At 42.0% G+C, this 272087-nt stretch overlaps 5 protein-coding genes across 15 annotated transcripts; 3 read left to right on the top strand and 2 right to left on the bottom strand.

Annotated features, from left to right (window-relative positions):
* The first annotated feature begins 45937 nt into the window (after positions 1-45937).
* FRS2 (fibroblast growth factor receptor substrate 2) lies at positions 45938-137454 on the top strand. 11 transcript variants are annotated; one of them, XM_030548755.1, is made up of 9 exons: positions 45938-47185; positions 94619-94687; positions 102308-102343; positions 110045-110145; positions 112564-112655; positions 114246-114432; positions 117596-117754; positions 130459-130622; positions 132709-137454. In XM_030548755.1, exons 5-9 carry the CDS (start codon positions 112590-112592, stop codon positions 133657-133659), a joined length of 1527 nt encoding a protein of 508 aa, XP_030404615.1. In that variant the 5' UTR covers positions 45938-47185; positions 94619-94687; positions 102308-102343; positions 110045-110145; positions 112564-112589; the 3' UTR covers positions 133660-137454. The 11 variants fall into 11 exon arrangements, with proteins under 11 accessions (XP_030404615.1, XP_030404619.1, XP_030404617.1 ...); XM_030548760.1 differs by lacking the exon at positions 45938-47185 and adding an exon at positions 92329-92357; XM_030548759.1 differs by lacking the exon at positions 94619-94687.
* Positions 137455-151519: 14065 nt separating this feature from the next.
* On the top strand, positions 151520-177818 carry CCT2 (chaperonin containing TCP1 subunit 2). The gene is made up of 16 exons (XM_030548752.1): positions 151520-151646; positions 153316-153390; positions 156810-156875; positions 156982-157093; positions 157394-157470; positions 160793-160905; positions 162127-162329; positions 163057-163157; positions 163240-163367; positions 167443-167546; positions 170408-170527; positions 171946-172074; positions 172182-172285; positions 173725-173824; positions 175284-175425; positions 177560-177818. Exons 1-16 carry the CDS (start codon positions 151644-151646, stop codon positions 177588-177590), a joined length of 1608 nt encoding a protein of 535 aa, XP_030404612.1. The 5' UTR covers positions 151520-151643; the 3' UTR covers positions 177591-177818.
* Positions 177819-188768: 10950 nt separating this feature from the next.
* Positions 188769-191753, bottom strand: LRRC10 (leucine rich repeat containing 10). Its single transcript, XM_030548753.1, has one exon. It carries the CDS (start codon positions 190202-190204, stop codon positions 189341-189343), a length of 864 nt encoding a protein of 287 aa, XP_030404613.1. The 5' UTR covers positions 190205-191753; the 3' UTR covers positions 188769-189340.
* Positions 191754-195224: 3471 nt separating this feature from the next.
* On the top strand, positions 195225-229033 carry LOC115645062 (cathepsin E-like). Its single transcript, XM_030549467.1, has 10 exons — positions 195225-195375; positions 199419-199476; positions 202188-202365; positions 205876-205993; positions 207493-207611; positions 215972-216171; positions 217294-217416; positions 218420-218564; positions 227477-227575; positions 227664-229033. The coding sequence occupies exons 1-10, from the start codon at positions 195225-195227 to the stop codon at positions 227841-227843; spliced, it is 1371 nt and encodes a 456-aa protein (XP_030405327.1). The 3' UTR covers positions 227844-229033.
* Positions 229034-234136: 5103 nt separating this feature from the next.
* BEST3 (bestrophin 3) lies at positions 234137-270307 on the bottom strand. Its single transcript, XM_030548751.1, is given in 13 exon segments — positions 234137-236331; positions 239212-239363; positions 240753-240781; positions 240784-240832; positions 252971-253123; positions 253587-253664; positions 254406-254560; positions 263815-264048; positions 264584-264678; positions 266380-266418; positions 266420-266451; positions 266453-266548; positions 270140-270307. Coding segments are annotated over 12 exon segments (2016 nt in total). The 5' UTR covers positions 266531-266548; positions 270140-270307; the 3' UTR covers positions 234137-235409.
* Between the last annotated feature and the right edge of the window lie 1780 nt (positions 270308-272087).

Genomic DNA, 272087 nt, shown 5'->3' with positions numbered 1-272087 from the left:
TCTGAATTATAGCTTTTCTTAACCTAAAAACTCTTTCCAGCTGTATTTTTATACTATCGTTATCATCACCATAGTATTAGAATACTTTAAGTGCAGAACTCAGCCTTAAAAATGGACCCAAGACTGTTGCTTCCGTAATAGATAGCATTCCCATAATAGACCAGTGATCTTTTTCCCCCCCGCCTCCTTACTTCTCCTGAGGAAATCAAGATTTTTTTTTCTTGTCCCTATTCCCTCAATTTCACTTTTTATGCTTTTCCTTCCTTCCTTACTATTCCTGTAGGAAGAGGGGAGAGAAATAAAACCTATTACTTGGAGGGAAAAAAAATTAGTCACAAAATCTTTTCCTGAGCAGCTATGACCCTCTGTCATAACCTTAGTCCCAGATTTGGACCTTAGCGTCCAAAATATGGGGGTTAGCATGAAAACCTCCAAGCTTAGTTACCAGCTTGGACCTGGTACTTGCTGCCACCACCCACAAAATTAGAATGTTTTGGGGCACTCTGGTCCCCCTGAAAACCTTCCCTGGGGACCCCAAGACCCAAATCCCTTGAGTCTCACAACAAAGGGAAATAATCCTTTTTCCCTTCCCCCCTCCAGGTGCTCCTGGAGAGATACACAGACACAAGCTCTGTGAATCCAAACAGAGTGACTCCCCCTCTCCGTTCCCAGTCCTGGAAACAAAAAGCACTTTCCTCTTTACCCAGAGGAAATGCAAAATCAGGCTAGCAAATTCAACACACACAGATCTCCCCTGATTTCTTCCTCCCACCAATTCCCTGGTGAGTACAGACTCAATTTCCCTGAAGTAAAGAAAAACTCCAACAGGTCTTAAAAGAAAGCTTTATATAAAAAGAAAGAAAAATACATACAAATGGTCTCTCTGTATTAAGGTGACGAAATACAGGGTCAATTGCTTAAAAGAATATTGAATAAACAGCCTTATTCAAAAAGAATACAAATCAAAGCACTCCAGCACTTATATTCATGCAAATACCAAAGAAAAGAAACCATATAACTTACTATCTGATCTCTTTGTCCTTACACTTAGAAACAAAAGATTAGAAAGCAGAACTACTTCTCCAAAGCTCAGAGAAAGCAGGCAGACAGAAAACAAAGACTCAGACACAAACTTCCCTCCACCCAAAGTTGAAAAAATCCGGTTTCCTGATTGGTCCTCTGGTCAGGTGCTTCAGGTGAAAGAGACATTAACCCTTAGCTATCTGTTTATGACACCCTCTCATGGAAAACAAGAAACTACTTCATATTACACTGTTTAAGTTCCTTGTGTGTGTGCTGTATTTTTCTTTATTGGTAGAAGATTGTTTCTAAACATGAAGAAAACATGCTTGAATTCAGTGGTATCAGGAAAATTCAGTTACGATGGTTGTGACTCTACTTTGGCCACCCCTGAGTACGATGTTTTTCACTTGTTCCAGGCAAATCATTATGGTTCATGATTGTGAATTTAAGTGGTAGCTATTTACATTGTTGACTCTGACTTTCTGCCTTCAGACAGTGGTTCTGTCCTGAATTAGTGATGACACAGAGTGGTGTTTTAAAATCCCTTCATGAGGAGGAAAAAAACCAAACCTGATTGTGCCATATGTGTGTAAAAAAAAAAAAAAAAAAGACTTCTTGATCTCACCCAGATGCATGATGATTTAGTATAAATAATTGTCTAGCACTAAAGCTTCAGACTCTGTTTAAACTGATCCTTTGCTGGGTGAGAAGAAATATGGTTTATTTCCATTGTATTGCTACCTAAAATGTTCAGGATTAGGAGATAAACTTGTCCGGTAATAAATCATGTTACAAGTTAACTAGTCCAGATACATTGTTATCTTACTTCATGCATCAAACATGTCGCTTTATAATTAAGCACAGTTTGCTATTTCCATTGCAAACTCCCATTTCCCCCACTCCAAGAATTTTAACTCATTTTAACTCAGCTGTCTGAGATGCTAAATATTTAGGCTAGATGAGAGAGAGACTGCCACCTACCTCCCTTGATCACCTTCCCTTTCAGTACTTTTCAGTAGTAAAGGAAAAACTCTCACTAAAATGCTGATATGAAAATTGTATGCTTCACCATCCCTCTACAGCTTTTTCAGCATGGGGGTGGAGCGGGGTTGATTCTTCTGAGGGGGAGGTGGTTAGCATATAAGCCTGTTTGTTAACTTGAGATAGAATTTGGGGTTTGACTTTTTGATACTTTTGTATCTTATACTAATATGTGTGAAGAACAATGAACAAAGACACTGTGTTGCATTTCCCAAAACCTGATGGGATTTTTAGTACAATGGAAGAGATAAGGGATAGAGCAGTTAAAGTGTTACAGGGTATGGTGGGTGTGTAATATATGAGCATACACTGAAAGGCTGCCTGGCTCCTTTCTCAAGCCAAGGTCAAGCAACCAGTTGGGGTGGGGGAAGAGGCATAAGAAACACTAAAAGCCAAAGAAAAGCCTGGTCTTGGCCAGAACACAACCTCACTCCTTATCCCTCCCATGGGATACAAAAGAGGTGGGATAAAGACCCAGACCCGGATCCATGACCCTCTAAAATGGAACATGACCATAAGTTGTAAGGAGTGTGACTAGGGATGTGCACTGCAGATATTTGAGCCTGCTAAAGAGGAGGAGATGTGAATGGAGAACAGAGACCTGCAGCATCAGAGCAGGGAAGGGGGACATGGGGTAAATGCTGTGTGGCGTCAGAGCTGGGAATGGAACACTGGGAAACAGACTCTGCCAGCGTATAGAACTGTGGAATACATGTTTGCTTGGAACTAAACCCAATAAACATTGCATTGCCTGCACTTTGGACTTCTGGTCATCTGCATTCTCTCTGCATGACAAGAACCAGGGGAGAGGGTGAAGGGAAAGCCCTCTTAACAGTGGTAGCCAGACAGGAAGTGCAACTCTGTTGGGGCAACTTGCCCGGCCTCATCCAACAGTGCTCTAGGACAGTAAGTAGGTCTCTGGTGCCCAAGACCCATCCCTGTTGGAGGGGAAGCCCCCAGACTGGTGTCCAGAGGCAAACTGAAGATACAGAAGCAAAGAGCCTCGTGGGCATGAGCCACACCAATGTATACTATTCTTCAAATGCAGACCTGGTGACATCTGAGACCTGTGAAGTATCTAGATACAGCAAGGTGAAGTATCTTCTCTCCCTTTTACTCATTTTCTTTTGTTGTACTTCTGTATTCTGTCTGTATCTTTTGCATTCTCGTATTCTTTTATCCTATTTAATTCATTTACTCTGTCTTGCCCTTCTTTTTAGCAATTTAGGACTGGTAACAGTTGTCGGATTGAAAGCCTTGAAGAATAAAACCCAGCACCAGAAGAATATAGACAACTAACTACCTGGTTGTTGTAAGAAATGTTGCTTTATTTGACTTCTTCCAGAGAGTTATTCTTCTGGCTACTCTAACCCATCTGTCCCTTTGGCATGTAAACTACATTGCTGAACCACTTACAACTTTATATCATTTATCACCATCCATTTTCAGACCTGCTTAAACCTGGTGTGTAACTTACACCTCCGTTTACATCACCATTCAGTTTGGTCCTAGTATTTCTACTTAACCCACATCTCTAATACTAAGCCATTTAGAGCTGTACCCTTTGTAGATTTCACTGCAGAATGCCTAGGAGCTGAATGAAATCTATTTCAGGGGGTTGCTCTAAGAATTTTCATGATCAAAAGGAGAGATGGGGATGGTGGTGGGAAGTTTTCTCCTAAATGTATATTTAATGATGTTAATGTTAATGTTTGAATTAATGTGTTTGCTGTAACAATTAGTATAAAATGAGTTAATTACGGGACAGAAATCAATGGAGTCCATGATTCAAGATGATGATGTGCCATAACAACAACTCGGACTCCATGTTGTTGCTCCTTCTTGCCAGAACTTTCACACCTTTTCAAACTAGTGGCTGGAAAAGAGCAACGGACTCTTAGGGGGCAGTTAGAACCAGCTCAGACCGCTAGGTTTGTGCCACTGAGCATATAAAAAGGGCTGTGTGCCTGAGCATTCTTGCTCTCCACCAGAGCGGCAGCCAGGTATCACATTGATTTGTGCGGACGTCGAGGATCTCCTCAGTGACTCCGGACCCACACCATCGCCCAAGAAGGCATCACTTATCATCACTTACGAACTATAACACCTGCCTATATCCTAATTCCTGCGACCCCTTTATCTGCAATCCTGGTTCTAGTAGATCTTCACTGATGGTCCTGTGCTCCTCTCTCCCATAGCCCAAGTCAGGCTGTGAAGCTTAGTTTGAGGTCCAGGATTTGGAACTCAAGCTGTCAAGCTACAATGAAATACACCACCATCAGCTGTTTTGTCTTATCTGAAGTTGTCGCCTCTGACTCAGTACAGTATTGGGTAAGTTTGTGTTTTCCTTTTGTTTACTTTAAATATAGCCAAGGTTAAGGGCTGTATGGGTCTCTGGGCTTCACATCCAATTGGGGGCAGCCGCTCTTGCATTTGTATTGGATTGTTTATTCTAGTTATCATTCCCCTATCCCTGGGATTGTCAATTTCCTTAATAAATCTTTGTTAACTGTTTTCGAAGCATACACATCTCTCTGTCTCTTTTCTATCATACATGACAGGGAGATGTGTGGATTGACAAACTGCTTCCACAGGTGATCAGATACTGTATGCCAGCCCAAGTTCCTGACCCTGTTGGCTAGGTTGAATGTTAACAATGGAGGGAATACTTGGTCACTCTCTTTTTTTATTTGTTCCTTCCCACACTGGATTGAGGTCACTTTCAGCGATGTTGTCCTGAAGACTGTTTTGTTTGGGTTTTTTAATATATTTGTCATAAATCCTGAGTCCATTTCAGAATAACATTACCTTGCTCCTTAAATAGGAATACAATTTCAATAGCACTCCAGGCTGCTCTCCAAACAACAGGAGGGAAATGAGTGCAACATTGTCATAACGGTCTCAATAAGAACTTAATAATTTGGTTTTGGGCAGGGAAAGGGGAACTTCTCACTGGGCCCATAAAGTAGCTTTTTACATTGAAAATTTTTAGCACTTTTTAAAAAAATCCAAAAGGATAATCAGTAGTGACCTGTGCCCAGGGGTCATTGGCAGTACAGAAAAAAAATACTTGAGTCAGAAATTGGATTGTACATAATACCCTCAGCTGCCAGATTCAGACAACTTGCTACAATCTTAGGAATTATTTTTCCATTTGGGCAATGTTTTACTGCTATTGGCCTTCAAACCAATACATATTTGTGTTTATGGGCTTTAGGTATATTCATATATCTTACATATTTTTATCCCTGAGCATCATGAAGGTCTGAGCAAGTCTGTAAATTCCCTATTAGAAACTGATGTTTGAACCCCTAACACAATCCCTGGGTACTTCCTACCATAAGGCCCATCTAGGACATCTCCTCTGCTGGCAGGGGCTCAGCGTCTCAGTCAGTCTCCATGGTCTGTTGGTCATCCACAGTGTAGTCTGAGTCCATGGTCTCAACCACCTGGCGAGTCAAAGGCTTCTCTGCAGGAACCTGCAGCACACATCCTTCCTCCTCCTCAGCCAGCCCCCACTGAACTGGGCTGCCTCCTTTTATCTGTCCCTTCCAATGGGAGCATGTGCAGCAGTGGTGACGAGGCATTGTCTCCTAGGCCCTGTTGACCCAGTGCAGGGTTGGTACACCTGTCACACAATGCAGGACTCATTTACACATTGTTTAAAGATTCAGATCTTTTATGCTAGGCTGAGGAGACCTTTTCAATTAAATTTAAAAAGTTAATTTATCTTGTTTCTAATCTTCTAAATTTACATTACTCTGCACTTTTTTTAAATTTTGCAATCACTTTTGTTTAAGATAGGCCTTTATGATTATTGCATTCGTTAGAGTTGTTCTTGGTAGCACAGCTATAGATGAGTATGCTGTCATGTTGCGTTTCTGTTACTAACTGTGTTTTGCAGTGTTTATGACTCAGCCATTAAAAGCACTTCTTGGCTGAAATTTGATACAGAAGATCTCCCTCTCTACTGTGGGAGGCTGCCGCTTGTATAATTTCTCTATGTCCACTCCAAATGCCATTTGATACTAATAAATGCAACTTTTAAAACACGCATTTCTGACTCTATAGCAAACCTTTCAGAATCTTGAAGACCGGTTTCCAGAGAGAGTGAGTTTAGTGTGCTAGTTAACAGCGTAAGGTCAGTCTGCCTCCCGTCATGGTGGGTATGCTCAGTAGAATGAGCCTTTGCCTATCAAGAAGTTTTTGTTCTCCACAGTTGAACAAAACCCTCACAGATAGTGGAGGCTATGCTACAGGCACCTAGCACCTGACCCTGCAATTCTTAATTAGGAAAAATGTCCTACTGAAGTCAATAGGATTTCTGTCTGAGTAAGGAAAACAAGATTGGGCTCTTGTCTTAACCCACTGATCCACTGTATCACTGAATATTGTAATCATTAGTGCAGTTGTCACGGTGTATGTAAGAAGTTCCAAATCAATATTAAATTAATGTGTTTCTTGCATCTTCACAGTTTATTTTTATTTACACAGTAAAACTTGTCCTAAGTGACTGTTTGAGAGTGATAAATCAGTCGCTTTTAATGGATATGGCTTTCTGAGAAAGGTGGAACAGAACATAAGGGGACCTCGAGGTAGGTGCCCATACTGGGAATATTTAAATTGGGTTGCCTAATAAGTAAAGCGCCTTATAGATATTGAACTGTGAGCAATGGCACTGTTGAAAAGATCTACCTGCTGCATACGAACAATGTACTGTCTGTCTATAGTATTTTTAAGCCTCTGAGCAAAATGGTATTTCAGCTGTAAGAACTGAACACACAATGGCAATGAGAAAACAACTGAAAATGTAAATTAAAGCTTGTGAGATCAGAGAAGACATATTTAGTGTTATAATAAAATGATTCAGAGACTGCTGAGATAGTCATGATCTGATTTTTTCAATCTTTCAGACACATTATGAAAGACTGAAAACATAATCATTACAGATGAAGCTTTATCTGAGGCCTCCAAAACTATATTCAAGCCCAGCTGGCCTCACAAATGAACATTATACTTAACCAAATTCAACTGTTTTCACTCCTCTAACAGGGGCTGCCACATGCAGTCCTCTTTTTGTAACTTCTTGTTGGCTATTTTCCAGTAGCAGCATCAATGTGCTGACCATAGGAAAGTACATACACATCTGTTTCCAACCAGCCTGTGGTAACTGAGTGGGATGCAAATCTAATTAAATACAAAAAGTTACAGTATGTTGCAATAACATTCAAGGTCTGAATTAAACTGACAAAAGCAAGGAAATTCCAAGTTAAAGTTGCCATTCTGTCCTTATTTCACCCTGCTGTACTTTGAAACTGCAGTGTCTCAGAACTGTGCATAACACACACACGTGTTGCGTACAATCATGTGTGAACACACACTACATACAAACCACTGTGTTAAAAGAACATTATGAAGATTGCAAAGTCAAGCTCCCAAAAGTTAGAAAATGCCAGAATGTTGGTTGCACATGCCCACCAGAAATGTATATACATCTTTAGCAAAGGCTACTCCATGGGTTTAAGATAGAACTAGAGATAAAAATAACTGCTTTTCCCTCACTAATGACACCCATTTCAAATAATCCAGTTCTTAACCCAAATCATGAACCAGAGAGTTTTAAAGACACGGAGAGCTATGGCATACAAATGATTTCCCAGCTATTCAGTGAAGAAACTTTTCTAACTTATGTAGAGATCAAAACAAACATTAACTGGCCCACTCTCCCCTGACACTGGTACTTTCAAATTAGGCATTATTTTGCTCAGCTTTCTAGAAAAGTTGTTTTATACAAAAAGCTGACTTCAATAGAAGTGATAGCATCCGGTCAGTTAGAAACAAAAAATTATAACTAATTTACATCAATCTTTGCAGACAACTTTCCTAACCAAAGAAATCCATATATGACATGCTGGAGAAAGGATCTAGATAAACAAATTAGCCCAGAGGAATGAGGGTTGATATGGTACAAGAGGGCTAGTAACCTCAGTCTGTAGCATGATCAAAGAAAAAATCTTTACTATAGTGTTTCAATGGTATCTCATGCCAGTCAGGTTAAAAAATATATATATCATGATTTAATGGGGATAAATGTTGGAGAAACTGTGGTGAAGGAGGAGATTTTACGCACATAGGGTGGACATGTCCAGTCATTAGAAAGTACTGGACATAATTCATAATAATTTATCACAAAATGTTAGATATTTATTACCAAATGATCCTTTGGTAATCCTCCTGGGGCTTCCTGTCAGAAATGGTCACACAAAAGGAAATGAAGAATTAATCTGTCATCTGCTAATAGCTGCTAGGCTACTGAAAGCCTCTTGTTGGGAAAAAAAAATGGCCCAACTCTAGAGGAGTGGTTCACAAAATATGAGAGGTTGTTATGGAAAAATTAATGCACTAGTTACATGCTCAGCATAATAGACAGAGGCCAAATAGATACTTAGATATTTGGTTACTCTATACTCAGTACTCAAACAAAAGTGCATTCACCTGCAAAAAACCTCTTGGCACACCTGTCCAATCTTTTTGAATATTAGCATTTGATAGACATGCCTAGCTTTTTAAATATGTGTAATCAGAGATTTCACTCAATTTACCAAAATCACTAGAAATGCGATGTCATGAGTAGTATAAAGCTGCTCACTCTGTCACATGGTAACCCCCTGCTTAAATAGAGAGATTTGATGATTATATTACTGTATACTGTTTCACTAACCAAAAGCTCACTGTTGTAATGATTGTTTTGTCTCTGATATTTACATTTAGGATCTGTAAACCTGTTTAAAAAATGCATGGTTCAGAGAATGAAGCTGCTGTTTAATATTTTTACCCTCAACATACAGTTAGTGTCCTCTGCCTTACTTAGTGTATACCATGCAATGAACACATAATTATTCACTTTCTTTTCTAGGGCACTCATCACTGTAATGTCTGAGTGCTTCACACACATTGATGAATTTATCTCCATACCTCCACTGCAAGATAAGAGTACTATCCTCATTTTATAGATGGGAAAAACAGACAAAGACTTTTCTACAGGAACACAGCTAGGATTAGAGCTCTGCACCATCTGATTCCTAAGCATGTGCCTATGCCACCACACCAAGCTCTCTTATGCAATGAGGTCACTAACAAAAGGTATGTTTTCACCACGGGATGCCTAACTACATTAACTATCCTGCTTTACCATAGTGGAGAAAAGATACTTGCAGTGTTTATCACAAGATCAAACACAGGTATATAATGCTGACCTCAGCTAGGTACCTCACACAAATGCCTTGTCTCAGGATTTTATAGCAGGATAACCATTGTTATATTGCTGTAAAACCCCCCACACCTTTGTGAAAACCAAGTCTTGTTGGCAGAGGTGCTGAGCATCTCTGGCACCACTGAGTTCTATTGCAGCTGTAAGTGCTAAGCATTTCTGTACAGCGGGCCCCCAGTGTGTCAAGTTGTGCACATAGAAAATTAGAAATATATAATTAGCAGTCACCTAGCAAAATTTTTGTAAGTGACTTGCTCTACATTGCATATGAAGGCTGTGGCAGAGAGAGATCTGAATCTTCCTTTGTACTGTATTATTCACCTTCCTTAACTACGAGGGTATCTTTGCTCATGGATTATAAAGGAAATATTATGATCATCTAGTCCAAGGGTCGGCGACCTTTCAAAGAAGAAGAGCCATTTTTTTGTTTTTGTCTTTGACCAAAATATTTCGAGAGCCGCATCACACGCAAGCTATTTGTAGTTAGAATTTATCAGCTAATAATAATTGAATATATTAAAGTTCTTACTACTCACCAATACTTTTAATGCGACTAGAATCTAGGTGCTTCAGCAAGGACTGTACCAGACTGCCCACGGCCTGGGTATGTAGCAGTGGTGTTAAACCATGCTGAGTCCATGCCGTTGCGTCTTCACTGATATCTTTAGTCAGGGTGGCTAGATTAAAGCTAGCAGAACTACAATCACACTTCTGATTGCAAAGTAGGCACCCCCCCTGTGTTTGTACAGCACCTAGCACAATGGAGACCTGATCTCAGCTGGGGCCTACTGATGTTACTGACATACAAATAAGTTTGGACCCATTTCTCCTGAAAATACTTGCATTCAGATTTGGATTTGTTAAAGGCATTTGCTACAGGGTGTGTAGTGACATGACAGTCTCTCAAGAGAGGCTCTGAATAAGGCCAGTATCCTGGCAGGGGGTCACAGTAATGCGATATCACTGTACAACATGTGTGCTCCCTGTGGGCTCAGTGGTCTCTGCCCTTCTGAATCACGGGGTGCTAGGAGCATTGCTTACCCGAGACGACACAATAACTATACCCATGCTGCGCTGGATTATGTGCTTATGAGAACCTCACCTTGGCTTTGTATCAGACTCCAAATCCCCTGCATGCAAACCTCCTACCTCTTCTGCTGCTTGCCAGTCTTCCTTGATTACAAAGCAGGGGTACAGGGGGGGGGGATCTGGGAGGGAGTCTGGATGGGGTTCTGACCTGAGGCAGGGGGGTGGGTGCAGGAGGGGGTGCAAGGTACAGGCTCTGGCCAGGAGCCACTTAATACAGGTGGCTTCTGCCTGGTGGCGCAGCAGGGCTTAGCAGGCTGCTTGCCTACTTGCCTGTCCTGGCCCCATGCCACTCCAGAAAGCATCTCTGTGCGCCTTGGTGCGGGGGCAGGTGGCTTCACACGCTGCCTCCACCCCTAGCACCGTCCTCACAGCTCCCATTGGCCAGGAACTGGCCAACGGGAATTGCGGTGGCGGTGCTTGTGGGCGACTTCCCTTCCCCCAAGGGGTGCACAGTGATTTGCCAGCAGCCAACTGCTTCCGGGAGTGGCAGGGGGGTCAGGGCAGGCAGGCAGCCTGCTGAGCCCTGATGCACCACTGGCCAAGAGCCGCCTATATCAAGCACCTCCTGGCCAGAGCCTGCACCTCGCACCCCCTCAGAAAATGGTTGCCCCCAAGGGGGCAGCCAAACAGCCGCATGCAGCTCTGGAGCCACAGGTTGCCAACCCCAATTTAGTCTGACCTCCATAACACAGGCCACAGAGCCTCATGAATATTTTTTGCATCAAGCCCATTACTTCTACTTGAGCTACAGCATATCTTCTAGCAAAATTTCCACTCGTGTCTTAAAGACTGCACATCCACAACATTCCTAGGAAAGTTGTTGCAATGGTTAATTATCCTCACTGTTAAAAATATGCAGTCCTATTTCTAGTCTGCATTTTGTCTGGTTTCAGCATCCAAACACTCGATATCATTATGCCTTTTTCTGCTAGATGAAAGAGCCCTCAACTAGCAGAAGTCTCTTCTCTCTTTGAGTACTTATAGACTGTGAAAAAGTTACCTCTTAACCTTCTATTTGCTAAATTAAATAGATTGAGGTTTTTTAGCTTGTCGGTATAAGGCATGTTTTTTGATCTCTAATGATTCATGTAGCACTTTTCTGAACCCTTTCCAAATTCTCAACATGTTTTTTCAAGTGTGAACAGAACTGGACATAGTAGTTCAGTAACAGCCTCATTAATGCTGTATACAGAGGTAACACCATCTCCCTGTTTCTACCTGATATTCTTCATACATTCAAGGACTGCATTCAGCCTCTTAGCCACAACATCACGTTAGGAGCTCATGTTCTTTCTGCAATCTCTTGCCTGCTCAATGTACATCTTCCAAATTCTAGAGCAAATGAGGTAGAGATCCTACAAACAGCCTCATTCACTAACAACCTTGATTCATTCCTTTAGCACAGAGGTGGGAAAACTATGACCCACAGGCCACATCTGCCCCGCGGTACCATCCTGCCCGGCCCCCAAGCTCCTGGCCTGGGAGGCTAGTCCCTGGCTCAGCCCCTGCTGTTTCCCCTCCCCCACAGTCTCAGCTCACTTGCTTCACTGCTGGCTGTCATATCCTTAGTCCCAGATTTGGACCTTAGCGTCCAAAATATGGGGGTTAGCATGAAAACCTCCAAGCTTAGTTACCAGCTTGGACCTGGTACTTGCTGCCACCACCCAAAAAATTAGAGTGTTTTGGGGCACTCTGGTCCCCCTGAAAAACCTTCCCTGGGGACCCCAAGACCCAAATCCCTTGAGTCTCACAACAAAGGGAAATAATCCTTTTTCCCTTCCCCCCTCCAGGTGCTCCTGGAGAGATACACAGACACAAGCTCTGTGAATCCAAACAGAGTGACTCCCCCTCTCCGTTCCCAGTCCTGGAAACAAAAAGCACTTTCCTCTTCACCCAGAGGAAATGCAAAATCAGGCTAGCAAATTCAACACACACAGATCTCCCCCTGATTTCTTCCTCCCACCAATTCCCTGGTGAGTACAGATTCAATTTCCCTGAAATTTCCCAGAAAAGAAAACTCCAACAGGTCTCAAAAAGAAAGCTTTATATAAAAAGAAAGAAAATACATACAACTGGTCTCTCTGTATTAAGGTGACGAAATACAGAGTAAATTGCTTAAAAGAATATTGAATAAACAGCCTTATTCAAAAAGAATACAAATCAAAGCACTCCAGCACTTATATTCATGCAAATACCAAAGAAAAGAAACCATATAACTTACTATCTGATCTCTTTGTCCTTACACTTAGAAACAAAAGATTAGAAAACAGAAACTACTTCTCCAAAGCTCAGAGAAAGCAGGCAGCCAGAAAACAAAGACCTCAGACACAAAATTCCCTCCACCTAAAATTGAAAAAATCCGGTTTCTTGATTGGTCCTCTGGTCAGGTGCTTCAGGTGAAAGAGACATTAACCCTTAGCTATCTGTTTATGACACTGGCGCAATGCTCTGGGCAAGGGAGCTATGAGCTCCTGGGGCAGCGCAGCTGCAGAGCCCAGCCTGACCTGGTCTCTGTGCTGTTTGGTGGCAGAGGCAGAGGCATGGCCTGGATCCAGCTGGGCAGTGCAGCTGTAGTGCTGCCAGCCACTGGTGCTCCAGGCAGCGCGGTAAGGGGGCAGGGAGCAAGGGGTGGACCAGCCTCTCCTCTGTCATTGTGAAGCGTAGATGTGTTTTTATTAACTTCAGCTTGGAGAAGCGGCGTTCTCCACTAGCAACTGTTACAGGAAGTGTTAAAAGTATGCGCAGAGCAACAAAAGCATTTGGAAAGAGGGTGGTCATCTTATTTGTGCACATATATTCCAGAACAGCCTTTGGAGTTGATCCTGCTGAAATGTGTCTTGAAAGGGCTTTCAGTTCATCACCTAAATCACTCGCATCAATATCGTGCATGTCATCATGTGTCAACACTGTCTCTAGTGCCCTGCATTTCTGGTGTAGGTCTTCTTCAGGTATGGTAAGGAGTTTTGAAATATCATACAACATCCCAAATATACGGCTGTGTTCCTTGAGCTGCATGAAACGTTCTTCAACTGACTGTATTGCACAGTCTAGCACCTGGTTAAAGAATTCAACTTTGAATTGTTGTTTGGGGTCTCTTATGGGATTATCCCATGCCTTGTAATCAAAATGTCTTCTTCAGTGACTCTTGTATTCTTGAATGGGTGGGGAACTTCAATGTGAAGTTCCTCTGCCAACTTCCGTGCACACTCCAGAAAATTTTGAAATCCCTCATCTGAGCAGTAAGACTGTAGGTGTGACCTTGCTTTGTCCATTTGTTCCATTGCTCCAGATATATCAAGATCAACACCTTGGAGTCTCTTGCTTACAACATTTATTTCAAACAGTGTGTCATGCCACAACACTAAGGCACACAGAAATTTGAAGTTATGTATGTTTCTGGTGATTCCATTTCCCTCTGCCACTGTTCTCTCACAAACAGTTCCTGTCACAGCATTATCGTCCATAATGGCAACTATGACATCATCTATCTTCCCAATTTGGTGTGTGATAGGCTTTATCACCTCCACTCAACTTTCCCATTGTGTGGCACTCAGTGGTTTCAGTGTCAGAGAGGATGTTCCCAGATGTTGCTTCAAAATTTACCATCAATGAGTTGATGCAGAGTGTCAAAGTTAGAATCAGGACTCACAATTTGTCAGACCACTCTGTTTTATTAGCGCAGCGCTCCGCCAATAACACCCACATAATGTGAGTGGCCATGCAAGACCCAAACAGTTTTATTTATACAGATAAAAGAGCGGGAATTAGACAAAGGGACAAAGAAAGCAAAAGAGTAAAATTCACCAGGGGCATAGCATGCATATTCTATTTCCTTACTAACTCTTATCGATCTAAGGCTAATACTTTACCAATTGCCCTTAAATGGTGCAATTGTTCTATGTGAATGTCTGTATTTCTGACACCTGGATTGCAGCATTCCAACAGTTTTGCTTAAAGGTACAGACAGCATTTTTTAAATTCTTTCTGTTTTTACAGTATAATTTATTTTACTTTTACAATCCCTCCTTTTGGTCAAGCACACGCCATGACGAACAGTTACTGGGTTCCACAAATTAACCGTTCCTTATTTCTTTGTTCATCAGTGATATTTAAAATCATCATATTAGCACTCTGTTTTGGGGCAGTCATCTGGGTGACACAATTCTGGATACAACAGGAGATTAACTGAAAGCATACAAAAATTACTAAGATTTCAAACAGGATAGTTAGGGCTTCCTGAAACAACCAGTTTTCTATGCCAGAGAAATTGAACAGGTTACTTAGCCACTTCCAAAAAGAACTCGACTCTTCATTGGGAAGATATGCGATTTGTTCTAAGTGGCTAGCGCGATATATTACCTTATTGGTATTGTCAGGTATAAACACACAACATTTTTTTCCAGTGAGAGCACAGGTCCCTCCTGTGGCCACCAGCACTATGTTTAATGCCTGATGGTTTTGGAGGGCCACCTATTGGATTGCTCCTGTTTCTTTGGCCAGGGTTTTTAAACTTTCTCTGGTTTTATTTGCCATTATTTCAACTACTGCTTGTAACCTCAGGAGCCTTTTTGCCTGGTGTATTACTCCACCAAGTGGGATAAAGGAACTGCCAATAGCCTCTGCCCAGGTGTCATTACTGTTCCATATTGTGTTAAATGGACAAGGTCCTCCAGTGAGGTCTGGGGAATTGAATGGGTAGCCAGGACAGGAACACCAGTTTGAAAGTGGGCTGGGATGTGGCTGCAGACCTAGCATTTAGAAATAATAAGGGTCTGAGCTATCCACCCTTGCTGCTGGATAAAAGAATTGTCATTGTGGGCTCCCCAGACCTTAAGATACCAACAGCCGAGGAACAGGCACCACCAGAGGTGCATGTTGGAGGCAGGGCCCTTCTGGTTCTGACAGCCTCAATTGAGGGAACTGCAGTCACAGTTTTATGTCCACCAGGCAACAGGCGCTAGGCTTACTACTGCTTCTTCTTGGGCCTTGCTTTATGTAGTCATCTGCTTCCGGCAACCCTTACAAGAGAGTAGATTGTAAGGTATTGCAGGCTGTTCCTCTATGTCTTCTTCTGGAGTCAAAATTGACTCTGCCTGGTCCTGAGGTGATGATTGGTTCACTGGGGGTGGTGCATTCTTACACTGCGAAGCATGTATCCACTCTGAGATGCCAGACAGTTTAACAGCCGTTGGGGTAGTAAGCAGTGCCTGGTGATTTTTTGATGTTTTTTAAGTCTCCTTACTACTTTTTCCTTGACTCTGGCTATAACAATGGCCTTTACACTTTATTTTTTCCTGATGCATACATTTTTCATTCACACAAATAGATTGAGAATACAAACAGTAGTATTTTATATCGAGCAAAAAAAAAAGGCATTGCAAATTAAACCTTGCTAAGTTTTATAATTGATAACCAAGACAATTTACATTGAGATCCAGGCCTCCAATGTTTTTCTAATTTACTTAACATAGACACAATAGAGAATCCTGTCTCTTACTAACTAAATCTTAAAGAGTTAAGAGAGGGCCCAATTTGTAATGCATATGGGAAAACAGAATCTTATAGTCCCAGGGGGTCATTTCTTTCTGCTATTTAAAAAAGTGGGTAGCAGGATGAAATCAAATTATACTTTAATTTTTATGGGACATTATAAAATCCTGCTTCTACATATCCCTCTTTTGACACTAAGATTATTAATCGCCAGTGTCACTTTTTATTTAGTTTACGTAATAGAAAATACTGGGAGGTGATTTGGGCCTGTGACTTTAGCTTTACATACATTTGTTTTATTCACCAGCACATTTTAAACATTTTAATTAAACACATACAATTTAAAACCAAAAACATAGCTGGGGTAGTAACATTAGTATGCCTGTAGTTGTGGGAGACCATTCAGAAAATATGTTATACCAATGGTAAGCTGTTATGTTTTTCTGTAGTGACAATTTTTAACATGTCCCCATTTGTGTGTATAATATGAATGATTCAGTTTTTCACATTACCTTTTTACCTTTTAACAGATGATTGGTAACTGTCTGCCATTTAATGCCAAGCTTGATAGAGAACTGAGCTAACAGTACTTACAGTAAGCTGAGACTCTTTTGTTGTTGTTGTTGTGGCAAATAGTAAATATGATTATTGGTAAACACAGTACTTACGTTACATTTACATTTACATTTGTCTTCTGGTGGGTTGCTAACACTTTTTAAACACTTTTTCCCAAGAATTAACACATACACATAGCCCATTATACAGTACTTTGGATTATCTGAAAGACAAAAATAACATTTTTCTACCCCTTTTGGGGTGACATTGATTATTACTTAAAAAATTTCTTTCTTTTACAAATACCCTTGCTGATTGCAGGCAAAACAGAGGAATTACCCTCATATTTTTTTGTGGTTTTTGTTGTTGTTGTTGTTGTTTGTTTAATAGCCAAGCCAGGTTTTAATGGCTTTTACTTTTTAAGGGTTATGCGGAAATTATTTTACTGTTTAGTTATAAAATTTATGAGGTGGTGTACCTCAAGGTTTTTTTTTTATATAGCAGACCAAGTTTGTAATGTTTTACCTGCTATGTTAAGCTTTAAGTTTATTTACAGGTAATAGCTGAGAAGCATTATTACCATATTACTTTAAAGGATTTTTCCAAAAATCATACACACTATAAGTTGTTACAGGGGTACTTACTAACATTAAATTTATTTTAATGTTTAATATTAACAATAACATTAGCATTAAATTTATTAAAGGTATCTTGTTATACCATGCCTTTTATGTAGGCAATTTGTTTGCTGACCAGGTATGTTTTTTATTTGAAGCTTTTTTTGTGGTGGCAGTTCTTACCTTTTTTTATTAGTTAGGTAATTTGCATCAACACAGGCTTGGCTTTTGGATTTAAAGCCATCAGCAGAGGTCAGAGACTTTGTCTTAACACACAGGGATCTGAAAAAGAAAACACAGCCTATTGCGGCTCTTTTTGGAGCCCTAATAGGATTTTAATTCAGCAGCACGTTTTATTTGCATTTTTTTTTTTTACCCTTTCTACAAGATACACTGCACATGTCCTAGGGAAAATGCACATTTTTTTTATATTATAACTTTTTAAAACATTAGCCATATTAATTTTTACATAAGGTGTAACTGTTTGTTTTGTTTTTACAGAGTTTTTATGTACCCTTATAAAAGTGACAGTCTGATTACACGGAGCTATTTTAAGGCTCAATGTTTTTAACATTGCTTCTTTTTGTTTTGTGCACCTCACCTCTGCTGTTGCTTTAGAGGGTCACTGTTAATTTCTTATTCTTTTATTAACAGCTTTTATCTGCTATTTTTACCCAAAAAAAACCCAACCAAACAAAAAGACTTCAGAATCTCTCCCTATTCTCCTGATTTTGACTGCGCTATTGCAGCCATGACTTGGTCTTTATTTAAAAACATTTTAATTTTTGTAAAGAATCAAGATACCCCTTAAAGGTTAAATGCTAAATCCCAAAGCCAAACAGCACTAATTACCTGGGTCTTGCAAAAAGGTCTATCAGTTTTGCAACTTTGAGTTAAAGAGTCAAATGAATTTTTAGTGGCATTAAAAACAAAAACAAAACCAATTTATCTTACACCTAGAAAACAGGAGTTTTACAAACCAGATGTGTTGGTTTAGATTCTTAGAATGTTACATATTTTCACAGACAAATAGATACATACACATTTTCTTTTCCTTAACATTTTTTACACTGCTTTGTTTTTACATAGCTGTATATATATATATGGATTATATACAGGCATTTTTTTGGAAAAAGGGCCCATTTTTCCTTCAGAATGGCTGCAAAGAAACCAAGAATTCTTTTTCTTTAACATGGTCCTTTTTAACATTTTTCACAAAGTTTAACTGCTTAATTCTCTGTAGCCTCTGTAGAGTTAACTTTTTACTCTCTTTTCTTAAATTACTTGTTTATGTTCCAAAAAGACACCTTTATCAACTCAGATTTCACCATTTTAAGTATTGTTCCAGGGGTTCATGCTTGCACTTACTGCTTTTCTTACCCCGACACTATTCCCTTAGGGCTTTCAATCTGTTTTTCAGTTTATCTGTTGCTTGCCTGCTTGTCTGGGCCCGATCCTGCTTTTTTTTTTTTCAATGAACCGTTTGTGAGTGATATTGTGGTCATTTCACAATTTTGAAAGAAATGTTCAAGGAAAGGGACCAGGAAGGGTGGGGGCTAGTTGAGGAGCCCACCCTCCTTGCTGAATTGGTAGTGGAACACTAAAGAATCAGTTTTTGAGGCAGACAACAAAGGGGAACAGAAGAAGGGGCTTTTTGTCCTTTTTATAATGAGATGGGAGTATGAAGGGGGTTGGATCGATCCGCGGTTTGGAGAACGGGGTAAAGGGGAGTGCTCAGTCTGGTGGTGGGAGAGGAGGCTTTTAATAAAGCCTTTAACTTATTATTTGAATATTTGAGAGAGGCGAGTTTTGATTTTGTCCACCTATGATTTGCCTCTTGCCACCACTGCATGAAACAATTAACCTCTCCTTTAGCCAATTTAGTTTTAGGTTGGCTGAGTTTGTCCTTTAAGACGTCCACTCAGTCTTTGTTTCAATATTTTAACAGTGGCCACTGAGTTTTGGGATCCCCCTGAGTTAGCCTAGACCATTTTTCCAGAAATTTACTGGAGTCTGGACCCTTTTTACAGGAGTCTGGACCCATCCTAAATACATAAAATGAGCCAGCATTCATTTAGGGAACGGTCTCGACTTAGATGTCTGGTTACCAATACAGGAGGACTTCACACACCAATCACACAAGAAGGAAATGTGTGATGCCCAGTGCAACACACAAAAGGAGCCCACAGGCTACTGCCTCAATCACCCTTGCTTTCACACCAGGGGTTTTACCCAAAGTGCGGTGCAGCTGCGATTGTGCAAATTCCACTCACTCAGACCGCGGGGACAGGAACCCCTTGGTCGGCCTATCACTGGACGGAGACGGCACCCAGACTCAAACACTCCACAAGAGGATGGATAGACACAGAGACGGGACAGTCCTCAGTCCGGACAAAACACAGAAATAATTACCTGACCAGATTCCTGATGTCAGATCCTGGGATCCCTACCAGAACAGAGTGGGAACCAACAGGTTTGATGGCGTAGACCTCACTGTGGCTGTGTGTCTTTCCGCTCTAGTGGAGGACCGCTCGGGCCAAATGCCCAGGTGCCGGCTACCATGGTCATCCTACAAAAACGGTCAGGAATCACACAGCTCCAGTGAAGACGGTTGCCATCTCGGTGGAACCTCCAAATTGTCAGAGTTAGAATCAGGACTCACAATTTGTCAGACCACTCTGTTTTATTAGCGCAGCGCTCCACCAATAACACCCACATAATGTGAGTGGCCATGCAAGACCCAAACAGTTTTATTTATACAGATAAAAGAGCGGGAATTAGACAAAGGGACAAAGAAAGCAAAAGAGTAAAATTCACCAGGGGCATAGCATGCATATTCTATTTCCTTACTATCTCTTATCGATCTAAGGCTAATACTTTACCAATTGCCCTTAAATGGTGCGATTGTTCTATGTGAATGTCTGTATTTCTGACACCTGGATTGCAGCATTCCAACAGTTTTGCTTAAAGGTACAGATAGCATTTTTTTAATTCTTTCTATTTTTACAATATAATTTATTTTACTTTTACAAGAGAAAAATACATAGATGCTTTGAATTACATTAAAAAATTCAGCAGCCTCACTAGAAGCTGATGCTGCATCCCCAACCACCAAGTTCAATGAATGAGAACAGCAGGGGACCAAAAAAGCTCAAGAGTTTAACTGTCGCATCCATGTCTGCACTCCTCTGTTCTTTCCTCTCATATTGGCACCATTATTGTAGCCCTGACCTCTCATGTCAGCTATCGCAATTCCCGTATCTTCCAGCTTTTTAAGAAGCACATTTGTCAGACCAGCTCCTGTAGTATCATTAATGTCATAGACTCATAGACTTTAAGGTCAGAAGGGACCATTATGATCATCTAGTCTGACCTCCTGCACAAAGCATGCCACAGAACCCTACCCATCCACTTCTATAACAAACCCCTAACCTATGTCCAAGTTATTGAAGTTTTCAAATATTTGAAGACCTCAGGCTGCAGAGAATCTTCCAGCAAGTGACCCATGCCCCACGCTGCAGAGGAAAGTGAAAAACCTCCAGGGCCTCTGCCAATCTGCCCCGGAGGAAAATTCCTTCCCGACCCCAAATATGGCGATCAGCTAAACCCTGAACATGTGGGCAAGACTCACCAGCCAGGACCCAGGAAAGAATTCTCTGCAGTAACTCAGATCCCATCCCATCTAACATCCCATCACAGACCACTGGGCATACTTACCTGCTGATAATCAAAGATCAATTACCAAAATTAATTGCCAAAATTAGGCTATCCCATCATACCATCCCTTCCATAAACTTATCAAGCTTAGTCTTAAAGCCAGATATGTCTTTTGCCCCCACTACTCCCCTTGGAAGGCTGTTCCAGAACTTCATTCCTCTAATGGTTAGAAACCTTCGTCTAATTTCGAGTTTAAACTTCCTAGGGTCCAGTTTATACCCATTTGTTCTTGTTTCCACATTGGTACTAAGCTTAAATAATTCCTTTCCCTCTCTAATATTAATCCCTCTGATATATTTATAAAGAGCAAGCATATCCCCCCTCAACCTTCTTTTGGTTAGGCTAAATAAGGCAAGCTCTTTCAGTCTCCTTTCATAGGACAGGTTTTCCATTCCTCGAACCATCCTAGTAGCCCATCTCTGAACCTGTTCCAGTTTGAATTCATCCTTCTTAAACATGGGAGACCAGAACTGCACACAGTATTCCAGATGAGGTCTCACCAGTGCCTTATATAACGGTACTAACACCTCCTTATCTTTGCTGGAAATACCTCGCCTGACGCATCCTAAAACTGCATTAGCTCTTTTAACTGCCATATTGCATTGGTGGCTCACAGTCATCCTGATCAACCAATACTTCAAGGTCCTTCTCCTCCTCTGTTACTTCCAACTGATGTGTCCCCAATTTATAACTAAAATTCTTATTATTAATCCCTAAATGCATGACATTGCACTTTTCACTATTAAATTTCATCCTATTACTATTACTTCAGTTTACAAGGTCATCCAGATCTTCCTGTAGGATATCCAGGTCCTTCTCTGTGTTAGCAATACCTCCCAGCTTTGTGTCATCCGCAAACTTTATTAGCACGTTCCCGCTTTTTGTGTCAAGGTCAGTAATAAAAAGGTTAAATAAGATTGGTCCCAAAACTGATCTGTGAGGAACTCCACTAGTAACCTCCTTCCAGCCTGACAGTTCACTCTTCAGTACCACCCATTGTTGTCTCCCCTTAACCAGTTCCTTATCCACCTTTCAATTTTCATATTGATCCCCATCTTTTCCAATTTAACTAATAATTCCCCATGTGGAACCGTGTCAAATGCCTTACTGAAATCGAGGTAAATTAGATCTACTGCATTTCCTTTGTCTAAATAATCTGTTATCTTCTCAAAGAAGGAGATCAGGTTGGTTTGGCACAATCTACCTTTTGTAAAACCATGTTGTAATTTGTCCCAATTACCATTGACCTCAATGTCCTTAACTACTTTCTCCTTCAAAATTTTTTCCAAGACCTTACATACTACTAGAAAATGCTCTCTGACAGTCACCATTGCAGGGACATTTTCACTAGGTTCTGTTGTTGTTACAAAGCACACCATTAAAGTCATTTGTTCCATATGGCTGATGTCAGGTGTGCAGTCCAGAATAACAGAGTAATATCTTGCTGACTTCAGATCTGCCACAATTTTCTGTTTGACTTTTGTTGCCAGTAACTGTATGATCTCATTTTGAATTGTTTTTCTAAGGTAGTGATGTGTGTACATTTCTTGAGTGGTGACTCTTCTTAGATGCTCCTGGAGTAAGCATCAAACTCAGCCATGAGCTCCACAGTTTTAAGGAAGTGTCCATTGTTTGGCACATACAGCTGATCTGAAGTGCCATGCACTGCTAGGTTTTGGATAGCAAGCATACTCACAATGGCAATAAGCCTTTTCAGAACATTTTGCCAGTAAAGAGACCCTGATGCAATCTTCTCTTGATGCTGATCATTTATGGTGGCCTTTAACCTTAATCTCATCTCAAGCTCTTTCCACCTATGGAATGTTCTCTGGTGATTTGCTGCCTTCTCATGGCATGCCAGATTTCTAGCCAGATTTTTCCAGTCCTTTATTCCTGAACCCAATGTGGCTGGAACATTAGACTGGAAAAGTTTGCAACAAAAACAGTATGCAGCATTCTGGGTTTTTGCCTCCTCCTCCTCCTTCTCTCTCTCCCTGCAGCTCCTGCTGCTTTCTGTTATTCCCTCTCACCTCTTCTCCTGCCTGCCTGTTATGTCTCGGGTGCCCTCCTTCCTCCAGCACAGCACTCCACCATCTCTGTGCTTCTAGAGCAGAGAGAATATATATGCACCAGCAGCAGACACAATTTTCTACACTCTGGGTCCTAGTGGCAGCCCCCCCCCCCCCCCCACAGTCTGGCACCTGAGGTGACCACTTCAGTTCACCTCATGGTAAGGCCAGTCCTGGGTTTAAGGTGTTTCCCCCCACTGCTCAAAGAAAGAAAGAAATAGGCTTCATTAGGATCCTGTTTGTTATTTTAAATGCACAATCAGAGCTGAAATCAGTTGTGGTAAGATTGTGTTTCTGCCAAGCCTGCTAAAAGCTAAACAACACTGAGAGCTGAAATCACTTTGAGATAGGGCAATATTTCTGCCCAGCCTGCAAAGAGCTGAAAATTACTAAGAGACTGAGGTGCAGAGGTCACAGCAGAGAAGCAGGTGACAGCAGAAAGTGACTAACAGTCAGCTGGCGAATGAGTGGCTGGTGAGGCGGTGAGGAGCAGCCCCTGGTGGGGCAGCTGGCAAAGAGGCGCAGTGAGCAGGCAGCTGGTGGAGAGGTGCAGCGAGTGGGCAGTAGGGTGGCTGGTGGAGAGGGCCAGAGCAAGGCCCCGCAGAGAGGCATGGAGATGGGGCAGCGAGTGAGTGCCCAAGCAGTGGAGTGAGTAAGGTGCCTCTTTACCCCCCTCCTCCACCCAGGGTGGGAGATGAACTCTGCAGATGCACTTCTGAACTCTGGGTCTGCACTAACCACAGACAGCAAATGTGAGTGGGGTGCAGAGAAGGAACAGCCATGTTAGGGTGACCAGATCACCACACTAAAATATCGGGACACATTGGCCTTACCCACAGTCCACCCCCACTCCTTCCAGGCTGCGCCTTCACTCTGCCCCAGGTCCTGCCCCCTCCCCACTCAGACCCCCCACTGCACCCTTCCTCATCCCCCGACCTGCCACTGGCTTGCTGCATCCCTCCTCAGTCCACCAACCACGGCTCGCCTCCCCACCTGCCACTCACCTCTATGGTGCTGACTTCCCCTCTCCTGGGTGGGTGCTTGCCCCACCCCTGCACTGACCTCACCACGCCTCTATTCCACCCCATTCCCCCAAGTCCCCGTCCCTGCCCTGCCTCTTCTCCACCCCCTCCCCAAGCGCCCCACTTACCCACTCCACCCACCTGGAAAGTGCTAAGTGCCGCCAAACAGCTGTTAGGCAGCGGGAAGCACTGGAGGTGGGTGGAGTGGGGATGCAGTATGCTGGGGGTGGGGGGGGAGAAGGAGGCGAGGACAGGGGAGCTTGGCTGCATTTTTTCCCCATGGGTGGCAGAGCCCTGGAGCACTCACGGGGTCAGCGCCTCCCTCCCTCTGGCCTCCTTACCCTAATATTGGGACAAATGGCTTCCTGATCGTACATTGATCAGGACACAGGACAAAGGGTTAAATATCGGGACAGTCCCAATTTCATCGGGACATCAGGTCACTCTAGGCATGTTAAAGGGACTTTTGGGTTGCTGGACTTAAGAACTTGAGGAGAAAAGGACACTGCCCAACTTACTTAAGGATGGATCTTTTTCTCATGGTTTATGTTTATGGATCCTGTTTGCGTGTTTTCCCAAATTAATGCCGAGTTACCTCCCTCCTTTTATTAAAAATTTTTTTTTTACACTCAGACTCTGTGCTTGCGAGTGGGGAAGTATGCTTCTCAGAGGAACCCAGGGGTGGCATTTAATTTTCCCAGGTTACTGGGTGAGGGCTCAGTCCAGTTCCATGTTGTATTGATGGAAAGGAACCTCCCAGATATTGAGCTTGGCCTTGATTGCTGCTGTCTCCACCTGGCAGAAGGGTTACATAAGTGTTTTCTCTGTCCTGCCCAGAGGGTCAGAGCACCCAGCTGCTATTGCTTATATCAGTCAGGAGGCTATAGATCAGAGGTAGTCAATTATTTTTTAGCAAGGTCCAAATTTCTTGATCAAGGTATAGTCAAGGACCAGACTCCAGAGAAAATAATAATAATATAAAAAATGACAATAAATTAATAAAAAGATTTTGGGGTCCATTTAAAATCATGGGGTGGTTCGGATTTGGCCTGCCATCCTCCTATTGATTATCCCTGCTATAGACTGAATGTTTGTTCTGTCCTGTTTGGTTGCTTGGCCCTGCCAGGGATCCTGAGTTCTCCAACTGCAATTGTCTGACTCAACAGGGAATCCCAATGACCATGTGACAGGGTGTACTAAGCCCAAACTTAACATTAAAACTGCAACACTGATCAGAAAGAATTTATTGCCTTTTTATCCAATAGATACAAGCCTTTCCTAGCTGACTTCTTTCTGCAGTCCCCAATCTTAACATTTTTTTCTAGTTCTAAAACTTCTTGTTGGGCTGCTGCTGTGGTTTCATTTTTTAAAATAAATTGTTTCCTTTATTGCTTTTACCTCAAGAGCAGAATTTACAATAAAATATTAAGACCATGAAAACTAATCCCCTTACCAAAAAATATACTCAATGTTAAGAGATATATACAGTAATACATATGTCCTCCTTTAAATAGACCAAGTCACATACCAATAGTACTGTATTTATTTTTTCCATTTTACCTTAAGATATCAGGCCGCATCCTGGTCTGTAACATCCCTTTGCCTCTCTCTGGCCCTTAAGATCAAACTTATGATTTTTCGTTTCCATCAAAGTTGTTTTTTTCTTGGCAAACATTTTGAGCGCAAGGTTGTCCAAATTAGCAGTGCTCTCAGCTTAATAAACTTAGGCCCCAATCCTACATATATACTTAACTTCATTCACTTTGAACAGAAATCAATGGGACTACTCACAGCGTATTCAGTTACACAGGTGTGTTACACCCAGTGCAACTCATTCTTGCACCAAAATTCAGAGTGATATCCTCCGCCTATTCTCACTAAAAATGAGAATATTTGGTACAAACTCAATGTCAGAAGGGCTAGGAAAGATATTGTCACCTTTCCCCTGCCCACTTTGCAGGCCCAATGCAAGGACCATAGGCAATCATATTCCCTACTTTTGGGGGGAAAATAAGGACTTCTCTGTCTTTGCACTTCTGGGGTGGCAAGTGGCAGGATCCATGAAGGTATTTGGGTACCTAAGTCCTGTTTTTAGACACCATTGAGATCCACAAAACTCCCACTTGGCTGCTGGCTAATCCTGTAAGCACCTATGTATTTTCCGTTGGGCATGTACACTACAAACATACTGCAGCCTCACTATAGGCACTGTAATAGAATAAGAACATAAGAACAGCCCTACTGGGTCAGACCAAAGGTTCATCTAGCCCAGTATCCTGTCTTCCAACAGTGGCCAGTGCCAGGTGCCCCAGAGGGAATGAACAGAACACGTAATCATCAAGTGATCCATCCCCTGTCACTTGTTCCCAGCTTCTGGCAAACAGAGGCTAGGGAGACCATCCCTGCCCATCCTGGCTAATAGCCATTGATGAACCTATCCTCCATGAATTTATCTAGTTCTTTTTTGAACCCTGTTATAGTCTTGGCCTTCACAACATCCTCTAACAAGGAGTTCCACAGGTTGACTGTGTGTTGTGTGAAGAAATACTTCCTTTTGTTTGTTTTAAACCTGCTGCCTATTAATTTCATTTGGTGACCTCTAGTTCTTGTGTTATGAGAATTAGTAAACATCAATTCCTTATCTACTTTCTCTACACCAGTCATGATTTTATAGACCTCAGTCATATCTCCCCTTAGCCATCTTTTTTCCAAGCTGAAAAGTCCCAGTTTTATTACTCTCTCCTCATACAGAAGCCATTCCATACCCCTAATGATCTTTTTGCCCTTTTCTGAACCTTTTCCAATTACGATATATCTTTTTTGAGATGGGGCGGCCACATCTGCACACAGTATTCAACATATGGGCATACCATGGATTTATATAGGGCAACATGATATGGGCATACCATGGATTTATATAGGGGCAACATGATATTTTCTGTCCTGTTATCTATCCCTTTCTTAATTATTCCCAGCATTCTGTTCGCTTTTTTGACTGCCGCTGCACATTGGGTGGATGTTTTTGGAGAACTATCCACAATGACTTCAAGATCTCTTTCATGAGTGGTAACAGGTAATTTTGACCTGTATTTTATATGTATAGTTGGGATTATGCTTTTCAATGTGCATTACTTTGCATTTATCAACATCACATTTCATCTGCCATTTTGTTGCCCAGTCACCCAGTTTTGAGTGATCCTTTTGTAGCTCTTCGCAGTCTGCCTGGGTCTTAACCGTCTTTAATAATTTTGTATCATCTGCGAATTTTGCCACCTCACTGTTTATCCCTTTTCCCAGATCATTTATGAATATGTTGAATAGGACTGGTCCCAGAACAGATGCCTGGGGAACACCACTATTTACCTCTCTCCATTCTGAAAATTGACCGTTTATGCCTACCCTTTGTTTCCTATCTTTTAACTTGTTACCAATCCATGAGAGCACCTTTTCTCTTATCCCGTGGCAGTTCACTTTGCATAAGAGCCTTTGGTGAGGGCTTTGTCAAAGGCTTTCTGAAAATCTAAGTACACTGGATCCCACTGGATCCCATTGTCCACATGCTTGTTGACCCTTCAAAGAATTCTAGTAGATTGGTGAGGCATGATTTCCCTTTACTAAAACCATGTTGACTCTTCCTCAACAAATTATATTCATCTATATGTCTGACAATATTGTTCTTTATTATAGTTTCAACCAGTTTGCCTGGTACTAAAGTCAGGCTTACAGGCCTGTAATTGCCATGATCACCTTTGGAGCCCTTTTTAAAAATTGGTGTCACATTAGCTATCCTCCAGTCATCTGGTACAGAAGCTGATTTAAATGATAGAATGCTAAATCGTAGCATTCTACTTGGTGGTATTATGTATATCATACCTTATTTAAGCTAACCTAGATCATACCTTGCAGACAATTAAACAATCCTATAGTGAACGCATCAGATGTGTATCTCTGAGGGAAGTCCACATCTGGTACAGAAGCCTGACCTCCTAGCAGCAGCTCTGCAACCTACTGTGTACAATATATACATGACAAAGTGTCAGGTGTAAACTATTGCCAGACAAGAACAGAAACAGAAGGCACAGCAACAAACATTGCAGATAAAATAGGGGAGTGGGGAAGCAACAAAGGTTGAAAGATCAACATGCCACTCTTCAATGTCCCAGAGAACTCCAGCTTTGACAAACCTTCACAATACACAGACAGGAAGCAGTATTTTGCAAGATTTTGTACTGCTATAAAGCTCCATAAGGAAACTCAAGATATATAAGTATGCACTTTAATTTGTTATGGGGCATCAGGCAGAGCATATTTTTAAATTATTTAACTTTACCAAAGACAGTCACAGAGATGACTATGAAAGGGTGCTGGCTATATTTGATGCATACTTTGTATCTAGAGAAATGTGGTTTCTGAAAGAGTATGTTTTCACCAATCTGCAAAAACAAACTAGCTTAGACTCTGTTAACAGATGCTACATGAGTGCTACAAGGTACCATAAGGTACCTGAGGCAAGGAGAGAGAACTCCAAGGCTAAAGCAACAAATTCCAGTCAAACACCAAAGACTTATAGCCTAAATGCACAAGATGTGGGAAAAAAGCATATCCCAAGAGATGATGCATGTGCAGCCATAGGTACAAAGTGTAATAAATGCATAAAACATGGACATTTTGCAGCTGTTTGCTGCACCAAAGCAGTCAGGGAGTTGACTCTGATTACAGACAATCAAGAGCCATTTTTTCTGTGATGACACAGAGCTTGCCTGAGAAGAAAACTGAATATTCAGGGCAAATCTATTGACTTTAAAACTGACTCAGGAGCATGTGTCAGTCATCTCAGCAAGGACTTACAATTTCCTTCAATCCTTTCCAGAGCTGAAGTCACATGATAGAGCCTTGACTAGCCCTGGAGCCATTCTGAACAGCATGGTCCAGTTCCCCACACAAACAATTTACAAAGACAAAAGCCTGCATTCAGAGTACATGCAATCAAAGACCAACAACCATCTCAGCTGTAGTGTGGCAGTCATGATGGGCCTAGTGAGAAAGATAGAACTCAATGGAGTATTTGATGACATTGGGCTTTTGAAAGGACATCAGTAAAAATAAACTTAAGAGACAATGCTGAACCATACAGTGTACAAACACCTTTACCAGAAAGACCTTCAAAGAGACTAGCTACAGATTTATGAGAATTCAGAGGACATCATTACCTGATCGTAGTGGACTATTTTTCCAAATATACAGAAATAATGTACTTGAAAGGCATAACATGAGGCAGTGTTACAGAGAAACTGAAGTGCATTTTTGCCACTTTAGTATTCCAGAACAACTAGTGACAGAAAATGGACCACAATTAACTGCAGCAGAATTTAAGTCATTCTGAACAAAATATAATTATTGATCATATGACTAGCAGCTCGTATTCACAAGCAAATGAAGAGGCTGAGTGAGTTTTACAGCCAGCCAAGAAAATCCTACAGCAGGAAGATCCAATCTTTGCTTTTCTGAGCTACAGATCAACACCAATAGCAGCTACTGGATAGAGTCCAGCACAACTCCTGGGGAAGACAACTCAGAACTACTGTTTCAGCTTTGGAAAATAATCTATCTCCCAAGTGGCCAGACAGGAACTGAGCAGCCAAATTGTGGGGTGGGTGTAGCAAGAGATTTTTACTTTGAATGTTCTAGGAACCTTTGCAGCACCCTGATAGAAGCTTGCAGAAAAATCTTGGAAAAGGTTTAAATATCATAAGATCACATTTCTCTTAATTGGACATAAAAAGAGTGACAGTATCGGGACACTTTAATTTGCATAAAAAATAATTAGTTTTAAGATTAAGGCCTTAATTAAATAGAAATTAATGTTAGTTTAAATTTAGAAAATCCAACATGGCTGACTAAAATGGTGGTTATAAGGATGATGTAGTGGAAGATTCTATGTATGAAAGATACTAAGTGGCATAGTAGAAAATTCTATTAACTGATAGGGAATGACTCAGCAGAATTTTCTAGAACCTTCTAGAATCCAAGATGATATCATAAGGAGGTGGAGTTAGACAGGAAGTTCCTGTTCATGAAGTCACATGTAGGTACAGGTGACTATATGACATCATAGGGGAAGGGCTGAAAAGCTGGAAGCTGACTGGCTGAGCCTGAGAGAACAATCAGTATATAAGGCCGAGAGCTAGCCGGCTAAACTTGTAGTGGGTTTGGGATCTGGAGGAGAGCAGAAGCTGGAAGACCCCTGCGAAGAAAAGAAGCTAACTGGAAAACATCTACCTGAGAAGAAAGAGCAGCAGCAATAGAACTCTGAAGTTGTCCTGGCAACAGCTGTCTTTGCCAGCAGCAGCTACCAAACATCTGCAGTGACCAATAGGCTTCCATATTTGTCACCAGAGGGCAGATTTCGCATCAGCAGCATTGGTCTCTCTTCTGTGGCAAACAATATTAAGCACCAGCAGACAGTGTTTCATTTTTTTGTCAGATCAGAAGGACCCTATTGATGATTCAGAGAGATCTAAGAATGGTAGAAGTAAGTGTAGTCTTCTATTCACTGTCAAGGAATGTATGGGTTTCTCCTGTAAAAAAAGTTATATGCCAGTGGTCTGTATGAGATCTTCCCCTATCCATCCGATAGTACCTTGGCCAGTGCTTATTAGAAGTTAATTGCTACATGTTGAATGTGAAATGTTAAAAGTCAGTGGTTACATTGTTAGATGTTATATAATCTATGTCTTTTATTTGCTGTGCTGCTTTATTTTACACTGTAATTCTATTACGTTTTATCATGCTTTACACATTTTTTCTCGTTTTTCTGTAAATACATAATTCCTTCAATAAACAATTATTTCTGTTTTTGAAGAATTACTGTTTGTGTGTCCATTCTTGAGTGGAAGGCTGTATCCGTGTCCTTTCAGGGGTTAACAAGATTAGCTTGCTCTGGGGAGCCCTCTGTGGGTCAGAGACAAGCCCCCTGGTAATATTCTGGCAATTCCGTTAGGGCGGGCCACAATCTTGTTTACCCTTTTTATTAAATTTAAAAAATTGTAGGTAATTTGATTAGCACCTACATTTTAGGGTAACAATGGGGGGGAAGAGCTTACGAATACTTTTCCAACAGATGATACTCAATTAGAGAACTGCCAGGTGTAGAACCTGGTGACTGTGTCTGTGTTCAATTGGATGGAGAAAAAGGATGGATAACTCCTTCAGCCAGAAAAAAAAGAATTCACCAACCAGATCATATGTGATCAAGATCAACAGTAGAGAGTTCAACAGAGACTGTCAATATCTAGTTTGTGCCTCAGAAAGAACATCAATAGAACAAACTCTGCATATGGCAGATGATGACTCAAGCATTCCAAAGTGATCACAGGCAGTTGTTGCAACTAATGGAGAGGATGAAGTTGTTACACATTTGGGTTGTGTAGTTAGAAAACCAATCTGATTTGGATACATTTGACAGACTAGTCTGTATCAAACTTTAGAGATAGCGTGACAGTGTAAATTTTGTAAATAGTAGGAATGTAGAACTTTTGGGGGGAGAAGTAATAGAATGCTAAATTATATTATGCTGTATAACCACAAGGTAGCACTATGTGTAACATACCTTATTTAAGCTAACCTCAGCGTACTTGGCAAAGCATTAAAGGATCTTACAGTGAACACATCAGGTGTATATCTCTGAGGGAAGGAAGCTCTGCAGACAGTCCATGTTTGATACAGAAGCCTGATCTGCTAGTAGCAGCCCTGCAACCTACTGTATACAAGGCACAGTAACTACTTGTTTAACATTGTAGTTATGTTCCTGAAAAATGCCACTTTAAGAGAAACAACATTAAGCAAATCCAATTTCCTCATAAGAATTAATGTAAACAATCAGTTTAATACAGTTCACAGCTATGATGATTGTGAAGCTTGGTTGAGGTGGTAAGCTTAGAGGTTGGAAGAGGGAGGGATATTTCCCAGGGAATGCCTTGCTGCTAAATGATGAACTAGCACTCAAGGGTTAACACGTTGTTAATGTAGCCTCTCATCAAGGCAACATGAACAGGAGGGAGGGGAGACAGCATAGCAGACAGAGATAGACACTCACCTTGTGTGTGGGAGAGAGAGATGCACACTGCCCCATTAAGTAAGCTGACCCACTCTTAAGTGCATTGTCTTTTTAAGTGGATCAGGAAGTTGAGACAGCAGCTGCTGCCCCAAGCTCTCTCTGTCTCTCTCCATCCGTGTCCCTTCCCTGCTCTATATGGAGAAGGGGTAAGTGGGGTGCAGGGACAGGGAGAAGGGGGACACCCTGACATTACCCCCTCCTTTTCTCCCTGCACAGCAAACAGGAGTCTCTGGGAGCAGCTCTAAGGCAGAGGGCAGTAGCAGCACATGGCATGGGGGGAGGGACAGCTGAACTGCCAATTGATAGCCTGCTGGGCACCTGCAGCACAGGGAATTTAGGGGAGCTGGGAGCTGATGGGGGAGCTGATGGGGGGCTGCTGGTCCACCCTGGTTACAAGCCACCACCAGCTAGCTGCAAAGGGCTACTCTTTCTGCAAGCAGTGGGCAAAGCAGGCTGTTGCCAAACGACGTTAGAAGGGAGCATTTTACAACTTTAAATGAGCATGTTCCCTAAACAATGTTAACCAGGACGACTTTAAGTGAGGATTTACTGTATACGTGACAGGCAGCTATGCCCCTCTCCTGCCTAAGCATGCATTCTACTGTTTCATGATAGATATCTGGAGGCCTATCTCCCACTTAAGCTCAGAGTGATTGTCAAACCAGGAAAGATATACTTTTGGCTGCCCAAGTTGCATGTGAGGGCGCGGTCAGGTATATGGTCTCTGAGCACACCTACTGGACTGGGTCCCTCAGATAAATTCACACAAAATAGCTGTAGAGAGGCCAGCAACCTGCCTTATCTTTAGCTGAGTGGCTAGAGTACTCACACAGGATATGGGAAACCCCCAGTTCAAGTACCCCTCCTCGTGTGGGAGAAGGGATTTGAAATGTGGTCAGCCACTTCTCAGGAGAGTGTCCAAACCACTAGGCAATGGAACAGTCTGATGTGGGGCTCCGTCAGTTCTCCTGTTGAAGTTGTTCCACTCCAGTTAAACAGTGGAATACTGAAATATTAATGGTATCACAAAAAAGAATTAGAATAACTCTGTAGTCTAGTGGTTAGGCACTCCCACTCAGGAGGAGGGCAAACTTTAACTGGGGCTCTCCCACATCTTGAGTGAGTACCCTAGGCTAAAGGTTATGAAGGAGGTCCTTCTCCCCCACTCCCCAGCTGTTTTGTTTTGGGTTCTGCACAAGATAGGTGCCTCTGTGCTGCTCAGATTTAGGCCCCTGTCTCTGAGAGAGGGGCAGAGCTTAGCACACACCCTTCTAGTTGACATGCTCCATTGACTAGCTTAGGTGGCTCCCCTAGCGTACTGGCTTTGAGGATTGTTTTCTAAGCTATCTCCCCCCATTCATTCTGTAGGAGCCTAGCTGTCTAACTCAGCTTTGTGGATCACAGTGTTTTTCCTGTGATTTTTTTTTTTTAGGCACCTAAAAGTTAGGACCTGTGTGATGCTCAGCATTGCAACACTAAAGTCCCTTTGTGGATCCCACCCTAGATGCCATGCTTCTTCCCTCCAACCTCAAAGGCCTGCAAAGCAAGTCAGATGCACTGGCAGAGCAGGCTGCATGCAACATTGTGCATGCAACATTGTGCATGCAGTCTGCTCACTCTCATGTGCACTGTGGGAGCGGAGAGGAACTGTTTTTGTTTGTTTGTTTGTTTCCTAGGTGCAATTCCACAACTCCTCTTGCTCAGGCCAGTGTCTGAATGGGCGAGATTGTGCTAAATACTGTTTTACCAAAAACTTCAGTCTTTTCACTGAGAAATTTAGAAATGGTTCCTTCTGTGCTTTAAAAAATAAATCGTATTTCTCATCCCAAACGTTCTTTTGTATGGCACTGCTGTCACAAGGTCTACCCAAAATGCTTTATGCTTAATATTCTCTTCTTTTCAGTAGAAGGGATTTATAGGTATAAGAACAAACTATATGATAAAAGGAAAACGTTCAGAAGTCCTTGGCATTCCTTCACCTCTCCCACTCCTCTTCCCACTTCATGAGTTTTACTCTCTGGAATCCCTAAGCAAACAAACAGAAAGAAACTGCAGGAAACCCCATTCTATGAAGTTCTCAGAGAGTCCCTTCTTCCTCAGACCCCAGACAAGAATTGGGGAAGGAAGGGGGAACATTTTCTTAAACAGATAAAACCCACTGTTATAAAACCTTATATACTGCTTGACTGCTCTCTTGAGTGCAGGACTAGCTACTTGCTAAAACAATATAGGTTGCAGGTGAAAACGTTTAGTCCACCAAGTAACTCTAATCTCCATCACAATACCACCACACAATGGCAGTCCCTTCTCATAAAGGAATGAATGACGGGGGCATGGCAGATCAGGATTGAGATGCTTTGGGAGAGCAAGATTCAGATGCCCAGATAGTACCCACCTGCAGTATATCTTTAGTTTAGAGGTAAAAATAACTTTTAAAGAAACAAACAGGTGGAACGCCAGAAACTGATTGAATGAAAATGATTAGGGGTTTGGGACGGGCCCCATATGAGGAGAGATTAAAGAGGCTAGGACTTTTCAGCTTGGAAAAGAGGAGACTAAAGGGGGATATGATAGAGGTATATAAAATCATGAGTGATGTGGAGAAAGTGAATAAGGAAAAAGTATTTGCTTGTTCCCATAATCTAAGAACTAGGGGCCACCAAATGAAATTAATGGGCAGCAGGTTTAAACAAATAAAAGGAAGTTGTTCTTCACACAACACACAATCAACTTGTGGAACTCCTTGCCTGAGGAGGTTGTGAAGGCTAGGACTATAACAGGGTTTAAAAAAGAACTGGATAAATTCATGCATCTGAGGAAGTGGATATTCACCCACGAAAGCTCATGCTCCAAAACGTCTGTTAGTCTATAAGGTGCCACAGGATTCTTTGCTGCTTTCATGGAGGTGAAGTCCATTAATGGCTATTAGCCAGGATGGGTAAGGAATGGTGTCCCTAGCCTCTGTTTGTCAGAGGGTGGTGATGGACGGCAGGAGAGAGATCATTTGATCATTACCTCTTCACTCCCTCTGGGGCACCCGGCATTGGCCATTGTTGGTAGACAGGATACTGGGCTGGATGGACCTTTGGTCTGACCCAGTATGGCCATTCTTATGTTCTTAGACTGATAGCTGGGGTATAGATTCATTGTTAGTAAAATACTTAATTCTCAACTGTAATAAAATCCAGCACATAAATATAATATTTAATAGAACAAGCTGGCCATAAATCAGAGAGAGAGCAGTGAAGCTGTGTGAACACTCTAGTTACCTCAGAAAAATAATTATGGTTGCTGGATGTGCTAAATCACTCAGAAAATTTGTTTACCTGGACATTTCTTTTCATGTTCCCAAAATATTCTGAGTGATTAACACAAAGGCTATTAGCTATAAACTCATAAACTACAATAAGATTAAGCAGTGAAAGTCTTTAAATGAAAAAAATGGTTTGTTTTAATGCCCTAGGCTCTATTCTTGCAAAGACTTACACGCATGTTTTACTTTATGCACATGAAGAGTACGACTGAACACTTGGGTAAATCTTTGCAGCCTCAGAGTCTAAGGGGCATTAGAATAAATCACAGCTATTTTAATGTAAAGACTTATAATGTTTGATCTTACTCTGTAGTTTATGCAAGTATCAGTTTAGGTGCAGTATGAATGGGATTGCTCATGTATGTAAAGTTAAGAACATGCATAGATGTGACAAGCTGTACCAGCCCCGCACTAGTTTTGCAGGGGTTAATCCTACTCTGTGGGATGAGAAGGTCACCCCCCTGTCTGCTTGCTGTGCATGTGCCATCTGGAAACAGGATATAAAAGGGAGCAACTCTGCTCAGTCTGGGCTGACCAGTGGAGGTGTGCTGCAGGCTCCTGTCGATTCCGGCACTTCAGGACATGAAGGCTAGCCAGACTGTGATGACCCACAACCCCCAGGCTCCTGACACCACAGAGGGAGGAGAGACCCTGGGAACCCCGAGATGCCAAACTGCAGCGTAGTGGGTAGGTAGTAACTCAGGGAAACTTTTCAGGGAATTGTTCATAGAACCAGAGAATAGATTGGTGTGTTTCACCTGCCGAGCTGGTGGCAGGCAACCCTGCCACCGCCAGAGCCATCGGTTGGGACCCAGTGGAGTAAGGAGGCCCTCAGTCCCCAACCTTGGCCACTGACCACCCTGGGGTGGTGGCCCACCTCTCCAAACCTATAGACTCTGGCCGCTAGAACACACAGCCGGGACAGAAAGGGCAACCGTATTGACTCTGGCTGCTAGGCCACACAGCCCAGCCTAGGAAGACCACCTTGATGAGCCCCAAACATTAGGCCACACTGCCCCAAGACTAGGGGTGGTCATTCAAACTCAGCCATGGGGCCATAATGTCCCTTCGCCCCTCCCCCAAAGCATGACAGGGTGTACCAGCTCCAGGACAACAGGTCTTTAAAGTATTGGCACTTAGAATAGTTAAGTAGATAGCTGCTAAAATATGTTTTAAAAATAATTTTAAAACTCTTTTTCAGGAGTATTTTTTTTTGTTGAATTGTTTTGGCCAATTGCAGCAGCAAACTTCTAATAAACATGGCTAGAATTGTAACCATGAGGCTGCGGTTTATTTCTGTCATGAGGGAATGAGTATATTGGTAACTGAATGGTTCTGGAGTATGTCAATGGGACAGGAGGTGCCATATTCTGCTGTTACCAGTACTTGCCAGCATGAAATTCTGTCTGCTGATGTGTAAGTCTCTGAGCCCACGTCCAGGCTAACCCGCGGCATCGGCGGGTTAAAATCGATTGCTCGGGGATCGATATATCGCGTCTAGTCTACATCGATTCTGGAACTCCATCAACCCGAACGGAGTTCCGGAATCGACACGGAGAGCCGCGGACATCGATGCCGCGCCGTCTAGATTGGTGAGTACCTCGATTTTAGAAATTCGACTTCAGCTACGTTATTCACATAGCTGAAGTTGCGTATCTAAAATCGATTTTAATACCCTAGTCTGGACGTGGCCTGACAAAGAAATTGCTCTGCAGCATATGATTGTATAATGGAACTGGAGACTTTCAAATTTATTTTAATACAAGTTCTATTTTGGGTAAAAAAAAATCTAAGTGGATTACATTCAATTATTTTTCATACTAAACCAATTTTAACAAACTTATTTCCAATAAGTAATACAATTTACCTTAAAACATCTGTGAGAGAAGCCTCAAAAACTGATAGCAGATAAACAAGATTGCGACTTCTTGTTTCTTTAGAAATCTTTGTTTTCTATTTGTAATTATTTGCAGATATTTTACACCTAGATAAAGTCATGGTAAAAATATTCTAATTAAACTCTGTTCATTTTTTAAAATGGCATCTTATCCTTTCTATACCATCAATAGCTTGTGTGCAGTTTTCTGGTTAATAGCAAAACTATTGATTTTAAGCATGCAGGATTGGGCCCATGATTAGAAGGGACAGTGATTTCTTTCTTTTTGTCAGGGACAATACATAAACACTTGATTTAGTGCTGTGGAAATCTATTTAAGGTTTCAAGATTTTCACACATTCAAATTGTGGTCAATTGGTACCTACAATTTACAGTCCTTTCTTTCTGTCTCTTATCAAATTCAACCCTAATGTTTGAGAAAAATGTAATAAAATGAGGGGTATTGTATAACTATATATCTCTGAAGGAATGGAAAAGTGGATAATGCATGTATATAATGGCAAATGTTTGATTAATATGGCTTTGGATTCTAGAATCAGTCATCTGACTTTTTTCCACTATTTATTAATTAGAGTTCTTTATGGAAACATACTAGCTAACATATTAAGAGCTTTATGTATCTGGTAACTTAGTGCATAAGCTTATTTGCTTCTGTACAGCCAATAAAATGTTACTTCAAAGGACAAATTAGAGCAATTAGTCTTAGAATTACACATTTCATTCAAAGCTCCACAGGCTCCTAGGGAAAATGAATGGGAGACCTGGCCAAAACAAAACTTAAAGAATATTCTGCATACATCTGCCAAGACAATTTCTCAGTGTGACCTCAGAGCAAAGATCCTACAGTTACACACATTCATGCATACTTTTAGTGCAATCTCAAAAAATAAGGGAACATGACGTTATGATGGAAGTTGGGAGAAACCTCACTGAAGTTGGTGAGAGAGAGCTGCTCTTCATTCAGGATAAACCTAAATAGAAGTTAAGCTCCCTTTTGGGTAAGATAGCTGAAACAATAGGATCAACTGCCCAAAACACAGGCCACATGCAAGTCCAGTCAGTTACAGAGCTAGGTGGGTGGAGGGATTTTGCTGGGGGCTGAATGCAAAACACAGGAGCTGGATATTGTTGTTTGTTGGTGTTAGCCACCAGATCAAGACTTAGTAGGCAGCATGAAAGCCAAGGAGACAGTGAGATAAGTACTTGTAGAGTGGCCCTAATAGAAGGACAAATTTTTGGGGCAGAGCGCTGGCTGGAATGAGGCTGGAAGTGGGTGCAAAGAAATTGCCTTCTGTTGTTTGTTTCCTATTCTGTTCGGTGAAACAGGACTTGGTGTACATTCTTTGCAAATAAAAAAGATTGCATCAAAGAAATGCTTCCTTCCATCATCAATTTCTCCTGAGAGAAAAACCTGCAAGATCTTCAGTATTGGCTAACTGTTTGAGTCAAAAGAGGCAATAATAATTTCACACGCATTCATAGTCCATATTAGATTGTAAAGATCAAGCCTGCTTACAGGATGATCTATAAGTAGAAAGAGTGTGATCTCAAAAAAGAAAATTTTACCTTAGCTGCATCTTGCAGAGCTGCATCTTGCAAAGGAAATTAAAAACAATTGTGAAATGTTCTTTAGTCATATAAATAAAAAGAAAACAAGGAAAGAAGTGGACTGCAGAACACTGAGGACAGGGTGGAGATTAAAAATAATCTAGGTGTGGCCCAACATTTAAACAAATACTGCGCCAGCCCTGGAGCAGCCACAGAAAAAAACTAGTGGGTGCTTAGCACACACCGGCAGCCAGCTCACCCCTCCCCACCCAGCGCCTCCTGTCTGCAGTTGGCCCTGCTGATCAACTCCTCCCCCTCCCTCCCTGTGCCTCCTGTCTGCTGCGATCAACTGTTTTTCAGTATGCAGGATGCACTGGGGGGTGGGAGGGGACTGGTGGGTGGGAGGGAGGACAACAGGGGATGGGGCATGCTCAGAGGAGGGGGAGGAATGGGTGGGAATAGGGGGGTGGGGCGGGGAGTTGGAGGAAGGGGTCAGGTGGGGTTGAGGCCTGGGGTAGAGCAGGGGGTTAAGCAACCCCCAGGCCCAGAGGAAGCTGGTGCCTGTGTCCAGGTCAGATTGGCAGAGATCCTAGGGTTTTTTCCACCTTCCTCTGCAACATGGGGCACAGATCATTTGAATGTTTGAACTAAAGAAAATGGTGGATTCTCTGTAACGTGAAGTCTTTAAATCACGAATTGAGGACTTTAGTAACATAGCCTGGGGTTATGGGCCTGTAGCAAATTTAACACCGACAGACCTTGGTTGGCGGCGGGTGGGATCGAACCTGCGACCTCTGGAGCTAAATGCATGGGTCTCTACTGCATGAGCTAAAAGTCATGCAGCTGTTAGCTAAGGCTGTAGCAGACTCATTAATCTCTCAGTGGTCTTGGTGCCACTAGAGGAGACAGAACACCACACCCAGGAGCAGGGGTGGCAAGTTTGTATAATTTTTGGTGGTGCCCAGAATGGGTCCAAGTTCTGCCTCTCCTCCACCTAAGGCTCTGGGGGGAAGTTTGAGTGAAGGAGGGAGGAGGGCAGCTTCCAGAAGCGAAGTGTGGGGGAAGGTGCCTTAGCCCCGTTGTGCTGCCGGTGGTGGTGGCGGGGGCCCCAGGCCCTTTTAAATTGCCTGGGAACAGCAGGCATGGCCAGAGGGGACGCTCCCGGGGAGGTGCGCAGAGTGGCAGGCCAGGACGGGGGAGGGATCTGGCTCAGAACTTTGGTGGAGCTGGGCCCCCTGCTCTCATATTGGGCACCAGGGGCCCATACAACTCGCTGCTCTTGCCCAGGTGTGTGGGTTAGACAAGCACAAGAAATAGTGGAGTGCACATTGCCTTTGACTCTTTTTTGTGTATGTCTACACTGCAATTAAAAACCCATGGCTGGCTCATGCAGGCTTGGGCTAAGGGACTGTTTAATTGCAGTGTTTGGGCTGGCACCAAGGCTCTAGGACCCTGCAAGGTGAGAGAGTCCAAAGCTCAGGCTGAAGCCAGAGCTGGAACCTTCCTACACCAGTAGTTCTCAACTAATTGCACTGCTTGAAGATGCCATAGTGCTTACAAAAGTTTTTTTAATTTTAAGCTGGCAAGTCTGGAACTCAAAGCTTTCTTTGAAAAAATCTACTGGCTTATCCGCATACACAGGTTGTTTTGTCTTCAAATGTCATTGCAAATGTGCCAGCTTCATACCGTTATTTGACAGAGTTTATTTGCAAAGGAAACACAAAGCTTGAAGTGGATTGCTATTTGTAGATGTGAATCCAAAAGCAATAGATTCCTTGCAGAAGCAACAATTTTTTTTTCAGTCGTTTTCATTTTCTTACTATTTTCAGTGTGGCCACCACCACTGCTGCCAGCTCCTTGTTTTAAAAAAATCTGTCCATTTTTATTTTGCAACTGCATACACTCCATGACAACTTAAATTTCGTTAATATGCTTGTGTGCATAAGTAAATGACATAGGACATGTGTAATACAGTGCGTATACATGTTACTTTACAGTATAATATAGTATATAGAGCAGCATAAACAAATAATTGTATGAAATTATTGGGCATGGCTACACTTGTGAGTTAGAGCACATTAAAGCAGCCCCGTGAGCTCTAACTCACGACGCATCCACACTGGCAAGGCACGTAGAGTGCTCTGACTCCGTGTCTGGAGCACTCCTGGTAATCCACCTCCGTGAGAGGCATAACACTTGGTGCGCCCTGGCTGGAGCACCGCAGCGCCAGTGTGGACACCCTGGTTTGCTAATGAGCTCTGATCGGCCTCCAAAAGTGTTCCACAATCCCTGTTCTAGCTACTCTGGTCATCACTTTGAACTCTACTGTCCTGCCCTCAGGTGACCAACCGTCAGACCCACCCTTTACATTCTCTGGGAATTTTGAAAATCCCTTTCCTGTTTGCTCAGCAAGACGTGGATTGCTCTCAGCACATCTTTCCAGGTGACCATGCCTCCACGCACCAGGTGATCCCCAGTATGGTGCAATGGCAAGGTGCTGGACCTCATCAGTGTTTGGGGGGAGGGAGCTATTCAGTCCCAGCTGTGCTCCAGCTGTAGGAATTACAATACCTTCTAGCACATATCAAGGGACATGATGGAAAGCGGCCATGACTGGGACGCACTGCAGTACAGCGTTAAAGTGAAGGAGCTGCAGAATGCCTACCACAAAGCCCATGAGGCAAACTGCCGCTCTGGTGCTGCCATCGTGACCTGCTATTTCTACAAAGATCTGGACACAATACTGGAGGACAACCCCACCTCCACTCTGAGGACCACCATGGACACTTCAGAGCCCAGTTCAACAAGGCAGGAGAAGGAGGAGGAGGAAAGCGGGAGTTAGGGTGCTGAGGAGGAGGAGGACACCCCGGTATCCCTAGATGCATGCAGCCAGGAGCTGTTCCCAAGCCAGGAGGAAGATAGCCAGTCACAGCGGCTGGTGCTTGGGGAAGAACAAACACCAGAGGACGTGCCCGGTAAGCTGCTTTTATTTTGAGAAGGAAGTTATTTGGTGCGGGCTCTTGGGGTGAGGAGGGTTAGGGCTGCATGCATGCCTAGATGCGGAATAGGGCGTTGATGTGCCGTCTCACATCGCAGTAATCGGCCTCAAGTGATCTCTTCAAAGGTCTCATCCAGAAGCTGTGCAATGCACTTGCACAGGTTCCTTGGGGGTGCTACTATGCTCCTTGTCCAGTAAGATTAACATGTCCGCACCACTGTGCTGTGACGGGCAGAGAGACCATTGCTGCACACAGGCAAGCTGCATATGGGCCAGGGCGGAAGCCACATTGTAGTAGAAGACACTCCCTTGCTTCCCAGGTTATGCTCAGCGGTGAGATATCTTCCAGGATGAACTCCTGTGGAAAATGTGGGGACAGTGTTCAGCTGCTGGCTCTCCCCAAGGCATAGAACCTCAGAGGACAGTACGGCAGTGAAACAATCAGTCCCCCTCGACCCTGTGCTTATTCACCATTTTGGGGTTCCTGTGAGTTGTGCGCGCTCGCTTTGGGACGGGCAAATTCTGCTATTGCGTAGACTGTGCTTGTCTTTAAGTACAGGCAAATCATTGCCCTGTCTGGTGGGAACAATGATGCCTCTGTTAAGTGTTGCATTTTGCCTTTACAGATGCAACCTTGAGATCTCAGCCGTCCATCTTACCACCCTCCAAAAGACTCCAAAAAATTAGGAAGAGGCCACACAGAAGCAAAGAAGATATGCTGCATGAAATAATGCAGCAGTCCCTTCATAAAAATCAAGAAGTGCAGGAGTGGAGGAAGAGTGAAAGGAGGTTCCACCAGCAGAATGTGGCACTCCGGCACCAAAGCACGGAGCACCAGCACCACAGCATAGAGTGGCTGATAAGCATTATGGAGCGCCAAGCGGACTTGATCCAGGCGCTTGTAGTCATGCAACTGGAGCACTAGTGTGCCCACCCCCCCACTGCAGCCCTTGTCTCAAAACTCTTTCCCTTGTACCCCCATGTCACTGCCAACCCACTTTCCCCAACATCTGGATTCTTATCGCCACCAGCTGTCTCCTACACCTGTAGCTTCACCACCCAGCCCTGTAAACTATGACCCTTACCCACTGCACTCAACCCCCATCATCATGCATTTTAGCCAGCCTGAAGTGCAGTGCTCATTGCACAGCACTCCAGACAGGAAGGCTGAGTATGAGAACAGGACATACGCAAATCTGTGATTGAACCGTTCCCCACCCTTTGCCCTTTCTGTTTCCCAAGCAGTTGTGTTTCTTTTCAATAAATGAATTTTCTTTTAAATAAATGGCTTTGAAAAATTCTTTATTAATGCATTAAGTAAAAGATACCTTAGCCCAGGAAAGCAATAGGCACTGCAAGTCAGTGTGGCAAGCACAGATTCCTACTAACATTGGAACCGCTGCACTTCACTCCCGTGCAGGGCAACAAACATTTCTGGTGGCTTTCAGCCTCAAATTGCTCCCTCAAGATATCCCTAATCCTTGCAGCCCGGCGCTATGCCCCTCTAATAGCCCGGCTCTCTGGCTGTTCAAATTCAGCCTCCCAAGTGTTGAACCTCCAAGTTTCATGCCTGAATGAATCTTTCACCCTTCTCTTCACAAATGTTATGGAGGGTACAGCATGCGGATATAACTGCGGGGATGTCATCAGCCAGGTCCAGCTTCCCATACAGAGAGTGCCAGTGGCCCTTTAAATGGCCAAAAGCACACTCCACAGTCTTTCTGCACCGACTCAGCCTGTTGTTGAATCGCTCCTTGCTGCGGTCAAGGCTCCCTATGAAGGGTTTCATGAGCTACAGCATTAAAGGGTAAGCGAGGTCTCCAAGGATCACAATGGGCATTTTTACTTCTCCTAAGGTGATCTTTTGGTCTGGAAAAAATGTCCCTGCTTGCAGCTTCCTGAACAGGCCAGTGTTCCGAAAGATGCGTGCATCATGGACCTTTCCGGGCCAGTCTGAGTTAACGTCAATGAAGCGCCCATGGTGATCCACAAGCGCCTGGAGAACCATAGAGAAATACCCCTTCTGATTAACATATTCAGCAGCTAGGTGGCCGGGTGCCAGAATTGGAATATGCATCCCAACTATCGTCTCTCTAGTTAGGGAATCTCATTGCGCAAAGTCAGCCACAATGTCATGCACGTTACCCAGAGTCACAGTTCTTCTGAGCAGGATGCGATTAATGGCTCTGCAAAACTTGCATCAACAAGATTCCAACAGTCGACTTTCCCACTCCAAACTGGTTAGTGACCGATGGGTAGCCGTGTGGAGTTGCCAGCTTCCAGATTGCAATAACCACCTGTGATGGTTTTACAAAAATTTAATAAGTGAATATAATGTAACGGAGACATGCTTCATGCAAAAGGTCTCTTGTATCATTACAAAGCTTATAATCTACTGAGTGTGGTTATCCTATTTGTATAAATGTACCACTCTTGTACCTGAAACTAGAAATATGAAATATAACTCTGAGGGCCTATTGTAATTATGCAAAGTGTGGGCCATTAATGGTGGTTTGGAATCTTGATGACTCCCATTAACTAGGACCATTGTCTGTAAATGGCTGTATTTACCTGTGTCTTCCTGTATACATGTGTGCTGGCAAGTGGGTAATGAAGTCCTGCAGTGACATGTGATCATGTCACCTGAACTGGAATTCATCTTTAACCTAGTGTCTTTCCATTGAGGAGGGGTGGGAACTCAGAGAGGGACAAAAGGATTCCCACCTTATGCAAAGGATATATAAAGGGGTGGAAGAGAACAAAGAGGGAGAAGAGCCATCATGAAGAATCCCCTAGCTATCACCTGAGCTGGAACAAGAACTGTTCCAGGGGAAAGAATTGTGCCCAGGTCTGGAAGGTGCCCAGTCTGAGAAAAAAAACTTACTGAAGCATCTCAGGGGGTGAGATTATCTGTATTCAGTTCAATTAGACATAGATTTGCGCATTTTATTTTATTTTGCTTGGTGACTTACTTTGTTCTGTTTGTTACTACTTGGAACCACTTAAATTCTACTTTCTGTATTTAATAAAATCATTTTTTACTTATTAACTCAGAGTATGTATTAATACCCGAGGGAGCAAACAACTGTGCATATCTCTCTATCAGTGTTATAGAGGGCGAACAATTTATGAATTTACCCTGCATACACTTTATACAGGGTAAAACGGATTTATTTCGGTTTAGACCCCATTGGGAATTGGGCATCTGAGTGCTAAAGACAAGCACACTTCTGTGAGCTGTTTTCAGGTAAACCTGCAGCTTTGGGGCAGGTAATTCAGACCCCGTGTCTGTGCTGGAGCAGACGGGAGTTCTGGCTCAGCAAGACAAGGTGCTGGAGTCCTGAGCTGGCAGGGAAAACAGGAGCAGAGGTAGTCTTGGCACATCAGTTGGCAGATCCCAAGGGGGTTTCTGTGAGCCAACCCATCACACTACCCTCTTCTCCACCAGCAGGGCAGCTCTCAGTCTCATGTCTTTGTGCCACAGGGTGGGGGTGAGCTCATCACAGTCCTATGAAAGTGGCTTTTCTCATCCAAAAGTTCTGCAGCCACTGCTCGTCATCCCAGACTTGCATGACAATGTGGTCCCACCACTCAGTGGTTGTTTCTCGAGCCCAAAGGTGGCATTCCATGGTGGTGAGCATGTCCGTGAATGCCACAAGCAATCTTGTGTCATATGTGTTACGCAAGTCAATATTATCGGACCCCTCACTGTCAGTTTGTAGCTTAAGGAGTAATTCGACTGCCAAACATGATGTGCTGGTGAGACCCATTAGCATATTCCTCAGCACTTCAGGATCCATTCCCGCAGACTGAAAGGGAAGACAGAGCGTGCAGTACAAAGAATGTTGAAAGATGGTGCCAAATGTGGATGGAAGCACAGGGATTGCTGGGATGTAAAGAGATGCATCATGGGGCATTAGGACAGGACCCAGAATGCCCTGCCCGCCCCCCGCAACCTTCCCACAAGCCACAGCGCCAGAATGGGAAGAGGTGCTCTGTGGGATAGCTGCCCATAATGCACCACTCCCAATGCTGCTGCAAATGTGGCCACACCAGTGCGCTTGCAGCTGAGAGTGTGGACACACTGCAGCACTTTCCCTACTGCGCTGTCCAAGGGCTGGTTTAACTCTCAGTGTTCTACATCTGCAAGTGTAGCCATGCCATTAGTTTGTACTGACTTTGCTAGTGCTTTTTAACATATCCTGTTGTAAAACTAAGGAAATACCTAGATGAGTTGATATACTCCTTAGAGCATCTCTGAATACCTCCAGGGTACCTGACTGAGAACTACTGCTCTACACAATTAAACAGCTCTGAAGCTAGCTGAGTGGGGTCTCCTGCACTGTAGACATACCCATCGTTTCTATTTTCATCATTCCTCCTTTTGCCTCTTCTCTTTTATTAACTATATTGCTCCCTCTTTATAATTTTACATACATCAACATTTAAAAAAGAACACGAAGATACATTTTTACAGTGTCTGAAATTAATAAAATAACATCCAAACACTACAGAAAACAACTTCTTGGTGCCCACTCACAAGTAATGAAAAAGCAAATTAAAACCCTTGTGCCTCATCTTTTCAAACGCGCAAAAAGTCAGCAAGTTTCTACGAGGAAACTTCGGGCAGCCCTTCTCAGGAATGGGCCCTGGCAGCGCACTTCTCTGGTGCCCAGCAGAGAACAGTAACTGACACACGCAAAATCCCTAGTTCTTCCTCCCAGGCCCCTTGGCTGTTTTCTTTAGCAATTTCCTTGAGGTGTGGGCTGCGACTTTCACACCGCCAAAGCCACCGTCAGCTCGCAATAGGCCGCGAGGATCGGAGTCTCCTGGGGCGGCTCCTGCATGCGATGACCCAGCAGACCCCCTCACAGCCCAAGCGCCTCACTACAGTGCGCGGCGAGAGTCAGGCTGCGCCAGCGGGGCAGTGACACGGCAGCGCTCGGGGCCCGCCCGACCCCAGGTGGGGTGCGGAGGGCAGGCTCAGCCCGCACGACCGCCCGCGCACGCGAGTTCGGGGTTACGCAGGAATATGTAAATTAGCTCCGGCAGGCAGCATTTGGGATAAACGGTTAGCGCGAGAGCGAGGCCCCAGCTACCCAAGCGCGTGCTCCCAATGAGCGGCTCCTCCCGCCCCGCGTGAGCCCATGGCTCTCCCTGCCATAGACGCCCCCAGTCCCATCCCAGAATCACACCCCTTCCCTGGCCCCGGAAGAAGTTGTGGGGCTTACCCCGGAAGTTGTCCCGGGCACAGTCCGGCCCAGAGCGAGGCCCCGCTGCTACAGCTATCGAGAGTTGCGGTTGTTCCCGGGGCTGTGGAAGGACAGAGCGCTGCGGTCTCCCCGGCCCTGGAAGCTCGGCCCGGTCCGGTCTGGTCCCGCCTCTGCCGGTTTCGCGGCCAGTCCTGGGTTCATGGAGACGTAAGTGCTGGACAGGGCCCGGCGCCTTCCCCCGGGTGCCCGCAGCCGGCTTCTGGGGGCGGGGGGCGCAGCGTCCTGGGGCCCGGCTCGGCTCGGCTCGGCTCTTCCTGGCGGTGACTGGTGCTAGCTGGAGAGTCCTGGGCTGCGGGAGCCGCTGCTCCGTACTGGCCCTGTTCTGGGCGTCCCTTGGGGAGAGACGAGCCGCTGGGAGAGGGGGGCCGGGCTGGGGACGTGTTTCTGTCAGTGGCCGGGAGGGGGACCTGCCATCGTGCTTGGGGGGCCGAGCGTGGGGTTGGCAAGTCGCTGATGTGAGTGTAGGGCTGGAGACCATCGCCGTGTAGGGCTCGGGTGAGGGGTTGGGTTTGCGGGGGGGGGCTAACCTGCCGTTGTGTGTGTTGCCGGTGGAGGTGGAGTGTGTGGGGGGAGGAGTTGAGGGAGGTGAGAAATGTCTGTAAAAACAGAGGTGAGCCCTAAAAGCTGTTTCGAGTGTGGGCTTACTGGAGTCAGCTCCTGTGTGATGTGGTCTGGTCTCTGGGCTTGCAGACTATTCACCAGCTGATTTGCCTGCTGGGTCAGCCTTACCCGGTCCTGTCCTGTCAAGGTTCCCTCTGTAGCTATGACTGCTTCTATAATGTGCATTTTAGGATAGTATATTTGCTATTGCATGTCCCAGATTGTGGTGTATTAACTCCAGGATGCCCAATAGTCCTAGAACTTTAAAGGTACTGGTCCTGACTCTCAAAACTAATTCTGAGTTTGGCTAGATTGATGAGTTAGTGCCAAAATAGTGGAAGTGTCTGATATATGGGGAGGGGATTCTGAAAATTTCCCCAAAATGAGCCTCTATGAGTGAAAATATATTAAAAGTTATACCTAATGGAATATATTTCAAGTAGAAAATTCCCTTTTTGTAATCTCCTGCAAGGATTAGTTTTGTGGGGATTGGCCTCAGAAGGTTAGAAACAGTGCAAATGGTGTCTCACATCCTAGTTAATTATAGTGGACCACCAGGTCTGCTATAGCTAAGGTTTAGACCAGCTTTTTGTTTAAATCAGTTCTATGACAGTTTTGCAATTTTGTAAGTGCTATGTCTGCAATACTGAATTTTAACATTTTGAGAAAATTCTTAGCTAATTTTAATCTTCCTTTCATTGTCAATCCATAGAAACCAATGATCATATTCAGGTATCACTTGACATTTTATTTGACACTTAGTTATAGAATGATGTACCTTTCAGTTGTGGTGCATGTACATAATAGAAGTTAGGCTTAACATTGGGAAGAGTTTTGTATTTGTCATTTTTTACACTGTAACCACAATATTTTGTATTAGTAGTTTTTTCTGATGATTTCATTTCCTAATGACTCTTTTGTAAATATACTCCTCTAAAACCTCTTAACTCTTTTGAATGAAACACTAATACGTAAGTGACATTTAGTGTAATGTGCATATAGCTTTTCTAAATAACTTATTTTGGTCTGAAACAGCCTTAAAATATTCGTAGTCCTTCTACATTAAAATACCACTTTTATGATCTGGTAACTATGTTGTCATTTTTTTTCTTTTTGGGAGATGATGAGCTGTGTAAAGTATTGCAATTTTTTAGTGGTGCATTTGCGATGCTTTGGTATTAAGACATGTGGGTTCAGATCCAGTAAATGCCCTGTATTCCTACTGAAGTCAGCATGAATTCTGCAAGTTGACTCTGTTGTACATTTTCCTCAGTTAAATACTGCACTGAAAACATACAGTACTTTATAAATGTACTTGCTGTTTTTTGTTTTTGTTTAAAAAGAAATATGTGTTCATACTGGAATAAATTTGCCAGTACAATACTAATATTAATACATTTCGTTCCCTTCCTTATTTGACTGTGTCAAGAAAAATTGAAAATGCTTATTGAAACAATATTCCTGCAAATATATGTCTAGCTAAACTTCTTTCCGTGATTTTTGCTTACTTTCATGCTTGTTTATTTTAAACACAAGGTAGTCAATTTAGTTGTTTAAGATTATACTGCAATTTTTCTGTGAGGCATCTCCTTGTAAGGTTGTCAAGACTTCAGATTTGAAATGAGTGTGGAGGAAAGAAGTTTAGTTTAATTTTACCTGAAAATTTGCTGTATTTGGTGGAATTATGTATGCTCACTGTAGCAAGGCTAATCAGTTCATTAGAGGACAACCTGATCCTTCCCAGGGTCATCCCTCTGCAGAGCTGTCGCAAGCAGTACTTTGAGACTAAAAGTAATTTAGCACTCAGACTGGTATGTGACAAATAACAGAGTCATCTGACGTAGGTAGTGGGGAGGGGATTTTCAAGATGTGTACATACAGGATTACTTTTTGGTACATATATGAAAAGACATAGCTAACTGAAATATATTTATAGTGGCAAATTCCCCCTGTCTGTTAGTTAAGTATTGCCAATCATTTTTGTCAGGAAAAATAAAATATTTGACACTTAATATATTATATTAACATTTGTGTTTGTATAATCTGTCCTGCAAATGCTTTTACATATGTGCTTAATTTTACACATTAGTTCCTTTGAAGTCAGTCTGGCTACTCGAGTACGTAAAATTAAGCATGTAAATTTGCAGGATTTTGTCTGTTTGAATTGATATGATTATACATTATTCTATTCTGTGATCTGTACTGTTGTTTGTGCTCAGTCAGTGAACTACCTGGAAATTATACCCTGCTAAATCTAATGTTCTAAAAATAATAGTTACTTTTCGTAACGTAATTTAATCTTGCTGTATATATTCTTTATTCTTATTCAGTACTCTTAGAGATTTCTTGGTGATTCCAAATTAATTATGAATGCAATTACATCCATTTTGCTAAGTGTGCAATTCAGAACTCCTTGAAATCAGTTCATTTCCATTTACTGCAGTGAGCAATGGATCAGGCCTTATAGTTTAAAGAATGCAGCTCTTAAGATAGTGGATGAAATTCATGCCTGATTAGAGGGGCCAGTTAACAGGGCACTTCCTAAAGCAACATTTAAATCTCATATAACTTTAATTTGGAGTTGAAGTGGGCATAAATGGTGCATAGGGCCTTGCTTGGATGTTCGGCATGTTAAAAAACTACAGCCAAATTTGAGCTGTGACTATTTGGATCTCTCAGCTAGGGGTGTAATAGTTAACTCAACATTTACGCTGCTGCTGTTTTGCATTTTATTCAACATGGAGAATGAAACTAAAAGAGTGAAGTTGATCAGTTTGTAGATTTCATTTTCTGGGTTTTGCACACCAGCAGATGTTAAGTTTCCCAAAATTTAGGACAACACTTAAACTTTAATTGAAACAAGTTTATTTTTTAACTTACTAAAATCATGAATAGAGCTCTATTTGTGTAAGGTTTTGGTAAACATTTTAGCCATCTTAGACTGAAAAATACTACATCTCTTTAATTCTGGGGTGTCAAACTCATTTGGCTCAGGAGGCTGAATTGCATATTAAATCATGGTTCATGATCTGGGGCATAAATAGAGGACTTCAGACTCTTCTTGATCCAGAGCAGTCAAACATTGATGTCACTAGGAGCTTTGCAATGAGATCAAGGGAAGGATTTGCCTTTTTGTAGTAACTAAACTTAGGTATTCTTCATTTAGTACCTTATTGTCTCATTCAGCAACATTCAGTAGGAAAAATATGCCCCCATTTTAGAGCCACTGTTTCTGCCTTCTGTTCCCTCCCCCACCATCTCCTTTCTTTCTCTCTTCATCTTCCCTGTCTGTTTACTCTGTTTTTTTCCCTTTGCATTTCCCTACCTGAAGCAACTCCCCTTCCCACCTCCTTGTGAGCTTACCTCCCACACCCCCTTCCCCATTCTATCCATGAAAAGGATCAGCTAAAAATAGTTTATGTTGACACTGAAATGTTGTCACTGGATTTTAGATCTGAGTCACCAGGCACTGCCCCAGGCGCCCCCCCCCCCATGAGATTAATAGAAAGAAGGGGAGTTCATGCTCCTCAGTCAGTTTCCAGCTGTCTGAAGACTCAGGCACCCATCATTGCAGCAGTTTGGCTAAGTTCACATTTACAAACTTTTTTTTTTTTTTAAACTGTTAGGGTTAGGAACTTATTTAAAGGAAGAGAGCTGAAATTCAACACAGTCTGAGCATGTCCTGTGGGAAATGTAAATACATCAAGCAGACCATATCCAGCCCCTGGGCATTATGTTTGACACACTGGCTTTAATTGGTTTAACTGAGAAACTTCTGGTGGTGAGGTTAGGAGGGACAAATCTGTTGAATATCTGCATGTTCTTAAAGGCATGAAGAATCACACCATCCCTACCCCCTAAATTAATAAGAGGCTTCAGTATAAGTTGACCTTTTTACTGTGTTGGTACATTTGTTACAATTTTCTATGAATTAACATTAGAGTGGTTTGTATTTTGGCAGTGATCGTTCATAATGCAAATAGGTTCCTGAAAAAATGACTCTTAGTTTAGCATTTATGGCAGATGCAGCAGTGAATTAAACGTCTACCAAGGAAATGGTAAGACTTTACAGTGTAGTAAAGGGGTGTGTGTATGTGCTCTCTGTCTGTCTGTCTCTCTCAGTAAAATTGATTACATAACCATTTCCATTATTCTGAAGATGGCAATCACCTTAACTCTTTCACATACACAGAGAAACCGTTGTCAACGATGGTCAAATTTCTTGGTATAGACAGAAGTTAATATTCTGATTGCCTGGAACTTGAAATATAGGAGCTCTATACTGTTCCACTATAAAAAATATTTAAGGGGGATGGATTTAAAATTTTCAGTTAGACTTTTTCTGTTGTAATCAGTGTATACGAAGTCATTCTTTTTATACTTGGATCTGCGATGTATTCTCTGGCATACCACTATCTTCTGCTCTTACCACTTCATTGCTTCTAGCTGAATTGCAAAACAAAAGTTTCTAGTTGTCATGGTTGGGGAGAAGAGTTGGGAAATATGAATGCTAATGACTCAAAAACCAAAGGGTAAATAAAAAGAACCCTGCATTTATTTATTTTTAAAAATCTCATTTGTTTGGGGGCTTGGCTCATGATTTTGGTGTGGTTGGCCATGACAATATCGTGCACACTGCTTGGTGAAGACAGAGTGGTGCTCCCACATTGTTGTGACCAGCTGCTGCCTTTCTGTCTAGGACATCACATCTGTTACCCACACAACTTGTTTTGCCTTTACCCAAGGTGCTGTCAAATCCATGAGCGTGGTTCAATGATTGGAGCAGAGAATTGGGTGTCAAGACCTGAGTTCTGTTCCCACATGTCACTGATTTGCTTTTAAGTTAATGATGCCTGGTTTGTATGGAAACAGTTCTATTACAGTACACTTCTGAATCAAGGTCTCAAGTACATTTTTAGGTTTTATCTACCTTCTCTTTCACACTATATAGTAAGTCAAAGAGGAAATATTCTCTACTGCAAGTGAATGAGTTTGTTGGATGTAAATTTCATTTTTTTTAAGCTTATGTTTAATAAGCATTTGGCTTTTTTTCAGGTATTCAGATTTCTTTCTGTGTATATTTGATTTTGTGACTTTTGTTCAGGAAAATGTGCTTCAGAACTACTACTTCTTTGAAATATCTATACCTATTATAAAAGCCAAGTACTATATGGCAGTTGGCATATTTGTAATACTGCAAGTTTTTTGGATGACTACTCAAATTCAAGAGGGGTTTGATCATCACATTTTTAGTTCTAAGAAAAGACCTTCTTTTTCCTTGACTCCTCTCCGTTGTTTTTTCTTCATGGTGGTATTGGTACTGGCAGAGCTAAGATGCTGCTGCAGTCATTCATACAGCAGATGCTGGTTAGTGTAAACCACTGATCCATTACTGTGTGCTGGCTCAATGGTGAAAAGTTGCTGTAATTTCCTGCTTCTCTTTCAAAGAGAAAATGGACCCTCTATCCTGGTATGCTGGAAGCTGGAATTCTGTAGTTTGCAACAGATAATCAAAGTTCTTTAACCTGTCTTCAGAGCTGGAATTTAAATCATGTTGCCTTGCTGATAATTGTGGTGATTACTATGGTGTGGTCCAACAAACTGTTATGTCACCCCACAGACTTATTTGCCAAATTGCTTATCCTTGATTGATCCTATAACTGCAAACATTATTTTTCAAGCAAGTTGGTCTGTAAACACTTTGGGGGCGAGGCCATGCCTTCCAATGTGTTTGTACAGCATCTAGCACAATGTCATCCCACTCTGGATGGAGACTTTTCAGCATTACTGCTATACAATTACTAATAATGATTATAATGAATTGCTTAAACATTTGGATGATTGTACTTAAATGTTAAAATATAGATGTCAATAATCAATATAATTCTAGTTAAGAACCCGACAATTATATTTTCATCTTCATGCTAGTTGACAACATTTCCTTAATTGTACAAGTATTCCTAGTATGGAATGGCTTTATTTTATTTTTTGTGTGGTAGAACAAGAGTTCTAGAGGAAATCTTGAATGTGATGGAGAGTTGGCTGTTTTTGCTATGTCTTTAGAAACTAGTGACACCTTTGCCCCACATGAAGACATTGAAGCAATAATTTTAGAGGAACTCCCGCTGTACTTCACAGAAATGCAAACTACGGTTTTATATATAAACTGTTTCAAGTGAAGAATGAATGATCTAGTGTTTGCTATATTCCAGTTCAGTACAAATGCATCGTACGCTGAGCTTACTTCAAGTATCAGCAATAGTTCTTTATTTAGTTGCATAGCAGAGCAAAACAGAGCTGACTATACAGCAGTTGTCTTTCAGACATGTCTAAATTTTTCAGTCTATTTATGACTATCAACAAACACTTTGTACATAGTTTTGCCATGCGTTGAATGCTTCTATTTTCCTTTAATTTAGCTTAAAACTAGTAATGGAATTCCTGAGGTTTTGAAAGGAATAGTTCTTGGCAAGCCTACAGTTTTGAAACCAAAGGCAAATTAAGATACCAAGCAACACAGGGAGGACTAGGACTACTTCAGAGAAGAATGTTAAAATTCTTCTGACATTTTAGAGAGTTGTATTTATATTAAATACTTTTCTTTTTTAAAATAAGTGTTTAAAAGTGCAAATGTAAATATTAAAAAAATTGTTTTTAAAAAACAAAAAATAAATCCTCTAGCTGTACTCAGTGTCACTTATATTTTAGTTTTTTTTAGCCAAGCATTAAGGCTACAGAATGTTTCACACTTTTGAGGTTTTTGTCTGATGGACTGTATTAAATATTATTTCAAATATTGATTTGCAGATGTAATGATTTCCTTAATCTAGAGAATATTACTTTTAAATTACAGCAAAAATGGTAACTGAAAAATAAATCTAATCCTCCTCAGCGGTAAGAACTGTACAACTATTAGAGGGTAGCCATGTTAGTCTGTATCCACAAAAACAACGAGGAGGCCAGTGGAACCGTAAAGCCTAACAGATTTATTTGGGTATTTGTGGCCTAAACTGAACTCCTCTTCCCTTCCAATCTCTGCTCATTCCCTCACCATTCTCAATCACTGCTGACAAATACCATCATCCTATCCCTGTCACTCAGGCCAGTAACCTGCGAGTTGTCTTTGGTTACATTCTCTCCCTGGACCTGCACATGTTTTTTGTCCAAATACAGATGCTTCTTTCTCCAAGATGAGTCCTTTCTTTTTATCTTCACAGCTAAAGCTCTCGTTCAGGCCCGTATGTGACTTGAGGTGTCAGGGTAGCCCACACCGAAAATGCCAAGGTCAGAGCAGACAAAAAGGAGAGCAGATTCTCCCCAAACTAGTCAGTCACTAGTCAGTCTCAAACTGAACTCCTGATCCCTCATACTTGTTATCAAGAAGCTTAAAAAAAAAAGGGGGGATCTCACAGCCCCCTTTACTCCATTCCAGTCTCTGGCTCCCAATCAGCAAATAACTTCTCACTTTATTAGACCTATTTAAAACTCTAGATGCTACACACTGTTCTTCTGATCCCAGAAAGGCCAGCCACATTACCAGATCGAGACTAATTTGGATCTTACCCAAAATACCACACTACCAGTCAATCCTTTAGTATCTAAAACTAAAGGTTTTATTGTAAATAAAAAAAGAGAAGAGAGTAGTTAAATGGTCAACACAATCAGATACATATATATGACTTCACAGTCCATATTTCAGGTTCTTACCAGCATTAGTGAGTTTGCTGTCTTGTAAAGTCCCTTTGGAACACATGCAAAGTTTGGATGGTTGTATCAGTCCTTTGTTCAAAGCTTCAGTTTGTAGAGAAATTACTCCAAGGTGAGAAGCAGATTTGAAGACAAAATGGAGAAGATGCATCTGCCTTTTTATATCCTATGCTGTGTGGCTTGTACATCCTCTGTCCCAAACACAAGCTCTCAGCATGTGGAAAAGCACTTGAAATCCCCTGTCCACAGGGATGTCCCTGTATGTCCTGCAGACTGATAGGTGTAGTCACAGCTTCTCTCAGTAGGTTCATTATACAGCTGAGTGCCCTTGATGGGCCATTAAACAGGCTGGATAGTGTTGATGCCAATCTGTTTTGGTGTGTCACCCAGATCCACAGCACATATTTGAGATATCAATATGTCACACACATTTATAGCTTGCAATACAAAGATGATGCATATAAATAAGCATATTTAGCAAATCATAACTTTTCCACTAATACCTTACATGCACCTATTGTAAGATTCATTGCGGTCATCCATATTCCATACAGTGTCACACCTTATTTACTACTTTGACTACTATAAGTGCCTCTTCCCCAGCCTTCTTGACATCCATATTGCTGCATTCCACACAGAAGACAGATGCTAAGAATTACTTCTGTAGTTGCTAGGTCCCCCTTGTGTACTGCATCACGTTAGAGCTCTTTTTCCTTACCATGAAAGCACTGTTTAAATCTTATCCTCCCTCCTTCTCTGCCCTTGTCCTTTTGTGCATAAACCCAACCCCACTCCTCTGCCATTGATGTCACTCACCACCTTATATGTCTGTTGCCTTTCCTTCCGTGCCACATTTTATACCTTCAGAATAGGGACTATCGCTTAATATGTGTTGCACAACAGCTATCACAGTGGAGCCCTGATCTTAGTTGGAGGACTGTTAAATATTAGTATAAATAAGTAATATACATCTATGCCTATGTACAACAAGAAGACCAAGTCGTTGTCCTAGTTGTGTCTCAACTGAGGGTAGGTCAGCATAGCTATGGTGCTTAGGAGTGTGGATTTTTCACGCCACTGGGTGGTGTAGTTATGTTGACCAGACCTCATGGTGTTCAGGTACCCTAGCATGTCTGTCTGTTTACAAAGCACCGATTGCTGAAGCTTGCCATGGGCTGCCACCTTGCCTCCTTAAACTGATAAGGATGCAGGCCAATTATGCACCTCCAATTATAAACACATATTTGTTCTCTGTCCTATGAGTGTAAATTATTTCTTCTAATAGGCATTTCCGACAGTCTTATGCTTACGCACATAACTAACCTGCCTGAAAAAGTGTGTTGGGTGAGTCTTCCAAACCTGGTTCCCTTTCCTAGTAATTCCAAGTGCTTTTTACCTATCTCATAGAACTGGAAGGGACCTTGAAAGGTTATCAAGTCCAGTCTCCTTCCTTCACAGCAGGACCAAGTACTGTCCCTGACAGATTTTTGCTCCAGATCCCTAAATGGCCCCATCAGGGATTAAACTCACAATCCTGGATTTAGTAGGTCAGTGCTCAAACTGCTGAGCTAGTTGGAGGTGGGGGGAGCTCATTGGTGACACTTTGACAAGGCAATACAATAAAGGTTTTGTGGGTGGGGAAGGTGGCTTTTTATAACCATAAGTAAATGGTTGCTAACAGTGAGTTCTTGCATGTGGTTGGTCTCTGAAACACTTTTGAGCCCAGGGTATATGGTTTGGTGAAAAAAGTAGTTCAGTAGGTTGTCATCACTAATCTGCTGACCCAGGTAAAAATGACCTAAATATTTGTTTAAAGCTTGAACAAAATTAATATTAAACAGGTTGTCCTTTAAATGGCCTTACTGCAGAATTAATGAGGGAAACACATTTTTGAAACTGGGAAGGCCAAGTGGATATTTTAGTCACAGTGTTGCAAACTCTCATGATTTCATTGCAAGTCTTGTAATCTTTGGTGTTTCTTCTTACAGCCTTAATCTCTTAGAGTTAAGTGATTATGTTTAACTCTTTTTATTGCTTTATTTATTTTTTTCTAAAAAAAAGAAAAGTTCCTAGACCTCACATTTGTGGAGAAAAGCTTAAACATAAACCCTAAAGGCACAAAAACTAAAAGGTAAATAAAAACATCAGAACATTTTTGAAGTTTTAAATCCATTCCAATTACTGTAAAGAGTTTGAGGCCTTCATGTTTTTGAATGTTTATGGTTTACTGACAGTGAAAAGATGAGTTTATTGTTAAGCTGTCACCTGAATCATAGTTACACTTTTTCTAAACTTATTTTAAAAGCAGTTTAGTTCCCTCTACACTAGGAGGTCAAACTGTTAGAAACAAGACCTACTTTTAAATCAAATTAAAGTCTGTTAAAGGCCCTCTGTTAGGAGTATAAACAAGATAGACAAATGCTACAAAAATTACTCCATCAGTAGCTTTTGAAGTTGTCCTCCTGTTGCCTCTTTCTTCAGGAATTTTCATTTTATTGACATTCAGATTGGTTGGAGCCTAGATTCATCATAACATCTGACAAACTTTACCTGTTGCATCTGCCTTTTATAATTTGTAGAATTTTAGAACTTAAAGGGGCAGATCCTCATCTGCTGTTTTGGCCCAAAGTGTTTGCCATTTGGGTCCTTAAAACCTTTAATCATTTAGGATAGCACTTAATATCATAACTTTTATTGTGCAGCATTTAGGCTAGTCACTGGTTTGGGAATTTCCAGATAATAAATTGTAAAACTATAAGACATTGGTCATTTGAGTGTGTGTTTTCTTTTTATACACAAAACATGACCAAAAAAATCTAACTGGGTTAACATGGTAAACTGGATGGTCTTCAAAAAGCAACAGAGTCCTGTGGCACCTTAAAGACTAGCATAAGCTTTCGTGGGTGACTACCCACTTCATCAGACGCATCGCCCTACATGATACTCATATTGGTACAATGGATTATAGTTAAAACAAGTAATTATTCTTTAACGTCTGCTTTAAATTTTTTAAGAGTATTTAATTGAGGCATGGTCGGTCTGAGAGGATGCCAGCTTGTAATGCATTCTGGGACCTTGCCATTATAACTGACTGCAGTTTTTCTTCCACTTTTTTTTTTAAGAGAAGTTATGATATCCCAGTTCCTGATTTACACCCCTCCTCCCGAAGTTGGAGTTTTGGTGGGACAGATAATACTGCATGAGCCTTATTGAGGAGAGCTGAGTTATAGACACTTCAGATATTAAATAAGATAGTCAATTTAATTTTAATCTTAAACTGGAATTTTAAGGTAGAAATGTTTAGATCTAGGTAGGTGGTAGTGGTTTAGGGTATTTTGTGGGTCCCACTTCTGAAATGGATTGAAGCATAGCCCAACTCTGTACCAAACCTGTATGTCCTGATAACCTGATCTTGACAGATATTTAGTATTATGCAATAAGGAAAGGAGTTGCATTAAAACTGAGGATTGACAAAGACAGGATACTTTTATGCTAATAAATGGAGTGACATTAACCAGCTTGTGGTAATATAAAATGCTTTTCTGTTAATTATAAAAGGTGAATGGATGAAATGGAACTCTAAATCAGTATAGAGGCCAGTTGATCTCTAAAGTCAAAATAGGATTGAGTGTAATACTTCTCTGAAATGTTAAATCCTAGGCATAAATTATTAAAATTTGAATGAATGCAATAGTGTATGTATAAAGTAAGTAGTTATATTCTTCAATAAGGATGTCTTCTGCTTTATAAAATTTCTGAAAGTTATTTTTGTTCCATTTGCTATATCTTTAGGTGCAACAATGTTTGACAACCATATACAGTTGCATAGTTCCTTTCTTAAAATAACAGTCAACATTTTATTCCAAAACCTGTACTCTGTTCTTCATGCCAGAAAATCTAGAATGGATGTTCACATATTTACTTTCAGTCTCAAATATTCTACATAAAAGCTTGTGGCTTTTTTTAGAGAGATACTTTATTCTAGTTATGAAAGGTACTTCAGTCTTTATGTAGATTTATATCTAAAATTATGGTTTTGTAAAAAGAGGCAATTTGCTACAATTTAGATGACAAATTAACTTCTGTTTTCTTGATAACGCTCATAGTTTACTGTTTGTATAGTTTTCCTGTAAAACAGATTTTCAGCTTTCTCTGTTTCATCATATAAGTGCATTCAGGCTTAAATAAATTCAGCTCTTCCATTACTAGAGTATACAAATGTTAGTCATTCAAAATGTCAAAATTTGGATGTAACCCAGGAGCTGAAAAGAATGTAAGCTTTCATGTACTGAGAGATATTAAGCCTCCCTAGTGGGGAGGGATAAGTGAGATACTGTATTTATGACGTTATTTAAACAGTTAGGCTTTAGAGTTTTTGTGTGCCAAATGTCTTTCTGAAGTGTATGGCATACTGTACCAATTAAAGAAATGTAGCTACAGAGTCCTTTAGTATTCTTGACTTACTTTCTTGAGTTTTTAAGATTAATCATGGAAACATAGCAGAACACTTTGAAAGAATGAGGGAACACTAAAAACTAGCAATTTATGGTGAAAAGTTGGAGTATTTGTGTCTCTGCCACTAACAGTATACATTCTGGGCTGTCAGTTGGAGTTCTTTTGAGAATGAGCTTTTTTTTACTTACCACTACAAGTATCAGAGGGTAGCCGTGTTAGTCTGGATCTGTAAAAGCAGCAAAGAATCCTGTGGCACCTTATAGACTAACAGACGTTTTGGAGCATGAGCTTTCGTGGGTGAATACTCACTTCCTCAGATGCATGTAATGGAAATATCCAGGGGCAGGTATATATATGTGTGCTAGCAAGCAAGCTAGAGATAACGAGGTCAGTTCAATCAGGGAGGATGAGGCCCTGTTCTAGCAGTTGAGGTGTGAAAACCAAGAGAGGACAAACTGGTTCTGTAATTGGCAAGCCATTCACAGTCTTTGTTCAATCCTGAGCTGATGGTGTCAAATTTGCAGATGAACTGAAGCTCAGCAGTTTCTCTTTGAAGTCTGGTCCTGAAGTTTTTTTGCTGCAGGATGGCCACCTTAAGGTCTGCTATAGTGTGGCCAGGGAGGTTGAAGTGCTCTCCTACAGGTTTTTGTATATTGCCATTCCTAATGTCTGATTTGTGTCCATTTATCCTTTTCCGTAGAGACTGTCCAGTTTGGCCGATGTACATAGCAGAGGGGCATTGCTGGCATATGATGGCGTATATTACATTGGTGGATGTGCAGGTGAATGAACCAGTGATGGTGTGGCTGATCTGGTTAGGTCCTGTGATGGTGTCGCTGGTGTAGATATGTGGGCAGAGTTGGCATCGAGGTTTGTTGCATGGATTGGTTCCTGAGCAAGAGTTATTATGGTGTGGTGTGCAGTTACTGGTGAGAATATGTTTCAGGTTGGCAGGTTGTCTGTGGGCAAGGATTGGCCTGCCACCCAAGGCCTGTGAAAGTGTGGGATCATTGTCCAGGATGGGTTGTAGATCCTTGATGATGCGTTGGAGGGGTTTTAGCTGGGGGCTGTATGTGATGGCCAGTGGAGTCCTGTTGGTTTCTCTCTTGGGTTTGTCTTGCAGTAGGAGGCTTCTGGGTACACATCTGGCTCTGTTGATCTGTTTCCTTATTTCCTCGTGCGGGTATTGTAGTTTTGAGAATGCTTGGTGGAGATTTTGTAGGTGTTGGTCTCTGTCTGAGGGGTTAGAGCAGATGCGGTTGTACCTCAGTGCTTGGCTGTAGACAATGGATCGTGTGATGTGCCCGGGATGGAAGCTGGAGGCATGAAGGTAGGTATAGCGGTCGGTGGGTTTTCGATATAGGGTGGTGTTAATGTGACCATCACTTATTTGCACCGTGGTGTCAAGAAAGTGGACCTCCCGTGTAGATTGGTCCAGGCTGAGGTTGATGGTGGGGTGGAAGCTGTTGAAATCATGGTGGAATTTTTCCGGAGTCTCCTTCCCGTGGGTCCAGATGATGAAGATGTCATCAATGTAGCGTAGATAGAGAAGGGGTGTGAGTGGACGAGAGCTGAGGAAGCGTTGTTCCAGGTCGGCCATGAAGATATTGGCATATTGTGGGGCCATGCGGGTGCCCATAGCAGTGCCACTGATCTGGAGATATATATTGTCATCAAATTTGAAATAGTTGTGTGTAAGTATAAAGGCATGTGGGATGTTTGTGTAGAGAGCCTCTACATCCATGGTGGCTAGGATGGTGTTTTCTGGGAGGTCACCAATGCATTGTAGTTTCCTCAGGAAATCAGTGGTGTCGCGGAGGTAGCTGGGAGTGCTGGTGGCATAGGGTCTGAGTAGAGAGTCCATATATCCAGATGGCACTCTCACTGAAGGACTAATGCCAGAGATGATGGGGCGTCCAGGATTTCCAGGTTTGTGGATCTTGGGTAGTAGATAGAATAACCCTGGTCGGGGCTCTAGGGGTATGTTGATTTCTTCTGGTGTTAGTGTAGGGAGTGTCCTGAGTAGATGCTGTAGTTTCTTAGTGTATTCCTCAGTGGGATCTGAGGGAAGTGGCCTGTAGAATTTGGTATTGGAGAGTTGTCTGGCTGCCTCCTTTTGATAGACCTGTTCATGATGACAACGGCACCTCCTTTATCAGCCTCTTTGATGATAATGTCAGGGTGGTTTCTGAGGCTGTGGATGGCATTGCGTTCTGCACGACTTAGGTTGTGAGGCAAGCGATGTTGTTCCACGATTTCTGCCTGTGCACGCCGGCGGAAGCATTCAATGTATAGGTCCAGGCTGTCATTTCGACCCTCAGGAGGAGTCCATGTGGAGTTCTTTTTCTTGTGCTGTTGGTGGGAGGGCACCCGTGTATCAGTGCACTGTTCAGTGTTGTCCTGGAAGTATTCTTTGAGTCGGAGACGGCGAAAGTAGGCTTCCAGATCGCCACAGAACTGTATCATGTTGGTGGGGGTGGCAGGGCAGAAAGAGAGTCCCCGAGATAGGACAGACTTTTCTTCTGGGCTGAGTGTGTAGTTGGATAGATTGACGATATTGCTGGGTGGGTTAGGGGTACCACGGTTGTGGCCCCATGTGGCAGGTAGGAGTTTAGACAGCTTACAGTCCTTTTTCCTTTGAAGAGCGGTGAAGTGAGTAATGTTAAAGGATAAATGGACACAAATCAGACATTAGGAATGGCAATATACAAAAACCTGTAGGAGAGCACTTCAACCTCCCTGGCCACACTATAGCAGACCTTAAGGTGGCCATCCTGCAGCAAAAAAGACTTCAGGACCAGACTTCAAAGAGAAACTGCTGAGCTTCAGTTCATCTGCAAATTTGACACCATCAGCTCAGGATTGAACAAAGACTGTGAATGGCTTGCCAATTACAGAACCAGTTTGTCCTCTCTTGGTTTTCACACCTCAACTGCTAGAACAGGGCCTCATCCTCCCTGATTGAACTGACCTCGTTATCTCTAGCTTGCTTGCTAGCACACATATATATACCTGCCCCTGGATATTTCCATTACATGCATCTGAGGAAGTGGGTATTCACCCACGAAAGCTCATGCTCCAAAACGTCTGTTAGTCTATAAGGTGCCACAGGATTCTTTGCTGCTTTTACCGCTACAAATGTTTGATATGAATCAACTCCAGCACCAAACAAAGTATTAGCAGATTTTTCAGCAGACTACCTTCTGTGAATGCTCTGCTTGAGGTAGCTAGTCAGGTATGAAACTTAAAATTATAAAGTGACCATGTTTAACATTGTGGCATTTAGGAAGATTATAGTAATGGAAGGAATGAGAAGATGTTTCATTTTGCTCATAAACCTGTAGTTGCTATAAGTAAAACTGTAGCAAAGACTGTTAGTAAAAAGTATGGTGTTAAATTATTTTATATCAAAGGATTTCCTGCCAGGTGCCTCATAACTTAACCCTATTGACAAATGTAAATTAACTCTCTTCTTGCAAATTCTAATTCTAGATTTGTTGGTTGCTTTTTCCTAATCTAGATTGACAGGGAGCAGAGATTGAAATTGAGCCAAAACTCCTGAGATTAGCAGTCTGTTTTCCAGTGCTTCAGGAGACAGTGGTGCCACACTGCTGCCTCTTCACATTTACTTTCAGCATGGAGAGAAAAGCAGCATGTTTTGTCTTGAGAAAAGAAGGTGTGTGTGTGGGGGAGCTGATAACACATTTCAAACACATTATGATGAGGATTATAATTAACTGATCTCCGTGTCCACCGAAGGTAAAACAGGAAGTAATGGGCTTAATCTGCAGCAAGAGACAGTTAGGTTAGGTATTAGGAAAAACTTTCTAACTGTAAGGGTAGTTAAATTCTGGAATAGGCTTCCAGGTGGAAAGCCTCATCTTTGGAGATTTTTTAGAGCAAGGTGGACAAACACCAGTCAGGGATGGTCTCGGTTTACTTGGTCCTGCCTCAGTGCAGGGCGATGGACTTGATGACGTCTCAAGGTCCCTTCCAGCTGTACATTTCTGTGATAAAATGATTTCAGTCTGAGCTTTCATCAGAACAGTTTACAGTTCTGGCATTTAGGATTCTGCTTTTAGTGGAGGAGCCCAAGTTAGAACTGAACTATGAGATTTCCTAGCTTCATATTCAATTTCTCTCTTGGTGCCACTACAAGATTAGTCCCGCTCACGCTTCCCCTAGATGTGTGTGTTTCTGTTTAGGAAGTTAAGCTTTTGTCTAGCACCCTTTAAGTGTTAGCAGCTAGTCTATGAAAAGGGGTAAAATAGAAAAAGTTTTTCAGATGCCATCCATTAGTGATATAATCAGTAGCATCTTGATTAGATCTCCAGTTATACTAATAGTTATTTCCTGGAACCTCAGTTTGGCTCAGAGGAAACTCTGAAAACTGGCATTTGGAATGGCCTGGTTGTATATGTTAGACTGCATCTTCCATAGAGAACTGAGTGGGTGGGATATGTGGTACTATACATATCATGGTAGCCCTGCCATTTTAGGTGCTGTTTTGTCCTGAGTCTGCATTCACTTAATTACTCCATTGCAGTTGCATTGTTTTTTTGGGTACTTATGCCATGATTCCTGGGACAGGTCTCTGAAGCAATGATCTGAGAGAGATTTTGAAAGGCTTTCTGGGAGTCGCTTAGCATTGTGGAAGATGTCAGCCTCCTATGATTCTAAGGAAACTTCTGTAATTTCATGGCCACTCAGTAACATTCACCTCTGCTAGTTGCACTGACAACCAGTCATAAACCAAGGTGTTCCAAGTGACTAAATTCAGGTGGGTCTGGATCTCCTAAGTCCCTTGATGGCTGGTCAGCAGCAGGATGATTTTTTAAAAATGATTTTTTTAAAAAATAGTTTTGTTTTTTATAAAATGCTTTTTGAGAAAAAAACTTGATTAAAACTGGGTTATATTATAGCTCAAAGATATCTCATCATGAAATAGGGATTATAAATTCTAATTCTATAGTATGAGACAATATATTCATGTAATGTTTAAGAACACTTTGTAAATAAATTCCAATAGTTCATGGATTAGGGACCCAATTTTATGAGGTTCCAGGGCCTTCTGTATAGATTTTTTAGGTTAATCTTTCTATCTACCCAGTGGTACTCAGTGCTCAGTCTAGAAGATCCATCAGAGATGCTTAGTTTGGAAATGGCAGAGATGCTTAATGACTTCTTTGTTTCGGTCTTCACTGAGAAGTCTGAAGGAATGTCTAGTATAGTGAATGCTTACGGGAAGAGGGTAGGTTTAGAAGAGAAAATAAGGAAAGAGCAAGTAAAAAATAACTTAGAAAAGTTAGATGCCTGCAAGTCACCAGGGCCTGATGAAATGCATCCTAGAATACTCAAGGAGTTAATAGAGGAGGTATCTGAGCCTCTAGCTATTATCTTTGGGAAATCATGGGAGACGGGGGAAATTCCAGAAGACTGGAAGGGGGCAAATATAGTGCCCATCTATAAAAAGGGAAATAAAAACAACCCAGGAAGCTACAGACCAGTTAGTTTAACTTCTGTGCCAGGGAAGATAATGGAGCAGGTAATCAAAGAAATCATCTGCAAACACTTGGAAGGTGGTAAGGTGATAGGGAATAGCCAGCATGGATTTGTAAAGAACAAATCGTGTCAAACTAATCTGATAGCGTTCTTTGATAGGATAACGAGCCTTGTGGATAAGGGAGAAGCGGTGGATGTGATATACCTAGACTTTAGTAAGGCATTTGATACAGTTTCGCATGATATTCTTATAGATAAGCTAGGAAAGTACAATTTAGATGGGGCTACTATAAGGTGGGTGCATAACTGGCTGGATAACCGTACTCAGAGAGTAGTTGTTAATGGCTCCCAATCCTGCTGGAAAGGTATAACAAGTGGGGTTCCGCAGGGGTCTGTTTTGGGACCGGTTCTGTTCAATATCTTCATCAACGGTTTAGATGTTGGCATAGAAAGTACGCTTATTAAGTTTGCGGACGATACCAAACTGGGAGGGATTGCAACTGCTCTGGAGGACAGGGTCAAAATTCAAAATGATCTGGACAAATTGGAGAAATGGTCTGAGGTAAACAGGATGAAGTTCAATAAAGATAAATGCAAAGTGCTCCACTTAGGAAGGAACAATCAGTTTCACACATACAGAATGGGAAGAGACTGTCTAGGAAGGAATATGGCAGAAAGAGATCTAGGGGTCATAGTGGACCACAAGCTTAATATGAGTGAATAGTGTGATACTGTTGCAAAAAAAGCAAACATGATTCTGGGATGCATTAACAGGTGTGTTGTAAACAAGACACGAGAAGTCATTCTTCCGCTTTACTCTGCGCTGGTTAGGCCTCAACTGGAGTATTGTGTCCAGTTCTGGGCACCGCATTTCAAGAAAGATGTGGAGAAATTGGAGAGGGTCCAGAGAAGAGCAACAAGAATGATTAAAGGTCTTGAGAACATGACCTATGAAGGAAGGCTGAAGGAATTGGGTTTGTTTAGTTTGGAAAAGAGAAGACTGAGAGGGGACCTGATAGCAGTTTTCAGGTATCTAAAAGGGTGTCATCAGGAGGAGGGAGAAAACTTGTTCACCTTAGCCTCCAATGATAGAACAAGAAGCAATGGACTTAAACTGCAGCAAGGGAGATTTAGGTTGGACATTAGGAAAAAGTTCCTAACTGTCAGGGTAGTTAAACACTGGAATAGATTGCCTAGGGAAGTTGTGGAATCTCCATCGCTGGAGATATTTAAGAGTAGGTTAGATAAATGTCTATCAGGGATGGTCTAGACAGTATTTGGTCCTGCCATGAGGGCAGGGGACTGGACTCGATGACCTCTCGAGGTCCCTTCCAGTCCTTGAGTCTATGAGTTCTCAAACTGTGGATTTGTGTCTCCAGAGATAACAGGCTTGTTAACAGCAAAAATGTTTTAAAATAAATATATAGAGGTGAGAAATAACAGATCTCAACCCTATTGTCCCTCTGCAAATTTGTGTACACAGAGTCAATCCCTTACTTCTCTCTAAAAGTGCGAAGTTTGAAAGAGTTCAATGAATAGAGTTTTGGGGACGAAAGTCTGGAGATAAATGTGAGAAGGGAGGGACAGGCAGTAGAAACAAATGTGAAACTGTTTGAACAGCATATTCCAGACGACTTGAGGTTTTCTGTGTGTAGCCTTCATTGATTTGAGATCTAGCATACCATTCTCTCATTAGAAGGGAAAACCTATAATGGCAGCAGGCTGTAAAAGAGATCCATTTTGGGAAAATGAACCATTCAAGAAATACATGTTTTCTGATGTCAAGTATCAGAGGGGTAGTTGTTTGTTTGGATCTGTAAAAGCAGCAAGGAGTCCTGTGGCACCTTATAGACTAACAGATGTATTGGAGCATGAGCTTTCATGGGTGAATACCCACTTCGTTGGATGCATGTAATGGAAATTTCCAGAGGCAGGTATAAATATGCAAGCAAGTATCAGGCTAGAGATAATGAGGTTAGTTCAGTCAGAAAGGATGAGGCCCTCGTCTAGCAGTTGAGGTGTGAACATCACGGGAGGAGAAACTGCTTTTGTAGTTGGCTAGCCATTCTCAGTCTTTCTTTAATCCTGAGCTGATGGTGTCAAATTTGCAGATGAACTGAAGTTCAGCAGTTTCTCTTTGAAGTCTGGTCCTGAAGTTTTTTTGCTGCAGGATGGCCACCTTTAAATCTGCTTTGAGTGTCCAGGAAGATTGAAATGTTCACCTACAGGTTTTTGTATATTGCCATTCCTAATATCTGATTTGTTTTCTGATGATGTTTTAAAGAAAGTCACACCAGTGAACTCGTGAAAGTCACTTAAGCACTTGGATCCAGAGACTGTTGATGTGATAATCTTACTTTAAACAGCAGTAGCTTCTTCTGCCGGTTTAGAATATTTTCTTCCTTTGGAAAAATTTGTTTCAAATTGAGAAATCATTTGGGACCTGAAAAAAGCAGAGAAACTTATTTTTCTTTTCCAGTTTATGAATAAACAGGAAAATGAAGGTGAATACAACTGAGTTAGTAGCAGAAGCCAGTATTTTAAGTTTCTCGTGTTGACCTGGATGATATAGTCAATTTAATTTTTATTTTTGTGTAAAAAAATAAAATAAAATAAAATAAAATTCATTAACTATTTTAGTTAAAAACAATTTTAACAAAAACATGATTTTAAAAAACTTGAATATTTAACTAAATTCAAAAATTCATATGCTTGATTTGTTAAAATATTATGTTTTCTGTTGAAGAAGAAAATCCAGAATACATAATGTTGTTGTTTTTAGTTAAATAAAACAATTTAAACATCTGTCTGGTGGTGGTCTCCTCCTAATACAGCATGGCAAGAAATCCTCCAAATATTAATGATTAACCTGTTGAATTGGAGATACTTATGAAGTCATTGGGAGGTGAACTATCTGCTTCAGTTACCTTTGATTATTTCATTTACCAATCATTTATTTTCTGATATAGCTGTAAAACTAATCTGAAAAGTTTTCAAAATAAATCACGTACCTTCTAAAAATGAAACCTACATCTATATCTGAGTTGTGTAGAATATGTATTAAGGTTATAACAACCAACAAGAATGCACTTTTATATAGAAATCCATGATTACATTGAGTCTTCCTGACTAGTGATTTAAACAAATCCACCCTGGTCAGCAGTTCCAGTGTGTCGGCCATAGGCCAATTGACAGTACGCTAAATAGGAAGGCTGCAGTGTGCTATAGCAGGGTTCGGCAACCTTTCAGAAGTGGAGTGCCGAATCTTCATTTATTCACTCTGATTTAAGGTGTCGTATGCCAGTAATACATTTTAACGTTTTTAAAAGGTCTCTTTCTATAAGTTTATAATATATAACTAAACGATTATTGTATGTAAAGTAAATAAGGTTTTTAAAATGTTTAAGAAGCTTAATTTAAAAATTAAATTAAAATGCAGAACCCGCCCGGATTAGTGACCAGGACCTAGGCAGTGTGAGTGCCAGTGAAGGCGGCACACGAGCTGATTTTCATTGGCACTCATGCTGCCCGGGTCCTGGCCACCGGTCTGGGGGGGCGGTCCTGCATTTTAATTTAATTTTTAAATTAAGCTTCTTAAACATTTAAGAAACCTTATTTAGTTTACATGCAACAATAGTTTAGTTATATGTTATAGACTTATAGAAAGCGACCTTCTAAAAGTTAAAATGTATTACTGGCATGCGAAACCTTAAATCAGTGTTAATAAATGAAGACTTGGCACATCACTTCTGAAAGGTTGCCGACCCCTGGTCTAGTGATTTGTTGATTTTGTGTGTTAAATAAATAAATAAAAATGAACTACTGAACATTCATAGTAACTTTTAAAAATAACGGCTTTGGGGGAGAAATAAAGCATTAATTTTATTCTTAATGGCAGTTGATCAGCAATAGATGGTTCATCAACACAAAACATTTGAACAGATCTTTTAGAACTTTTAAGATACGTCTCCTTGGGTCTGCTTAATAACATCCCTATATTATAAAGCAACGTGCTTTTTTGTGTATGTGGGTACTCTGTTCCATATAACCGCCTTAAGAGAGAAACTACAAAACCTGTTTTAAAATATTTCAGGTTCTGACACATCCAAAGCAAGCTATTTCAAACACACTCCTGCCTTCTTTCTAGGTTGCAGTAAAAACAGTATATAAGATCATACATTTTTAGCAGATCCATGCAATACCTTCTAAAAAAAAAAAAAATCATAGTGAGATAAAGGAAAGAGATCCTTAATGTAGAATTTCCTGACTTAAGATTTTGACTTCAATGTTCAGCATTTTAACATTTGTTTTCATTCAACTCTTTTTATGTCCTTAACCTGACCTTTTCTATATGGTTGGAGTATCAGAACCCCCACTCCCACAACCTTGGCTACCGATTTTGTTATAAATTTAATTTGTATTACCATAGGGATAGAAGAGTTTATCTTTTGATATGTACATACTGATAATTACTGAAGCTTGTATAATTTACAAAAGTTTCAATATTCTTTTGGTATACTAAATGTCAGCGCTGACCAAAAAAACCCAACCCCAGTAGGTTGTTTGGGTGTGATTAAAGTATGTAAATATTAATCCTGAGTCACTTGGATTTCTTTTGAAGTATTGACGAGCATAGCAGGAAAACTAGTCTGAAGTTAAAGTAGAAAAAAGAGCTGGTAGTCTAATAGTTTGCACAGGAGCCCTCTGCAATACTTAATCTGTGAGCTGTATTGAGTCTTTTGTCTTTTATAAAATGCAGTTGTTGGCTTGTTTCTGGATATTCACAATATTTTGGCTTGGTTAGAATTGGCTTTATAACATATTTTCAACTTTAGATATAGTACTGGTGTTGCTTTTATTGAGTAATATCAACTGCTCTTTTTGAAGTACACAGATTATATAGTAATGGGTGTGATAAAAGAATAGCATATAACTGAATTTCCATTACAAACCTGATTTTGGTCCCTTCCTCATTCCTCCTTGCCACCATCATCACCACACATTCTTCAAAATGGCCAGATTTAAGGTACTTTGGTTTCCTTAACTGTGAATTTTCATACACAAAACTCAAACCTTTGAAAGTATATTTTGAGTACTGAATTTATGGGACTTTAACTTTCTTGCTAGCGCTAACATTTTTGAAAGATAATATATGCTTTTGCAATGGTAGCTTCACTTGAACAAAGCCTTTCTGTGGTAGAAGTATAAAATGTGCAAGCTGCTCAGCTAAATTGTCTGTGTACAAGAGCAAAAGAAACTTGTTTCTGTGGTCTTTGGTATTCCTCTTCCTCTCACTCTAATAGGATGACTTGTTCCTATAGATAAACTTTGGGTGCCTGTGCAAACTACATGTTGTTCTACCCTGAAGTGTGAGAGATCATATAGCCTGTAATTATGTTTTCCAGTTTTTTAAGACTTCCTTTTGTTAGCAGAGGTCAAGATTGCATTGTGTGGTCTCCGCTCACTCATCTTGTGAATATAGACAATTAAATTTTTTTGAAGGGATCCACCTAGTAGTGAACTAGGCAAAGTGATCCTTATGTCAGATGCCAGATGGGCATAATGGTGGAGGCCCAATCAAATCCCAGTTCAGTCCAAGGAATACCAGAAAGTGTGAGTGCAGCATCCATCAGCTGGAGTACTGTGTCCAGTTCTGGGCACCCCACTTTGGGAAAGATGTGAACAAATTAGAGAAAGCCCTGAAGAGAGCAACAAAAATTATTAAGGTTCTAGCAGATACAATCTATGAGGAAAGATTTGAAAAAAATGGGGTTTGTTTTGTCTGGAGAAGAGATGAATGAAAGGGGACATAACCTTTTATGTACTTGAAGACATATTATAAAGAGGATGGTGATTGTTTTCCTTATCCACTGAGGATAGACCAAGAAGCAATGGGCAAATTGCAGGAAGGGAGATTGAGGTTAGGCGTGAGGAGAAACTTCCTATTTGTTAAGAGTAGTTAAGCCCTGGAGCAAATTACCTAAGGAGATTGTGGAATCTCTGTCGTTGGAGGCTTTTAACAACAGGTTTGACAAACCCTATCAGGGATGATCTAATCTAGATAATACTTAGTCCTATCTCAGTGCAGGGGACTGGATTAGATAACCTATCGTGATCCCTTCCAGCCCAACATTTCTATGATTTATATGATTGGAGGTTTGCAAGCACTTTTTCTTCCATGGATATATTGGACTTGGACTGGTTATGATAGTCAAAATAGTTGGTGCAGTCTTCATACATCAGCTAGGAAAAACACAATTGGCCCGACTCCATAGAAAGTATCAACTCTGCTCTGCTCAGGACAGAAGTTTCCTTTCTCTGTGTACACTACCCCTCAAAAGAGTCATGGAACACCAAGGCTTATGTAAATCAATTTCATAGGCTGATGATTGACTTATTTGCATCTGGAGACAGCAGTGAAGTGCCCTGTGGTCTCTTCATACGTCAGGACCTGGGATGTGAGGAATTGAATGAACTGTTCTAAAACTGGGCCATGTCTCTGTCTTCCCACCTCTTCCACTACTCCTCAGGACCATGCACAAATAGTAAGGAGACCAGCAGTCATACTCTTCGCTTTTCTGGCTGTAGAATTTATGGCTCTCTGGCTTTATGAACCTACTGTGACAGTTTGGAATCTCTGTGTGAATTCATGAATTCCAATTAGATTTTATGAACTCTATTTATTTCCTGGCTGTTTTCCACTATATCCCTTGAATCATATTTATTGTAATAAAGGGAGGGTATTGGGACCTGCTGCCTGCTCCTGAATGGGACAGTGGTGAAGGACCATCAGCAGATTAAAACTTTGCCGTAGACCTGAGGAAGAGCTCTGTATAACTCAGAAGCTCATCTCTCACCAGCAGAAGTTGGTCCAATAAAAGATACTCTCTCACCAACCGTCTCTCTCTAATTTGACATATCAGGATAGATAGTGAATTCTCAGTGTAATCTGTTCTTCCAGGTAAACTGGGTAATCAAGCAATGGATCACTTGATGAGGGATTGGGAGTCACTGAAGAGTGCTCAGCTGACAAAAGGAACTGCAACTGAATAAAGGGAGACCTTCTGACTGGACACTTAAGCCTGGTCTCCACTAACCTGTTATTTCGGAATTAGAGTTATTTCATGTTTTAAAAAAAAAAAAAGTTTCCGTCCACATGACCAAACTTTTTTCGATTTAAAGGGCTCTTTAATTTGATTTGTGTACTCCACCTTGGCAAGTGGAGTAGCACTTAAATCGAGATCGCAATCCCGGGTTAAAGGTATTGTGGATACAATTTGACATTATTGGCCTCCGGGAGCTATCCTAGGATGCTCCCCTTGTGACTGCTCTGGTCAACACTCTCAACTCCAATGCGTTAGTCAAGTGGGCAGGAAAAACCCCAGGAACTTTTGAATTTCATTTCCTGTTTGGTCACCATCAGCACAGTCCAACATCGCTGGCGATCATGCAGAGTCCACCATCACAGGAGATCTCACAGTCCCAGTTTTGCAGATGAGCCGCAGCATGGTCAGAATAGGAGGTACTGGTTCTCATCGCATGCTGGGGAGATGAGTCTGTTATGGCAGAACTACATTCCCAAAAAAGAAATGCAAATACGTGCACTAAAGTCTCCAGGGTCATGATGGAAAGAGGCTACTCCAGAGACACAGAGCAGTGTCGTACAAAAATCAAGCTCAAGCAAGCGTGCCAAAAAGCCAGGCAGGCAAACGGGTGCTCTGGGTCACAGTCCCATATATTCCACTTTTACCGTGAGCTCCATACAATTATGGGGGGTGACGCCACCACTACCCCACCACTGTCTGTGGAAAACTGCAAGGGGGGAGTTGCATGGAGCGAGGAGGAAGAGACATTGGAGGATGAGGTGGAGGACAGCGCACAGGCGGAAAGTGGGGAATCCATTTCCGCCCTCCAGCCAGGAACTAATATTAACGCTCGATCCAATCTCCTCACTCCCAAAGCGGGCTCCTATTCCATGACCCCGGAGAAGATACTTCTGGTGAGTGAGAGCCTGATCGGAGCCGCGCGGTGAGGTGTGTGTGTGGGGGAACCCAGCTGTGCTGGGTTGTTTGCATTTAGAGTAAATTGCTCAGCTCATCCCTGCTCTGAGGCTGATTGGAGCCACGTGGTGGGGGGAACCCAGCCGCTCTGGGTTGTTCGAGTTTAGAGTAAATGGCTCATCCCTGCTCCGAGCCTGATCAGAGCCACGTGGTGGGTGGGTGGGAAACCTAACTGCGCTGGGTTGTTCGCTGTTGGAGTAAATGGCTTATTCCTGGTCTCAGCCTGCCCGGAGCCATGCAGTGGGGAGCGGAGGAGTGTTGTGTGCAGCGATCATCCCAGAGAGCCCGCAGGCCCTCCTTTTATATGACAAACCCACCAGGCATTGCTTGCTGTGGGAAAGGGGGTGCAGCAGTTTGACAGCATTGAAGTGAATATAGAAGAAGCAGAACACCACATGCCCCTAGGGGCTGCCTGCAAGCTGAATTCTGTTGCCCAGCCGTGTGTGATGGCTTACTCATACCAAAGTGCCCCCTTTGTTCACAGCAGTGTATTTTTTAAAATACTACCCTCCCTTTTTCTCCTCCTGCAGGTGCAAATGTTTCAATGCGACCCCTATCTACTCGGTCCCAGAGGCTGGTCCAGATTAGAAGGTGGAAAAAATGAACTCAGGACGACATGTTCGCTGAGCTCATGCAGTCCTCTCGCACTGATAGGGCCCAGCTGAATGCATAGAGGCAAACAATTGCAGAGTCCTATAAAGCATTACAGGAATACAAAGAGAGGAGGGAGGTACATGATGAGAGCAGGCAGGACGCTATGGTCAAGCTCATAGGGGAGCAAACTGACATGCTCCGCTGTATGGTGGATCTAATGCGGGAAAGGCAGCAAGACCACAGACTGCCACTGCAGCCCCTGTATAATCGCCCTCCCTTCTCCCCAAGTTCTGTAGCCTCCTCACCCAGATGCCCAAAAACACGAGGGGGGAGGCTACGGGGACCCACCCACTCAACCCCAGAGGATCGCCCAAGCAGCAGAAAGCTGGCATATACGAACTTTCGATTTAGTTTCTGGCCTTGTCCTTCCCCCCCCCCAACCCCCCCCCCCCCAGTCTACCTTCTAATTTCTCTCAATGCGTTGTGCATCAAATAATAAAGAACGGTTTTTAAACAATTTTGACTTTTTCCTTTTATTTTTATTTATATATATATATATAAAATGTGTGTGTATGTATGTATGTAGGGGGCAGGAAACTTCAAGAGAAACAAACACAACTGTCACACCATACCCCGGCCGGTCGTGAAACTGGCTTTCAGAGCTTCTCTGATGCTCAGCGCCCTCTGCTGCGCCCTTCTAATCATCCTGTTGTCTGGCTGTGCGAAACTGGTCGCCAGGCGAGTTGCCTCAACCTCCCACCACACCATAAAAGTCTCCCCCTTAGTCATAGATATTGTGGAGCACACAACAAGCAGCAATTACAATTGGAATATTGGTTGTGCTGAAATCTAACCAAGTCAGTAAACTGTGCCAGCACCCTTTCAAATGTCCAAAAGCACATTCTACAACCATTCTGCACTTGTTCAGCCTATAGTTGAACTGTTCCTTGTTACTGTCCAGGGTGCCTGTGTATGGCGTCATGAGCCATGGCATTAAGGGGTAGGCTGGGTCCCCAAGGATAGCTATAGGCATTTCTACATCCCCAACAGTAATTTTCTGGTCTGAGAAGTAAGTCCCTCCCTGCAGCTGTTCAAACAGATCAGAGTTCCTGAAGATGTGAGCGTCATGCACCTTTCCCAGCCACCCCACGTTGATGTCGGTGAAACGTCCCTTGTGCTCCACCAGTGCTTGCAGCACCATGGAAAAGTACCCCTTGCAGTTTATGTACTGGCCACCATGGTGTACCGGGGCCAAGATGGGGATATGCGTTCTGTCTATTGCCCTGCTGCAGTTAGGGAACCCAGTGCATTAAAGCCATCCACAGCGATTTGTGCATTTCCCAAAGTCACTATCCTTGATAGCAGCTGATCAATGATTGCATTGGCTACTTGCAGCACAGCAGCCCCTAAAGTAGACTTGCCCACTCCAAACTGATTCCCGACTGAATGGTAGCTGTCAGCTTTTATAAGCTTCCACAGTGCTATGGCCACTTGCTTCTGCGCTCATTTTGGTGTCTTTGCACTTCAGTGCAGGGGACAGCAAGTCACAAAGTTCCATGAAAGTGGTCCTACACATACGAAAGTTTCCCAGCCACTGGGAATCATCCCAGACCTGCAACACTATGCGATCCCACCAGTCTCTTGTTTCCCAGGCCCAGAATTGACGTTCCACAGCATGAACCTGGCCCAATGCCACCACGATCTCCCAATCGCCACATGACGTGCTTCTAGGAACGTCTGTGTCCATGTCATCATCAGTATATTAATCACACTATCGTCGCTTCCTCACCCGGTTTTGCAGGTACTGAACATGCTGGATAATGCACGAGGTATTTACAGTGGTCAAAACTGCAGCAGAGATGAGCAGGCTCCATGTTTGCCGTGCAATGGCGCCTGCAAGGGTAATCCTTGAAAAAGTGCGCAAAATGAGCTGTTCGGTTCAAGATGGCTGATAAAAGGGGGTAAATGGTTGTCTTCTATAGCTTCTACAGGAGCCCAGGACAGCTTCTGCTGCTTTCTCCAGATTGTCTGTGCGGCTCTGTTCACTATGGCTGAGAAACAGCAGGGAATTGTTGCCTTCTATACCGTCAACGGGAGCCCAGGACCGACAACATGGAAAAAGTAGCGGAAGCTGTGCGGCTCTGTTCATGATGGCCGAGAAACGGCGGGGAATTGTTGCTTTCTGTAGCTTCCATGGGAGCCCAGCACAGACAATCTGGAAAAAGCAGCGGAAGCTGTTCACGATGGCCAAGAAATGGCAGAAAATGATTGGATGAAAGAGTAGATAGAAAGAGGACATTCGAAGTGGATTCGGCATACCAGGAGACAGGCAGTGCACCATCTGCTGGCAGTATGGCATCTACCATAGCTTTCACAGAGGGAGGTGCGAGTGACGGCACACATCCAGAAAAACCTGCGAGAATGTTTTTGCTCCATCATGCGCTGGGAGCTTAACCCACAATTCCAATGGGCAGCAGAGACTGCGGGAATTGTGGGATAACTACCACAGTACAATGCTCTGCCATTCGATGTTAGTCTCAGTACTGTGGACGCACTCCGCAGAATTCACACTCGTTAGTGGGGAGACATAACATCGAATATATGAACTCATTTTATTTGAATTTCCTGAATTAACTTTAAATTAATTTTGTACTTTAGACGTACCCTTAGAGAGAGAAGTGAGCAGATCAGGACCAGAAGCAGGCAAGGTGAGTAGGAGTAGAGGAAGAATCCTGCACCCCTGAAAAGGCACTACCATATCTCAAAGGGCTCTTGGAATTGAGGCAGGCTTTTGTTGTTTTTTCATAGATCTGTATATCTTTTGTACTTTCTCCAAGTGCATTCGCTCTTACATCTCCCTGGGGGAGAATAAACTCGAATGCAGCAGCTGCTTGTGAGGTTTGAGAGAGCTGGTGCCAGTTTCAGGGCCTAGGCAATTGGACTGTAGGATCTATGCATCCAAGAGGAGTGTCACTCACAGGTTCTGCACCTAGTGAGGGTGCCTAGAAGCACAGAGCTAGAGAGATGGTGTCTAAACTCTGCCAAGTCCCAGCAATCCAAGGTCATGTGAGATCACAATTCTAGCAGTAAACAAGTAAAACAGCCTTGAGTTTCTCTAGGAGGGTCTTAATGTAGTTAATGAGTCTCCAGGAAAAAGCCAGATGTCCATAGTGTATTATCAGCATTTTCAAGAAAAGGAAGTTTTGTATAAATCCCATCCTTAAATGTTTTATTTGGGCAATGATCCTTATTCCAGCCCCATAAGGTCATACAGAACGGCCTTGGAACCTGGTTTTTCTCCTTACAGAACTGCTCAGATTGAGTTCCTGCAGGAAGTGTCATATTTCCTGTCCATTAAGGAAGACCTTCTGATTGACGCTACCTCCAATCATGAGGTGTGGAGCTTTTGGGTTTTTTTTTGTTTTTGCATTTTTTTTTTTAAGTTAGGAGCTTTCTTGGATAAAATCCAGTATTGTACTTGTAGTTCCAATCAGTAGTCCTTTCAGCTGCCATAACGTTAATTTGCAGAGTAAATCAAGAAACATTTTTCCTTTGGTTAAGCATCAAAGTCCAGTCCTCTGGAGCACGAAATCTCAGAGCAGAATAGTCATATCTCCTGTATTGAGAACTTCAGATGGCCACCTGGCCATGAATACAGAAGTTCACCTAATTTTATACATCTGTCATCCAGTCTTTAACCAGTGCCATTTTTTTGGCATAACTCACTCCACATCTTCATGCCAAGTGGAAGATAAGGGGATGTATAAGCCTTATGTACCTCGGTTTCTCAGTCTGTAAAATGGGGGTGATGCTACTGACCGCCTTTGTAAAGTGCTTTGAGCTCTATGGATGAAAAACACTATATAAGAGCTAGGTGTTATGTATTATTATAATATACTTCATTTTGGATTTCCATATTGAAATGATCCCACTTTCCATCCTGGAGATGTGCTACTGTGAGAATCACATTATAACAAATCTGTTGACTTCAACATGATGAATAGGTGAATGTTTCTCTGCTTATCTGAAAATTTTCTTCAAGTATTAAGATCCACAGATCTGGGCCACCCGGAGACAAATGGAGCATTCAGAATAGAGATGGAAATTGACATCCAAACTTTTGAGAGAGTTTTCCACATTCAACAGTAGGAGAAATTGTTGTGCTTTTTCCTAAAAGTATACTTAACGCAATTTGTAAATTAAGAAATGAGAATTGAATTAATCTGATTGTGGAAGTTCACAGGTCTAAGGAACCTTATTGGTGGAACGCTTTTATTTCTAGTAACTGACAGTTCTAGTGCTGTTCCAGGAAGTACCTATTGCATTGATTCTCAAACTTTTTTGTATTGGTGACCCCTTCTACATAGCAAGCCTCTGAGTGTGACACTCTCCCCCCCAATAAATTAAAAACACTTTTTTTTTTTTTTTTAATATAACACTATTATAAATGCTGGAAGTGAAGTGGGGTTTGGTGGTGGAGGCTGACAGCTTGTGACACCCCCCCCCGCCCCATAATAACCTCGCGACCACCTGAGGAGTCTCAACCCCCAGTTTGAGATCTTCTGACCTATTGTAACAGATTTGTGGACTTCATTATTCAAAGGAAGGAGGTTTTCAGATAAGAACAGATAAATTTCCCTATTTGACATACATTTTTATGTTTATGTGAATTAAATGTTGCACAGTAATTGTGTCTCTGTCTTCTTGCTCAAATTGGAGAAAGTGAGGAGCTTGATTTTTAATGAGTTTTCCCCCTGTAGCTGGGTGGCTTGATTTAAATCAAAGCTATTTAACCCATCAGTTGTAATGACGATTTAAATCAGTAAGCAGGAAACACTGATTTAAATAAACAATTTTAATCATGTTTTGCAGTAGTACTTTTTTAGTTATTTTCCTAAGGAAAGGTTGATTCTCATTGGTTGGTAACCATTAAACCGTTAAAACTAATTACTGTTTTTACTCTAAATTTGGTGCTGCTTTTTCTTAACCAGGACAATACATTATATCTATACACTTGTATAGTTTAACATATTTTCATGCACATTCTTATTTTTTATATTGTTAGAAAGTGTGAATGATGCATTTCTTTAATTTTTTTTATTCGTGGTTTGTGTCAAGCTGTGGGTGGAAATTCAAATTCAATTAATGCACAAAACAGAATTTTGAAATTGTTAAATAAAACAACATTAAATGTGCTGGCTACATTAAAAAGGTTTATGAAAACATGTTTTGCGTTTAAATGGATTTGTTAAAGGAAGTATTGTCTGTAGTTGGTGAATGGAACTGATTGTTTCTGGTCAAGATTTTAGAACTACTAGATCTCATCCTTCTACACCTACTTTTTACTCCATAGTTTGAAAGGGGAAAATGAGCTTTCCTGATTTTTAACTCCCATTGGTTTCTGAACTTTGAACAAGCTAGTTGAAAAAAATGAAGAAAATACTCTTTACAGCAGCAGACTCTTCTGCAAATGCAGAAAGTGATTTAATATGTCAATAAGCTCTGGTTACCAGATACTTCGCCAAAGTTTCCTTCCAGATCAGTGGTCTGATTTTCTTTAAAATTTTGACAGCAAACATGTACTGCTTTAATTAATAGATTATAGTTAGTTCAGGCCTTAACATAAGTTGCTTTAATTTCAATATAATTTTAAATAGGTTTATTTTTAAAATCCAATTTAAATAAATCCAATTATTCTTTTAAAAATAATCTCTCTTCCCCCCCACCCCACCGCCCCACTTTGCCAGGCAGTAATTAATCAGATTTGTTTGTTCTGGATTGGAATGTGTGACAGTCGCAACATTCACCATATCCGTTGAAAATATATGTTTAAACTTTTGTTTTTTTAACTCCTGCTATCATATCTTTGCACCTTCAGAGATATACTTTATTGAGTATTAGTCATTCCATTATATTATCACACTTAAGCCATGTCATGAATCTGAAGTCAAAGCTAGTAGTGTACACTTAATCATCAATGGAAGGTAATCTCATGTTTTTAATTATACTGTGTATATATACATAGAATTTTCTTGAGTATGTCATGCTTAAATATATAGTAAAAGAGTCTTTCCTCAATAAACCTAGTTTTATACTGTTCAGGCCCCCATCTCCACAAAAATGACCTTGTTAGAAGATAATTTATGAAGGTTGGAAAGTCAGGGATTTAGAAGTTAGGGAATTCCACTATTTTGTCTTATTGATTTTACTCAGAACCTACAAGTGGGGTGTGTGTGTGTACACCCGTACATATATATAACGCTAGTCTGTCTCTTTAACCATTTGCTGATACCTTGTCTTCCTTCTGAATCCTTTTACTGTATAAGGAGGGTCCTCTGCCGTTGGTTTTTCTTTCATTGTCTGCTCTGCTACTGTGGCCATTTAAATTAAAGGGAGAAAACATTGAGGCTACTGTCAACTCATAGGTTACTGAAACAATACAGCAGTGGTCCCCAACCTTTTTCATCTGGTCGGCACCAGACGACGGGCCATGGAGGACCATGGTGGCAGATGAGCATCTGCCGAAATGCCACCAACAAGCGGTAACATCAATAGGCATTGCTGTCAAAATGCCACCAACAAGCAGTGTCATCCAGAGGCGTCGCTGCCGAAATGTTGCCGTTTTTCGGCAGCATTTCGGTAGCGACGCCTCTGGATGACGCTGCTTGTTGGTGGCATTTTGGCGGATGCTCGTCTGCTGGCCAGTACGCGAGCGCACTTAGATGCCCCGGCGGGCACCATGGCGCCCGTGGACACCGCATTGGGGACCCCTGAAATACAGTATAAATACAAATCTTCAAAAGTTTAGACTAAGGTGAATTCAATGACTGTATTTGTACTAACTATCTTAGTCTTTTTTTCTCTAAATGCAACAGCTATGCATTTGGCATTTTTAGAATTGTGGTCTTCAATGGTTTTTATGTGCATACTATATAATTTAATATCTGTGTCAACTGTTCTTCTGTAGAATTGCACACAAAATCTCCTCAGTGCTGCAGTTTCATTTTAAGATGAACTTCCAGAAGTGTGATTAACTTAATAAATGGAACTCTTTCTAACAGTGGAAATTACGGCCTGCTTAACAGAGCAGCTGTTGCATACAACAAACTTTTACTGTCTGGGTAGTCAAAGGCAACAGGTTACTCCTGTTGTGAGGAGAGGAGTGCAGTAAAATAGGCCAGCTCAGTTAAACAGACCTAGATTAATGGAAAGCGCTGCTCCTAAGGAGCTAGATTTTCAGGTAATTCTGACTGTTGACACAGCTCATTGACCAAAATAGTCAACAGTCTGATGCATGTCACCCCATTGATTCGCTGAAACCTCCATTGGTTATAGGGGAGCCAGTTGCTGCTACCAGGTATCACTCAGCTGAATCAGAAATTCTCTTAGGAGAAGGAACAGTATCTTTTCTCTCTTGAGAAAAGACAAAAACGTAGATAGAGAGGGCAAGGGTAAGAGAGGAGGAAATTGAGAACAGTAATCTCTTCAGTAGTTAGGTTTAAGGGATCAATTATTACATATTATAGCTTAGTTGGAATATACACTCCTTAAAACTGTTTCCTTATTTGTAATTACAGTGAGTCTTGATTTTTATTTATTTATTTCTGTCTGTGCATACTATAATTGGCAAATTTGAAATACAGGTTTGGGCAGGCAGAGTATATGTTTAACTTTTATAACCTTGCTGCTCTGTGAAGACTTTTTATGTATGAAATCTGTCTAAATATATATTTGGTCCCCTTTCAAGATGCATATACATACATGCACGCACGCACGCTAACATTGTCTTCCCCCATGCTGACAGTTTAATTTGGTCATCCAGTAGCCACTTCTATGTTTAGTCAGTCTGAGAAGTTTGATAGTGGGATATTCCAGATTTTACTTAACAGAACAACATATAAGGTAATTTAATCTTGCAATGCAGCCACTGACTGTTCAACCTTGCAAGGTAAAATTTGAAAGGTAACTTTTTTACTTTTATGCATCAGAATTCTATAAAAAGCCTGTGTGTAGAAGTTCCTTCCCCCTCCCAGCGGGGCTGGAGCCCTGAGCACCAGCAGGCCCCACTAAAGGGGAAAGCCCTGAGACTGTACCCCCCGAGCTGGTGAGTGCTCTGTAGTTGATTTCCCCAAATATGTCCTCCCTGAGTTTTTAATTACCAGATACTTGGACTGTTCCTCTCTGTTTAGTCACTCCCCAAAAGTGTGAAACCAGTCCCCATTTATCGGTTCACTTTGGGATATACGCTCCACACAGTTTGCACATCAGAGATCTGCTTAGGATAAAATTAAACAAAAAGCTAATTTAATAGAAAAACCACAGATTCAGAGATGAAATAATCAGGAAAAGCAAACATATATGATTACTTATAAAGTCAAAGTTGAAGATGCAACCTCAGGCTTTACACTTTCATATTAGATAAAATCCCTTTTCTAATAAGAGTTACTATTGCCTTACAGTAGTTTCGTAGCATAATCTTAGCTATAAGAGGGATCCAGTGTTCATGGACAACCCTCTACCTTGAGTCTGTCTCCCAAGCTCTGGATACTCTTTTAATTCAAACCCCTTCCATTTTAAAAGGCGTTACGTTATTTCTTTTCCCTTCTGTCACTATAGACTGGGGGTTTCTTTTCAGTTTCAACCTGTTCCTGTTTGCTTTGATGGTTCCTCACTCTTCTTTTCTGCTCTGAGCAATGTCTAGGTGCTTGAGGCTAGTCTCACTGGGTTAGAGAGGTAGCCCCTCCCTGTCTGTCTGGTGCCCAGCCCTGTTTTGAGGTGATGCTGAAGTTGCATCACAGTTACCATTATGTGGGTGGGTGGTACACATACATTCACACAATCTGTATGCATATCTCATAATGACTGTTAGTTCCACGCATTTCAAGCTTTCATAAAAGAGCTTACTTGATGTACCTTTACAGAAAAGTAAAGTAGTTGGTTTAACTGATTTACTTTTGCAGATTTAAACCTTTTGATCTCCCCTTGGAGTCTGTACCCTTATTGTCACAGTTGTCTTTTTAGAAAACATAGTGTTTTGGTTTTTAGTTATTTGTGTTTTTAAAAGATCCTTACTCTTAAAGGTGCTACAATGCTGCCATGGGGTGTAAGCAAAGGAGCAGCCCAGTCTCCATTTCTAACACATTTGAATGCTTGGAGTTGGCAATACTGTCTAGATTTCTAAATCTAGAAATCTATTGCCAACATCTTATTTAGGGCTCATTTGCTCATAGCAGTGACAATCACATGGGATATAATATCCTACATCTCCTGTGAAGACATTATAAATCATTATTGCCCTCCACAAAATAATACAAAACCAATGTACATTTCTCACCTGACAGTGTTCAGCTGGATAAATCTGCGTGCAGTGGTTTCCCAGTAATTGCTGTTAGATTAGTGTACTTAGTTACTAAAGAGAGCTAATAATTCCAGTTAAAATCACCATCTGTGTTTTGAATGCTGTTGTTGTTTAAATTTGATTTTAGGATCGTTGATTCTATATTTACTGATGAATGGTAAAACCTAAATTGTCCTTCCTTCTAGTAGATGGACCACTAGATCTGGGTACCTCTATCAAAAGCAGAGAGAGAAATCTAGTCAACTGTCTATTTTGAGTTTAGAGTTTTCCTGTCTCTTCATTAGAGCAGCCCAAATTAGAGTAGATTTACAAATTAGATTTACAAACTAATCATTTAACCTTTAACAGAATTGATTGGTTTTATCTGTCATAAAACGTGAGATATACTAGCTTTGACATTTGTTGCCTGAGTCATCAATGAATGAGGCTTAGCACCATGCTAGTAGCTAGGATATAGTTCTCCCTCCAGAGCTATCTAAAGTAATGTCTGTGGACCTGCCTACTAGAAGAAAGGGATTTTTGAGATAAGTAAACACATTTTCCTGTTCTAATTAGCACATTGTCAATAAACTGATAGAAGATCCATGGTGATACTTTCCATTTCTAACTTGATTATTTTGTTTTTGATGGTGAGATTCTGATCAAACAATGCATTAAAAGAGAAATATCCTTCCTGGTTTCTCATGGTCTTAGTTATATTTAATTTCACTGGCTTTCCCGTCGGACTGAAAAATGTTCTGGAGTGTGAAAAGGTGTGGATATTTCAAATAGTGACAAGAAATTCCTTTTAATTGAAACAATTTTAGTTTAATTGTACAGCTTTATTTCAGAAATGGTAATAAAGATAGAAGCTAAGAGCTTGTCCACAGTAGCAAGCTTACAGCAGAGCAGCTGTGCTCTGGTAAGATGGCTCATGTAGCTGCTCTAAGCCAATGGGAGAGAGCTCTCCCGTCAACATAACACATCTTCCAAAGCCATGGTAACTATGTTGGTAAGAGAAGCTCTCCCACAGACATAATTGTCTGCCCCTGCGCTTCCGTCGATGTACATTTGTGTTGCTCGGGGTGTGTGTGTGTTTTTTCACACAGGGGTAGTGTAGATAAGCCCTAAGTCAATGAGTGAGTCTACTTTTGATTGTAAGCTCTTGAGGTAGGGACAGTCTTAGTTTTGTTTGTACAATGCCTAGCATAGTGGGGTCCTGGTCCATGACTTGGACTCCTAGGTGTTACAGTAATTCATAATATATGCATACTGCTGCTATGGTTTCTCACCTAGAATAGTATCTATAGAAGAAAATTACTCTTGAGTTTCTAAATTGGTCAGTATTTTGTCTAAATTTGACTTGATTTAGATTCATCACTATTTTGGATGTGATCTTTGTATATTTCTTTACTTGAATTAATGTATAGCTAACTGAATTCTAGTATAATTTTTGGACCATGTCATCTAGTTTTAAACTTTAAAAAAAAATGCTGGTTCTAAATGAATGTGTTCTTAATATTAGACACATTTGAACTTTTCTTGCAAACACTTATTTCTAAATGTACATGTATGCAGGTTTACACATTTTTAAAGAATACTTTACTACTGAAAATATTTTAAATCAGCTGTGTTAGGTCTGGAGTCGATTAAAACAAGAGTCTGGCATCTGCTTTGCTCCAAACTCTTTGTCTTCACTATATGATCACATTGCTGAAGCTGTGGGAGCTGTGAAAAATCTATTTTGTGTGGAACTTGGGGCAACTTTTAATTTAATAATTCCCTTAATATGTAACTGATTTACTATTCAAAAAAACTTAAGTTTAACTGGAAACTTCTAAATTTTCTAGAAAGTGACTGTCAAAAAAGAAAATTGCACCCACTTTGTTCATTCTAGTGGCTTAAAATTCAACAGATGAACGGATCATTATGAACGAAGCGTGAAATTTGTTTGAGAATAAGGTCAAATATAAATTCTATTCCCATTCTCATCAAGAGAGCAACCAAAAATAGTGAAGCGTTTGTTACACTAGCATTATTAGGAGGAGGCATATGAGCAGTGGAAGAGAATGAGGTTTGAGCCTCAATGGTGGCATGTACTTTTGCCAACTCTTGCAATATTTGATATTTTTCTTAAAGCCCTAGCTCTTGGAATCATGTGATTGATTACATGAAAATCTCAAACATACATTTAAAAGAAATAAGTATCTCGCTCTCCTGGTTGCAGAGGAAAAACTTGAAAATGTGACCATAGAGGCTCAAAAAACAGATGGTAAGTACAAAGACCCCAAAATTGTATTATGTTTTAAACCAATCTCATAAATGTTGGGGGACCTAACTCATAATATTTAACACCTTTTGGGACTGGGACTGTGATGTGTGAAGCTTCAATTTGATGCAAAAGACAAGGGTATTTGAAGAGGCAAATTAGTGTATTGACTATGTCGATCCTGCATAAATAGGGCCCTGCCAAATTCATGGTCCACTTTGGTCAATGTCACAGTCAGAGGATTTAAAAATGGTAAATTTTATGATTTCAGCTATTTAAATCTGAAATGTCATGGTGTTGTAATTGTAGGGATCCTGACCCAAAAAGGAGTTGTGGAGGGCAGGGGGTCACAAGTTTATTGTAAGGGGGGGTTGCAGTATTGCTACCCTTACTTCTGCGCTACTGCTGACAGCCACGCTGCCTTCAGAGCTGAGCGGCAGCTGGTGGCCGGGAACCCAGCTCTAAAGGCAGAGCTGCTGCCAGCAGCAGCATAGAAGTAAGAATGGCATGGTATGGTATTGCCCACAACTCCCTTTTGGATCAGCACCACCAATTAGAGAAACACTAGTCTTGCCTGTGAAATGTGTATAGTATTGTATAGTGTAAAAGCACACACAAGACCAGATTTCACGATCTGTGACACATTTTTCATGGCCGTGAATTTGGTAAGGTTCTATGCATAAATTCATCCAAATGATTTGATATTTAAATTTATTTTAGGATTTTTTTTCTTCTGGTAAACTGGGCCCATCTCTTCTCCCAGCACTCTCTGGGCCCAGAACTGTATTGAAGAGACCGCCACATACTGTGGTGGCTCTAGGACCCGGGTGGTGCCGCTGCTCCACCATGTCATCGAGATTTGGGGGATGGGTTGTAGAGAGGAGCCAGCTGAAGACTCCAGACAATAGGTTAAGGAGCAACTAACCTCTTTGGGGCAGGGACTGTGTTTGTTTTAGTTCTCTGTGTTTCTACAGTGCCTAGCACCATGGTGCCCCATCCTTGGGTACTCCTTAGGAAGTGCTGTAATAAACACAATTAGTAATAATTTATTATTAAACCAGAATTGTGGAATGTTGGAATCTGGCCTATATTTTAATTCTGGGCTTCCACACAACCTGACACATGAATGATGTCACCTCTTAGCTATAGAGTTGCTCTGAGTAGTGGCTTAAGAAATGCCAGTTATAATTAAAGCTTTATTTTTCAGAGTAACTTCAGTTTGTTCATGCAGAACTTTTCTTACATTTTGAACTTTCAAACTGCTGGGCTGAGCAAAATGAGCCTGATTTTCTTTTATGCTTGAGACTATAAAAGGATTCTTTAGTCCCTCTGTGCAACCTAAATTGGCTGCAAAGTTGAGTATGTTAAAAGGATATTTTGGAGTTATAATCATATTTAAATAAGCTGTTTTTAGCCAATTGCAATCTAATTAGATGTTCTTTGGATTGAATATGAAAATAAATGCTGTTCTAACTAGAAAACTGTATTTCACTGTTTTTCTTAGTGTTGCCTGTCCCATGATCCACATTTTTTCAGACTACTTTTCTGTTTTAGAAACCATGCAAATCAGAGAACAGTTACTCTGTATACAAGTAAATATTTAGTCCAAAAATTATTCTCTTGTGGGCTGAAATTTCAACTTTTTAAAATGTTTTCAAAAATCAGGAACTGCAGTGGAAAAGATTTTCTCGTTCTCGCAGAAATGGAGTTTAGATTGATGTAGTGGGCAACTTATATCGGCGGGAGCACCATTCTAGTGTAGACACTTGCATAGTTCGGTTGAATAAGCTGACTTACATCAACCAAACTCTGGAATGTAGACCAGGCCTGAGTACCTTTCCTGGACCTGAAGAAGAGCTCTGTGTAGTTGAAAAGCTTGTCTTTCATCAGTAGAATTTGGTCCAATAAAAGATATTACCTCCCTTACCATGGATCTCTAAAGGTACTATTTGGCAACTTGACAATATTACTATCTTTGATCACATTTTCATGTGTGTACATCTGTTTTAATTTTGGCATACACATTCTATGCAATAGTTCTGTACAGGATAAAACATGGTTTTAAACTGCTTAATAAAGCTTAGAATAAATAAAACACTGGATAAGACACATTCTTGAGTTAAATGTGAGCTATCCAACATGGAGGAATAGAAACATTGCAAAAAAAAATTTTCTTACAATATCGGCTCATACATTGTAGGTAAATAGGTATGTGAGATGACAGCAATAGGCTCTCAGTCATAATACATTCATAGGAAGTAAATATAAAGATTGTGTGAAGGGAGAAAAGGTTAAAGTTATATTTTAATGTTTTCTTAACCTATTTTTTTGGAACTAAATTCCTTATTTTTAATAATAAAGGCAGAAGAGTGAAATGAGAGGGCTTGAGACCTTGCACTATTTTTGAAGTATTTTGCAGAATGTTAACACCTACTACCAAATTTAATTTTTATCCTTATGGAATGTTGTTGGTAGAAAAACGAGCTTTTTTTCTCTTCACCTGCAGAGCAGTTAATTATTATACACACCCTTAAAAATAGCAAATATGGAAGTCTATCTTGCCAAGAATAAAATTGGGTCAGTTAGAATAGCAAGGTTATTTCAGTTCAAGATTATAGCATGTGTCCAAGTGAACAAACAACAAATGAAAGCTTCTCTTAACTATGTCAAAAACTGCAAATTATCTCTCTTCCCGCCCCTAAAGTACCTTTACCAGCTAAGAACTGGAAACATTTGCACCTCATAGCAATATGTATTGGACTGATATGGCCTGTGCAGCAACCTTCTTGGAATGTCCAGCCAATGAAAGAGAGAGAGAGTGTATGTATGTGTGTGTGTGTGTGTGTGTACACACACACCCCCACCCCCTTCCTCAACCCTGAACTACTTTTTCTGTAGTAACTCATGGTGATGCACGCTAAGGTCCACAGCTCTGGTATATTGGGTATTGCAGCCTATATGCAGCTTAGGAACAGAACCAAATCTGTCAGAACTGACAGCAGGTGAATGTCCTATCCCAGAAGTTCATTAGAGTTTTATTTGCCTCCACAGTGACAGGCACAAATGAGCAGATTTCTCTGTTTCAGCGCTTTTTCTAAGGAAAATGCTAAACTTTATTTCAAATTTATGACTATTTGGCTGATTAATTCTCAGCTTTGTGCCAGGACTGAATTTCCCATTTCTCACAATGCAGTTGGGTGGATAATTCTCAGCACCTGGTTATACTGTTCACCTTCATGGAGTATAACATGGAATATTAATGCAGAAAAGACCAGATTATAGATATGTTGATTTTTGTGGTGTATGTACATACATGTAGGTAGGGAAATTCTTCCTTTTGGGAGGAAGGCCAGCCAAGTACTGTTTTAACCACGATGAGGTGGTCTGCAGCTGTCCTAAACAATAGTTTATATACCACTCTTCATTTTCTCTAGTAAAATGTAGTAGAGGGGTGAGGGGAAAATATTGGGCCGTCATCACCTGCTGCTTCTGTGGGTTGCTGTGGGCTAACTATTGTGCTGTTGTTTCCAACTAACACTGTGGGTCACCACACTTTAATGACCAGGATATTGTTTCCAGCTTCTGCCTTCCCTTCCAACCCCTCAAGCAGTTGGCCATGAAGTAATGAGAAGGCTAGTAACCCAGATATGGAAGAACTAAGCAGGCAGTAGGAGGCCCACCATTTATCTTTCTAGTCCCACTGTACACCATTTTATTAGGCCAGAAGATTCCTTTGTGTGCACCAATCCATATTCAACGTGGTATCACTAACGGAACTAGACACGGCTATCTTTCCTGTGACCAGGGTTCAACATTTCTAAGTAGGGGAGACTTTCCATTGACAGTCTGCTGTACAGGCCCTTCACAGGCAGCCAAGACCAGGCAGGCATCACCTCAGCCCTCTCCTTTGGCTATGAAAGCTCTGAGGTGGCATCATACCAACCCAGTAAAAAGGAAAATATTCTGAACTGTTATCTGACACTGTAAGTTCCTCTACGTGCTTTCATAAGGAGGGATAGTATTCCAGGTATGGTCCCTCTGAACCTAAAGATTCTATGGCTTAACTGGGTTCTCCCTGGGAAACTGTGTGGGTTACAAATCTGTTTCATGCAGATATATGGGGCTTTGAACCTTGAGATTAGGCACTTAGGCAAATGAGTTTCCAAGTCTTAGTGCTACAGTGGGAAGCTTCATGGAAAGCTGAGACTACTCATAGTAATTGGAAATGTCTGCTTACAATTTTTGGCTTCTTCCAGACACTACAGAAATAAATACATGTAATACAGCTAGTTGAAATTGTCTCTGAAGTACACAAGGGGCAAGACCCCTCTGCAAGTTGTAACTAGAAAAAGTACAGGGTGCTGAGGTAAAGTTGGCAGTGGCTCTCAACTGGCTGACAGAGAAGGGGGAGCCAATGGATGGAAGGAAAGAGAAGGGTAACATGCTGAAAGAATTCACATAGATATTGGGTTTTTTTTAATAATACATATCAAAATTACACTGCCTTACTTTTGGTAAATTCTGCTGCATTTACTGAATCTTATAATAAGAAGGTAGAACTAACATTTAAAAAACCAAAGATCTACGATGGCTTTAAAAGACTGTGCAGACTCTATGCTCAAAAAATTAAAACAAAGTTTAAAGAATCTTTATAAAAATGTTTGGATGAGTAATATTCAGCCATTAAAATATAATAATTTTTCATGCCACGTTTATTATGAGATATGGCACTCAAGTGGCTTTGGAGAATCTGCATGGGTTGTGGGCTCAAGTTTGGGAGGCGTTTGTCATAAAAGTATTAGAGCATTAACTCACTATTTAAGTCTTTGCAGGCCAGGCTTCTCCCTCTACAATAATTAATTTAGGCTCCATTGTTTTGCCCTGATTAGTGTAACCTACTCCATTCTCCATATTTCTTGCCTCTCCTCCCTCACAATTTTCCTAAAATGTGGCTTCTGAAGTATGTGGCTTTTTTCAATTTAGTTGTTTGCTTGGGAAAGGTTTAAGCTAAACTAAAAAGAGAAGTTCTGATACCGGAATAATAGTGTCCACACAGCGTCACAAGCTATCTAACTGCATTTGTTTTCCCTGGTAAAATTTTCCTATGTAAGGAAGGTCTTAATTTTCTCACCAGCATTCTGTTGTTTGACCTTTAACTGGATGGTTGTGCTATATTTAGAATTAAATCTTTCACTGTAGATATGGGGGAAATGAAAGAAAATTCAGAAGTCATAAAAATATCAAGGTAGCTTGAATTAGCCGGTAGATTACTTCAGCATGTACATAGTTCTTTATTTCTTTCAGATATCCACCTAAACCAGCCACTGTCCCCTGATACATGAGCTCCAAGAAAAAAATGTTGCACTCTGTGTATAAATTATCATGTTATATTTGAAGACGACCAAGAATTTCCAAAACTAAAATAATTTGAATGGTGCTTCCTTGTTCAAACAAAGCTCAAAAGCCAACATTGAGGTTTCTGTTCTGGCCTGTTCTTTCAGAACGATATATTAAACTGACGACAATTCAGAGGAGAGTAATACACTGATTAAGAATCTGGAGGGATTATTCTATGAAGAAAGATGAAAATAGTTTACACAGGTGTGGATTGGCTAAATAATTATCAGATGGGTTGGACATGGACATACCAATCTATAAGTATCCTGAAGGTGTGAACACCAAGGAAGAAAGAGTAAATTGTTCAGACTGGCACAAAGGAGTGGAACAGGGCGTAGTGTGACTAAAGTAAGCAAAGGAAAATTTAAACAGAATATTAGGAAAAACCTTCTAACAGAAAGATGTATTTGATTATGGAAAAGTCTCCCAAGATAAGGTGTGGAAAGATCATGAAAACTAAACATACAGAGGACTGAAAAGCAAAATATATGGAACAATCCTCCGCTACAAAGGAGGGATGGGCTTCATCACCTAATTGGGTCTCTTCTGTGTCCAACTACTGGGACAATAGTGTGGCTTAGACAGCTCAAATCCTCTTGGAGTTGATGTCACCTGACTCATGTAGAGGATGGACCAGTCCAGCAGCCCACAATGGTGTGATCAAATCACAGGAAAGAATTGATTATATTTTATAAATTGTGTTGTGCATATTGTTCCAGTTCTCACAACAAACTTGTCTTAAAGATTAATTTAGGTTTCCTGCTCCATATATAGGATTTATTTTAATTATTTCTATTTTTATCCCATTTAATTTTTATTATTTGTATTGTGGTACCATCCAAAAACTGCATTTAGGATCAGGGTCTCACTGTGTTAGGTGCTTTACAAACACAGGACTCCAGCCTACAAGTGGTTAGTTCCCTAGTCCTGTAGGCAGGACTGAGGAAGTAAATGTGGACTCCATATGTGATCTCTGGGTGTATAAATATGAGTAGCAGTAGGGTACTGTGTCCAGTTCTGGTGTCAACATTTTAAAAAGGATGTGAAAAATAGAAGGTGCAGAAAAGAGCCTCAAAAATTATTTGAGGGCTGGGCTTTACAGTGAAACACTTTTAATATAGTCTTTTTAATGAGTTTTTAAGTCTTGACCCATCTTAGTATTTGTCTTGCTATTTTCTATTTTTATATTTAATCTTAGCCTTATCTAGCTATTTGAATTATACCCTTTTTAATGTAACCCTTGCCTTTTGCTATAGCATATTTTACCCAAATCTTTTCTGTTTTTAAATTTGTTTTGAACTCTTGCCTGTTTTCAAGGTGGATGACAGATGAATGATGGAAAGTTTGTTGTTGCTGCTGAAGGTGTTTGAATTGCTGCTGAACTTGGTAGAATGCAAGGTAAACCAGAAGAGTAGATTAATAGAGTCCAGAATCAAGGTGCTATCCCACTGGGGAAGCTGTGGTCTTTGAAGATTGTCTTGTAGTATATTGCCTATGTTGTACTGAAATATGATGGAATAAATGAGTGAGTGCTATCATCTGAGGACTTTAATAGAAATAGTGTGTATTTAAGTAAAATTTTAAACTAATGGAATGGTGAAGATTGAAAATTGTGTTTAACATACAGGAACTTCTGTATTGCTATTGAATAGAGTAATTCATACCCAGTTCTCTCCTCAAATCCTTGGAATTCTCAAATGAAAAGTATGGTTACCTCTTTTACCACCTGAAGATATGCCAGAGTGTATTTACCTTACTTGATATATATTCCGAGTGGTAGAATTAAGGGAGTAATTGATATGCCTTGAGTGGGAAAAAGAATCATAAGAGAGATCTTACGAAAGAAATGACATATATTTGGTAGGTTAGGCAGTGCATAAATCTTGGTCTTCATTAATCCTCAAGTATTTTGAGATTAATCTTAAATTTTATCATCAATGGCCAGTTCTCCACACTCTCCTATACCAACCCCTTGATACTCTCTCTCTCTCTCTCCCCTCCTGTTCTCCCCTCCTTCCCTCTCTTTTTTTTTTTTTTTAAACAAGCATACAAGAGCACAAAGGCGTCCTCAGAGTGATTGCCCTTGCGAGGTTTAAGTGTGTGTTTGTAAATGGCCATTAGTCAGGAACAGTTGCGGAACAAAAATTTAGATAGCTTCTTGCAATTCACTAAAATCATTATTCTCAGTTTTGAGAAAAATGCTGTGTTTTTTTAAATCAAGAGAAGTGAGCTTTCTGCAATGGATGTTCGCAGTTTTACAATTTAATATAATTGCACTTCAAGATTTTCAGTTTATTTTTACAGGAAGATCTTCAGAGATCTTTCCTTACAGCTTAGTCTGTTCTCTTTCCTTCCTTCCCCCAAATTTTCTCAAACTGTGTTGTTTTATGTACTATGACATTTACTTTGATTAATAATGTTTGAAAAATACATAGGAAATAACTCGTCAATTTTTTTAGCCCAGATAGATTGAAATGCTGCACAAATCTCTGCAGCAGAACAAAAGCGCTGATCAAGTTTCAAAATTTTAAGTCAACCCCTGTGATTAGTAGTTTGGGAATTAAGAGGACAAACTCTTCTGAATTTGAGGGAATAACCATTTCAGTTGCTAACTAGGGCTGACTTTAAATGGACCAGCTGTCCATATTAGGAGCAGAGGGTTGCTAAGGTTACGGTGGCTGTTTGAAGAAGAATGCAGCTGAGAGGGCAAGTTCTTGATGTGTGAGCTGAGGGAAGGAATTTAGTGTGATCATGCATCAGCCCTCCTAATCACATGTTCAAAAAGTGCTGTGTGGGCGGTATGTAGAAACTACAATTCTATGTGCTGGCACTTGTGTGTGGTTACAATAATTTTGTTTTTCTAGGAGTCAGATTTATTACAGTTTTTTATCATGAAAATATCATGATTTTGTTCTGGGAAAGGGGTAGAGAGAAAAGCAGGCTAAATTCAACATAATTTGAATAATTAGTCTGTGAATGTATTTAATTTAAAAAAATTCTTATACTTAAACACTTCTTATCAGAGACAAAGATGTAAAGTACACTTTTTTTAATACCTTCAGCTCCACTATTCAGGATTTCAGATTTTATTCACCTTTCATAATTAGGCCACAGCACAAATCAAAACAATTTCGCAGTACCTTTACTTCCCACTTGCATCTCCTTCACTATAGTTTTGGGTCTGTTTTAGTTCGATATTAGTGACACTGCTTTTTTTCCTTAAGTACTTGTTCTCTTTTTGTTGTAACTGATGCCAGACAGATGAAAGTGCAGGATTATCCTCAGTGACCCCACTCAGCTTTAACTGTTAAAATGCCCCTATTGTCTCTCAAATACCAAAAATGGGAAGCTAGTTGCTATTTGGATATTCATGTGCCAGAGAATGCAAGGCAAGGACTCAGCAGGACGTCTTGAAGAAACAGTTAATTTGAAGAGAGGCTGCATACATGGGGATGTATTGGAAAGAACATCATGACCCTTCTGAATCTTCTTTCAAGGGTTTTTGCCTTTTTAACATCCAACTGCCCCTTTAAACTACTCTCTTTTCATGGGAGAAGTTTCCTCCTCTGAAACCTACCACTTTTTCTCTGTTCTATTTCCAAACTCCTAGTGAATTTTCCATTCTGGGCTAATAAGCACAACTCTGTTTTTTCCCTCAGATAACTCTTAAGAAGTTCATCGCTGTGGTCCAGCTCCAAGAGGCTTGCCTGCACAGCCAGCAATTACTGGTTTGAAGCAAAATTTTGATACAGAAGAGATGGTGCATGTGATGCTTTATCCCAGGATAACCTCATAGCAGCAACACATGCTCTCATGACCGTAAACTCAACTGCAGTCCCCTTTCCACAGGGCTTCTCCAGGTTTGCAGCTTGGGCAGTATGTGACAGCACTTATTTTCAGCATTTTACACCAGCTCTACCTTCTTTATATTGCCCTAACGTGGCGAAGGGACTCTAAATCGATACTGTTGGTTTTTCAAACTCTTACACTACAAGCTGGTGTAATCTAAAAAATTTGGCATCATTCTAGTAAGACACTCTAGCCAGAAAAAAGACAAAGGTCAAAGTAAGAACTGCTTAAGTCTAAATAGGATACCAGACTTAATAGGATTTGCCACATCTGAGCAACCAATGGTCCCTCTTTTCTACCACATTGTATTCTACCAGTGTCCACTACTAAGTTATTCAGATGAAGTCTAGAGAGAGAATCTTGTGCCAGCAAGTAAGATAGCTATGAACTAAGTTCAGAGGGTTGACTGTATTGTCACCTTATGCTCCTCCTCTTCTGGAGGGAATAAGGTGGTCCTTAAGGATGATCCCTTTGTTTTACTCAATCTCATTTTTTTCTGTATGATAGGTTTCCCATCTGTTTCTGTCTGTCCAATTGCTGACACTAACTTGGTGTCTGGAGGGCTTTCTAGTTCTATCTGAACATAAATCTGTGTTCTGTATAGGCCACCCAAAGATGTCAGCATTCAGAGTACTAGTTTCTTGCCCAGAGAATGCCTATCTGCTGCATTATATAGCAAGAATCTGACATAATGTAGTCACACAATACAGTCCCTCATTTTGCCGACTTTCTTTGAGGTGTCAATATTTCAATGGAAACCCTGCTTTTCACTGAATATTGATAAATGCCACAGTGGAACAGTGATTTTGGTGGGAGTTGGGAAAATTGCAAGGTTTATTTTAAATTACATAGAAGCCTGGCTGTATTTTCTCCAGACACTACACAGTTTGCACTTTTTTCATTAGACTGTTTTTGATAATAGGGTCCTTAAAGCACATGGATTCTGGGTATAAATCTGTCTCATCTGGGTTTCATAAAATTGAGGTTCCAAGTAAAGACAATGTTAACCGCTATCGTAATACTCAAACAAATAAAAAGCAAATAAGGTCATTTTAAAAAAAGTTGGTGGAGGGAAAGGAATGAGAGAGAGAGAGAGCAGGGATCAACTGTGATTGTTCTTTTCCAAGGGTGTAGATGACAACTTATACTCTTTGCAGGCAGATAAAAATATTTTAGGTACTTTTTAAAAAATTATGAAATATGTACTTGGATCAATTTCAGGGTATTTCCATGCTCTGGAACCCTCCTCAGTAAAGGCATGTTTGTTTTACCAACCTCAGAGGCAAAGGTGGTTCACTGAAAGACAGTTGGTGTATGACTGCAGACACCTGTCAAAATGAGGTCTCAGCCTCTAATATAGCTTGGGCCTATAACATTAAAAGTTTGAAAAAACAACAGTATCAGTTGATAGTCCATCCCTCAATTCAGGGCAATGTAAAGAAGGCAGGACTGGTGTAAAATACTGAAAATAAATGTGTACTCTTGTATACTGAATGAACTGGAAGCTCTGGAGAAGCCCTATGGACAGTGAATTGCAATAGAGTTTATGGTCATGAGAACATATGTTGCTGCTACAGGGCTACCCTGGGATAAAGAAAGATGTAGTCTGTGCAAATTGTGCAACTGTACATTTGTTCTGTGTATAATATGGCAACTGTTGAGGTAAACTGAATGCCCCTTTAAAGGATTCAAACATTCCCCTTTTAAAACACACTTTTTCCTTAGCTCAGTGAGAGCACCCAGTACTCAAGTATTTTTCATTAAGTATGTAGGTTGATTTATAAAATACACTCCTTATGTGCTGCTTAAGTATTTTTGCAACACACAAGAATTTGATGTTAAACAAGGTTCAGTAAAATGGATGTAACTAAACAAATAGCAAGTAATCTTAATGACTAAAAGTATAAGACAGTTGTGGATGAAAACAAGAGACATGTCAAAACTGAAGGGAAATCAATTGCAATGTAACTAATTGCAATAGGTCGGGCCTAAAAAATCCAAAACCAAAACAAAAAACCTCTTGCTCTCAAATGTAATGACTGTTGTAGGAAGAAGTCAGCTAGTGGTGATATGAATCAGTAAATGCTGCTGTTAGTGATGTGACATTCCATATTCTTGAGATCAGAGCTAGTTTACTGTTAGAAAACTGATTTCAGAAGTATATGAGAAGCTCGTTAAGGTGGGACAACAGTGGGGATTTCACTCTCCGAAGCCAATCATCCAAGTACAGTAGAAGTGTATTTCTTGGATGTGGTGCTACTACTATCAGATATCTTGTGAAAACTCTTAGGTTGTAGACAAGTTAGCTGTCCCAGACAAGCAGCAGTGGTAGTGCACACCTTTTTTTTTTTTTTTAAATAGGGAAGTAATGTGGCTAGAAATCTTTTTTCCTCTAAATTCTTGAGTTGGTAATTCTATTGCTTCCTAGCTGAAATAAGGAATCCACTTTCATCCCTCATTTTTTTTTCCCCATGTGAGATTGGTTCTTGCAGAGGGATGGGGAAGGGGACTAAAAAGGGGGCAAAGACTAGAATGGAATGTTATAGTTATTCATGCATAAGATTACCTACATTTAAGACTATTTTATGCAGTAATTGTTTGGCAGAGAATAAGCCCTTTCTTCAGCATACAGCTCTTTAAAAGAGTTCTACAAGAGGCAGTGTCCAAGCAGCAATAGAGTTGTCATGTTTAGAGCTATCCTAATTTGAGTTCTCATTAATACTGGATTAAATATTAAGTATTAAAAATGGTCCATTCTTGGGCCCCTCCATGTCATTTTTCAAAGTGGGATTTTCACCATCTCCATGACAACTAGAGCTGGCTGACATCTTTGCTCTAAGGCTGAGCTCCAGAGTTCTCTGCCTCACTGCACACACTCAAGATTATTGCAGGAGCTTCTGCAGGATTCTTAAAATATCAACTGTGTTCTTCATTGGCTCTGAGGTTTTTCCTCAAAACAACTAAACTTAAAAAAATTAGGTTGGCTTTCTGAGGAGGGTTTGGAGAACAGCACCTTGCCTCCCCATCCTCTCCAGAAATGGCAGACAGCTGGCCACAGGAATTCAGCTCCCAGCTAGGACGTGGGCAAGGTCCATATCGAGACAGTTGAGCAGACTGCATGGAAACTTCTTTCGCGGACACCAGGCCAGAATCAGCGTCATTAAACTGGGGGTAAGTTTTCCCCCTTCCTCAAAACATGGGATCCCTTTTCTTTTCTGCTTGTTCTGAAAGCTGTGAGTTTTTACTGGAGCCTCCTGAATCTTGGAGTAAAACTTGGTCCCACTCCATGACAACTTGGAGGAAGAAATTCTGGTTTCGAGCCAGTTAGTAGGTGTGGACTGTGCCGAGAAGGCTACAAAGCATCCCCCCTTTCCCACAAGCCCTCTTACCTGCAAGGCCCCAGCTATGTCATTGCCTGTGACCTCCCTGATACGAATGGGGCGTGTGTCTCCAGTGGCCCTAGCTCATACCTCATTCTGTGCAGTCAGTTCTTGCTCAACTTGGACCCAGCAGAAAGGAGCATGGGGTAAAACGATTTGAATCCCCTCCTTGGGAGATGAGCCTACTTTATCTCCCCTTCTATCCTCTAGAATTCCCACAAGAGGTCATAAAGTGGCTACTCTTTTCCTTGTAGAGAAATGAGGGATATATACCTGCAGACTGTCCTTTCAATCTCTCTGGTAATGCACTTTCCCCCTCGGAGGGCTCCTCCCCACTTCTCTCGAAGATTTGATCCAAGGACTGGTGGTGAATGTTTCTCACAATCAGATCTTAACAGGAAGGCACAAAGTCTTAAAACCTCTCATGAGTGTCCATCTAGGTCCTCTAGGAGAAATCTCTAAAGTTGAGGCTTTTGAGGAAGATGCTCAGACTGTTGACTAAGCTTTCCACAGTCAAGCACAAATTGCGGAGGGAGGGGATCTAACTTCACAGATGGATTTTTAGAAAATGAAACACGAACAAAACAACTTGCTAAGTTAAAGAAGATTTGTGTTGTTAATCATCTGATTTATGAGGGTGTCGTTTTTAAGATGGAGTGGCAATTCCCTACCTAAAGTCTTCATTAGTCTGCCTAAAGTTAAGCCTGTTGTGACCTCTTTATTAAAGTGCATAGTCATACCAATTAAAGGGAGTAATCTTGCTAAACCGGCAGATGAGAATAAGATGACTCAGACTAAACTTGGATACAGTAGTCTGAGCCTGAGCATTTGGGTGCAGTCTAATTGTGGAGGTCTATGCTTAACTGTTAGCAGCTTGTGACCACGCAGGGGAGAAAAGAAAAGCAATCTACTCTAAACTAGAGTTCTTTAGTAGCTTTTTTTAGGACTGATGTTCTCCTGATTCTGACTCGCTGTATGTAGTGGTGCTGTAGCCATGTTGGTCCCAGGATATTAGAGAGACAAGGTAGGTGAGATAATATCTTTTTATTGGCCTGAAGCTCTGTGTAAGATCAAAAGTTTCTCTCACCAACAGAAGTTGGTCCAATAAAAATTATCTCATCCACCTTATGTCTCTGACTTGTTGAACATTCAAAGCTTCCAAAGTTGTGTCCCGGGGACAGCTGTGGCTGCACTTGAAGAAACTGGAATTACAGGCTAAACTCTGATATCCTTCCAAATATCTTGTAAGCATTTTGGGAGCATAGAAGCAAAGCAAACACTGAGACTTTAGACAGAGGAATAAGTCCCTCCCAGTGAGAGACTCTTCAAATTACCTTATCTCAGCAGGTATTTCCTTTGAAGCCAGTCCTCCTCCAGAGTCCAACATGGATATTACAATTGGGAAGCGGCCATTCTCTCTCGTGGACTTAGAAGTCCAAGACTGGGATTCTCTGGAAAACCATCCAGCCCCGAAAGCTTCTCTTGTTTTTTTGGCTTCCCAAGTTTAGAATGAACTCCCTCTCCATAGCAGGGATGCTTCAGGCTGGGCCCTGATCTAGAAGTGAATCACCTCCAGAGAATAGGAGCTTGAGATAATCAGGGAAGGATATTCAGTAGAACTCACTTATTGTCCTAGGGAAAATAGTTTCTTTTACTCACAGTAAATTAAAACAAATCCACACTATCAATAAGAACCTTTGTAGCATCAGAAGATGAAGCGTGCAATAGTCCATCTCCCACACATTTTGAAACAATAAGAACCAGTTCTGTGAGAGATGAATATTTTGGAAGAGGCAAAAGATTCTTTGTGGTACAAATTTTAGATCTCTGATCCCTCAGCAAGTCCAGAAGGAGATCATGTATTCCGGTTAGAAATACTAAAATCCATCATTGCAGCATTTTCTTTCCAAGACTTTGAAATATGAAAATAAACCTCCCAGGGATCTACTGAAGATGTGACTGGGGAGACTCGCCCAGAGATACTTTGTTGTAGCAGAAGCTAAAGTATCCTTTTTTGGACTTCTAACTTCTACATGGATATTCACAAATGACATTTCATTCCTTCCTTCTAGTGAAAGGGATACATGTTTACTCTAGTCTGGACAGCCTTCTCATTATATTACACTGGACCCAGCCGCTATAGCTAAAAAGTCTTCAGAAACATGGCTTTGAGCAAACAGGTTTGAAGAGCCAATTACAGCCCTCACAAAACTCCAGCATCTAAGTTATTGTCTGGGACAATCTTTATTCGGGGGCGGCAGAAGGGAGAGAAAAGAAAATAGTGTCTTATTTGCCAAATATTAGCACATCTCTCATAGGAAAAATCTGACTCAGCTCCTGGGCTAGTTGGTCTTGTGTATATGCCTGGCACAATTCTTGCATTGCTTCCAGCCAGCAGTTGCAACAAAATAGTATATAAAGGTCTTGGTCCAGATCCACTATCTCAATGACCTCATTCTTAATATTATTTAACAGCTGCCTGATGTTGGGTCTGGAGGAACTGGTCATCTGCACAGATACCAGACCCCATGTAAAGGGAACATAGCTGGACTCCTAGTTTACTTGGGAGAGGGATATAGCCCAAAGAGGAGAAATGGAGTATAACCTCTCTCGTTCTGTGGGCTGTCAAGTTTACTCCTGGATTTCCAGCATTTTTGATTCTTTGGAAACAGTCTGTACATGGCTGCTAAGGCTGAAGATCTTCAGCCCTGCTGGGAGAAGAATTCTTGCTTGTGCCCTTGGCAGAAACATGCATGTATGCTCACTTGCTCTCCCTCCCTACCCCCATGGTTCTACACAAAGGAAAGTCAGCATCTGAAGATGCACTTAGAACCAAAGAAATGCAGTTTAGATCAGTTAGCCTTTCTGTGCCTCACGGGTCAGGCTTAAAGCCTATTGATGAACCAATTTGCATCCAACTTCAGTTGGAAAGCCAAGAGCTATCATGTGAGATGCACATTAAGAAGCAGAGGCTGTGGTCCCCATATCTGTGAAAGTGGGCTAAAAGTCTTGTTTGTTTGTTTGTTTGTTTCCTTTCTATCCCCAACGCCCTGCAGCCCTGACTATCAAAATAGTAACAGATTGTGAAAGAGCATACTACAGTGATTACACCTCCATTAACCCTCGTACCTTGGTTCCGAGACCTGACCCATTGGAACCTTGTCTCGGACCCCACCGCTCCTTCTCGTGCCTCTCCACCCACTAGTGCAACAGGGACCCATCTTGAAACAATATCCAGTGCTACCAAATCAGTCAGCTGGGAAGCAGATAGGAAAGAATTACAGATTCTCATTCTAAGAAGCTGATAAACATTCTCCTAGAGAGATAGGGTGGGTGAGGTAATGTCTTGTATTGGATCAACTTCTGTTGGTGAAGGAGACAAGCTTTCAAGCTACACAGAGCAATTCAGGTCACATTCTGGGATGCAGTCCAACCCAGTGAGGGTTTGTCACTCCTGCCCTGTAGCCATGAGTGCCTCAAAATGCATTTCTGCTGTAGCTCTCTTGAGGGTGCTGTCATAAACAGATAGTTAAGGGTTAATGTCTCTTTTACCTGTAAAGGGTTAACAAACAGGGAACCAAACACCTGACCAGAGGACCAATCAGGAAACAAGATACTTTCAAATCTCGGTGGAGGGAAGCCTTTTTTTTTCTTTTTTCTTTTTTGTTGGGTTTGGCTTTGTTCTCTCTGGGCCCTGAAAGGGACTAGACGTGCAAACCGGTTTCTTGCCAATTTCTCTGCTACAGTCTCTTTTATATATTCAGAATAGTGAGTATTTAGTAAGAAAGGCGGTTATAGTCTTTTGATTGTTTTCTGTATTTGCAAATGTGTATTTGGCTGGAAGTATTTTAAATTGTATTTCTGCTGGAGGAGGCTTTTTCTCCAGTTTCTATAAGCTGACAGACCCTGTAACTTTTACCATCTAAATTGCAGAGATAACTTTTATGTTTTTTCTTTCTTTTTATTAAAAGTTTTGCTTTTAAGACCTGTCTGATTTTTTCCCCTTGTTGAGGCTCAAGGGAATTGAGTCTGTACTTAACAGGGAAGGGGAAGGGAGGGGAGAAGGGTGGAATCCCTTTGTTTTAGATTCACTGAGCTTGAATCTGTTTATCTCTCTAGGAGCCCAGGGAGGGAACACCTGGAGAGGAGGAGAAGGTAGGGGAACAAACCTAATTTCTGTGTTGTGATTCAAGGAGTTTGAATCACAGTGATCTTCCAGGGTAACCCAGGGAGAGAAATCCTAGGAGAGGCAATGGTGAGGAAAGGGGTTTACTTTCCTTGTGTTAAGATCCAGGGGGTCTGGGTCTTGGGGGTCCCCAGGGAAGGTTTTGGGGGGACCAGAGTGTATCAGGCACTGGAATTCCTGATTGGTGGCAGCTTATCAGATATAAGCAGGTAATAAAGCTTAGAGGAATTCATGCTGATACCCCAACTTTTGGACTCTAAGGTTCAGATTGGGGAAAGATACTATGATAGGTGCATTTCCAGCCAGCACACAAGCACACACCGAGTAGCTGTGTTAAGGAGCTTGGGTTCAGCGCTCTGATTCCAGTAGCCTGCTTGTTAGCCCACTGCCACTCTGGCTTCCATCAGCCTTGGTTACATCTGGGAAGATGACCTGAAGAAGAGCTCTGTGTAGCTCGAAAGTTTTTTTTCACCAACTAAAGTTAGCCCATAAAAGATACCACCTCACCTGCTTTGTGTGTCTAATGCCCTGGAACCGGTGTGGCTACAATAACAGTGCGAAAAACTTTCTCCTAACATTTTGGAGGAAATTCACAAATGATGTCTATGTATCATGTGATGTTTGTATATTGGTGTTACAAGGGATACATATCAGGGAAAGTCAGATGACACAAAGGACACTTTTTTGTTTTTGTTTTTTTCTTTTTCTTTTTCTTTGTTTTTGCAAGACACCCTGACCATAGATGTCGTGATCAATACTTTTTTGTTTTAGAGCAGTGGTCCCCAAACTTTTCATGATTGCTCCTCTGACCCCTGTTGTGCCCCCCCCCCCCCCCAAGCCGGGGCCAGAAGCAGGGCCACTGCTCCTGGGTGGCGGGGCAGGTGTGGACAAGGGTAAGGGGGGGGGACCATGGCTGGGGTCAGGAGCAGGGCCAGGATTGGGGAGCTGCGGTGGTCGGAGGCCAAGACTGGGGGTGGCACAGGGCTGGAGCAGAGCTGGGGATGAAGGGGGGTTCAGTGGCACTCCCTCCCTGCCCCCCTTTGGGGCTGGCCCCAGGCCCCACTGTGACCCCTGAATGTTCCTCCATGCCCCTCTAGGGGGGAGAGCCCCACAATTTGGAGACCACTGTTTTAGAAAGACAAGTCAGTTTCTGTTGGCATATTGCACTGTAAGATGCATAAGAATCTCTCATTATTGCGATATAATAGATTCCTAACAACCACCACTTTATCATCAGTCCTCTGGCAATATGGAGGCTCTTGGCATGATCTTAATCTATGTCCTACAAGTTTTAATAGAACTACCTTTCAGTCTCACAGGTGGGTAGGTGCCTTTCCCTTCTCACTTAAAGTATCTTGCTTATTCACCACTTTCTTGTCCAAGAGAGTTTGTTTTTGGTAGGATCTCGATGAAACCTGACTTATATTTTCTCTCAAACGTGGTAGTTTTGTGAATTAGCCAGCCCTCCATCCCCAAGGTCACTACAGTCTTTCTTATATAATAGGAAGTTTTATATTGCCCTTCTGGTTGAATCCAGACATCCTAAGGAAGAGCCTACAGATAAAGATGTTCATAGCAGAGGCATTCAGCGCTCTTCTCCTTTTGTTTCTGTGCACTCTGTGAAAAGAGCAGTAACTTTTTTGTGGATGGAAATCTTAAAAGGAAATCTGTAAAGCTACTACAGGGTTTTCCCTCAACTTTTTCAGACATTAGAGTTGACATCCTGCAGCATTTGGTAGAAGGGTGTTAAGGATTACTGGGGTACCCTGTTCTGTAAATTCCTTTTCAGTTCCACAGGAGTAAATGGAATCTTCCCTCCCAAGGGATTATTTGCTGCTTCCCACTGTCAAGACTCTTGATATGGAAGGGACTGGAAGGGAAAAATCTGTCTTATCCATGAATTTTCATCCGAGGAACCTCCATGCTGTAGTCTGACCCTCCCTCAGAGAATTGATTAATGTCCAGTTCCCCTCCCCCCACTATTGTTTACATTCTTAAGAGGCTTGAAACAGAAGAGTGTATTCTTCCAGGAAATTCCTAAATTTCTTGTCAAGGCTCTGCTGCAAATAGTTTGTGTTGACTAGCACTTGCAAACTTTTATATAGCTTCCAAAGCTGGAAAAACAATACTCTCCAGAATGATTGTTAGTTCTTCCTGAGGTGTGCCAAAGCCAGTGATGAGCTGCCAAAATCTTAACAACTGGTTCCCTATAAAAAGTTCTGATTTAAGGGGGGGAACGGGGGAGGGGCTGGGGCAGGGGGAGACATACTCGTGGGGCCAGGGGCCCATGCAGAGCCTGGGGAAAATTGCCCCCCACCCAGCGGCCCTGGAGCTTGCAGCCCCCCACTTACCTTGCCTGCTGAGCTACCCAGCTGGTGCCAGCGGCTGGCCACGCTGCAGCTGGGGGGAAACGGAGGAGGGGCTGGGGGAACCTCAGCCTCCCCAGCTGGGAATCCTGGGAGCAACAGGATGGTCCGGCCCGTGGACCGGAGTTCTTTGCCCATCCCCTGGCCCTTTAACAACTAGTTCTCCAAGGAGGTCTAATTTTAGCAACCGGTTCTTGGGAACTGGTGGGAACTGGCTCCAGCTCACCGCTGGCTGAAGCCCATGCTCAGGGAAGAGATTTAGTATGCTTCCCCTTGCCATAGAGATGGGGACGGCCCTACTACAAAGACTATCTGACCTGGAGGATTCTAGAAAGAAAACTCACAGGTAAGACAGAATTTTCCATTTCCAGTGAAGGGACTTGAAATACTGTACACTAAATTTGGAGTCTGAACAAGTTGTTTTTTGTTTCAAGAATTTAGGAAAAAATAACTGGCCTTTTTTGTTCATTCTCTTACATAATTCATTGTTGGTGTTACCACTGGTATTTTCAGCACAATGCTTCTGTTAAATAAGTGTTTCTCAAACTTGGGATGCCACTTGTGTAAGGAAAGCCCCTGGCAAGCTGAGCTGGTTTGTTTACCTGTCGCATTCGCAGGTTTGGCTGATCACGACTCCCACTGGCCGCGGTTCGCTGCTCCAGGCCAATAGGAGCTGCTGGAAGCGGTGGCTAGTATGTCTCTTGGCTCGCGCCGCTTCCAGCAGCTGCCATTGGCCTGGAGCAGCGAACCGTGGCCTGTGGGAGCCGCGATCGGCCAAACCTGCGGACGCGGCGTAAACAAACTGCTGGGCCCGCCATGGGCTTTCCCTACACAAGCAGCGTCCCAAGTTTGGGAAACACTGCATTAAATAATTGATAGCAGTGTGTTTTTCACATACTTGCCCAGGATTTTAAAATGATTTCCAGTTTTAAAAGTCAAGTTATGATTTTACCAAGAAGAATCTGAAAGAAGAAAAATGTTTAGTCATCTGCTTTGTGATTATGCTACAGTAGCATACTTAATTTAACCTGAAAAGTGAGCAAACCAGACACTTAATAAAAATGTGATAAAATGACAGAGTTTACTCTGTAGCTAAAAGCAGTTTTGTAAAGTGAGTTTGAAAATTTATTTGAGGGATTGTTGTATTTCAGTTTAAGTAGAAGTAACTGTCCAGCAGGCAGTGACTTGAATTCACTGCCCAGAGGGGACACCATGAAATAGAATTCTTCCCCGGTTCAATCTGCATCACAAACATAACATGTTTTTCAAGTTATTCAACTTTCCTCCTTCAAAATCTCAAGGATTTATCTTGAAGCTTCAAATGCAACTAATTTCCAAATTTTTGTTTAATGAGCTGGTCGTAGAATTTAACTATGGTGTTTAAGTGGGACTACAAATTGAATGTAGTCCTTTTCTTGTTTTGATAGCAGGCAGTTGTGAAAACCCAGTTAAGTATTTCTGAAGCCTTTGACCATGGTAGTATTACTGTAACTGAAAATTTTTAATTGTAACGTTCAGAGAGTGTTTGTAAGCTTTTTGATACTGCTTGTTAAATATTTGCATTCAACTCTGGTACAAACATAGTAAATTAATTGTTAGCTGACTAATTTAGAGTTTAGACAAACCATGACTTTCATGTTACTGTTTTAATATACTTATTTTGAAAAAAAAATATTTAGAAATGGGAAGAATTGAAACTTTGAGGATTTGATCCTTGTTCTGTTACATATGTATTTTCTTGGATTTTAGTACCCAGGTATCCCAGCATTAGTTATATTATTAAAATGTGTACTGTAATGTAAATTAGTGATCTCAAAAACACTGTTCATCCAGTATCTCAAATTAACTGTTAAGGAAATGCACGTGGAAAAAAATAATTTGTTAGCTTCATTCTCTTCACTCTTTGGCCACAAATTTGCAGTCCTTATGGAGTTCCTAAGTTTAAAAACCAAGAAACAAAAAAACCCTCACACATTACATACAACTTTAAGCTAAAGTTGAATTAATGCATCTCAGGAGCAATGGAATAACCTCATTGGTTATGCTGATTTCTGTTCTAACTATTCTGCTTTTTGGTGCTAGATAAGTTAATGTTCAAAGCCAATTTAATTTGACTATCCTTTATCTTCTTTACCTTTTTTAAATCAAATATATATGATATGTAAAGTTAGAATTTAAGGTAAGCATTAAAATAAAAGTACAGCAGTTCTGTGTTCTAGTTTCAGGACTCAGGGTTAAGCCCCTTCTTAAAGAAGAAAAATATCATAAAGTAGCTAGATTCTGTCTGTGTGTGTACATATATGTGTATATATGCATGCTGACATTTTAATTTTAAGGTTAAAAAGTAGATGTGGTCTTCCAAATTGTTGCATTTAGAATGCTCTAGGTGAAAATGATGATATGAGTATATTTAGCGTAGCTGTGGTCAACCATTATCTCATGGTTGAACACTAAAAATCTGCTGGAGGGAACTCTGTTTTTTTAAAAAGGCTAAACTTCCTTGAGGTAAAAGAATGTGCTAGAGAAGGAAAGGTATCTTACAATGTATTTTGACTAAAGGAATAATTTATAAACATATTTTGCAAAGCAAGAACTTAAAATTGAGTTATTGGGCAAAGTGGGCATGATCACAGGACTACTCATTGCTCAGTCAGAACTGGAACCTATGAGCAAATGGACCTAGCCACGTTGCAGCTACTGGATTTGAAGAGCCATACTCTCCTTAACCAACTCCCAGATGACAGGAGAGCTTTCAAAGGAATGAGGGCTAGAGAAAGAAGGCTCCTTTTCTTTCACTTCCCCCACTAATCACTCAATTTTTTTTAACTTGGATGATTGCACACTTTATATCTTTTATCACACACAACCCCCCCCAAAAAAAAAATATTAACAGGTTACAAAGTCAAGCAATCAAAAATTAGGAATTGACAGATTTATGCCCATTCAACTTTAACTCTTCCCCCTTGTGCAGTGAATAAGCTGGAGTTCTTGTGGAAAAATGGGGTTGTGTAATTTAAAACTGTATCATAGTGCATGAATGCAAGGGGGCAGGATGAAATGATATCACGATTGGAAGATGAGACACATGGGGGGCAGAGGTAGTGAAGTTTATGTAGTCTAGTAAAGAAGATTGTGAGGAGGACATGAGTTTACAAATAACTAAGTTACAGTGAAAGCTAGAGTAGGCAAACTTCAGGTGGGTATTAGGCAGTTGTCCCTGAAAGAGCAATTTGAATGGAAAATATAATGCAATTATGTAAATCATTTATACATCCTCACTTGCTGCAAGGCTTTGACTACCACATGTCTTCGAGGCAACAATATAGTGCAAACATGGTTAACATGGCTATATAACTTTCAGTGTGTATACACACACCTAAATGTACAGCATGTAAACAGTGATCATCCTACATCTCTGCACGACTCATATTTTATCGAAGTTCAGCAAAGCTTGTGCAGTTTTGTATGTAATTGTAATGTCTTAAAATGATCACTCAAGCTTTTGTTATCGTCTAATGAAAAACAAGCAGTGTTATGATATTCTGCTTTTGAATGTCCACTGTGGTGACTTTACTTTTTAATCTATATAATTTAAAGATGGGGTCATTCATACTATCCATAATTATTAATTTGTATTACCATGGCACCTAGGAGCCTTGCCATGGTTCAGGACCCTATTGTGCTGAGCACTGTAAAAATACAGGGAAAAAAAGACAGTCCCTGTCCCAAAGAGCTTACAATCTAAGTATAACACAGCAGATGTCTAAAGATATATAAACGAGTACAGGGGAACAATGAGATCGCATTGGTCAGCTTGATAAACAGTGCCACCAACAGTCTAACCATTGTCAAGTTTTTATAGGCATCACATCAAAGGAGAGTTTCAGGGTGGGAGCTGAAGGTGGTTAATGGGGTAGTTTTGCAGATGTTCCCAGGGGGTACCTCCCAAGAGTGAAAGACAACATGGGAGAAAGCACAGAGGTGCTTGTTTGAAAACAGGCGAGCAGTGGCATCATGACTGAATTGAAGCCAGGAGTCCACCTTTCAGTAGTAAGTGAGATGATAATTCGTAAAGGGCCTTGTAAGTGAAGACAAACAGCTTAGGTTGTGATAGAGAAGGAGAAGCCAGTGGAGGGTTGCAAGGAGGGTTAACGCGCTAAGAATACCCATTGATACTATCCTACATGTTCTGTAGGACAAGGAATAAGAGACATACATGCTCCTCTGTGCAGCGTCCCCAGGGTGTCTGTTAGCTCCTGCTATACACCATGTGTCTGTGTATCAGGTACTTCCCTTCTCTCAATTAGGTGGGGTATGGGTAGAGAGTGGGTATAGTCCCCCATTGCAATGGTTCTCAACCTTTCCAGACTATTGTAGTCCTTTCTGGACTCTGAATCCCAAACCCTGCTGCCTGGGGCTGAAGCATGTAACTTAGCTTTGCAGGGGCCCCCTGTGGTGTGAGGCCCAGGCAGTTACCATGCTTGCCACCCCCTAATGCTAGCCGTGCACTTGCAATCCCTTCATAACCTCTCCCGTGACACGTCTGCGGCTCATGACTCCCAGGTTGAAAAACACTGATCTAGATGAATTAAGAACATAAGAACAGCTGTACCGGGTCAGACCAAAGGTCTATCTAGCCCAGTATCCTGTCTACTGACAGTGGCCAATGCCAAGTGCCCCAGAGGGTGTGAACCTAACAGGTAATGAACAAGTGATCTCTCTCCTGCCATCCATCTCCACCCTCTGACAAACAGAGGCTAGAGACACCATTCCTTTCCCATCCTGGCTAATAGACGTTAATGGACTTAACCACTACGAATTTATCCAGTTCTCTTTTAAATGCTGTTATAGTCCTAGCCTGCACAACCTCCTCAGGTAAGGAGTTCCACATGTTGACTGTGCACTGCGTGAAGAGCTTCCTTGTATTTGTTTTAAACGTGCTGCCTATTAATTTCATTTGGTGACCCCTAGTTCTTGACGTAACCTCTGGAAGATCTCTCTGTACACTGGTTGAGAACCACTGCTCCAGTGCACCAGTATTAGCAGATTTCTTCTCCCTGCAAGCAAGATGGGAGCAGGAAATGTATTGTGACTCTGAGACCCTGGGGTCCTTCTAGGGCAGCACCGTTGTGCAAAGATTTGTTTCTTACACAAAACTGTACCTAAAGCAGTCTAGCCCTATACAATGCCTCCAAAATACAGTGTTGACTATGTATAAATGCACATTAATAGCAAGGTTTTTCTGAAGGAAAGTATGTATAAAGTCAAGTTGTTCAACTCTCCCCACCCCACTTATATTTTTAGATCAAGTGGTTGCTAATGTGAGAAGACAACATGCCATTTTGAAGTATGACAGAAGTCCTGATGCTGCAGCAGAGGCTAGGAATATTAATGGCCACATCTAGGTGAGTGAATTCAGTTAAGTTCCACCAGTTCTCAAGCTTCCATACTGTAGGCCTTTTAACCTCAATTCCTCACTGTCCCTGAAATAGCTTTAAGTGCTTTGTGTCCTAAAACATTTAGGAGGCAAAACCATAAACTCCTTTGACTATTGGGTTGTATTTCCCTTCTCCCTTTTTGTATCTCTATTTATTTCCTCCTCTTGGGGGTGGGAGGGTAGTGTTGAAAATTAAGTACCAGATCTCTTCACTTCATCTGCAACTCCCATTGCTCTATATCTGGAAGTCACACTTCCCCATTGTAACTGAAACAGCTCTGCACCCACATGGAAGTGCTCTGTGGACCACAGAGCAAGCCCTTCTGTTGTAAATGTGTTTATTTGTATTAACTTTAATATCTATCTGCATTATAGCTACCTTTCATAATTAATGTTTTCAAGAATACTTCCTCAAAATAAACGAGCAGCATCAATAGACTTCAGCAGGGGTTCTCAAACTGGGAGTTGGGACCCCTCAGGGGGTCACAAGGTTATTACGTGGGGGGGTCGCGAGCTGTCAGCCTCCACCCTAAACCCCGCTTTTCTTCCAGCATTTATAAGGGTGTTAAATGTATTAAAAAAGTGTTTTTAATTTATAAGGGAGGTCGCACTCAGAGGCTTGCTAAGCAAAACGAGTCACCTGTAAAAAAGTTTGAAAGCCACTGGACTACAGGACCCCTGCCCCTCCCTCAGTTCCAGTGTCCCTGGGTGAGGCTCTGTGCTATGCCTCCAAGGGCACTCCAAATACTGGGATGCTTTGGAGGCTGGAGAGGTCCCTGGGGCCTGTCTAAGTTAGGGCAGCCTTCCAGAGCTGCCCTAGGGACTTGTAGTGTTGTCTGCTGCTGGGACACTGTCCTAATGCATACTACTTATAACTGGAGTTTGTGTAAGGATCCATAGGCTATCTTCATGGTACTTGTGCTGGGGAAATTCTCCCTGAGCCAGAACTGGGCCTTTTAGAGCCTTTTGGCCCAGTGTGAATAGTTTGGAGAAGGGTGAGGGTCTCATCAAGAAACGTTTCCAAATGCTGTTGTGGGATTTCAATTCACAACTTAAATGAATCTATTTGGTCTATTTGGTTACTGCAAGTTTTACTTATGGCAGGATTCTCACAACTTTGTATGGACATTTTTTTTTTCCCAGTCAAATTGTTAGAAAATACAAATTTAAAAAATGGCATGTTATTATGTAATGTTTTAATATTTTTATAACCGCTTGTGTGACTGCTGCAAAATACATCAGACATTTGTCATATCAAGGATAAATATTAGTGCATTTGGTTTTGTTGTGTCAATGAGATTTATGTATGGTTAGTGGATATTATTGGGGTGTCTGAATTAATTTTAAGTTTTTAAAAAGGGATTTAAATTAAATATATTTAAAATTGACAACCTATCCTAAACCTACTGAAATCTATTAAAAATCATTTTATTAAAATAAATCAGCCCATATTAGATGCTGAAGTTTAAAAGATAGTCAGAACACTGACTTGGAGAAAGTCACTGATTAAGTACCTAGAACCCCAAAGTGTGTTGAAATGTGAAACCACTCTTGATAGCAGTAGTCTCTTCTGCAGATAGAGAGAAAATATTTTCTAAACATCAGTTTATTCAACTAGTTTTAGTTCAGTGATAAGTTCATTCAAAGTTAAGAAACTGGTTGGGAATCAAAAAAGCAGGAAAACTTGTTTTCCTCTTCCAATCTATGAACAAAAATGAGATATGAGAGAGTGAGATTCAAGATTTTAAAAGTAGTCAAAGACATGGTGACCAGAAACTATTAGTTCAATTTACTAACTACAAGTACTTTGTTTAATCAAATTTAAATACAAAACATGTTTTGGTAAACTTACCTTTCCCCTTAGTTATCTATCATATTCAAGGTAGCTTTATTGAATTAAAAACAGAATTTTAAAAGTGTTATTAATTGAATTGCAATTTTCATCCAAATACAACTTGACTTAAATCATGAGTAAAATATTAATCTAGTAAATAAATTAGTCTAACTGTTTTCTAACACAATATAATGTAAAAATTAATCTGAAATGTTAAGCTATACAGTTGCTTAAATAAATATGAACAGATATTATGTATATTCCTGATTTAGCAACAAGTACCAAATTTAGTGTAAGTACTATATTTAGTACTTGCAAATGAACATGTTTTTAATGATTACATCAACCAGTAAGAACTATATTTGTTAGGAAAATAAAAAGAACAAATGCAAAAAAAAAACCCCAAAAACCTTAAATCAAGCTTTCCTGCTTGCTGATTTAAATCATGGTTAAAATTGTTGATGTAAATGTCTTTTATTTAAATCAATCTACCCTGGATATTCCTTAGTTCCTTTCCCCCAAGTAAATTACCACTTTCTTTTTGGGCTCTAGAGATTACATGGTCTTCTAAAGAAGCCATGGGTAGCTGCTGTAGCTGTCCAGATAAAGAGACTGTCCCAGACAACCATCGAAACAAGTTTAAGGTAAGCAGTTGATTTTTTGTGTTGCAAACTATTTTGTCATTCTCTTGCAAAATAGAATCCAGATATAAGAATTAGAATGAAGAAAGTGTTTTGTAATGTTTATAAAAAGAACAGGAGTACTTGTGGCACCTTAGAGACTAACAAATTTATAGCCCACGAAAGCTTATTATCCTGTTATTTTTGCGGATACAGACTAACATGGCTGCTACTCTGAAACCTGTAATGTTTATGAAAATCAAGCCATCAGAGACTTACCAGTTTGTATGGCTAAGAAGTCTTCTTTATCTCTAAGGAGCCCTATAATAGGTCCAGTAAAAGGAATATTTTAAACAGATCTGGTTTTGAGTGGTGATGGATATTCGTAGACCTTTTGTCTTCTGTAAGGTGAAAAGCCATGTATCTTAGGCAATTCTTGGGTGATGTATCTCCATTTAAACAGAAGGTCAGAATTAAGGTAACATTTTTGAGAAAACTTGCTTTACTTGAAGAAGAAGAAGTGGTATTTCCAAGTCCTTGTTGTCTCGTGCAAAGAATTCCTAGGAGTTTTAGGCCTGCAGATACTTTTACGCAAGTGCTTAACCTTAACCATAAGTAGTCATATTGACTGCAATGGTCTCATGTTGCCCAGTTACACAAGATTAATATTTGATTTTCTGTCCCACTCTGTCTCACCGAAATCCCAGGAGAATGAGGGTGAGTGGCTGTACTTTCCATCGTGAACAGTGACTTTTGCAGACAACTTAAGGGGATGCTGTTATCTTAAATACCACATTAATGTCTGGACATTTTTACATACGTTTGTTACAAATAGCACCTAATAACTGAAAAATCAGAGACTTTATTTCTGGTTTTTCAGTTTGTGCTTTGACAGCATTTTGTTTGGTAGTCAGTTTCTCTTTTCCCACTGTACAGTTAACTCCTCTGTTTGTGTGAGTCTTTTATTTAAAAACCAGGGAGAGAAAAAAGAGATTATTTGCGAAACCACAGAAAATGTCAGGAATCTCGGTGGCAGGTGAAACAACTTCTCCTTTTTAAAAATTGGCTAGATTTCTGTTTGACAATAACTCTTTTTAAGAAGAAAATTAATTCTAACCAGTGTGTCTATTGAGTAAGGAGTGGTTAGGACAAACGCACTGAAATAGGGGTTGTTACAGTGTGAATAAATGTGGGAATTGTCCAAGTTCTATCAGGGATAAAGAGGGTGCGGTAACAGTTTTAATTCACATATTATATATAAAAAATACAGACTCTTAGATTTTATTGGACTTAGCCTTTCTGCTTCAAATGTCTGTAATGTTGAGGTAACAAGATACAGTAATGATTTGCACCTTTTGATACACACTGTTTTTTAAACATACACTTCTTTTTTTAAAAAAAGAGGCAAATACTCTCATCTAGAGAATTAGCACTTCCTGACTTGCTCTTATACAAAAATATTTTATTTTCAAAAATAGTTAAACCTGTAATGTTTTGTATCTCACCAGCAGCTATAAACTCTTTTTTTCAAATTTGTATTTGATGAGTCAGATGCTGTATGTTAATGAAATGTCCAAGAAGCTTATATAATGGTATATAACTCTTATTTTAAAGGTCATTAATGTAGATGATGATGGTAATGAACTGGGTTCTGGCGTAATGGAACTTACAGATACAGAGCTAATTTTATACACCCGTAAACGGGATTCTGTAAAATGGCACTACCTCTGTCTCCGTCGCTACGGCTATGATTCAAATCTCTTTTCTTTTGAAAGTGGTCGACGATGTCAAACTGGACAAGGTAGGTAGCCCGTGTGTGTGTGTGTGTGTGTATGTATGTATATTTTAGCAACCTATTTCACAAGTCTGTAAATGAAATACAGCTCACTCAGTTTTGCTTTCCTGAGAGCAAGAATGCAAAGAGGGGGGTTTTTCTCCCTGAATGCAGACATCACAGAAAAATCTTATAAGTAGCCCTTTGGGAAACAGTTCTGGTTAAATGGCCAGCATTTTAAATAGGGTGTACCTGATTGCTCTGGAGCAGTTTGTCTGTCTGCACTATATGAAAGAAGATCTGGGAGACTTCTAGTTTCTGAAATCACCAAAGGCTTGGAATATTTTGTACTCTTTTGCAGTGAGATCACTAATCAGTTTAGGAGCTGATTTAATGGGTTTTGTAGAGGGTTGCAGCCAACTCTCCTTGCTCGAAGTGTTGATTTTTCTTATGTTTCTCATTTTGGGGAAGGAGAAATATAAAAATGAAGATTTCAGAGAAGCCTTTCTGAAAACTAACAGGTTATTTTAACTGAATTCACACGACACCTGTTATGAGGGCAGCAAGTGTGTGTGTGGGAAGGTTTAATAAACTTGAGCACTTGCATGATTGGGTCTGTCTGCCTTGTTTATTTTTAAGCATAGTATTTAAAACACAGACTTGCATTTTCTATCCTTCTCCCTTAAAAATAAAAATTATGAATTTTTTTTATAGAAGCCAAAACATCAGTGAAATCATACTTTTTCCTAAATTCTGTTTTTATTTTAAATATGAAGCACTTAATTTCAGCACATTGGAGAAGAATGAGGGAAAGGTGGCTCCTACTGTTCCATTCCCTTAATCTTGAGCTGACTGGGGAGTGAAAATGGCTCCCAGTTGAAGGGCCAAACAGCTACACTAAATTACATACACTGCAGCAGTCCCTATGTGACATCTGCACTGGTCAAGGAACAGATGAAGTATCGTGTGCTCCATGACACCATTTCTGTGCTTCCCTACCCCTGACGCGCCACCTTCATAAAGGTATAGGGGTGGTGGCAACCGCATCTCCGATGTTCAAGAATTCCTCTGTGTCAAGGGGAATCTATGGCTACCCGTTCATTGCAGCTTCTTGCAGCACAGTGCAGCCAGACGGGCTGGAGATTTGGCTTGAACTTTACCTTTTAAAAAGCAACCAGTATTTAAAGCAGGTGAGAGTAGTTGGAGTCACCCATTTTTACTATTTTGCTAGATTAATTTGCATTCTTAATTGCCATTAACATTGTTTACTCACTATTTTTTTATTATGAGGCTGGTTTAAATAAAAAAAACTCCACACCCATAAGCGACATAGGTATAACTATCTATTTATCTCATAGAACTGGAAGGAACCCTGAAAGGTCATTGAGTCCAGCCCCCTGCCTTCACTAGTAGGACCAAGTACTGCTTTTGTCCCTGATCCTTAAGTGGCCCCCTCAAGGATTGAACTCACAACCCTGAGTTTTGCAGGCCAATGCTCACACCACTGAGCTATCCTTCCCCCTCCTGACTGTACTCCTGCCGTAGACAGTGCTATGTCGACAGGAGGTCATCTTCCAACAGCATAGCTGCAGCCTCTTGGGGAGTTGGAGTACCTATGCTAACGAGAAATTCTCCAGTCAGCACAGGTAGCGTCTTCAGTAAGCACTATAGCAGTACAGCTGCATCAGTACAGCTGCACCGCTATGTATGTAGACAGGAACCAGATTATTTGTTGTCTTTCTAAACTTGAAGCCCAGTTCAGAACTTCATTGACCACACAACATTGTTTCTGTGTTGGTAAACTGGCTTTAGTAGTACATGATATGAAAAAACCCATGGCATCCTAGCTAACTCGAGGGTGGGAGGGAGTTGCCTTTTCATAGTTTGGCTTAGCCACAGGTAGTTTGGCTTTTAATATGAAAACATTTGAGAAATTGCTGCAGTAAAAAGTCTTGACTTTTTTTTTTTAATTTACTTTCTATATATGCAATTTAAGTGTACCTCATGTTCTGAAGAACTAACAATTTGGGAACAGAACACATTTTATTCTTCCTTTTTAATAGAAGGGCGAATTTCAATTTCTCTAGAGAACACAGTTATTTTCTGAAGTATTAATACTATATCAGGCAAAATGTCAAATAAAAACTTTTGGAGAGGTTTCACAGAGATTGTTTAGACCTAGAGTACTGCACATCTACCTTTTGGAGCATATTTTTTATGATTTAACACCAAAATATAGTCAATATGTTAGATCGCTCTTTTTTCCATGGTATTCAAATCAATCAAAAGCTTGTAGATAACAAGAAGTGAATGTCATGATATATAAACATAATTGCATTGTCAAAATATAATAGGATATAGGTACCTTAAAATAAAGATACTTTTTAGATGAAATCCGTTCTTCTTAAAAAACACAACCACATACACTCTCTTCTTTTAACAAGAATATGTCAACTTTAAATTAATGCTTTCAATGGAAAGAATAATCCAAAGCTGCGACTTCACTGCTTGTCTCTTTGCTTGGGAGGGTAAGTTGGGCTCCCTCTACTGTTCAAAGACAAAGTGGCACAATACTTGGGCAAAATACATAGTATTGCTGCCAACTTTGTATTTTGTGTCTATCCCTAAGGCAGAAAAAAAAAATTGGTTTGCTGTTTGTTTGTTTCACACAATCTGTCTTCTAGCCCTTCATTTTAAGCTTCTTTAAGAACCTGGACTTTTACCCTGTGTCAAAACCCTTCTTCCCTATTGTGCAGGTATTTTATTTTTTATGGTAACTCAGTATAAACCTGATAAACACATAATCTTGCAGCACCAAAGTTCTATTCTTTTTACAGGTCTACTTATCAGATTATTCATTTTAAAACTTCGCTGTTTCATGAAGTGTTTTTCCTCATTTAAGGCAACCAGAAATTTTAACAGATTTTTCTCTTATTGGGTCTTTTATTTTCCAATCTGTCTTTTGGTGCATTGGAAGCTTATTCATTTATCAGGTACTCATTTAAAAGGGTCTCACTGTATATTTTTATTTTGATTGTTGCACAAAAAATATAATAGCTCAGTTCCTTTAACAGGTATTCGTTAAGTGGACTCCCGTTAAGTTACTTAAAAATTAATTACATAACTGTTTTTAGAAGCAGTTCTTGTTTTCACTTAAAGGGATCTAAAACAATTTGTTGTGTGTTTATAGGAATCTTTGCCTTTAAGTGTGCTCGTGCAGAAGAACTATTTAATATGCTACAAGAGATCATGCAGAACAATAGCATAAATGTGGTAGAAGAACCAGTAGTAGAAAGGAATCATCATCAAACTGAGTTGGAAGTTCCAAGAACCCCTCGAACACCCACCAGTAAGCATGATTCTGATGTCAAAGTATAATTTCCATGTGTATCATGTTACCTTGCTTTAAATTTGATTTAGCTCTTCAGTTAGCAGAATGCAGGTAATCTAGTTAAAGAATAAATACTGATTTAAATGCTAATGCCAGCTAAAGTGTTTGCGGTAGTTTTTTTTTTTCCCCCCAACTTTAAATACCATCACAGAATTACATAAGAACATACATGAGAATGGCCATACTGGGTCTGATCAAAGGTCCATCAAGCCCAGTATCCTGTCCTCTGACAGTGACCAATGACAGGTGTCCCAAAGAAAATGAACAGACAGGTAATCCATCAAGTGATCCATGCCCTGTCACCTAATCCCAGCTTCTGGCAAACAGAGGCTAGGGACACCATTCCTGTCCATCCTGGCTAATAGGTCCATCAATGGCTATCTTCCATGAATCTATCTAGCTCCCTTTTTAACCTCATTATAGTATTGGCCTTCACAGTACCCTCTGGCAAGAGTTCCACAGGTTGGCAGCACATTGCATGAAAAAATACTTTCTTGTGTTTGTTTTAAACCTGCTTCATTTGGTGGACCCTTGTTCTTTTATTATGAGAAGGAGTAAATAACATGTCCTTATTTACTTTCTCTATACCGCTCATGATTTTATAGATCTCTATCATATCCCTCCTTAGTTGCCTCTTTTCCAAGCTGAAAAGTCCCAGTCTTATTAATCTCTCCTCATACGGAAGCCGTTCTATAACCCTAATAATTTTTGTTGCCCTTTTCTGAACCTTTTCCAATTCCAATATATCTTTTTTGAGATGGGGCGACCACATCTGCACTCAGTATTCAAGTTGTGGGCGTACCATGATTTATATAAAGGCAATATGATATTTTCTGTTGTCTTATCTATCCCTTTCTTGATGATTCTTAACGTTCTGTTTGCTTTTTTGACTGCTGGTGCACATTGAGTGTATGTTTTCAGAGAACTATCCACAATGACTCCAAGATCTCTTTGAGTGGTAACAGCTAGTTTAGACCCCGTCATTGTAATGTATAGTTAGGATTGTTTTCCAAAGGATTGTTTACTTTGCATTTATCAACATTACATTTCATCTGCCATTTTGTTGCCCAGTCACCCAGTTTTCTGAGATCCTTCTGTAGCTCTTCGCAGTCTGCCTGGGACTTAACTATCTCGAATAGTTTTGTATCATCTGCAGATTTTGCACCTCATTGTTTACCCCTTTTTCCAGATTGTTTATGAATGTTAAATAGGACGGGGCCCAATACAGGTCCCTAAGGGACACCACTATTTACCTCTCTTCGTTTCTGAAAACTGTATCTCCTTGCTCTGGGGCAGAACTGGCTAGAACTCCCAAAGCTGAAGAATTTGGCTAGGCTCTACTGGGACCTAACATCAGTACACAAAGCACCACTTAAGTATGTGCACATATGGTCGCTTTACGAGATCTTTGCCTTATTGCAACCACAGAAAATTATATGACAATTGTAAACGTCAGAATCATTGTCCAAAATATTCATGCTTTGTGTGTCAGTGGGCCCTGAGGAGCTGAATGGAGGTGGAACAGCAGAGTTGGTTATCTCTTCCTGTCAGCAAAACAAGAAATTACTGACCTTTTCTTTATAGGGAAGGCTCCTGTAAGCATTTCCATCACTCTCTGTAGCAGCAAAGGGCTTGGCAAAGTTTGAATCTTCTTCGAGTATTGTCCCTTTGGCACCTTTGACTGGAGGTTTTCAGTAACTGCCCATTTGGCTTGCACATGCATTCCAGACAGCCTCGTGCCTGTACCAAGGATGTATAGAGCTGCATAGGAAAAATGCCCTCTGTTCCTTCTCCACTGCCCTTATGCCTGAGATGAGCATCAAACGTGCCTGGTTCACTTTAGGTGTAGTTTAGCTTTGTTTTTTCTTCTGTTAGTTTTCTTAAGTTTAATCTAGTTCTTATTATTTAATTTTGGGGAGTTCTGTTTGTTTTATTTTCCCCTCTCTTCTTTCCCCACTTGAGGGGTTATTTTGGAGATCAGCACTTCTGGGGTACACTAAGGTCCCTTGGCTTCGAGAACTCTCTCTTCTGCCAGGAAGTAATCCGTCAGTGACAGCTATTCTCAGTGTCTCCGTTGTTTGGGAGTCATCCATACACTGACCAAGTGTAAGTTCTGCACGTCTTTTAAAAGCAGAACTCATTAAGAATAGAGTGAGAAAGTTTTTAGATTGATTATGATGGAACAAGCCCTAAGACTGGCTTCTGATTCAGGCTCAGAGAACCCCCCCTGTTCTCTGGCCTCCGAGTACACTTAATCTACCTCTTTGTTCAGGTCACCAAGAGCCTCATAAAACAAGACTATGGGTGCCAACGAGGATGAGGAGAACTAAGTTTCCTACCTGAGAGTCCTTATCTCTTTCTTTGAGGGGGGGGGGGGGAAACAACCCACCTTGATCACTGATTTATAATTAATGTTCCAGAGACAAAGGGAGTACCATTGATGTGCTGAGTGGCTCCAGTACTGAGAGGTCATCTAAGACATCATCTGAAAGTCCTGTCCAGTAGTGACACCTCCCTTGACATCAGGTGCTCATGACCATTCCAGGAGACATTGTACTTCGAAGCAGTCAGTTCCATTATACTCCTGCATATCTCCTGTGAGACCTTATACCAGTGTCCCAGTCTACTTCATTGGTATCATCTGAGTCAGCCAGATGGATTCTTTCAAAGTGTTCCATGTCCTCAGTACCGGCACATTCTAGACGAGTACCTATCCTGGTACTGATGACAGTTTCTACAGAATCCTATTCAACTTCTACTCACATTCCATGGGTACTACAGGAATTCAGCTATTCAAGGGATCTTTTTGTCTCAGACAAGCTGGTCTCCACTACTTATTGGTACCATACAATTGCCTGTACTGAGATCTTCTGGGTAACCAACACCACATCTTTTGGCCAGATATTCTACCTTTCTGATACCTACCGTTCAGGATGAGCAGTTATCACTGCCACTGGATTATGTTGAGGATGAGTCTGATTCCCAGATTTCTGTCCAGGGATCCCCTCTTTACTCCACCAGACATTTACTCTCGTAGCACCTACACTGAGGGAGAGAGAAATAGAGGTTTGGGGATGGGGAAATGACCTTGACCCCCATTCCATTGTGCGGCAGATGGATGCCTCCTCCCATGCCCTATGGGCCTCCTCAGTGGCAACATCATGATTCCTCAGAGGACTGATGAGTCTTTTATTTCTCTCAGATTAAACCCCAATATGGGACTTGAACTTTGTTCTTAATTCTTAATTTTGTTTTACAAAACATCTCTGAGCTATTAACCACTTGTTTTTTACTTCACCTCTCCATGAAAATGTCTTTCTTTTTGGTGGCCCTCACTTCTGCTCAAAGGGTTGGAAAACTGGGATATTTAATGGCAGATCATCCCTTTAGTGTGTTTTTTTTTTAAAGGTTTTGTTATAGCCACACCCTAAATTTATGCCTAAAGTATCTTCTGAATTTCAAATTAACCAGGTCACTTATCTTCCAGTTTCCACCCCCAAAATACATCAGACCAGGGATGTCTTCCATACCTTGGAAGTCAGAAGGGCCTTAGCCTTCCATCTGGATGAAACTAAACTATTTAGAAAGTCTCCCAGACTATTTCAGTTGCAGACAGATCCAAAGGACCGAGAGTCTCCTCCCAAAGACTCTCAAGGTGGATCTCTAGGGGTATTATTTCATGTTATGAGTCTGTCAGATCCAACCTCTTTCCAGCGTGCTACCTCATTGTACAGGGCATTTACCTACTTCTGTGGCATTGCTGAAACCTGTTATGAAATCACAAGGCTGCAACCTGGACCTCTCTACATGCTTTGTGTCATGCCTATAGATCAGATGCTGGATTTGGTATGCAGTTTTGTCTTCACTATTAGACTTGGCTCTGAAACTCCCTCCTCTGGGTGAGGATACTACTTGGGAGTCATCTGAAATAGAGAACTTGTTACAGGGAAACTACTCAATGAAGGAGAGGTTCTTCTTCGAGTGCTTGCTCATATCCATTCCAGTTAGGTGTGCACGCGCTGCGTGCACGTTCGTCGGAGACTTTTTACCCTAGCAACACTCGGTGGGCAAGCAGGTCGCCCCCTGGAGTGGTGCCGGTATGGCGCCTGATATATACCCCTGCTGGCCCGCCTGCTCCTCAGTTCATTCTTACTGCCCGTGTCGGTCTTTGGAACTGTGAAGCACGGCTAGCCGTTCTCCACCTCCCTAGCGTTTCACTCTTCTGCAGTCTAGTGTATATAGTTCAGTTATTATAGTGTTAGTAGTAGTTATAAAGTTAAGTAAGTATAGTTGTAAATAGTTATACTGAGGATCGGGGGTTCGCCCCTTTTTCCTCCCCGCGGTGCCGGGGCCCATGCCCGGTTCACCCGGCTTTAAGCCTTGTGCGGCCTGTCATCGGCCAATGCCAACAGGAGATCCGCACGACTCCTGCCTGAGGTGCCTAGGCGAGTCCCACCTTGTGGACAAGTGTCGGATCTGCAAGGCGTTCAAGCCCCGAACGAAGAAGGAGCGGGACAGTCGCCTGAAGCAGATCCTGATGGAGGCAGCGCTGACTCCCCCACTGTCGGCACCGACTCCGGCACCGGGACCAAGTGTCGCCTCCGCTCCGGACCGCCCGGCGCCGGTGAAGGCTCCAACTTCCCGCTCGGCACCGGCCCGGCACCCTAGCAGGCATCGCTCCCTCTCCCCGAGGAGCAAAAAGCACAGGGCTCCTGCGTTGCCTGCAACTGCACCACAGTCAGAGCGTGCCTCAAAACCTGACCGCCCGGCACCGTCATCCGCCGCGGCAGCGAGCGTCGTTGCACCGTCGACACCGACCCCTCAAAGACCGTTGAGTCCGGTGCCATTCAGTTCCCCGGTGAGGACAGGGGTCGAGCTCGTCGCGCCCTCCACGCCAGAGGCCTTCTCAGCGGCACGCGACATCATCGCATTGACAGAGCCCGAGCTGCCCCAACCCCCGGCACCGCCAGTGCGGGTTATCCAATTGCTGGGCAAGCCCGCCATGGTACGGCCGCATTCGCCGGGTACTACCGGGCATTGGTCCCGTTCCAAATCGAGGGACCACTCCCAGCGTTGCCGCTCGAGATCTAGACGCCGCTCTCAGTCCCGGGACCGTTACCTGCGGCACCGGTCGTACTCGCGGCACCGTTCAAGATCCCGGTCGCCGTCGTACTACTCTCGGCACCGGTCTAGATCGCGGCACCGACGTTCATACCGCAGCCGATCCCGGCACGGCAGTGGACGGCACCGGTTGACCTCCCAGCACCGAGCCGGTAGCAGGTCTTGGTCTAGATCACGGTACCGCCATGACTCCCGGTACCGTTCACCGGCACCGCGCAGCGACGTCGGGATGCGTAGAGACCTGCCACAGTCATCGGCGGCTCCTCCATGGCCTTCGAGGCACTCGTCCGCTTCTTCCCATATGGACAGCGCCTCTTACGGGGGTTCGGATGTGCACGCCCGCACGGACCAGGGTCCACCTCAGTGGTCCTTTTGGACGCCCTGGGCATACCACCAAGCCCAGGGCGAACCTTCGGGACAAGCTCGCTCCAACCCATCGGAGCATCGTTCACCAGAGGCCACAATCAATCGGCCCCCCCCCTCAGGTATGGAGGAAGACCCCACGGATACCATGGGGCAGCAGGATGCCCGGGAAACGGAGGCCCCTCTGGACGAGGCTTCCGTGCAAGAACCACTCCTCCCTGGGGTGTCTTCGTCCTCGTCCCTGGATGAGGCGGTAGCGGGCACATCTTCATCAGGGTCCCCGCCGATCGATCTCCGGGCACATCAGGACCTGCTGAGGCGAGTGGCCCAGAACATAAACCTTCCTGTAGAGGAAGTCCCGGAAGTAGAGGACCCGGTAGTAAGCATCCTCTCGGCGGAGGCACCGACCAGGGTTGCCCTCCCGTTCATTAAGTCGATCCAGGCAAAGGCGGACACCATCTGGCAGTCTCCGGCCTCCATTCCACCCACTGCCCGCTGCGTGGAAAGGAAGTACCATCCAAGGGGTATGAGTACCTCTACGTACACCCTGCTCCTTGGTGGTACAGTCCAGTCAACGAGCGGGAACGCCACAGCCAACAGGCTCCTGCGCCAAAATCCAGGGAAGCCAGGCGCATGGACTTGCTGGGATGTAAAATTTATTCTGCTGGAGGCCTTCAGCTCCGTGTGGCGAACCAGCAGGCTCTCCTGAGCCGTTACAGCCACAACACCTGGGAGGCTGTCGGCAAATTTACAGAGCTGCTCCCTCAGGACTCACGCCAGGAATTTTCATCTCTCCTGGAAGAGGGCAGGAGGGTCGCCAGAACCTCGCTACAGGCGTCCTTAGATGCTGCAGATTCAGCAGCGAGGACTCTGGCGTCGGGCGTAGCCATGCGCCGTATATCGTGGCTGCAGTCTTCCGGACTACCGCCGGAGCTACAATACACTATCCAGGACCTGCCATTCGACGGGCAGGGCCTCTTCTCTGAAAAGACGGATCCTAGGCAACAGAGCCTGAAGGATAACCGGGTCATCATGCGTTCACTGGGAATGCACATGCCCCAGACTCAGAGAAGGCCATTCCGCCCCTACCATCAGTGCACTTACCCCCCGCCTCGCCCCAGACAAGATTTCAACCGGAGGCGAGGCCGGCCAAATCGTAGACGGCAGTCAGGTCCTCAAAGGAGTAACACTTCCGGGTCCGAAAAGCCACCGCAGGGACCCAAGGCGAACTTTTGAAGGTGCGCCCGAGAGCAGCTTACCAATCCCCTCTCTGGATCCACTTCATTTCCTCAACCGCCTCCGCCACTTCCTACCGTCATGGTCCCAGCTGACTTCGGATCGTTGGGTCCTGAGCATGGTGCAGTTTGGTTACCATCTTCAGTTTGTTTCTCCACCCCCCTCCCATCCTCCCTCCTCGTCCCTCTTCAGGGACCCCTCTCACGAGCAACTTATCGTCCAGGAGGTTCGCAAGCTCCTGTCCATTGGGGCTATAGAGGAGGTGCCAAGGAAGCTAAGGGGCAAGGGGTTTTATTCCCGGTACTTCTTAATCCCCAAGTCAAAAGGGGGCCTACGACCCATCCTGGACCTGCAAGGCCTGAACAAATTCATCAAAAAGTTCAAGTTCCGCATGGTAACCTTAGGAACCATCATTCCTTCCCTGGATCCCGGAGATTGGTACGCTGCTCTCGACATGAAGGACGCATACTTCCACGTTGCGATCTTCCCCCCGCACAGACGGTATCTCCGCTTTGTGGTGAATCAGGACCACTACCAGTTGATGGTCCTCCCCTTTGGGCTCTCCTCGGCCCCCCGGGTATTCACCAAGTGCATGGCGGTCGTCGCTGCTGCCCTGCGACGTCGTCGTATCCATGTCTTCCCTTACCTCGACGACTGGCTCATTCGAGGCACATCGGAAGAGCAGGTGACTGGGCACATCACCATCATCACGGAGCTGTTTGCGAGCCTAGGCCTGACCATCAATCCGGACAAGTCCACTCTGGTGCCTACGCGGAGCATAGAATTCATAGGGGCAGTGCTGGACTCCAACCTTGTGACGGCCAGCCTCCCCCGGCACCGATTCCAAGCCATAGTGTCCATGGTCACAAGCCTGCAGGCCTTCCCGACCACATCTGCTCGAACGTGCCTCGCTCTCCTGGGGCACATGGCCGCATGCACCTTCGTCACCAGACACGCAAGACTCCGCATGCGCCCGTTGCAGACCTGGCTCGCGTCGGTCTATCGACCAGGCAGGGATGCCATAGACACAATCGTAATGATTCCACCAAATGTTCTAGGCTCCCTGGGCTGGTGGACAATGCCCTCCCAAGTGTATGCGGGCCTACCGTTTCACGCCCCACAGCCATCAGTGTCCCTGACAACGGACGCATCATCGCTGGGCTTGGGTGCGCACCTGGGGACCCTGTGTACACAGGGTCTGTGGTCACAGAGAGAGTTGACTCTTCACATCAATGTGCGGGAGCTACGGGCCGTTCGCCTAGCATGCCAGACATTCCAACCCATTTGCACAGTCGTTGTGTTGCGGTATTCACAGACAACACAACGGCCATGTATTACATCAACAAGCAGGGCGGGACCCGGTCCTCCCCGCTGTGTCAGGAAGCAATACGTCTGTGGGACTTTTGCATAGCCCACTCTATTCATCTAGTGGCCTCCTTTGCTCCCAGGAGTGCGGAACACCCTGGCGGATCACCTGAGCAGATCCTTTCTGTCCCACGAATGGTCCATCCGTCCGGAGGTGGGGGTTTCCCCAGATAGACCTGTTCGCTCCAGATCGAACAGGAAATGCCAGGTGTTCTGCTCTCTACAGGGTCGCTCCCCGGGCTCCCTGTCGGACGCGTTCCTCATACCGTGGACGGGTCGTCTTTGCTACGCCTTTCCACCCTTCCCTCTCGTCCATCAAGTCCTGATCAAGGTCCGGAGAGACAAGGCCCGCCTCATCCTGATCGCTCCGGCGTGGCCGCGGCAGCCTTGGTACACCATGCTGCTCGATCTGTCCCTGGCGAATCCGATTGCCCTACCTCTTTGGCCGGACCTGATCATGCAGGACTTCGGCAGGATGTGCCATCCGGATCTACAGTCCCTCCATCTGTCTGCATGGCTCCTGGCTGGTTAAGCCAATCCGAGTTGCGCTGTTCTGATGCAGTACAACAAGTGGTGTTGGGCAGCAGGAAGCCTTCCACGCGTTCAACCTACCTAGCGAAATGGAAACGCTTCTGCTGCTGGTGCAGTCAGCACGGCCACGATCCACTCGCCGTGCTAGTCCCCACCATCTTGGACTACGTGTGGTCTCTCAAGCAGCAGGGCTTGGCGATCTCCTCTCTACGCGTCCACCTCCCGGCTATATCCACCTTCCACCCAGGCGAGGCTGGCAAGTCCGTATTTTCTCACCCAATGGTGTCAAGATTTATCAAGGGCCTGGAGCGACTCTACCCTCAGGTCAAACGGCCTACCCCTACTTGGGACCTGAACCTGGTTCTAACCAGGCTCATCGCGCCCCCCTTCGAGCCCTTAGCCACATGCTCGCTGCTGTACCTATCCTGGAAGGTGGCCTTCCTAGTCGCTATTACGTTGGCCCTGCGATTCTCGGAGCTTCGGGCTCTGACCGTGGACCCTCCGTATACGGTGTTCCATAAGGACAAGGTACAGCTGCGACCGCACCCGGCGTTCCTCCCTAAGGTCGTCTCCGCCTTCCATATTAACCAAGACGTCTTCCTGCCAGTCTTTTACCCAAAGCCGCATTCATCCCGAAGAGAGCAACAGCTCCACTCCTTGGATGTCCGAAGAGCTCTCGCGTTCTACATTGAGAGAACTAAACCCTTCCGGCGTTTACCACAATTGTTTGTGGCAGTAGCAGAACGCATGAGAGGCATGGCAATCTCCTCCCAGCGTATCGCATCCTGGGTCACGTCCTGCATCAGGACATGTTACGACTTGGCCAGTGTGCCAACGGGACCCCTTACCGCCCATTCTACCAGGGCTCAGGCTTCCTTGGCCGCGTTTTTGGCTCATGTCCCCATACAGGAAATCTGCCGTGCGGCCACATGGTCTTCTGTGCACACCTTCGCATCACACTATGCGCTGGTACAGCAAGCTAGAGACGATGCCGCTTTTGGCGCAGCGGTTTTGCAGTCCGCAACGTCTCACTCCGACCCCACCGCCTAGGTAAGGCTTGGGAATCACCTAACTGGAATGGATATGAGCAAGCACTCAAAGAAGAAAAGACGGTTACTCACCTTTGTAACTGTTGTTCTTCGAGATGTGTTGCTCATATCCATTCCACACCCGCCCTCCTTCCCCACTGTCGGAGTAGCCGGCAAGAAGGAACTGAGGAGCGGGCGGGCCAGCAGGGGTATATATCAGGCGCCATACCGGTGCCACTCCAGGGGGCGACCTGCTGGCGCACCGAGTGTTGCTAGGGTAAAAAGTCTCCGAACGTGCACGCGGCGTGCGCACACCTAACTGGAATGGATATGAACAACACATCTCGAAGAACAACAGTTACAAAGGTGAGTAACCGTCTTTTACTCACCTTGTGCGTAATTGGAGTTGTTTGAGATGTGTCCCTGAGCACCCCTCTGCTACAGGCCCTCCTTTCCTTCTGTTTCAGAGCTTCCTTTCATGGAACTTTGTGGTAGAGAAAGAACTGAGGGCGGTTTGTCTGTGTAGCTCTCTGTATCCCCAGTACAGGGCACAAGGATGTCTGGAGAACATACATAGGCCACATGGGCACTGCTACTGAACATCTCCTGTCAAAGGTTCATGGGGCTATGTGCACCTCAAGTGGAGCACCCATAGGGGGACACACCTTGAACTCCAGCCACTGCATAGTTGAGTTCTCTCCTTTTCCAATATCCCCATATTAGTCAAGACACTGTGGTTTTTGACTTTATAAATATCTAAGATGAGCTTTTTCAGGCTCAGAGTGTGGGTTTGGGTGAATGCTTAGAACTCCTTTGACATTGTTCCATCCTAAATTGAGCTCTCCTCTGACACTTTTTTCTTTTTGACAGGATGTACTTCTGAGGGCCTGGTATGTATAGCTGAACAAATGGCTTGAATTCTGGCTTTTTGGAAGACCTTTTATCTCACAGTTGTTGTGGTCAGGGATGTCTGCATCATGGCTTGCAGTCAGCTTCCATCTCTCATGTCTACAGAACATATTTCATAGGAGGGGAGCCCAAACTCTCCCACCCCTATGAGTTTTGTTTCTCAGGATATCTTTATCTGGTATATTTGTGGATAATTCTTGCTTATTGAGCGCTCATCCTCAAACCCCTCAGCACTGATGCTTCTTGGTTAGCAGGAGGTGATTCATCCTCTCTTATTAAAGAAAAAAAGCGCTGCTTTGCATCTTGCCTGAGGTACATGTTTATCACTGCCTGATGCAGTGCCCTTTGTTTTATTTTGAAACATCACATCCCTTAAACTACTTACTCACCAAGAGTCAGAATCCCATAATGATGGTATCTTTAAAGAAGAGAAAATTCTTTCCACATCTTTGAAGATATCTCACATGATTCTCACTCACCTATGCATCTTTCAGAGTCTGGGAGTTCCACCTATGAAAAGGCGTGCGCTGCCTTGTGGTGATAGTGTATTTGTGCGTATTTATATAAAAAAATAACATTGTCTGCTGGAGGTGTTTTTTATATGCACTCACCCTTTATCCCTGCAGAGTTAATGATATGTTGGTATTGGTCATGTTCCAGCCTTTCATCAAAAAAAAAAAAAAAAAAAAAGGCGGGGTGGGAACTGGCAGTTAAGTTGCACCTTTCATGCTGCAGAGTTGGAATGTTTCTTCTGTTGTTGTGGGGAGGGGGTGTGTGAAGCCCTCCAAAACTCTGTTTTTGGGAGTTTTGGCCAATCTCAGGCTAGAGGCTTGAGATCTAACAATGAGGATCCTGTGATGATGATGGTTTAAGAAAGTAGAATTACAGGCAAGTAATTTTCTTTTCCTTAAGGAGACAGCTTCATGTGACTATTGGCAATATTGAAAAGATGTTTGATAAGAACTAAGTTCTGTCAGAGGGTTATGGTTAGATCCATCTAGATCTAAAAATGTAAACTTCTTGTTTCAGTGTTGCCAGTACATTCACTTCCGATGATAAACTAGAGTTGTAAAACTGAATTTGAAAAGTGGTGGAGTGAAGTTCTCAAAAGTAGACACTCTTGTGACTAGTGACATTACAGGAATATCTCTTGTTACAATCTTATATAGTTAACTGGAAAATTGCATTAAAATTTGGCAGTGTAAGAAGAAAAACTGAAATTGTTCAGAAAATCCATTGGTTTAACAGTTTTTCTGATGAAATACTTGTAACCATGACACTAACTTATTTTCCTATTGTATATTTAGCTTGGCCTTTGTTGCAAACTCATTTATTTTATTCAGTCATTGCTGTCATTCTGTATCATATAAGTATACTGACAATCAATGCAATGCAATTACGAAAAATTATTTTTTCAATAGTATTTATATCTAATATATATTCCCGTAGACTGTTTTCTTGTTTATGCATGCAAACAATACAGCTTAAGAAGGATGAACTTAAGAAAATGAATGTTGATGCCAGTTCCACTTTGTTACTCAGTGAAGTTGCTTTTCATATTTTCTTGAGGGGATTAAAATTTTTGGCGCATGGTGTGTCAGTTAAATATTGAGGAGATCCTATCTATATCTATATCTATCTATATATTTTTTTTAGGCACATATCTGGCTCCAGGGCCAGCTCCAGGCCCCAGCATGCCAAGCGTGTGCTTGGGGCGGCATACCGCGGGGGTCGCTCTGCTGTTGCCGAGAGGGTGGCAGGCGGCTCCGGTGGACCTCCCGCAGGTGGCCCTGTGGAGGGTCTGCTGGTCCACTGAAGCCGCAGGACCAGCAGACCCTCCGCAGGGCAGCCTGCGGGAGGTCCACCGGAGCCATGGGACCGGCGAGCGGCAGAGCACCCCCTGCGGCGTGCCGCTGTGCTTGGGGCGGCGAAATGGCTAGAGCCGGCCCTGCTGGCTCTGTGAGCATTTGGGATTTTGTTAAATATATTTATTTTGATAGTGCGCACAATGTACAGTGCACGTTCCAAAGACAAAAGAAAGCAGCTGAATGATACATAAGGGGTCACACTGAATATCTTTTTAATGCATTTTTTCTTAAATTGAATTAGCTCCTGGGTTCAGTGCACAAAGTTTACCTAATGGGTATCCCAGATATCCATCCTTTGGAGATGCTTCATCACATCCTTCCAGCAGACATCCCTCTGTAGGAAGTGCACGGCTTCCTTCAGTAGGTGAAGAGTCTACACATCCATTGCTTGTAGCAGAGGAACAAGTAAGCATAGTCTTTATTTTCACTTATTTTGGGTGCAGTATTAATTCTACTGTTCTTGTACTGATCCTGTAGATTTGTATTTGCACTTATTTTCATAGCTCTGTTTCCATGATGGAAAAACATGGGTTTTTTTCCTGATCTTGGCTGTGCGTATCTGCGTAGTACGTTGTGTTGCTATAGAATGTTTGCATGTGGTAACCATTTTAGGATGATGATTAAAGCTAAGATTTTGTCATGGGTATTTTTAGTAAAGGTCAGGGGCAGGTCAGTGGAAATAAAGAAAAATTCACGGAAGCCTGTGTCCTGTCCCTGACTCTTACTAAAAATATCCATTATAAAATGGGAAGGGACCGGGCAGCTGCAGGGTGGCTGGGAGTTCTGGGGTCCCAGCACTCAGGGGGCTCAGAGCTCCAGGGTCCCCTGCCACCAGCGGCATAGGGAAATGGGAAGAATCCCCCTTCCCCAGCCGCAGGGAGCCGTGGGGGTCCCCCTGCCCTGCCCAGCTGGGAGCTTTAGGGTACCCCTACTGCCCATGGTGTCTGAGAGCTTGGTTTCTTAGTTACTTGATTTAAAATGCACTTTATTATGCATTTATTTGTATTGTAATAGTGCCAGGAGTTCCCAATCATGAACTTACGTCCCTTTGTGGTCAGTGCTGTGCACACATGTATGACAGTTCTTGCCCTGTGACAGTCTTAATGTGATAAGAAGCAGGCGCTGAAAGGAAAATGAGCCAAAGCACCAGGAAAACAAATTTTGGTGTAATAAGGACAAGAAGATATATGGGTAAGAGTCATATGGGGAGTCAGCTTGGAAAAGTCACTGAGGATGATGATGAGAGACTGGGCAGAAAAAAGAGGCAGAGCCAAAAGTCAGAGGGGAAGATAGATGATGATGAGTCAATTGAGCACCTTCAGGGAGGTAAATGGCTTTTTGAGCATGTCACTGGGTAAGTGATGTGGGAGAAATTACCTCTTTGTATTTGATTCTCAGCAGTGCTCTTTGGTAGAAGCAAATAACTTGAAAAATTAAGACACACATGACTGTTGATGTGTGAGGCAACCCAGAAAAGTAATAGTTGTCACCATCTACTAGTGTACCCTACACACACTTAGCAGGCAAATCCTGGCAGATATCTGGGACAGTGCGGAGCGTAGAAGGGCGTTGTTCTTAAGCAGTACCTTTTCTCTCCAAGTTTCCAGATCGAGGAGTGGTATTAGGGTATGAGAGAATTCCATCTATCCATTCTTTTAAAGCAAGGGGATGGGAGTACTGAAGGAATAAATTGTGAAGCTAGTGGTACACTTTTAACTCATCCAAAGTGTATCTGCTACCAACACCCTGGTCGACACTTTTAATTCTGTAAATGTACAATTTAACATACTAGTCTGACCTCTTCCATCTTTATTCCTGAAATGGTTTTATAATTTGACAATTTATTGACTATATGCTCTTTGGTGACAGTGCTGTCTTTACTATGGGACAGAGTTTCTGGTATGATCCAGCACTTTTCCACCATTCAGGTTGGATTCAGGCTTTAAGTGGCCAGCACAGAAATTTCCCTTGCAGAGGGGAACTCTGCTCATGTAAACTTAGCAAAGGCAACTCCTGCACCACATGCCCCTGGCATGGATGTACTGTGTGTAAGGTGGAGATATGCTACCCAGACCCTCCAAGTATACCAGTGGCTTTAGTCAGAGCAGCCCCAAAGCTGTCTGACCAATGATGGGGCGAGCCTGGCACTGGATCAGGGAGCTGTAACCTCAGCAGAGCTCAGACATAAGGTAGAATTGAGCTTATTATTAAATTTAATAGTAGAAAAAGATTCTCATTGGCTAGTCTGGGCACCTTTGACATTATTTAAAACAACACTGCAAAATGAGATGAGTAGCAAACCTCTGGCAAAGCTCCACGCTCAGTACAACCTAATGGGCTGGACTTTTAGCACAAAACTCTGTCCCCTGAAAACAGTTTCCTTCACTCTTCAGACAGTCAGGCAAAAAGATTGCAAGCCTTTGAGGGGAGGGAAGGGAAGGAGTAAGGAGATAAGGAAAAAGTGCAACTAATGTTTGAATTTGTCCTACAGGTGCACACCTATGTCAACACTACTGGTGTACAAGAGGAAAAAAAAAATAGATCCAGTGTGCATGTACCGCTGGAATTAAGGCTTTCTACTGTTGAAACAAGCAAGACAACAGAAGATCAAAATTGCACTGATGACCGAGATGCTCAGGTTCTTCTGGAGCCTGAAGGAGTCAAATTTGTTTTAGGACCAACACCTGTTCAAAGACAATTAATGGAAAGAGAGCAACTGGAGCAACTTGGGAGAGACCAAGTTAGTGGCAGCAGTACCAACACCTCTGAATGGGACACTGGGTACGACAGTGATGAACGTAAAGAAACACCTTCTGGTAATAAACTAGTGTATGAAAATCTAAATAGGTTATCAATTCCTAGTGCCTCAGGAGTCAGGAGAGGTCGTCTGACATCAACAAGTACCTCAGATACCCAGAATATTAACAACTCTGCTCAAAGGAGAACTGCATTGTTAAACTATGAAAACTTGCCATCTTTGCCTCCTGTTTGGGAAGCCCGCAAGCTAAGTAGAGATGAAGATGACAATTTAGGACCAAAGACCCCATCTCTGAATGGCTACCACAATAACCTAGATCCAATGCATAATTATGTAAATACAGAGAATGTAACTGTGCCAGCAAGTGCTCATAAAGTAGAATTTACACGACGTCGGGACTGTACACCAACAGTCTTTAACTTTGATATTAGACGTCCAAGTTTAGAACACAGGCAGCTCAATTATATACAGGTTGACTTGGAAGGTGGCAGTGACTCTGACAACCCTCAGACTCCAAAAACTCCTACCACTCCACTTCCACAAACTCCAACCAGGCGCACAGAGCTGTATGCTGTGATAGACATTGAAAGAACTGCTGCTATGTCAAGTTTGCAGAAAGCACTGCCACGAGATGATGGTACGTCTAGGAAAACTAGACATAACAGTACTGACCTGCCTATGTGAGCCCAGGAAACATTAAATCATTTGCACCTTTTGTGAAGTTTATAAAATTGAAGATGCAAATTCTTCATGTGCATTTTTTAACACTAATGCCTTTTATAGAGTAATAGACTTTTTTGGAATACTTCATGTGCTTGTCTAACAAAAGGGAAATAATGTAGAGCAGGTACTCATTAAATGACACAATTTTATTCTACAGTAATAGTAATTGCTGTGTAGAAGCATTGCCACTTTTCACAGTGCCTCTTTACTTAGTTAGAGTTGGAGTGACTGCCAGTTCTGAAGTTATCAATATTCTGGCCATGTGCCTATAGTCATTAATGGCATTTGTAACATTTTATAAAGCCTCTTGATGTGCATTACTAGCTGATAACCCTAATCTTGCAAGGTTGATATTTGTACCTTCACTCTCTTCATTCATGTGGCCTCCTCCAATATGAGAAGTGAGAGTAATTCATTATTCAATCAGTTTGACTTACATGAAATAGTTTGGCTCATGTATAAACACCACGCTTCCTCGTATGTATGTCAGTTCATTTTTTGAAGTCATTTGGACAAGCTTCAGATTCTTGAAGGTTTTTTTTAATTTCTGTAACATTGAGGGGTTACATCAAGTTCACTTGGTCAGAGCTGGAGTTGGGTCTGAAATAAGCCATAAGTCATTTCCCCTAGAAAAGGTTTCCAAGTGATAGTACCAGAACAGTTTTACAGAATTTTAATCTGAGTTTTCTGAAGGAATACACAGGTTGGTTGGATCTGTGATTTTAAGGTGTTCTTTAATTTCATAGTTCTGCTTACCTTTCCATCTTCACGTGTGCGATGTCTTCTTTGATCTATTCTGTAATGTCTGTAGGTTAAGAACAGTCAAGTTTTTGTGCATAATTTTAATTATTGTTTAGGATTTGTATGTGTGTTGCTCCTATTCAGTCTGCACATTGTCAAAGAAAAATCTCTTGAAGATCCGGTGGGAACTTTTTTACTTAATAAGGTTGCCTTTGTCCAGTGTTTTATTGTTTTACTTTTTATGTCTGACAGAAACATCCCAAAAGTGTTAGTGTCCAGCAGCATACAGCATTGCACAAGTGGAAAGGTATATTATGCATTTTTGTCTTCCTCTGAAGCATCAAATATAGGTCACCATGGGAGGCAAGGTATTTCATTTGGTAGTTCAGTGTGACAAACCCTAAATTTACAGTGTGGATCTGTAGTTGATGCACTTGGATTTAGAGAGAATTAGTTACTTACAATATGTAGAGAATTTTTTGAAGGTAATATCTATGGGCATACATATTTTCCCTTTTGCAGCTAGTTAACTCAGTTACTCTAATGGCTTAACTGCTGATTGATGTTATGGTACATCCAGGTAGAATGCATCTGCTGAACATGCCAGGTATGCCCTTGACAGTCCCTTGTTCTATACTGAATATTAATAGAATTGAGAGCAGTACAGCAGGTGCAGTGCAGGACCAGAAAGAAAACAGATTAAGGCTTGAGCCTGTGGAACTGACCATTATGTGGACTGGTGTAATGTACAATAATCCTTGAGCTGTGGGCGAGAAAAATCACATGCAAGAAACCCGGGGGGGAAGAGACTCAAAAAATGCTTAGGGTCCTCATGTAATATTTAAATTGAGTTTTCATTTAAAGCATAACACTATTTCCAGTCCTTTGAATTGTGTGGAGGGTGTTCCTGTTTTCTTATTAAATTTTCCTTTTGTCTTCAGCCAGATAAATAGTAGGAAGAGTGATAGCTGAAATACATTTTTCCTGTTCACACCAGTGAGATAACGGCAGCCTCATTTATATAGGTCAGGCTTTTTTATCCTGAAGGATTTCCAGTGTTTTTTACAAATTTTATAATACCGAAATGCATCCAGGCGCACAATCAATACACTTCACAGGAGTAAGGGGACAGGCATCTTAGTTGAGACAATTGTAAGAAAACTTCACTGAAAACTTTTCCATAATCATTTCACTATTAGTCTGGGCACTTCTATACATTTTTTTTGTGCTTTAGGTGCTCGAAAAGGTGAGGGACTAATAGCATTCACTAGAATCAGATGTAGTGCAAATGCATGGTGCTATAAGTGACCCTTGCTCCGCCCTGACATTGCACCTCTGTCGTGATTTGCAACACATCATGCATATACTAATCCTGGGTCTGTCTTGAAGCGTTATTACCAATTGTTGCAAACTGTGTGGTGGATGTGTGAAGGTGGGCTAGGAACTAGAATCAGACCAACAAACTCTTGCTAATTTGTAAACTAAGACAAGATTTCAGCATACATTTCAAGCAGTTAAAAGGCTAGAACACTTAACTCACCAGCTATCTTATCTAGAGATTTATATGGCCCTCATCACCATAATATCGGAGTGTCTCAGTCATTAATGTATTTTATCCTCAAACACCCTGTAGAGTAAGGAAGTACTGTCCCCAATTTATGGGTGTGGGAACTGAGGCCCAAGTAAGCTATACATGACTTGCTAAAGGTCACATAGAAAGTCTGTGGTTGAGCCAGGAATTCAACCCCGCTCTCCTGAGTTTTAGTCCAATGCCCTGTCCACTAAATCATCCTTCCTATCCAACACCTACCATGGACCATTCAGAATAACGTTGTTGCCAACTCTTGCAATTTTATGAGTGTTGTAATATTTAGTGTTTTTCTTAAAGCCGTAGATCCTGGAGTCATGTGAATACTGCAAAAATCTCACTTTTTTTTCTCTTCTCTTCCCTTCCCTTCCTGCCCAGATAAAGCTAAATTTCTTGCCCTTGGAGAGAAAAGATTGAAAATGTGATCCCTAAAGGATCAAAAACCAAAAGACATCTAAAAAGAAGCCAAATCCAATCTTGATTTTTTTTTTCTGATTCATGATTTTTGAATGCTTGGTGTTGGCCAATGCGCAACCCACTGAGCTATCCCTCCCCTTGATTAAGTAGGAATGAGATAGAAACTACTCAGTTCATCTATGGCATTGTTTTTATTTAATTTTCCCGTTAAGTAGTTGCACTTTACCCTTAGAGACTTGGTTGTATCTTAGTCTCTTTAGAGTTGTGATGTTAGATTCACTATCTGCAGATCTGGGATTCAGTTTTTAGCAGAAATTTCTCAATTGTATTTTTAAGCATCTTTATTTTGGACCCACAAGTGCACAAAGCAAGATGCAACAAATATGTAACAGTTTATTGGAAAATAACTGGCCTAATATGTGAAGATTACCTAACCAATGCCCACAAAAGTGGCAAAATTTCTTTTAATTCTGTTATTTATCCACAGTGTGCAGCTGGCCCCTGCCTTTCAGGCGCATGACATATTCCACGCTACTAATCCTCCAATGTGTAAAGCCTTTAAGCTAGAAATTGCTCCACCCGAAGCCATGACTAGTAAAAAGTGCAGTGTGTTCCTATATTATACTACTTTTCAAGTAACTGCTCTAACCAATTCTTATTTGCAGTATATAAAATAATATTAGGAGGCAGTGTCCAGGACTCCATTGTTAATGTTGCATTGAAAATGCAGTTAAAGTGGGAATTTAATCCATTGATTACACAAGGAAAAATAAGTATTTTCTTACCAATTTGATACTGCATACTTAAGAGGTGCAGAATTATACTTTGTGAAAGTTTTTTTTTTCAGTGATTCTATCAAATACATTTGAAAATGACCAATTCTGAAAATTTTGATTGGCTTTATAACGTTCTTTTGGTTTCTCCTCAGTGAAGTGTCCAAATTAAAAAAATTAATAAAATGTACTCATGTCCTGATAATGTATTGAGTATATGGCAGGTGTTGAATATAACAAGTTACACAATAAGGCCTTAATCTTGCTCTCATTTAAATCAATAACAAAACTATTATCTTCAGTGGTGCAGTATCAGGCCCCCAAGTATTTATCTTTACATTTTGCACTTAACTACTTAAATGCTGAGATATTTGACTGACAGTGTGTTCAGATTTCTGACACAGAAAGCATTTTATTGCAACATAGAATGCAGTTGATCTGGGTCCTGAATATCATATCTGTGGCCCACACTAAGATTTCAAAGCAGGGACACTCTGCTTTGAAACAGCTGCATGAGCAGCTACCCCAATATTGTTCCTTGGAGCCTCATTTCCGCCTGTTCAAGAGCTAGTCTCACCCTCCCTCGTGTTTGATAATCCATCACCCTTCACCCAGTCAGGCTTTCATATTCACTCAAAGCCCAGACAGGCACTGAAAGAAATGGAGGCATCTACACGCAAGTCATTTAACTTAAGGTAAATTAAATAGTACTTTCATGGGCATGACAACTTGAAACTGTTACCTAAGTGTAAGAGAGACAGAGACAAATCTCCTTGTGTAAATCAACAATTGGTTTCAGTGGAGTTATGCCAACCTACGCCCACTGAAAGTCCAGCCCAGAATATTCATATTGATGTCTGGGGTAGATCCGTTTTGCCCAGGATGAGGCAGTATCAGTAGAGGACAGATTGCCTTTGCCGTCTTTCACTTCAATTAAGAGTAGGACTGTCAAGCAATTAAAAAAGTAATCACAATTGTGCAATTAAAGAATAATAGAATATAATTTATTTAAATCTTTTTGGATGTTTTCTACATTTTCAAATATATTATTTCAATTACAACACAGAATACAAAGTGTATAGTGCTCACTTTATATTTACTTATTATAAATATTTGTGCTGTAAAAACGCAAGAAATAGTATTTTTAAATTCAGCTCATAAAAGTACTGTAATACAATCTCTTTATCATGAAAGTTGAATTTACAAATGTAGAATTATGTATAAAAAATAACTGCATTCAAAAATAGAACAGTGTAAAACTTTAGAGCCTACAAGTCCACTCAGTCCCACTTCTTGTTCAGCCAGTCACTCAGGCAAAGAAGTTTGTTTACATTTGCAGGAGATAATGCTGCCCGCTTCTTGTTCACAATGTCACCTGAAAATGAGAACAGGCCTTTGCATGGCACTATTGTAGCCGGCGTCGCAAGATATTTATGTGCCAGATGCGCTAAGGATTTATATGTCCCTTCATGCTTCAATGACCATTCCAGAGGACATGCGTCCATGCTGATAACGAGTTCTGCTTGATAATTACCCAAAGCAGTGCAGACCGACGCATGTTCATTTTCATGATCTGAGTCAGAGGCCACCAGAAGAAGTTTGATTTTCTTTTTTGCTACTTCAGGTTCTGTAGTTTCCGCATTGGAGTGTTACTCTTTTAAGACATGCTGCACACCTCATCACCTTCAGATTCTTAAACCTTGGGTCAAGTGCTGTAGCTATCTTTAGAAATCTCACATTGGTACCTTCTTTGCATTTTGTCAAATCAGCAGTGCAAGCATTCTTAAAACTAACATGTGCTGGGTCATCACCCGAGACTGCTATAACATGAAATATATGATGGAATGTGGGTAAAACAGAGCAGGGGACATACTGTTCTTCCCCCAAGGAGTTCAGTCACAAATTTAATTAACACATTAGTTTTTTAACAAGCGTCATCAGCATGGAAGCGTGTCCTGTGGAATGGTGGCCGAAGCATGAAGGGGCATACGAATTTTTAGCATATCTGGCATGTAAATACCTTGCAATGCTGGCTACAAAAGTGCCATACAAACGCCTGTTCTCACTTTCGGGTGACATTGTAAATAAGAAGGGGGCAGCATTATCTCCTGTAAATGTAAACAAACTTGTTTGTCTTAGTGATTGGCTGAACAAGAAGTAGGACTGAGTGGACTTTGTTTTGTTTTTGAGTGCAGCTATGTAACAAAAAAAAAATCTACATTTGTAAGTTGCACTTTCACTATAAAGAGATTTCATTATGGTACTTGTATGAGGTGAACTGAAAAATACTGTTTCTTTTGCTTATAATTTTTACAGTGCAAATATTTGTAATAAAAATATAAATTGAGCACTGTATATATTGTGTTGTGTTGTAATTGAAATCAATATATTTGAAAATGTAGAAAAACATCCACAAATATTTAATAAATTTCAGTTGTTTAACAGTGCTATTAAAACTGCAATTGTGATTTTTTTTGAGTTAATTGTGTGAGTTAACTGCAATTAATCGAGAGCCTGAATTAAGAGAGAACAAGTTTTCATTGAATTATTACTACATAGCGTGTGATGTTGCATCCCTGATGTGGAGCTCTGTTTCTTAACAGAACTACCTACTTCATATAAGGTAGAATCTGTAGTAGAACTCCCTATCTGCACTGTACTGTGTTATTTATGTCTGCAAATAAAGATGAATTTGAGGAAACATAACTGTAGAAACTGATAGTGGATCTAATTGGTTTCTTAGAGGAAAATTTATTTTCTCTCAACCGTCACTAGAAGAGGCTAAGACAAGTTTTGAGCCTCCATGTTGGCTGATAGAAATTGATTTTGGCATTTAAATGTAGGTTTTTTCCATGAATAGCAATTCAGGCATTCAAATTTGACAGTATTTATTTCATTAAAATATTTAATCAAGCTCATGTAAGATGTGTTCATATTGAATTCTTCATTTACGTTCTCAAAAACAAACAAAAAGCCGTGGGGAAATTCCAGCACAAAAAACTGCGTTAACATGGAGCTAAGGCCGCTGATGTCCATTCCTAAATAGTACTCCTTAAAAAGATAGGAAATCTTGAGTTAAGGTTCTTTCACAATCTTTAGAAATTATTTTCTCTTCTAGGCAACACAGACATAAGATGAATAGGAAATTTAAAATTTACATAGCAGACTTAACTCTGACCATGCATATGTTAATGTTGCTTGTAATTATGCTTTAAATATGACTTCAGACATTTGTCAGATGTATTATTAGGATATTTCCTAACATTGTTTAGTCCAGTTTAACGCAGTATTTTGTGTGGAAATATGTCTGAGGTATCTTTTAAGTCATGAAACAAGTATTGGACATTTTTATATTTTTTATATATTTACAAAGGGCATTTAAAAATTTTCTTGCAGTTTTAGTAATTATCTAGTGTGATAAGACACACATTGTGACAAAGTTTTCTGATATATCCATTACCTTGGTGTATTTCTATTTAATGTAGCAAATATGTATATATACAAATGAGATGATGTAAAAATATAATTCAAAATTAGGTTGTATGCTCCTTGGGGCAGGGACTAAGTCTTCCTTTGTGTTTTGTAAAGAGCCTAGCACAATGGGACCCCAGTGCTGACTGGTGTCTGAGAATTACAGTGATAAAAATAAGAGATGATGATGATGATGTAGGGGCAGAACTTCATCTTTATTTGAGAAGCATGAGTACTAAGGTGCCATGAAGCTCACCTTTCCACTCCCTGATTCTGGGGGCCGCTGTGTGCCTGACTATTTCCCAGGAACATTCCCCCGCATCAGCTGCAAACCAGCCCAAAATCACAGTAAGTGAATGATAGAGCATAGGGGTATATCAACCATGCTCCCATTCCTCTAACAACATCCTCTGTGCTGGCAGCAGAGGTGGGGGTGTGAGGTAGGAGCCTCTCTGTGGATTACTTTTGTACTGGGGTGATCTTGAGCTGGATACACTGTCTCTGGGCCCGTTGAAGCCTGCAAAAAGATTTCTGTTGATTTCAGTGTCTGGACCAGGTGCTACCTGATCAGATTTGGCTGGCAGTGAGTGCAAAATGGCTGCACTATACCAGAAGATCTGGCTGATCAAGCTATTCAGGAATGGCCTAAAAATACTGTAAAAATATAAATATATTTAATTACCTATACTTAAAAAAAAATCCTATTTGTGGTGGCCAGAGTTAAAATTACTATATACATTTTTATTTTAGTCATACATACATGTACATTGATTGAGCTGTTATATATGAAAGAGTGTGAAAGAAACAGCTCAGGATTGCTTGTATTTTTAATGCTAGGAATGGACATCAGCAGTCTTGACTCCAAATTAATGCAAATTTTGGCATTGATTTGTGTAAGGGTGGATATGTATGCGCACACACACACCCACACACACACACACACACACACAGGTACTAACTTTGTACTTTCCCTGAAGTTGCCAAATCTTTAACAGACTTTCTCACTTGTAAGATATTGGTACTTAATTACTGAATGTATAGGATATGTTTCTGGTTTGAAAAGGAAAATTAGTGTTGTATGGTATCCCACAATACAGTGTGTCCCAACTGTAAACATTGCCTTTTTTTTGCATGTAACACCTCATTCTGTAGTTGCATCACCTAGGACTATTACTTCTGAACCATGGTCTGCATCTTAACTAAACTGCAAATTTGCAATTACAGTACAGCTGAATACAGCTCTAGCATGAAAGCTGACTGGTAGTAATAGTACAGCAGTCACCATTGTGCCACAAATGCATTTATTAAATGCAGAAATATATATTTCTATAAAGGCCAAAATCATGTTTTTATGTTCCTTTATTGTCATTACATTGTATGATATTGTAAGATTATTTTATGTTCTAATTTGCATTATAAAATGTTTTTTCCTACTTAAAGGCGTAAATATAACAACTTTGTATAAAGGTAGCTTTCTAGATTTTTATTTCTTATGAAAAGTCTAAATAGTGGGAGTACCGTTGCCAAATTGTTTATACAATTTCTATGAACTTTGCCCTGTTTGGTTAATCTTTTACAGACATTCCATGTTTCTTTTTATGAGAAAATTGACACTTTCTGCATAGTACAGTATTTTTATGCTGTTCCAAATCAGCATATTAGAATTTTATTTTAATTTTTGGTTTGCATTTTCATTACTGATAGCTTACCAAATGTTCATTTTTAAAAAATGTATTATGTAATGTTGACATTGTCATCCTCCCTCATCAGTGCCAACTTCATTTTTTTAAAAATTGTAGCATGGCAATAAAAATGATTTTACATTGTAGGGAGCATGTGAATTTCTTGTTTGGGACTGGGTTCTGATTTTCATTATTTAATATTGGGTGTGTTGTACCTTCAACCCAATAGAAAAGATATTTGTCCTTTTTCACCATTGTCCTTGGCGCGCCATAGCCTTATTAGCTGGCATTGTGTATTCACGTAATTTTCTGAATCTCATTTATCACAAAGATGCCTCTCTTCTATTTCCAATGTATTATTAGGATGTATTACTAGGATATATAATTTTTAAGTTTGGAAATTTTCTGTGGTGGCCCTGGAATTATCTGTGTGCATTTTTTTTGAGTGGTGTTCAGGCCTTACATCTTTGTAATATATAGAAAGTTGTTGCTTTTTCAGTATGGTGCCATTTAAATTGATACATACCCCATATTTCTTGAAGTAAATAATCAGTTCTATAGAAAATGAACTCAGTCTTCTTCAAGGCAGATAGCAAAATTAGGTCAAGAGTCATCCCCTTAATCACAAGACGTTAATATGTCATTGCTATTAATTCAGTATCAGTAAAAGTATTAAAACAGCCTTGTAAAATCACAGTGGCAAGGACTATACATTTTAATCTGCAATAGTTCAACATACAAAACTGAACTCCTGGTTCTGCAGTAAGCATAGTGTCCAAGACTGTATTGATGAAGCCCCAATGATAGTCATTTATGCTCTGACTCAACCGTCCATCCATACACAGCTAAGCACTTAGCTTGTGCTTAACTCTAAGCCCTTCCTTTTGTTCCACTGACTTCATAGAAATATAGGGCTGGAAGGACCTAAAGAGATCATCTATTCCACCCCCACCCCCTATTCTGAGGCACAACTGAGTATACCTAGACCAGCCCTGACAGAAGTTTCTCTAACCTGTTCTTAAAAACCTTATCGTTAGAAAGTTTTTCCTAATATCTAACTTAAATCTCCATAGCTGCAAACTAAGTCAATTACTTTTTGTTCTACCCTCAGTAGACATGGAGAACAATTGATCACCATCCTCTTTATACTAACCTTTTACATATTTGAAGACTGTTGTCTCCCCTCAGTCACCTTCTCTCTAGAGCAAACGTGCCTCATTCATTTAATCTTTTCTCAAGTCATGTTTTCTAAACCTCTTAGCATTTGTTTTGTTCTGCTCTGGACTGTCTCCAATTATTTCACATTTTTTAAAATGTAGTACCCCAAACTCAACTCAGTACTCCAGATGAGGCCTTGCCAGTGCTGAGTATGGTGAAACAATTCTATCCTGTGTCCTACATATAGCGTGACCAGACATCAAGTGTGAAAAATCGGGATGGGGGGGGGTAATGGGAGCCTATATAAGAAAGACCCAAAAATCGTGACTGTCCTTATATAATCGGGACATCTGGTCACCCTACCTACATGTGACACTCCTGTTACTACATCTCAGAATTGTATTTACCTTTTCCACAATACCATCACACTGACTCATACCAGTTGGTGATTTATTATAACTTTGGGATCCTTTTTCTGCAGTATTCCCATTTTTATTTGTGCATTTGATTTTTCTTTGTTCCGCAGGTACTTTGTATTTGTCTTTATTGAATTGCATGGTTATTTTGAATTCTAATACTTTGAAGGAAAGTATTTGCAACTCCTCCTTGCTTGGTGTCATCCACAGATTTTATAAGCATACTCTCCACTCCATCATCCAATTCAGTAAAAATATTGAATAGTACCGGACCAAGACAGATCCCTGTGAGATATGCTCCTCCCAATGTGACAGTGACCCATTAATAACTATTCTTTGAGTACAGTTTTTCAACCAGTTTTGCATCTACCTTTTAGTAATTTCATCTAGACCACAATTCCTTAGTTTGCTTATGAGAATGTCACAGGGGACTGTCATGTCATCATCTTGATTTTTAGTAAGGCTTTTATCTACCACTTCACCCCTGTCCACTAGGCCAATAACCCTGTCAGTGACAGAAATTATGTTAGTTTGGTATGATTTTTTTGTTGATAAATCTATGTTGGTCATTCCTTATAGCCCTATTCTCTAAGTGTTTACAAATTGATTAATAAGTTGTTCCAATATCTTCCCAGGTATCAAAATAAGACTGACTAATCTATAATTCCCTGAGTCCTTTTTGTTTGTTTGCCTTTTTAAATATAGATACTATGTTTGCCCTCTCCAGTTCTCTTGGATCTCACCCATCCTCCCTGAGTTCTTGAAAATATTTGGTAACAGTTCTGAGATTTCTTAATCCAGTTCCTTAAGTACACTAGGATGAAGTTCATCAGGCCCTGGTGACTTGAGTACATCTAACTGATCTAAATATATAATTCTTCTTTCTCTATTCTGTCTTACATACCTCCCCCCTTGTTGTTAATATTAATTGTGTTATCTGGTCACCATTAACCTTTTTAGTGACAACTGAAGCAAAACAGGCATTAAACATGTCAGCCTTCTTGATGTCATTTACTAGCTCTCTTTCCCCACTAAGTAGAGAACCTATACTTTCCTTAGTCTTTCTCTTGCTCCTATTGTAGTTAAAGAACCTCTTCTTGCCTTTTATGTCACTTTCTAGGTGTAACTTATTTTGTGCCTTAGCCTTTCTGCTTTTGTCCCTACATGCTTGTGCTATTTTTTTAACTCCTTCTTAGCAACTGGTCCATGTTTCCACTTTTTGTAGGATACTTTCTTGATGTTCACGTCATTATAGCTCCTCATAGAGCCACATTGGCCTCTTACTGTTCTTCCTCTGTGTTCTGGGACAGATTTCAGTTGTGCCTTTCATATTGTCCCCTTAAACTGCTGGCTCTCCTGAACTCATTTATCCCTTAGATTTTCTTCCCATGGGATCTTACCTACCAATTCTCTGATGTTATTAGTTTGCTTTTGTGAAGAATGTAAGACTGTCAAAAGCCTTACTAATGTCAAGATAATATCACATCTACTGCTTTTCTCTATTCACTAGATTGGTACCTTGTTAAAGAAGAAAATTAGCTGGGTTTGGCATTTGTTCTCAGTAAATCCACCTTGGCTGTTACTTATCACCTTATCCTCTAAGTTTGAACAAATTGATTTTGTTTAGTTCAGTATCCTTCCAGCTATTGATGCTAGTCTGATTAGTCTATATTTCCCCACCTCCTCCTCCCACACACCCTTCCTAAAGATAGGTATGTTTGTCCTTCTGTCCTCTGGCACCTAACTCTTCCTCTGAGTTCTCAAAGATAGTGGCTAATGGTTCATTGATGCCTTTGGCCAGTTCCTTAAACACTCTAGGTCCTGCCAACTTGAATACATCTTAACTTATTTAAATATTCTTTAACTTGTTCTTTCGCTATTTCCATCCTGTTCTTTAAACACCACAACTTCTCTTTTGATGGCTGCTGCACAATGCACAGAGGTTTTCATTAAGTTGGCCAAAATGATATCTCAGCTATTTTTAAAAGTGTTTAAAGTTATCAATTTAAAAATAACAAAACTGTTTTAATTAACAAGAGATTTCTTGAAACCTTATATTTTCCCAGACTAGTTCTCCACAGAGCCTATAAAACAGTTCCTAGAGCCTATGAAAGTTTCATAAATATTGAATTCAAACTGTAGGAGAGGGGGAAGAGGAATGATGAGCATGGGCGATTAAAGAAAGGCAGCAGTAGCTGCTTAAACACATTTTCCTTTCTACCTCATACGGTGACTAGCTATACCTAATACAGGCTTTAAAGGTAGTAAAACATGAGGATGAAGTTTTAAGCAGTTGAGTATTCACAAAGAGGTACATGTATAATACAGGGTTAGTGATAGTGTGGTTTCTTGTGTGCCAAAAATGTCATCAGGCCAAGGCTTAGACACCTAGTTGACAGTCTGGAAAATATAGGGGAGATGGCTGCTTTTCAGCTCTCTTTGTAAGAGACTATGGGTAAGATATTTAAAAAGTGCACTATAGTATTTTAATGAAGATGTTTCTACAGCCATGTATTGGGGGTAGCCGTGTTAGTCTGTATGCACAAAAACAACAAGGAGTCCGGTGGCACCTTAAAGACAACAGATTTATTTGGGCATAAGTTTTCATGGGTAAAAAAAACTCACTTCTTCAGATGCCGTGGGAGATTTTCTCTCATTGGCATAGTTAATCTACCTCCACAGGAGGCAGTAGCTATGTTGATGGGAAAACTGCTGATGACATAGCGTTGCGTACACTGGAGGTTAGGCATTGCTCAGGGCTGTGGATTTTTCATACCCTGTGCCAACACAGGTAAATCGATGTAAGTTTGTAGTGTAGAGCTGGCCTAAGGATTTTTGTACCCTGATGGTAGGCATTGTGCTGGTTTGGTGAGCTTTGATGAAAGCAGGAGAGTTGCCTTCTATTACAAACTCTTTGCCTTGTAATGGAATATTTAAGTCAACTACTAATTGAAGATTTGGAAGTTACCAATAACTGAAGGTAGGAGGAGAGGAAAATAAAATATTCAGACATGCTTATTACTGCACATTTGAATATTCTAGTTTTCAGGTTTTGAAGCTGTCTCAAATGTGGAGTTTCTGGAATTACGACTCTGATCCTGCCTCATGTGCTGGATAGTCCTATCATAGGAAGGGCAAGCCTGAATGCTGAAACAAATTCAGTTAAAACCCATTTTCCCTTTCTCAGAGAGGTATCCATGTTAGTTTGTATCCATAAAAACAACGAGGAGTCGGGTGGCACCTTAAAGACTAACAGATTTATTTGGGCACAAGCTTTTGTGGGTAAAAAACCCACTTCTTCAGAGTCATGCATGTGAAGAAGTGGTTTTTTATCCACAAAAGCTTATGCCCAAATAAATCTGTTAGTCTTTGAGGAGTCTGGTGGTTATTATTTTCCTTTTCTTGTTTTATAATCTAGTGGTTGAGAAGTCCAACATCTACAACATAAAAAGAAAGCTTCCCTCCTCACACACTGATTTGTGTATAGGAACCTCAGCTCCCCATGCTCATAGCCTGCTGATGCAAGATGAGGGCTTCCATTAGCCTAAAGAAACTCTTATTGTTCCACCTGTGTGCTGGTAAAGTGCCTATATAAACAATTCTTAACAGTAGTGAATAGTGGGGAAGCAGCGTGTTGCATTTGCTGATGCAGCATGTACCTGCAAGAGCCCAAGAAGACTGCTATAGTTCCAGTGGCATGTAGAGTACACATGCTCTTTGCATGGATATAAATAGCAGTGTGGAGACAGTGAGCCACTGCTTAGGTAAGGAAAGACACAGAAGCTTTAGCCCAGGGGTCGGCAACCTTTCAGAAGTGCTGTGCCAAGTCTTCATTTATTCACTCTTGTGCCAGTAATACATTTTAAAGTTTTTAGAAGGTCTCTTTCTATAAGTTTATAATAACTAAACTATTGTTGTATGTAAAGTAAATAAGGTTTTTAAAATATGTAAGAAGCTTCATTGAAAATTAAATTAAAATGCAGAGCCCCCTGGACTGGTGGCCAGGACCCAGGCAGTGTGAGTGCCACTGAAAATCAACTCACGTGTAGTCTTAGGCACCCGTGCCATATGTTGCCTACCCCTGCTTTAGCCTATGTATACTGCATGCCTCCCTGCATTCCCAAGCACTGCCTTCCATCTCTATGCTATTTTTAGTACAGTACCTGTCTTACTGCCTTCCCCTCTCAGACAGGCTCTGGAAACCCCTGATGCCTTCACCTGCCAGAGACTTTCTAGCTACACCTGGCAGCATGGATGCAGTGGCTAGCTGTCTTCAGATCCCTTACATGCCGCCACAAGTGTATACAAGGCCAAATGCCCCATCCCCATTATTGTACCCCTGCCCCTCTGACAATCTTTTGGGAAAGGGGTTGGAGCCTGCTGCATGGGCCAGGCTCACCCAAGACAGGGAGAAGTGGGATGGTTGCTGCTGTGTGGGGTCTGCTGGGTTGGAGGTAGTCCCTAGTAGGGTGGGCACAATGCTATTGCATTACAGGACAGCCACCAGCTCTTAACGTGGCAGTGGGCTGTTCCCACCCTCTCCCCAGCAGCGTTCTCTGGGGTCTGGCCTCAGCACAGCTCCACGCCCTGTTGCCAACCACATATAGCAAGAAGTCACCAGACAAATCCTGAAAAGGCGCTAGATATAGCAGTTTAAGCAGTCAAAAGGAGTAAAAAATGTCACTAAACAAAATTTCCAGAGAATTTAACAGAATTTTTACTTTTATATGAAGGCCCAGGTGAGTATAGTCACAAAATCATTCACAAGCAGCTCAATCGTGTTCATAAAATCCATTCCATGCTCGTCTTGTTACATTCTGTTGTACACTAAGTCAATGTCATTATGTCTTAATTGAGCATATCCTCAGAAGGAATCTCATTCCAGGGCTTCTTGGGTTGAGATCACTATAATCTGCAGGTGAGGAAAAGAAGTCAATGGACAGGGGCAGTAGGTATGTATAATTTCTGGTGGTACCCAGAATAGGTCCAAGTTCCGCCCACCCGTGCCATCTGCCTAAGGCTCCAGGAGGAAGTTTGGGTATGGGAGGAGTGTGGGCTCTGGGACAGAGTTTGGGTGCTAGGTGCAGGCTCTGGGCTGGGGCAGGGATTTGGGGTGCAGGCTGTGGGAGGAAGTTTGGGTGCAGGAGGGGTGCAGGCTCTGGGAGACAATTTGGGTGCTGGGTGTGGGCTCTGGCCTGGGACAGAACATTGCGGTGTGGGAGAGGGTGCAGGGTGTGGGGCTGGGGGCCAGAGAGGAGGACTTGCCCTGCCCCACCCCGCCCCACCCTCTCCCCACCAGCAGCAGCAAGCTCTGGGGAAGGACCGTCCCCCCGGCCTGACATCCAAGGCCCACCAGGCTGCTGCTCAGGAGGTCCAGCTAGGATAAGCCCCTTTCCCCCCCCCCCCCCCCCCGGAGTTGCCTTGGAGTCACCTGCCAGGGAGTGGGGGGCGGGGGGCCCTGCCACGCACCTCCTCCCATCCTCAGGCACAGCAGCCACTTCAGCCTGCCCACAGCACTACTCACTTGTAGCTGGCAGCAGCCACAGATGCTCGGGGGAGGCATGCGGGCTGGCAGGCAGGCAGGACTGGGGGAGAGACCTGGCTCCAAACATTGATGAAGCCAGGCCCAATGGGCCCTGAATTTGCTGGAGCCCAGGCACCATGGGCCTGTATAACTCGCTGCCCCTGTTGGTGGAGGTTAATTAAATACTTTGCTACGGCCAAGTGCACTGTGGAGAGAGTAGCGCATTAACCGGGGCCTGTTTTTACCCAAATGTGTTGTTTCTTGCTGCTCTGTAGTAGGCAGCGAAACCTGTGATGCAGGGAAAGATGGCTAATGAAGCAGGCATGGCAGGGGAGGCAGGAGAGCTGCAGGGATGGAAGGTGGGATGGGATGATACAGGGCCATGTTCCCCAATGGACCAGGGGGCACCATGCTTCCAGGGATGAAGCCTTTACTACAGGATCAAAGATGGAGTTATCTTGATTTTTCGCTCCCTTTTACACCTTCCCCTGGCTTGACCTGGGTTTAGCTGCCCAGCTATTTTCAGAAATCAAAACCTAGAAGCAGGGGGAATGGGGAAGGGTCAAGCTAGCAGATTTTTTTTAAATCTACTTTTTTGGCTCCCTGCAATGCAGTGCTCAGGTCAGGCAAATGCCCTCTTTCTTCTGGTTCTAGACACTCCCTTTCATTAACTGGTTGGCTCACATCCAGACTGCAAGAAAGGGAGGCTCAGCTGCAATTAACCCACCTGCCTGACCTGGGCTGCTTTTCCTTGCCTGCAGATTATAGTGACCTCAGCGCAAGAAGCCCTGGAATGTGATTCCTTCTGAGGCCATGTTCAACTGAGATGTAATGACATTGCCATGGTATGCAACAGACTGTAGCAAGAAGAGCACAGAGTGGATCGTAGTGGGAGACCGGCCAGTCCTTGCTTACAGACAGCCCCCCAACCTGAAGCAAATACCCACCAGCAACCACAGACCCCACAACAAAAACACTAACCTAGGAACCTATCCTTGCAAGAAAGCCCATTGCCAACTCTGTCCACCAATCTATTTAGGGGACACCATCATAGGCCCTAGTCACATCAGTCACATTACCAGAAGCTCATTCACCTGCACATCTACTAATGTGATATATGCCATCATGTGCCAATAATGCCCCTCTGCCATTTACATTGGCCAAACCGGACAGTCTCTACATAAAAGAATAAATGGACATAATTCAGACGTCAAGAATTATAACATTCAAAAACCAGCCAGAGAATACTTCGATCTCCCTGGTCACTCGATTACAGATCTAAAAGTTGTAATATTACAACAAAAAAGCTTCAAAAACAGACTCCAATGAGAGACTGCTGATTTAGAATTAATTTGCAAACTGGACACTATTAAATTAGGCTTGAATAAAGACTGGGAGTGGATGGGTCATCACACAAAGTAAAACTATTTCCCCATTTTTATTCCCCCCTTCCCCCACTGTTTCTCACATCATCTTGTCAACTGCTGCAAATGGACCATTGTGATTACCACTATAAAAAGTTTTTTTTCTCTCCTCCTGGTAATAGCTCATCTTAACCGATCACTCTCATTAGAGTATGTAGGGTAACACCCATTGTTTCATGTTCGTTCTGTGTGTATATATACATCTTCCTACTGTATTTTCTACTGCATGCATCTGATGAAGTGAGCTGTAGCTCACAAAAGCTCATGCTGAAATAAACGTGTTAGTCTCCAAGGTGCCACCAGTACTCCTGTTCTTTCTGCAGATACAGACTAACACGCTGCTACTCTGAAACCCGTGTTAACACTATTGAGCTCCTTGTGGCTAGGTCGCTAGATTTGCCACTGGTGACTTTGACACTTATTTTCTCACTAAGGAAACCGAAAAGTCACTAAATCTAGTGACAAAGTAGCTAAGTTGGCTCAGCCTCGACCAGACAGGGCAGACAGCGCCCCCGTCTCACCCTCGGGGGGCGCGTCCCTTTCGCCAGCGTAAGACCACAACTCCCAGAATGCAACATTCAAGGGGACTGGAGCGCTAGGCCGAGGCAGCCCTTCCACTTCCGGCTGGCAAGCAACGCGACTTCCGGTGGCTGCTGGTGGGTAGCTCTTGGCCTGGGGTCGGATCGCGCGGCGGTGACTGTGAGCGGGCGGAGGCGGTCGGCAGGACGCTGGTAGCAGATTCACCCTCACCATGGTAAGGCTGCGGGCCCGGGGAACGAGCGGCGAGGCGAGGCGAGGCGGGCTTGTGCCTGCGCCAGCTCCACGTGGGCCGCGAGGAGCGGTGACTTTCTGCCGTTGCCGCCCGCGGCTCCGGGCCCTCCCCCGCCTTTGTGCGGCGGCGCTGCCGCCAGTCACGGGCGAGCTGGGCCCTGCCGCGCCCGGCGAGCGGAGCGCGGGCCTGGAAGATTCTAGAGCGGCCTCCCGCTGTGGGTAGCGCCGCAGATTCCGCGCCCAGCGCTGGGGCTGGCTCGCCATGCGGGGCCGCTGCCCGGCCCGCGTCACGCAGGGGACCATCGCCGCGGCCGCCGCCGCCCCATCCCCCGGGAGTGGGGGAGGGCCCCGGGGCTCTGAGGCTGTCGGGTTGGGGCCGATGGCCAACGTGCCTGCTGGCGAGAGGGCTTGTGACAGCTCGGCAGCCGCTCTGCCACGGGGCACATGGGGATGTGGCTGAGGCAGGCGACCCTTGGCAGACTCGAGGTTAGGATTTACCTGGGTAACAAGATCATCCACCTCAAACACGGCAAAATATGTTTGGGGGAGCTAAGTCTTTGTGTTTCTGCACACCAGGCTGCTAGTAACTCATGGGGGCTTGGGAAGAAACTTACTCCTTGAGAAACCTATTTCAGAATTGGCCCAACCCTATATCAGAACAATCTACTGTGTTAAGTTTGCAGCGGTGTAAGATTGAATATACTGTAAACATCCAAATAGGCTAATATCACCTATATTCCTTTTTATCTGGTTCTAAGTTGACTTGAAGCTGCTGAAGAATCCCCTGTTTGCTTCGGAATTCAGCTCTGGGTGGTGTACAACTTAGTTCTACTTTGCTGCTGAATTAATGGGGGCCTTGATTAAGTTTACATTTCTAATTTTAATGGGCTAAAAAATACTGACCACTATTGTGGTGTAATTGGCATGGAAAAAGCGAGCAAATAAAATTGTGATAATGTTAACTTAAAAATGTCATCTAAGTTTTTATCTTTGTTTTCAGTAATTCTGCAAAACTTTGACATGAGTGGCTCCAATTCTCTGTTGGGTGCAGCAGAGCAGTGGAGAAATTAAGGTTCTGGTTTCCCAATTTTCTGGTGGGCTCACCTCTGCTCTGGTGTAATTAAGAGCTGGCTCCTCTAAACTATGCCAACTGGTAATATTCCTCAAGGGCTGTTGGCTAGTAGAGAATAGCCTCATTCACTCCAGGAGTAGGGGTATCAGAAAGCTCGTTCACTGCCAGCACAGAAGAAATCTCCACCAGTTAAATCTGTTCAGTTTCCAGGCAAATCTCCTTGTCACCTGTGCTCTGCAGGATAGAACAGGGCAGGAAATCTTATATTTGCTCTGGTAGTTCATCTCAGCAAAGTTGGAGACAGCATTTGAGTCCTTTGGTGCCCTTGAGGTAATAAATGTCTTTCTAAATTAAGAGGCTCTAGATAGCATCAGTATAGTGAAGATTTAAAAAAAAAAAAAAAGATGTAGATAAAAAGTGTGTTAAAGATTCATTTATTAAAATATACCTGGGAATAGGGGATATTAAGTATTGTAATTCAAGAATAAGATAAAACATCAGTTAATTTCAAATTATGTTAGTGAGGTATTCTGAAAATGATTGATAAAGCTAAATTACATTATGGTTACTATTATTTCAGGCATCCCTTTCTCTTGCACCTGTGAATATTTTCAAGGCAGGAGCAGATGAAGAAAAAGCAGAGACAGCTCGGTTGGTGAGTTTATTTAGATATCAACAGAATGTCTAACATTTTCTATAGTTAAGGTTGTCTGACAGTTAACATTGTAAGTAAGGCAATGTGTAAATCACACTGTCATGGAGACAGGTTTCAGAGTAGCCAGGTGTGATAGTCTGTATCCGTAAAAGAACAGGAGTACTTGTGGCACCTTTGTTAGCCTCTAAGGCCTGGTCTACACTACGCTTTTAAATCGATTTTAGCAGCATTAAACCGATTTAACGTCCACACTACGAGGCCCTTTATATCGATATAAAGGGCTCTTTAAATTGGTTTCTGTACTCTTCCCCGACGAGAGGAGTAGCGCTAAAATCGGTATTACCATATCGGATTAGGGTTAGTGTGGCCGCAATTCGATGGTATTGGCCTCCAGGCGGTATCCCACAGTGCACCATTGTGACCGCTCTGGACAGCAATCCGAACTCGGATGCAGTGGCCAGGTAAACAGGAAAAGCCCCGCGAACTTTTGACTTGCATTTCCTGTTTACCCAGCGTGGAGCTCTGATCAGCACGGGTGGCGATGCAGTCCCAAATCCAAAAAGAGCTCTGGCATGGACCATACAGGAGATACAGGATCTGATCACTGTATGTGGAGATGAATCTGTTCTATCAGAGCTCTGTTACAGAAGCTGAAATGCCAAAGTGTTTGAAAAAAATCTCCAGGCTACACAGTGCTGCATGACAAGCGTAACGGAAAGCCAAAGAATCAAATGGACGTTCCTGGAGGGAGGGAGGGGGTACTGAGGACTCCAGCTATCCCACAGTCCACAGCAGTCTCCGAAAAGTATTTGCATTCTTGGCTGAGCTCCCAGTGCTTGTAGGTTCAAACACATTGTCCGGTGTGGTTTAGCGTATAGCTCGTTAATTTACTCCCTCCCCCCCACGTGAAAGAAAAGGGAAAAAAATCGTTTCTTGACTTTTTTTAATGTCACCCTATGTGTACTGAGTGCTGCTGGTAGATGCGATGCTGCAGCAGTAAAGAGCAGTACCTGCTCCTCTTCCCTCCCCGGTGGCAGACGATACAATATCCTTGATAGCTGCTGAGTACTCCTGGCTGGCCTCAGGTGAGGCCGGCCGGGGGGAGCGCCTGGATAAAAATAGGAATGATTCCTGGTCATTCCCAGTAAATGGTACAGAACGGCTGGTAACCGTCCTCATCATAGCAACTGGGGGCTGAGCTTCAATCAGCCCCCTCCCTTTCATGTGTAAAGAAAAGATTCTGTACTGCCTGGACTATCATAGCAGTGGGATGCTGGGCTCCTGTCCCCCACACCGCTTAATGTCCTGCCTGGGCTATCATAGCAGCTGGAGGCTGCCTCCCCTTCATTTTATCTCACTAACAAGTCACTGTTTCTTATTCCTGCATTCTTTATAACTTCATGACACAAATGAGGGGGACACTGCCACGGTAGCCAAGGAAGGTTGGGGAGGAGGGAAGCAACGGGTGGGGTGGTTGCAGGGACACCCCCTAGAATGGCATGCAGCTCATCATTTCTGCAGGATCTAACACGGAGCGGCTGTGCTCTCTGGTTCTCTGATACACTGGTTTTCTAGCACACTTGCCCCATATTCTAGGCAGGACTGACTCTATTTTTAGATATCATAAAGGAGGGATTGACTCAGGGAGTCATTCCCATTTTTGCCTTTGCGCCCCTGGCCGACTTCGGCCAGGGGCATCCATGATAGCAGCAGACGGTACAGAACGACAGATAACCGTCATCTCATTGCCAATTTACAGTGGCAGCAGACAGTACAGAACGACTGATAACTGTCTCTGCTATCATGCAAAAGCAAATGAATGCTGCTGTGTAGCACTGCAGTATCGCCTCTGTCAGCGGCATCCAGTACACATACGGTGACAGTAAAAAAAAAAAAAAAAAAAAAAAGCTGAACAGGCTCCATGGTTGCAGTGCTATGGCGTCTGCCAGACCAATCCAGGGAAAAAGGACGTAAAATGATTGTCTGCCGTTGCTTTCCCGGAGGAAGGAATGAGTGACAACATTTACCCAGAACCACCCGCGACAATGATTTTTGCCCCATCAGGCACTGGGATCTCAACCCAGAATTCCAAGGGGTGGGGGAGACTGCGGGAAATATGGGATAGCTAGGGGATAGCTACCCACAGTGCAATGCTCCAGAAATCGACGCTAGCCTTGGACCATGGATGTACGCCACCGAATTAATGTGCTTAGTGTGGCCGCGTGCACTCGACTTTATACAATCTGTTTTACAAAGCTGGTTTATGTAAAATGGGAATAATCCCATAGTGTAGACATACCCTAAGGTACCACAAGTACTCCTGTTCTTTTTACTCTAATGGAGGGCATGGAAACCATGAAATTGCTTCCTGTCCCCCAAAATGGCGATCTTTTAAATATAATTTTTTTTAAAAATGAGAGTGTTTACAACAAAGTCTTCAGTACAAAACATTACCTTTTCTTGCAGTGGTGTGTGCATCCAGAAGCACAGAGTGCTCTGTGCATGCAAAGGAATAAGACTGCTGTGTGCATGTGTGGAAGAATGGAGTGCTGTGTGCATGTCTGTGTGGAAGAAATTGACTAACTTGTAAAATTCGTTCATTTCTTGAAATCAACTAAAGTTACCTGTAAAGTTCATTCCATGCAAACTCACTGAAAAGCAATACTTTGCTGTTTAGACAGTTGAGAATTTTCTTTAAAAAAAAATATATATATTGCAATTTACACAGAGCCCTAAGTACAAGACCCTGTTTTCAGTTGCATATAACTTTACCTGCTCAGGGTGATGTTTTCCTTGCTGAATGTCTGCTTCACTTTGAATATTTTTGTAAAGTTTAAGGAAAAATGGTTCAGCCATTTTCAAGAATGAGATATGGGGTTGGGGTGAGGAATGTGTTTTTGCTCTTTTTTTTTTTTTTTAAATATTTTGTTAATATCTGTTTTGCTGAGAAGGTCTTCTTCCATACTTTGGACTGAGGATTTGAAATTTGGGAGTGGGATTTCTTTTGCCATTTACATGAAAAACTGCCAAATTTGACCACATCTAATTTTTTTTTTTAAAATAGTTCAGTTTGCATTTGTTCAGTGGTAGAGACTTGTTGAAGTATAATTCTTTGAAGATTTAATCTGTTTTGAGAATACTCCAGCCTAAATTTTTAAGGGTTGAGCAGGAGTTTCCAGGGAGTTGCTGCTCCCAGATTCTGTGGGTCATTGTTCTCTGAGTGACTCTTCTGCTAGCACCCAGGGTATGAGGAGAAGAAGCTGCCTGACTTCAGAACCAGGGAAGGGGATGGGATATGGTGGTGGAGGGAGTAGATCAGGACAAGTGGATGTAATTTCTGACTCTGTTATGTTTTAGTCTTCAGCTGCTTATAAAAGAAATGATGAATCCTTGTCTGATCTTGTTCACTTTTATTCCAGTCATCCTTCGTTGGTGCTATTGCCATTGGAGACTTGGTTAAGAGCACTTTGGGACCTAAAGGCATGGTAAGATGTTTGCAGGCTTTCAGATACCATATTTTTAGCTGTCTTTGCAACTGTTAACACTATGAACTACGTGTTCAAGCAGTATCCTAAATCTTGCATCCTGTAGGACAAGATTCTTCTAAGTACTGGAAGAGATAGCACAGTGACAGTAACCAATGATGGTGCAACTATCCTAAAAGCTATTGGAGTTGACAACCCAGCTGCCAAGGTTTTGGTTGGTGAGTTTGACTAGATGTTTGTCATTACAATATTTGAAATCTCCTTGTAGGTCAGTTATTAAATAGCATTTACTTTAGCGAACAAACAACATCCTCTGAGCAAGTTTCTTTTGCTATGTAACAGGTTGATAATATGACACTCAGTTATTGCAATTAATCCTGCCCCTATGTAGTTTTTTTTAAAACCCTGTTTTTGATTTCCAAACTAGTGCGTACCCATAATATACAATATTTGTAGTTAGTGCTGAGCAGTACAAAATATTTGAATAAATAAAGTAACATAGTAGTATTCTCTTTTAGATATGTCGATGGTTCAAGATGATGAGGTTGGTGATGGAACTACATCTGTAACTGTGCTGGCAGCTGAATTACTTAGGGTAATGAAACTTTTGTTTTTAAACATTTTCTACTATATGTGGTATTTCAGTGCTCTGATACCATAGACAGAGTAGGGCACTGCCAATAGAGTAAGCATTAGCGTATCACTTACCAAATTGTTAAAAACAGGAACAAAACTTAGATGCTGTCTGTGCTGCTTCTTGGGGTTATCCAGGGTTATGAAGCACCTTGCTGCCTCCTACCCTTAATGTGAGGAAGTCTTGTCTGTGCCTGCGATATATCAGTTCCTTGACTTCACTAGCCTCTGGCAACGCAAGTACTACCTTCCAGGCCTCTGCCAGCCTCACTCTCTCTGTACAGGCAAGCAGTAGGCTCTTAGCAACCCCCAAGTCCTCCAACCATCCCTCTGGAATGCCCACCCCCATTTCAATTAACACGTGGAGAACTCTGATTTGCTATTCCCAAAGGAGTTGTTTTCACCAGCTTACAAGATTCAATTCAGGATCACCACCTTATTTTACACATAGCACTTTACGCAATCATAATGTGCATTCTAGAGCCTAAACTTAACTTACAAAGCCTCTGTGTCCTACGTGATAGCTTGCCTCAAGTCCTTTTTCTAGTGCTTCAACCAAGTTGGCTGAGATCCCTGCTTCAAAAAATCAAACCAACTGGTGGCTTGTCCTCACAAATTCAAGGATAACTCGGGGTTCATCTGCACAGGTTGCCAGGAAAAACACCCCAAAACAAGTCTGGTTCGTCCAAACCACACAGACTCCACCAAAAAAAAATAGCAAGAGGCTAGCGGTTTGCGCATGGTGCCATGATGCCGAATGAGGCATAGTTCAAGGGAGCTGAAAGCAGTCCCAGAGATGAGTAGGCGGTACGGGGGGACTGTGGGTGCAACTGCATGAAAATGGCCTCCCAACTTCACAAAAACAAACCCAAAGCTGTTTATTATATGCTGTTTACTCTAAACCGGATAACCTTTGTTGCATTTTCCTGCAGTCCCCAAAATCTATTGAATAACATTTTGCTCAGACAGTAAATGTGCATGTGACCAGGCACACACAGATAAGCATCTCGTCCTTCCTGCCTGACAGGAGCTTGTGGATCATCTTCTGATGGCCTACCTTAACTCTCAGACTTAGATAACTTAACATTTTCTCACATATTTTCTGTACATACGTCTCACAGTTATGACCAGTGTGACACAGGCTATCATAAGAGACCTTGCATAATAGTCTTTGGTTGACTAATATGTAGACAGACACTAGGCCCAGAGGATCTCTGAAACTCTTATGTACCCCTGTTCCCTATACCAGTTGGCATTATGAGGTCCTGGGGTCACAGTGTTCTGTTAATAGTACCGTATTCCTTATCTATTATTAATAACACCTTAAATTATTGCATCTGAAAGGATTTTTAAAATAAACTTGCTTCACCATTTATGTTGTCTTCCTCACTCAACTGATATGCAAAAAGAAACAATGAAACTGCCTTTTTAGTCGTGTAATCAGTTTCACTTTCTGGCTCTTGCAGTTAGCAGAATGGTAGAGTCTGATTGCAGACACTCCAGGAAAATACTCTTCGTAAATCTTTTTTCCCAATGAATTAAGAAAAAAGAAACATTTTTGAGAGGCTTTGTAAATGATTGTTTTTGCAAGACCTAAATTGATTTGGTAGTGCCTGTTTAAACAGTTAAGTGTCATCTTGTGTACTCTGAAGGCTACTGAGCTTTGACTCTGAGCTACCCATAGAGGGAGCTTCAGAGGCAAGGACCTCCTGCTAACAAAGCTCTGCAACAAGGCCTAAAGATTTTTAGCTCCAGGAATTGACATCAAGAGCACCTGCTGATCTTAACTGAAATGACAGGGTGTCATGGTATAATTTCCCACTCTGAATCTTAGCGTCCAAAAGATGGGGTACCAGCATGAATTCCTCTAAGCTCAGTTACCAGCTTAGTACTTGTAGCGCTGCCACCAGCTAGGAATTCCAGTGCCTGGTACACTCTGGTCCCCCCAAAACCTTGCCCAGGGACACCCAAAACCCAGTCCCTCTGGATCTTAACACAAGGAAAGTAAACCCTTTCCCTCACTGTTGCCTTTCCCAGGCTTCCCCTCCCTGGGTTACCCTGGAAGATCACTGTGATTCAAACTCCTTGAATCTTAAAACAGAGAGGAAAATCCACCTTCCCCCCTCCTTCTCTCTCCCCCTCCCAGACTCTCCCTGAGAGAGAAAGTAACCCTAACACAGAGAGAAAATTAACCTTTCTCTCCCCCTTCCCTCCTTTCTCCCCACCAATTCCCTGGTGGATCCAGACCCAGTCCCCTGGGGTCTCACCAGAATAAAGAAACAATCAGGTTCTTAAACAAGAAAAGCTTTTAATTAAAGAAAGAAAAAACAGTGAAAATTATCTTTGTAAATTTAAGATGGAATATGTTACAGGGTCTTTCAGCTATAGACACTGGGAATACCCTCCCAGCCGAAGTATACAAGTACAAATTAAAATCCTTCCAGCCAAATACACATTTGAGCTCCTCCCAGCCAAATACACATTTGCAAATAAAGAAAACAAACATAAGCCTAACTTGCCTATTACCTAGTACTTACTATTTTGAATCTATAAGAATCTGTATCAGGGAGATTGGAGAGAAACCTGGTTGCACGTCTGGTCACTCTCAGAACCCAGAGAGAACAACAACCAAAAACTAACAGCACACACACAAACTTCCCTCCCTCAAGATTTGAAAGTATCCTGTCCCCTGATTGGTCCTCTGATCAGGTGACAGCCAGGCTCACTGATCTTGTTAACCCTTTACAGGCAAAAGAGATATAAAGTACTTCTGTTCTATTAACTCCTACTATCTGTTTATGACACAGGGCTTAAGGTGAGAGATGATCTCTTGGGTAGCTGACTTCCAGGCCAGCCAGGGCTTTGAAGATTTCACACCAGCCCCCTGAGCTGCACCCATAAGTGAACAGGAAGCCAATGCAGAGCTTCGAGTAGATGATACATTTTTATAATAGTTTGCTTGCCTGTTCAAAATATAGCTATGGCTTGTACTAGATAAAGATTCCAGATGATCTTCAAGGGCCACACTGAATAAAGCACATTAGTTGCTTAGGTAGGAAATATTAGCAGCATGAATGACCACATCTGTATTTGTAGTATTAGAGGGTAAATATATATTTTCTAAATCATTCCTGTTAAGATTATTCTGGTCATTTTGGCTGTCAGTTGGATTAAAAGTCTCCTTTTGATGATGAAAAGATTCTAAATTTTTTTACTGAATAAATTTCCCACTTCGCTTCAAATTTGTCGTTGAAGTAAATTAATTATATGTTTTATGTTAATAGGAGGCAGAAACATTAATTGCAAAGAAGATTCATCCTCAAACCATCATTGCAGGTTGGAGAGAAGCTACAAAAGCAGCAAGAGAGGCCCTCTTGAAATCTGCAGTGGATCATGGGTTAGTAAATACCTTGTATTTGCAGTAGTAATCTTCTTTGGTTGTCCTGATTAATTTCTATGTAAACTGTCACAGATGGGTAGGACAAACAATTGCATATTGGTCACCAGGAGGAAAAATGATTTTCTTCATTTCTGAACTTTAAAATATAATATGATATAAGCAATATTTTTGGAATAGAAGTTATCACAGTTTTCTTTAAACTATAAAGGCTTTTTAAAAATATAGACAAATTATCTTAAATTACTAAACGATGTAGCTGTTTAACTAAAATATAATTTTCCCCTTCAACAAAATTTGCAATTTGTTCAGATTTTTCAGTGCGTACTGTAAACTTCTAGAGTGGTAGCCGTGTTAGTCTGTATCAGCAAAAAGAATGAAGAATCCTTGTGGCACCTTAGAACCTAACAAATTTATTTGAGCATAAGCTTTCATGGGCCGAAGCCCACTTCAGCAGATGCATGCAGTGGAAAATACAGTAGGAAGAGGTGTGTGTGTCAACAGGAGGAAAACTGTTTGATTTTACATACATACATACATACATACAGATATAGATATAGATATAGATATAGAGAGAGACACACACACACACACACACACACACACACACGAAAAAATTGGCGTTGCCATACCAACTCTAATGAGACTAATTGATTAAGGTCGGCTGTTACCAGCAGAAGAAAAACTGTAGTCATAATCAGGATGGCCAATTTCAAATAGTTGACAAGAAGGTGTGAGTAACAGTAGGGGAAAATTAACATGGGGAAGTAGTTTTTAGTTTGTGTAATGACTCATTCGCTCCCAGTCTTTATTCAAGCCTAATTTAATGGTGTCCATTTTGCAAATTAATTCCAGTTAGGCAGTTTCTCATTGGAGTCACATAGTGCTTTCACCTATACATTTCTTCAAAATGAAAGTGCGAAGTATCAATAATATATGTATGCAGTAATGCAACAGGCCATATGTGGTTTATCCATTGAGCACCAACTCCTTTTCAAGAGATGCTTTTATTCAAATTCATATCCTAAGATGAGAATGCCTCATGTAGATAGGCATACAATTAACTGTTTACAAAGTGCAACTATTTTGCAACTGCACATCACTTCAAAAATGTATAACAGTGTTTGTAAATCCGAGTGTCATGGTTGTCAGTCAGTTGAATTGCTTCTTCAGTGCTGTCCATTTAATTTTATTCACTTGGTTACATTGTGTTTGTTTTAGTGATGATGAAATAAAGTTCCGTGAAGACTTAATGAACATTGCAGGGACCACGCTGTCCTCAAAACTACTTACTCATCATAAAAATCACTTTACTAAACTAGCAGTGGAAGCTGTTCTTAGACTGAAAGGATCTGGTAATTTGGAAGCTATCCATATTATCAAGAAACTAGGTGGAAGTCTGATAGACTCTTACTTAGATGAAGGTATGTTTTTATTCAGTGACCATGTATTTGAGAGTTGAAATTAATCCTGTATGTGAGAGAGATGCATTTGTCTGTATGTGCTTCAGGAAACATTGCTATGGTATTGATAGGTAAATCTGTACAAAATTTCGACACACTTTAGAACACAGGTGGGCAAACTTTTTGTCCCTAGGGCCACATCGGGTACAGAGATCATATGGAGGGCAGGGTAGGGAAGGCTGAGGGAGGCTATGCTTCCCCAAACAGCAAGGCATGGCCTGGCCCCTGCCCCCTTTCCAGCCCCCTGGAACTCCCATCCAACTCCCCCTTCTCCTGACTGCCCCCTGGGACTCCCACATCTTATCCAAGCACCCCTGCTCTCTGCCCCCTGACCATCCCCCCGGGATGCCTGTCCTCTATCCAACCCTCCCTGCTTTTCTTTCCCCACATTATCAGTGGAGTGGGGTTAAGAGGGGTGGCGCTGGGGGAGCTGTGACTGCGAGGGAGGGGAACAGATGGGGAGGGGCCAGGGGCTAGCCTCCACCCCGATCACTGCGCTGCCGGGGAGTTGGGCTGGCTCCTCCGCAAGCCTGTGCTGACTCCACTCTCTGGCAGGAGCTAGAGGGAAGGGTTCTGCAGGCCGGATGTAGCCCACGGGCCGTAGTTTGTCCCCCTCTGCTTTAGAATAATAGTCCTTTTCCCCTTTTAAGGCTTGCTGAGGTTTTAACTACTTTCTCTTTTATTACAGGCTTTCTGCTAGATAAAAAGATTGGCGTTAACCAGCCAAAAAGAATTGAAAATGCGAAGATACTTATTGCAAACACTGGTATGGATACAGATAAAATTAAGGTAGGTGATTAATATAATAGAAGCCGTCTTTATAAATTGAGTTAAATTTCAAATAAATCTTACCTCTTTGTTTTTAATTTAGGTCTTTGGCTCTCGTGTAAGAGTGGATTCGACAGCAAAGGTAGCAGAAATAGAACAAGCAGAAAAAGAAAAAATGAAAGAGAAGGTTGAACGTATTCTTAAGCATGGAATAAACTGCTTTATTAACAGGTATGCATTTATTATGGAAGGAATAAGGTATGTGACTATGTCCCACACGTTCTCTGTTATTAAAAGCTTGCTGCTTCATAACCTTTTTTTAAGACCCAGCTCTTTCTACCCACGCACATAAGATTCATCCAGCCCTTTATTGTCAGACTACTTATTTATTGTAATGTCTTCACTGAGTCCAATATCATCCTTGCCCAGCCCGTTCCACTCCATGCAAAACAGAGTTGCTAAGTAATTTTCTTACCTGTCATTTTGACTGCGCCATGCCCCCTACCTTTAAAATCCTTTCACTTGCTCTCCCTTGTACTCAATCAGAGGCAGCTTCAGCATAATTCAAGAATCTGTTTATATCTACCTCATGTCTTCTGAATTGTCTTTGGCCCAGATCCTCAAAGCTATTTAGGCACCTAACTCTCATTGATTTCTATGGGCTTTAGGTGCCTAAATAGCTTTGAGGATCTGGGCCTTTGTTTCTTAATGTCATTCCCATCCCTTTCATTGTCAACTGTGACACCCCTTGTGACTGGTACTCCAGCTCTCTGTGTAGTGTTCCAGGCCATTTGCTACATATAGAACACCTTTTCTGAGCTGGTCTGCAGAGCCACATTCTCCTTGTTTAAACATTCCTTAAGAACTACTTCTTTTGTGATGCCTACAATAAACAACTGACTATAAGTTGATCTCTTTATTTATCCATCTCATATACTTATTGCTGAGGACTTGCCATTTTTAGGCTGGGATCTTTTCAATAGTAAAACCAATGAGGCTGTACTCTTGCTGAAAGACTCACAAGCAACTCAAAGATCTCTGTGAATCTGCATGCCTACACCAAGAAGGAATCAGGCTAGACCACAAATGTAGTCTAAGCAGGGGTACCAAAGGAAGACTATGCGTTCACTTCATTGGCTACTTACCTTGTGGCTACGTCAAGGCCGTTAATTGACATCTTGGTTGAGAGCAGTTTACAGCATCTGGAGGATCTTTACTCATCCTTTCCCATCCCTAAGGGGTAGGGTATTCTAGACAATTTCAGTCTCCCTACCTCCCACCCTCCTTCCCCATCCCTTTTTCAGGGACTTCTCTCACGAAAGACAGTTATGTCTGAAATAAAAACAGGACTAGTGCTCAATTCTAGACTTTCTCTGGTGCTTTAGATAGCCTCTATAATCCCTTCCTTAGATCCAAAGGATTTTTCTTGTAGCTCTTGAGCTGTAAGGTGCCTCTTTTCATATAACAATCCATTCAACTCATAGGAAATATCACTTGGAATCTCAGACAAATTCCCACTATCAATACAGAGTTCTACCATTCCACCTATCAACAGCGCTGAGGGTCTTCAACTGCCTGGCTGTGGTAATGGCAGCTCACATGGAAAAAGTAAGGAATCATTTGAGTGAAATCAACACATGTAAATGACTCCATTCACCTGATTCTTCAGTTGTTCACTAACCTGGGACTTCATCAGTAAAAAAGTAGATTCTGTTGTCAACCCAGAGGGTAGACTTCAAAGGGGCATTGCTAGTTTCGATAACACTGAAGGCTTATCTGCGTTAGGACATAGTCAGTACCATAGTGGATCTCATCAACCAGCTGCAGGATCATCAAAAGAATAAGAACATAGGGGCCTAGTGAGCCAGAAGTCACACAGCCCCTTGGATACATGTCACAAAGCATTCCAGACTTCACCTATGCTCTATGCAAAAATCTCTGCATCTGCCCAGTAAATGTCACATAAATGTTAAAGTGCAAGACCCCCCAGAAGTCCTACTGTAATTAGTGAAAGAAACCTCTAAATGTGAAAGGGGGTACCCTTTATCACTGTTACCATCCAGTACACTAATGACACATGCTTGAACTCACCAAATCATCTCCAAATCCAAGGCCTTTGGACTCCTGAGGATGCTTGCCTTCACATAAATGTACTGGAGTTGAAAGCAATTCGTTGGACATGCACAGCATTCCTTCCCATATTGAGAGGATTGATGGTCTAGATATAACAGATAACATGACAGCAATGTCTTGTATTAACAGGCAGGGAGTAGCACGATCATTTCCCTTTTACCAATAAGCTGTCCAACTCAGCAGTTGGTGTTTCCCACAAAATCACTCTGGTTGCCCTTCATTTACCAGGCTTGTGGGGTGTCCTGACAGACTGCTGCAGAAGGCAGTTCACAAATGATCATGAATGAGCTGTTAAAGACATCACACGACATCAACAACTGGTCACTTAGCCATAGACTTTCTCAAATGAGAACAAGAAGTGTGTCGGGAAGGTCTGAGTCTGGCTTCCCTATCAGATGCCTTCCTCATTCCCTTTAACATCAGGAATAAAGTACACCCCTTACCCACCAATTCCATTAATACCAAGGGTCTGAAGCAAGTTCAGACAGTGCTCAGCTGTAGTAATCATGCTGACTCCAGCTTGGCCAATGAAGTTTTCATTATCAGACCTGCAGAATCTATCCACCCCTCCTTTGATACTTAACTCTTCTTCCAGACATAATCTCCCAGAACTAGGGACAGGTTCTCCATCTGGACCCAGCTTTGTTATCCCTGACTGTGTGGATACTGGCTAGGTAATCATGACTTAAGTGGAGCTGTTCTGCTGAGGTCCAGAATATACCAATTCATGAATAGGAAAGACTGCTAAGTTTACTCATTCAGCCAAGTGGAAAAGATTCTCTGTTTGGGCCCAGCAATGCCAGTTCTCTCCCTTAGACTCAGATATTGCTATTTTGAACCATCTTTTTATTGCTGAAGAACTCAGGGCTATCTTATCAGCTCAGTAAGAGTTCACTTGGCAGCATTATCAGCCAACCATCTCTTCCATGCAGGGTCATGTGGTATTTTTTCCACCTGATGATAGCTAGATTCCTTAAGGCCTTATGTGGATGTGTTTCCTCTCAGTCAGAGATTCTCCTCTTCCTTAATAGAGTGAATGTGGGATTGATATAATGGCTCTACCTTTTGAGACTGTTGACCTGCTCACTTTACCCTTTGTTCATGAACACAGCCTTCTTGGTGGCTATATGGGACTAAAGGGTAGGAGAAATTCAGGCACTTATGGCTAATCTACTGTGTACACTACATTCCATAAGGACAGCGTGACCCTTAGGCCTTACCTGAAGTTCTTGTGGAAAGTAGACTCCAGCTTCCATCTAAATAAAATGATCCATTTGCCTGTCTTTTTTCCAGAACCCCACTGTAACCAAGGGCAAGCCAAGCTACACTCGCTAGATGTGCTTAGGACACTGTCGTTCTGTCTAGACACAACTAAACTTTTCAAGAATTCCCCAGACTGTGTGTACATTTGCAGATAGGACGAAGTGTAAGGCAGTATTTGCTCAGATTATTTAACTGGATTCACAATTGCACTAGGCCATGGTATGAAACAGCTAGACAAGATCTATCAGTAAAGATTGGAACCCATGCCAAGTCCCAGGCAACTACTGTGTACCAACCTGAGACCTATAGGGCAGCTGCATGTGCTTGGTGCACATTTATACAATATTACTCCCGTGTAGAAGTATCAAGAACTGATGCGTGCTTTGGCAGACCTGTTCTGTGGTAGGTGTTCAGATACTTACATCACCCACCTCCTATACTCCAGGTTACTGCTCTTGAGTCACTGAAAGTGGAATACAGACAACCTGCTCTCCTTTCCTGTACTACAGAACCTTACGCTAATTGGATTCTGTATTAGGGAAGGAACTCAGGATATTTGGGACCACTCTTCCCTTTATTCCCTTGGGTGGGGGATCATGAGGACAGCTACAGTGAAGGCGCAGCAAGAACCACAGTTAGAAAAACAAGTTACTTTACAGTGTTTTAGTTTTCAGTTGCACCCCTAGAATTTGTCTAACTCTTCATGCTTTGTGCAGGGACATTTTCTCCATGTTTGGTAAGTGCCTTGCACCCTGAATGATTTTGCAATCTGAAGTATTAATAATAATTCCATTGACAATCCATTTCTGTTCATGGTGAGAATCAGATTTGTTTCTGTGGCCGTCATGTAATTTTGATGAAAGATGCAGTCTTTCCATAGCATGAATATGTGTGTGTGCTTCAATTGTAGGCAACTGATTTATAACTACCCCGAACAGCTGTTTGGTGCTGCTGGTGTTATGGCTATTGAACATGCAGACTTTGCAGGTGTAGAACGTCTGGCTCTTGTTACAGGTATAGAGAAGAGTGTTGCATCAAAAAAGTAGGTCTTGAGTGTTGACGTATCAGTAATACATTTTCTGCTAAATGTTAATGTGTGATTCCATAGTTGTTGATACAACTTGCCTATAACTTTTCATTTTAAGAAAAGCAGTTAATGTAAAAAGCATTGGAGTAATATGAACATATATTACTTGGGAAGGTGGAGCGTGGGGGAATTAAATAAAAAAAAAACAACCCTGAAGATCTTTCTCTTAAGGTAAAATCTACCCAAAAGTAATTACTATTTATCAGGGATGAAACATCGTCCTCTTGGTGTCCCTAAACCTCTGTGTGCCAGAAGCTGGGACTGGACAATGGCATGATGGATCACTCAGTAATTGCCCTGTTCTGTTTATTCCCTCTGAAGCATCTGGCACTTGACCACTGTCAAAGGAGGGGATACTGAGGTAGATGGAGCATTGTTTTGACCCAGTATGGCCATTCTTATGTTCTTGATGACTTTTGGCCTCTGTAAAATAAATTGTTTTGCTAATAGCCAGCTATGTATGTCCCAGTGAGTACTATTGTCAGCAGAGAAGAGATGGAAACTGAGCTGAACTATCTTCAATTTACTCTGCTTTAAATTTTAAACTTACTGTTGTCATTTGGCACCAGCTCACGAGCCCTGCATTATCATAGCATGCTGATAAATATACTTCTTTAGGCTTTTCAGATTTGATAGGGATCAGACTTTATTTTAAAGGTTACCTGTAAATAAAAAAAATCTTCAGAATTATGTGTTTGGTACCCTAAGTAACCAATATAGAAAGTCTGAAATAAATATGGGATAGGTCTGCTGCAGATAGGCCTTGGTAGGTATAACATTGTTTGGTTTTTGGGAAGTGTAAGTAGTCTAGTTACAATAGTATGGAAAATAAATTAAATATCCCAACAGAAGTATGATTTTTAAGTTGGTATTGTTTAAAGATCATATAGGTTTGTATGCAGTGATCATACTGTAGCTCTATATCACTCTATAAACAGTGGTACGATAGTCTAAAAGGAGCTACACATGTTAGTCAAGCATTAGAATGAAATAAATAGTTGGGTACTGGATATGTTTTTCATGTAGCAGATCAATCAAATAATTGGATTTAATTCAAAATATAAATGAATACAGTTGTGTCTTTATCAGATTTCAAAGTGCTTTTCAGAGGTGAAACAAACATATAGTTCTAGACTCTGTTCTTAATATTTTGGTGTCAGGAGTTTCACAATATGTAGTGTTGAATTTCCCAAACTCTTCAAAGCTGAGCCTCCGCTTCAGGAAAATGAAACCAGTTGCTTCCTACCATGTAGTGATAAAGGCCTTCATGTTTTAATGTATACATCTTCCCAACTCCTGTGCCCTCCACATTCTTTGGGGAGTGTTGGAAACTTTGTCATCTTTCTTACATGGTTTGAGCAGTGAAATACTTAAAGCATCAACATTAATTGTCATCATTGACATCTGAGTTAGCACCCATTGAAAGGATGGAACAGTCCAAGCCTTGGAGATATTGAGTTTACAGAGAGCCTGAAACAAACTTCTTTGCATTGGTTTCAGTTTAACAGTTTGGTGGTGTTGTTACTAAAGGGAAAAGGTGTATTCTCAGCTGAAGCTAGCCGACTAGTTATCTAACAAGGTGAAATCCTGGTGAAGACAAGACCATTAGTAGCATTCATGTGAGTTAGCAGGTCAAGTTAAAGGTTATGAGGAGCCTAATCTTTAACTTGACCACTTAACTTGTATGTAAAAACTACAAACTGCCTTGTCTTCAGTAGGATTTTACATCATGTTAGGTAACTCCAGTTAGACCCCCCACACGCACACCTTTTTTTTTTTTCTTAGTGAAAACACACACTCTTTAAAGACTGACTTTGTGACCATAAAATAAGTCTAGCTTTTTAAAAAACAAAACAAAACATGAAAGTGGAGACTCTGGGAATCAACTGAGATGTACAGTCCTGCCCTCAATTTTAGGAAACATTGGTGTAGTGTTACTCTTAGTGGCTAAAGGAAGCTTCAGATCTTCCAAGACTTGACTTAATGTTACCCGGGGTTCTTTCAACCCAAAACTCTTGGTAACTTTTACTCTGTGCAAGGTAGTGTCAGGAAATAAATCGGGACACACTTCCGTCCGACTGAGAGATGGCTGGCACAAACAGGACAACGTTAGTGCTTTCACTTAAAGCTACACTTTGCTTAGTCTCAAGCACTTACACACGTCCGCAACAGATTAGTAAACCACCCCCCCCTTGATAATTACCAAAGCTGAGTGTGGCTCTCGAGAGAAACAGCAGCAGTCTTCCGGTGGCCAAATCTTCCGTCTTCCGGTAGGGACCACAAGACGTATCCAGAGGGAGAGTCCAAAAGAGTCCCCAAACGAGGCCAACTATCTCAAGCTTTTTCCCCCCTTATTTATACATTAGTAATAGAATGACGTGTCCCTTAAATAAAACTTGTAAAGTAAGCAGTTTCAATGGTAAAGCAAGAGTTTCCTTCTGATTATTGATTAACCAGGTGTGGGTTTTTCCAGAGTTTTCAGCCTTGAGACCCCAATAGCCATTCCTGGGGCGCATTCTGCTCTTTTAAAATGCATGTATCAGCAACTTCAACACAGTTCTTATCAGGAAGGACGTGGGGTCAAGCCGCCCTTTCTGTGGCACCCCAAACCCCTTCCCCTCCTGCCTTGGTCAAGCTGAGACTGCTGAATGGGCAATTTACAGCTTGGTGACTAGGTTGCCTTTATGAATAAGCCATAATGGTTTCAGGCACTTTTCTGGTTTGCCAAATTCTCCCCATACATAGACTGTAACCAAACAAGCAGTTTAACATGAACTTACATTCATAGGTGGTGAAATTGCTTCAACCTTTGATCACCCAGAGCTGGTAAAACTAGGAAGTTGCAAGCTTATTGAAGAGGTTATGATTGGAGAAGATAAGCTCATTCACTTCTCTGGTGTAGCTATGGGTAAGTGTTTTACCAATAACCAACCATTATAATTTCATTCATTTATCACGAGGGCCCTACCAAATTCACATCCGTGAAAAATGCATCACGGACCATGAAATCTGGTCTCGTGTGTGCTTTTACCCTATACTGTACAGATTTCACGGGGGAGCCCAATGTTTCTCAAACTGGAGGTCCTGACTCTCAAGGGGGTTGCGGGGGCTGTCTCAAGGTTATTGTAGGGGAGTCATGGTATTACCACCCTTACTTCTGTGGTGCCTTCAGAGGTGGGTGGTTAGAAAGTGCTGGCTGCTGGCCAGGCACCTAGCTCTGAAGGCAGATCCCTGCCAGCAGCAGTTCAGAAGTAAGGGTGGCAATACCATACTATACCACCATTACTTCTGTGCTGTTGCCTTCAGAGGTGGGTGGCCAGCAAGTAGCAGCTGCTGGCCAAAGATCCAGCTCTGAAGGCAGCAGTGCAGAAGTAAGGATGGCAATACTATACCACGCAATCCTTCCTTCTGCACTGCTGCTGGCAGTGGCGTTGTCTTCAGAGCTGGGCTCCCAACCAGCAGCTGCTGCTCTCCAGCTGCCCAGCTCTGAAGGGAGCATTGCAGTAACGTAGAAGTAAAGGTGACAATACCGCAGTCCCCCTACAATAACCCTGCAACACCCACCCCCTTTGGGTCAGTATTCCTACAGATAGGAAATTTCAGATTTAAACATTTGAAATAATGAAATTTACAATTTTAAAAATGGCATGTGAATTTGGTAGGGCCCTATTTATCACTAACAATTATATTTAAACTGTTCGTTAAGTGGTTGTCATTAGAATTTATACTTTAGATGCACCATGTGACAAGTAACATTTTGTCTTTAAAAGCTGGGCCAACACTAAGGCCCTGGTCCTGCAAAGATATGTACATAGGTTTAATTTTACTGAGTTGTGTTATGTACATTCATAAGTGCTCGCAAGATTGGGACCTAAGACTTTGTGTCCCCACTCCCCTTTTGGTAAATAAAACAGTGATGAGGCAAGTGGCAACCTGTTAGCAGGAATCTTCTAGAATAGGTTTCAGTAACTTTCATTAACCAGAAAGTGCCAATACTTCTGATATATATGTAGTTTATCAATTTATTGTTTTTTCTTCTGCTTCTAAGTTAACTATTTTGTGAAGAAATACAGCATATTCTGTAGTAGGACATGGATAAAAATGGCCTGGATAATGGAGTTCATTAGAAACTTTCATTTGTACTTTGACATGCCAACTGCTGCATTTTTTTGTAATAATTTAAACTTGTCCATGGTGATGTCAGTAAAACTAGCATAAATGCTTTTGAGACTGTTTTTCATTTTGCCAAAGCTATTCTGTCAAATTTTTGTTGATGTTCTCTTGGCTATGTTCTTAGCAATTTGTGTTTGCTATTTTTGACCTTAGGTGAAGCTTGCACCATAGTGTTGCGTGGAGCAACACAGCAGATTATAGATGAAGCCGAAAGGTCTTTGCATGATGCTCTGTGTGTCCTTGCCCAAACTGTGAAAGATACTAGAACTGTCTATGGTGGAGGTGAATATTCAAGTTTATCTTTTACGTTTTTCTTTTCAACACAATGTATGAGTTCTTGTTGTCAGTGAAGGCAGGTTTTAAGGTACGTGCATTCTTTTAATATACAGGTTGCTCAGAGATGCTGATGGCTAATGCTGTCACAGAGGTTGCCAACAGAACACCAGGCAAAGAATCTGTTGCAATGGAGTCTTTTGCAAAGGCCTTGAGAATGGTAAGTTAATGTTCTTCTTCAAATAGTGTCCCGATGGGTGCTCCACTGTAGGTGCACTTGCGTCCCTGCGCTAACAATTGGAGAACTTTGGTAGCAGTGTCTGTTTGGCCAGCACATGTGCTGTCCCCCACCCTGGTGCATTCCTCCTCCCCTCCTCCTGTTCCTGCCAATGCTCGGTTTGTAGCCCAGGCTCTGGGACTCGAGCCTGGAAGTCTGCACAGCAACGAAACAGCCCTGCAGCCCAAGCCCCACGAGCTGGAATCAGCTGGCATGGGCCAGCTATGAGTTTTTCTTCAGCTGTGTAGACATACTCTAAGGCTAAAGGCAGAAGAGACCAATAGAACAGGCAGCACACATTGGTTCCAGCAGTTTTAGGTCGCTGATTAAGGGAGATTACAGTAATGCTTTAATAGAAAAAATTCTCTAGCACTGGCTACATAAAATCTTAGAAAATATTTGTTTCAGCTTGTGAAAAATGAGACACCACAACGGAAAAGTGAATACAAATACACATTAACTGCTAACCTCTCTTATATTGGAACACTGAGTTGGGAAAGCCTGACTTCCAGTAGCAACATTTTAAACTAGGGAAAACATTTTTTTCAGAAAGTCAAGTAATGTTTAATTTAGAAAATACTCTCTCTTTAATGACCATAGACAGTTTGCTCTAGCATCACTTAAACTGACATGCGTTGAGTAGAAGACTCTATTGTTGGTAAATGCTCATCAGCAAGTTTACATTCTTAAAATGGAACAAGTGCCACAAGACCATTTTGAAATGATTAATGAGAAAATGTACTCTTACTAAATTGAAGGAAAAACCAACTAAAATATTGTAGCTAGCATTCCCTCTAGTACTGCTCACAGAGGTCTCAGGCCTGAGGGAATAGCATTCTCATCATAAATATTTTGGTCTATTTTTTCCAATTTCTTTCCTACTGAAATATGTACCTTTTAATACAAATTAATAGATTTTTTTTTTTTTTAAAGAGCTGCTTAGTATCTGTTCCAGAGTTAAGGTCACAGTTTTAGAATTTTTCTAAGCTATGTTTTCATCTAATCTAAACATCTCCTTTTGGCCTGCAAATTTGCATGTGTATTCTCAGTGAAGAGAATTATTTTACACAGATAACAGGAAATCACTGCAAACCGTTTTAATTGCAGATAAATATTTTTGTTTCAAATGGTCATATGGTGTAACTTTGCGTACTTATAAATTAATGAAAAACATTTGTTGACAACTTCAACTGGTGAATTTCTGCCTATATATGTTTTTTGTGACTATGTTTTTCCCTTTCACAGCTGTTTTTGTAATTGAAGAGTAAATAAGCAACCTTAAGTTTGTATAGAGTTGTTGCAAAAACTTTGGTTTTGCTTTTTATTTGCTTGAGAATTTAAAACATCCTCTGATCTGTTGTCATGCATATTTATTCTTTTAGATCCCAACCATTATAGCTGATAATGCTGGCTATGACAGTGCAGATCTGGTGTCTCAGCTCAGAGCTGCTCACAGTGAAGGGAAAAGAACTTATGGACTTGGTGAGAAATTTGATAACATGTGAATTGTAATGAATTTTTTGTCCTTTTTTATGGTATGGAATATATGCTTTTGCATTGTTGTGACTTACTGGAGGCAAACATGACCTTGTGATAAAGTCAGGGCAAGAGTTTATTGCATTACAAACAATATAATTAGGATTTAAAGTAGTCAAACCTATTTGTATCAATAGATGTCCAATTGAATGGATGTGAATCATGGTTTCATATGATGAATGAAAGTACTAGCTTTTTCCTGTACTGTCTTAACATGCAATTGTCCCGGTCCTCTGTGATTATTAAACTAGGAGACAAGTTCATGGCTTGTATTGACCATTTGGAATAGAGATGGCTGTATGGCTGTAAGCTACTCTTTTCTATTCCTGGTTAAACTATAAGCATCAAATGAGTGAGTGTTAATGCTGTGATTCAACCAAGATTGAGTAGCAGCACTAGAAAGTGACAATAAATAGATGCAGAATTTGAAACAAAGTGATAAATGATATAAGGTTGAAAAGCTCCACTTCGACATGGTTGTAATAGCAAGGATGGTTATAGTAAAGAACTTACTACTTTCAGTTCAAATATAGAAGACTACACTTACTCTATGTATGTAAATGGTATTTTCAAGTTCTTAGTTAGTAGTGCAAAAAAGTTAGTAAATGTATCCTGAAAATTAAACATATTAATATCCTCATGCATGTATTTGCATATTAAATACATGCATATGCCTAGAAAGAAAATATAGTATTCATGATGATGGGATGTAAGTTTTACTGGCTTGAGTTTGGGATTATTGGTTCAATGTGGATGCCGACTTTGAAATGGGGGCAAATCAAAGCGCACTGTGGAACTTTTAGTGTGAAGGGTCCTATAGACTGTTAGTATGTGGCAGTCTAGTGTGAGGTAGGCTTACACCCTGGCTTGTCACAAACTTAACTATTCAAATACACAAGCCCTTAATAACAGCTGGTATGTACTTACTATATCATGACTTTAAGACCACCATGTTGCAGCTCTGTAGGGCATTTCATAATGGAAGCTTCATACCGTTGGAAAGGGGATATTCACAGCTTCCCAAGGGAACCTAGCACACTCTTCTAGCCCAGGAACATCCCACGATAGTGAATTTTGTCATTGACATTTCTGTGTATAGGAAATCTACTTGTGAAGATATTTTACATCCTCTCCCTTTTAGCCCTGCATAGTTGGACTCATAGTCATTAAAGCACCCAGCTTTACAGGTGGAGGGATAAAGGTAATAAGTATTGACCCTTTTATTTATAATACATAATTTCTTAAATAGTTTTTCTGTAGAATATGACATATGGATAATACATGATTGAGATGAAATCTTTTTATCCGCACTTGATTTAGATAGCTTTGTGGATAATGCAGGTTATTAACAAGATTTTCCTGTATTAAAAAAAAACTTTTTGGCAAAGTATCTTTCTTTTTAAAGATATGAAAGATGGTGTCATTGGAGACATGGCAACCTTGGGAATAACTGAAAGCTTTCAAGTCAAGAGACAAGTTCTGCTGAGTGCAGCTGAAGCAGCAGAAATGATTATTCGTGTGGATGACATTATTAAAGCAGCACCAAGGTATCCTAAACTCTGAATCTAAGTTTGGTATTCTAGTTATACCATTAGAGAGAACCCTTCATTTCAAGCTAAATATTTTCATCTTTTGTTTTTTCCTGGTAACAAAGCTATTTTTGGTTCTTCTCTAACATTTTAGTATTCCCACAATTGGTTTGCAATAGCAGAAACAATTGACTTTCCAAAGTCATTGTGATGTTTAAAATAGAGTCTGTTCAAGCACCGTCTAGTTAATGGAAATCCATAGTTGTGACACAGTGTTTGATCAGTGTGTGTAGAACTAAACTCTGAGTTCCTTGGAGAAATCTATTATTTGTGGAGAAAAATAGGAAGACAGTTTTTGATTCTCTCCATTGTTAGGAAACCCTAAAAGCTAAAATCTTAGCTGGATGCCCATATTGTGTCTGAAATTGAATCTGCTACCGCTTGTTGCTGTCTGTTTACTATTATTTTGTCTACTTCGATTGCTGATTGGTGTGCTAGGAGTAAAGATCATCTACCAATATTAATGTGTGTCCCACATTTCTTCATGTCATTGCCCACATGGATTCCACTCTTGGGCACGTGCAAAGCAAGAGTGGAATCCATATGGAAGACACATCTCTAAGAAATACAGTTACTGTAAAATAAATAACAATATTCTTTGGATGATTCAGATGCTGTAACTTAGAGCATGTTAACATCTGTGTACCTGGAAATATTCTACAATTTTGTACGCTACCTTGAAGAGTCACTTCATACAGTTCGTGGCAAACGAGAGTTCTTTCCCCAGTTAAATCAAGTCCTGCACTGGAGGAATTTATTGGAAATAAAATGACTGCTAGTGAAGAATCCCTCATTGTTCCTTATGTGAAAGTAGAGAAAGAACTGACAGGGATTTGTAGGGGATCTTAATGCATGGCAGTCTCTGTTAGCAAGAGTTAGGCTAACTGTAACCCAAATAACATGAGATTTGTAGAAGCGAGGATTGTGTGAGGCGAATGGAAAAGAACTGTGTGAGAAGTTGTTTCGACCTTGTGTAGATAATACTAAATGTAGACTGGAGTCTCTTAAGAAAGAAAAACAAGATATTGGGATGACCTATGTATAAACAAAATGCAGCTGTTGCTTATTATTGTCTGTAACAAAAGTGTAAATGCTTCCTGTAATTGTTTACCTGTTGAGAGACCTGTCTGGGACTGGAGCGACCCTGTGTCCTAGGGCACTCTCTCCTTCGGTTGCAGTTGCTTAAGAAATAATAAAGTATCTGACTCTTGCTGCACCCAGACAAAAAGTGAGAACTGAAGTTTTTCTCCGACACGTACCAGTAAAATTCATCCATGTGGCAACAGCTTTGCAAAACTAATTTGGTGTTACCAAAACCTTTTAGGTAACAGACACAAAGGGCTTATGTAAGCCCTCACCACATTGGTGAATTTGAGCCTTAATTTTAACTTTGTAAAAACAGATGTTGGAAAATGTTAGTGGATTGTCATGGGAAAAGTTAATAGTGGGGTGCAACAAGTCTCTACTAGAACTGTTGCATGTTAATGATGTGGAAAAGAGAGTGAACAGCGAGGTGGCAAAATTTGCAGGTAACACAATTTGCAAGTGTTAACCAAATGCATAGAGGATTCTGAGAAACTTCAGAAGGAAATAACCAAAGTTAGGTGAATGGGCAATAAGAATAATGCATATTGGAGGGGAAAATTTGAACTATTTATACACGTTACTGAATTTTAAATTAGCCATCAGCTGGGAAAGATTTAAAAAGTTGAATTTTTTTAAGTACATAACAAATACCCAGTTATGTTAGTAAAACTACTAAAAGTTTTAGAAGGAGTATAAAATCTAATGCTTTGGGTCTCAGATGAGTTTCGAACTATTAAGAGAAGACTCTTACTGGACAGATTATCCCTACCAGCTTATTAGGTTGCTTGCACCTTCTCAGGAAATATGTGGTGCTGGGTACTGTCAGAGACAAGATTACTGGATTTGAGGGACCAGGGGCTTATCCAGATGGGCAGTTCATATGTTCCATGCTTATTAAAATAATTGGCATTGAATTTACAGTAGTGTGGAAAACTTCTGACTTTAAAAAATGTCTGCTGGACTTCAAGGGGAAGATACCATTCTAAATCATGTGATTTTCTTTCAGGAAACGTGTACCAGACCATCGCCCATGTTAACTGTTCAACCCATAAGGATGTGTGGACCAGATCTTGCCATGTACTTAAAAAAACAAACCAGCCAACCAATCTCCTGAGAAGTTATGGAATAGAAACTTAAAGTAAAAGAGTGTATTCATTACTGGCATGTCGTTATTACGTTTTTCTGCAGATTTAACTTATTTTGTTTTTGTGCTTTAAAAAAGGCATTTTACATCCAAATAAAACATGGGTTGTATGAAGCATCTATATTCCTTCTGTTCCTTTCCTAGTTCCTGCAATAGATCCCTAAAATAAAGTTTCAAATTAATATCTGAGGGTTTTCTTCTTGGTAGAGAGTGAGTAAGTGTGATCTTGATATATGGAGGGAATTGCAATGGACTTTCTCAGCATCCGAAGCAGAGAGATTTAATATTGTGACCAAGGAAGTGGATATAAATGACTCTCCTCTCACTGTGGAAGAGTTACATTACTACTTTAGCTTGAAAATGATATTTTTGTGCCTCTTAACTCAAACAGCCTGCACAGCATTTATTATTTCCAGCCATGGGTTTTGCTTTATTACAGATACTGAATATACACTGCATTTTTTTTGGCAGTTAAAGAAGATTGGGTTTAACTTGGATGTTGAAAAAAATCTATTGCTGTTAAGCTTTTTTTAATCATTCTGTTAGAACTGAAATTTACAATATGCCATGGCAGGAAATGCGATGACAAGTTGCAGAAAGATTTCTCCTCCTATTGGGATGTCCTTGGATAAAATCCATATTTTTGTTCTGAAAGATTTTAATTTAGTAGAGTTGCTGCTTTTTTCATAATTGTGCATAGTAATATGATTATTTAATTATATAATTATAATTAGGGATGACTGAACATTGGGGGAAGAGGTCACACAAGTCTGTAATCTTGTTATCTTTTAAATTATTTGTGTGTAGCCAATCAAGCGAATGGGATAAAGTTTTTAAGACAGCTTCATGTGACAAAAGCAGACTGACATTAATCGGTTGAAAGGTGGGATTGTCCGAATAACTTTTTCGTATTCTTTCTCCTAAGATACATTAGCTGTTTTTGCTGTTAATAATGCAGTTAACAAGGCAGTTAACAAACCTCTGAACGCCACAGACATTAAGAGGTATGTCTTTTATTTTGAGTGGTAAAACCCTCCATACTTGGCTATATTTTGCCATGTTTCCCCACTCCCAAATTTAAATAACTCAAGTAATGCTGCTCTATTTGATCCCCTCATTGGCCTTATCTAGACTAGGATTTAAAGATGTGATGATAGCGCATTTAAAATGATTCTAGTGGAGACAAAATATGCTACCTTTAACACATATTAAAGAGTTCAGTATGTGTTAGACAGTGTGTTTTCTTTACACTAGAATTTTAGAATGTCATTACCTTTAGATATGTGCTGTTGCGTATATTGAAATCCTATTCTAAATGAGGGCACTAGCACACTTGCATATTTTAACAAAATTCCTAGCACACAACATTTCTCCCACTTCTCATTCCATTTCCTTCTATGATTGGATAATAAATATGAAGCATGCCCCCATGTAAAGCAGGGCTTGTCGAAATTTCCTTTGCTATGTCTTTTTCAATTGATAAGCAAGGTTTCTGTTTGCGCACAAAGACATTGCTTTAATTGTAGGCAATTCTTTGCCTGAGAGTTCCAGCTCACTTTCTTATATATCCTGTTTGGTAGGTGACAATTTGATCTAGCCGAAGTAAACTACTCTGCATTTATTTAAACATTCATTACGTATAATGTATTCGGACTAAAACTTCATCTTCGTTTAAATATTGGCACTGTTGGAAGCAGTAGTGGGAAGGGGTTCTTAGCTCTTGGCATTAAGGAGAATCTGAAGTTAACTGTTGCAAATGCAATGTTGTGTATATGTAAACAGTGCTTATTGTTCTCCTTCAGGTGACTGTGTGCATACATACTACACTGTAGATGGGTGTATTTATGACAGTGCACTAAGTCAGAGACTTTTGTCAGCAGTACCACTAGATGGTGCATGTGCCCCTGCTCTGTAGCTCTCAGGCCAGGGCATAAAAGGGACATATTTGCCGCTTTTATCAGTTCCTTCTTTCTTCCTGTGGAGAAAGTGGGAGCTCCATGTAGCATTTGCTTCTGTTAGCCAGCATTCCATAGCTTTAGTGTGTATATATAGGTATAATTAGTATTTAGTAGTTCAGATAGTTACTAAAGTTGAGCAGTTGCCTGGAGGAATTTACTATGGAAAAAGTTCTAAGGTTTTAAACAATGTGCTACAGGCTGGGCTGTTTTTCTCTGTCACAGATAAGCACAAGAAAAGTTTGATCTGTCTTGGTGAAAGAGGGATGCTCTATTTGTACCTCCTTCCCCACCAGGACTAAAAAACAGACCATCATCTTAAGATTCACTTTGTGAAAGAGGCAATGTGACTCGCACCTGAGCTGGGCCCCTATTGCGACACAGGGAACTCTGAATCTAGCATGCTTCATCTTCTGTGTCTGCTTCTGAATGTTCCAAATATTCTGACTAATGAAACCTGTAAGTTTTTTGGTTTTCTCCCAGAAAACCTTCTGGTAAGGCCTCCAGTTTGAGACCTCACACATCTACATGCTCACCAGTCCTTTCTGAGGCAGCACCATTGATTCCATCTCCATCGAGACCGCTGAGACCAGTATTTTCACCCATCCTGGGTCCTTCTTCCCCTTGGCTGATTAAGGGCGCTTGACTCCACTGCCACCATCAGTGCCAAAACACTTACCTGAGGTGCCTTCTTGTTGGCAAGGGAGCTTCTTTGTCTTTCCTTACCTGATGCTTATTTGTTGCAGCCAGCTACAGTGTTTGCTCCACTATCAACACATTAGGCACCACTGTGACATCTGATGTCAGTGATGCTCCCAGTGCTGTCAGTGCACCTAGCACCATAAATGTGCTCTGTGGTTATGCCGGTGCCAATCAATTTGTCGACATTTGGAGTCTCGTGTCTCTCTGATACCCAGACCACCTAGAATCCCAGTGAGAACTATTCCTATTCTGAAGGGACTTACATTTCATCTTTGGACTTCTTTCAGATCACCCTACAGGTCTTCCACTACCTGTCCTAAATACCAGGACTGGTTTCCCTACAGAGAGACTCCAGCTTGGGGTCCCCTGCCCTGGATAGCAGTCTGTAGCATATTCTCCAAGGCCTTACTGGTCTTGGGCTGTCCCAAGAGACTCTAGATTTCTCTTGCTCACTATCTAGGAGGAAGTTCTTTTGCTTTCTTAGTATGAGTCTTCTCAGCATCCTGCTACCATACATCACCATGGTGTGCTGGATTCCATGGAGGAAGGAGAATTGTTGCAGGAAACACTAGATATTCCCTCCCCATCCATTTCTTCATCTTCATGGAACAAAGCAGTTAATCCAGTGCTGACACCGCACTCAATGATTTGAGTTTTCCATGACTTCAAGAGGAGGGAGACTACTTCTATAGGGGTGCAGGTGGAGAATCTGCACAGCCTTCTGGTATCGTACGGACTCTTTCTCGAGGAAACGTTGCCCTTCCTGTCAGTAAGAACTTGCTAGAGCCAATGAAAACTCATGCAGTCCCCTCTATACCTCTTACAGCTAAACAAGCGGGCAGACGATATCAAGTCCCTCAACAAGATTTTGGCTATTTCATTACCCTTCCAATTCCTGACTCCTTAGTGGTCACAGCTACTAATAAGCAATCTCATCAATCCCAAATTAAGGCCACTCCCAAGGATAAGAAATTTGAGATTGGATTTATATGGTCATAAGGTTTGTTCCACTGCCACACTTCAAATGAGAGCTGCCAATTCTCACACTTTTTTCAAAATAAATCTTATTAATTTTTGCTGATAAGTTGCCAGAAGAATATAAAGACAGTTTCTAGCTTTTGGTTTCTGAGGGTCATCTTGCAGCTTGTACATCTCTTCCGGAGCAATAGATGCCGTTGATAGAACTTCGCTTTCTGTGGCCACTGCAGTCTCCATGCAGCACTCTACCTGGATGCAGTCTTCTGGCATTTCAAAGTTGCTGCATAGTACAACAGAAGATTTACAATTTAAGGGATCTAAATTGTTTTCTGGCTAAACAGACTATGCTATATGGACACACACACTCCCAGGCAATAATTCATTAATTAGGAGTTTATACTCCAGTTGCGAAAAGGAAACAGTTTTGATCACAAAATTACTCCAGATTTTCCTTCCATCAGAGATCTCAGTATGCTCCTAAGAGGAGGTCAGGATTGCCTTGACATCACCAGCTGTCTTTGGCTGCAGCAGGCCCTTCTCACCAGAGTACTGCAACCTCGAAGCAATGATTTTGACTTTTCAATTGAGGACAGCATACTGGTGGTATCTCCTTTCAGATCAGGCCTGTCTCTCTTTCTGTGTTTGGGAAAACATCACATCGGACATTCAGCACAGTAAAGGAGGGATAAGTTACCTAATTCATCTCCCTCCCATTTCCCAACCCACCTTCCTCATCCCTTCTTCAGTGGGATCTGAGGGAAAGAAGAACTCCACATGGAGTCCTCCTGAGGGTCGAAATGACAGTCTGGACCTATACATTGAATGCTTCTGCCGACGTGCACAGGCAGAAATTATGGAAAAACAGCATCGCTTGCCTCATAACCTAAGTCGTGCAGAACGCAATGCCATCCACAGCCTCAGAAACCACCCTGACATTATCATCAAAGAGGCTGATAAAGGAGGTGCTGTTGTCATCATGAACAGGTCTGACTACCAAAAGGAGGCCGCCAGACAACTCTCCAATACCAAATTCTACAGACCACTTCCCTCAGATCCCACTGAGGAATACACTAAGAAACTGCACCATCTACTCAGGACACTCCCTATACTAACACCGGAACAAATCAACATACCCTTAGAGCCCCGACCAGGGTTATTCTATCTACTACCCAAGATCCACAAACCCGGAAATCCTGGACGCCCCATCATCTTGGGCTTTGGCACTCTCACTGAAGGACTGTCTGGATATGTGGACTGTCTACTCAGACCCTATGCCACCAGCACTCCCAGCTATCTCCGTGACACCACTGATTTCCTGAGGAAACTACAATGCATTGGTGACCTTCCAGAAAACACCATCCTAGCCACCATGGATGTAGAGGCTGTCTTCACAAACATCCCACACACAGATAGAATTCAAGCTGTCAGGAACAGTATCCCTGATGATGCCACAGCACAACTGGCTGCTGAGCTCTGTCCCTTTATCCTCACACACAACTATTTCAAATTTGATGACAATATATATCTCCAGATCAGTGGCACCGCTATGGGTCCCCGCATGGCCCCACAATATGCCAATATTTTATGACCAACCTGGAACAACGCTTCCTCAGCTCTTGTCCACTCACATCCCTTCTCTGCCTATGCTACATTGATGACATCATCATCATCATCATCATCATCATCTGGACCGATGGGAAGGAGACTCTCTGGAAAAATTCCACCACGATTTCAACAGCTTCCACCCCACCATCAATCTCAGTCTGGACCAATCTACACGGGAAGTCCACTTCCTAGACACCACGGTGCAAATACGTGGTCACATTAACACCACCCTATACCGAAAACCTACCGACCGCTATGCCTCCCTTCACACCTCCAGTTTCCATCCCGGGCACATCACACGATCCATTGTCTACAGCCAAGCACTGAGGTACAACCGCATCTGCTCTAACCCCTCAGACAGAGACCAACACCTACAAAATCTCCACCAAGCATTCTCAAAACTACAATACCCACACGAGGAAATAAGGAAACAGATCAGCAGAGCCAGACATGTACCCAGAAGCCTCCTACTGCAAGACAAACCCAAGAAAGAAACCAACAGGACTCCACTGGCCATCACATACAGCCCCCAGCTAAAACTCCTCCAACGCATCGTCAGGGATCTACAACCCATCCTGGACAATGATCCCACACTTTCACAGGCCTTGGGTGGCAGGCCAGTCCTCGCCCACAGACAACATGCCAACCTGAAACATATTCTCACCAGTAATTGCACACCGCACCATAGTAACTCTAGGTCAGGAACCAATCCATGCAACAAACCTCGATGCCAACTCTGCCCACGTATCTACACCAGCGACACCATCACAAGACCTAACCAGATCAGCCGCACCATCACTGGTTCATTCACCTGCACGTCCACCAATGTAATATAAGCCAGCAATGCCCCTCTGCTATGTACATCGGACAAACTGGACAGTGTCTACAGAAAAGGATAAATGGACACAAATCAGATATTAGGAATGGCAATATACAAAAACCTGTAGAAGAACACTTCATCCTCCTTGGCCACACTATAGAAGACCTTAAGGTGGCCATCCTGCAGCAAAAAAAGTTCAGGACCAGACTTCAAAGAGAAACTACTGAGCTTCAGTTCATCTGCAAATTTGACACCATCAGCTAGGATTAAACAAAGACTGTGAATGGCTTGCCAATTACAAAACCAGTTTCTCCTCCCTTGGTTTTCACACCTCAACTGCTAGAACAGGGCCTCATCCTCCCTGATTGAACTGACCTCGTTATCTCTAGCTTGCTTGCGCGCGCGCACACGCGCGCGCACACGCACACACGCACACGCACCTACCTCTCTCTGCCCCTGGAAATTTCCACTACATGCATCTGATGAAGTGGGTATTCACCCATGAAAGCTCATGCTCCAAAACATCTGTTAGTCTATAAGGTGCTACAGGATTCTTTGCATAATTATATCATATCGCTATGGTGAATATAAATCGGTTTGCTGTGGAAAAACACAGAATTTGCATTTTTATAGAGAATCTTTAGTTTTACATTTTGTGGAAAAAATAAAAACATATACAGTAAAATCCTGTTTATCCGAGCCTCCATTATTTGGCTGTCTGTATTAACTGAACTGGGGCTGACAGTGGGAACCTCACCTCTCAGGGTCGAAACTCTCCAGATTATCCAAATTTTTTATTATCCAATCTGGCCTTGGCCGAATTAGATCGGATATATGGGGTTCCACTGTATCAATAAAACATTTTGTTCAACTGATACCTGTATATATTGTGACTAGGGAAACTGAAGTTCAACATTTCATTTTAATTGCAGAAAAATGTGGATTTTTATGGGGGATTTTTATTGGAGAATTCTGTTTTTATCACGGAAAACTAGGATCTCTGCTCGTGACACACCAACTTTGGCAAATTGGTGTTAGTCTCTGTTCAGATAATCTAAAGTCCCACCTGTAAGAGAATGGCTGATGAGTCATCTACAGTGGAATGGACAGCCACTTGAAGAAGAGAAAATAGTTACCTGAACAATAACTGTTGTTCTTCAAGATCTGCTGTGCAGATATGTTCCATGACACTCCCACCTTCCCGGTACTTCAGAGATTACATATAGTGGTGCAAAGGAATAGAGAGGGAGGCAGTGGCCCCTTTTTTATTCCCTCACCTGGCAGCATGAGGAGAGCAGGGGCACCTGCGCCACCTAGTTGTACTGCTGGCAAAAGTCTCCAACTTGAATGCACTGGGCACACATACACTTACCTACAGTGGAAGGTATTTGTGCGCAACACATCTTGAAGAACAACAGTTTCTGTACAGGTAAGTACCCATTTTTTCTTTTGTCTTTGTCATAGGCAGAACTAAATACTTTATTTAAAAGAATGATTCCTTAGGACAGGAAGTAGACTCAATTATTTATGGGCACTTTTAGTAGTACTAAAGTCTCCCTGAATTGGCACCATTGATCCAGTCTCAAGACTGTGGGCCAGGTTCTAGATGAAGGAAGGGCAATATTGTAGTGGTTGCTCTCAGTTCTGTCTTCAAGGTTTTCTTCACAAACGAGTCTCCTAGACAAATGGAAAATTGAAAGTGTGTTTTGTATAGTAAGGGAAGGGGCCTAAGGCTGATAACTTGGTTAGTAGTTCTGAATGCAGGCACTAGATTACAGTAACTAGAGTAGTGACCTTTTAAAAAGAACCTGCTGCTGCCTAAGTGCTGAAGGGAGACTTCCTGTTGGCCCAGGAAGGAGGGGGGGAATGGTTTGCTCAGAAGCTGCTGTAATCTGGGAACAGGAGGAATTAGCATCATAAATAAGTGTAACTATTTGTTATTTTTAGGCCTCCTCTCAGGGATATCTTGGTACCTGCCCTGGGCCCTCTTCACCTTCCTAGAAGTAATGTCAGAGACGCTCCCTTCCATTGCCATTCTTATTGAACACTTTCTTAGAAGTGGTTTTATTTTTTTTGTTTCAGTTGCTCGTTCCTAGTTTTGTAATTTTCCTTGTTCTTATGAAGGTTATTCACTATGAAAACTCTGAGGTGGTGCTCTTGATCACATGGTTACATTTGGCCTGAAAAAGTTTATTCTTGCCAGCTACAACACAGAAATGTTGATGTTCTCTAGACAAGAACACCTTGGAACCAGTTCAAAATAATCTTGCCCAGAGACTTGTGTTGTCTCATCCATTTCAGGGACAGGTGTTTAAGACAGAGCAGTGTTTAGCTGAAATTTACATATCTTCTGATATATGTATATCTTGCTCTGGAGTTCTAACACAACATCCTCTGGAAAGATGTGATAGATCAATAGGAAAAATCTTAGAATTGTTTAAACAGACTGAACCATGTTACTAACTGTTATGGATACATTGTTTTCAAATATTGTAAGTATACTCTATGTGATGACGTTCATGTGGTAATTGCATTTATCATGCATTTTTGACTGTTGCATTTGTACTCTGCCCCTTACTCCAGCTCCACTGCGAGCTGTCTGAGCTTTCAAACACTGCAGATCTTCTAACAGCTTACTAAATAAATATTTATTCTCCCATAGGTGATATTTTCCTACACGGTTACATGGAGAATATTCAGTCTTGGAGTAGTGACACAGGGTTAAGATCTGGTAGGGCATTATCCATTACAGCTAGAAAGAAAAATAATGCTTGTGACATTTAAAAACTCATATATTTCTGTAATAGTTGACCCCACTTTATCTGTAATGTCTGCTCAGTTCTCACCTCTGTTTTAAGCATATAGCCATGAGATAAAAATTTAAGACTGGTACCGAAAGTGGTCCTCTGGCCACCTTCATTTTTCACTGCCGAGCTGCAAGCTACCAAAACTAAGGGTATGTCTACACTATGAAATTAGGTAGATTTTATAGAAGTCGAAACTAAATGCTCAAGTGCAAGATTGTGTGTGTATTAATTTTTTTAATACGTATACTGAATATTAACTTCGTAGAGTTTCCATTGTTACTGCCTACAACCATTCTTGCACTTTCTTACTTGTAAGGACTATTATATGAAAAAAATGGCTCACGGGTTAGTATAGAACTCCTTTATGTAATTATTGAAGCTGTAAAGCTTGGCTTGAGTCCAGTCTTCTGATGTATTCACTTTGTGTGAATTTAGCAGCATATCAAAAGATGATAGTCAAATATGTGACTGACTATTGGGTTGTGGCTCTAATAACTTTACATGACTATCTGAAGTCCCATTTGCTGATGTCTGTCGTAAACCCACCAATCAATTTACAATACAGCATTTCAAAAGGTTAAATCAGTCAAAATACAGACATGACTTTCATCAGCTGTGGTGCGTGAATGTTTGTAGTAATGATCAATGTCACCAACGTGGCCCACTGCAGCTATTTGTACATGCAGTGATCGTGGTCATTTAGGAGGGAGGTCAGAAACATAGTTAAGGATCTAATGCCATAACTAGCTCTTGTGAATGTCCAACTCTATCAATCACTGCTCCAAACAACCGGGATGGTGAGGTATTGTTCAAAAAGTGCAAGGGGAGTGGCAAGAGGAGGCAGAAATGTAGCCTTGTGAAAGGGCTGCTTTAACTCCTTCCATTTTTCTTTCTTTCTTTCTTTCTTTTAGTTATGGGGTATGGCTTAGGGAACATACTTTCAAATCACAAACAATTTTCAGTCATCCTCAAGGGCCACACAAGTCTGACACTACTGATCTACACTATGTCAAAAGGGCAGTGATGCCCAAAGCTGAATAAAATATTTCAGCAGCTCTTCGTGGGCCAACCAGTGAAAGGGCTGTGACAGAATGCTCTAGCAGACAATCAGTACAGCCTGGGCTTATTTTAATTTTACAAAGATACACAAAACAAAAACGTTGCTGTTTCTTGCCCAGTAAGAAGATTTCATATGTGTAGCAAAGGAAACATGCCCCAAACCAAAAAGGAAAGAGTCACATTAATTCTAATGGAACAAGAAGCAGGCATGTGTCTTCGTCTATAACATCCGAATGTTATTCCCTTTAAAGAAATGATTGGCAGAACAAAATTTGGCAAAGGCTTTGAGAAAAGCAATCCAGTTAATTATAGAGCAATATAGTTTCCCTCTACTAAAGGCACTTGAGTACAACTCCCATTCATTAGTTTAATAAATAGGAAACACACGAGGTGGTACTAGCCATATCCAAATCCAGATTTAACTTTAATTAGACAGCAAGGACTAACTGATTTTCTACTTTCCAAATATTCTTTTAAGAATGTAAAGACATTAAACATTCACAAAATCAAAACTTTTATGGAAAATTAACTGTCATTTTTGTGTATTATGCTATTAAGATGATAGAGACAGGTAGCTGTTTGGGTCCAGTGAAACCCCATTAACATGTCAAGTTTAGTGCTGAGTATAAAAAAATACTATAAATCAAAAGAACAGTCTCTGCAAGTATAACTTAGTAGACATAAATTCAACCCATTTTGAGTCAGTTATCGTTACCCAGAGCACATTAGCGCAAAACATGCCTTTTAAATTAAAGGGACTATTTAGTAAATTTCCAAGTGTGGTGGCAGAAGTACAGTTCTGAGCTGTGCGAACGTTAGCAGGAGAGTAGTCCCATTGAAGTCTGGAGCTAGCTCTAGTTAAACATAGGCGTATTTGCAGGTATGGGGCCATATTTAGATATTACACCTGTAAATCGCCTTGCCAATTTTTATAGTTTTACTATCAGATCTTCCTTTAAAAAGACAAAACAAAACAACTCCTTTTGCAGGTCTGAAAACCCACCCCGCTGAATGGAGAAATGTGCATAAAGTGCTGGCAAAGGCACATAAAACAAAAACCTCATTCTCTCGGGCTTAGTCTAGTAATTTTAGGTGTTAGTTGGGGATGGCCAAATGATATTTGCTATACCCTCTTTCCAGGCAGAAGAGGGAGTTTTGACAAGCTGCTGAGATCCCTTTCATCATTTGCATGAGACACACGTCTTTTGATACAGGCTACTTCACGGGTATGGCGGCTAGTGCTCACTTACGAGTGCTCCAGCGTGATCAATGGATGGAAAAACTCAGTCATGCTTCCTTAGGCGGCATTTGGAATAAAAGGGATTTTGCTAGATGCAAATCCATTCCGTCACTTCAAAGGGTCGGCTTGTATACAGTATTTTTCACCTGCTCATACTACAAAGGGAGTGCTGGGTTTTAGCCCTAAGTTAGGAGGCTTTTGGGATAAGAGGGAGAAATCTGATGGCACATCTATTTAAATAGCTACACCTACTAACTGAGATCAAACAGGCCTCTGAAATACTGTTGTAAAGAACGGTCTCAGCACTGTCGTGCATTTAACAGCTGATGTACCAGGAGGTGAAGAAATGCTCTATTTAAAAGGCACTTTTGCTGTAACCAGCCGGAGGTGCGCAAATCCCGTGCCGTCAGAGAAGGGCGCAGGTGATGATTTGCCAGCTGCCCACAGCAGCACCAGCAAGAGGCTCCTGCTTGAACCTTAGCAGGGCTGGGGCTGCTTGTCAGGGGGAAGTGGTGGTTCCTTGCCATCGGTCTCCTCCTCCCTGCCCAGCTCGGAGCGCTTCCTGGGCTCGGGGGTCTCCTCCGCCCACCTCCCCACTCTGCGCACCCCCTTGGCCACCTTGGGCGCGTTCCTGCAGGGGTTGTGGTCGTAGATTATCAGCTTGAGGCCGGGGAGGTGAGCCAGGCTGGGGAAGGACCTGATGGCATTGCGATCCACGTCGATCACCTCCAGGAATGGCATGTGCAGCAGGACCGGGGGGAAGTCAGCCAGCAGGTTGCCGGAGAGCCAGATGGTGCGCAGCTCCTGCAGGCATCGCAGCCCAGCAGGCAGCGTATGCAGCGCATTGGAGCCAGCGTGCAGGGTCTTGAGGAGGCTCAGCTCACACACCACCTCGGGCAGGTGGCTCAGGCAGTTGGACTCGAGCCACAAGGTTTTGAGATTCTGCAGGAGACTGAGCTCCTGGGGCAGGTCACAGAGCTTGTTGTTGCCCAGGTAGAGTATGCACAGCTGCTTCAGGGTGCACACCACTAGGGGCAGCACTTTGAAGTTGTTGAAATCTAATGCCAAGATCTGGAGGTTCTGCAGCTGTTCTAGCTCTGGGGGCAGCTGATGCAGGTTATTGTCACTCAGGTACAGCTTGACGAGCTCCCTGAAGGAACAAACATGCAAGGGAAATCTCCTCAGCTGCCTGCTGCTCAGATCCACCATTCTATCAATTGGCATCTCTTCAAGGTCTCCCAGGAGGTATTTCTGGCAGTCATCAGAAGGGATGAAGGCAATGATTGCTCTCAGTGTGTTGCCCATACTGAAACTGTCTGCATTTAAAACCACTGCTACCATGTGGAACCCGGAGCATCAGGAACTCTCCCTGGTTTCTACTTTGTGCACTGTCCTGCTGGTATTTCCGTCTTCCTATTATAATGCACAGTTTACATGGCAACAGTCATTAATCTCAAGAGCTCTGAAATGTTGCTGATAACTGAATGAGTGCTTGGTGATGGGAAGTGCAGACAGCCTGACTTTCGGAGAACAGGTCTCTCTCACACACACAGAAAAGAGGCCATCTTCCCTGTGAAGACTGTAAAAGTTCTAAAATTGCATTACACTTGACCAAAAATAGTTTCTCAAATGCTCCCTGCCTCCCAGTAGATACAGCCACACTGTCTGTGCGGCTGGTACCAGCTCTGGGGATTGGCTGAGGAAAGTAAACATTGCTGAAGAGTGAATTTTTAAACTTTAATTTAAACTAAACATTTAATCTTGTAGCAGCCTGAGTGGGAATGTCAGATGTAATCCGATTCCTGTTTAGAATACCTGTCAAGCCTCAACTAACTTTCCAGACCAGTGGCTCTTTTATGGAGTTACTTTGTGAAGTGCCAAATATACATTTTAACAGTGTGACCTGCCACCCAATACTTATCTCATACATTTAGCACAAATACTTGGCAAAGTGCTCTTCAGCTGCTTTAGTATTTACTTTCTTAAGTTAACTGCATTTACTAGAGCTGCTGGGACTTTTAGCTGTGCGCAGCCTTTTTGCTAAATTGCATTTTGCTTATACTGTCTGAATCCCATATACAATACATGTACAGTCACAACATGCCAAGGTTAACCTCCTCCATTCTTCTAACCTCCTGCTACTGACTCCCAGTGTCTAGCTGCCCTTTTGTCTGGCATACAACTTTATAATTAAATCAATGGCAATGTTTTCTCTCATTTAAATGTAGCCAGTTATGGAATGATTTATACGCAGTAAAACCTGCCTTAGAGAGCACCTCTGAAGAAAGATCACCTGTCATGAGCAACTGCTTGCAGAGGCCCCAGAACCATCACTCTCTGCCATGCAAGCCTTTGAAGAGAGACCACATCTTACAAGCAACCACTTTTGCTAACTCCGATGAGTGATCACTCTTGGCAGGTTTTACTGTAGTACCTTCACTGTTATTGCTAATTTAGTCTGCAAACTTTGGTGCATAGCATCCTTTCATTTGTAGAGGGCTTCCAGTCTTTAGAGGGCAACTCTATAGATGCTTTGACCTCTTGGGTGGTTCTTTCTACAGCACTTTTGCAAATCTTCACATCAGAGATTCAGAACAACTTTGATTTTTGAAAGAGCATTTCTAACAGATAGAGGTGGATGTTTGGTTTGAATTCAATACACACATCAAATGGCAGAGTTTGAATCTTTATCTGCATCAGCTGTAATTGAGGAAGACTATTTTCTTTAAATTGTTTATAACTTCTTTCTAGTAGCACTTTCAGCGTGTTAGGTGCTGTACACACACAGAAGTAGTCATGGTCGCTGCCTTGAACAGTTATTATAGTTGCCATTATAGTTATTTGTACATGTGTCATAGCAGAAGTTGGTCTGTAGCAGGGATTTGAATGAGAAGAGGGCAGTGATGTGAGGGAGGGCAGGGAGTGGGGGAGTGTGGATAGGGCAATGGTTCTGAGGGGGCTGTCAGGGAATGGGGGGGTTGGACGGGGCAGGAGTCCCGGGGTGGGGGGTAGATAGGAGATGGGGGCTGGGCCATGACCTCCTCCCTTAACCAGCCCTCCATACAATTTCTGAAACCCGTTGCAGCCCTCAGGCCAAAAAGTGTGCCTATCCCTGTTCTAGAGCATATTTCAGGAAGATTTTTTTCTTTTAGTTTTTAACTAAATATATGTTAGGAAAACTCTAGGTTATAGTTTAATCATTGTTATAGCTTATCAAAAAAAGTCAGAATGACCTTTCGTTGCTGCATTTTGTGCTTTTGTTGGCAAAGTTAAAGTCTGTTTGGAACATGCTAGTGAAATCAGAGTATTTGTGGGGAAAAAAGCAACTCAACAATAGAAGAGTAGGGCTTTTGAGGGAACATTAGAACTGTAATAAAAAACCCTGATTCATTTAAGCTGTAATGACAATGAGGAAGGGCATTTCTTGGCAGCTAATGACTGAGTGGAGAAGCTGAGGGTGGGAGGCAAGTTAACAAATACTCAGCCAGCCAGGAAATGCCCAACATAGTTATGCCTAATGTAAGATATTGAAGTCACTTTTCATACCTTGACAGTCTTATTGACCCTGATATTTCAGTGGAGCTCCACCATATTACACAGGTCCACCACTTGGGCCTCATCACAGAACTGAGCTCATTGTCAGTTATGGTTCTGTTGAGTTCTTTGTTTTTGTATAATCAGGTGTGTCTGTCCTACAAAAATAAAAATATTAAGAAAAAAAGTTAACCATACGGTATGTTACCATGCATCTGGTGGTGTTCTGCTCTTAGCAGTTAGTGCCTACAACCAGTTCGATTGAATTTGGTAAGAAAACTCCCTTTCACAAATAAGAAATCAGGACTTCATTCTCAGTTATTTCCCTAGGTTTATAAAAAAAGCAATAAGATCAAATGAGAATATATTTCTATTACTGCACTCTACAGAAGGTGGTGCTGGCATCTGACTTCAGTTATTTGAGAAGAGCAAAGGAACTATCCGGAAGAGGATAATTCTTAGTGTAGAATGAGAAATTCAGATCAGTGGGGTTATGGTTACTTTTGGATTTAGCTATCTGAGAAATCACTTCTTTCTCTGTGACTGACCTCCCACAATAACTATCTCCCACTAGAATGCGAGAATGTCCACAACTGGTGCTTGTGAGTGCAGGAGACAGAACTTCACAGGAGCTGGACCAAGACTATAGCATGCATCACACACGAGATAAAAATCACCCTAGACCCCTGAGTTCAAAAATGAATACCAAACTCATCTCTTCAGCTTAGCTTTACCTTTACCTTTACCTAAACTAATGAAGCTATTTTTCCTATGAAATGGGGTGGAAGAGAGAAATACTTGGCAGGTATCATGGTGACCAGGCCAAACCTAGATAGACAGGCAGATAGATTCATGGCATTTTAAGAGCCTAATCCAACACACCCTGAAATCAGTGGAAGGATTCCCATTGAATACAGTGGACATTGGATTAGGCCTAAATGTAGTATGGACGATACTCATGGGGTTCAAACTTATTCTATTTGAATTTTCGGAAATGATTTTATACATTCGGTGTTGTGTGTCCCCACTAAAGTGCATGAATTCAGTGGAGTGCGTCCACAGTACTGAGACTAGCATCCAATGTCAGAGTGGTGCACTGTGGGAAGCTATCCCACAGTTCCCGCAGTCCCCACCACCCATTTGAATTGTGGATTAAGTTCCCAGTGCATGATGGGCAAAAACATTCTCACGAGTGTTTCTGGGTGTGTGGTGTCACTCCCTCCTCCCCCTGTGCAAGCTCCAGCAGATGGTGCAGTACGGTGCCTGTCTCCTGGTACTATGAATCCATCTCGCATGTCCTCTCATCTTTCTGTCTACTCTTTTATCTAACCATTTCCCACCTTTTTTTGGCTACCGTGAACCAAGCAGCACAGCTTCCACCACAAACTCTACTCTCCCGCTCTTGCATCACTAGCTAATTTTTCCATGTTGTCTGTCCTGGGCTTGTGTGCAAGCTACAGAAGGAAACAATTCCCTGCCATTTTTCGGCCATCGTGAACTGAGCTGCACAGCTTCTGCCTCAAACTCTGCTCATGCTTCCACCACAAACTCTGCTCTCCTGCTCTTGTAGCTCTAGTGAGCTTCCCAACTCCTTGAAAGCTACAGAAGACAACCATTTACCGCCTTTTAGTGGCCATCTTGAACCAAACAGGCCTCCTACGTTTCACGCCCTTCTTCCAGAATTACCCTTGCAGGCGCCATAGCACGGCAATCATGGAGCCCGCTCAGATCTTCGCTGCAGTTTTGACCATTGTAAATACCTCACACATTATCCAGCAGTATGTGCAGTACCTGCAAAACCAGGCAAGGAAGCGATGACCGTGCGATTACTATACTGATGAGAACATGGCCGCAGACGTTCCTAGAAGCACGGCATGTGGGGATTGGGAAATCATGGTGGCCATGGGCCAGGTTCATGCTGTAAAACACTGATTCTGGGCCCGGGAAACAAGCACAGACTGGTGGGACTGCATAGTGTTGCAGGTCTGGAATGATTCCCAGTGGTTGGGAAACTTTCGTATGTGTAGGGCCACTTTCAAGAACTTTGTGACTTGCTGTCCCCTGCCCTGAAGTACAAAGACACCAAAATGAGAGCAGCCCTCACAGTTGAGAAGCGAGCGGCCATAGCACTGTGGAAGCTTGAATGCCCGTCAGCTACCGGTCAGTCGGGAATCAGTTTGGAGTAGGCAAATCTACTGTAGGGGCTGCTGTGCTGCAAGTAGCCAAAACAATCATTGACCAGCTGCTATCAAGGGTAGTGACTTTGGGAAATGAACAGACCACTGTGGATGGTTTTAATGCACTGGGTTCCCTAACTGCGGTGGGGCAATAGATGGAACACATATCCCTATCTTGGCCCCGGCACACCGGGGTGGCCAGTACATAAACCGTAAGGGGTACTTTTCCATGGTGTTGCAAGCACTGGTGGATCACAAGGGATATTTCACCAACATCAACATGGGATGGCTGAGAAAGGTGCATGACGCTCGCGTCTTCAGGAACTCTTGTCTGTTTGAACAGCTGCAGGAAGGGACTTACTTCTCAGACCAGAAAATTATTGTTGGGGATGTTGAAATGCCTATAGTTATCCTCAGGGACCCAGCCTATGCCTTAATGCCATGACTCATGAAGCCGTACACAGGCACCCTGGACAGTAACAAGGAGCAGTTCAACTATAGGCTGAGCAAGTGCAGAATGGTGGTAGAATGTGCTTTTGGACATTTGAAAGTGCGCTGCCGTAGTTTACTGACTCTGTTAGATCTCAGTACAACCAATATTCCAATTGTAATTGCTGCTTGTTGTGTGCTCCACAATATTTGTGAAAGTAATGGGGGAGCGTTTTATGGCAGGGTGGGAGGTTGAGGCAACTCGCCTGGCGGCCAGTTTCGCACAGCCAGACAACAGAGTGATTAGAAGAGCGCAGCAGTGTGCGCTGCACATCAAAGAAGCTTTGAAAGCTAGTTTCGTGACTGGCCAGGGTACGGTGTGACAGTTGTGTTTGTTTCTCTTGAAGTTACCTGCCCTCTCTCTCTCTCTCTCTCTATATATATATATGAAAGGAAATAAAGTCAAAATTGTTTTAAAACTGTTCTTTATTATTTGATGCACAGCACATTGAGAAAAATCTGAAGGTAGACCAGGGGAGGGAGGGCATTGGGTTAGGGAGGTGGAGAAGGAGGGAAGGACAAGTCCAGAAACCAAATCAAAAGTTCACATATGCCAGCTTTCTGCTGCTTGGGCGATCCTCTGGGGTTGAGAGTGTGGGTCCCCGTAGCCTCCCCCCTCGTGTTCTTGGGCATCTGGGTGAGGAGGCTATGGAACTTGGGGAGGAGGGAGGGCAGTAATACAGGGGCTGCAGTGGCAGTCTGTGGTCTTGCTGCCTTTCCCACATTAGATTCACCATACAGTGGAACATGTCAGTTTGCTCCCTATGAGCTTGACCATAGCATCCTTCCTGCTCTCATCGCGCGCATCCCTCCTCTCTTCGTGTTCCTGTAATGCTTTACGGGACTCTGCAATTGTTTGCCTCTATGCATTCAGCTGGGCCCTATCAATGCTGGAGAACTGCATGAGCTCGGCAAACATGTCATCCCAAGTTTGTTTTTTCTGCCTTCTAATCTGGACCAGCCTCTTGGACGGAGTAGGTAGGGGCCACGTTGAAACACTGGCACCTGCAGGAGGAGAAAAAGGGAGGGTAGTATTTTAAAAGATACATTTCAGAGAACAAAGGGGACATTTTGGTTTGAGTAAGCCATCACACACGGCCGGGCAGCAGAATTCAGCTTGCAGGCAGCCTAGGGGCGTGCGGGGTTCTGCTTCTTTTACATTCATTTCAATGCTTTCAAACTGCTGGGTCCCCTTCCCCACAGCAAGCAATGCCTGGTTGGTTTGCCATATAAAAGGAGGGCCTGTGGGATCTCTGAGATGATCGCTTCACACAACACTCTGCACCTACTGCGTGGCTCCAATCGGGCTCTTACTCACCAGAAGTACCTTCTCCAGGGTCATGGTCTGGGAGCCCGCCTCAAGAGTGGGGGGAGGCTATTGGCTCCAGCGTTAAGAATAGTTCCTGGCTAGGGGAGAAAACGGGTTCCCCACTTGCTGCCTGTGCACTGTCCTCCTCCTCCTCCTCCTCTTTGTCCTCCAATGACTCTTCCTTCTTGCTCCGTGCAACTCTTCCCTTGCAGTGGTAGGGTAGTGACATCAGTCCCCATAATTGAGTGTAGCTCATGGTAGAAGTGGAATGTATGGGGCTGTGGCCCATTCACCTCCCTGGGTTTTTGGTATGCTTGCCTGAGCTCCTTTATTTCTGTACGACACTGCTCTGTGTCCCTGGAGTAGCCTCTTTCCGTCATGGCCCCGGAGACTTTAGTGTATGTATTTGTGTTCCTTTTTTTGGAATGTAGTTCTGCCATAACAGACTCATCTCCCAACGTGCGATGAGATCCAGTACCTCCCGTTCGGACCATGCTGGAGCTTGTCTGCTAATCCGGGACTGCGTGATCTCCTGTGATGGTGGACTCTGCTTGGTCACGTGTGATGGTGGACTGTGCTGATGGTCACCTGTGCTGATGGTGACCAAACAGAAAATTAAATTCAAAAGTTCCCGGGGCTTTTCCTGCCCACCTGGCTAGTGCATCGGAGTTGAAAGTGTTGTCCAGAGCAGTCACAAGGGAGCATTCTGGGATAGCTCCCGGATGCCAATAACATTGAATTGTGTCCACAATACCTTTAACCTGGGATTGCGATCTCGATTTAAGCGCTACTCCACTTGCCAAGGTGGAGTACAGAAATCGGATTAAAGAGCTTTTTAAATTGAAAAAAAAGGTTTGGTCGTGTGGCCGGAATTATTTTTTTTCGAATTAACTTGGCTAGTTCCAAAATAACAGACTAATGTAGACCAGGTCATAGAATTGCTCTTTGAACACACAGGGGAGTGTCCTCTTTACCATCTGTCTCTCCAAGTTACATCCTTAAGTCTGGTCTATACACAGTTTTTGTACTGATTTAACTATATTTGTTAACAAGTATAGTTACATTGATGCAAACCTCTAGTGCAGATGCAGGTATATTGAGATAAACACCTTGATGTTGGCAGAGTTTATTCTGGTCACTTTCCTTAAATGGAAATGGTATAACTGCATCTATGCTAGAGGCTGCACCAGTGTAACTATATCTCTTTCTAAACCAACATAGTTAAATCAGTACAAAACCTGTATGTAGATATGTCCTTAGTGGCCATTACATCAGCTGTGGCAAGTGGGAGCCAAACAATTAGGCTGATCTTCCTTTCATGATGTTACATAAAAATAAGGTGCTTCCACTCTCTCTCCCTCTCTCTCTCCCTCCAAATTCTTCCTGAAGGTGGTCTCCGAATTTCATTTTAACCCATCCATCAACAACCAAGTCTTTTTCCCGGTTTCCCCCAATTTAGCTAGAAAAGATAGACTTTCTGAATTGGACATCAAAAGAGTATTGATGTGAGTAGAGCAAAATATGTCATGAATCTTGAAAGGTGTTTGTGGTTTTGGGGGATAAGCCCAAAGGAGAATCAGTCTGAGTTCAGAAGTGGTCTTGCTATCACTAAACTGGTGGTGGTGCACAAGAAGGCCCAAGACCCATTCTGCTAGGTGTAAGGCACTTTCAGATGGATTCTTCAGAAACAATCTATATCTGAAATCTGTGAAGCGCCCATATTTACTACTTTATTCAGACCTTTACTCAATACTATTCTTTCACCTTTAGAGCCAAATTGGTTGCTTGTTTCAGGAGAGCACTCCTTTGGTCTTTATTTAAACTAGGCTGAAAAGTGGCTTTGTAAATATGGCAACAAAGAGCTCCATGTTTATTGTATCTGACTCTTCTAGATCAGGTATGCTCAATTTATAACAAAAAGCCTTTTTCCCCCTAATGCCAGCCCTGCAAACTCTACCTGGGATCTGAAAGTCGAGCTGGTTTCTTTTCTTCTCACAAATCACTATCAGTAATAAAAATACTACAGACCGATGACCTTCAGTGGGGCTAGATGTGCACAGTGGCCTTGTAACTGGAGCTTAGAAAACAATTCTGTTGGTTCTGAGCAAGAAGGAGTAGAATTCATTGCATTCCCTACTGGCTGTGTTGGCTCCACAGTATTAAATGGACAAAGAAGCAGAAAAACTTTAGATGCTGATGTTAGCAGATATGACTGATAACACACCAAGAGTGACATCCTGTCTCATTGAAGTCAGTGGTGAAACTCCCACTGTGTCTTTAGGGTAGGGACTATCTGTTTTGCTCTGTGTTCGTTCAGTGCCTAGTATCACTGGGTCCTGGTACATGAGTTGGGCTCATAGGTGCTAGGTAATATAAATAATAATAATAATTTTACTTTAATAGACCTAGGATTTCACCTAGAGAACAGATGTTAGTACTATTTTTACATAGGAAATTTTCAGAATAGAACCACACTTTAAGTTCTCTCTGGTGTTCTTCCAGGGCAGTTATTACTGTCTCTGAAGACTGGATATCTGCAGAGATGATTTTTGAGGGCAAAAAGATTACTTACCTAGACCATAACTACTGTGACTATATTGCCACTGCAGAACCACACTCAATTTCCTTCGTTATACTCAACTACCCACGCTCCTTTCCTACTTCCTTCCAGTCCTTTTTTGAAATTTAGAATAGCTGAAAGAACTGAACTTTATTTAGCTTTGTATCAAGTGTTTGGAACTGTGAGAGGGTGTGAATGCAACCCAACTGGTCATTGCTTTCTAGATGGTTCCATGACTCCAGGCAGCGAGGTACACCCTGCCAAGACTCAAATGTGGAATTTAATGTTTGCCAGAGGCTCAGTACGAGGGGGACACAAAAATATTAATGCAGGAAATTAAAAGTGCAGTGGGATTCTTTACTCTTGTTATAACATCAGCTTCATAATTTGTTTATTTCGGATGTAAATTATTTTCAGTAATAAAAGTGAGGGAATGCCACACTTATGGGGAGTGTAGGCAAAATGAGTGAAGTCCTTTGAAATGAGGTATACCAGAGAGGTGCGGATTTGCAGAGGGCATATACTCAGAGAACTCCAGATCCAGGTGAGTACATCTTTCTTATCTATCATTTATCTCCCATCACTGTATATCTGGGCATATATGAGGTTCTGATATTGTGCTATTTATTCCATCAAGAATAGAATCAGATTTGTATCTACTTCTGAATAACTCCTTGCTAACCTTTGCATACATCTGAAGAAAGTATCATTCCTCTTATTAGAGTACATCATATCAATAGAAATGAGCATTACATAGATTACTGCATTTCACAGAGGTGGAGGAAGAGTTGGTGTTAAATTAGCTAGCCTGTGGTATAGTCTAGGAAACTGTTAAATGGTTAAGGGATCATCCCGAACTTAGGTATACAGTGCAAAAGGGATTTAAGGCCTTAGAGTTCACAATGGTGCCTGGTGAGTGTGGTTGCTGGGCAGCAGCTGGTAGCTTGTTGCTCCTTGGCACAAAACAGCCAAGCCTAGGGGGAACAGTAATTTCTTTCATACATGCAAGCAACTAAAAGCCTTTTAAATATCTATTGGATATTAAAATTGAAAAATGTACTAATACTCCTGTATGTTAAATATACCACAATGTTGCCAACTCTTGCAATTTTATTATGAATCTCTTAAAAGTTGCTGTTTTCATAAAGCCCTAGACCCTGGAGTGACGTGAACTCACCACATTTATTTTCATCACAACTTTCATTAAAAAAAAAAAAAGTAAGTTTGTAGACCTTTTGGTTTTGGAGAAAAGCTTGAAAACATGAGTCAGAAAGTAAATAAAGAGACTTCCAAATGTATTCTTTTAAGGCTTTCGTGTTTTTAAGCCAGTTTCGTGTCTTTGAGGGGGCCTTACCCATGACTGTGTATGTTTGGGGTTGGCAATACAGAGGACAGGTTATTTTAAATGTGGTACCATATCCGTACCATATACTTTTGGTAAGTGAGTGACAGATGTATTGACCATTGTCCACGACACACATGCTGTAACTTTTTCATTTTTTGTTGTTGAAATATAAAGATTTTAGAATATGATAATCTACAGCTGTACCATGTTTCCAAACATTCATTCATTATTTAATTTCTTATGTTGTTAATTAATTATTTGTTTAGTGTAAATTCACCTTCATGCTGATATCAACCTGTTTTTTAGCTTGTTTTGAATTCTAGGAAAGTGTGGAAAAATACATTTTCCCCACCTTCTAACCGCATTCTTTTAAACAAGATATAGCAAAGATGGCTGATATTTGAAAGTTAGCCTTAGAGTAGTTCACCCTGAGGAGTATGCGCTTTCCTACATTCTTTGTGGAGGAAAGATTCAAAATAAAACAAGTCATAAGTAATTGAAACATCACTTCTGAGCATGCTCAGTAGGCATCTGCTAGGCTCTTTAGCAGTCTAATGAAGCAGAGTCCCCTTATGACAACTAGGGCCTCCTAGAGGATTCAGGGGGCCTGGGGTCTTCGGTGGCTGGGGGCCCCCACCACCGAATTGCCACCGAAGACCCAGCACTTTGGCAGTGGGTTCTGGGGCAGAAGGACCCCCCACTGCTGAATTGTCGCCGAAGACCTGAAGTGGAAGAAGCTCCGGGGCCCCCAGAGCAAGTGAAGGACCCTGCTCCAGGGGCCCCAAAATACTCTCGTGGGGGCCCCTGCGGAGCCCAGGGCCTGAGGCAAATTGCCCAACCCCGGGCGGCCCTGGTGACAACATTTTACATTTTCCCTATTTGGTCCATCCGTAGGCCTTGGGCAGGGATGGGGCTTCTATCTTCAGAATAGTCATAGGAAAAAATAACAAATGAGAAATTATAAATGTCTTGTTGAAACCATAGCAAAATCTCCATTAAAAACTGCCTTGACAATATGTGACAGGAAAAAAATCCTAGGGTATTTTTCGCATTACTTTGCATGCCATCTTTTTTGACTGATGACTTTTTTTGGATGACAGTCCATTTATTTCATTTGAAATACAGTTCTCACATAAACAGCACACATAGCTTAGTTTTAGATAGGGCTTTTATCTTCAGTTGTTAGGGGAGTGACTTGTCACAGCACACTCGGACACCTAAGTGTTAGATCCTCCTGTAGCAAGCTGCATATCAAAACCTAAGCTATTGGCTATTAAACCTACCTAACGATCTTAGACACCTTAAAAATACCCATCATCTATGCTGACTTTCCACTTCTCTGTACATCGAGGTAGCCAGAAAATTCCTTAGCTTGCTTTGTGTTTTGCTTTCTCTCTCTCACTCTCCCACAACATAGGCTGAATGTTGCCTATATATATAATGTTAACATGTATCTTTTCATATAGACCATGCCCTTGCTCAATGCGATTTAATATCTTCAGTGGATGTCAATATTTACACAAAGCAATGGTTTGCCCTGGAACACATTAATGAGGGTTCTGCCAAACCATTTAACCTCCTGGAATTGATTGACCTGGCTAACAGCCCTTTGTGTCCAATAAAGTATAAAAGACAGTACTAAGTGTATGAATGTCATATAGATTCCTATCCACCTGAAACCATGAGGGTGCTGTTAGTGGTTCTGGTTTATATTCCATTCATCTTAGCTATAGAAAGGTAAGAAAGCATTTCAAGTATCACAAAATGGTCCTTGTAGTGCATTTTGTTCTCAGCTGATTTCCTGGAATGATCTCTCTTACTGAAAAAGCCATTTTAAAAAAACATTGGCATTTGAGTGATATAGAAAGGAAGTCCAATTAAAATGGTTTGTATTTATTTTGTTTGCTTAGGATCCCTTTAGGTCGATTTAAATCCATCAAGAGGCAGCTTCGAGAAAAGGGAGAACTGGAGGAATTTTGGAAAAATCATCAGCCTGACATTTTTGCTCGGAGATATCTGCATTGTTTCCCTTCAGATATTTTTCTGCAAGCTGGATCTGCTTCAGAAAGGCTATATGATTACATGAATGTGAGTATGTTCCTGTGTAATGGAATTTAAAGGGTTACTTATTGCACTGAAGGCAGGTTTTGTTCAGCACACTAGTTCTATTCTCTTGTATAAAATTTTGCAAGTTGAGATTAATTGTAGATCTGTTTAAACTAGATTCTTTTCATCCTTATAAATGAGCTTGCCAGTGTGTAAAAGATTGATCAAGTAACATAAGTAAAATTAGGGTAGACATGGGACCTACCTAGAATTTCCCTCTAGTTTAGAAACTGCAGTGAGTCACACGAACCCCGACTGACTTCACTGGGGCTCACATCTACGTGGAAGGCCGAGCGACATTGATCAGAAATCTGTTTGTTTGACATGTTACAAAATAAACCAAAATCTCCTCTTGTTTGAACATGTTAGGTCACAAATAAATTCTTGTAAAAATCTGTGTTAATAGAGACATGTAGGTAACATGAATGGAGTTTTTGCTATTATTATTTATTGTGCCCAAAGTGCAAGAGGCACTTCGAGATTAAAATATCAGGCCTGCCTTAGCCCTGAAAAATTTCCCATCTAAACAGATCTCCGATTTGAGGGACTGGGGCTGGGAGGGATATTATATTACACAAGTGATTTGAGCTTGTGAACACCATGTTTCTTGGTTCAGAGTTTTGTTTAGTTTTCTAATTGGTTTTTTTGTTAACATTTATCAAAGGAGAGGACTAAGTTATACAGGCTTCTTAGAGGAGATTGTGTTTATATGCAAGATGGTGGAAGCATGGCAGATTGGGTCAATGAGAGAGAGTTCCAAGATAGGGGGCTACAAAGAAAAAGGCCCAGAGATGAACATGGAAGAAGAGCATGATGGATTAAAAACAACTCCCTTCAGAACTAGAGCTGGCCAGAATTTTTCAAATTTAGAATTTCTGAAAACATTTTTGTCGACTGTTCAAATTTTGACAGAAAATGTTGGGAAAATTTTTGTTGAGAAGATTTTTTTAAACTAGCAGTTGAGCTGGGTAATAAAACCAATAACAAGAGTTGAAAAATGTTTGTGAAATCCTTTCCTGGTGTTTTGACCAGCTCTGCTTAGAACCAGTCAGCAACACTCACACTCTAGCCAGAGGGAAGTGTAGGTAGTGACCGGAGTAGCCCTGAGGTGAGCCCTGCACTGTGGGGAGATAGCAAGAGGTGTGTCCCTGAGCAGGGCCCTGGCCTGGCCTGAGGGGAGATAGAAGTGGGGGTGGCCTTGAGGAAAGCCCTGCCTGGGTGTAACAGGGATGTGCAGAACTGAGGCCACCCTGTGAATTGCTCAAGCTTTTTCTCTCATCTGACATTTAAAAAAATGGAAATGATGAATTATTTAGTTTTTCCCAAAGCGGCAAATGCACGAGTTAACCATTCCAAACTCCTCCCATGACTGGCAATTTGACTATGAGCACAGCTGAGCAGATTCTGTCTATAATCCAGCTCTCTCCCAAGTGAACAGGCCCAGAGGTGGTGCTAGCCCATTGGGAGTCTTAAGCAGGAATATTTTTGCCTTCGCCCCAATACATAATAACAAGTGAATAGGGGGCTCAATTGAGCTGCTGGGGCCTTAAGCAATTGTTTAGTCTGCTTATGCCGAACACCTGCTCTGAACAGGCCACTGCCCTAAAATTAATTTCATATAGTGGGTGGTATCCCATGAACTCTTCCACCCACCAATAAAATTAAAAACTCCTAAACAATAGCATTTCTGGTTTTGCTTCCTGAGTCTTAACTGATGAGCATTTTGTGAAGATATGAATACTAGAAAACCAGGTGCTAGTAGAATGATTTATATCCTTACTATTTCACTTGTAAATGGAGGACTACTTTAATTTAAACAAAGCTTCCCTGCTTATGAATTATGATCCGTCTGCCTCTTCAGCTTTGCATAATGATATATCTGTATCTAGTAGCAAGAGATCACAAGGGGGCCTGGGATGGGCACACTTTTCATTTTGTAGCATATAATAAATAAATAATACTATGTCCCAGTTAGGATAAAGTAGGATCCCACTTCCACCTGTTCTGATGAGGGGAAAGCTAGAGAATTGGAAATGGTGATCCTCAGGATGAAGCTAAAAGAACAGAAGCCTAGGGGACAATCTAGATAAGATTCACCACAGCGCACCTTAACTTCAGTTTACTACAGAAAAAATTCTTAAATCTTAATCTGCTCATTAAGTAATGTAGTTGGAAGGGCTTGCTTAGCTCTGACTGAGTGTTTGTCATTGTATCTAGAGAAAGTTATGGATCATGCCACAAAGGGATTTTCAGTTTTAAACATACAGGCAATAACATACTTCCCACAAATAACGCACTAGTTAATTAATCTCAAAATGTTGCAGGTCTTTCCATTTAATCATATTATTTATTATTATTAATGCGCTAGGTGCTGTACAGAAATGGATACAAAGATAAGATCCCTGCTCTCAAGAGCTTACAATCTAATTTTACAGATGATGCAAAAACGTGATAAACAATAATGGAGAAGGACAAGGGTTACAGTAATAAATAAAATCATGTGGCGACTTAGCAGACTTAGCTCATCTAGATATTCTATTACATATAACTCATGGAGTGGGTTTTACTGACTCGTCTAATTTAGAATGTAAGCTCTTGGTGCAGATACCATGTTCCATTCAGTGCCGAGCACATTAATATCAGTTAATACATTCATAATAAACATTCAAGTATTTGCATCAATACAGAATATTTTGGCACTGGACAGGCTTTTCTATCTGCATCAGATGCCAGAAATGCCTATTCCTAAAAATAGGTCTCCTAATGCTGTAGTGCTATTCCACAGGCAGATATGGGCACTAAGCACTTGGAGCATTTAAGTTGATAAGCTACTTCAGAGTTCACATGTTCACAGATTCTCTCCATCTGTCTTTTATACAAAAGAGCCTTCTGTATTTTCTACATTCTTCTGCTAGGTTTTGTGTGGTGCATCAGGTGGAATCTTAAGCAGATACTGAATTTGATCCGCTTGTTTTAACTGGCTAATTAGTAGTGACTAGAATACATTCAAATAAAAATATACAGTGGTGTGTCCCAGTGAGGTGATAGTTGCATTGCCAGTTGGATTAATATTAAGAGCTTTCTAAAATCAGTAGGGCTACATCTTGCATTCCTTACTAGTATAAAGCTGCCAGACCTTCCTGTTGCCTTCAATAGGAGTTTTTCAGGAATTTATTGCAAGATTTTGCCTTGCATTTGTAAGAATTTGGTGCATGATTTTGCTTCCATTTAAGTCAACGGAAAAACTCCAGGATTGACTTCATGCTCTTGAAGTACTTAAAAGATATGCCACATCCTGAAATCTGCCTTAAGTGGCCACTTGTGGGATGGGAAAGAATTGGTTGCCTGGTAGAGGTAACATTTAATTAAAAGTCAAATCAAATTGGATTGGAAACACTGAGGATATTTTACATTGTACCTTTGTCTGTCTTTTCTTCAAGGATCGTCTGCATTGATATAGCGCTAAACTGACTAAGTATATTTTTCCCTCAGGCCCAATACTACGGGGTGATAAGTGTTGGCACCCCACCTCAGAAATTCACAGTGGTGTTCGACACAGGATCATCCAATTTTTGGGTCCCTTCAGCTTATTGCATCAGTGAAGCCTGCAGTAAGAGACGTTATGTTCCTTTGAGCTTCTAATGGTTTAGTTCACCTTTTAAAGTAACTCCCCTGCAGTGAATGCACTTTGGTGGAAAACATATTTAGCAGAAAACCACACACATTTGTTGAGTGTTCAGCAGAGTCTCACATACCTTCACTTCACACCACTATTTTACAAGAATTCTACTGAGAGATTCACTCGCAGTTTTATTCATGTTGTGCAACAGTGGAGGGAGTTGATACTCTCCCATGATATTCAGATTAATTCCAGTTCTGCACGCTCTGGAATTTGTCATTGCTAGTTAGATACAACAGGGCCGAGAGACACAAAGTGGCAGATGAAAGGATTAGTCCATTTCCACTCTACTGGCGAGGTGGGTAAGAAAAAGGAGTCTCTAGAAAGAATGTCTGTGTTGCTTATCTCAGAGTTAGCTGCTGAGCTACACCGATATGTCTGTTATACCTCACACAATTTATGTTGTGATGCATAAGCTTCAGAAACAACATTCAAACTTCATGCTACCAGAGACATCTGAGGCAAGAGAAGACAGAAAGAAAATCTCAGAGTGAAATACTGTAATCTAAGGGCTATAGATGTGCCCAGTAAGGAGAAATGAACAGGTTAGTATTTCAGTGGAATCTGTATTTAGGGGCACAAGCAGCTGGATAAAACTCATAACTTCAGATATGGATCTCAGTCCAATCGGAGAATCCAGCTGCCTCTCTCCCCATCCCTCAATAGGTCAGGATGCTCTCTGAGTTGGTGCAATCTTCTAGGAGAAGATTTTTGCTCATGCAGCAACTCTTTTCCCTTCCTGACATCTTCAGATGGCAACCAGCTCATGTGTCCATCCAGCTACTAAAGGGGGTGGTGGAGGAAATACTGCATGCATGGTCTTATTTACATCAATATTGAGACTGTGTTCTCAGGAACTTTGGCCATGATGTCCAAACTCTGAGTGTCTTTTCCTGGGGTGGGCATCTTCTCTCTGTTACACAGCAGTGGAAGTGGAAAGGCTCCTCCACTGCAGCTGCTGCTGCTACACTGATCTTTTGACTTTGGGGTTCACTGGGGTGAAGGAAAATGTGAAAGGATTTGTGAAAGGAGTAGGCAGACTTTGCTGTGCATCCCCTAAAGAAACAGGATGTGTAGAGCAGAAGAGGGAGAAGGTGAGATTCTGCCCTCTAAATGGTTCCATTGTTACTGAGTGTCCAGGGAGATTGAAGTGCTCTCCTACTGGTTTTTGAATGGTTTTTTTGAATGGACACTCAATAACAGACTTAAAAGTGGCCATTCTTCAACAAAAAAACTTAAAAACCAGACTTCAAAGAGAAACTGCAGAGCTGGAATTAATTTGCAAACTTGACATCATCAAATGAGGCCTGCATAAAGACTGGGAGTGGCTGGGTCACTACAAACAGTAATTTTCCCTCTTGATACTCAGAAATCTGGTACATTCCCAATTACCATATCTTCAGTGCTAAGGGTGAGGTTTATTTTCACAGAGATGCATGAAAAATTTAAATCATTTCTATCAAACTCCTATCAGCATGGAGGGCAGGCCTTTGCTCTACAGTATGGTACTGGACAGCTTCTAGGCATTGCTGGCAAAGACACATTACGGGTGAGTGGAACCCTAACATCATCATTATCATCGCTCTCTGAATTGGTTGTTTATGGCTTTCCAGGTGGTTAAGATGTTAGTATTGACCTACAAAGACCTGAGTAGCTTGGGACCTGCCTTACATGAGGAGAGGGACAGTGACTCATGTCCTATTGCCACAGATGCTATCAGTATGGATGCTTGAGCTGAAGCCCCTCGGGGACAGAATGGGGAAAATGAAGTAGAGAGCCCTTAGCACAGTGTTCTCTGTGAGAAGCCCTGGGCTTCAGAAGTTCCTTCCTTCATGGTCCAAAACAGCACAAATCTGCTGACCGTGAGCAAGGCCTAACTGTATACCCAGGATTTTGAGGATAAGTTTGGTATTGCTTGGGTTTGATTTTATCTTTGGCTTTGGGGTGAGGCGCAAGCTACTAGTTCAAGCTGACTGACTGTATTTTCAGTTTACAGCAAATGTGCCTAGAGTCTAGAAAAGGCACCTTTCATGTATTATGATTAAATGCCTCAAAACTTCATTAACACCAAATTGTTTGATGGTGGTGCCCTGTAGCCTTCCCGAACATTGTGTTCAGCAAAACACCAGCCTCTGAAACCCAGGAAATACAAAGTTAAGGTACAGGCCACTCCTGCAATGCAACCTTAACTCTGCCCCCTGGAGCTAGCAGTAGCCATTGGGAATGGTTCACAAATGGGATGCCATAATAAGTAACCAGCAGGAAATTCTAAGAGACTGTACAATTATTTGTGTTGTGTTCCAGAAATTTGAATTCCAGCATTTATCTGCATTCACGTCAGCTGCGTTCATTGTGTTAGGTGTAGTTGTACTGAATGGTGGAGGGCTTAGACTGGAGCAGTTGGTACAGTTGTTATTGTGAGCATGGCCACACTAGAGAGTTTACAGCTGCGCTGCTGCAAACTGTCTAATGTAGCCTCTGTAAGCAGGGCTGTCCCTAGCTATTCTGGGGCCCTACAGAGCCCCTCTGCGAGGGGGGAGGCAGCCTCCGTGGGAGGGAGGAGGGGGCTGGCTTGGGGGCAGAAGGGAACCACCCCCAGCAACTCACCGGTGGTGTGGCTAGGGTTTGGGTCCCTGCACTTCCTGTTACTGGTGAGTGCAGGCCCAGCCCTGCTGCACTCCTCAGGGGCAGGAAGAGGTGGGGGTGGGGGTGGAGCAGGGTGGGCTGGGCGGAGCAGGGATGGGGAAGAAGGGGGCTGGGGTGGGGTAGGGGTGAGGGTGGGGAGCCTTGGGAAGAGGTGGGGCAAGGGCTGGAGGCAGCACGCAGCTGTGCAGGGCACCAGGAAATTTGGTTGCCCCAAGTTCTTTCTGGTGCCCTACGCAGCTGCGTACTTTGCGTATGGGTAAAGACAGCCCTGGCTGTAAGCCGACAGGAGAAAACTCTCTCCTCAGTTTATCTCTCTAGTCCCTGCGAGCAGCGGCAGCTATGTTGGCAGGAAAACTTCTGTCCACACCAGTGCTTATGTTGGTGTAATTTGTGTCGCTCAGGGAGGTAATTGATTCACCCCCCCTGAGCGACATGCTATGCCAACATAAGCTGTAGTGTAGATATAGTCTTTGGTATGATGAGAGGTGCATGAGTATGTCAGAGGATCACAAATGCCTCATATAAGTGCTGACTTCTGTAGATTGTGTCATTGTCGAGACATGGAGTGATCTTGTCATCTGGGTTGTCAGCAGAAGGGTGGCACACTGGGGCTGGTGAGGGGTTAGTGAAGGCAATGCCTCAGAAGGAATGCTCAGGTTGGAGTGAAGGGGAGGTAACATTTGGTTAGTTTAGGGTGTTTTGTGGAATTGACTCAGTGTTTGAGTGTAGGCCAGGTGTAAGTAGCTCCTCTTTGCTACATCAGACCTAACCTGAGTTTTGCCTTAGCTAAGACTTTGTCCTACAGTGCTCTTGTGCTCTGATCCCAGAATATTCTATAGCATCTGTAGAGCACAAGTATGTGGTGCTGGCATGTTGAGGCATTGCTCAAAAAGGGCAGAGTTAAGATTGCATTGCCAGGGAGGGGAGTGTGCACTTTAACTCTGTAGTTCCTGGTTTTCAGCAGTTTGGGTGCAGCTGAACTCAGAGTTCTGAAAAGGCATGCGACTCGACCAGGGAATCTTAACTCTGTGTTAACAAAGCTTTTGGGCACTTAATTTCCTTGGCTTTTTTAAAATAATGTTTCAGTATCCTCATGCATCGCAGCCCAGCTCTCCCCCTCCACTGCTGCTGGATCCCTGGCAATGATTACCCTGGCCACAGAATGCACAGGCTGCATGTGAGTCCGTTCACTGCCCTGTGTCATCATGTCATCTCCTTGCCTGTCCAACTCAGCCCACCTCCCCACAGAGAGGTGAGTGTTGGAATGGAACCCGCTGGTGGGGGAGCTGGGGAGAAGATGCAGAAATAGTGCAGGGACTGGAATGGAGTCGAGTGAGGAGTTTTTGAAAGGGAGGCAGACATGGGAGGGGCAAATGGACTTGGGGAGTTTGGGGGGATGTATGCGAAGCCCCACAGCATCTTCCAATGCATAGCTCTGATCCCTCCTTTCCACTCCACTCTTCCCTGCATTGCTCCAACCCCCTCTCCACCATAGCTCACTGCTCTTAACCATGAGTTCCCCTACCACTGCTCCATCAGCTCCAATATTCCCTACATCACACCCATTGTTCTGACTACCCAAATACCACAATACTCAGTGCTCACCTCCTTGCACACCAGTTCCACCATCATCCTTCACACTCCATGCTCTTGGAAAGCTTGGAAGGGCCATGGGGAAGTGGGGAGTGGTGGGGTTGTGAGGAGGGCATGTACCAGCTGGAAGCAGGAAGGGGCAGGAGAGTGCAGATGCAAAGTCTCTGCTCCAGATGTGAGCCTAGTATATGCATAAGCCCCTTCGTTTTCAGTTTAAACCAATTTTTACCAAAAAATTCCCAGGTTTTACAAAAAGTATTCAGTTTTTTTCTGATTTTCACCCTATTTTATATAATTCACATAGATATAAAAATAACTTGTTTTATTAGGAAAATACAAAACATTGCATGAGATATATGTATTATGATAATCCATTAGTCTGTGTGTATATGCAAAGCTGTCTGTTGAAGTAAGGCTATGTGTCAGTCCAGACAGAAGATACAAACAATAAACCAACAGGCACGCACACAAGCTCTGAAGTGTGTGCGCATCTGAACATACTGATGAATCTCACATCCACCACGTACACATTTAAAGCTGCTAGCAGATTATGGTTAAAGATTTGACACACTAAAATGAGAAGAAAATGAAAATCTGCATCAGAATATATTTCAGAACACAAGGAAGTATTCAAAAGTTAAAAAAAAACAACAGGAGAAAAGGATGAAGTTAAGTGTATGCGCTGCAAATGGCGTTGCCCAATTATTAAATGTAAATATTTATAGGCTAATAGTTCTAAGTCTACAACAGTAAACTGTTTATTCAAATGAAAAGTTTTATTTGGGGTAAGGCTGTCAATTAATTGCAGTTAACTCTCACGATTAACTAAAAAAAATGAATTGCAATTAAAAAAAATAATCTTGATTAATCGCACTTTTAATCACACTTAAAAAATAGAATACCCATTGAAATGTATTAGATATTTTTGGATGTTCTTCTACATTTTCAAATATATTAATTTCAATTACAACACAGAATACGAAGTGTACAATGCTTACTTTACATTATTACTTTTATTACAAAAATTTTCACTGTAAGAATGATAAAAGAAATAGTATTTTTCAGTTCACCTCATATAAGTAATGTACTGCGGTCTCTTCATCATGAAAATGCAAATTACAAATATAGATTTTTTTTTGTTACATAATTAAACTCAAAACCAAAACCATGTAAAACTTTAGTGCCTATAAGTCTGCTCAGGTCTACTTCTTGTTCAGTCATTCGCTCAGACAAACAAGTTTGTTTACATTTACAGGAGATAATGCTGCCAACTTCTTATTTACAATGTCACCTGAAAGTGAGAACAGGTGTTCCTATGGCACTTCGTAGCTGCCTTGCAAGATATTTACGTGTCAGATATGCCAAACATTTGTATTGCTCCTTCATGCTTCGGCCCCATTCCAGAGGACATGCTTCCATTCTGATGATACTCGTTTAAAATTTTGTTAATTAAATTAGTGACTCAACTCTAGGGGAGAATTGTATGTCTCCTGCTCTGTTTTACCCGCATTCTGCCATATATTTCATGTTATAGCAGCCTCGATGATGACCCAGCACATGTTAGTTTAAGAACACTTCCACTTCAGATCTGACAAAACACAAGAAAGTACCAATGTGAGATTCTAAAGATAGCTACAGCACTTGATCAAGGTTTAAGAATCTGAAGGGGACGAGATATGGGCATGCTTTCAGAGTCTTAAAAGAGCAACACTCCAATGCGAAACTACAGAACTGTACCACCAAAAAAGAAAAACAACCTTCCGTTGGTGGCATCTGACTTAGATGATGAAATGAACATGCATCAGTCTGCACTGCTTTGGATCATATCAAGCAGAACTTGTCATCAGTATGGACGCATGTCCTCTGGAATGGTCGTTGAAGCATGAAGAGACATATGAATCCTTAGTGCATCTGGCACATAAATATCTTGTGACGCCAGCTACATCAGTGCCATGGGAACGCCTGTTCTCACTTTCAAGTGACATTGTGAACAAGAAGCGGGCAGCATTATCTCCTGCAAATATAAACAAACTTGTTTGCCTGAGTGACTGGCTGAACAAGAGTAGGACTGAGTGATTTGTAGGCTCTAAGTTTTACACTGTTTTATTTTTGAATGCAGTTATTTTTTATACATAATATTACATTGGTAAGTTAAACTTTCATGATAAAGAGATTACACTACAGTAGTTGTATTAGGTGAATTTAAAAATACTATTTCTTGTTTTTTTACAGTACAAATATTTGTAATAAAAATAATTATAAAGTGAACACTGTATACTTTGTATTCAGAGTTGTAATTTAAATCAATATATTTCAAAATGTAGAAAACTTCTCAAAATATTTAAATTAATGTGGTTCTATTATTATTTAACATCACAATTAATTACGATTAATTTTTTAAATCACTTGACAGCCCTAATTTGTGAATTAAAGATATATTGTTTTCTTAAAACTCAAAGTGGCATTGTGTTTTGAGTTCTGTTTTAATTCTGCAGCAAACACTGATGAATGGAATTCAAAGCATTAATCTACTGAATACTTCCTCGCCCTCCACTTTTCCGTCCACCAAAATAAACCCCAGTATTTACCCAGAAAAATTATTAATAGTTTTTTGCAGTGATTTTCACCAGTTTTTGTTGCAATAAACACTGATAAATTCCCAGGAAAAATTACATGAATAAAATGGAAATGAAGGGGCCCCTACAATTACAACACTGTGAAATTTTCAGATTTAAATATCTTAAGTTATTAAATTTACGATTTTTAAGATCCTATGACCATGAAATTGACCAAAATGGACTGTGAACTTGGTAGGGCCCTAGGTATAGGTATGCAGAGGTTTGAAGGGATAGAGCTGAAGCCACTGCTACATCCCTCACTGCCACAGCTCTGACCCCTTCTTTCCTCCCCCCATCTCCTTTGCATCACCCCTTCCCCCCATAAAAGCAGCTGCATTGAGAGAAAGGATAAGCCTGGAGTCTTCTTCCGCAGTGCTAGAGGCAGCATAGGGAAGCTGGGTGGCTCTGTTGTCTCCTCATACGAGGGTGACCAGACTTCCTGTTTTTAATGGGACAGTCCTGTATTTAAGCCCTCCTTCAGGTGTCCTGACTTTTTCTTAAAAATGGGCATGTTGTCCTGTATTTTCTGCCACCTCCCCCCATCAGTGCTGGCCGGTCCTGCTGCTGGCTGGATCCCTGCTTGCCAGCTGCACATCCACAGGCGGTGAGTGGGGTGGTCCAAAGGCCGAAGATGGGGGTTGGTGTGCAAGCTAATGGCGGGGCAAAGCTGCAGTGTGCAGAGCCAGGCCTCTCCCACTGCCAGTCCATCAGTGCAGCCCCTGCTGAGTGCTGGCTCTGAAGTGTGGGGGGAAGTGATTTCCAGCTGTTTCCCACCCCCCCTCCATCTGCAGGCTCCACAGCAGTGGGTTTAGCCCCCTCTTCACCTGCCCTGCTCCAAACCTGGGTCCTTCCCCCAGGGAGCATGGGGCTGCTCCGTCCCCAGGCACCCTTCCCTGCTGAGCCACCTCTCTGGCTGGGTTAGCTGAAGCCCCTGCAGTCAGGTTCCCTGGGCCATGGTGCACAATGCATACTTAAGGCTTAACCTCTTCCTGTAGCGGGGGGGAAGAACAGGACAGGGGGCACCTGGAAGCAGCTCCCATCCCTTCCCTCCTGCACAATGCCGATAGGCTGCTGCTGGCCACATTCTGTGTGAACCCTGGCAGAAAATCTGGGGAAGGGGGCATGTGACCCTGCATGTCCCCCCCTCCCCAAGTGTTGCCTTGGGAAGATGTGGCACCAGTTACTGGGACAGGTGGGTCCATCTTGGGGGCCCAGCCAGGCATGGAGTGTGGAGAGCGCCAGGCCGGGAGGGTCAGTCACCACTCCCCCACCACACATGTAAGAGAGGTACATGTGTGTGTCACCTTGGGTGGGGGTGTGTGTATCACCCCTCCCTGTGTGAACCTTAAAGCCTTAAAGATAAGAAGGTAAATAAAAAGAATCCAACTACGCAGTATTTCTTTTTAACAGGGGCTCAGTCAACTTAATTTAATCTGAATGTTTGTACTGCATCGTTCTGATTGATTGCCATTGAAATTGCTTGATTACAAATAATTTTACCAGATGTCCCATATTTAGGATAGGGAAATATGGTCACCCTGCCTCAAACCCAGCTCACATTGGGGCAGACAGAGGGGCTTAGGTCCCCCAAGGGGGGCAGGGCCCCATTGGATGCTGGCTGACATGGAGGAGATAGGAAGAGGAGGACAGACCTCCCCGGAGGGATAGGGTCTCCCCGGTTCTTCCTTACTCACAGGACTTCAGAAGGAGAGGCCAGACCCCTCCCCCAGAGAGGAGTAAAGACTCCCAAATCACTCAAAAGGGAAAGAGAGAAAGGTTTGGACCCTCATAGGGGCAGGGCCCTCCAGGATCCCCACTCACATTTGGGAGGACCCCAGCTCTTCCTCAGGTTTCAGGATTATTGCTGCCCTATTCGCTCATCACACCCTTGGCTGTGGGATGTCCCCCAGCCCTTGGCATTGCCATTGGGATGGGAGGCATCTCCACCTATTCCCCAACCACTTAGCCTGGGCAGATGAAGAGATTGGGGAGGAGCAAGGGGGACTGTGGTGGTGGGCTTCAAGGAGAGGGGGGGGAAGGGGGGTTGACAGGCCACCACTTCTCCTGTCACCCAATTTTGTGTCCCCTACCCCTACTGCCCATCCCACTATCCTGCCTCAGTTTGGGGGAGGATCAGACCCATAGTTGAACCACAAGTGTGGGGCAAGAAAGAAGAAGTAAGTAATTGTGTAAATAACTGTTTTTTTTTAGGGGGGCTGTATCTTGGGAACCTGTGGTTCAAATGACCCCAAATTTGGACCCGTAACCCTATCCCACATTCCCATAAGGCACAATCTGAGATAGCAAATGGATTTTAGAGCACTTAGAATTGTTATCTTTAAACAGAGATTCAACCTTAACTATAGCAAAGCTGCTGGTTCACAACTATCAAAGCTGCCAGTTCACTAAAATAATAAAACACAGTGTTTTTTTAAATTAGAAAGGAATTGTCCTTTGTTATTGTCTAGTGTTAGACTTCTTCCTTCCTGAAAGCACAGTAACATACAGCACTCTGGCAATATGACATAAAGAGAAATGTACATGTGTAGTCCTGGAACAATTGCATCTTGTTCCAGCATGGCCTTTCATGTGTCTTGTTTGAGAACGCCTATGGGTTGACTAGATTTAGGGCAGGCATCTTCCACCTTGCCTTTCCCTTTTGACTGTGGTTTTCTGGCATGAGTTTATGAACAAATGACAGCAGAATTAGGCCATAGGAAGGGACTTGCTTTCCAAAATATAACTGTCTTCAGTGCATGATGTCTGCTCATATTAATACAACTAACACAGTTACTGGAAAGCTCTGTACATTTAGGGTGACCAGATAGCAACTGTGAAAAAATGGGATGTGTGTGTAATAGGCAACCTATATAAGAAAAAGTCCCCAAAAATGGGACTATCCCTATGAAAACAGGACGTCTAGTCACCCTATGTACATCACATTTGATAAAACTAATAAATCTAAAAACCTGATGTGTATATAAAATGTGGTTATTTCTGTAATCTGCTCTGACTTTACTTTTCATTTGTTCCCTTTGCTAATAACAAACAGATCAGCAACATTTCCATCGAGGGGCAGGACTTTGGAGAGTCTATCTTTGAGCCCGGCATGACTTTTGCTCTTGCACACTTTGATGGCGTGCTGGGTTTAGGATACCCTTCTTTAGCAGTTGGCAGTGCTCTTCCAGTATTTGACAGCATAATCAACCAACATCTGGTGGAGGAACCAGTGTTTTCCTTCCACTTGAACAGGTCAGTTTTTAACACCAAATAAAGGGACACTGTCAAAAGAAGCAAATTTTAACTGTAGATTAAGAAACTATCCATTTGTATGTGTTTCATCTCCAGAAAGGACATTTTCAGGAATAGGTCTAGACAGAAGCACCAGTGGGGAACATAGTAACTAAAATCATATTTACTGAAATGCTATTAAACTTATATCTTTAAAATAAACAGTTGTAGATGCACTGTATAATACACAATTAATGCGCAAACCACTGAGAACTCCAAAGAAGTCTCTTGATCTATTAATCTGATGAATGGTCTACATTTGAAATGTTTTTTAATGAAAAATGGACTTTTAAAAAAATAAGATGCCAAATTTCATTGTTTTGAAAATTTCCAATTATTGGATTATTATTATTTTTTTAAATCCACTTTTTTTTGTTTGAAACAACAAAAACAAAAAAGTCAGTTTAGTATTTTAGGCTGTTTTTTTTCATTTTTACATCGCTCCCTTTCCTTATTTGCATTTTGTCACTGAAAAAGCATGTGAAAAGAAAAAGGAGGAAAAAGAAAAAACTAATTTATTTTGTGGAATCAGAAAATTTAGAAAATGTTTGCAAAACATATTTATCAGCTTTTGACCAGTGCTAATATGAACAGTTACATCTGACTTTCTTACAGCGTCTTGGGTACTCAGAGAGTTGTTTCGTCTGCTAGTAGGAGATGAACAGGATGGCGGCGCTGCAGTCGAGCGATAGTATTTCGGAAGAAAGAGGGCCATGTTGTAATCTCAGTCACACCTAGAGTAACTCCATTTCAATCACTAGATTTACCCTGGATTTATACCGGGGTAAACAAGACCAGAAACTGGCCTAAGGCACTTGTTTCTAATCTCACTTCTAAACCCTCTACAACCCCTAACATTTTCAGTAAGGGGTTTAGGCTGGAAGCTCTGATTTGGCGCTATCTCTAGGTATAATTATAAAATTAAAAGTGTTAGACTTCCATTGCAACATACACATTTGAAAAAGATGTGAAAGGGTCGTAATTGAAAGCTGATTTCTCCCCCCACTCTCATATCCCACTTATGTTTTACCATTTGACTGTTTTGTCATCCAGTTTACATATTTTTTTGTTTTACATTTTTAGAGGAGAAGACATTGAAAATGGTGGTGAATTGATACTGGGGGGTATAGACCATTCCCTTTACAAAGGTTCAATTCACTGGGTTCCAGTTACTGAGAAAAGCTACTGGCAAATTCATGTTAACAAGTACGTATGCATGTCTATAAATCTGATGAAACTGTGCCTCTCGGTGTAAGCCCCTTAAAATCCTAGGACATCTGTGCTACAGTGGCCACCCTGGATGTACTGCCTCCCAAAAACAGTGCTTCTGGGAAAGATCTGAAGATAATTAGTGTATCCCCTGCTGCAATAATATTTCTGGAAGCACTAACTTTGGTGGCTGGTACTTGGAGGAGTGTCCTTTATTAGCAGGTCACATTAAGGGCCTAGTGAACATCCGTGGGAATTGTGGGAATCCTTACCATCCTGAGTAAGGGATATTCACGTGATCTGGCTTGCCACAGCCTTCCTTTGTGACAGTGTTCTAGTCACTTAGGCCAAGTCTACACGAGAGAGTTTACAGTGGGGCAGCTGTACTATGCACCTGGGCTGCAGTAAGATCTCTTGTGTAGCTGCTCTGTGCCGATGGAATTACTTCTCCCGCAACGAGCAGGAGAAGCTCTCCCATGAACATAGTGCTTTCCACACTGGCACTTATGTTGGTGTAACTTATGTCACTCGGTGGGACGGGGTGTTTTTTCACACCGATGAGCAACGCAAGTAATACTGATATAAGTGGTAGTGTAGATCTGGCCTTAGTCTTGTCATGCCTCAGTTCCTACTATTTAAAATGATTGAAATAACAATAGTGCCCAACCTTGAATACATTCGTTAATGTTTGTGAGATGCTCAGAGGCTATATTGGTTGGGGTCAGATCAGTGTTAGACCTTAACCTCCTGCATGTTCAGAAGAGCAGATGAGGCACACACACGAATTATTTCCAAAGCTCTCTTGCCCTAGTTTTCTGTAAACACTAAGCCTTCTTTTGGAATTAGGACATTTCTAAAGTTAGTGTAAATTTTGAACTAGATGCTTGTATTTTAACTGGCAGCATAGCCTTGCTTAAATTCTCTGCTAACTGTGTCATCACTCTTCATTTATCTGCACTCTCTGTTTAAAGTGTATGTGTTTTGATTTTTCCACATGCAGCATAAAAATCCAGGGACGGGTTGCGCTTTGCTTCCATGGTTGTGAAGCCATTGTTGATTCAGGCACTTCTCTTATTACCGGCCCCTCTTTACAAATAAGACAACTACAGGAGCATATCGGGGCCAGTCCAACACAAACTGGAGAGGTAAAAACCATAGAGTGGGACAAAAAACTCAGAGAAGTGAAGTAATGAATTGATACAAATGCTGATGTGAGGGGGGAAGGGAAAAAGATAAAATGATTAAAATTAGGCACAGAGTAGGGACTAGGAGAAAAGCTTGCTGCTTGTACAGAGCTGAAAGCAGAGGAACATACTAGATTTGTATTGTTTTCATCCTTCCCTGCCACCTCTGTTTCCAAGATATCTCTTCCCGCATTAATGACACATGTGGATCTAGTAGAAGCATCTGTTTAAGGAAAAGTTCTGTTAAAGTTGCTCAGATGATCATGACATCATAAGACAGATCTACTACCCTGTAAAACAGGAGAAAATTACCTTTCCTACATCATATGCCATGACTGTTAACTCCCTAAAGTCCAGAGCAGTTCCGGCAGGGGGGGCTCTAAGTATTTTGCCGTCCCAAGCACGGCAGACAGACTGCCTTCTGCAGCTTGCCTGTGGGAGGTCCCCGGTCCTGTGGATTCGGCGACATGCCTGCGGGAGATCCGCCAAAGCCACGGGACCAGCGGACCCTCCACAGGCATGCCGCTGAAGGCAACCTGCCTGCCGCCCTCGTGGAGATTGGCAGAGCGCCCCCCGTGGCTTGCCGCCCCAGGCACGCACTTGGTGTGCTGGTGCCTGGAGCCGCCCCTGAGTTCCAGGCTGACTGTCAGTCAGAATCCAGAAATTAGGATAAAAAGATACTGGAATGACAGACATGTAATAATTCCATCAAAGGGCATGGGTGTCACATTCTTGTTACCAGAACCCCTAGAGGGGGACACAGTTCTATCATTCAAAATATTCTGGTTCATTTGAATGTAACATATGCATCTGAGAGCCAGATCTGTCCCAATCCCTGTCTTCCATCCCCCTGCTCTCCGTCTTCTGCACAGTCCCATTCCCTGTAGCCTCTCTCATTCCCCCCTCTCTTCCCTGCTCTACTCCTCCTCCCACTTTCTTCTTCCCCTCCATTTTCCCTTTTATCCTCCTTGCTGCTGCATCTTCACCTTCTGCAGCATCCTGCTGCCATCTCCTCCATGCTCCCAGTCTCCTTTCCTCTCAATCTCTTTCTACCTGCTCCTTGCCACCCCCAGCTTTCCATATGCTGCTCACTCTCTTATATCTCATATCTCATATATCCCGGCATCTGTTCCACTCCCCACTCTGCCACTCCTTCCCAGTTGCTGCCACTCTCATCCTCTGATGCTTTCTAGGGTTGCCAACTTCCCAATTTCTGGAAACTATACACCCCTCCTCAGTCCCCTTCCCAGAGGCCTGCCCCCTGCTCCATCCCTGCTCCATCCTGTACCCCAAGATCCTGCCCTCTGCTCACTCCTCTCCCCTGCAGCCCTGCATCCAGCCCAGAGAGCACCATACTCTCCCCACCTCACCAGTCACCTGCAGAGTAGGGAGGCTCCCTCCTTCTGCTGCACCTGCCCCCCAGCACATTTGGCCCCAGTAGCCAGGCCTGGGTGGCGGGTGTCCTGCTGCTTCCCACAGCCAGGCTTTCTCTGAGGCAGCCCAGCTCCCGTGCTGAGTGGCTGGGCTCTCAGATCAACCCACAGCAGAGCAGCTGGCAGGATAAGTGGAAGGTTCTGCCCCTTCTGCTCCCTGGCATGTTTCCAGCTCACTCAGCCTCTTACCCTGGCAGCCAGACCCAGGCGGGGAGTGGAAGGACCTACTTCTCCTGCCAGCTGCTGTGCTCTGGGTTGGCATGAGAGGCCAGCCAGTGCACTAGCTGCCTGCCAGAAAGAGAGCCTGGTTGTCAGAGGTGGTGGTGGCAGCAGTGGGTGAAGGACAGAGCCACTCTGCTCACCCTGGTGGGATAATTTTTTTGGGGGGGCACTTGCCCAACAAGCAGACTTTTGGTCTCCAGTCAGTGTTTCCAGCCAGGCACTTTCAGATAGTGTTTTGGACTGGACTTTCTGGTAAAAAACCAGACACTTGGCAACCCTAATGCTTTCCCTCCTATGTTCACTCATGGAGCAGCTTCACCATCTCCTTCACCTCTCCTTTGATGTCCAAACAGCTCTGCTTCTTCATTTCATGGCTTGCCAGTCTGCCTGCTTGCAGCCATATTGATTCCTATATGCATTTAAATGGTAGTCCCACATAGTCTGGGAGCATGTGTAATTCCATGGGCAAATTAATGATAGAAAGACAAAGGAGATGTCATTTGATTCGTAAAAATCAACAGAATCATAATTTCAGTGGTATCATCCTCTGCACTAATTAGGGGGATTCGCTGTTCCCCACCCCTACCTCCCTCGTTCACAGCTCCAGGTCCTCTAGTTGATGAAGATTTATTATACATGAAGATGGTTCAGTCTTTGCTGCTCTTTATTTGATCAGTCAGAACAGCTAATTGGAATTTGCATCTCACAGCACTGAACGACTTTGTGAAATACTTTTTTGCTTAAGATTTAACCAACTATTCTGTGATGATTGCCTGGTACCTGAACGAAATAAGAGGTGTAGAAAAGTGACACTGACATATGGGATGCTTTTTGAAAAGGAAATTGGATTGTTAAAAGATCACCAGTTCCCTTCTGCGGACTTGGTTCAGATAAAGCCCTAGAACATGAAAACAGAGCAATGAAAGTCCCGGGAGGGATTGCTGGGCGTAACACAACATCCAAATGCTCTTTCCCAGTTTTTCCTGACAACCCCAGCACTCTGCTGAATTTTGAATGAAATATTAAGCAAGGCTGGGATGACTTCCCCAGAAGTAACCAAGCACTATCTGGACTCATTACATGCTGTTAAATGCCAAGAAGGGGCATATGAGGAGAGATTAATAAGACTGGGACTTTTCAACTTGGAAAAGAGATGACTAAGGGGGGGGATATGATTGAGGTCTATAAAATCATGACTTGTGGTGAGAAAGTAAATAAGGACATCTTATTTACTCCTTCCCATGACACATGAACTAGGGGTCACCAAATTAAATTAATAGGCAGCAAATTTAATACAAACAAAAGGAAGTATTTTTTCACACAACACACAGTCAACCTGCGGAACTCCTTGCCACAGGATGTTGTGTAGGCCAAGACTATAACAGGGTTCAAAAAAGAACTAGATAAATTCATGGAGGATAGGTCCATCAATGGCTATTAGCCAAGATGGGCAGGGATGGTGTCCCTAGCCTCTGTTTGCCAGAAGCTGGGAATGAGCAGCAGGGCATGGATCACTTGATGATTACCTGTTCATTCCCTCTGGGGCACATGGCCCTGGCCTCTGTCAGAAGATGGACCTTTCGTCTGACCCAGTATGGCTGTTCTCATGTACAGCCTTGGCAGGTTTTAACAGTATCTGATTTGTTGAGAGGTTGTACCTCAGCCATACCATCTGTGATTACCATGCTGAAAAGCCTCTGCTGGCATAAGATATTGGTTGTGTTGTTAGTAGGTACTGGCTTAGGAAGACCATGCGAGATGTGAATTAGTTTGCTTTTTGCCTGGCACATATGCATTATTCCGTCACATTCGAACATCAATCATGGTCCCATGGAGAACTCATACTTTTCCAAAGTCTCATATAGATCAACATCATGCTGAGATCTGCACATGACCAGGAGACAAGCAAGCAATAACCTGTCTGTGGTTAGCTCTGTCATAACCCCTGCCACTTTCACTCTGACTTTCTTCTTTACATTCAAGCACAGCTTTAGTCTGTTCTTCTAGATTGTAGCCCATAGATTAATGGAACCTTGAATAATTCTTTGGGTTTTGAAGGCTTCATACAAAGTATCCATTCAACTGACATTGTTAGCTAGCTCATCACTGAAGACTGCTTTCATCATGATATTAATGAGCTCCAGTCCATCATATATGAATGGATTTGCTTGGGCAAGTAAGCTCACCCTGAAGCCCTTCCATACTCCTAATAATTTTTGTTGCCCTTTTCTGAACCTTTTCCAAGTCCAATAGTTTTCAAGGTGTGGGCTTACCATGGATTTATATAGAGGCAATATGATATTTTCTGCCTTATTATCTATCCGTTTCCTAATGATTCCCAACATTGTTAGCTTTTTTGACTGCTGCTTCACACTGAGTGGATGTTTTCAGAGAACTATTCACAATGACTCCCAGATCTCTTTCTTGAGTGGTAACAGCTAATTTAGACCCCATTGTTTTATATGTATAGTTGGGATTATGTTATCCAATGTGCAATTACTTTGCATTTATCAACATTGAATTTCATCTGCCATTTTGTTGCCCAATCACCCAGTTTTGAGAGAGCCTTTTGTAGCTCCTTGCAGTCTGCCTGGGACTTAACTATCTTGAGTAGTTTTGTATCATCTGCAAATTTTGCCACCCCACTGTTTACCCCTTTTTCCAGCTCATTTATGAATATGTTGAATGGGACTGGGCCCAATACAGACCTCTGGGGGATACCACTATTTACCTCTCTCCATTCTGAAAACTGTACACTTCATTATGAGGCTACTGGCTCTGTGACAAAGAGTATCTATGTTTGACACATGCAGAGGAGTCAATTAAAAAGATTACCAAAAAAACCTGGTATTGCCTCTGTCCAATACAAAGCCACTGATCCAGGAACATCTCCAGTGTCATAATGAAGAAGCTACTGTCTCGTATCCCTATGAAGGATAAGATAACCTCATACCTAGCAGGAAAAATACTCAAGCGTGCAAAGAATTGTTCAAAGAATTTCACAGTCACATGGCATAATGAAGCAGCTGCCTCACACTGTTCAGTGGAGTTTCTTCATAGTTCCCGTGGGGAGTCTGACACTAAAATTACCTTGCATGTCATCAGTGCCACAGAGAGAGGTGCTATTAAACTCTAGGTTTTTGCACAAGACACAGATGTTCTAGCGCTCTCCATGAGATGCTACCCAAGGCTTCCACAAGATCCTAGGAAGCAGAATTGTGGTATATCCTCAAAGCTGTGTTCCTATCTTGCAGAGCATTCAAAGCTGCAGCACTACTAGGTTTCTATGTCCTTTCAGGATATGACATTACTGGAAGATGGGCTGGAAAGACCAAATTATTGTACTGGAAGGCATTTGATTCAGCCTCTGAAGACTTTCTCCTCACTCTGAAGGTGTTCGGAATGACTGATGCAGTCAACTAGGGTGACCAGCTGTCCAGATTTTACAGGGACAGTCCCAATTTTTGGGTCTTTTTCTTTTATAGGCTCCTTTACCCCCCACCCTCATCCTGATTTTTCACACTTGCTGTCTGGTCAACCTAGCAGTCATTGATGAGATCATAAATGCACTGGAGCCATTCATATGCCAAGTTTATAATTTAAAGACCAACATTATGACGCTTGCAGAGCACATAGGTGGATGTTTTCCAAGAAGCAAATGGAGAAAAATTGCTACTGACAAGGGGTGCATTTATATCTGCTATCAAGAGGGTGAATTATCAAGCAATGGAATGGCTTTAGGATGATTGAGCATGTCCAAAACTACCTTTCCTTATAGGGCATGGATGGGTCTTGGAGGAGGGACTGATCACACCAATTATGTGTAAAACACCGTGTACTCCCAAATCAGTCCCTCAGCTAATCAAATACATGTGTGCAAAGAACAGATGCTCATTATCCTGCAAATGTTTGGCCAGCAACCTGCCTTGCATGGAGAGGTGCATGTGTGGCACGGACAAGGATCAGTGTGACAATGTATCTAGCAGTGGAGTAGATGGAGATGACACTGATGATGACTTTGATGAATAAATGTTTTCAGTCCTACTTGTCAAGGCAACTTCCCTAGGAAGGATTACCAAAGGTCAATTTATGTTAAAGTGTAATTTAAAAAGCTTTGATTTTTAAACACACACACACACATACACATGTTCTAGGTTTGTCATGTTTGGTACCATTATGTTTGTGGAGGAAAAGGGCTTTCAGATATACCCAACTTGAACCTTTTCCAATGACCTTGTATTATCAAAAAGAACAGGAGTACTTTTGGCACCTTAGAGACTAACAAAATTATTTCAGCATGAGCTTTTGTGAGCTACAGCTCACTTCTTCGGATGCACAGAATGGAACACACAGACAGGAGATATTTATACATACAGAGAACATGAAAAGGTGGAAGTATGCATACCAACAGGAAGAGTCTAATCAATTGAGATGAGCTATCGTCAGCAGGAGAAAAAAAACCTTTTGAAGTGATAATTAAGATGACCCATAAAAGGTGTGAGGAGAACTTAACATAGGGAAATAGATTCAATTAGTGTAATGACCCAACCATTCCCAGTCTCTGTTTAAGCCACGCCATCAGGGGCTTGTTCACCTGCACATCTACCAATGTGATATATGCCATCATGTGCCAGCAATGCCCCTCTTCCACGTACATTGGCCAAACCGGACAGTCTCTACACAAAAGAATAAATGGACACGAATCTGACATCAGGAATCATAACATTCAAAAACCAGTGGGAGAACACTTCAACCTCTCTAACCACTCAGTGACAGACTTGAAGGTGGCAATTTTGCAACAAAAAACTTCAAAAACAGACTCCAAAGAGAGACTGCTGAACTCAAATTAATATGAAAATTAGATACAATTAACTCAGTCTTAAACAGAGACTGGGAATGGTTGGGTCATTACACTAATTGAATCTATTTCCCTATGTTAAATTCTCCTCACACCTTTTATGGGTCATCTTACTTATCACTTCAAAAGGTTTTTTTTCTCCTGCTAATGATAGCTCATCTCAATTGATTAGACTCTTCCTGTTGGTATGCATACTTCCGCCTTTTCATGTTCTCTGTATGTATAAATATCTCCTGTCTGTGTGTTCCATTCTGTGCATCCGAAGAAGTGAGCTGTAGCTCACGAAAGCTCATGCTGAAATAATTTTGTTAGTCTCTAAGGTGCCACAAGTACTCCTGTTCTTTTTGCGGATACAGACGAACACGGCTGCTACTCTGAAATTGTATTATCAAAATTTCCACCAACTGGGGGACCTGGGGCTGGGGGGCAGGGAGTCCCCTCTACCTTGGTGCAGAAGGTGACATCATTGAAATTATGATGCTCTAGATTTTATGAATCAAATAACATTTCTTTATCTTTTAATCACTAACCTGCCCACAGAATGAGATTTTACTACATTGTGTTCCCAAACTAATATTGCTGAGCTGTCATGCACGGAGTGGTGTATGAAAACACTGCCACCTTGTGGTGTATTATAAATAGACTACAATCCCAACAAATTGATTATAACACATTACAACAGTGCTATAAAGTCAAGTCTATTTCAGTGCTTCAACTTCTCTCTCTGTTGTGTTCACATTTCCCATGTACTACATGGCTGAAACAAAACTATGAGCTCACATGGCCTGAAATTGTTCTAGAAACATTTGTGGTGTAAATGGAGCTACACTATAGCTTGAGTTGGGAGAAAATGTTTCAGCGAAAAAATTTTTCTGGTTAAAAAAAAAAAATTGAGATTCAGCCACATCAAACAATTTTGCAAATTTGTGCTGGTTTTGCTGAATTTTTCATGTTGCAGGAAAAAGTTTCCAAAAATGTCAAACTGAAGCATTTTCATTTTTTCAATTGAAAAGACTTTTTATTAGGAAATTGCCTTCAATTTTTTTTTTAAAATCTAAAACATTTAAAAACACTCAAAGTTGAAATGAAACATTTTGGTTCAAATGAAATGTTTTGTTCAACCTACAACACTTTTTTTTTAGCCTTTTCAATTCACCAAAAATGAAAAAAAAATTGTTTTGCTTTGTTTTGCAGTTGGCAGTGTACTGAAAAATCTGTTCCTCACCCAGCTCTAATTTATGACCCTCATAGCCCACTATGTAATATCTTGGCTCTGTTATATTATTTATATTATATACATATGATATAGCCCACAATATATTCTGCAGCTCTACTTGGCTCTTGTTTTCCAGAATGCACTCGACAGACATTCAAAATAATTGGGGAATATATTTTCATAAACTAGATTTTTAAAAATATTCCTCCTGTTGTAAAACAATAAGCTAAACCACTACAGCTTACAACAAAGCTCCCAGAGGGTATTAGGCCATCCTCCAGAATCATCCAAAGTTCTTTTAATTTTTTTAATGAATGGAGCAACTGGAGAAGCGATAAATAAAATAAAAACAACAACAAAAACAACAACAACAAAACAAACCCCACACAACAAACCCCCCTCTCATATATTCACAACGAATTAGTGTAATATTTACAGCAATGAATGGGCATTCCAGATTGTGATCTATCAGCTGTTCTTCGAATTCCATTTTAGTGTAGTATAATATAGGACACAATATGCCCAATAGACCTTCTGGATGGGTTCCCTCCATCTGAAAATGTGACGTTCCTGTAGAGTATGGGGAAAGGTTGTGACTGTGAGCTGCTCCCTGTGGAGGCTTTCAGGAGAGACGACATACTGGAGGCAGCTCCCAGGACCATGCCTGTGGCAGGCTTCTGGGAGCACTGGAACTGTGCACTTAGCAGTGCCCATTAAAAGAGACAATGAGAACTCATGCTGGAGCCTGGGTTTGCTTGCATATGTGGAGGAAGGAGGAGCCAGGTCCTCAGAGACCCTTCCATTTTGGGCATCACTAGCCTTGCTGTCAGCCCTAGATTGCATTGGTCCTTGGGTGTGGGAGTCTGAGAAGTCTGTGTTCAACTCTGTGTATTAGCTCAAAGAGCAGGAGGCCTCCTTATACATTCCCACCACTTTCACTCCTGTGCAGGGCCATAATATAATTTTGTATGTTGAATATTAGGTCTGAAAAAAATAAATAATACCAAACCGGACTGCAGAGGTTGCTATTCTGGTTGCTAAGTTGATTCATAGGTTGATAGACTGATTATAATTTTGAATAAAAAGGCAATGTAAGAACACCCAAACAAACAAGCCTCAAGTCAACCCATATATTATGTTATAGTTTGTTGTAGACTGCAGGAGACTGTCAAGCCTGCCACATGTAAGTTTCACCATTGGACATAGAGAATACACGTTAACAGCAAAAGACTATATAATAAAGGTATGTATATAAATTCTAAGAAATAGTATCTACCAAATTATGAGATGATGATATGTAATTCTACATAGAAATGTGCTTTTAATTTCAGGAAACCATAGAAGAAAAAACCGTGTGCATCAGTGGCTTTCAGTCTCTGGATATTGCCACTCATACTGGCCAGCTATGGATTTTAGGAGATGTATTCATGTCAGCGTTTTACTGTATTTTTGACCGTGGAAATGATAGAGTGGGATTTGCAAAAGCCTCTCATAGAAGGGAGCATTCCTGAGGCCCTAATGGCATCAGTTCTGCCTTAAACACTTGTTATTACAGGGATATGAGATGAGCCTGAACTAAAACCCTGGATCTGAATATTGCTCCCAAAAAATTTCACATGGGTTTAGGGTGGGTTTGAAATTGAATTCTGAATGCAAAGTTTGTAGCTAGGTTCCATTGCTATACATTTGCAACAGACACATTTATTTCTAAATCAGCGATTGAGAGACCAAAAGCCCTAGGAAGGACTGTGTCAAAAAACCTAGTAAATGCCTGTACAACAACTTGCCTGTAGGACTTGCATTGGGGTGGGAGGGCAAATGTGCTTGGGAGAAGACTGCTGAATAATGCAAAGATGATTGTGTATCAATTGCAGTTGTGGGAACCTAATCTGGCTAGTGTTGGGTAGTTCTCTTCCCTTGCTTGTCAGTTTCAACCTTCTATTTCCTGACTAAATATTTTCTTTTTATCATTTAATTCTTGCTTTTATTTTTATCATTATTTGCTAGGGTGCGTTCTACCCTTTCTCCCTCTGTCCTTTATAGACGCTCTTTATGTGCAGCAAGCTTCAATCCCGACTCTTTTTACTGCCATCAGTTAAATGTAATTTCCTGTTTCTTACTTATTCTCTATGACTTGTCTTTTTCCTCAGGCACATGCTCTTTTTCTACACTTTCTTGCTGGAACTAGGGGTGCAGCGCCCCCTGGCTTGAAGTGGTTTCCGTCAAATACAGGGTTTACAGTTTGGTTCAATGGCTCTCAGCACCCCCACTATACAAATTGTTCCAGCATCACTGTCAATCAGATGCTGTCTTTAGTGCCTGACATCTCCACCTTTGATGGATTGAAACAGCTGGGATTGGCATCCACTTGCATGGCAAGAAATTGGACAGTGAAGCTTATATTGCACAATCTCTGTAAAGAGAGAGACTGTTATGTGGGAATGACACTGTAACATCACCTTGTTCCATGGAAGCTACAAAAATAGGACCCCAGTTTAGACCTGTGCTGTTTCTCATTTTGAGAGACATCATTAGCAGCAGTTTTGACTGAGATGCAAAATAGTTCTGAAACATGGGGAGCCAAGCTGTCCTTTGTTGTGTAATTGATTGAACAATAATGAATTCATCCGATTTATACCTATCTGAATATTCATCTTGCTTGTTAGGTCTGATTCTAGCTATTAACATATAAATGAATACAATTTGATCAAGAAAAACTGGTTTGAGTTGGTGTTTTTTTCATTTCATTTTACCTTTTCTTTCAATGGAAAATAAGTGAACTAGGGCCATGTTCTGCACAGGGTTATGCAGAACATGTGTTACTGTTTGTGATGTAGAAGGAACTTCCCTCGGCTGAGAGGCATGGCAGAGGGGAAATAAATGAAAAAAAGGAAGGGAAAATCCTAAAGACACCAAAAGGGAGGGGAGGGAAGCGCATAGCTCAAGCAACATGCTCCAAATGGCTCTTCCTCTTCCCCAAGAGCCATTGAATGTCCATTTGTGGCAATGCCACATGCTCAGGAATCTGCTGGGAATCAGGACTCTGTGGGGACAGGTTGTAGGGCAGGACAGCTGTTGTAGGTAGCATATTGCTCACGCAAACAGAAGGATACCTGGACCCAAGTTGATTTTCAAGGATTACATAAATCCTTCAGTCTTTTTCTGCCTGCAGGGTATGCCCAGGAAAGGCTTTGTTACTTTAGTTTCCTGATATGCAGTCTAACTATTGGTCTAGAAGATTAAGTGTTGTGAAGGGTTGGTTTATGTGGGTTCTAAATGTGCAATGGCTCCCACTTGAACAGGAAACATGGAGTAGTCTCATACATTGACTTCTCTTTCTTGGTTGCCACCTGACATGACCAGGGCAGCTTCTCTGTGGTCGCTGCACCCACTAGTATCGCACCCTTTGTGGGAAGCATTCCACAGAGAGGTGGCCCAGCAGCTGCAGGCAGAGGCAGATTAAGATTTATTGGAGCCCTGGTCACAAAGAACAGTTTGGACTCCCAGACCCCAGGGGGAACCAGAACTGGGGAGGGGGGGCCGCAGAGGAGTGGGACATGGCCCCCCATTTTTTAACATGGGCATAGTAGCCTTGGGCAGGCATGGAGTGACGGTGGCAGGGGCTGCACTTTCAGTGGGGGAGATGATACAGTGATTAGCTCCCCTGTTATGAAGCACAGCCCCTGCTAGTTCTTCCTGGTGGGAGTCTGATGTGGGCCTTAGCCCCACCCCACCATGGGACCCCACCCCCTGCCCCTCCTCTTCCCCCCAGACCCAACCCCCTGGCCAGTGTGGAAGCTGGAGCCAGGCAGTAGTAAGAGTTTCTCAGGAAGCCCTGGAGTCTCCACCTGCCATGGGTTGCACTCCTCAGGGGGTGGGGACTTGGACTGGGAACTGCTCTTAGGCACCCCTGCCCAGGGCAGGTGGAGGGTCTGGCTCTCTAGGCAGGTCTTACCATGGCATGGCTCCAGTTTCTGGTCTGGCAAGGGGGTGGGGCCCCAAGGAGCAGAGGGAGGAACAGGGGCCAGGGCAGATCAGGTGGTCCCTCCCCTTCCACACACCTTCTGGTGCTCCTGTGGGGCCCCCTTAATTGGCCATGGCCCCTGGGCACAGACCCTGTGGACTTACTTATGCATTAATCCACCGCTGGCTGCTGCAGTTTAAGCAGGTACTGTTTCTCTGGCCAGGCAGGGGGTAATATGGGTCCCAGCTGGAGCCATCGTTTCCACCCCCAGAGCCTCCTGGCCCCAGAACTATATTGACCTCTTGTTCTGGGGGACTAGGACCATGTGGTGTCCCTCTCTGCACAGACATATGGCAGGGAGGAGCCAGCCAGAGACCTGAAGGCAGCAGAGCAGCGGCTGCATGTGTTTGTGCAGGGAATGACAGAAACTGATGGTGTCAGCAGACTGCCTTCTGCAGTTCTCATTCTGACCATGCTCTACCCTGTGCTGATTGGCTGTTTGCACCAACTCTCGCCCTTCCTTTGTCTTTCCAGATAGCTACGCCCTGTGTAACACCACGCCACTGAGAAGATTTAAATACACAAATAAATAAACAAACAAAATTTGTGGAAGTGACATGACATTTGCCATTGGCACGTTGCTCACTCGGCTTGTGTGTTGTACCCTTTTCCCTGCCCGGTCTATCTTGTTTATTTAGACTGTAGGCTCTTCAGTGTAGGGTCTGTCTCAGAGTGTGTCTACACTGCAAAGGAAGGTATGATTGCAGCTCAGCTCAGAATACCCACACTATAGCTTTAATCTACCTAGCACAGGGGTGGGCAAACTTTTTGGCCTGAGGGCCACATCAGCGTTCTGAAACTGTATGGAGGGCCGGGTAGGGAAAGCTGTGCCTCCCCAAACAGCCTGGCTCCTGTTCTCTGACTGTCCCCCTCAGACTTCCCCACCCATCCAACCCCCTGTGGAAATAGAGCAAGAACTGACAGGGATTTGAAGGAGCTTTCAATGCAAACAGTTCCCTCTGTGAGCAAGAGTCAGGCTAGCTGTAACGCTAATAACGCAAGATTTGTAGAAGCAAGGATTGTGTGAGGCGAGTGGCAAAGAACTGTGTGAGAAGTTGTTGAGACCTTGTGTTAGATAAGTATGGAATGTAGACTTCTGACACTCACTTTAAACTCTGGAATGCAAAAGTGATCAGCTGTATTCGAAGGAGACGTCTGGAGCTATGGCAATGTACAGGTATTACAGCAAGTTTCCTTAAATCTCTTTCCACCACGCTCTCAAATAACAGGATTATGCGTTTGGTGTGTTCACTTCCATAACTATGTCCTGATTAGTCAGAACTGAATTATCTGGGCTAATGTTTGGAAGATTCTGCCAGATGAAACATACTATGCAAGCTAGTGCATAGGATGCCTAGATACCCAATCCTATAGAATAGAAATTCTGAGGTTGTAGGGGGTGACATGTGGGGCACCTAGCTCACATCAAAGTGAGCAGGTCCAATTGTTAACAATATATTTTAAAATAATCTCCATGTTTAAGGACATATTCTTGGGGATGCATATTCCTACTCAAGGCTTGGGCCCAATACATTGATTTCCTTTAGATGCAATACTCTAGACCAATTACCAGATATGTGAGCACAGCATATAGTCTCCCTTTTATGGAAACCAATCCTTTAAGAAGAGCACTGGACCCAACAAATATGGAGCAGTATCAATTGAGAAACTTGCTAATGCTGTACTTCAGGACAAGCTTAATGGTTCTGACCAAACATATGACCCATTTCTGGCATTGGCAAAGTTTGACACATGGACTTTTAGACTTGAAGCTTTTGTTGTTATAGGCCTAGAAAGTCTATGCACAGGCATCTCTGGAATATTGGTCTTGGTTTCTAATGTGTACTATAGTAGGTATTTATAGTTCCCAGTATTATAATGTCATGGCTCTGTACTCATCAGTAAAGGACTATACCTCGTATATTTGATCTGACAGGCTATGGCCCAGACCACAAGATAGTGTGCCATTGAGCAGTTTTGCAGAATAGGGTAAGCTATACAAATATGATTTAGTCCACCTCTATTTGTGTATTTGCTTTTTTCTCAATTCTATTTTTAAAGTGTGAAGTGCTCATAAGCAAACTTTTCTGTTTAGATAAACTTCATTTATTTGGTCCTAAAATAAGACATTATAAAGCTGTATCATTTATTTAGCAGCAGCCTGGATATTTTTGCTTCCTTAGACAAGTAGTTGAATTACATTTTGTACATTTCCATTGTATAGATATACATACAATTATTATTCTAACAGAAAATTACAGTCAACTCACATTTCTGTCATATGAGGGTTGCCAGAAAGTTCCATAAAATGTGAACATTCTGGATTCTTGAACTCTGACTTAGAATGCGAACACCTAGAAAGTTGCAGTATTGGTCGGCTCATCATACCACGGACATTATGGTCATATATCCCACCTTCTCCAAGATCAACCCGAGGAGACGGTAACAAACTGTTGCTTTGACATATGCCTCTGTTCTACCCTTGTTTTCTCCCCACTCTTTTCCAGCTTTACAAACATCTGTAGCTCCTGCCCTCTGATGCTCTTGTTTTCCAAAGTGGCCTACACTATTGGTCAGGTCCTTGTTGGGACATATCTTGACATAGTTTAATACGCCAAAGCAACCTCATTTTTTTTAATAAAGCTTTTTTTATGTAATAAATCGCTTACATTGATTATACTGGTAAACGTGAACCATAAACTGTTGGGGCTGCTAGTGTTATAATTAGTAAATTGACTAAACTAAAGTTTAAAAAATTGTAGCAAGAGGCGCTTAGGTGACCAACTTGGTCCGAAAGCTAATTCAGCACCCAGATGAATGCAGTAGTGGGCTCACAGACAAACTAACTAACAAGAGGAAATTTTGAAAATGGCCATAACTAAGTCCCATTCTGTACAAGTAATGGACAGAATATTTATATTTATTCCTGTAATTAGTTGCTATTTGTGAAACACCTGAGAGCATTTTCCCACTGGTCTGTATCCTTTTCCAGTGTTATGAGGCCCTGTAAGCTCTTACACTGCTGGTCCAGGTTTGGTGCATGGCTACATGTAATGGAAGCATGAATGAAACATTAACAGAAGCACGCCTACTACACGCCTATAGCCTACTACATGGCTATAAAGCAGGCCTACTATATGACTATAAAGCAGGCCTTCTACGCAGCTACGAATCAGAGGGAAGAGAATTTGAATGACAACTCTGTCCAGCCAACCAGCTGGATGCAGTAGCTGGTCTTTAGTTAGCGGAACAAGTGTGAAAGAAAGAGGAGGCCAAGCATCTAAATCATTGGTCAGAAGTTGTGTGATCAAGCACTGATGTAAAAGATGAGGTGTGGAGCCTACTAGAAAGACAGGCAATGAAAAATAAACCCACTTAAAGAGTGGGGAAAATATGCTCAGTTTTGTTTCAGTTGAGTACTGTGGGGGAGGGAGGGCCATCTGAAGTCTGGGATGGAGTAAATGATTATTCTGTTCCAATACAACTACGAGTCTGTTAGAAGCAGAGAGAAAGGAGGTTGAATCATAGAATATCAGGGTTGGAAGGAACCTCAGAAGGTCCCTGCTCAAAGCAGACTCAATCCCCAACTAAATCATCCCAGCCAGGGCCTTGTCAAGCCTGACCTTAAAAACCTCTAAGGAAGGAGATTCCTCCCCCTCCCTAGATAACTCATTCCAGTGCTTCACAACCCTCCTAGTGAAAAACTTTTTCCTAAACCTTCCCCACAGCAACTTGAGACCATTACTCCTTGTTCTGTCATCTGCTACCCATGAGAACAGTCTAGATCCATCCTCTTTAGAACCCCCTTTCAGGTAGTTGAAAGCAGCTATCAAATCCCCCCTCATTCTTCTCTGAGAATGAGGATGGTGGCAAGATGGTGATTGGACCCTGGAGGCAGATTAGGCGAGATCTCTGCGATCAGAAAAGACAGAGAGAAAGGAAACAAAAGAAACAGTGGCCCAGAATCCCTGACCCCTGAGAGACTCCCATTTCCTCAGGCTTGTGTTCTGCTGGGGGCTGGCTATGGAATCCTCTTACCCAAATGGTGGAACTGCTTTTTGGCTGCTGATAGACTCCCTCCTGCAGCTACGACCATCCTTCTCCTCATGCAGGACTTGGAGGAATTTGGTCAGTGAACCTACACAGCTGTGGATCCACTGGTCACATCCCACACTTCTCAGCCCTTCCTATGCTACCATAGAGAAAGCCACAGAGCAGTGCTTCAGGCACACAGGAGCTGTGCACTCCCAGGGAGGGTGCTCTGCCTCCTGCCATGAGTAGAGTAACTGCATTAGTTTCATTGCCTTTGGAGCCTTCCACATCTCTGGATGGTGGAGGAGGATGTGTTGTTAATGAATTGTACTGGCATGACATCAGTATGATTCCTTAACACTTATCCTTGCTATTTCATGTCATTTGAATAAGACTCGATGGGGAAATAATTATTTGGCTGTGTTATAAAAGCAATTTGATTTGCAAAAGGATGGATTCCAAGAGAGAAAGACTGGGCGTGTACGTGCTTGAGAGAAATCTCCTTTCCCACTGCTGAAAGAGAGGGAAAACACCCCTTTCCATCATGGCCTTAGACAGCATGAGGTCCCTTTCCTGGGCCACATTCAAAGGTGGAGTTCATGCTGAGAGAAAGGCCGAAGAACACTGCCAAAGCTGGGTACTGGCTGGTGAGCTCTATCCAGGGAATGAGGCTCCCGGCTGGCTGAGATTTTTGTTTTAATTTAAATTTAATATTGCCCTGCCAGAATCCTTATTGAGAGAGGAAAGCTTTAATGTAGCAATCTGAGTAATTTCCCTTGGAAATAAGATCAGCCATATGACGTACTGTATGTGTGGTCTGAGCAGGGTGTTTGTATTTCTGTATTATCAGAAAATCTGAATAAGAACAGGTTTCAAAAGAGACAGGAAGTTCCAATTGCTTTGCAAAATGAAAGTTTTCTGTGTTTGGAGAACCCCCGAATGGCTGCAGGGGCTCTTAATCATTTTCCTCCACTGTAAACAATAGAATAGAATTGGAATCTAGAAGATTCTGACAACCTTGTCAGAGATTTCCTTCTTTCTTCTCATTAATGAATTCTACTATAGCGGTTTCTTTAGCATCCAGATGTTCCAATAAATGATGCACATCAACTGTATCTCTAGCAGCAGAGGTAGCAGCAATGTTACTTTCACCACTTAAGGTGCTTTGTCCAGAGGGTGTTCCGAAATCCAGTAAAAGAGGTGCAGCATCTGTATGCAATGTAACACTGAGCATATGGAAGTCTGGGGAACATCTTTCAGAGCTCCCGTGTTGATCTTTGCTATCACCTGCTGTCATACTTTTGTTTAAATCAGGTTTTGGTTCCTCTGTTACAATGGTGGATGATTTATGCTGCCCAGAATCCGTAAAAGACATAGTCATTTCTGAATGAGGTCGTGGCACATCCACAGGATCAGAATGTGGCTCAGTTGGACTGCCTGGGGGAGCCTGTTCTGTCGACACGTTTGTGGAGGTGTCTGTCTGCAAAGTCTGTCTGTCTGACGCGTTGAGTGTTCTATCCTCAGTAGCAGCGACAACTGCTTTGGGGACTGGCAAAGCTGTCTTGGTTGTTGTGTCATTCTCACTAGATTGGTAGCTCTCTAAAATGTTGGTTCTGCTAGTTTCACTAATAGGTGCTAGATCTATGCTAGTGTGCAGTCGAGGATTCCTATCAGCCAGCTCATGTTTCTTCTTGACCTTTGAGGCAAAATGTCTCCCTCTAGAATGCATTTCTTGCAAACTGCTGATATGACCCTTTTCATGAGCAGGGAAAAAAATTGAGTTCTCACTTGTCTGTCTGCTGTAGCGCCTCCTGGTTGGGGAAGGAGAGCTTTCATGGACACTCAGAAATCGCTTAACTCTTCTCAGCACTGAGGACTGTCGCCTGTATTTCTCATCATCCCAGGACCAGTTTTCCCCACGGAGGAACTCTGTATCAGATAGCCTGTAAGATAAAGCAATGCAGCGTGTATCACTCTGTATTTCTTTTATTCTAGAATCACAAGAAGTGTAGTGTTTGCAGTAAGGTTTCATATTAAATGGAAAATATGGTTCATATAATGATCCATTTTCTCTCTGCCTGTCATTAGTGGAACAGAGCTACGTTAACGAGTGACGAGAGTCAGAGAACTGAAGGAACAAATGTGTTCCTAATAAAGGGCCTCCATGAGGTATAGGAGGAGCAAATAAGAGTGAAGTGGGGCTGAAAATTTTCAGATGCACTGAAAGGGGAAAGGAGCACAGGCAATGCTGATTGATTCTCCCTCCTGTCTTCGAACAGTGGAACGCACCTCGATAGCAGCTCCACATGATCAGAGCTTTGCAGCGGCAGGAGGAGAACAATTGCTCTATGCGGTATATTCCTCATTCTATCAGGAAGAGTCTCAGGCAAAAGTTAATGGTGCTCCTGGAAGTGTGGACAGTGTTTAATTGTGCCAGGAGCCCTAGCACTTCTGCGCTTGGCAATTCATAACCCCAGCACCTCTAGGCGTGATAGTTCATAGCTCCGGCACTGCTGGGCTTGCTGCTTCAGTTATGAAAGTAAAAAAACTGCTTGAGCCCCCGCACCTAATTGCTTGAGCCACGACACCTCTCACATTACAAATTAGGCACTGAGCAGGATTTTCAACAATGCCTTAGTGATTTAGGAGCAGAAGTGCCATTGAAAATCAATGGGCCTTGTGCTACAAGTCTCTTAGGTCCTTTTGAAAATCCCACCCATTAGCTTCTGCTTTTCTGCCTAGCTTCTGAGGTTAATGATGAGTTACAGCAGCCATACCATTTCAGGAGTGGAACACATTTGGTACTTGCCATGGGGTGTAAAGACAATGGGAGGAAACACTAGAAGAAGGGTCACAGTTGACTGTCCTGAGAGCAGGGATTTCAGGTATGGACATGGTAACTTTGATGGATTGATTAATTCCTTCCAGTACTTATAAATGGGATGCTCCGTGACAGCAGAGGATTTAGTTTGGCAGAGGGCACCAGGGAGGATCGACTTGTCCCTAGGAGGTGAGCTAGAATGAAGTCGGAGAGGTGAATCTTCTTCCCCTCTGGAATTTGGCTGACGTGAGCCACACTTTAGATATTTGTTTTGGGCTTGGCTGAAACAAGCTAGACCTTTAGACCTTGGTTTTGAACTCTGGCTGATGAACACCTTGTTATATTTCTTACAGCTGGTTGGAAAAAAATGGAGAAATGGTTCAGGAAAAAATACAGAATTTCCAAAGATATAAAATGGAATAATTCATACATTTTTTTATTTTTTCATGAAATATTTTTAATAAAAATATCAGAATCTTGAATTTTAGGTCCCCCCTCTTCCACTTTTTTCTCCTCCCTCTTTCTCTTCACAGAATGCAATATATCAAATGACAGCCAAGGTGTGTTTTTTCCCTTCATTTTTCCTTTTGCTACTCTGTAACTTTTCCAAAGTTGACGAAGGAAAAGTAGGAAAAAAACATTCTAAACATCATTCTTTCCGTTGTATTTTGTGGCAAAAAAGTAGATGAAGAGAGAAAGAGGATTAAGGAGAAAAAAAAACTTAATCCCTCCAAAAATGTCAACCTTTCTGGGTTCAGTGAAAAACTGGAAATTTTTGAAAAAAAATGGAAGTTTTAGGTTTTGAAAAAGCCATTTTTATTTTTAAAAAAAGTTTCAAAGGAAAAATTTCTACCAGCTCTAGTATTTGTTTGCTTCTTAAAGGGACAGGATATTCTTCCTGTTCACTGATCTGTTTTACACTAGAGCACATCATATGCATTTTGACTCAACTTTTCATGCTCTGTCTGGCCTGTCACCGTATTTTATGAGGGTACATCTATACGGCATGTTTCTTTTGGCAGTGTGTAGTGTACGTACTGCTCAGCACAGGTATAAATAGCAGTGATGGAGGGACACAGCTTAGGCGAGTAAAGTATAAACACTCCTGAAGGGCATGTATGTGAATACATACCCTACACAGCTTTCTACTCACCCAGGTCATGCCTTTCCATTTACAATGCTAAAAATACCAGTGTAGTGTTCCACTGCCAGAGTCTTTCTCCATTGCAGGAAAAGACTCCGCCAGTGCGGAAAAAGTCTGGCAGGAGGGAAAGCAACTTTTCCCTGCTGCCTCCTCTCTGCCAGAGCCTCGCTGACATGTGTAGCTACAGATAGCAGGGCGGACACAGCCTGCTTTTCACTGTGGCAGGTAGCTACACATACACTACATGGTGTAGATGCAGAGTGCCAGAACCACCAGCAATGTCACATACTCTGGCTGGGTCTTTGCAGTAGGGTTGGTATACATGCAAGAAAACAATTCTGGATTATTATTAATTGAAAAGTCATAAAACCATTTGTATAGTTTGTCTCCCAAAAGTCTGGAATGATCTTACCCAGCAAGAAGAGAGGGAGTGTCTGCATAAGAAACAAGCAAATAAATGGGTATTGTGTTAATTGTATCATGTACACAGAGGATTTAGTACCTTAAAAATTTATATGAAAAACCTTGCTGCTTCTTTGGTTTATGCTCTTTTATACTGCTACAATACCACAAAAAACCAAAGGGCTAAGTTCGTGTCACTCTCCTAAAAGGATCATTTAAATCAGTAGTTTTCTAATGGCCACTGAGCTTTCCCAGGTGTTGAATTTGTACACCTCCGTGCATATGAAAAGAAACCATCACATATTTTTAAACCTGTTTATTTTTAAATGTTGAACTTCAACTTTGAAGTCACATTTATGCATGATATACATTTAAAGATCCATAGGCCTTTAAGATGATTGGATACACATTTTTGCAGCCTTCATGACATCATGAAAAGATGGCAGCTTTACTTACCCCATTTCAATAGTTGATCCAAGGAAAGATGGAATACAGTAATCGGCAGCTGCCAGTGTGTATGGTGGCTGAGCAGCTGAATCATCCCAATAAATATCTTTGTCCATCTTTGGTAAGTTCATGTGCATTTCATCCACAGCCAGAAGTGAGACCTGGGATCATAGTTGTAATTATACTACTTTAAATATGGTTTTGTGCACAATATACTATTCCCTGCTATATGGGAAATATTCTTTAGGAAATATGTTTTATGAAATTATGTAAAATGTACATAGTGGCTACAGGTCTGATCCATGTTAATAAGCCCTATATAAAAAGCTAAAATAGATTATTTCTGCTCCCACAATGGCAACAAATGTAATTGACTTTAATTAGAATAGGATAGAGCCCCATACGTTTGCAAAACAATTCCCTTCATATTACATCACATTTAATCGCAAATGATAAGGAATTAACTTTTCCAGCAAGCATTCTTATTAATTGGATTATTTAGCTACATGGTCATGTGATTCTCTGATGTGCCATGTTTTCAGGAAATGTCTGAGGACTATTATTGTGCTATTTGTAGAGATGTTTCTTATGCAGAAGTTCACGTAGAGGAACCTTTAAGCAAATGTTGTCCATATTTTAAAAAATATTCCCAACAGAGCACGTGAGCAGCCTTGTACCATCGACGTACATATGTAAAAATAAAGGGCTCAGCTGTGACTTTGTAACAAGTTGTATTTAGCTGCATTCCCCCAGGAATGACCAAGACTGTGACTCAGAACCCTGCATCAGGCGCAGATACTTCTCTGATGATGCTGGCTTAGCTGAGCTGGCCAGCACACTGTGAGGGGTGGAGCCAAGGTTGCCCTTACTCCTTGTGCCTCCTCCCTCCACCTCCACTCGCTACACACCTGCTCTGGAGTGGTGACCCCACAGAAACTGGTCATCTTCCTGTTCTGCTACCTGCAATGTGAGTTGCCCATGCAGGGAAGTAATGGAACTCTTCATGTGCCCTTACTCTCCTGGGTGGTAGGGTCACACTTGTGCCATCAGAAATGTAGGAATAATTTTAACACCAAGATTTGGCAGTGCTGACTTCTGTAAATTATTTACCTGCTCTGTACAAATAAAGGGCTGAAATCTGCTACCCATTACACTGGTGCAAGCTCATTGACTTCAGTGAGTTTGCAAAGGGGTCAATGAGAACAAAATTTGGTTCGAGTAGTCCTTTCCAGGATCTCCTATGGCTGAACTGGTGAGTACAGGCAGTGTTACATGAAATAAACTTGCGGTTAGAGGGCAGCTCAGGTGTCTTCACTTTACATCCTTTCCCCAGCAGACAAGGCATATGAAATGGTGTATTAATAATATATGACTTTAAAAACTAAACATGGAGGATTCTGGAGATATGATCCACTTTGGGTAAAGAATCATTTTGTATAACGCTCAGTCCCACTCGCTGTATAACGCTCAGTCCCAGATCTACAAGGAATACATTTAGAATATATTGCAGGAAAGCAGAAGAGGGGAAAGTAGAGACAAAAAATACTGACCTGCAAATTTCTATCAATGCACCAATTATTTCAAAATCATCATCATCTTCCCCAAATGGATTAATAAGCTGCTCAGCAACCTACAATTAAAATCACAGACTGAATAAATGCCAATATGCAAAGCTTAATGTTGTTGCCTTAAAATGGCTTAGAAGAGGCTGACTGTTAAGATTTCATGTTCTCTTTCTCCCATGCCCCCCGTTTCCCCCAACGTTGGTGACGGTTTGCCAGTCTAGCTGCACTAAGTTGTATAGGTACTTTGGCATTTTAGGTAATGTCAACATATTAAGTTTGGTCCCTCTTTGGTGTGGTTACAGGTAACACAGATCTTAATGTACATGGAATTGCAGTGATAGAATTAACATATCTCAGGCTTCTGCACCAAATAACTAGCAAAGTTATTCCTAACGGGCAGCAGAGTCAGCCCTAAGTCACTACCTCTTCAGGAGGTACCTTTAAGAGGTCAGTGTCTGTATTTCATAAAGGTAGGCTTGAACCAAAACAGATCTGTACTCCTTTGAACACAGGGAATGTTCACCTCTGGGTCCCAGCTTTGAATTTAGCAGTCATGAAAGCTATTTGATTGACTGTCCTGGATCATGAAGTGTAGCTGTGTCAGTCCCAGGATATTAGAGAGACAAGGTGGGTGAGGTAATATTTTATTGGACCGACTTGTGTTGGTGAGAAAGACAAGCTTTTGAGCTTACTTACTTCAGGACCTGAAGAAGAGCTCTGTGTTAGCTCAAAAGCGTGTCTCTCTCACCAACAGAAGTTGGTCCAATAAAAGATATTACCTCACCCACCTTGTCTTGCTGGATAATGAAGTCATCTGTATATCTGTAGAATAAATACACAGTACCTAGGCAATGCTAGTGGACGCTTTCCCCACACTGCCCAACAAATTTATCTCAAATTGATCTGGGGGACCACGTTTAGAGAGGAGATTGAGCTATCCTCTCCTTGTGGTACTGTCAGTCACAACTGTGTTAGTTCTAAAGCAGACACCAATGCCCTAGGAACTATACTGAGACCCTCTGTCCGTTCCATGTAGGTCTCTGTGATAAGCTGGGACTCTCTCTAGGATCACAGTCAGGCTGTTAGAATCTCTTTCCCTTTAAAAGTTCTTTCCCCACTTGGGAGCTTTAGTCTAGCCTTTTTGGGCCCCATTTAAGGGGGTGTTTAGTCTCTTGGTTTCCTTATAAAGGTCTGGTTTGTCCCTGTGGGCGGCAGAGGCTTGCTAGCTGTTTCCCCTCTCAGTGACTCTGGAACAAGCATCAGCTTGCTGGGGCACAGAAGCTTTCCCCCGGCTGCGCTTCTTCCTGTGATAAGCACTCCTTTTAAACTTGCTTCCTCCAGCTGGCGCAGACCCTGCAGGTGTGCCTGTCTTATAGCACGTGAGCCCAGAGGGGCTTGTTAATTTTCTCCAGATTGGGGTGCAGGAGCGCCCCAACACAGTCACCCGACACCTACATGATTGGAATAACATTTGATTAGTGGTGACCTGGACTGAATTTGAACTGGGGATTTTGCAGCTAAAGGCTTTGCATCCCATTATTAGCCTGCTCAAGGGGAGGAGGATGGGAACCTTCATGCAGTCCTCCCTGCACAATCAATGTCATCAGCGTGGTGACTGAAGGCCAATTGATGGCCTCACTGTCTAAAAAGCAGCTCAGGGGACCAGCCCTCTCAACTGTCTACGATAGCCTTTTACCCTACTCAAAACAACCCAGCTGGAATCTCCCGGAAATCAGTCACATCACCTTTCCATTCTCAGGTCTGGTTAGCGTGGCCCCGGCACAGGGTAGCTATTGTTGAGCTCGCAGTCACACCCCAATCATACTGAGAGTTTCTCTCTAGCCTGGTGTTAGTCGAGACAAGCACGCCGCTTTAAAAATGGAATGCAATGAAAGCCAGGGTGTCCTCTTACCCTGTTTATTGCAAACAGAAAACAGACTCTACATTTTGTTTTTATTCAGACCGAATTATTTTAAATGTTATTTTGAAATCGCTCAAGTTGAGCCTGAAGGCTTGGCCTTCAGGGAAGCAGGGGGATCCCATTCTGTAGTGCTGGTAACTGGGCAGTGTGAGGCTGGGGGCTGGGACAAGGTCTTTGCAATTGGCTGGTAAAGGAACCCGCCTGACCTGGCAATAGCCTTCTCCATTTTTTTTTCTGAAAAAAGACGTATTTATAGGATGGGGGACATGGTCACAGGGAGAGAAAGAGATCTCTGGAGACGGTTTGAAATTTGTGAGAAACTCAGACTGTTCTCTGGGTTTAGGGCCTGAGACTGAAGTTTCAAGAGTAGGATAGGCTGGAACTTGCCCTAAAGCTGGGGGTGTTTCCTGCCAGCCTCTCCCTCAACAGCCTGTAGCCCACGGGAAAGTCAGAACTGCAGTACAGGGATATGGATAGCTTTGCTGGGAAGATGACCAGGCACATATAATGCTTCCTTCCCTCAGAGCCAGGAGAGAACCAGAGGGGTTTCTCCTAGAGAAAGGGGCAAATGACACATCATTTCCCCCTTATGTTTGCTCTTTCTTTTCAAACATCTGGCTTTAATATGGTAAAGCCTTTGTGAACAATCCCTGGGGGAAGTCGTACCAATTCCAGAAAGCCCCAGGCAGGATCAGGTTTTGTATTAACTTTTGAAAGAATTCCACAGTGTGGCCTTTGCTTTCTTTGGAATGCTCCACTTACAAAGAAGGGCTGTATGCATTAAAACAACCATATTGGGTCAGATCAATGGTCCATCTAGCCCAGTATCCTGTCTTCTGATTGTGGCCAATGCCAGGTGCTTCAGAGAGAACGAACAGAATACGTGTGTTTATCTATAATATATGTTTATCATAGAGGGGCACTCTGGTGTTTCAGCTGTTCTCTGTGGAGGAGCACTGGATGTGTTAGTGACTGGGAGTCTTAGGGGTCTTTTAGGGGTTTAGGTGTCATAAATGAACCAGGAGGATCTCCAATGGTCTTTGTCACTCTCCCAAATCTTGCTTGCTTGGGCTATGTGGAGAAGGCTCCTCCCCCTTTCAACCTCCCCACTGATTTTGTGCTATAATAGTGTATGGCGGTCTTGTGGTTAAGGCCCTGTCCTCAATCCAGGAGACTGGGAGTCAATTCCCAAATCTGCCACAGATTTCATTTGACTTTGGGCAAGTCACTTAATTTTCTGTGCCTCAATTCCCCATCTGTAAAATGGAGAGACAAATACTTATTTTCTCCCATTGTTTGTCTGTCATGTCTAATTAGATCTCAGTCCTGCAATTTACAGCTTGGGACTGAATTGCTGGGCCCTCTCAGAGCCCCTTAGAAATCAATGGGTTTCTATGTGGGTGCAGCACTCAAACTGCACATAGTAAATTGCAAGAGCTAGGGCTTAGATTGGAAGCTCTTTGGGGGAAAGAGTCTCTTCTTAAGTGTTTGTACAGCCCCCATTCAGTGGGGTTCTAATCAGTAGATGCTCCCATAATACAAATAACTAACAATAGTAATAAGAATCACTTCCTGTGTACAGTATTTGCCATATATTCAAGATTTTTCTACATCGTGCCACAGGAAAACTGTAGCTGGGTCTCATTCACTAGCTAGGAGAAGGTGAGAATTAAAAGCCCAGACTCAGACAGGGAGGAGGGGAGAGGTGCCTTTGGTATGTGGTATTAACATTGCAAGTATAACTATGTTGCTGTTTGGATGGAAATAAACCTGAGAGCAAGCTGTCTTATGGGTTCTAAGTGGAGCCACTTCCTCAGCTAGCTCGAAGTCAGTGACCCCACAGCACGCCCGGCACCTAACAAAAGCTGATAGGCACACTCAGGGGCAGTGGCCGGGAAAACTTCAGCTGTGGCCTTTTGACTGGCTGACCTGCCACCAGCATGTAGCCCATGAGATCATCCTCTGAAAATGAATGCAGTGCAGTACAGCGAAGATCTGTTTTTGGATTGCTGGCCATCACAACTGAATGGATTATAAATTAGTCTGGGACAACCGTCTCATGTGATGGGAAACCTTGTCCCGTATATGGTATATGTAACAAATCAGATGCACAGCTTAAGAATGGATATCAGTTTAGCCACGTTTATATTATTGAACTGCAAAATAGCAGTTCGAGACTATCTGCAATCCTGCTGAAGGCCCTGTGGACTTTGTGGCAAACAGGATTTATATTTGGCCAAACTCCTGGATTCTATGGCACTTCTGGAGCAGCAGACTGGAAATTCAGTGGCAGCTTTGTTTAAATTGCAAAAGCAGTCCAGTGGCTCCTCTTTTTGTTTATTCTGTTATTAAATTAAGTTTATGCAGATTGTCACTGCATTTTGGGGTTTTGATATAAAGTGATTTTTATAATGAAAATTATATCTGAAGTTGCCAGGGCCAAGCTAGTAGAGGTCTTGAGCCCAACTAGAAAAGGTGCTACAGATGGACTTTGGTATAGATTAAGGGAAAGAGCATTCCAAAAGTGAAGGGCCCATCTCTCATCTTCTATGATTACATTGTTGGATGGACAATCTAGAGTTCCAATTCCACTGTTCATAAGTAACAATTAGAGGCAGTGCAGCAGACTCAGGAAGACTGGCCCAGTCTAGCTTTGTATACTAACAATAAAACCTTTGTATAGTAACAATAGTATACAACATACTACAAAACCTTATATACTAACAATATACTAACTAACCTTCGTATACTATCACTAAAATCTTGAAGAACACTCAATACAGAATAAGTCCCATAAATGCATTTAACAGAATGAGTTTCTGCACCGTCAAAAAACGCTTGTGTTTCTACTCCTAAGTGTGTATTATAAGATACATACACAACTATTTATACCTTTGAAAACAAAAGGTATCTGATTCTCCCACTGCAGGATCAGATTAACTGCCATTGATTTTTCCCAAGGTAAGAGAATGAAGTCCATGCTTTTGATAACTTACAATGAATGATTTTATTCTTTTTTTTTTAAATATTTTTAAGGAAATAAGGAGCTTAAATGCCATCCCAGTCATTAAATTTAAAGTAGCATTAAGCTCGTGGCATAAACCAATAATAAACCCCCCAACACTCACTGTTTGGCTATTTCTTCTAAGAATGAATGTAAACTTAATTCTGAATTTTCAGAGTTTTGCTGAGTTGTGTCGTAACGTGTTGGGTTTTTTTGGTATTTATTATTACATTGCAGCTCGGTATATTTGTTAGCACAGAATTGCACAAAATGTGCATGACAGTGAAACTGTAAATACTTGGCATAGTTTGGTTACAAACGGTTTGTGAAACTTTGGAGTGAACCTGGGATGATTTATGGAAAGATTCAGTCTCACATGGTTTCAACATGAAACCAGGTACAATGTGACAATTCTGACTGATTTTGACTCTGTGTTTCAGAGTCCTTCTGAACCTGAGACATAGGCATGGCCTACCTGCATTAATCAAAACAAAAGAAAATGCTTGCAGACAAAAGGACTGACCCTGCATTCTCTCCATTTACAAAACTCCCCCAGAGGGCTTCCCATATTAGGCCCTAAAACTGGCTGGTTTTGCACAATTTTTATCATTGTGCTAATGTCAAATAGCTTTTCAAAGCTTACAATAATGATTTAACAAAGCAAGAGTGAGATTTACATGACTGTTGGGCTTAATTTATGAATTTGTTTAATACTGCCTGGTTGAGTTTTCATTTCAGTTTTTTCCCTTTGAATTAAGCTAGTTTGTTAGTAATTGCAGGGGCAAGAATCAACAGGGAGAATATTGCTTAATTGTTTAAGTACACACCCGATGAGGAGATGTTAACTGATCTGTTAAAAACAACAACAACAACAACAACAACAATGGCCATAAAAAAATCCAACTTCTTTTGCAACTCCGCTCTTTAATGAACTGCTTCATGTGGTGCTAGTAGTGTAGTCGATATTAGCTATCAGAGGGGTAGCCGTGTTAGTCTGGATCTGTAAAAAGCGACAAAGAGCCCTGTGGCACCTTATAGACTAACAGACGTATTGGAGCATACAGGAGCGACGCGAGGGATTTTGGCGCCCTAGGCGCAGGGCCGGCTCGCAGGTCCAGCGGCTCCGGTGGACCTCCAGCAGGCATTCCTGCGGACAGTCCGCTGGTCCCGCAGCTCCACCGGATGCTCCACCTGCGGATGCTCCACCGGAGCCGCAAGACCAGCAGACCATCCGGAGGAACGCCTGCAGGAGGTCCACCAGAGCAGTCTGCCGCCCTCCCAAATCCTGGCGCCCTGGGCAACCACCTAGGTCACCTAAATGGAAGTGCCAGCCCTGGGAGCATAAGCTTTTGTGGGTGAATACCCACTTCAGGGCCACCCAGAGGATTCAGGGGGCCTGGCACAATGCAATTTTGGGGCCCCTTCCATAAAAAAAAGTTGCAATACTATAGAATACTATATTCTCATGGGGGCCCCTGTGAGGCCCAGGGCCTGGGGTAAATTGCCTCACTTGACCCCCTGCCCCCCCCCCCCCCCCCCCGCAGCCCTGACCCACTTCTCACTATTTTATTGCCACCCAAAAGTGGATAACTCCATTTGGCTTCTATAAGGCAGGCTGACTTTGACCATAAGCAAAACAAGTGGTTTAGAGCCCTGCACCCCATTCCACCTTTGCAACACCATCTCCCCAACTGGACACAAAATTGGAGGGGGAGGAAATTCATGGCCTAAATTTTCACTCTTCTTTGGCCATCTTATTGTCCAACTCCCAGGTCCTGATTCTGCAAGGATAATAGGCCCATATCCACAAAGGTAGGTAGGAACCTAATGCCCAGATTTAGGCACCTAGGAGCCCAGGCCTAAGCCCATGATTTCAGTGGCACCTAGGACCTTAAATATTTCTGTGGATCTGGGCCCTAAGTTCTAGTTTTAGGCACCCTGTTATCCAGAAAATTCTGCTCGGCTGCTGCCAGATTCTGAAAGCTCCTAAATTTACTCAATGCCTAAATTCTTTGTGTAAAAGTTCCCTTGATGCTGAAGTTTCTGCTTCTGGACATGTGCACTGATGCCTCCTTCTAGGTGTTTGGACACCCATCTCCCATCTAAACACCAGAGAGACCCATGAACTGAGAGCAGCTAGTATTCCTCCACCTATCTTGCCCATGGGGCCTGACCCTGTAACTGTGCTCAGAGGTAGGGTGGCCAAATGTCCTGTTTTTAAAGAGACAGTCCCATTTTTTGGGACTTTTTCTTTATAGGCACCTATTACCCCCAACCCCTGTCCCATTTTTTCAGTTGTTATTGGTCACTCTACTCAGAGGCCATCTACTGGATCATGGCCTTTTCAAAATCTTCTGCTCCTACCGCCATTCTTATAACTGTTAGCCTAGTGCAGGGGTACGCAACCTATGGCATGTGTGCTGAAGGTGGCACGCAAGTTGATTTTCAGTGGCACTCACAGTGCCTGGGTCCTGGCAACGGGTCCTAGCCACCGGTCTGGGGGGCTCTGCATTTTAATTTAATTTTAAATGAAGCTTCTTAAACATTTTAAAAACCTTATTTACTTTACATACAACAATAGTTTAATTATATAATATAGACTTATAGAAAGAGACCTTCTAAAAAGTTAATATGTATTACTGGTGCATGAAACCTTAAACTAGAGTAAATAAATGAAGACTAGGCACACCACTTCTGAAGGTTGCTGAGTGGTTAGTGCACTCACCGGAGATGTGGGAGACCCAGATTCAATTCCCCCCTCAGGCAGAGGGGCAGAAAGTGAACTGGGGTCTCTTACCTTTCAGGAGTGTGCATTAACCACTGAGCTATGGAATATTCTGATCTGGGGCTCGCTCAGTCTCTCCTGTTGAAGTTGTTCCAATTTGGATTCATACTTAAATGGTCATTGGGTCAGAAAGAGACAGTGAGCGAGAGAATGACTGCAGTCCAGTGGATAGGGCACAAACCTGGGAGGTGGGAGACTCTGTGGCTAGTCTCCTAGCCCCAATTACTCTGTTATTATTTAGCCACAGTGGAACAACTTTGACAGGTGAGATTGAGAGAACCCCACATCAGAATAGCTCAGTGGTTAAAGCACTCTTTGGACCCCTCTATAAATCCTTTCTCCCCCTCAGGCTGACATTCCAGGTGAGTACTCTAACCACTGGGCTAAAATGTATAATGTCAACATCAGAACCACCTCCTCCTCGGCTGTTTTATTGGAGTGAGGCAGGTGCCTAATGTAATGAGAAATGACGGACACACGCCTCTTGTCAGCATCTCCCATTGGCTAGCTTAGTAGGGATTCACCTAACATGACGGTTTTGTGGATAGCATTCTTAGGTGCCTGTCTCTTCCCACATAGGGAGCCAAGGCACCTCACTTAGACTTTGAGGATCACATTGTTGGGCCTGTGATTTTCTAAATGCCTAAAAGTGAACATTACAATATCTCTGTTTCCAGGACCGTCCTTAGGATTTATGGTGCCCCAGGCAGGATTATTAAATTGGTGCCCCTGTGCCTGACTTGCTCTGAGTAACACAAACACAAACTTACAGTATTGGAAAACTTGCCACATGTATGTTATTAAAACCAGTTTAACTTAATGAAGCACACTGTAATGCTGATGGACTAGCACTAACGAAGTAGCATTATAGAAAAAATTCTGATTTGACAGAATGATGCAAATAATATAATTTTTTTAATTTGTCAACATTTTATTGGAAATTTATATGAAGAGGTATTGAAACAAGGATTTGTTTTTAATTAAAAGCAATCTTTCTAGCTTTTTTGGCTGCAAAATCAGTAACGTCATTGTATGACAAAGACAAAGTGATGTCTTGTTCGATTGCAAGAATAGCAAGACCAGTCAAGCTGGCTGGTGAGTCTTGCCCACATGCTCAGGGTTTAGCTGATCGCCATATTTGGGGTCAGAAGGGAATTTTCCTCCAGGACAGACTGGCAGAGGCGCTGGAGGTTTTTCGCCTTCCCCTGCAGCATGGGGCATGGGTCACTTGCTGGTGGATTCTCTGCAGCTTGAGGTCTTCAGACCACAATTTGAAGACTTCAATAACTCAGGCATAGGTTAGGGGTTTGTTATAGAAGTGGATGGGTAGGGTTCTGTGGCCTGCTTTGTGCAGGGGGTCGGACTAGATGATCACACTGGTCCCTTCTGACCCTAGAATCTATATGAATCTATGAATCTAAGCGTTCCTGATTCTGTATAGAGCGGAGATAGTTTTTAATGAGCTTTAGTTTTGAGAAACTCTGTTCTCCTGATGCTACTGTTACAGGAATTGTCAGTAGAATACTAGTGGCAATGTAGACATTAGGATATATATATATCAACAAGTTTGCTGGTATGAATAAACTGTACAATGTCCATCACTGATTTTGCATGTGGCAACATTGATGACAGTGTACTCAATTCTTCGTACAGTTCAAGTCCATTTAAATTAAAACTATCACTGTGCTTCAGGAGGCTCCCTAGGTTCTTGCACTTTGTCATTGGTTGCTCTTGTTTTCCTATTTCGTTGAATTTAGTCCCCCTCAGCCTGCTGCCAGCTGAGTGAATGGAACCCCAGGCGACAGTGGGATAAATGGCTCAGCCGGGGTCTCAGCCGCTGGCCTGCTTAGCCCACTGCCAGCCTGGGGTTCCTTGGGGGTCCCCAGGCCAGCAGCAGGTGCTGAGTTGGGCCGGTGGCCAGAACCGTGGCTGGCAATGGAGCAGCAACCAGAACCCCAGAGCATCAAAAATCAGTTGACAAGCCACCTTTGGCACATGTGCCATAGGTTGCCGACCCCTGCTCTATACCAGTCATTCCCAAACTGGGGTTCGTGAACCCCTGGGGGTTTGCAGAACATTACTGGGGGTTCACCAGAAAATTTTCACTAATGGGGGCCAGAGGACCCCAGGCATTGGAAACAGTAGGTGGGACCCGGTTGCAGGGCAGATACCCCGAGCCCCAGGGAGAGCGGGGCAGGGCAGTTTGGGCTGGCAGCCCAAGTTCCGGCGGTTAGCGAGGGTGCCGGCAGCCCAAACCCCAGTGCTCCATGCGGGGCTGGTAGCCCTAGTCCCGGGGAGAGTGGTGCCGGCAGCCCGAGTCCCAGCGGTCAGCAAGGGAGCCGGCAGCCTGAACCCCAGTGCTCTGTGTGGGGCTGGCAGCTTGAGTAACAGGAAGAGTGGGGGGCAGTTGAGGCTGGCAGCCTGAGCCCTGCCCCCATCGGGGGAGCCAGCAGCCCGAACCCCAGCCTGAGCCCCAGGAAGAGTGGGGTGGGCAGTTGGGGCATCCATCACACTGAGGAAATTTAAACTTAAATCCCTGAAAATATTTTTAGAGGGGTTCATGACATTTCACAATTTAGTGAAAGGGGTTCACGGGCTGTTAAAGTTTGGGAACCACTGCCCTACACTAGTAAGGAGATGAGCATATTACAGTTGTTGGAGGGCTCTATTTAGCACAGGGGTAGGCAACCTATGGCACACATGCCGAATGCGGCACGCAAGCTGCCTAGATCCTGGCCACCAGTCTTAGGGGCTCTGCATTTAATTTAATTTTAAATGAAGCTTCTTAAACATTTTAAAAACCTTATTTACTTTACATACAACAAATAGTTTAGTTCTATATTATAGATTATAGAAACAGACCTTCTAAAAACGTTGCAAAGTATTACTGGCACATGAACCTTACATTAGAGTGAATAAATAAAGACTTGGCACACCACTTCTGAAAGGTTGTCGACCCCTGATTTAGCAGAAGGCTATAGGAAAGTCAGTCAACATTTTTGTTTCTCTGATGAAAACTGGCCCACTTCCTTCCCCATACCAAACTTGTCACAAATAATTGTCAACGACTTAATTTTCTTTTTTTGCTAAGATATTGATTTTTTTTTAAATGAAATTGAATTCAGGATTGTTAGCAAGCAGACAAATTTGGCAGACAAATGTGTTAAATGACAATCTAAATGGCAACACGGTACTGCTTTCATGCTTGGCTCAGCCCCCAGCCTGCTGATCCAACAGCTGCGGTAGAGGAGGAGATAGGTGGAAAACTGTAGGACCCCAAAATCCAGCTGTTGGGGTGCAGAGTGGCAACAGCAGCAGCAAACCCTCAGGTCCGATCACATGGCAATGGGCACCACCGCCAGCCCAACAGACCATGGTGAAGTTAGCACACCATCTGATCTCAGGGACGGGGCACCCATGGAGCCACAGCAGCTCATCCTGCCCTGTGCAGCTCCTCCCGGACGTGCTCCCCAGCTAGGGTGACCAGATCCAGACGTCCTGATTTTTTAGTGCCAGTCCCCATATTTGGGGCTTTATCTTATATAAGCACCAGGAGCCTATATAAGAAAAAGACCCCAAAATTGGGACTGTCCTTATAAAAGTTTGGGACATCTGCTCACCCTACCCCAACCCCCTGTCCTGATTTTTTGCACATGCTATCTGGCTATCCCCATCCCAGTCCTGTGCAACCATTCCAATCCTGGCTGCCTGCCAAGGAAGTGAGTTACTTTCACTTTCATTCCTCAGTAGGCAGCCCGGGAGGGGGGAGAAGGGGTGCTCCATGGGGGGAGGGAGAAAGGTGGGGTGCTCCGTGGGGCAGGGGGAGGAAGAATGGATGTTATGGGGGACAACAAAGGATACTGCCAGAGCCGCCGAGCCTGCCTCACCTCACGCTGGGGGAAAGAGTCGCACTCACAGGTGAGTTCCTTCCCCCACCCCTTCCCAGAGACCCCAGCAGCCAATCCCCTCCCTCAGACTATGCTGCATTCGGCTATCTCTAGGACCCAACAGCCCTGCTCTTACATGCTCCACTGCTTCCCGTCTGTCTGGGCTCCCGGCAGAGCTGTGCCCCCAGACCTAGTGGTACCCTAGGTGGCTGCCTGTTCTGCTTATGGCTAAGGACGGCCCTGTCTGTCTCTTTGTGGATCCAGGCCATACTTCAGTGGGAATTTTCAGTGCTCACCTCCTCACAGGAGGTACTTTCAGGATCCTGACCCTTTCTTGTAACCCACTTATTGTAAGACCTGCCTTGGGTCGATTGAAAATATAATGGATGATTTTCTAAGCTATTCCTGAAGATCAGCCACTGGACACCATGTGCTAAATTTATCCTTTGATGTAACACCATTAAGCTTCAATTAATTTATAACAAATTTAAATCTGGCCCCTTGACTAGAGCTGACTTGAGGGGATTTCACCTACTACCTATCCCCAAAGATGTAGCCAAATCAACACCAAATTATTTGTTGTTGTAGTTGACAAATATAGCTTACCTTGAGCCATCCTGCATAGAAGAAGAATTGTAACAGGGTGAAGACTGGAATGTAAAGATCCAAGTCATGTCCTACATATCCTTGCTCAGGATCCAAAAACTGACGTCCTATCAGACATGCAAAGAAGAAGGTATAGACCGCAAGAGTGACAACCTGCAACAAATAAAAGCTACATTAAAATAATATAAAAATCATTCTTTATGTATAAGGCACCACATTCCCAAAGGCTGCTGGGTGCCTAACACAATAGTATTTTAAATATTATAGATAGACATTACAAATAAAATGGCAACATTATCTATTGGTAGCCAGGGAATGGGTATAGCAGAAACACAAGACAAGAATTCATAACCCACCTGACCCCAACTTATCAAACCTCCCAGTACCTTCCCAGCCTCTCAAACCACCCAGCACCTTCACATCAAACATAATGTAAAATGTCTGGCCAGACAATCATCCTAGAGACCATGTCCAAGATGGCAGCTGCAGAGTGCTCAGCATCTCTGAGAATCAGGTCACTTATGTGGGTGCCTAAATATGGACTTAGGAATCTAACATTAAGCTTTTCTTTTTGAAAATCTTGGTCCAAATTTTGGGAATGGTAATATCTCAGTACCTGTGTGTAGACCAGTGGAATTCCAACCCAGTCATAACCAAATAGAAGACTACACCAAGACCGGTATTTGTTCATTTCCTAAATAGGAAACAAAACAAAATGTGTGATATTCGCTCCAAAATAATAATAGGGTTGTCACAATTCATTTAATATAAATGAAAAGCTGTAAAACAGTATACTCTGTCTGCACCAAATTTAATGAATTAGAAATGGATATGATAAATAGTATTCGGTAGATCATCAACACATTAAAAAATTCAGTTGTACAATGGACTTAGGAAGCTTGGTGGAATGCTTAGCTTCTTAACAAATTCTCTCTTGTTCCATTATTTCAAATTTGTATGCTGTCCACGGATATTGGCAGGAGGATATGCTTTACATTACAGAAAAGGGTTATTGATTGTTTCATGGTATATTTGGGCAGACTGTTTTTGTTAAAATAAAAAAAATTAAATTAAAATAATAAGCCCCCCAAAGATAAACAACTTCTCCATCTTTTGGGGTTTTTTTAACTACAGTGGAGTTACTCTCAGTTTATAGGAGTGAAAGTTAGAACAGAATTTTGCTCATTGATTTGGAATTTCAGTCAATTATCTCTCATGTATATAAATATTGTCACATTAAGCACTTGGTGATGGAGTTGGTTTTATGCATAGTATGTGCGCAGACAATCACACTTGGTATAAATCTAGAGCAAGTCCACTGAGGTGGGGCGGAAAAGATTGGAAAGTTGTATGTAATAGATAAAGTTATATAGGTGAACAGACAATGCATAGTGATTTCAGTATCTGTTTCTGTAGATTTATTTTTCCTACTTACATTCATCAGTGTCTGAAGGTCTACACTGTCTCTAATTCTACCCTCTTTTCGTGCCTTAGATGCTAGATTTCCAAACCAGACAAATGGAATCCAGTATTTAAGATGGGGAGACTTAAGATGATCAAAGTTTTTTCTTTCATCTACTGTCATAAAACCTGTTTACAAAAGAAAAATAGCTGGTTCATAGTGTCCCAAGGTGCAGTTAGTTTGCAAATCATTGGTTCCCTTGTTGAGAGCTCAAGTATTGAAATAGATTTTTATGGAACATTAATTTCCAAGCACCAGACTGATTCTGAACATGGTGTTTGTGTAGTATTTATATAAACTATATTGAACTCTACTCATAGCTTTCCCCATTAGTTTCCTTCTCCCATTCTTCTCTGTAGTGGACCCAGCTTCCCAATATAGAGCATCAGCCTCCTTGAAACATCTACCTAAATAAAATTCCAGGTTTATATAGAAAGCTAGATCTCTCAGATAATATACATTAGTCTAAAAATAACTTATTTTCTTATCAGAGGGGTAGCTGTGTTAGTCTGGATCTGTAAAAGCAGCAAAGAGCCCTGTGGCACCTTGTAGACTAACAGACGTATTGGAGTATGAGCATATTTTCTTATATGCTGCTGAAGTACTGCAGTTATACTATACTAGTATTACACACATCACTCTGATTTAATGTTCTATTTTTAGACAAGAAGAAACTAAATAATATCGAAAGATTATCATTCAACAGTAATTGCTTTGTGGTGTCTTAAAACTTGTTGAAAGTTATGGTGGGGTCACAGGAGCTTCTGACTCTGATAAATTTTCACTAAAATTTCAAAGGAGTGAATGGGCAATAATGAATAAAAGTGTTTAGTAAACCAAATTCAGTGGAGAATGGATTTACCGCCCTTAAAATGCTTCTTGGCAGGATTTTCTTTCTTTTGGTTTATTCAGTAGTGTTAAGAGAGGGAAAGAGAACTCTGCTCAGAAATCCCAAATCTCTGGGTTCACTTTACCTGCAATCCCCTCCCCCCCAATTAGAAGGATATTGAGATTCCAGGGTCAGAAGGAGGTAGAGCCAGGGTTGTCTCTAGCAGCATAGCTTCACTGGAGTAGCATTGTGCATATAGTGGAAGTGGGAACAGGGTAGCCCCAGAGCTGGCCCAGAGACAAGGGGACATTGCTCAGAAAGTGGATACTCTGGATTAGGGAGGTGACCTCTCCATGCCTGTTCCACTGTTCTCTCCCCACTTCCTACTCAATTAATGGTCTGGGAACCTCATATTTTCCCCATGCAGTGGAGTGATCTCGCCTGGCCACTGTCAGGTAAAAGCTGGTCCCAAAGGTAGGTTTGGGAAAAACAATTTTTTACTAATTCTAAGAACAATAGAATTGTTTCCATTAATTTACAATTATAAACCATTTTATACCAGTAAACACCCCCCCTGCAGCATTTGTAACCTCCTCATCCCTGCATTGTGCTACTGCCTGAGAACCAGAAAGTGAAATTTACTAGAAACTGACAGTAAACAAAAGTGAACTATAAACATTTGAAGAGTTCAGAAAACAACTAACCATGAAGGAAATGATTGGTTCCTTGGTTCCTTCATGCCTGAGTTATTTCTCACCCTGACTATTGCAATATCCCCGCTTTCTAGCTCTCACGTTTCCATTCTGTTCAAAATGCTGCAGCTAAAATAGTCTTACTAAGTAACCAAAAAAAGTGGTTCTTATTTTAAATAGTTGTGTGATGGTAATGCTTAGAGGTCCCAACTGCTATCTGAAGCTCTATTGTGCTAGTGACTATACAAACACATAGACTCCAGTCTTACAAACAATTATACACACATGCTTAATTTTACTACTGGGAGTCAAGTTAAACACATACTTAAGTGTTTGCAGGATTGGGGCCTAAATAGACCAGACAGACAAGGATAGAGTGGGAAACAGAGGCAGAGAGGTGAACTATTTATTAGTGCGTTCTCCATGTGTACAAGATAACTGCACCATTTAAGGTATCCCAGGGTTAATGTGTCACTATATTTTTGTAACAGGGTGAACAGATTTTAATGTGTCCCTAGGAGGAGACCACATCAGGCCAGACAGCAGGATGGGGCTGAGGTGGAAGGGGGGTTAATTCCCAGCCAGGCTTCAGAGTCAATCTAAGGAGGTACTCCATGTGGAAGCTAATTAGGTAAAGATGGGATTATGTAAAATGAGCACTTTAAACAAGTTGGCTGGGATAACATTGGAGTTGCTCAGTTTTGGGTTGTATTGTTTGAGTTTACTGCTCATGAAGATGTATGGAAGGGCTGCTGACAGATACTTTTGCCATGTTGTGTCAATTTGGGTTAAATCAGGACACCTGATATAAAGCTCTATGCTGAGAGGGTAGTTTGTGCTCAAACATGAGAGCCTTTTGTAAACTCTCTTTTGTCGTGCAGACCCAGACTCTACAATCACTAACAGGGCAGGCAGCATTTGGTAACCTGGCAATACAGGAGCTAGCAAAGAGCTGTGCCCTAGTCTATAAAGTCATGTGGTTACAGTATTTTGGGTAAACTTTAAATATAATCGGTAGTTTGGCAATCTTAAAATGCAGAGATATCTGAAGGAGTGGCTGGTTAAATATGCCATCTTCAGGTTTATTGTTTTAGTAATTTCCATATAAAATCTTCTCAGTTGAAATGAAAATGATGGTTTTTCAGACTTTAAATGCTGCAAATTCAATCTGGAATTTGAAAATCAAGTTGTATTTTTTTTCTTGACTCTCACAAGTAATACGGATTTTGCAATCAGACCTTCAGTTCCAATTTTCCTAATGGTACATGAGTCAACACAGAATAAAAGAAATGAGATACTAAAAACTTAGTTATGTACATAAAGTAAGATGATAAGATAGGAGTAGCTGTCTTAATAAGAACATGACATTTTAAAGTAGTGTTTTGCTGGGCATAACTGCACGTTAAATTTCTTTTACAGTTACTGTAATAAAACACAAAGCACAGTAATATTACAGCCTCTGTATTGAAAAGGTGTCTAGAACATGTGCTACTGATTTTGATGAGTAAAAAGGAAAAGTATCCAATATCCTCAAGTGAGTCAACAAAGTGAGAGTTCAACAGAAAGATGCAGCACTTTTGAAATGTTCTGCCAGTTAACAACAGAATACAGTGTCTGTGCAGTTCTGCTGCCAGCTTTAGTGGTCATAATAATAAAAAAGCAGCGGTAGCCAAAAAATCTGATGGCACAATCATGGAACCTGCTGTAACATTTTCTGGAGCTTTTGATTTTCTGCTGGCCCTGCTTGCCACTACAAGATAATGAAAAAGATGTTTCAATCAGTAGGGATAGAGACTAACATACAGACCCATAAGGACCAGAAGGGAACAGTGGGATCATCTAGTCCAGAGGTGGACAATCTATGGCCCGCGGGACCATCCTGCCGGCCCCTGAGCTCCCAGCTGGGAAAGCTAACTCCCGCCCCTCCCACGCTATCCTCCTCCCGCGCAACCTCGTCAGGCCTGCCGCTTCTGCCGGGCAGCGTGGGTGGTATGGCTGGCTGCGGTGGGGCTGCGAGCTTCTGCTGCTCTGAGCAGCATGATAAGGGGGCGGGGGTTGAATAAGGGGCAGGGGGGCAGTCAGGGGACAGCGAGAAGAGGGGCTTGAATAGGGGGTGGAGTCCTGGGGGGCGTTGGGGCAGGAGTCCCAGGAGGGGGCAGTTAGGGGACAAGGAGCAGAGGGGTTGGATGGGTTGAGGTTCTGATGGGGGCAGTCGGGGGCGGGAAGTGGAAGGTGGCAGATAGGGAGCAGGGGCGAGGCTGTTTGAGGAGGCACAGCCTTCCCTACCCAACCACCCATACAGTTTCGAAAGGCCAATGTGACCCTCGGGCCAAAAAGTTTGCCCACCCTGATCTAGTCTGAGATCCTGGATATCACAAGCTACCTACACCACCCAGCAACCACACACAAAACCCAACAACCGCAATTAGACCAAAGTGTTACAGACCACTGGAGACTAGACTATTATGTGCCACAGCCATTATTTTTAAAGTGATGATATTTATGCTTATATCCATTAATGATTAAACAGTTTGTCTGAGTGACATTAATGGCAGGGAGCATTGTCCTTATCACTGAATGTACTGGATTGCTACAGTATGAGCATGTTTAATCATTGATGAAGGTTGTGGTGAAACAAGCCTCCAAGTAGCCCTGAACTAGTTATTTTCATTACAGTGATAAAGGAAATACTTTCTGTTCAATCAACTAGGGAGGGTGTAAACCAGCAACTATTAAAGGTAAACATTTGCAAGTTGGCAGGACTAGGTAACTTGCACCCAAGATTATTAAAAGAATTGGCTGAGGAGCTCATGAACCATTAATACTGATTTTTAGCAAATCTTGGACCACTGGGACAGTTCCAGAAGACTGGAAAAAAACTAATGGTGTGCCAATATTTTAAAGGGTAAACAGGATGACCCAGGTAACTATAGGCCAGTTAAGCTGATATTAGGGTTGTCAGTAGTTCTGTTTTATAAGGGATATCCCTTATTTAAATCAAAAATTGCCTTCCCCTACTACTAAATCAGTATGGGACACCTTTTATCCCATGTTTCGACCAGGGAAGTAGTGCTGCTGGAATGGTCTGGAGCGTCACTCTGGAACCTGAAATCCAGGATGGAGTAGTGCTCCAACTGGTTGGCAACTTGACCTGGTGCACTGAGTCACAACGCCACTCAAATTTAGCCCAGTTGCCCCTTTGTCTCTGGACCCCCACTGACAACTGCCCCTCCCATTGAAATCTGAAATAGTGCTGCTGCTGCTGGCTGCAGTGAAGCCCCCTTCTGCTGCTGCCTTCCTCGTGTCCATACCATTTGTGCGCCCCCAACCTCCGGCAGTGTACAGTGCTGCTGCAGGCAGAGGCCAACAACTGCAGTTTCTGACTCAGCTCCTGGCACCCACATGGAACAGGAACAGGAGCTGCAGCAGCTGCCTGGCCTAGTGTGCCCAGCATTCTCTGCAGTACCCAGAGCTGGAGAGCCCTGGCTCCAGACCAAGCCCAGAAGTCTACACAGCAATGAAACAGCCCCATGGCCTGAGCCCCATGAACCTGAGTGGGCTGGCATGGGCCTGCCCTGGGTGTCTAGTTGCTGTGTAGACATACCCTCAGAGGCCCTCGGAAGGATGGGGAGGAGAAGAGACTTGCCCCAGAGGCTCAATTCAAGACTGGGATGACTGAGGTCTGTCCCGCATTTTGGAAGTACAGTGTTGGCATCAATAGCAATTCTGGGTAAAAGCATGGAAAGGTGTTTGTGATGCAATCAGTAAAGAATTAAAGGATGATAGCATAATTAATGTCAATCAGCATGGTGTTATGGGATATTGTTTTTTTCAAAATAACAATGTAATTTTTTTAGGAGAAGAAAAATTTGGTGGATAAAGGTAACTGTATTGATATCATAGACTTCCATAAGGCATTTGACTTAGTCTTGTGTGACATTCTGTTGAAAAATTAGAAAAATCATGGGTGGTACGTGAACCCCCCAATCGGGGAGGCTATGCCCTTGCCCCGATCCTTCTGGCAAGGCCTCACTCCCACTCCACCCCCCTGCTCTCATCCACTGGGGCCAAAGGAGCTCTGAGTCCCCCACCATGGCAGGAGGAGGTCTATCTGAGCTGCCCTGAGCCCTGGCCCGCTCACCTGAGCCTCCCCTGGTCTGTTCACCTGAGCCACCCCGAGCCCTGGTCGGTCAGAGGAGCCCTGAGCCCCACTGTGGCCCAGTCCGGGGCCATGGCAGGGAGCATTAGTGGAGGTTTGGGGAGGCTTAGCCTCCCCCAGCCTCCATGATGCACTACCCATGAGCAAAATCCATACAAAATCACTGTCGCCCATATTAAATGAATTAAAAACTAGCTGACTGATATATGGCAAAAAGTACTGTAAATGGGGAATTATCATTCAATGGGGATGTTTATAGTTGAGTCTGTTTTTGGTCCAAAGCTATTCAATATCTTTATCAATGCTCTGGAAGAAAGTAAAAAATCAAAGTTGGTAAATAATGGTGGGTGCAGGTAAATTATACAGAGTGATCTAGATCACTTGTTGAAGTGCCTTCATTTGAACAACATGCATTTTAACACACTGAAATGCAAGGTCATACATCTAGGAACAAAGACTGTAGATCTTACAAGTTGGGATACAGTATTCTGACATGCACTGACATGGAAAAGGACTTAGGGGTCATGGTAACTGACTGAACATGAGCTCCCAGGGTGATGCTGTAGCTGAGAGAAAACATGATCCTTGGATACATAAGCAGGGGAATGTCAACTAGGAGGAGGGTGGGCATATTACCTATGTCTGTGGCATTAGTGAAACCATTACTGGAATACTGTGTCCACAATTCAAAAAGGATCTTGAAAAATTGGAAAGAGTTCAACAAAGAGCTAAAAGAGAGATTTCTGATTCGGAAAATTCACCTTACTGTGAGAGATTTAAGAAGCTTAGTCTGTGTAGTTTATTCAAGAGAAGGTTAAGAGGTGACTTGTACTGTACAAGCACCTCAGTGGGGAAGGGATTTCTTTGGCTCTTTACTTGAGCAGAAAAAGACATAATGAGAGCCAATGTCTGGAAGCTGAATTAACAAATTCAGACTAGAAATAAGATGCAAATTTTTATCAGTTGAGGGTGACTAAGCATTGGAACAATTTACTTAGGAACATGGAGGATTCTCCATCACTTGCATCTTTAGATCTTTCTAAAAGGTACACTACAGCTCAAACAGACATTATGGGCTTGAGACAGGCATCATTGGATGAGATTCTATGGCCTGTGTTATGTAGGAGGTCAGAGTAGATGATCATAATGGTCCCTTCTGGCCTTAAAATCTAATCTATGAATTTATGAAATATGCTTGCAGGAAAAGCAAATGTGTAGAAATATTTTTGCTTTAACAATTTTCAGTTTGACAGTGAGGTGAAAAATTGGCACAAGTGGTTTCAATAATTACAGATGCTCTTTAAGGGTCAGATTCTGCCACCATTGCTTATATTGAATGCAGGATCAACAAGTAGTCCGTTCCACAAAGCCATAGCTAACTATGAATAGGACTAATTATGGAGTATTGTATTTTACTCAACATGAAAAAGATTAGCAGAATCTCACCTCAAGTGTTCAGTACTGTAGCTGCGAAATATTTGTGGGACAAGATATATTCAGATGTATAGTGTTGATTATATTGTCATGATTTGTTCAGGGACCATATGGTAGAATATTTTCTCCACCTGTTAAGAAACACCAATCTACAGCAATGTATGTGCAGTACTCATACACTGTATCTTTAAAAACAGGCTGTCTTTAGCAAAGAGAGGCAGAGGTGGGTTAACTTGCAGGAATTGCTGTAATTTTCCTGTGCTATGTGTATTAAGAGTAGTTGGCTAGGAGGAATGATAAAAGCTTCACTGACCTCTCAGGCTCAGGTAAACAACTTGCTGTTGAAAAATGCTAAGAAAAGGATTTCCAAATTCAACACAATTTTGGAAAAAGGAAGACATCAACCTGAGCTGGCTCTGTCAATAAGAAAGATGCAATAGGCTGGGAGTTTTTTCTTAAATATTCTAAAACTCTCGTGTGTATATATAACATATTTTAACATAGCATAACATCAATAACCTACTGTTGTTTCTCAAAATAATACAGTTTACAAGACACCATAGAAAGAACACAGGAGTTGCCCTGTCGGAACAGACCAATCATCATCTAGTATGGTATCCTGACTCTGACAACAGCCAATTCCAAACACTTCACAAGAAATTATAAGATCACAGCATGCACTTAACTGTGCAGCAGGGAGGTTGGAAAGGGAATTTATTTTGGCTTAGCTAGTGACTAGCTTCTGCCTTGAAGCATGTGTATGCTCCTTGGTAGACATTGGGATAATACATGTTCTTAAGGATGGTGGGGGGAACCCATTTCTTATGAGGTGTAGTGGTGGTCATGGGAACTAAGTCACCAGAACATTAGAAAAGGGCATTTCCTAAGAGAAGGAATAAAACATTCCATCTCATTATTCCGTGCACCATACAAAAATGACAATACCTATTGGGCTGGCCTATTTCCTTATAAATGATGTTGTATTCTACCAGGCAACACATTCAGGTACCATTCCCAAACCCAGCTTCCAGAGTGGATTGATTTAAATCAAACAGACTAAAATAATAGTTTAAACCATGATTTTAATCTTGTTTAGCGTTTGGAATTTTTAGTTATTTTCCTAAAGAAAGGTTAATTATCACTGGTTGGTAACCATTAAATTGTGTTGATTTGCAATTAAATATAGCATTTACAACAAATGTGATACTTCTTTTTGCTAACGAGGAGAATACACTATATCTGTACACATTTATTTATTATTTTTGTATTATGTTAGAAAATGGTGAATGGTGCATTTTTTATTTACTGGATGATGATTGTTTACTTGTGATTTGTGTCAATCTCTGTTTGGATGGGTATTAGAATTAATTTTTTTTTTGGTTAGTTAAATAAAACTGCCTTAAGTGTGCTGGATACATAAGGGAAAAAAAGTTTATCAAAACATATTTTGCATTTAAAACTAACTAATTCAGTGACATGAACTGATTTTTTTATGGTCACCATGTCCTTCAAGATTTTAGAACTAGCAGATCTCCTCCTCTCACACCTCAGTTTTAGTCATAGATTGGAAGAGAAAATCAAGTTTTCCTGTTATTTTGACTCCCAACTGGTTCCTTAATGTTGAATGAACTAGTTAATCAACTGTATTAGTTGAATAAACTGAAATGAAGCTGTCAAAAGCTTTAGCAGTTCAACAAATTCTGGTTCCAAGTGCTCAGCCAGTGATGTCCACCACTTCAGTGGTTTGACTTTCTTTGAAGCTTTGGCAGCAAGGATGTAATATTTAATATTATTCATTTAACTGAATTTAATTGATTTTATTAGATTATAGCAAGTTTAGGCCTTAACATAGGTTGTAAATATTTCAAATTTAATTTTAAATTGGGTTGTTTTAAAATAAACTCATATTTGATTTAAATAAAAAAATCTTTTAAAATTTTTTTTGTAAAAAAAAAATATATATATTTTTAAAATTCACTCTGTCATCCTCTCACTCCCCTGACTGAGAGAGGCTGAGTGCGGAGGAGATGTAGCATGCTTAGTCATAAGGGCCTCATCTTGTTCTAAAATGGACCAAGATAAATAATTTAGCAATGGTGGACTCTTAAGAGCATTTTATCTAATCCTTCTCTGCCAGTGAGTGGCTTTCACATGGGGTGGTCTGACAGGGACAAGAGGTTAAAGAGAAGAAAATACAAGGCAGATCTCCAACATCCCCATCTGTAGTCAAAAGGGCAGAGCTTATTGGGAAAAGGAAATTGACAATACCTGCTTCTACCACATGGTCCATGGTTGGAAATCTTTTGTATACAGCTGTGCTCACTGAGCGGAAGATGATCAGGGAAGTTAAATTCACATAACGCATTAGAGTCCTCCTAAGTAAGCGTCCGTATTCATCTCTTCCCTGAATGCTGCTAGAGATCAAGAACATAAGTCTGTCTGGCCACGGCAGATTCACAAACTGGTTCCACCAGCGGTTCACCACCAAAGTAACATAGAATCCTGTGTGTTAAAAAAGTATATCAACATCACCTTCTTACTGCAAAACTGACACATACTCAGGTCCTCTAATGTTGAGTTTTAGTTCATTCCGTAGGATGTTATCTAGGCTGTAAGGTAACTTCATTTGCCAGAATAATTGTTATAAAATATGCACAGTATGATACATTCCAAAGGCCGAATCCTGCAAGGTTCTAAGTGCCTCATGCAAGATGTTGAGCACCCGCAACTCCCATTCACTGAAATGGGAGTGAAGGGTACTCACTTCACAGGATCAGGCTCAGATAGCTATTTAAACAAAGAGTTAGTGAATAAAAACTTAAATCTTCCAATAGTGAAGTAATAATTCAAGCACCTGCGGTGTTGACTTGACAAAAGCAATTTGACTTTAAGGCAACCTTAATGGATGGCAGTGGTTTTATTGTGAGACAGATTTCCAACATGCCTTTCAGCTCTGAAATACTTCCATGCATTGCCATTTGTGACATCCTAATGGAGGCAACTTTGTGGAGTCTTTCCACAGGTATGCTGTACTTACCAAGAACAAAGGTGACTGGGATTTGTTCAGCATATTTGTCACAGTAAATTGATAATTTTTCAAAGAACCGTTTTTGGCTTCCTGTAAGAAAAAATCTGTAGCAAAAATAAAATGTATATCCCTTTGTAATACCGCTGCAAACCTCAGATATAAAGTGAGACAATTCAGTATAAATAACCAGATAACTGAAACTAGGAATGATCTTGGCTAATGTGCATAGATGAATCTTTAAGGAGTTAAATTGATGAACATTTAGGGTGTTAATATTTGTAGCATGTAATAAGGGAGCTGACAGGTGGAGGAATATTATTCACTAGTCATAAAATATTTCTCATTACTGAAGTGACAAAAACCACTTGTGCTGTTCACCTGTAGTATGCCACCTAATACAAAGCAATGGTCTTGGTGCAAACTATTCAGCAAATGTATTTTTCTTCCATTTTTCAACTGGACTACTTAATAAAAGTAATCTGATCAGATCTTCTGAAATTGGAAAGGGGCACTAATCTGTACTTGCTGCTATGCGAAAACTCTACTCTTTCCACATCAGGGGGTATATCTCATTTACTATTAAGAAATTTGTCTTGGCCATAAGTTAAAATGCACAAAAAATCAAATATATTTAAACTAAGGCAACCATAAGCCGTATGGCAGAAAAAAGAATGGAGCACAGTGTAGAATGATAGCTAATGAAATACAACATTCTTAAACATAAGCAATTATTTTATTTATATATAAAATCTTACAGTTATCTTATCCCATATAAAAGATATACATGGCAAGTATTTGGGGTTGTTCTACATTTGTAAAATAAAATCTGGCTGTTCATATAGAATGCTTTCCACAGTGTACACTGAATAAAGGGGAGAGTTTTAATGTACAGTTTTAAAGTAAGAATAGATTATTTTTAAATGAAAGGTTTTTGTTGTTGTTTCTTTACATGCCAATGATTTAGTCTTGCTACCAACTATACCTTGCTGTATTCCTGTATACTTTGGAAGATTAGTGATTGCCCATATAGACAAAGTAAGTCCAAAGAACTTGATTTGCACGAAAAAAAAATGTTGAGCTTCAATTCTAGTTCTAAAGAGGGACTGAAAAGTAATTTGAAGTCATCCCACTTATTTTATTCATTCCATTAAGAAATTTTGTCTTCACCAAAGTGAAATTCACCCTGGGCAGAGGACTAGAATGAGACGTACACCCCACGTAAGTCACACTTGAGGAATTAATTGGGACCTAAGTGTCACATAGGTCTTGTGCTGGCCTTTATTGCAGTTCTTACTCAGACAAACCCAACTTGCCATTTCGTGAGCAAGGGCTACATAACTGGACCATAAAATAATCACCTTTCAGCATTTCCTATGAAACTGCCATCTATTAACTGTTGATGACATAGACGCATAAGTATGATAATATGTCTAGACTTAGCAGTTCAAAACAGGTCATTTAGTCAGTGCAGAGTTTGAGTGGCAAAGACCATGTACTGACATAGGAGTCCTGCAGATGTTTATATGGCATAACATTTTGGAAGATGACATATACACAAACAATCATCAGCTAGTATGCGGCTGAAGTTAGAATCACTTGAAGATGATGGTTAAACAGTAATTTAACATTCCAAAAATCATGTGAGATATAAATGACATTAAAAAGGGTCTAAGCAAAAGGTCATGTTATTTAGTACAAAATCAGTCATCAGCCAAAGGATCTGAAGTGTGAGACTGTCCCTTTTACATAGCATTTGATTCTGGTTAAGAAGGAGACATGAATATGTTACATGGAAACAGATGTACCTGTACAACACACTTATTGCTGTATAAAGACTAGCAAAGGAATAATTCCCTGTACAGCAATTTGTAGATGCTTGCCTTTCCACTTGAGGAGTAATCTGTGAAATCCAAAGAAGGTGGCATTTGCTACTTTACTGGAGTAAGTGACTGTCATTGTCTTGGCAGGATGTTTCTAGAAAAGTAAAAACAAGCAAGAAATTGACAGTTGTTTTTAGAGTGCATCTGAACCCATATATATATAGCTATAGTTAGCAGTGTATTTGTGACCTGCAGATTGGATTATTGCAATAGGGTTTACTCTTGAAGACCATCCAGGAAGTCCAGTAGGGCAGTAGTACCTTTCCGTCTGCCTGCTTGGCAGTGTCAGCTACTTGGAGCATACAGTACCTATTTTTCAAAGATTCTACTAGCCTCCAACTTGCTCCAAGCTGCGGTTCAAGTGTATGACTAGGACTTCACGACATTTTTTCAAAATTTCCAATTTTGTTGAATTTTTTTGTTCAAAATTTCAACAGAAAACACAGAAGAACAAAATCATGAATTTCCCTGCCCATTTTCATCCAGCTCTGGTATTATCTATATACCCCAATGTGATCTAGGGACTGCCTCTCCCATTTTATGTCATTGCAGCAAGTGAATCACTTGGGGACTGTCACTAACCAGATAAGTAAGAGTTAATAGAACAGAAGTGCTTCATATCTCTTTTGCCTGTAAAGGGTTAACAAGATCAGTGAGCCGGGCTGTCACCTGACCAGAGGACCAGTCAGGGGACAGGAATACTTCAAATCTTGAGGGAGGGAAGTTTTTGTGTGTGCTGTTAGATTTTGGTGGTTGTTCTCTCTGGATTCTGAGAGTGACCAGACGTGCAACCAGGTTTCTCTCCAATCTCTCTGATACAGGCTCTTATATGTCCAGAATAGTAAGTACTAGGTAGAATAGGCGAGTTAGGCTTATGTTTGTTTTCTTTATTTGCAAATGTGTATTTAGCTGGAAGGAGTTCAAATTTGTATTTTGCTGAAAGGATTTTTATTTGTACTTGTATACTTAGGCTGGGAGGGTATTCCCAGTGTCTATAGCTGAAAGACCCTGTAACATATATTACAAAAATAATTTTTACTGTTTTCTTTCTTAATTAAAAGCTTTTCTTGTTTAAGAACCTGATTGTTTTTTATTCTGGTGAGACCCCGGGGGACTGGGTCTGGATCCACCAGGGAATGGTGGGGAGAAAGGAGGGAAGGGGGAGAGAAAGGTTAATTTCTCTCTGTGTTAGGATTACTTTCTCTCTTAGGGAGAGTCTGGGAGGGGGAGAGAGAAGGAGGGGGGAAGGTGGATTTTCCTCTCTGTTTTAAGATCAAGGATTTGAATCACAGTAATCTTCCAGGGTAACTCAGGGAGGGGAAGCCTAGGAGAGGCAACGGGTGAGGGAAAGGTTTACTTTCCTTGTGTTAAGATCCAGAGGGTCCGGGTCTTGGGGGTCCCAGGGCAAGGTTTTGGGGGGACCAGAGTGTACCAGGCACTGAATTCCTGGTTGGTGGCAGAGCTACAAGTACTAAGCTGGTAATTGAGCTTAGAGGAATTCATGCTGGTACCCCATCTTTTGGACGCTAAGGTTCAGAGTGGGGAATATACCATGACAAGGGCTCTTCTAAGAGCCCTGATATTTGAGTAGCTAGTGGTAGGACAGTCTGTTGGTGGGTCCTCATGCCTTCTTCTGCTCCAACAGTGCAGTGCCAAGTTAGGTCACAGTCCAAGACCTAGCTATTTTTCTCAGGTCTTCACAGAGCACGTTGCAGGTTCCCAGCTCTCCAGGATTGTGCTAGAATCTCCAGGAATTAAAGATTAATCTTTACTTAAGATTATGTCATGACAAAACTTCCAGGAACCATGTCCAGCCAAAATTGGCAACCCTAGCAGCCTGAGTGGAGGCTAGGAATTTAGCTTTATTTGGTAGTGGTAAGAATGTTTTCCTATTGACTTTGTCAAAGTGCTGTATAGCTCTTCTTGTTGTTTATGCACCTAGGGATATGGTGAGAAGTGTACTTTAACTACAAATATGGAGAGAACTTTGCTCAGCATTTTAGGAAGGAAGTGGATGGACACAGTAGCAGTAATCTCCAGTTAATGATTGTATAAAGTCACTTACATTGCTCTAGCATAAATGCCACTCTTGCATGTTTTTCTTTATGCCACTGTAGGCTATTTACTTTAATTTAAAAGAGAATTATCAAACCATAAGAGCTGCCTGATAGTGGACAACTTGGCTAGGCCTCTGATGCTGAGCACAAAATAAACTATGAAAATTTAGCTGCAAAATTGCCAATTTCTTCTTTTATTCATAGGGGAAGTAAACACGGGGAAGGGAATCCATAAGAATTCCATTTCTGACCCATGGTCTCTCCTGAGAGTTCTGATTTTGTGAAGAATGGCCTGGCAGCTTGTAAAATACTGGAATATATGGTTGTTATTCCTTGGCTTCTAAATGATAGATGTGCTATTGCTGATTTTTTCTTCCACATCCGTTTTTCAATTGAATTCTGATAAGTGCAACTAAAGGCTCACATCCTGGCTGATTAGTGGGTAGAGGTGATGTCTTGCATGCCAGAATGCCTGGGGGTCAGCATGAGGAGTGTAGATTAAAAGTCAACAGCCTCAATTCTAGTTCCCAACCAAACAAGTGGCTTCAACAAATGGTTGTGATGAAAAGAAATTTAATATGAATGGGGCAACAAGTGGGAACCTCCAGTGAAAGGCTATTGGAATTGTGAAAGCCAAGTTAGCACACTTATAGCCCTAGCTAGGACTGAAACTATGAGTACCCCCAGGAGGATTTGTACTTCAGGTGCCACAATAAATTCAGGGATATTATCTAAAGAGCACTATCACATTATTTTTGTATTAGTAAAACTAAGTATAATTGCTGTTAGACCAGTGGAGAGTGAATGATCACAGTATATCTATTTTCTTTCGCTTCATATGGAAATAAATGTTTCACAACACAAGAAGAACAGATTTGATGCTCTGCTTGTGTCTTTTTCTGGGAACATGTTCATACTCTCCATTATACTTTTTAAATATATAAAATACAATACATAGCAATGGGAAGACATGGTATAAATAAGATCTATATTCATGGTTCATGGCTTTACTCTTGCAAATACTAGGCACTAGATACTATGGTTATTGGTGCTATAAAATACCTTATATAGATATTTTATTATTATTTACCTCATTAGCAGATATAGGGCAAAATTCTCTTCTGGTATAAATTGGCACACTTCCATTCATATCACTGCAGCTGCACCAATTTACATCAACAGAGAATTTGACCCATACCTATAATCCTGTTTTTCCTTCCCTTCAGTATTGATTACCTCTCTGGAATTTACTCTGTTACCATGACTTATATTTTATTGTACTTTTGCTAAGGCAACCAGAAGTCCTTTGGCATTGGTGTCTAAAAACAAAATAATATTGTTGTTCTATTAACATTACTCACAAAGTTAATGGGAGTTTTGTCCAGGTACAGACTTTAGGATTAGAAGCATTACAATTAAATAGAAACCACCATAGAAAAGGATGGCAATTAATAACATTGTAGATACATTACAACATATACAAATAAATAACACCTACGTGCACCATTAACTATCAAATTTCTATAATTTTTTTTCCTGTTTTATATTATGGTGGAGAGAGGGATTCAAATGTACAGATTAAGTCCAATTAAAAAAAACAATATTAAGTATGTTCTGTATACACTAACCTGCTATTCTGATGTGGCAGCCCAACCATGAAGGAAAATCCCAGACTTTTTCTTTTCCTTAAATGTCCCCAGTGAAGACGCCTTCAGGTATGAAACAGTGTCTTTGCTCCTTCTTCACCTTCGGAACAGAGGCTTTTTGGGGCTTGCTTACTACTGAGACCCTGGAGGAGTGGACTGACAAGCACAGAGGTTAAAATTTCTTTCCACTTCTGGAAGTCTGTTTTTGCCAAGTCCCTCACTGCTGTCAGTTACAAGCAAGCAACAACAGCTGCTGATCTTGCTGTTTTCTAGTCTATAATTATAACTCCACTTGCCATCCAAAGGACCCCTTTGAGTTGTATGAAGAGTCTCTGTAATGGTTTGGATGGCACCAAAACCTTTCACCGCTTTCCTTCTGTCCCCCCAAATGGAACAAGTAAAAGGGAAGCATTTTTATCTGAGATTCAGAAAAGAGGATGAGTCTTGCCTCAATCCTGCAAGGTCTTATGAACATGTCTTGTATTACTCCCATGAGTCGTTCGTTCCATTGCTTTCAGTGCATCAACTCATAGCAATGAAGTTAAATCTTTGCATGATTGGAGCTTCTCTCCCCACTCCTAAGGTCAGATGAACTCTGTCTTTCAGGAATCATGGTGTTAACAGGAAGCTGTGAAAAGTGACACACAATGAGAGACTAGGAGGATATCAGTCAGTGCTCCATGATTCTTCACAGAATCTTTCACAAAAAGAATGAAGCAAGATGATTGCACAGTGAAATAAAGCAGAGCAGAGGGAGAGACAAATAAGATGCTGTGTAGACCTGCGGGGAAATCTATATTTTCTGATGAGAGATTTTTCTTGTTTGAGTCCCATCAATATGTTCAAAGTGATTCAGGAGCATGTTCTGTTAATTCAACTTGTCTCTGAAGGAAATGATTTGTGACCATCATCTGCTTTTTCCTCTTCGACAATAGCAGACAGAAGACACTTTGATGTCAAAACACAAAAGACATTACTGCATGGCATGTGTGTTTTTTGGGCAGGCAGTGGGCTATGGTGAAATATAATAAAGCATTTTAACAGTAAATGGTCTGGCATGAAAAAACATACTGCCCAATCCTATTATAGAGACCACTTTTCATAGGAGAGCTCCTAACAATGAAGATATTATAAGATCGCTGTTTATAATAATTACTTAGGCCTAAGTTTGCTTGAGAAACAGGCCCTGTAGTAGATTCTTTGAACACAAGCAGTGCTTAATTTGCGCCAGGGCTTGCCACGACTGAGACTAGGGTGACCAGATGAGATGAAGAAAATATTGGAACACATTGCGGGGGAGGGGTCTGCTGGCGGAGGGAAAAAAAAGCCGATGGTGGAAAAAAAAAAAAGAAGCCAAGTGCTGCCGGCAGAGCAAAAAATAAAAAAATAAAACCATTGCTGCTGGCAGAGCGAAATATTGGGACAAATTGTATCCCGACCAAAGATCGGTTGGGACACAGGACAACCACCCAAATATTGGGATAGTCCCGATTTTATGGGGACGTCTGGTCATCCTAGTTGAGACCGAGCTTGGCAGTTCATAGCCCCAGGACCTCTGGGCTTGCTGCATCAGTTATGAATGTAAAAAAGTGCTTGAGCCCTGGCACCTCTTTCATTACAAATTAAGCACTGAGCACAAGTGACACTACTTAAATAACTAATAAGGGACAAGTGGTGTCAGATGGTTTTCCAGGGCACACTCCAATATTTTCATATAATGAGATGAGCAGCTGAGACTGCTCCATTAACTTTGAGCAGTTTTTCAGAAGACACAGACTTGGAACTTTACAATTTTGGATGCAGAAATAAAATAAAGTTTTCAGAGTGCAGAGCCACTGAAACTGCCACGGAGAGATGTAAAGTACATCTCTCAGTACCCTGAGGTTTTCTATATCCGGGGGGGATTCATTCCAAAGACAGGTGTTTTCAC

The sequence above is a fragment of the Gopherus evgoodei genome, chromosome 1 (genome assembly GCF_007399415.2).
Source record: "Gopherus evgoodei ecotype Sinaloan lineage chromosome 1, rGopEvg1_v1.p, whole genome shotgun sequence".
In the NCBI taxonomy this organism is placed as follows: domain Eukaryota; kingdom Metazoa; phylum Chordata; order Testudines; family Testudinidae; genus Gopherus; species Gopherus evgoodei.
The sequence above is the reverse complement of the archived record's forward strand: the minus strand, read 5'-3'. Positions and strand labels throughout refer to the sequence as shown.

Excerpts from the sequence above, each read along its gene's own strand:
- FRS2 (XM_030548754.1), top strand. The coding sequence starts at position 112,590 with ATGGGTAGCTGCTGTAGCTGTCCAGATAAAGAGACTGTCCCAGACAAC. Across the intron at positions 112,656-114,245 it reads ACCATCGAAACAAGTTTAAG|GTCATTAATGTAGATGATGA; the intron begins GTAAGCAGTTGA and ends CTTATTTTAAAG. Across the intron at positions 130,623-132,708 it reads TGCTTGTAGCAGAGGAACAA|GTGCACACCTATGTCAACAC; the intron begins GTAAGCATAGTC and ends TTTGTCCTACAG.
- CCT2 (XM_030548752.1), top strand. Across the intron at positions 172,075-172,181 it reads TAGAACTGTCTATGGTGGAG|GTTGCTCAGAGATGCTGATG; the intron begins GTGAATATTCAA and ends TTTAATATACAG. Across the intron at positions 175,426-177,559 it reads ATTATTAAAGCAGCACCAAG|GAAACGTGTACCAGACCATC; the intron begins GTATCCTAAACT and ends ATTTTCTTTCAG.
- LRRC10 (XM_030548753.1), bottom strand. The coding sequence starts at position 190,204 with ATGGTAGCAGTGGTTTTAAATGCAGACAGTTTCAGTATGGGCAACACA.
- LOC115645062 (XM_030549467.1), top strand. The coding sequence starts at position 195,225 with ATGGGGGAGCGTTTTATGGCAGGGTGGGAGGTTGAGGCAACTCGCCTG. Across the intron at positions 199,477-202,187 it reads TCAGAGAACTCCAGATCCAG|GATCCCTTTAGGTCGATTTA; the intron begins GTGAGTACATCT and ends TTGTTTGCTTAG. Across the intron at positions 207,612-215,971 it reads CTGGCAAAGACACATTACGG|ATCAGCAACATTTCCATCGA; the intron begins GTGAGTGGAACC and ends AATAACAAACAG.